A 228,106-nucleotide genomic window follows, 5' to 3' on the forward strand; every position below is an offset into this window, starting at 1 on the left:
GAAGCAAAGCGGGGCCTCGGGCTGGCGGGGGTCACGCGGGGCCATGGTTGACAGGCATCGGGGCCACTCTGGAGGCTGGTGGGGACAGCGTGGCCAGTCTGGAGGGCCACCTTCCCTCGGGTCCAGGGCCCTCCGGAGCCCTAGGATGGTCCTGAGCGACGCCGAGCCTTCTGCCTTGAAGGCTGCTTGCGGGACCTACGAGGGACACCCCACGGAAGCCCCCCTTCCTCCAGCTTGCCAAACCCCACAGCCACTTCACCCGGCCCTGGGTTTCCAACTAATAATAATACCCAAGCACAGAAAACCGTCAGCAAAGAAAAAGCGTTCATTTCTGCAGCCGATGAGCCACTTGGACGAGCCCCGGTGACAGCGTGGGAGGATGTGGGTCACCTTGCTCTGCTCCTTTATCCACGTGGTAGTATACTTATCCAAGGGGTGCTTCACGTCCAAACTGTCTCTCCAGCCCCGCTCCCGACATCAGGCCCACAGCTGTCCCGGAACAACGGGACTGTGGTTGCCTGCGCGATGCCCAGGAACCCCTGTGTCAGGCCTAGGACCTTCCCCCTGTGCCCCTTGGTGTGTAGAGACCCAGTCGCCCAGGGAGGCCTGAGCCTCGAGTGAGAGGGACGATGGGTCCCAGCTCTACCTCTGGGGAAGGGCCAGGCCGGGAGCGGGTGGGCGGGGGGCCAGGGTGACGGCGTCCTGATGCCGTGGACAGGACCTGGCCTCCTAACGGAGCGGCCCTTCTCTGCACTCAGGTCTCTCTTGCACTAAAAAAGGAAGAAGGGCCCTGGGCGAGGGGTCAGGAAGCTGGAGTTCTGGTTCTGGGCTGGGTCACCACGAAGGGGATCTTACTGTGCTAGGGGGTGGCCCTGAGCTGCTGGGGGCAGCGTCCCGCAAATAGGCGCTCGCTGAGCGTGAGCGAGCCCTCCTGCCAGGAGCCGGCGCTGTGCCCACCCGAAGGGGGCACGCCTGCTGTGGCTGCCCGCTCCCCCACCCCCCTGCATGCCTGGGCCCCAGCTCACCTTGCTCCCTGACTCACCCTGCCCCTCCTGTACCCCTTTCTCTCTGTCCCTCCCGGCCTTTCTGAACACGGGGCTGGAAAGACCCTGGAGAAACGGCAGGTCTGGCCAAGGACACTGGGCTTAGCTTGGGTCTGGTCCCTGGGCCTCCTCCCTGTCGGGAGCACAGACCCCAGGCTTCTCACCTGGGTCCCCAATCCCTCCGGTGTCCCCGTTTCCTGGCGTGGACACACTCCTCCAGCAATAAGGACCATCCGTGGTCATGGAGAGTACTGTGAAAACAAACCAATGCACTTACCAGGAGGCACAAGACTCTTGAAGAACATGTAACATTAACCTTTTTGAAAAACAACAAATATTCACAAAGAGAAATAAAATGTAATTTTAAAGTAGGCCTGGCTAGGGTCTGGATGTTTCTAAAGTGCTGGTTCATTTTGGGGTCCACGGGCCTGTATTGCGGCCACGGGAGTGAGCGTATTTGGAGGTGGGTCACCTTATTGACGCGTCCTCCGCTGTCTGCAGCCCTGGGGCCTCAGGCCCCCGCCCAAAGTGCCCCTGGCTGTGCCCCGTGGTGAGGAGGGACCGCAGGCTTGAGGTGGAGGCAGGACTTGAGGGCGGCTTGGCTTTCTGGAAAACAGAAGAAACCCGTGCGACAAGGGGAGTTAGTGCTCAGAGGGGGCCCTTACCCCCTGGACCTTGCAAACCTGTCTTCGCATGGAGAAGCAGGCATCAGGACAGTGTCAGTCTAGAACGTGGCCCTGTGCCCTGCCCCCAGCCGGCAGGTGACGGAAGGGGGTTGCGTGGGGCCCAAGCCTGCAGAGTAAAAACTTTCTTTTACTGAGAACTTTCTTATGAAAGGAGGGGAGGTGGGTGAGCCCAGAGGTCCTGGAGTGGGTGTGGGCTCTGAGGGCGGGCCATGGATTCCAGGCAATTTGCACCAGTTTGGGTCAGACACCAAGCCTCTCCGAGCCCCATTTACCTTGTATGGAAAGTGGCGATTCTTTGGGTAGCCGCCTCCCAGCTGACGTGGTGAAAACACGGGTCCTACTCAGTTCCCCAGGTGTTAACTTACTGAACCCTCACAAAACCAGGTGCTATCGGGATCCCCATTTTACAGATGAGGAAACTGAGGGACAGAGGAGTCGACAAGCTGCCCAAGGCCACGCCTCCGGGAAGAGGCAGAGGTGGAGTTTGAACCCCGGCCCTGGAGCCCAAACCCTTACCGCTGCACGCGCACGCTCAATCTTGGCTTGTTGCTGCGAAGCATACATTTGGTGCTCAATAAGTGTCAATGACTATTAAGAAAGCCCCGTGCCTTTGGCTCACTCCATCCTGGGCTTCCCCGGGCAGGAAATGCCTCTCCCCTCCCACAGGAAGGTTCTGTGCAGCCCTCAGTTCCCTGATGCCCACAGTGAGTCGGGCCCGGGGCTACCCGGTCAGCTGCAGACCGCAGGCTCACCCCTCAGGATTGGCGGCAGCCTTTCAGCACTGCCCCGGAGGGCAAGGGCCCCCCCCCCCCCATTCGCTCTGGGCATCGGGGACTCGGTTTCTTCTCTGGGTTTTCCACGCGGCATCCACCCAATAGCATTCTGCATCCTGTCTCCTGGGTCTGAGACACCAAAGCAGGAAATTGCATAACAGGCCCCTCTGGCCGCCCTCCACCCAGATGGCTTATGGGTGGTTCAGTTCACTGCCGAGGTTTGGCTTTCGGTTGTGGAGTCGGCTCCTGAGCTCTGCCGCTGGGAGTGCCTGGTGTGTGTGTGTGTGTGTGTGTGTGTGTGTGTACGTGTTCACGCGTGAACACAGAACAGGGGTGCAGGCCTAGCCAGCAGCGGGAGAAAAGCCGAGCTGGATCACATCAGGATAAAGCCAGAGTTGCTCAGGTTTGAACCTTCAGGCCGGCACACAGCTGAGGGTGCTCCGAGGGCACCCCCACACTGGGGGTAGCCTTCGGGGGCGGGGGGGGGAGTGTGTCCGGAGGCTGGCCATGAGTATAGCTGAGTCCAAGTGGCATTTAGTCACCCAGTGGAAGCCCTCCCGCCTCTCCAGCTGATAGCAGGTTAAATTTAGAAGTCCCAGACTGGGATGAGACGCAGACACCAGACTCGAGCCAGCTGTCGCAAGGTCCCCTCCAGGAGCGGGGCCTGGGCGAGCCGGCTGTCTGGGCTGGGCCGGGCCCACCTGCCCCGGGATGCCTGGGGGAAGCAGGCACACCAGGACCCCACGCGCAGCCTGCCTGTCACCTCTGGCCCCTTCTGGGGAGAGCCCAGGCTCTGGACTCTGGTTCACTGTCAGGGCTTCAGTCCATAGAGGAAACACCACCTGCTGTGGTCCAAGAGGAAGACAGCTTAATGGGAACTGCAAGGGCGAGGGCGGCCGGAGCCGTCAGGCCCCTGGACGTTTCGATCGGCTCACACGTGCCTTCTCACCTCTGGCTCGACTTGCCTCTCGGCCATCTTCTGTCCCGCCGGGCTGGCCCCACAGACATTGTTTCCCACCTGGCCGGGGCCCGGGGCCGGCCATTGCATTAGGGCAAATACCGAAGCACCGTGCACACACACTATCCAAAAGGGCCCGCGCAAGTCCTCAGCGTGCGGCTAAGTCCTGCAAAGACGCACATCCGGAGCGAGCGCTTCGGGGCTGGAGGGCCCTAGAGGTGCCTGTCACCGCGGAGCCCACGGAATACAGAAGGGAAACTTTGACAGAGGAGGAAACTGGCCCTCAGAAAGGGCTGCGGGACTTGCTGGAGGTCACTCAGCTGGGAAGCTGCAGAACGGGGCGGGTTTCAAGCAGCCGTGTTTCGCCCTCGCTCCGTCTCTTCTCTCCCGGCCACAGCACTCCAGTTCCACCAGACCGCCCATAGCCGTGTTTCTGCCAACCTCAGCGCCGGAGGCCCCCCTCGTGGTGCCAAACACCAGCCAGCAGCGGCCCCGCGGACACTGGAAGATGAAAATTAAGTGCAAGAGAACACATCTGAGCGAATGAGCTCCGTCTCCGCGCTTGTGTCCGGGGAGGCTAACCCGCACGAGCGACGTGGGGCCAGGCGGACTGGACGGCAGAGACGGGATCCGTTCCTCCGCCGGCCCGAGCCCAACTTAGGTCTGAGTGCCGCCGCCCCGCTTCATATTTTATGGTCCCTTTTTAATCAGACAGATGACGGGCGGCGGTATTTGCAGCGAGCGAGACGCAGTCAGAAGCCCCGCGCTATTCTTGGCCATAACTGGCTGCCACTTGTCTCGCTAAGTGAGGTCGGCCGGTTGCCTGACCTCGCGCGCCTGGGTTTCCTGATCGGCAGGCCGGGACACGCACACCTACTCGTCCTCCCCGCAAAGCACAGCAGCTGCGCCCAGTGTTAACCCTGCACGCGGGGCCGCCTCGGACATCAGGGACCAGAGACTTCCTTTCTTCAACATGGCTAACGTCACCGGCAACATCCAACATCCCAACGTTACTGGGTTTATTCGGGATTCTCAGCATCCTCAACAAACTCATACGGAGGGCCAGCCAGTCAGGCAAGTGGATTTCAGTGTTGCTTCCTCAGCTACATTGAGCTAGAGTTCACACACCACGTTGTTTGTTTTTTTTAATGTTTCTTTAGTTTTGAGAGAGAGAGAGAGAGAGCGTGAGTGGGGGAGGGACAGACAGAGGGGGAGACACAGGATCGGAAGCAGGCTCCAGGCCCCGAGCCGTCAGCACAGAGCCCGACGCGGGGCTCAAACCCGCGAACCACGAGATCGTGACCTGAGCCGAAGTCGGACGCTCGACCGACGGAGCCCCCCAGGCGCCCCAAGACCGAGTTCACGTATCAAACAGCTCGCCCATTTAGAGTGTATGGTTCATTGGCGTTTATTCACAGAGTTGTGCAGCCAGGACCCCAACGTTGGAATGTTTTCATCCCCTCAAAAGGAAACCCCATTCCTGTTAGGTAGAGCTGCCCCCACCCCCCAGCCCGAAGCGCTCGCCCATCTCTGTTCTGTCCCCGTGGATGTCCCTACTCTGGCCATTCCGGCGCGAATGGAAATAGACCCCGCGGGCTCGCCCGTGCCTGGCTCCCTTCCCTCGGCACGTTTTCGGGGTCCCCGTGTTGCAGCGTGCATCGGCGCCCCCTTTTTGCCAGACATGCTTGAGATCATCTCCTGCGTGTGAGGCCCTTTGCTAAGCGTTGGGGAAGCAGCAGCTTGGTGGCTGCTGTCCCAGGCAGCTCTGCCGCTGTCTGCAGGGGGCCCGACCTGCCGTGGAGGATGCGGGCTTCTCGGCCACATGAGAGAAGTGGGGGGGAAGGGCGTTGCAGCCACAGGAAGCAGAGCCACCAGGGAGGGGCCCATCGCTCTCTGCGGGCTCTTAGCGCCCCCGTGGGAGAGGGCGCCTACCGACACCCCTCCGCCCAGTTAACTGTGTGGCCGTAGCTCTTTAAAGGCACTGCCACTTGTGGACGAAGGAGAAGGTTCCGGGAGGGAGGGGAAGAGCCCACATCCCTGCAGGTCAGGAGGGAGTTCTCCGGGCTTCTGGGACCGCGTGGCCTCTCACTTCTGATATACACCTGCCAAAAGGGAGGTGGGAGGGGACGCAGTGAGCTCACCTGGGTTTGCAGGCCTGCGCCGCCCCTCCCTGGCTGTGTGACCTTGAGCAGGTAACCTTTGCTCTCAGGTCTCGGTTTCCTCAGTGGGCACAAGAGGGGTTCCTCTCCTCACAGACTGTGGTGGGCGTCCAAAGGTTAACGGACACGAAGGAAGCGGAACGATAGTATCGGGTACACATCAGGTGCTCTGGAAACTTGACCCACTGATACTGGTTGGCCCCTGGGCCTGTTTCCTCATCCGCAAGACGGAACTACAGTGCTTTCTTCCCAGGGAAGGACTCAGTGGGGTCAGCAAGCAAAGCCCTTAGCGCAGGGTCTCACACGTCAGTCAGGTGCCCCATGGGGGGTAGTTGTTGTTGACCTTGTGACCAGATGTTAAAATGGTGTTCTTTTCTGCCCCCGTCTCAGCCCACGTAGAAGGTAGGGAACAACGCAAGTGGAACGGCCCCACCCTCGCCCCCCCTCACAGGCCACCCACACTGGACGTGCCCAGGGACCGAGGAGCACCGTGGCCCGCCTGGGTCCGCTCCCTGCGCAGGGGTGTGAGCAAAGCGCAGTGGACGGGGCAGGACAAAGGAAGGCCGCCCTGCAGAGGGCTCTCCGTGCACCCTGTCTTCCTCGGGATGGCCGCTTCACTCCAGCCCCTCACCAAGATGGCTGTCCCTGCCAGCCCGTCTCTGCATGGGCTTGGCCTCTGCCTGCTGGGTGCTTAAGGCTCAGTTAACGTTCACCACCGACGCTCCTATTGGAAACCATCCCCAAGAGCTTAGTTGCATGGTCCTGCACCATGCAACTCAAGGCTGGTTCCACCGCCTGCCATCTTGGTTTCACTGGTTTCTTCTGAGCGTTGTCAGCGCCCTTGGCCGAAAATGTAGATGGGCTATTATTTATTATTGTGATAACATACTCCTAAAATTTCCCATTGTAACCACTTTTGAGTGGACGGTTCTGTGCCATTACGTACACGTTGTCATGTAAACATCACAACTGTCCGTCTCTGGAACTTTGTCACCTTGCACAGCGAAAACTCTCTACAACAGCTCCCCTCTCCCCAGCACCCCTGGCAAACAGCTCTCTACTTTCCGCCTCTGGATGGGACGTATCTAGGGACCTCATATCAGTGGGATCGTAATTTGTCTTGTGACTTACTTCGCTCAGCATCGTGTCCTCAAGGTTCATCCATAGTGTAGCGTGCGTCAGAATTTCCTTCCTTTTTAAGGCTGGTCCTTACTTTCCAGGCTTTTCGGTCTGAGCTGTGGGTCTCAACTACCCAGAGGCATCCTGGGATTACAGCCTAGTCCCCGCTGCTCGAAGTGAGTCATCAATACACCAGTAAATTACAGAGCTGTACAAGGAAGTCCATGTGTGGTTCATTTTTGGAAGATTTCCCTCCCCATCGGTTAAAATAATAAAATTCCAAGTGCTTCAAGAGATAAATTTTTCTCATCTGGAAAATTCCCTTAGCTGGAAAACGCTATTTTCCATGAAATGAGGTTGTTTCTAGGCACGAATAAGGAGGTAAGAGTAGGAGGAAGCATTTGGGACGTGCTTAGCCAAGGTGGACGCCAGGGTGAGCTTTGAGAAGGTCCTTTACCGTATCCTCAGGAGCAGGTGTTTATAGGTGTAAACTCGGGCTCCCCCAATCCTCTTAATCTGGGCATGGCTCATCCCAAGATGTGGTGGGGACAGGAGGGGGAGCCCCAGAGGCTGCGGCCAGGGTGCCCCACTTGACCACCGGCCGGTTTCCTCATCACAAATTACTGGCAGAGGAGGCATCTGCCCTGATGTTCAGTGATCATGCGGTTTGCCTGCAGACCTGTCAGCAACGGAAAACGAGCTCTCTTTGGGACTTCTGGAACCTCTCTGATCCGTGAGAAGTTCGGCACTGCGGGGCCTCAGAGAATAAGCCTCGCGGTTGGCAAGGCGTGAGCACCAGGCACCGGCCTTTCACTGCAGAGCCGTGGATTGGGTGGTTAATGTGGCACTTATCAGGATGTTACGTGGGAGGCAAAGGGACTTCCCTGCAAACGGCCGCTTCCTGTAAAGGTTACTGAGGGGAGGCTGGCACGAGCTCTGCAGCTGTCCCCTTGACAGGCAGCACCACACCACAGTGATGTGCCACACGGATATGCTCCGTCCTCCTTTGACGGATGAGACTCCAACTCCCTGCTCCCAACAGGAAGCTGATGATCTTATAGAAACCGTGGGTGTGAGCAACAGTGGTGGGGTTGGCCATAACTGGTCGTGTGATGGCCACGAAACCCAGAAAGGTCCGAATCCTGCCCACGATCTGTCTTCCTCTCCTGGGAGGTCTGAGGGAGGCGGATGCCCTAGGAAGAAGCCCCACTTCCTTTTTAGCTAGACAGGGGTTTTGAAATCCAGCCTGAGAATCCAGAAAGCTAGGTCCTGCAGAGCAGCTCTTCCTTCCCATGGCCAAGCCCCTGCTACGTGGCACATCATTCTGGCTGCTTGGAGGGCAGGTAGGAGGAACCAGACAGGGCTATCTGTTCTACCACTCGTATTCAGCCTTGGGCACAGAGCAACGAAGCAAGAAGAAAAAAGCAAATGCATAAAGAGTGGCGCCTGAGTCGCTCCGTTGGTTGAGCTTCCGACCCTTGATGTTGGCTCAGGTCTTGATCTCAGGGTCATGAGTTCAAGCCCTGCATTGGGCTCCACGCTGGGCATGGAACCTACTTAAAAAAAGTGCCTTAAGGGGAGCCTGGGTGGCTCAGTCCATTAAGTGTCTGACTGTCGATCTCAGCTCAGGTCATGATCTCACGGTTTGTGAGATCGACCCCTGTAGTGGGCTCTGCGTTGACAGTGCAAAGCGTGCTTGGGATTCTCTCTCTCTCTCCCTCTCTCTGCCCCTCCTCTGCTCATGCTCTCTCTCAAAATAAATAAACGAACTAAAAAAAAAAATGTTAAGGAAAAAAAATTTGCAGTGAAATGATAAATTATGTGTGCAGAAAATCCAAAACAACAACAACAAAAACAACAACAACACACACACACATACACAGAGAATTAAGCAAATTTAGCATAGTAAGAGGGCATGTGGTCAACGAACCACCAATTGTTCCGGTATCATTTGTTGAAGACGACTCTTTCCCCACTGACCTGCCTCTTCACCTTTGTCAAAAAATCAATCGTATTATGTGTGGATCTATCTCTGGACTTTCTATTCTGCATAACTGACCTTGACACAGAATCTGAAGCAGGCTCCAGGCTCTGAGCCGTCAGCTCAAACTCACGACCCACGAGATCATGATCAGAACCGAAGGTGGACGCTTAACCGACCGAGCCACCCAAGCGCCCCCAACAGTAGGTTCTTCCCTACTTCCCAGATGCTCCTTACCAGGCCAAAGAAGTTCCCTTTCACTTCTATTTTGCTGAGAGTTTGTCGGGAACAAACACTGCATTTTATTGAATGCTTTTTCCGTATCTATTGAGATGATCACATGTGTTTTCTTTTTTACTCTGTTAATGTGGTAAATTGTACTGAGTGATTTTCAAATGTTAAACCAACCTTGAGTTGCCAGAAAAGTCCCACTTGGTCATTATGCATTTCCTTTTTATACATTGTTGGATTGGATGGCTAACCTTCTGTTAAGAATTCTTAGTATCTTGATGAGTGATTTGTTTGTAGTTTTATTATATATCTTTGTTGCGTTTTGGTATCAGAGGAATGCTAGTCTCCTAAGATGAACTGGGAAGTATTCCCTTCTCTTTAATTTTCTGGAAGAGTTGTATTTAATTGATATTGTTTCTTCCTTAAATACTTGGCAGAACTCACTGGGGAAGCCATTTGGATCTGGAATTTATTTTATGGGAAAAATTTGATGATAAATTCAATTTTTTTTATAGCTATTGGGCTATTTAAATTATCTATTTCTTCTTGAGTGAACTTCGATGATTGTGTTTTTCAAGAAATTAGTCTGCTTCATCTTAGGTGAGCTTATTGGTATAAAGATGTTCATAATATTCCTGATTATCCTTTTTAATATCTAAGAAGTTGTAGTGATGTTACCTTTCTTATTTCTGACACTGTATTTTTTGTCTTTTTTCCCTCATCAGTCTGGCTAGAGATTTATCAATTTAATTGATTTAAAGAACTAGTTTCATTGATTTTTCTTATTTTGTATCCTATTTTATTCATTTCAGCTCTGTTTATTATTTCCTTTCTTCTGCCTATCTTGGGTTTCATTTACTTTTCTTTATCTACTTTCTCATTAGATAGCTTTCTTCTTTTTAAAATATAGGCATTTAGTGCTATGAAGTTCCCTCTAAGTACTGCCTTAGCACCACAAATTGTGATTGGTTTTGTTTTAATAAATATACTTAAGTTAAAATTATTTTCTAATTTATTTTAAAATTTCTTCTTTGAGTCACGAGTAATTTAGAAATGTGTTATTTAGCTTCTAAATATTTGGGGATTTTCCAGATATCGTTCTCTTAATGTCTTCTAATTTAATTCCACTGAGGTCAGAGAATATATTTTATATGGCTTGATTCCTTTCAAATTTATTGAGACTTGTTTTATGATTCAGGATATGGTCTATCTTGGTATCTATGTACACTTGAAAAGAAAATATATTCTACTGGGGTGCCTGGGCAGCTTAGTCAGTTAAGTGTCTGACTCTTGATCTCAACTCAGGCCTTGATCTCAGTCAGGGTCATGGGTTCAAGCCCCACCCAGGGTAGAGCCTACAAGAAAGAAAGAAAGAAAGAAAGGAAGGAAGGAAGGAAAGAAAGAAAGAAAGAAAGAAAGAAAGAAAGAAAGAAAGAAAGAGAAAGAAAGGAAAAGAAAGACAGGAAGGAAGAAAATATATTCTGATTCTGATACTGGGTAGTGTTGTATAAATGTTGATTATGTTGAAGTTGGTTGGAAGTGTTGTTCATGTCTTCTATAGCCTTATTGATTTTCTGTTTACTTCTATCAGTTATTGACCAGGTTATTGAAACCTCTGACTGTAACTGTGGATTTATTGGTTTCTTCTTGCAGTTCTAATGGTTTCTCTTCATGTACTTTAAATCTCTGTTGTTAGGTGCAGAAACATTCAGGATGCATGATAGATTATGAAACGACTGTGTATTCCCTGATAATATTCTTTGCTCTGAAATCTACCTTATTTGATATAGAGCCACTCCAGCTTTTCAGAAAAATTTATGTTGGCATGTTATCTTCTTCCATTCTTTTTAACCTACTTGTGTCTTAAAGTTTCTTATAGACGGCATATAGTTGGGTCTTGTTTTTTAATCCAATTTGACAATCTTGGCATTTTGATTGAGAAATTAGACTATTTACGTTTGTTGTACTTACTGATATGGCCGGGTTTAAATCAACTGTCTGTTTATTTTCTATTTGTCTTATCTGTTCTTTGCTCCTCTTTTCCCCTTTTTCTGCCTTCTTCTGGATCAGGTTTTATGATTTCATTATATCCCCTTTGTTGGCTTATCAGCTCTACCTTTTTGTTGTACTATTGCGGTGGTTGGTTTGAGGTTCACCCACACACATTAACCTGTCATAGTCTGTCTTCAGTTGGTGTTCTACCATTTGGGGGTAGTAGATAAACCCTACAGCAGTATACTTTCATTTCTTCTCTCCCTACCTTTTTGTTATTGTTATCAGACATTTTTCTCTACATATGTCATAAAACCCATAATGCATGGTTTTTAATCTTTGCTTTAGTTATCTTCTAAAGAGACTTGAAAAATACCTTCCAAAATCTTTATACTTACTCATGCAGTTACCATTTCTGACGTCTTTCCTATTTCTTCTAACTCTCCTCTCTCTTTCAGGGACTCTCATTTCACATATTATTAAGCTGCTTAAAGTTGTCCCACTTTTAGTGATGTTCTATTCCAACTTTTTCAGTCTTCTCTCTTTGTGCGGTTCATTTTGGGTCATTACTATCGCTCAATCTTCGATTTCATCAAAACTTTCCTCTGCAATGCCTGACAGCCTCTTAGTGCCATCCAGGACATTCTCATCTCAGACATTACAGTTTTCATCTCTAGTTTGATTTGGGTCTTTTCCATGCCACTATGCAACACGTTCAGTCTTTCCTCTAGCCTCTTAGACACACAGAATACAGTTTTAATAATGGCTTCAAAGTTCTCGATGATGGACTTTATCATCTGTGTCACTTCTGGATCAATTTCAGTTATTTGATTTTTCTCATTGTTGGCCATATTTCTCTGCTTTTTGTGTACTCGGTACTTTTTTTAATGTTTATTTTTGAGAGAGAGAGAGAGAAACAGAGCATGAGTGGGGAAGGAGCAGAGAGAGAGAGAGAGAGAGAGGGAGACACAGAATCCAAAGCAGGCTCCAGGCTCTGAGATGTTGGCACAGACGCGGGACTTGAACCCACAAACCGCGAGATCATGACCTGAGCGGAAGTTGGATGCTTAACCGACTGAGCCACCCAGGTACCTTGCATACTTGGTAACTTTTGATTGGATGCTGGAAACGGGGAAACTTACCTTGTTGGGTACTGGGTAGTTTTGTATTGTTGTGAGTTTCTTGAGTTTAGTTCTGGGATCTTAGTTGGAAATAGTTTGATTCACTTGGGTCTTGCTTCTAAGCTTTGTTACATGAGGTCAGAGTGGCCATGTGTTTAGGACTACTATTTCCCTGCAACTGAGGCAAAACCCTTCTGAGTACTCTACCCAAAGCTAGGTGAGTTATGAGGATTTCCACTTTGGCTGGCAGGAGCCAGCACTATCTTCTGCCCTAAAGTTCTGAGGATTCTGCCTCTAGACCCTTCATGTTGCTTTCTCTCCATAGAATTCCCTCAAATGTGCACACCGATCGCTACTTAGCCAATACTTCAGAGTCCCTCTGCAGAGCCAGAGTCCTCTCTGTGGAGCCCTCTCCTCTCCTCTCTGATACCTTGTGAACTCACAGAGATCACTGGGCTCCACTCGGACTCTCTTCCCCTATGCTGCTCTGGAAATGTGCTCGAGGCGGGCAACTGGGGCAACTGGAGGGCTTACCTCTTTATGTCTTGAATCTCAGGGGTCAGCATCCCTTGCTGTTTGACGTCAACCATCTGGAAAACCATTTGACCGAATTTTCCTTCGGATCAGAGTGAATCCAGTACCTACTCATTCATCTTGCTGGAAACGGGAAAGCTCATCTCAGCTTACTTGGGAATAAAACAATCTGTGGGCCAGTGTCCCCCATTTCCACATCTTCTAGAGGAAAAGAGCTCAGAAACAACCTAGAATTGGAGGAATCAACAGGTTTCTTAAAAAGGTATTACTGTAGCCATTTCATAAGAACCTCATGATTACTAGAGAGGAAAGCAATAATAATTCTACGGTTCGTTAATTCATCCACAGGCAGTGACCGAAAACCATGAGCAACTCAAGACAACGGCGGCGCCTGCAGAAACAACGCAGTCCTCGCCCAAACCGCAGGATTTCCAGGCTCTCCGGCCAGGCACTCTTGCAGAAGCACATGTTGCCCAAAGTCACACAATGGCCACACGCCTCCACCGGGACTCAGAGTCCCCCACAGACTTTCTCCAAACTTCTAACTTGTGAGGAGCTACAATGGGTAGCCCTTTCTAACTCAGTAGGTCGTTTTCCTTGCACATGAAAGAAATCTAATTCTATGTGGAAGAACAGACGTTCATTTTTAGGTCCACGGAGAATGCTGCCCAGAGGCTTGGGTGGGCACTGGGCCGATGAGAAGTGGCTCTGACACCAGGGGCTGAGGTGGAGACGGAGAATTCTGCTTTAAGGATGGGCAGTGGAGGTTCCATTGTCTTCTCTCGTCCTTTGCCCTGTCCTACTTCTCAAATCTTATGTTAGCACCGGGAAAAACAAAACAAAACAAGACAGGAGTATTTGATGGTATTCATAAACCTACACAGGGTAATGAATCTCCCTAACACAGGTCCCCAAGGCCCTGTTTCCTGTTACTGGCAGGCAGCTAAGTCAAGTGTACTTACAATATTCTATTTGTTCTAGACAGAAGTTTAGCTGTAAGACAAAATGAACATCTTTGATTAAGAATCTAATTGGAGGGGCGCCTGGGTGGCTCAGTAGGTTAAGTGTCTGACTCTTGACTTTGGCTTGGGTTATGATCCCAGGGTTCGAGCCCCAATCCTCTGCTTGGGATTCTCTCTCTGTCCCTCGCTGGCTCGCTCACTCCTTTCAAAATAAATAAACTTAAAAAAGACTTACGAAAAAGAATCCGATTGGAAAGTAAATTGGCTTTTAGATTAGAATAGCTCTGCCTACTCAGACAAGTTGCGCTCATGCCCTGATCAACGTTACCTGACCAACTGAGTTGAGACAAGCCCTTTTCTGCTCCAGATCATCCAATCTAATCCCTTCAGTACAAAATAATCTTTATAGGCAGGATAGGCCGTTGGAAAGAAGAGAGTTGCAGAGAAACTCAAGGTGCACTCTGATGTTCTATCTAAGAGGCAAGTGGATGGACACCATCATGAAAAATGCTCATCTCTACAATAAAAATCAGACTAGAAGCTTCCGGAGGGAGAGTGTTAATTTCTGTGTATTATTAGCAGCTTCCAATTTCAGGCCCAGTGCATTTTGAGGCCTCACTTCAACACGGATTGCTGAGAAGTGAAATCTTGCCTTCATAGGTGCCATTCTATTGGGGGAAATTATGCAGTGAGGGCATTATAATGGGACCCCCAAAGGCAAATAGGTACAAATCTTGGTAAACAGGCAGAAGCGAGAGGAGGCGGGACCGGCCTGGTTTGCACCTTTGAGCTCTGGGCACCGTTTTCTAAGGCCAAGCAAAAGCTTCTAAAGGACCATGCGTTCCTGCCATTCGAGACTATAAGGACCCATGGGATAGCAGATCCCCATGATGTGACTTCCAATAACTGATCTTTAAAAATTTTTTAAGTTAATTCATTTTTGAGAGAGAGACAGAACACAAGCAGAGGAGGGGCAGAGAGAGAGAGAGAGAGAGAATCTGGAGCTGTCAGCACAGAGCCCGAACCCGACGTGGGGCTCGAACTGGTGAGCCGGGAGCTCGTGACGTGAGCCCAAGTTGGCCGCTTAACCGCCTGAGCCACCCAGGCGCCCCTCCAACAGTTGATTTCTGTGGCCGAATAGGTGAAGATAAAATGTGTACCACAACAGATCTGACTGGATCTTTTTCTTATCCGGTGAACATTTATTGCACAAGCTGACCCATCAGGCGTATCTTTTTAACTTGTGAGACTCTGAGAAAGTTTCCACCTCTGGCCAGCCGTCGCATTTGCTATCAGAGCAAGCGACTCAGATCTTGCAGCAGACTCAATTTTTAGCTCTTTGGTTATAGCCGTATACTAATGAGCACGAGAATCATTACGTGCAAAGACAAATGGGTCAGAAATGGGAACTTTGCATTCTGCTCATTCCAACAGATGATGACGAAAGTCCTACCGGCTTTCTATACAACGTCTCGTTTAATCCCCAACAAATCTAGAGGAATGTGTTATCATTCACCCTTTTGAGAGGCGACGAATCTAGGGCTCAGGGAGGTTAAGTGACTTGTCTGAGGTCACACAGGTAGGACGGGATCTCGGTGCAGACAATAGCCACGATCTTAACCAAGAAACTCTACTTGCCAGGCTGAGTCACTTTCTTCCCCTCTTTGGGTCTCGATTCCCTTCTGTGTTCAAGGGGGGGAAGCAAACCGGATGATTTTCAGCCCTAAACTGCTAGGCTTCTTTGGTTCCCACCTGGGCCAGCTCTGCTGTGTGACGGGGCCACAGACAGGACCGCCTCCTCCCTTGAGCACCCATCTTTCAGCCAGCCAGCACGCCCGGTGAGAACAGGGCCCGGGTGAGAAGCGTGTGGCTGGGAACGGCCAGACCCAGCGTGCCACAGGAGGGAGCACGGCGTGCGTGCCGTGCGGATGGCGAACCGGCAGGGGAGCCACACGCGGGAAGGACGACACGTCAGTAAGTGCTTCTGGATGATGACCGCTGGTCCCCACCATCTGCGATGCTCACGACCACAGCGTGGCCCGAGCCCCACTTGGCTTGCGTGTCTCAGACGTGGCGTTTACTCCTGTTGCCGGGATGGCGCCCAATGAGAAAAGACAACCCTACGGAGGGGAGTCGGGCCAGGCCAGGCGTCTGAAGCCCTCGCCAGGGGAAGTGGACCCGGGGCTCGATTCAGCTCCGGGCCAACTGCTGCTACGGGATAAAGAGAGGAGCTCGGCCCCCTCGGGCCCCGGGCGGGAGGGGTTCGGGCCACGCTGTCAAGCCACCCGCATTACGGCATTTCCATTTCCCTACGCTGGGGCACGCGCTGTTCCCTAAAACCCAGAAAACGAAAGTGACTTAGAAGCAGACATCTCGAGACTTGAGAATTCTAAACGCTTCTGAGAATGTTGGCTGGTGACAGTCCCGCTGTACCCTCAGTTCCCACAGCTCCTCTGTCAGCTGCAGCCAGTGACTCCACGCCGGCCCTTCCTGCTCCCCCTGCACCCCCCTGGCCCGCCGGAGGGCTCTGGGGCCATGAGATTGGCAAGGGGCGGGGCCAGAAACCTAGAGACTGAAAGATGGGGGTGGGGGGGGGTGACCCTTCCCTGGGGCCGGCCCTGCACCCTCCTTCCTGGGCCAGGATGAGGCTGAAGGGGAGACGAGGCCAAGGCCAAGGGGTCTTTCGGCCCGAGGCCCTGCCCCTCCTCTGGGGAGCCTGGTCCGGAAGTGAGCGCTGCTGGTCAGCTCTGGGGGCGGCGCGTGCCCAGGGCAGGGGGCACCGGGGCTCCTCTGTGAGACGGCCAGGGGCTCTGCCAGGCACTGCCCTCCGCCCTGTGCACACCTGCCCTGTGAGGTAGGCGGTACCCGCCCCATTTCAGTTTGGGCCAGATGACGCAACCGGCTTCAGCTGACAGGTGTCAGAGAGCCTCACGGCCAGGCATCCCCGTGTCCGGTCTGTGCTCGCTGTCACCAGAGTGCCACAGACAGCTGCTGTAGTGCGAAGCCAGTGCCTTCCTGGGGCCAGCGCAGTGGGGACAGGCGGGGGCTCTGGTCGGCCCGGGCAGAGAGCACTGGAGCCGGCCCCCGGGCCCCGCTCGAACACGGCCCTTGCTGTGTGGCCCCGGTGTGCGGGGCTCCTGACCTGCCCCCAAGCCTTGTCATCTCCTGCCGGGGTCTGGCTGTTGAGCACGTCCTAGCTTCCGCCTGGGAAGTTGCTCCGGGTGGCATTTATTCCACAGTTCCTGACTCATGCTGTCTTGGTGCGGTCGTGGGTGGACAGACAAGGCTGACATGGCCCCTGCCCTCTGGGAACTGACTTTTGGAGGTGGGGGGTGGGGGGGGGGAGACGAGACTAGATAAACAAATCAAGCGATCGATTACATGAATAACTGTAATTGCGACGCCTGCCTCAAACTAGTGCAGAGCGACAGGAGAGAACGAGAGGGGAGCTGCGGAGTCCGAGCCGGGCAGGCACTGGGGGCAAGTGTGCTTATTTAACCTGAGCCTGGCAGGCGAGTGGGAATGGCGTGAGGACACGCAGGGCTGCAGAAACTGAGTGGGGAAGCCCCAGAGTGGGGTGGGGGAAGGACAACGGGCCATCAAGAAGGGAGAAAGCGCAGAGGGGCCTGGAGAATCAGGACAGAGAGGCGAGAAGAGGGGGCGGCCGAGGTAGGAGAGACCAGATGTGGGACCCGCAGGCTATGGTCAGGACTCTAGGTGGAAGGCCAAGCCGAGGTGTGAACGTGGACAGCGAACGCGGGGAGGTCAGGAAGCAGCACCTCCTTGGTGTCCCCCTGGCCCAAGCCCAGCCGGGCCTGCGAGGGGAGGGTGGGCAGGGGCAGTGCTGGGGAGGGGGCGTGGGGGGACACACCGCGATGGGGGAGAGCCCGGCTCGCTGCAACATGCGGCAGCGGGCTCCTGCCTGCGTCCCCCCCCCTTCCCCGCACAGACCGCAGCCGGTGATCTCGGGCCGCAAACAATGTGGAGAATCTCCGGCCAGGGCTGTGGAATGGACAGGATTCTATTTATAAGCAGAGAGGGGCCGAACAACGGAGCAACTGCTGCCTCGGTGGGTCTGTGGCCTGACCTCCTGGGGGGACTCTGGAAAGCCTCAAAGCCGTCCCCGGAAGAGACGGCACAGGAAGGAGGGGATTAGACGGCTCAAGGGCATGAAGCCAGCTGCTTCCTCCAGGGTCCGATCGCCTTCATCAGAGAGCGGCCGGTCAGCCCCCATCTGTGTGTGGTGTGCACCAACACGGGCTGAACAGATTGAGCCTCTGCCCCGCCTCCCTCCCCGGGGCCGTGGTTTAGATGGATGATGACCACGTACCAGGCTGGAGCCAGCAGAATGGGGGCACGTAACCGCACGTTAGGCGGAACGTTTGCTGCGGTCCGTGTCCACGGTCAGCCCACGTGTGCGTGGTAAGGGCCGCAGCAGTGTCCCCGGCACAAGCAGGCAGGTATTTCTTCTGAAACGAAGGACTCTATTGGGGAAGAAACATTGTGAGCCGATGGCGGGCCTAAGAGGGCAGGGGTGTGTGGTGCCGGGCAGGGCAGGTGGCTCTGCCCGGCTTCCTCCTGGGTCTGGTCACCACCAGACTTAAGACTCGGCAAACGGCTTGCTCTCCGGGCTTCAGGTCCTCATCTGGAAGATGTGGGTTATAGTCCCCAGCCTGTAGGTTAGATGTGAAAATGCCCGTGAAGTGCTCAGGCTAGACAGTGCCTGGCACCACTGTAAGCGTCCGGGGAATTCTCACCGTTGTTCTAACGGAATACGAGAGAGGAATGTGTTAGAAACACCGCCCGCCAGGAAGTAATCTACGCTTCTGTTCGGTGACACCAGCGATGAGGCAGCTCCCAGCAGGAGTTCCAAGGAATCTGGCTCCAGCGGAAAGGTTCCCTGGTCACAAAGATTTCGGGAATGGCAGACCATGTCATCTTACTGGTCCACAAAGCAAATTTGCATATGAAAGGCTCAAAAGAGCCCTTCGATCGGAAAATTTTGTTCTGTCTGGTCTTCTCCCCAACTTACTTGACCACAGAGCCCTTTTTAGTTCGGGCTGTATGCGAACTTCCCAGAGGAAACGTATCCTTTTTCTAATTAAAAAACAATTTTTTTTAACGCATATTTATTTTTGAGAGAAAGGGACAGAGTGCGAGCAAGGGAGGGGCAGAGACAGAGGGAGACACAGACTCCGAAGCGGGCCCCAGGCTCTGAGCTGTCAGCACAGAGCCCGACGCGGGGCTTGAACTCACAGACCGCAGGATCATGACCTGAGCTGAAGTCAGACACTTAACCGACTGAGCAACCCAGGCTCACCTCCCACAGGACACCTTCCAGACACAAAAGTTGGGGGCTAAAACAGTCCTGGTCTAACTGCCTGTTTCCACATGCGAGCGAGCGAGGGAAGAGCAGACAAACCAGGGAGAACGAGGATGGGAGGAGGGAGAGACGGATCCCGACAGCCCAGCCCAGGGGTTTTCCACTGGGCAGGCAATACGTAGAAAGAACAGAACGTAAGGTTGGGCAAGCGCTCAGGGGCGCCAGCCAGGTGTTCTGTGGGACAGTGAATGGAGCCCACGGGATGATGGGACCGGAGGGAAGGGAGAGACTGAGACCCAAGCTGGGGAGGGTGTGTGGAGGGAGGTGGGAGGAGCCATGTCAGGAGGCAGGGTGAGGTCAAGGAAGGCACTCCCCAGTCCCATGCATCACGGGGGACGGGGGGCTTCACGGAGAAAGGTGTTCAGGAGCTGATGGCCCACTTGTGCTGCAGTATGTGTGTGTGTGAGCAGATGCCCCACGAGCAGCTGAAATTTGAACCCTGTGTCTCTCACTGACAATTTCAGAAAGATCCCTTACCTTGGATTAATGGCAAACCAAAAACCGAAAAACAACAAAACAAAACATGTCGACGGGAGTGAGTTCTCTCGCAGATGATCTCCTGGAGGGGAAAATATTTCGAATTACCGAAGTTAAAAGGTTTCTCAAAATGTGGCCCACGGACCACCCGTGAAGCTTGTCAGGAACAGGTTCAAGGGCCCCAGTGAACTCTCTGATCAGAATCTCAGAGTTGAGCTCTCCGTGTTGGAGCTCTGTTAGTGGGGGACGATCCCTCATGCAGTGGAGTCCTGTGTTTGACAAGGGGCTCGAAGACACCCCCCACTCTGAACTGGAAGAAGGTGACACAAGAATCCAGAACTCTCTACCCTGGTAGGGCAAGGCCCCGTGAGGGGAGAACCTGCTTGGTGCCAGGCAACCCTCACGACCCCCTAAAGGACCCCTTGCAAAACCTTCATTCCAATCTCCATCCACCTCTGGTGACAGAGCTCCTGAGAGTTAGGATCAGGTCAACCTACAGAGTCGACACCCCCTCTGCAGTGCAAAGACCTGACTGAGAAACTTCTCTGCGGTTAGCAGCAACGGAGAGCAAAACTGAGGGTAAGCACCAGGAGGCTCACGCCGAAAGCACCGAGGGCACCGCTGCCTCAGGTACCAGAAGGCTTCACGGCCACATCAACACACGAGGGAATTTGCACGCACGCCCCCCCCCCCCCCCCGCCCTTTTTGGGTTCCTCTGTCCCTGAGAAACCCAATTTGTGGCCTCTGTCACCACGTTGCCATGGGAAGCACCAATTGCGAATATATGGCGCTGGTGTCTGGAAAAGCCAAGCAAAACACAACCTCGCTGATTAAACCGTCTTCCCCTTTGCCTTCCTGCCTCTCCTGGGTCGCGCCGGCAGAAATACAAACGGATCCAGCGAGGCTGCCCATGTACCCGCTGCGGCTGGCTGCGGGACAAGAGCGGGGGACCTCCTCCTGGGCCCAAGCAGCCCTTGCGGTCCCTTCCCCTTGTGGGACCTGGTCCCCACACTCCTACTCCGGCTCCCTCTTCGGGAAAGGCTCACGCCCCTGGAAGCATGGGTTTCGGCGGATGCACGCGGGCGGTGCTGGGACGACCCCGACGAGGGAACGCAGAGGGGCCGGAGCACCGGCAGCGAGGGGCGGGGGCGTTATCGGGTCGGGCACAGCTGATATGGCCTTATGGAGAGATGTCACATGCCACCACCTCAATGGAGGATTAACGCAGAGAATTTGAGGTCAAGGGTTTAGGCCGAACCAGCTTCTATTTATAAAAAAGAGCCTCGGGGGCGGGGAACAAGAGGGCAGGAGGCTGGCTCGGTGTGGATGCCAGTCAGCAGGACGACCCGGCGAGGCAGAAGTCAGCTCTCGTCACCTTGCCCCCTTTAAAGTGAGGCCCTCTGCTGTGAGCTTCTCCCAGGAAATTTGAGTTCCTGTCGCCTCCGACTGCCCCTGTGTGCAAATTAGGGAGAGCACAGGTGGGGGGATCAAACCCCGGGGTCCGGCTGTGTGGAGGTCGTGGGGGCTGTCCCCTGCTCCACAGCTGAGGGCGCCTCACGGAAGAGCAGGGGGAGACCGGCTCTTCAGTTCCCCAAGGACCAAAAAGGGTACGTGTTAAACGACTCAAGTCCAAGCCCTTGGAGACAGACAGGTGCCCTGATTAATGGGAGGCCCAGACAGGCCCCTACTCTTTTCTCCCAGGCCGCGCAGGGAGCAAGGGAAAGTCACCGAGGGACACCGTGGATCCAGTTCCGGTTTGGGGTTCCGGAAACCTGGCAGTGCTGTTGCATGATGGGACTCCTCTTCTGAGGAGCCTGTGCTCATCGCCTCAGGGCCTCCAGGCCCAATTCCAGGCCTCCCGAGTCCAAGTCCCAGTCTGCAGGGCAGGGGCTCCAGAAGCTGTGCTTCACGCGGAACCCCCAGGCGGGCCGGCCGTGGCGCGGGGCACTGCACCGACGTCCACCCGCCCGTCAAGCCAACAGAACCGGCAAGACCACACTGGCTGTCACGTGACAGGTTAAATCACACGGAGACCTTTTATTAAAACATTTTAAAACAGAACTTTCCAAAATGTAAAACTCTAAACGACCCTTCCTGACCTTCGCCTGCCCTGAACCCGAGCCAACGCACGGTTGCATTCTGGCCTGAAAGAGGACAAATCCTCACGCCGGCTCCGGATGTGGGGCAGTCCTGGTCTGTCAGCAACTGCCTAGGACATCATGGGCCTGAGAAGTAAAACGTGCCCAGACCCGAAAGCGACAGCACCGCCCGCGCTCTGACAGGACCGGAGCCGGAGGCCCCGGACCATCGAGGCCAACTCTTGGCCGTGCCGCCAGGCAGCAGCGGTGTCTCTGCAAGCCCAGGCCTGCCCGACGGTTATCTGCGCTGCCGCTAACAGACGGCGGGCCGGGCGTGGTGCCCAATGTCACCGTCACCGGAGATAAAGGCTGTCTTCTCGATCAGTCCTCTGCAGAGCAGAAGAAATCGGCGGTGGGCCACACAGCACCCAGGGCCAAATCGCGAAGCTGCGCGGACGGGGCCGATCCAGGGGCGGCAGGCAGGCCCGTCGTCAGCACCCGCCGGCCTAGCTTCCGCGCGCGCCTCACGGCGACCTGTACTTTGACCGAAGGTGCTACCGTCTCTTCCCAAACTCAGCGGATGCCTGCGTGAGCGAGTTTCTTTCCCTCCACCCAATCACAAAGCCGGGCCTGGAGGGTCCTGATACCCAACAGCAGCGAGAGCACGAGAAGGAGACACCGAGTCACGGCCTCAAAAATGTGGCCGGCCGGCGCTCAACCTCTTCCCTACGCCAGGGCCCGGGCCCGAGGGGACCGGGGGCAGCTGGGGGAAGCTCCCGCCTACCCTCTTCCTGCATCGACCTCCTGCGCTGGCAACTTCGGCCGCCATCCTCGAAGACACACACACACTGCGGGCTGGCGGAAGGCCGCGAAGGTTTCTCAGAGCCACAGCAATGAGGACACCTCTCTCCAAGGCTGTGACCTGACAAAGCCCACATATATTCCGCACGGAAACAGTCCAAAGAGTTTAATAGAGGGGGGCCAGGAAGGGGGACGCGACAACCGACACGAAATCGACAGCAAAACAGACAAGCGGTCAAGCGTCTCTGGAGTTTTGGTTTCTGCTGTTTCTGGGCGTGCTGCAGGGAGAATGTCCACGTTAAAGGACTGCTCCAGTGTTGCTCGGTGACGAGGAGCCCAGGATGCAGTTGGTCCCAGGAAGGAACAAGGACACCCACTCAGCTTCTCCAGCCACCGAAGCCCTGGACAGACCTGCAAGGAAGCGCCGGGAGAGAGGCGTATAAGCTGCTGCTCTGAGAAGGGCTTCGGGCTCATGCAACCAACCACCTGTGGTCAGAGTCAGGGCTCTGAACTTCTAGTGGCAGCGATTCCACACGGAAGCACAGAGCGAGGATCAAAACATGAGACCTGGTGATGGGCCTGGAGGCCCGCGGGCAGCATGAGGCTTCTGAGACGCTAACGGGGAACTGAGGAACAGCATCTCCCGGGTCCCGCCACCCGGGCCTTGCTCCTCGGAAGGCACACTCTGCTCTTACGCGTGGCCCTCGGGGAGGCCAGGCCCGGCACCTTCTGCCACTTTCCTACCGCGATTAGCAGGTCCACGAAACCCAAAACCTGCCGCTGAACCCCCATGCCTCCAGGACAGGCTTATACAACAGGAAACAGGAAAAGCAGATAAACATGTACCAACAGAGCAAAGGTTAGGAGTCCCATACTCTCACATACCACACGCTCCCCTCTCCCTATCTAACGGCTGGGGATGAGATGGATACTCACGAGCTAGACGATCCAAAGCTGAATCCTGAAAAAGATGGAAGAAGGGTGGAGCAAAGTGAGCACACACATACCTGAGAGGTGGAGGTGGGCTCCTCCCTCCCGCAGGGAGCCCCGCCGACCCCCACCTGCAGGCCACGACCAAGGTGACGGGCGCTTCTGGGTTCTTCCCTCCCCCACGCCAACAGTGGGCAGCGGGTCCCTGGCACGGCGCCTCCCGCTCAGCTGCCCTGGGGCCACACGGACCCCTTTCATTAGGAAACTACGTTTTTCTTCTCCCATCACTTGCCGCTTCTCGGTGAGGCCAGAGCAGCAAAGACACTTAGGTCTAGGCCTGGCCCTGCGGCTCACTCTCTGGCCCTTTGGGTAAATAGGCCCCTTGGAGTTTTTGTCTTCGTTTATAAACGAGTGCCACTGCCTCTCCAAGGTGCGGGAGTGCAGGAGTGTGGCATGGGTAAAAGCATCACACACGTGGTCTGCTATCTGAAGAGGCAAGGGTTAACAAATCAGAGACGTTTCGCGAAGTCTCTACGCCTTATTTTTTGAGTTTGCCGGCTGGGATTTTTTAAACCAAGGTCTAGTAAGACGGTTATTATTTTGGGTTCTCAAATCTTGAGAGAAAATCAAGCCCACCCATCTTTTCTTTCTTTGGTAAGAAATGGCACAATGTTACAAATGTAATTATAGCCTTAAAAGACCATTTTGTCTTTGAAGTAATTTCGGCCCCGCAGAATACGAAACTGAACAGCCAGGTAAAAACCACTCGTGTTGTTAGGGGTGCGGGGCGAGGGGAGGGGCAGGGGGAGGGGCAGGGGGAGGCATTTCCTAAGGAAAGGACAGGGAAACGGCGAGGGAACGACGTCTGGCCGCCTACCTCCTCCACCTGATCCAAAGCTAGAGAATCCCCTGCTCTGGGTCCCAAATCCAGAAGTCTGTTGGGACAGCGATCCGAAAGTCGGAGCGTTTTGACTTGCCAGCGTGCCGAAAGACGTGGTGCTGCTGCTGCTCCCAAACCTGGGTTCCAGGGAGAGACCAGACTGTGGTTAGCGTGGCCACGCCGGCACCCGCCGCCCACAAGCCTCGGCCACCCCGGTAGGTCTCGGGCTGCACGGCACACACGAATCGAGGGGACGTGCTTGGTTTCGACCAGTGGCCTCTCAGAAAGAACAGGCCAGGGCCCAGGGCACACCTCCAGCTTCGGGAAGGAAGAGGCCGGGGGCACAATCCCAAGTGCAACCGGTCCAGTGTGTTAGCTTTTATTCACCGTCTGGAAGTTGTGGGTCATCTGGAAATTAACCAGCACTACAGTTTTTGCTCTCCTATCCCTGGTAATTCTTGGGCTTCACCCCATCACTTAGACATTTCTCATTCATCGGCAAGCCCCTTCACCCAGCTATTTGTCTTCAGCTCCTCTCTGGATCTTTCCATCACGGACTTTCCACGATGAGGTGAGGGTCTCCTGTGAGCGGACTCTTGCGGGGGTCCCGCCTGTTCCTGCTCTATTCCTACCCCAGCTCTAGGCCTCCCACGAACAGTGGAAGCTCCTCAGATGCCCACCAGGGGCAGACCAGGGACCTGGGACATCTCATGCCAGAGCTGGTACTTGTCAGCCCTCTTTGACAAAATGGAATCAACCAGCCAGTCAGGATTTATGTGGGTGAACCAACCGCCCCCCCCCCCCGCCCCCTGCAAGGCAGAATACGATACTTTTCTACTGGTAAAGAAAATAGCAGGTTTCAAATAAGTAAATAAAACCTCAAGATTCCCAGTCAACCCCAAACCCTCCAACTCCACAGCACTCTGTGCGGAGCGGTCACTGGAGACATCAGTGTCCATCGGAACCCACCAAGAATACTGGTTTAAGTTGGTCCCAATGCTCCTTTAAAAGCTTTTCTTAACTTTAATTCTTGGGGTTTCCTGGGGGAAACTTAAAAGAACTTGTACTCTCTACGTGAAATTTAGGAGGCAATACGTCAACTCGCTCATGTTCTTGAAAGTGGCCAGTGTTTCTGCACTAGGATCTTTCGTGGAGGGGGGGGGGAAAGGGTATGAATAAGAACATACTTCGCTTTACTTTCAAGATAAAGACGCTATCCCTTCACCAAGATTCATCCCAAGTACCCTGACAATTCCCCCAAACAAAGCCCCAAGCCCTCCCCAAGTCTATAGCCTTACGTATCCTGAGTTCCGCGGCCAGGGCCAGGGCCAGGTCTACCAGACGGTGATTTCAGACATAACACGTCTCCTGAACGAGTCACTTCGCCGTCATCGCTACATACATTTATTGGGACTTTGTGGTGCAGTGAAAGCTATTTATTTTCTTCTTGGGGTTTTGGCGACCAGGTTGAATTTCTAGGGCCCTTCAAAGCAAATCCCTAACATGGCGTTTTCAAGGGAGGATGTGCACAGGGCGTAAGAGCAGCTTTGAAAGCCGAGCAGTCACCGAGACACTGAAATGTGCAGTCAGTGCCCCGTATGGAAGCTGGCCCACGGGACTGTGAACCGAGTACCCACTCTGCGGGTCTGGAGAGGAGCCAGGGACACAGGAGTGGTTTGCCTAAGGACAACGGGTAGACGACAACAATCCCAAGAGGAAAGAACGTGGCAGAAACTATTCATTTTGGATTCCCTGACAGAAGTCGCCACACAGGGGCAATCCTGGCTAGAACGTGGCCAGGACGGGACCGTTTTCCTTTCTTTAATCATCCTTCGGTCCCACCAGGAGAACAGGGGTCTGCCGACCAGCACTCCACGTTTCCAGGGGACGGCGACACAGCTCCCGTCCACCCGCGTACTGGACAGACTGGCCGGGAAGAAATGGGCCTCCCCAGAAAGGAACAGGAGCTCTGGTCTGACTCATGTGCCGACTTCGAGGGAGGGGGCTTCAGCTCAGTCAGGAGAACGGACTTTCCCAAACAGGAGTCCCGGGGTCCCTCCCCGGGGGGCTTACCCGAATCCTCCTGCGCTGGCGGCCGCAGTACCCTCTCCGAACACTTTGCCTCCCGTCGAGCCCAGAGGGCTTGTAAAGGCTGGGGCTGAACCGAATGCTGGCACCCCTCCAAACCCAGGGGATCCCCCAAAAGTAGGAGGGCTGCCAAACACTGGAGCAGCACCGAAGCCACCTGAGCAAAACAGAGGCAAACAAACAGAAACGGGGAAAAAGAAAGGAGACAGAAGAGAAGACAATGAGCGGTGAGAAATCAAATCGAAGGAGGAAGGAAAAAGGGGGAAATGCGTTAGAAGTTCAAATACCAAAAACTGTAACTGGGGGCAACAGCCTTCCTAAATACCGAGCCACCCCCTCCATTGCTCGCAGAGGGGGCGGGTCGGCCAGGGGAGCTCCTGGAACTCTCAGAGCCCAGCAGACCTCATGTTCGCCTGGGAGACCCTCGGCCCTTCCCACGGGCAAGCCGGACCCGTCAGTGCCAAGTCTCGTGGAGTCAGATCGTCACCAGGAACCAACCTGGCGCGTTTCTGACCCCTTCCCAGCCTCACGGCGCTGTTCTGAGACTCCTCACTGAAGAGGCATTCTTGAAAACTCCAATCCCTGCCCGGCCGTCAAAGTTGACAGATGCGATTACTGTCACGACACAGGCTAGGCTGCCAGCATCATGAAAACCCATGTTATGAAGCCATAGGCTCAGTCTGCTCCCGGGAAGAATCTACAAACTGGGTTACAGGAGACATGGAGAGGCGCACGGCACTGGGGCTCGGCCAGGGGCTTTTTATTTATTTAAAGCCTTATGGCTCTCACGTCTCTCCCCACAGAAAAATTCCTTAAAAACCGCTTTCTCTCTGTAGTCGGGAGCTACCCCTCAATAAAAAAGCACACCGAACTTCCCCTGGTGGGGGGAGGGCCGCTGGATAAATGTGGCAAGACCATCAACGGGCCCCGAGAAGAGCCCCCAGGGCCTGGCTCCCCCTGCCACTCACGTGGACACGGTCCCGGGGGCGGCACGCACGCAGGCCGTCATCGCACAGAAATCAGGCTGCGAGGCGGCCTCCTCGGACTGGTGGGGACGCCCACCGGGCGGGAAGATGGTACACCCTTCCCCTGAGGGGGTTCCCCAACCCCAAGATACCGCTTACCTCATGTTAGGCTATGAGCAGAGACCCCCAGGGAGTGTCTGTTGAACAGAATGGAATAAACTGGTACAAGCAATGTGTTCTAGCGAGGAGTGTCTTAAAACGAGCACTGGCCTAAGGAGCGACACGCTAAGGGGAAGGAGAACAGCGTCGGCGCAGGTAAAGGGGCCCCGGGGACACTGCTGGCACGCATTTTGGGATGCGAGTCCTGCCGTCAGAGGGACGGCTCGGGCCTTCTTGTATAAGCATAACCACACCACAAGCTTCTGCTACCTGAATCGGGAAAGATCAAATTCTGGGCAGGAAGAGCTATTAGCAGAATTCTTTTGTTGTTTGTTATCTGGTGACGCAATCCTGCATTTATTTACCATTGGCAGTGAGGATACTTTTTGCTCAGGCTCCCGTTTGGGTTAACATTCTAGATTTTAAAACCTCGAGTGAAATTCCAAGCCACGATAATGGAGACTGTTGGGTTACAAACACGAGAGACTGGAAAAAAAAAAAAAAGTGCTAAAAAACCCCTGCCGTTGAATTATTTAAGACCGATCACAGATCTCGTTACACTTTCTTCCTAGACACACGGGGCTGTATCTAGTGCCCTGTACGCAGTATTATTCAGACTTCTGGGTGGAAGGCGAGTGAAAAATGAGAAGTCACAATGATACAGAAAGTAAACCGGATGGGGGTTGGGGGGGAAGGAGATTACACACACACACCCACACACACCCACACACACCACATCCACCCCCCCATCACATATACCACACACACACACACAGCCCTGAAACAACAAACCTGGGTCACAGTAAAGGAAACAAATTTGCTAATAATCAGTGATAATCCAATACCTGACTTACTGAGGGCCCTCCACGTGCCAGCTACGGTCCCAGGTGCTGCCCAATACTTTGCCTCAATCCTCTCAGTAAACCTGGGGTCCCTACCTCGCAGGCGAAGGAAACAGGCTCAGAGACTACTGAGGCACAAATGACAAACAGCTATTTGCCTATGTTCAGCCAGCCTGGCGGTGAGCAATGGTTGAGTGACTCAAGAGGGCGCCCGCCATCGAACCGCCTGTGTCCCTCCGCCTCCCTCCACGGCGACCGCGGCAACAGGGGGTGGGGGGAGCACGGTGGTCTGGGCACAGCATCCTGCCCACCTCGGTCCCCCCTGCAAATCCTCTCCAGCACTATTATTTCCTAAGGGAACCGTACTGAGGGAGGATGGACGCTTCTGGATCTTTCAAAGACCCGCTGAAACCGTCCATATCTAAAGTCTGTCTTAAAGCAAAACACCAATCATGACGTCGTAGGCATCTGCTTTTGCCTGGGCAGGAAGGCTGACTCCTTTACTTAAAGCAGCCTTCCTTGTGCTCGGGACCCCAGGGCACCCCCTTCTACAGCAGGAGCCCCCTGAAAACTGCCCTGAGTCCTGCAGTGACAGCCAAAGTGCGAGAGGCACAAGGGACACGGTCTTCCTCCACCCTCGCTGTCACCTCTGTGCCTACCAGTTCATTCACGCCCCCTGTACTTAAAAGGCAGCTTTCTCTGCCGGGAATCCTCAGTCGGAGGGTTTCATGGGGCAAACAATCAAACAGGAAAAATATTCCGAAAGGCAGGAGAATATACTTTCTCTACAACTTAAAAAAATAAAAGCCTGACATTCTCAAAGTCAATCCTGGCCCCAGGATAACGAACAACATAGAAGAAAAACATGTGACTTGAAGAAAACATTATCTGCTTCCTTAAAAAAAATAAATTAAGCGGGGCGCCTGGGTGGCTCAGTCGGTTGAGCGTCCGACTTCGGCTCAGGTCATGATCGCGGGTTGACGAGTTCAAGCCCCGCATTGGGCTCTGTGCTGATGGCTCAGAGCCTGGAGCCTGTGTCTCCCTCTCTCTGCCCCTCTCCCGCTCATGTTCTGTCTCTCTCTGTCTCAAAAATAAATAAACATTAAAAAAAAATAAATTAAGCATCACTGACTAATGAACTAAAATTTCTTTTTTCTTTTGTTTTTTAAGCAAGCTCCACACCCAGTGTGGAGCCCAGTGCGGGGCTTGAACTCACGATCCTGACATCAAGACCGGAGCTGAGATCGAGTCAGCTACTTCACCAACCAAGCCACCCAGGCGCGCTCCAGTGAACTATCGTTTCTTAGTCAAATGTTTACTTTGTTAACTAGGACCCAGAGCTTTGTAGCCGTCTCACTTTTATATCGTTCACTGTGAGGAAGGGTGGGGGCAAAACGGAGCTGCGATCATGTCCGGGGCATTTTAAATTCTAGGAAGAGTATCAAAAATCTGGCAACCGAAGACTAACCCATCCAAGTCACAGATCCGAGTAAAGGAGCACAGTGTATGAAAACCATAGCAATTTAGGTTCTAAAACGTGGGACTCCAGGCACTAACGTGGGACAGTCCTAAGTTAGAGCCACCCATGCATCCGGTCCTCGGCAGGGCCCTTCCTCAGAATGCACATGATTTCAAAGGCTCCCGTACACGAGGGAGAAGCATCCTGGCCGTTCACCCTTGGGGTCTGCTTTAAAGAGCTCCTTTCTCCACAAACATCTTCCCCCACTCTGCCTCTGATCTTTCGTGGGGGCGGGGGGGAGGGATCTTTTCACATGGTTTTCCATGTAATAGAGGCAGGAATGCAGACCCTCTGTAGATTTGAGATAGATAGAGGACAGAGAGGCGGCGGACGGAAATGAAGTATGTGTTTTCTTTTTTTATCTAAACATATGCTGCCCTTTAAAACTTTTAAATTATAAACGTAGTATATGATTACAGAAAGTCGCCCAGTCCCCCGTGGAGATTTTAGAAGCAATGCTGGGGTAAGTAGCAGTGCCGGTGATGCTCTTAATTCTTGATTCCACCGGGGTGTTTCACCTGTGAGGAGTAACTGCTCTGTACACTTGCAGTAAATGGGTATTGTACACGTCATGTAGATAGATTAATGTACGTCATGCTCAAAAGCAAAAAAACAAACAAACAGTGATTTGGGAAAGAGGACAAATGAAATAGACATAAAAAATAGCCAGATCGGGGTGTATGGGCGGCTCAGTCGGCTAAGCGTCTGCCTTCAGCTCAGGTCATGAGTTCGTGGGTTCGAGCTCTGCGGCAGGCTCTGTGCAGATAGCTCAGAGCCTGAATGCTTTGGATTCTGTGTCTCTCCCTCTCTCTCTGCCCCTCCCCAGCTCATGCTGTCTCTCTTGGTCTCTCAAAAATAAATAAATGTTAAAAAAAAAAAAATGTTTAAAAATCCCCCCAAACTAGGCCGATCATCTGTCTTGCCCAGGACTGCTAATGGGACACAAGCAGGTCTGTGACTCGGTGCTTTCTGGTTTATATTTTAGTTATCGCTCCCTTATATGTTCCCTCACTTTGGTTGTTCTGCGCTTGCTAGATATTTACAATGCTTTCTGCCCTAAGAATACATGGAGTCCTCTTAAGGGTTCCACTACATGCATTCTGTGCTTTCAACAGGTCTCGGGAGACCTAGAACAGTGTTAGGAGCACAGTAGATGGTCTGTAAATGTAAAGATGAATTGGGGAGAATCCACACTCCAGTCCTGCTCCCCTGAGAGCCACCCTAGAGAGATCTCCTTCCGGGTGTCTATGTGTATGTAAACATACATTTAAAAAGAACCACAGCTAACAACTATCAGAGTACCTGTTTTATTTGGAGTCGAGAACCCGAAGCCTTGGGATGCCACACTTCCTCCTCCAGAGCTGAAAGTGCCGGCAGGTTTCTGCTCTCCAAACGACGAGCTGGCAAATCCACCAAATGTCTTGGCCCCGCTGTTTCCGAATAGATTAGAGGTATCTGAAGAAAGGAAGAACATGTTGAGAGCGATCAGAGGGAGAGAAGGGTCCTTATCTACTTAGAGCAGAAAAGACACTGCAGCGAGGTGTTTGAGGGGAAGCGAGCGAGGAGTCTGGGATTCGAGGGAGCTGAGCCGTGGTAGACACCCTCTCTGATGTGCACGTGTCTCGATGACCAGCGGTTAGCCTCTGGGAGCCCAGGTTCCGGATTCCAAAGGCACACGGTACGGGGAGCTGCACGGGCCCCGGGGGACGAGGCTTCTGCGGAAGCGCACCTGTGCTCCCCCAGGTAATCAGGTCCACCCACCGGCTTCCTGCAAGACTGTCTTCTTCTGAAGGACAGGGCTCGCTTTCACTCCCCGCCTCACACGAAAACCTCGCATTTTGTCAAGCGAGAGAAAACAGAGTCGGGGCCGATCCAAACCAAGCGTAACGGCTTCCGGCTGTCTGCTTTTACAGTCGGGTTGGGCGTGTTTGCTGTTGCCGATCTGCTCAGGGAATGGCAGGTGAGACGAGACAAACCACGGTGTTCCCAGCTCCGACCTGACGGGAGCTGGGGATGTTCCGGGAGCTGGGGATGTTCCGAGGAACTGAAGACTTCCAGCCTGACTGCCTTTTCCTAAGCGGTTCAACGAAGCCCTTGACCTCTCAGATGCTTATCTAGTGGGTGACTCCCTCTACACACGCTGAATCCGTGCCAGGAATGAGAGGAATAGAGGAAACGAACTCCTAAAAACTAAGACAGGTGAGGGGTGTTTGTGTCTGTTACGAGAAACGTACATTTGACCATTAATAGGGACGGAGCCAAAATCCTGCATGCAGAAACACTTGGGTAACCCAAACAGCACGCTGTTTTCTATCAGGAATTTTTCCTTAACCTTTTTTTGGGAGAGGGGAGAGACAATTCGCACTTCCCCACTGTGTGTGGATGGGTGTTTTATTAAAAGAAGTCTGCACCCACAAGAAGGCAGGGAGAAGCTGTCCTGAAATCGGGTGGAGGCCCAAAGGCAGAGGAGTAGGCAGGGCGCTGCACCGGTGCCCCGGGTGGGGAACGGAGAGCTCACACCACATCACCAAGTGAGAAGTACAAACGTCTGCACGAGACTGGGCTTCCCCGGAGCCGTTCACGTGCTCACGGGGAAGGTGACGGCGAGAAGAGGGGAGTAACTCGTTCTCGAAGTCAACTTGTTCGAAGAGGTGACCCACCACTAACCTGTCAGTCTCAGGATCCCCCTGCGACCGCTAATATTTGCAGCTGCAATGCTCCTGATCGACAATCCGGGAAGTGGAGAGCCTTATCTCGGGGACACGACCACCTCAGATTTCTAGGCAGCAGTACACAGAGCCCCAGGCCACCACGTGGTCCCCGCTCTGGAAAACTCCTGCTGGCCGTTGGAGAGCTCGGCTAGGAGTGTGCCAGGCACGGACGGCGGGAGTGGTTAACAAACTCTTTCTCATCGCCCTTGCACGCGGTGCCACAAGACTATCTGTCCCCCTTTTCTAGAGGGGTTCACAGGGGGAGGCTACAAAATGCCCTCTTCAATGCTCCGAGTTAGCTTAGAGGCCACATTTTATTTTCAGTGGCAGTACACTCGACACTGGAGACGAACGACGGGCTTCTCGGCCACTCCTTTTACTTGGCATCTCACGAACAGAGAGGACTGCAACCTTCCGACTTTGGTAGTACTGACGAGGCAAAAATTCCAAACAGCAAATCAATTCAAGTGCAAGATCCGGGGCTGGCTCTCCTCTTGGAGAAATCGGCACTACGGAGCTGAAATGATTTTCCCGGGATGGTGCTGGGAGACTTAAATTCCTGAAGCCCGAGAACACCGAGAAGTTTCCGGGTGTCTGCATCCCGTCACCTCCCGGAGATTCCTCTGCCTGCAAGACGCTTTCGGGCGTCACGGCGGAATACACAGGAGTTCTGCAGCCAGCCCTGGCTCAGAATGCCTAGTAGCTGTGGGCAAGGACTTCAGCTTCCCGGGTCCCCGTTTCCTTGGAGATACAGTGGGGACAGTGAGGGGGTCCACACGGCTGCTGTGAAGACTGGAAGAGCTGATGGGCGGTCCTCAGAAAATAGAACTTCCCCTCCATTTAATTCTTCCTCCCGCTACAGCCCACTCATGTTCAATATAACATGTTCAATATACTAAGACGCAGAGCAGATCAGTGGCAGAAAATGGAATCCTTTCCATTTTGTCAAGGTCGTGAGAGTTAAAACACTCAAGTTGTAACAGTTTCCCTCGGCGGTCTCTAAGGGAGCTCCGCCCGGTGAAACATTCCAGGATCTAGGCTGCTTGAAGCCAGGTGGCGTCCAGTGAGGTCTGCTTCTCTCCTTCTATCTGTGCTCGACAGCTTCTCTCTCTGTCCTCTCCTAGTGCCTCCGAAATAACGCAGCCTCCGGCTCTTGACATGTGGTGAGTGAGAGGGGAGCTTGGTTGTTGGGACAGTATGTTGTCGTTTAAAGAGACGCCTCTTTAAACAGCAGCCCGTGGGGAAGCCTGTCTTCGCAGAGCTGTCTGGGGACTCTTGGGAGGTGGCAAGTACAGGGACAACTGGCATCTGCTCTGGGCTTCCTCCTGCTGGCATGACACGGATCCTCTTGGGTCTTTCATTTAGGGAAAACACTTGCATAATTCAACGTCAGGGTCCAACCGAAGTTATGCCTGATATAATTTATCAGAGAAGGAGGTTCTCAAGTAGCTCTTGTCCAGGATACTTTTCCAAGACAGTTTCTTCCTTCTTTTCTTCCTTCCTTCCTTCCTCCCTCTTTCCTTTCCTCTCCTCCTCCCCTCCCCTCTCCTTCCTTCCTTAATGTTCATTTTTAGAGAGAGAGATAGAGTACAAGCAGGGGAGAGGCAGAGAGAGGGAGACACAGAATCTGAAGCAGGCTCCAGGCTCTGGACTGTCAGTGCAAAGCCCGGTGTGGGGCTTGAACCCATGAACCACGAGATCACGACCTGAGCCGAAGCTGGATGCTTAGCTAAGCCACGCAGGCGCCCCACTTTCCAAGACATTTTCTTAAAGAACGTTTGTAAAGGGAGGCTTGTGGGCCCAAAAGATTCTCATCAAATGGCTTCTTTATCCTCACACAAATATGTCTTTCAGGCCTCCGAATAGAAAGAATGTGCTGAGAAAGGTTCTAACCAGTGTCCGTCGGACAAGACTCGAGGAGGCGGTAGGTCCTTATAGGTAACAATTCACAGTGGTGCTGAATTTTTAGCGACCCCGGGAGTAAACAGTGTATCTCTAGTAGAGTCTCCGGGGAAGACAGAGAGCAGAAACCCTTGCAAGGTGGGAGCTTCTGGATAAAGAGCAGGCCAACTCCGAGCAACAGTGTTCCCGGCTTGTCTTTCCCAGTCATGGCAGACGTCTGATTACTTCTCGGACGTAAAGAGGGCAGCTTCGGGAGCAGGCGGCCTGGGGCCTAAATGTCACAAGGGAAACTGCTAGTCGCTCGATCTGTGTTCAGATAACTGTCTGCAGGGGAGCAAGTTCGATGCTACAGGGAAGGAGCCCGAGGGCTGTCAGACAGGAGGCACCCAGGAGGACCCGTGTCCCGGCTGCAAGGCCAGGGAGATCCAGGAGGCAACATGGCGGATCAGGGCTCTGGAAACACAGTCGGACGAGAGCCCGGCCGCTCCACTTAACGGCTGCCACCTCTGTCAAGTCCACACCCCTTCTGGGAACCTATTTCTTGACTGGCGAAACGGGGGCAGGCACATCTGAAAGTACTGTTGTGAGAAGTGCCTGGTCCAACCACTCTGAGCAGCTGGCACACGGAACGCGGTCCCTAAAAGTCCGTTTCCTTCTGCTCGATGTCACGTGAAGGAAAGGAACACAGGGACGGTGGGATTCGAGAGAGAGATCACGGTGGACCCCTGTGGCCTCCAGGCCAGGCCGCACAGAGGCACAGGCTTACAGTCACCCCAAAAGGAAGGGCGGGCTCGGCGGGTGGAGAGGAGGGAGGTGAGCCCTGGTGTTGACGCGGGGAGAGCTGAGGGGGGGGGGTGTGTATGAATGACAGCCAGCAGGGCAACTGGCCGAGGCAGAGGGAACATGTTGGGGGGACAGAAGAGTGTCGAGGAGCTGGCAAGTCAGTGGGAAGCTGCCAGGGGTTCTGTGTAGGGTCAGTGGCAAAAGAAAAGCGGAGTTTAAAACACTCAGCTTGGTGTGGATGTCCAGATGCCAGGGGAGGAGGCTGGAAGCAGGGAGGGGAATCTGGACACTAGTGTGATAACCCAGATGACAACAGGGACACGGGTGCAAGGACAGAGAGAAGCAGCAGCAGAAGAGGGACTGTATGAGAGGCAGGAAGGGAACCCGGAGAGTCCGTCTATACAGCCCGGGAAAGACGTTGCACTCAGAAGCGCCAAATGGTGCACAGTCACCCGAGAGAAAGACGCTGTCCCCAGTGGTTTGCAGAAAGCATCCTTAGTTCTGTGGTGAGGGCAATGCCCGTCCCCAGATGACTTTTAGCTCCTCCCTCTCCACTGTTCTTCTCCTTCTGGGCTACAGAGGCTGCGGTCCCTTTCGCTATCGAATCATACATGCAGTCTTAAAAACAGAATCATGTTAAGCCTTTCCCGTCCCCTTTCAAGTTCACTGAAACCGCTCCGCCACACGAAAGTAAACTGCCGGTTTACAAAAACCAATGCTTGGGAACAGGAAGACGAGCGGGTGTGTCTGAGATCAAGAATCTGGTACCATCTTCTGAAGTTTCTGGTTTCATTTTAAACCCGAATCAGAGAATCGGGAACGACGGTGTGCCAGCGAACGACAGACTGGGGTAGAGGAGGCAGCACTGGCTTGCGGTGTGGTCCAGTTTCCATGATGTGAAAAACTCGCACGAAGGCTGTGTCTGGGCTACCCAGCACGAGGTCACTGCGTGCAGAACTGGGGAGCATGCAAGAAGCTGGCTCTCCCGAGCCGACTGCAGGACAGGTAAGAGCCACGGCATAAGAAATGCATCAGCCAGGAGGAAAGGGGTTTTTACAAGGATATGGCACACCTAAGTCTCAACAGAACGGGTTAGTAGCGCAGCATCGCAGACGGTAACCTACCTGTGGGCGAAACCCACATTTGTAAGTAGCACGTTAATCAAGTGCCTCTTCTGTGTCAGATGCTGTTTTGTATGCTCGGTGTGGTCTGGCAGAGTTCTAGACCTGCCGCTTTCTGGCTTTGTGACTTAAAAAAAAAAATCAAAAAAAAAAAATCACCTAACTATCTGGGGCTTGTTTCCTCATTGGAAAATGGAGACAGTGCTGTACAAGGATCCTGTTTTCAAAGTACATGCTATGGAGCCCTGCAGTTGAGGGCTGGGGAGAAGACGGGGAAACCACCCAGGCGTGTCTCTGGTTCTTGACCCCTGCTTCCAAGCAGACCTGTTTCCATCTGTTTCACGCATCGGGATTCTGCTTAGAAGTTCACCCGCAGACACAAACAGTTTTTGAAAACTGCTAGACTCGATTTTTAAAAATGCTTCATTCTAGGATTTGAAATTCGTCCTGGCAGACTGAAAGCTACAGAACAAAGATTTCTGATTATATAATTTCACAAGTTAAGAGGTCTGTGTCTCTTGACTGTAATCTTTCCTTATATATTACCAGATGGACAGTGACATCAAAACAGCTAATCAGAGAATCTGGAGACTCAGGATAGAGAATTTTACTTTTAACTGCATGAGCCTTAACGCGAAGGAAATATCTGTCCTGTGTGTGGAACATCAGCTTCCGATTCATGAAGATCTCGGACAGCACAGCGGTCGAGAGATGCTTCGTGTGTAGCGTGCTAAATGAGGGACGCAGGGATGAAGACGACAGGTCCTGAGTTCCCTTCTTAGCCTCCACTGGCGGTGGGATTTTTTTTTTTTAAAGATGAAAAAAACCCAAATTTCTTTCATTTCCACCCATGAATAGATGGCTCAACCAAGAATTTGAAAAATTAGCTGGAGAAAAAAGTGCCAGCAGGAAGATACAGCTTCAGTGGAAAATAAGACGAAAATGTAAGAGATGGGAAATAACGAAGGCTCCAAGTTCTGGATAACGTTTCTCTACGGCAGCTGAATTTTAAAGCAAACTCAAAGACGAGTACTACACAACGGAACTCCAGATGCTCCTTCTCTGAGCACACCCAGCTTGCTCGGCTGCATTTATGCCCGTCCGGCTGCATTCACTTCAAGTCATTTCAACCCTAAGAAACAGTGATTTGGGCCTTGGGAGAGAAGGCGTGAGGAGCTCAGGGCCCAGATCCTCACCCTGCAGCTCTGATGTCTTTTCACGGTTATGTAGGACATCTCATTAAAAGACCAAAAATAAAAAAACAAAATAAAGACAGATCACACTGCTTTGGTCCGTCTAGAGGCCTTCCAGACCCCCTCTTTCCTTTCTACGCTTGGCACCGAAGCTCTGATACCACCACGGGGGCGACGATGGCATTATGGGGCCAAGGGACCGGGAAAGCGGTCTCAACTTACTTGGAGTGGCTGCAGACCCAAAGCCCCCGCTGGCCGAGCTGAATGGGTTTTTGTTGGCCGCATCCAGGCTGGGTTTCCCTCCAAGGCCACTGAAGAAACCTCCCCCTCTTCCAGTGTTTCCAGACCCAAACACGCTCCCGCTGGAAGAGGGCTGCTGAAAAACAAAAGGGGCAGGAAGCGAGATAGGATGAGAGGTCATCATCCAACGGCAGGCCACATCCGCGGAAAGAAGGCGCTCACAGCTGGGACAAATGGAAAAATCAAGAGCAGTCTCATTAGTTCTGGGACGGATGCTCTAACAACCACAAAAGAAGCTGGACCCTGGACAGGGACTTCCTACGAGTCAGAAGTTCTCAAGCTATTCTGTGTCCACAGTTCTCTGAAAACGTGATTTATGGCAGGAGGGAACTTTGAATGTTTATCTGCCTTGCTGCCTGCATCTCTGCTTGACACGATGCCAGGGGCAGGAAAACCAGCCCCTCAAGAGTTCCCCTAAATGAGAAAGTTTAAAAACATTTCTAGAAAGTTTAAAAACCACTCATTTTGACTCCTCTAGTATTTGGCTGAACTCATCAGCAGCTGATGAGAAGTGATTTACAGTGTCTTTTCTCCCCATTTGGGCACTTTTATTTCATAATGACTTTCCCATCCTGCAGAAATAAGCTTAAATTAGCTCCATTGTTGAAATGATGACCATAGCTGAATTTTGTCCAAGTCTGCAAATCTTATGCTCAGAGGATGCTGCTAACTTAGGGCGCGTGCTGACTCAAAGCTGTCTCAGGAACCACACGCTTTATTTCTGTCTGGAAATTGGTGCTTTAGGGAAGACCAGTGCTAGATTTGAAGGACCATTAATATTAGTTAAGTGTGAAGTCTTCTTGGCTGTGACAGAGGCTTTTAGAAATGGGTCACTGCACAGGAGCCTTAGAGGAGTGTCCTTCAAAGGCAGGCAGAGCGGTGCTGAAGTCCGTCTTCTGTGAAATGGGAATAATGAACTACCCAACTCAAAAGAGTGAGTTGGGGCGCCTGGGTGGCTCGGTCGGTTGGGCGACCCACTCTTCATTTCAGCTCGGGTCATGATCTCATGATTCGTGAGTTTGAGCCCCGCGTCGGGCTCTGTGCTGACAGCACGGGGCCTGCTTGGGATTCTCTCCACCCCCGCCTCCCCGCGCCCGACGTCCTCTACTCTTGCACACCTCAAAATAAATAAACATTAAAAAAAAAACCCAACAAAAAACAACCCACAAAATGGCGAGTGAATTAAGTGTGCTAAGAAACGTGATGCACTTTAGAATCGTGCCTGGAATATCACTGTATGTTCAGAAAACGGCTGCTTTTTAATATTTTCACAATGATGACAACAGGCCAATGACTGAGGACGTTCTATATACTAGGTACTTTTCTAAATACCTCACACGTACTTACGTAATCCCTACAAAAGTCACACCTCCAGGGCACCCCCCCAGGTGCACAGCCACCACCCTGGTCTGAACCACCTCACCCTGACTCGTTCCCTGGACTACACAATTTAGCCGGGGTCCTGTTTCCGCTACAACCCATGTTCGCGCAGCATCTAGAGTAACACTTTCCGGAGGCAGGCAGATCATTAAACTCCTATTTAAAAATTCCACGAGACCCTACATGATCCGGCCCCTGTCCGCCTCTGACATCATCTTGTATCATATCCCCGCCCCGCCCCCCGCCTCCATGGTCTAGTTACAGTGGTCTCTTGTATTTGAACGTGAGAGGCTAATTTTTACTGGAGGGTGATGTACTCATTGTACCTGCTTGTCTCTCCTTCTCTCCCCCCTCCCCAAACCTCTTTGAAACAACAGTAAGAGTTTTACTACGACCATTTAATGATGAGTAATAGCTTTTGAAAACCTGGAATCCAATCCAATCACAAAAGCATAGGCTCTGATACCTAGTAGCCAGGCTTTGCGAGGAAGGAAGAACATGGCAGTGAACGCAGGCAGCGTGTAGAAAACACCAGACTTTTTAGCTGGCTTCCATGCATCAGGCTGAATGAACTGCCAATCTGTGGATATTTTTGCTGTACCCAAAGATGGCAATTTTGGATGCTTCAACCTACATTGTAAAACTATGACTTGAGAAATAATGACTATCTGTAGAAATGAATAGAAGGGGATCGCAGAAGTAGCTATGAATTGATAGTTACTGCATCCTTATAAATGGGTTATTAGAGAGAGTTCCATTCATTTTAATTGCAGTAAGTTACAATAGTTTTTAAAACTTTAAATTATGGAAAATCTCAAAAGTGTACAGGAAGTAGAAGGGGCCGCCTGGGTGGCTCAGTCAGTTAAGCGTCTGACTTTGGCTCAGGTCATGATCTCATGGTTCATGAGTTCGAGCCCTGCATTGGACTCTGCACTGACAGTGCGGAGACTGCTTAGGATTCTCCCTCTCTCTCTCTCTCTCTCTCTCTCAAAATAAGTAAACTTAAAAAAAAAAAGTAGAAGAGTACAATGCTCCTACCCTATACTTATCCAGTTTCAATGAACTCACAGCCAGCTGAGTCTTTTTTCTTAAGCTTATTTATTTTGAGAGAGAGAGAGAGAGAGAGTGCGCGCGCACAATGAGGGAAGGACAGAGAGAGAATCCCTAGCAGGCTCCACACTGCAAAGCCCCATTTGGGGCTTGAACTCATGAACCACGAGACCATGACCTGAGCCAAAGTCAGATGCTTAACCAACTGAACCACCCAGGTGCTCCATCTGAGTTTCATCTATACCTCATTTACTCCCCTCACCTTTTATTAGTATGAAGCAAATCCTAGACATCGTTTCAACCATTGATTCTTCTAGTATAAATCTCTATAAACATAAACTATAACTATTACCACTATCATGCCTAAAATATTAGCAATAGTTCCTTAGTATCATTAAATAGGGAGCTACCAGATCCAACCTTGCAATGTTACCAAAAAGAAAAAAAATCAAACCTCAATCTCCCGAAGCCTCCAGACCCAACCCCCACTTCACAGGAAGTAACAGAGGACAGGGGACCAAGTTCACTTGGGAGCTATAACATGGGAATGCAGTCAGCAACCAGACCACAGGAAATTCTACAGAACAATTGACCTGCTTCATTCAACAACCGAATGATGAGAAACAACGAAAGGAGGCAGGACATGGAGGGGTCACCACCTATAGATCGAGACACTCGGGGGACCTATCATGCAGTCCCAATGTGTGGACTGGATCCGATCCTAATTCGAAGAAACAAATGTAAAAAGGGACAAGACACATTGAAGAGACTCCTTCAGAAAGGCATCTCCTGACTATGCAACCTAAATCCTTTTCCCTGATTACTATCACGTCATCCTGCTTTACTCTCTTTGTAGTACTAAAACTATCTGAAATTAAACTATTTTAATAAACACCCATCAACTGTGATCTTCCAATCCATGAACATTGGATGTCCATTTATTTAGATTGTGCATTTCCTTAAACAATGTTTTACAGTGTTCAGAATGTTTTGCACTTGCTAAATTTATTCCTGAGTATTATATACTCTTTTTGATGTTACAGAAAATGGAATTTTCTTGCATCCATTTTCTGATGGTTCATCGCAAAGGTGTAGAAATAGGTTTTTGTTTTTGTATTGATCTTGTATCCTCCAACTGTGCACCCATTCGTTAGTTCTAATAGTGTTCTAGTGGATTCCTTAGGATTTTCTATATATACCTGACCATGTTATCTGCAGATACAGTTTTACTTCTCCCTTTCCAGTCTAGATACCTTTGATCTCATTGTCTTGCCTGACTGACCTGGCTAGAAACCACATATGCCTTTTGAGATTCATCCACATTGCTGCATGCGTTGGTATAAGCATTCTTAAGTCTTTTTTATGGACTGATATTTTCAGCTCTTTTGGGTAAATACCTAGGACCGGAATTGCTAAACCATAACATTAGTGTATATTTAACTTACTGACAAATTGCCGAACGGTTTTCCAAATTACCATTTTATACTCCCACCAGTGATACATTAAGAGATCTATTTGCTCTAGATCTTTTCCACGTTCTTTTTGTTAGCCCTTAAATTTTAGTAATTCTAGCAGCTACAGAGCAGCGTCATATTGTGATTCCAATTCGCATTTCTCTGATGACTAACAATGGTGGTCAAGTTTTCACATGCTTATTGGCCATCCGTGTACCCTCTTTTGTAAAGTATCTGTCCACGTGTTTTGCTTTCTTTACATATTCTGGACAGAAGCCCTTTGTTTGTTACGTGTATTGTAAATATTTCCCCCCAGTGTATGCCCTGTCCTTTAATTTTATCACAAACTCTTTTGATGGGCATCACTTTGTAATTCTGATGGCAGTCTAATTTTTACATTTCCTTCCTTTATGGCTAGTGCTTTTTTGTGTTCTATGAAATCTTTGTTTCTCTAATAATGGTTTCTTAGCAGTGGCATTATTGACATTTCGGGCTGGATAATTCTTTGTTTTAGAGGGTTACAGAATGCATCCCTGGATTCTAACCCCTAGATGCTGACAGCATCCCCGACTCGTGAGGACCAAACAGGTCTCCAGACATTGTAATTGTGACATTCCTCCAAAGGGGTGAGGGGCAGAAGTGATCCCATTTAAGAACCGCTGATCTATTCCAAGGTAGCAAAGATCTTTTTGCCTTTTTACTCTGGTTGTCATGTTTAACATCTCCTCATAACCATACATTATTTCTCTCTAGGTCCTGAGTCTTTTTAGCTGCTTTTGAATTTTTCGTTTTGTATTTGGTTCTCAGGAGCTGATCTATGATGTGTGTTGGTATGGCTTTCTCGCATTTATTCCGTGCAGGGTTCACAGTTTCTTTGATTTCTGGATCCCTGTTTTTCAATGCATTTGGAAAAGCTTGGCCATTTTTCTTCAAACATTTTTTTTCCCCTATTCCATTCGGTCTCCTCTCTTTCAAGGACTCTGATCACACATACAGTGGACTGCCTGATACTGTTGCACAGGTCATTAATGTTCTGTCAGGTTTTTGTTTTTTTTCCAGTCTCTCTGAGCTGCACTTAAAAAAAAAATAATTTGTTTATACACACACACACACACACACACACACACACACACACACACACACACATATATACTTATTATTTTAAGCAGGCTCCATGCCCACTATGGGGCTTGACCTTACCACCCTGAGATCAAGTGTTGCATGCTCTGCTAACTGAGCCAGCCAGGCGCCCCCACTCTGAGCTTCATTTTAACTAGTTTCTACCGATGTCTGTTCAAGTTCCCTGTTCTTCTGTAGTATTCCCTCTGCTGCTATGCCTGTCTAATCCTATTTTATTTCAGACGCTAGATTTAAACTTCAGATATCGATCAGGACTTTCTATTTATTTTCGTAATTGCCAATCCTCTGCTGAGATTCCTTATTCAACCGTTCTTTTCTCTTCCTGTAAATCCTTGAGCACAACAGTTACTTTAAAGTCTCTGCCTGCTAATTCTAGTATCTAGACCATCTACAAGGTTTTTCTGGTTGTTCTCTAAAATATGATTGTGGGCACCCTTTGTTTTTGCTGCTTCGCAGTTCTGGGCAACAAGAGATTACACAGCTGTGCGAGTGCTTTCTGCTTTTTGGTCCTGCCTTTACTTCCATTCCCTTAACAAAAGTGGGGGGTCAGTGGATAGGGATGCTTTTTATATTGAACAAGTTACTGTACTTGCAAGTCTTTTAGGCCCTGATTGTTGTTCTTTTTTTTTTTTTTTAACATCTTTATTGGGATATAATTCATATACCATACAACTCACTGATTTTAAAGTATAAAATCCAATGGTTTTGGTGTATTGCATTATTAAGTTTTTAAAATTGTGGCAAAATATCATCTTGTCATTTTAACCACTTAAGTATACCATTCGGGGGCACTAATTCTATTCACAATGTTGTGCAACCATCACCACGGTCTATTTCCAAGGCTTTTTCATCACCTCAACCCAAATTCTCAACCGTTAAGCATCACTCCCATTCCCGCTCCCTAACAGCCACTGGGGGTCTCTGGTCTACTTTCCTGCTCTATGAATTTACCTATTGTAAATACTTCATGCAAGTGGAATCATACACGATTGGTTCTTTTATGTCTGGCTTACTTTATTTAGCATAATGCATTCGGGGTCCATCCACATGTAGTATGACTTGGAACTTCTTCCTTTTGGAGGACTGAAGAATATTCTACTGTGTGTACAAACCGTATTTTGTTTATTCAGTCATCTGTTGATGGACACTTGGGTGCTTTCTTCCTTTCAGCTATTGTCAATAACACCGCTGTGAACATTGGTGAACAAGTGTCTTTGACTTCCTGCTTTCAATTCCTTTGGCTATCTACCCAGTAGCGGAATTGCCGGGACATCTGGTAGTTCTGTGCTCAGCTTTTTGAGGAGTCACCAAATCGTTTCCCACAGCAGATACACTATTTTATATTCCAACCAGCCTCGTGTGAGGATTCCAATTTCTCCACATCCTGGTCAACACCTGTTTTTCTCGGTTTTTGTTTTGTTCAATAACAGCCACTGGAGGGCTATGAAGTAGTGCTCTCATCGGTCATTTGTTTTGCTTGCCCCCCCCCCCCCCCCCGTTGCCAGTAATTTCTTCTGGCTTCTTCCCTTGCCAGTACATTTCCTCAATCTGCGGCATGGCCTCCCTTCCACCTTCCCAAACCCAGACCTGACACACGCCCCCAGAATCCGCCGCACCATCACGCTCACCTACATTGGGCTCCCGTCTCTGGAAGTCGACTCCACAAGGCGTCCTGCCACTCTGAGTCCCACTGGGACAGACCGTTTTCTCAAGATGGTCACAGCAGTATTTCTAGACCCATGAGCTCTTCTAGGGCAGGAGGTGAAGTCTATTCCCCTCCTTTTACAGCTGGGTGGGATTGTAGGACTGCTTTGAATAACAGGATGCCACACAAGTGATGCTTTGTGACGAGGTCATAAAAGGTTATGTAGCTTCTGCCTGCTCCCTTTCTTTCTTGAAATTTCTCCCAGGAATCCAGTCACCACGTTGTGAGGAAGCCCAGGCCACAAGAAGCCACATGCTGACGTTCTAGTCAAGAGCTCTAGTTAAGTTCTGAGCCAACAGCAAAATCAATCACTGGAGATATATAAATGCTGTTAGGTTTTGGGGTCATTTGTTACACAGCACAAGATAATTCGAATAACCACAGGGTAAGTGGGATTTCTCCACTATATGGATTTTGCTTGCTGTTACAACAGGAGTTAAGGTCTTCTGTATCCTAGCCACAATCTACCTTCTACCCTTAAGATTTTTCTGAGGATACTCCTATCATCTGAAAGTTCATACATTTTTACAGTGTGCATCATGCGCTAGCCACAGTCCTACAAAATGAGCACACAGCAATAAATGCAACACAGAGAGCCCCTTGTTATCAGCAAAAAAAAAAAATAAAAAAAAAAAACAACAAAAAACTGATTTGAACTTCTGGCCCCTCCAACTGCAAACGTAATTTCTGCGAAGGAAGAATATGGGTAGGGCGGCGGGGGGCTAGTGACCAATACGGAGTTTATCACAGTAAGTTTTAGATCTCTGGCTCCACATCATGCCTGTGAGTCCCCTGTGTGGCTCCAACTTATTCATTTCCCTAGCTGGATAAAATTCTATGCCAGGATAATACAAATTCATCTACCCACTGGAATACTGATAAACATTTGGGATGCTTCTAGTTTTTGGTTATTATAACAAAGTTGCTACAAACACTCCCATGACCTGGTGCCCATGCTCTTGAGTTTCTCTCAAAGCACACACATGGGAGTTGGAGCTGCCTGTCTTTGTCCAATCATGCCACCTTGGAAGGTGGTTGTACCAAATCACAACCTGACCAGGGGTGGAAGCAAATTTCCTTTGCTCTGCACATTCGCTGGCATTTGGTATCGTTGGGCTTTTAATTTTTGCTGTCGTATAGGTGTAGATCTCTTTGTTGTTTTGATTTGTATTGCTAATTAAGTTGAGTATGTTTCTTGGTCCTTTGGCTACCCTTTAGCTTTTATAGTCTCTTATTTTTTCTTCTTTACACAAACTAATAAAATATACGTAAAACTTACCGACTCCAGTGGTTTTAAGCGTACGATTCAGTGGCATCGAGTATACTCACGATGTCGTGCAACCAACAGTATCTTCTTTTTAGAAAACCTTTTGCCTATTTTCTATTGTGTTTAAGTTCACCAATTTTCTGTGTAGAGAGCTCAATGAGTTTTGACACGTAACTGATTATAACCGTTCAAGACAGCAAACATCGTTTTAGTGCTCTAAAAGGCTCCTCTGTATCCCGTGTTTAATGCCCTAAGACCAATCACTCTTCTGATTTCTATCATGCAAAGTTTCGCCTGTATTTGCCTCTTTAGGTACCTGTACTCTCGTGTCCGGCTTCTTTCACGTAACACTACGTCTGTGGGATTTACCCCTTTTGCCTCGTAGAGAAGCGGCACGTTTGATTTCGCTGCTTGATAGTATTCCGCTGAATACACATATCACGATTTATTTATCCGTTCTTCAGCTGGTATGCATTTCTTGTTTTTCGTTACTATGAATATACCGCTAGGGACACTCGTATCCATACCTTCCAGTGAACAAAGGCACTCGTTTCTGCTGGTTACATGTCTAGAAGCAGATACGCTGGGTCAACAGGGAATTTTGTGTATCTAGTTTTGACAGCAGCAGGTGCTTTTCCAAAGTGGTTACACGGATGTATGCGCCCCCCCCCCCCAACACGTGGAAGTTTCTAGTTGCTCTACCCCCTCACCAATATTGGGTATTGTCAGCCCTTTCAATTTTAGCCATTTCGGTGGGGGTGTAGTTGTCTTTTTTCTTTTCGATTTGTATTGTTTATATATCCTGAATGCAATCACTCCGTCAGTTTTATAGGCTGCAATTTTCCTATTTCATGGCTTGCTTTACCCCAAAATTAGCAGAGCCGTAATTTTAGTGGAGTCAGATTTTCCTTCTGCCTGAAGAGTATCTTTTAGAATTTTCTTCAGGTCTGCTAGGCATAAATTCTCTCAGTATCTGTCTGAAAAACGTCCTGATTTCCCTTCACTCTGTAAAGGTATTTTTCATGAGGTCTAGAAATTCCAGGTAGACCGACCATCTCTGGCTTTCACTGTCACCGCTGAGAAGTCAGCTGTGAATCCAACTCTTGCCCCTTTGAAGGTAACCCGTCTTTTCTCCTGAGCGCTTTTAATGTTATTTCTTTATAGTTCTGTATGATGGGGCTTGGAATCAGTTTCCTTTTATGCAGTGTTGGGCATTTGTTGGATTTTTGAATCTGTGGGTTAGTGTTTTCTACTGGTTTTGGAAATGTGTCTTTTTCTCGAATTCTGTCATACATTCTTTCTCTTTCTCTCTTCTCCTCTGATTAAATGTTAAATTTTCTAAGATTTTGCTTTTACGTTTTCCATCTGTTTTGCTCTCCATGATGCATGCCAGATAACTTCATCTGACCTACCTTTTATAGTTCAAGGGTCACCAAAGTATACAGTTCCGTGGGCTAAATCCAGACCACTGCCTGTTTTTGTAAATAAAACTTAATGGAAACATAATCATGCTCATTCATTTATTTATGGTCTACGGCTGCTTTTGCGTAGCATTAGGCAGCTGTGATGGAAACTACATGTGGCCCTCAAGGTCTAAAATATTTACTGTCTAGCCCTTTGCACAAAGTCTGCTGATCTTCGGCTAGGTCTAGAGATTTTAGATTTCCAGGATCTTAAATTTCAATTATATTTTCTATTAAGTTCCATGCGGTTCTTTTTCAATTCAGCTATGACACTTTATCTCCCATTCTTTACTAGTATGCTCAATTTTGCCTTTTATTCCCACTGGACTCGTAAAACGATGGCTGCTTTATAGTCTAGGAGTCTTCACAAATGTATGTCTGATGTGTATTCTGGCCCTTGCTCACAGTTCCTTGTTTCCTTTTGTGACTGACTCATTTAGGCGTGGGAATCAATGTCCTTACAAAGCGTCCAAGGCCCAGAGTTAAGTCGCTTTTCGTCAAACGGGGTCGGTGCTGCTTCTGCCGGACGTCTGCAGACATCACCATCCTACGATCCTGTCGGGCCACATTCGCAAGCCGAAACCGGTGAATCTGGAGTCCTGGCTTGCCTTGGGGGAGGGTCCCCTTTATACTCCCCACTTTGTGCACATCTCTGTGATCTCTGTCCCTTTGTCCTTTGCAACTATTAAAATAGGAAATGATAATTTTCTCAGATGAATAAATGCCCTCATGGCAAAACTGGCTCTTATGCTCCGATCACTTCCACAGGTACTCACTTTCCTTCGTGAAACACCTTGTCAGCTGCCCAGTGCTTTTCAAACTATGGTTTTTATGTTTTCTCGGCCACGTTTAGCCACATCCGGCGAGGAACCTGGTTTAAATGACTTAACCTGCTGTTACCGGCTCCGAAGTGCCAAAGATCACAGACTAGGGCAGAGCCTAGTCTTCAAAGGAAAAGGATGATGAAGAAAACCCCTTCTGGAAGATGTGGAAGAAACATCTAATATGCCTGCTGTTTCATTAATTAACGGACAAATACCAAACCACCTTTGGAAAGCCACCATCGCGTCTGATACATCAGAGTATCTTTCTTTATTCTGATCTGAAAGCAGCTGGCATGTGATGTAACAACGCATTTCCTCCGGGCCCTGCTGCTTTCATGTGTGGAACGGGAATAATAACGGCACCTCCCTTAGAGAGGCACTAACGATGACGTGAGTCAATCTGTGTAAAGCCCTCAAAACCGTGTGCACACACAGATAACAGCTAGACACATTGAAGCAACTCAGGTCACCGAAACGAGGACATACAGCTTAGTTGAGGGCCCATACGTGGTTTCTGTTCAAAATTATTCTTTTTGTCTAAACAACCATTTAAGAAGGTAAAAACTATTCTTAGCTCAAGGACCTTAAAAAAAAACCAGAACAACAAAGAACAAAAAACAAAACACCACAAGGCCGAGGAGCAGATTTCAGCCCACGAACTGTAGGTCAACCCCTGGCCTAGCAGAACAGGCAGAAGATTGACAGAACTCACGCACTGTGCTTTTAAAGTGCTCTCCTAGAGGACTGTCAAAAAAAAAGGGGGGGGGGCTCAAAATTGTAGCGATTCTCTCGAATCAGAGGCTGAGACTTCCGTGTCCCCAAGGGAGCTAAAGAAGGCAGAGCTTGAGAACCATGTGAGGCTGTTTGCTGGCGTTCGACACACAGTACGAACTGATTACACTGTGTGGGAACAACGTGGATGGGTCTGACACGTGTTGACACGAATGGAGGCAAACGTACATCATTTACCTGGCCGAAGACTGTCCCGCCCGTACTGGCTGCTTGACCAAACAAAGAACCAGTGTTGCTAGACCCAAAACCTGGAAAATAAGAAGAAAACAAGTTTAATTTGGACGAGTCTTTTACGACATCAAGTATTTTGTTTTCAGATGGCATTCTAAGATACCGGGTAACAAATGGACTCGGGAATAAAATCTGTTTTCCTATATAGGCAATGGAGAAAATTATTGAGTAATGAAGGCCTTTCTCGGGTCATCGTTAACGTTTTATTAGACTGTAAATTCCCAAATCCTGAACACTGAATCCTTGTCTCCTGCCAAAGCCCAGGCTGATACGGACTGCAGGGTGGGCCACACTCAGGATAGCTTTTCCTTACTTTGCGGTCAAGGAGTCTTTCCAGTGACTGACTTAACGTCACAAATGTTTTTACTCCTTGGTTTCCTCTGATCTCAAACACCAGGTTCTCCTGAGGTACTTCCTCTTTTTTCTAGGTGGCGTTAACAGGGCTGAGGTGCTGCTATTAACTGGGCCTGGGAAAACCAGGCGGGACTGCATGTTAGCAACCAAAGAGCCCGAGCCAAGGAGCTGGAAGACGGGAGTTCCATGGTCATCCCTGTCACTGATCTCTACGTAGTTGAGCTCTGGCAAGGCTCAATTCCTCCACCAGGGCTGGAACAGACTGCTCAGGTACCTTTCCACATTGTTACTAGATGAAAGAAGATTGCTTCAATGGTTCATACTTGCGTCTGAACAGTTTGATTATACTTGTGCCTGAGGGACTGTCAAGTTCAGACTGCAGAGAAAAGGATGCTCCCAAGAGCGCGCTGAACACCCTTCTCTTTAAGCCTCCCCAGGCCTTTCCCCCTTGCGACACCACATGAGCACATTCCCCAGAACTCAGGCTGGCCTCCTGACAGGGCAGCAGGTGGAGCTCAGAACTGTCTTTCGGCACTCTGTCCTTGGAGCTGAACCCGGCGGGAGCTTAACAAACATTTGCTGAAGGAAGGAAGGAAGGAAGGAAGGAAGGAAGGAAGGAAGGAAGGAAGGAAGGAAGGAAGGACGGACTAAATTTCCTTGCTAATAAATTATAAACCATCTGCAAATAAATCATCACCAAGTGAACGAATGGGCAGTCACTTATACTCTTGCCCACCAAGAAATCATTAATCCCTGTTTCCCCCCCTGCGGCCTAACTGCTGAAGAAATTGCCTTTCCTTAGATAATTACTAGAAATTGAAACTTAGAAAATATTCTCAAATTGTCCTGTTGATAACTTGTGGAAGTGAAAGCAGCTGAAATGGACACACAACAGTGGGTTATGTTTTACTTTAAAAAGTAGTAACATTTAGGGGTGCCCGGGTGGCTCAGTCGGTTAAGTGTTGTACTCTTGGTTTCGGCTCAGGTCACGATCTCGCGTTTCGTGAGCTTGAGCTCCGCGTCAAGGCTCTGCGCCGACGGTGCGGAGTCTGCTTGGGATTCTCTTTCTCTCTCTGCCCCTCCCTGCTTGCGCGCTCTCTCTCTCAAAATAAATAAATACACAAACTTAAAAAAAAAAAAAAGGAACATTTAAAGATTTGGGTTGTGGTTTTTTTTTAAAAGTACGCTGAAAATAGGCAAAAAACCCTTTTCAAATGTAAGTATCTGCCCTTCTAGCAAGCAAGAAGGTGTCAGAGGAGGCAGGATATGAAATGCTGGCAGGGCAGTGAACTAGGACGAGGCACCCCGGAGTCTGGTTCTGGCTCCACGATTAGCACCTCATGACATTAGATGGGTCTCCTCGAGCCTTGACGGTTTGGGACGGAATAGCCTCCAAAGCAACTTCCAGATTTAAAGGTTCAGATTTATGAGTCGTTCGTTATTTGCCAGGACCTTAAGCTAAAGACGCCTGTGTTCTTCCCCATGGAACTGGCTAACGGGAGAATCTGCCGAGCAGCCCAACTGCAGCCATGGTGACGAGGCCAAGGAAAGTCGCGAGGCCGCCGGCGCTCCAAGCGCCCTTTTTGCATTTCTCGTTTTCCCTTTTCTTTTAACTCAAAAGCAATACAGGTTTTTTTTGTTTTTTGTTTTCTTCCCCCGCAAATATTTCAAATGACAGAGAGGACAGAGTCTTCCGTAAATTCTTACCTGAAGCCTGACAAAAGCTAAACCCAGAAGATGACGTGGTCGTGGTGGCGGCTGAGGTGCCACCGAACACGGAGCCTCCCTGCCCGAAGCCGGGGCTCTGCCCGAACGCGGGAGGGTTGCTTTGGCCAAACAGCACCCCTCCTGTGTTGGCAGAGGACTGTCCGAACGAGAAGGAGCTGGAGCTGCTGGTGCTGGAGGAGGCACCGAAGACGTTCGCGCTGGTAGACGCGGAGGTGGAGGCCGCGGGCTGGCCGAACGCGGGCACCGAGCTGAACCCAGGCTGGCTGAAGGAAAAGACGCTGGCGGGGCTGCTCGTCGACTGCCCGAAGGCCGGGGCCTGCCCGAACGTCGTCTGTCCGAACACCCCGGTGGCCGACGCGCCAAAAGCGGGACCGCCGAAGCCGGAGCTGCTGGCGGGCGGCGTGGCGGCGGCGGTGGCGGCCGCGCCGCCCGCGCCTCCCGCCTGTGGCCCGAACAGGCCCGGCCCGGAGCCGGTGGCCGCCTGCCCGAACACGGGGGCGGCGGACGGGGTGGTGGCCGCGGGGCCGGCGAGCTGACTGAAAGCGGAGCTGGAGCTGGCGGCGGGCGGCTGAGCGAAGACAGAAGAGCCGCAGGTGGCGGTCCCAAACGCCGTGGTCTCCGCGGCCGGGCTCGGAGCAGCGCCAGAAACGGAGCTGGAGGTCGTGGGGGGACCTGGGGTTTCAACGGCCACGGGGACCGCGCCCGGGAGGGTGGCCACGGTGGCGGCAGGCGGCCCGGGAGCCGAGAGCGTGGAAGCGGGGGAGGCCAGTTCCGTCTTGACGTCAGGGCCCGAGGGGGCCGCTGGCGTGGCCTCCGCGGCAGGTGTCGCGAGACCGCCGCCGGACGCTGCGGGGCCCGGGCTGCTGACTGCGGGCTGTGCCAGAGCAGGTTCTTTTTTAACCGGGTCTGAAGTCTGCGGAGGAGCCTGGGGAAGCGGGGCTGACGGTGGCTGCCCCAGAAGCGAGGTCGCGGACGCCGAGGCGTCGCCGTTGTCCGGCTTCTCGGATGAGGCCGAGGATGCGGCCTCTTCCGCGCTCTTACCAGAGGACGCGGGCAGGGTGGGAGCAGACCCTGAACTCAGGAGGCTACCAAACGACATCATGGGGAACAACGTAGGCAGGGGAGCGGCAGTTGTGGCTGACGGTGGGGCAGGTGGGGGCGCTGTACTGCTCGTCTGTTGGCTTCCGAAGGAAAAACTAGTCTTGCTACCACTTAGGGACAGCCCACCGAAACCCAGAACTCCAGAGGATCCCGCACTGGCTACGGGCAGAGCGCCGAAAATGCCAGTCGAGGGACTGCTAGTGCCCGTGCTGGTGGCGGCTGCCGGAGGGGCCCCTGTGGCTGCGGTCACAGAGGAGGTCACGGGGGGTTCTGCGTGCTTCCCTAACACGGGAGGGCTGGTAAAACTAAACCCCGAGGGGACGGTTGAAGTCTTGGTTGGCTGTGCGCTAGTCGGGCCTGTGGATGGAGCCTTCATGGCTGGCTTTGTAGAATCATCTGCTTGGCCAACCCGCAGTCCTGAAAAACTGCCCAAAGTCTCTCCAGCCAAAGAACTCGGAAACAGAAGCTCTCCCAACTTGGATGGCGGGGGTTCTGGCTTGCTAGAGGTGGTGGAGAGAGCGATTCCAGAAGGGGCCACAGGCCTGCTGCTTGAAGGCGCAGACTCTGCCGGAGAGGCAGCGGTGGCTCCAGTGGTGGTTGACGCGGTCATCCCCGAGGGCGGCGAGCTTTCAGGAACCGTCTCATAGAAGGGTTTGCCTCCCCCACCAAACGGGAACGCGTCGAGCTGGTTTGGCTCTTTAGTGGGGGGTGCTGCCCCTAGCAAGAAATAGAAATGAGAAAATGGGTTGGATTTAGCGCAACACGACCCATCACATTCCAAGCCCGGTCTCCCCTCGATACAGTAGGGACAGATGTTCAACCACAGCGCTTTTCCTCGGGGACACAGAGTGAAGGCTTTTTCACAGGAGCGCTCACTCTGCGTTAGCTCACACGGGTGAGGAAGGCAAATGTCCTTTTCGTGACCGTTACGTCACAGCAAGTACACAGCACCGTCTGAATACAGGAAATTCACAGTATTCTCCCAAAAGAGAAAAAAAAGGTATCTTGTCTCATTTGCCCCAGGTGCGCTTTCCTCGAGAACATTTGTGACGCGGTGCTCGCCTATGGACCTCCCGGTAGGCCGGGAGTTGATCCAACATGGAAATTCCTGCTATGTTTTTTACGGACTAAGAAAATGTCAGTCCACAGACGACTATTTTTATGCACAACAAAGGGCTACTTCCTAGTGAGCACTTTTACAGAGGCAGTGTGGCCTCCTGGTCAAGGGCACGGGCTCTGGAACCGGGTGCTCTGCCGCTTGCTCGCTGCACCACTCTGGACAAGCTACTTTACCTCTCTGGGCCTCAGTTTCCCCAATTGGAAAATAAGTGTAGTAAGAGTAGCTACCTCAAAGAGCTGTTATAAACATAGAATGAAATACAGGTAAAGGTCTGGTCAAACAGTAAGTGGTCGATAAATAAAAGTAACCCAATTTTTTAGTTTACGAAGTAAAATTGGTCTATTACAGTGTTTACTGATATTTCTAACTCCATGTTGTTTTAAGAAGTCTGGCTGTCACAAATTCTTGGGAAGGCCGCAGGGCCCCAACTCCCCGGGGGCCATTTCCTGTTGTATCACTGCTGTTGTATCACTGCTGTTGTATCACTGCTGTTACGGAGCTGCCTATGGTTCTGGATCGTTGTCTAGTCTCGTAGTGATTCAAATGTTTACAGAATTACCACTGCATTTCCCTACTGTCTGACTTATGACCTCCGCCGGTTATTATTTTGTTCCTCTTAATCCTTTTAGATCACGGAGTTGTTTTTGCTCTGGAAAGTGGGACAGGGGAGAAGATGAGCCTCGGGGGTATTCTGCCACATCTAAGTGGGCAAAGGTTACAAAAACAGTTTAAACAATCACTATTCTAGAAAGAAAGGAAGGAAGAAGACCATCAACCCTTTAAGTGCCACAGACAAACCAGGTTTAGGGAGTCTGCTGTGCTTTCAGCCCCCAATCTGCCCCCAGATCTTAAGGGACCCCTTTTTTCCCAAAACCTCCTCCACTCGAGCTGGCACAGAGGACACGCTCAAAACACGCTTGTTGAGCGAACGGAGGAAAGACGGTCAGTGTGTTGTTCATTATAGGGAAAATCTGGAAATAACCTAAATATTCGGCAGGTAAATGGGTTCAATAAATCACAGAAACTATGTGGCCATTAACACGTGACATTCATATAAGATTTCCAGTAACACTGGAAAATTCGTAAGAGCCTGTGTTAAAGGAAATGAAGCAGAAGAGGAAACACAAAAGAAATACAGAACCTGAGGGGTACGACATGGGATTTTAGAATATATCACTTTCATAGGAAGAGCTTGCTTTTTCAAATAAAGGAAAAATAAACTTAGTTCTTTAAACGGAGAGCTAGAAGGCACTTAAAAAATACATTTGGTTTCTTTACAGGTCCTCAAATTCTCTTAACCATTAAAAAGATGTCGGTTGATGGCTACGTAACAACACACAGAAGGACGAGTGTGTTTGCCGACAGGTTATCCGGGAGAGAAGACGAATCCGGTCTTGTGAGGATGAGCAGATGGAGAAAGGAATTCTAATTCACATGTTAACATCCGCATTTAAAGCACAGCCTTGCTTTCCCAGAAGCAAATCCGTTCCTTGTTCTGAATTTAAAAAGTCAACAGGAGTCCTCCCCTTTAGTTTCTTAAATGCGGCTTATTTCGAAGGCACACTGTCAACACCAAACTTGCTGCAGATGCTTTAAGCAAGACTCAGCAGCAAGGAAAATGTCAACACATCTGTACAAAAACCCAGCACCTGTTTAGAGAAAACACAAAAGAAACGCTGCACCGTGCAGGGAGAGACTGTACCTTGTGCGGCAGTGACATTAGAAGACGGGGTTGGTGTGATTATCCCAAAATTAAAGCCAGTCCTAGGGAGCGCAAGGAGAGAGGTTAAAGAGGAACAAACACCGAAGGCACAATCCTGCCCTTCTTAATGTTATGTTTACAACTCATTTGTACGATCGATCTGCTCGTAGGCACTCACAACCGAGACGATAAACGACAGCAGAGTAAAAGTGTGGATCTCAGAGGCAGGAAGCCGCTCCAAGATCTCGAGGCGGGGAGCGGCAATCGGTGGGCGAGGCCAGGAGGCCCTGGCTGGGCTCTGCAGCCTGGGTGGGGACCCATGGTGCGGAAAGCTAAGCAGTGACGGAGATGCACCGGGCGTGGGGGCGTGGGCACGGTGGCTGGGGCAGACCGTCTGCCCCGGGACGGAGGCAAGGGAGCCGGGTCAGGGAGAACCCCTTAGAACCCACCCCGAGATCAAAGGGCTCATCGGGAGCACGCCATGCCGCTAGGGGACGTGGAGGAGAGCACGAACTCTGAGCCCTCGGCTGGGAAAATCCGGTCCGAAACCTTTGTGGACTCCCTCTATCAACCTCTCTCTCTCCTAACATCGATTTTCTTCAGATGTCTTGACCTAAGTCAAGACACCACGGTCAAAGAAGAAATTCGGCACAAGTGGGAACCAGAAGAGATGACCCACTGTGATAAAAGTTCAAATGGCAAATTTAAAACTACAGTTTTAAGGCATCAGGGGCCAAGCACAGCAAATACAGTAAGTACTGTAAGGACTTAGGTTTTGCTTACCCATCAGTGCCTTCCTCGAATGGACAAAAACCATCCAAGAAGATGTGTTAGAAGCATTTTATCACATTACAAAAAATAATCCTTTCTTTGTCTCAACCTTGGTGACGAAATTTTATCTAACAGAGGTGAGCCACTGACCCGGGGACCCAAACCTTTTCACCTTATTTTAAAAATGGGAAGAACAGTATCCGTTTGCAGCAGCGAAGACTGTTAAGTGTTTGTAAAACAAGCAATAACTCCCGGCGCCAACCTACTCTCTCAAAGTGGCTCCCAACGATCTTTGAGAGGATAAAACAACGATTTACATTAAAGAAAAAGTAATCTAATGATTTCCCCCTCAAATTCTATTCTAACCCCCTCTTGCCCTCGACGTGTTATGGCTGAAGGACACTCAGGAAACAATGACATCAGGGGAGAGACTGTGGGAAGCAGAATTCCAGTCCCAAGAGCACAAAGTGAAAGGGCTTCAGAGGCTTTTCTACTGGACCTGAGCACGCAGGCTTTCCACGGCCAAAAACCTTCGGACAGGTTTTTATCTCTGCTCCACAGAGCCCAGCTCCCCTCCGGGAGGAGGAGGACGCTCCGGCCCCCTTCACGGGGTTCAACAGAAGTGCCTCGGGCACAGAACAAAGGCATCCACCCTGTGAGGCGAATCAAGGCTCCCGTGGAATGATGGTCGGAAGACTTTTCCATTTTTCAAAATGACTCAACTTTACAGGTACAGTCATCATTATTCTTAAAGAAATGGGACAGGAACACTTCCCCTTATCTCCACAAGACCCAGATTTCCAAATGGCTGTGGTCCTTCACCACCTCCTCTCAGTGGAATGTAGCGCCCTCTCGAGCAGGAAAGCCAATCTCAATGTCACCCCCAGCCCCCAGATGGCGTCAGAACGCAAAGAGGTCAGTGTCATAAGCTAGAAGACCAACCACAGAACCTGACACAGACCCACTGCTCAAAGAAAAGGAGGCTAACCCTAGAAAACAAAACAAATACATCTATAGTAACACAGGTATACACTTGGGATGGAAAATGGGAAATACAGTTCGCCCTTGAACAAGGCAGGGGTCAGGGGCCCCCACCCCCATGCAGCTGGAAATCCACTTAAAACTTCTGACTCCCCAAAACTTAACCACTAATAGCCTCTTGCTGACCGGAAGCTTCACTGACATCATCAACAGTTGGTTGACCCATGTTATGTGTACCGGAAGCTTCACTGACATCATCAACAGTTGGTTGACCCATGTTATGTGTACGACACTCTGCCTTCTTACGATATGGTAAACTAAGAAAAATACTACGGAGAAAACCAAAGGAAAAACACATCCATGGTATTACCGGAAGTTACGGGAAAAAAATCCGCGTGGGAGCGGACCCATGCGGTTCAAAGCCCCGTTGTTCGAGGGTCAAGTGCAGACCTGCATGAAGATGATAAGCTAGTGTTGCTGACATCATACGTGTTACTGAAGGTGGTAAGAGCTCTGGGCTCATTCATATGCATTTAATAAGCAGATACATATACCTACTGACGGTAAAACTGGGGGAAGCTACCTATACGGTTGCTGGCGATCTGCCACAAAAATTAAGTTTGTTACTGACCCTGATGGAGAAAATGAGAAAGGCTTGCTGAACTGCCCAGCAGCAGATGGGGTAGAAGTCACAGCTGTTTCTATCTTGGATGCCCCTGGCCCTGAAATTATGGGAAGAAAAAAAAAAATGAGAACATGACAAGAAAGCTGTTAGAAACACTGTTCCAGTTTGTCATTCTCTGCAGGTCCAGCCTGTGGGCCTCACCGTGCTCTCCGACAGGTCAGGTCGACATCGAGGCCCATGAACTTACTTGCTCGCCGGCTCTGTCAGTGTTAATTCCAAACCAAAACAGGCCACGCTCTCCTCTCCGGAAAAGATACCAAAAGAATTCGAGGGTAGTTTAAATTGAAACCACTGAAAGTAGTTTTATAATTTTATGAGAATTTATAATAAAGTTTTAGAATTATGGAAATATACACTGAAGAAGAAAAAAAAAACCCAAAGAGAAATAGGTTAGTATGTGAAATATCTGAGTAGTGACTTCATGACCATTTGCTTTCTCCCTACCTTTCTGTATTTCTCAGAGTGGATGGTTTTATATTTAACAAATAACGGCTTTTTTAAAAAAATTACAAAGGTCATACGTGAGTATTGCCACACAGCAAAGCTAAAAGTGCAATCCATTCTCTTCCCTAGGTTCAATTTCACTGTAACTACTCATTAACAGTCTGGGGTATTATCTTCAGTTTTCCCCCTACTGCTCCACTTTAAGAGGGGGAGGAACAGGGAACGCTACATTTAAAAAGCCCAAACCAAATCACACGTTTAAAAAAAAAAAAAGGACATTCTCCCCAAATGAGTACAGGGTAGAGAATTTTTAAAGCTACTATAAAGCAATGCGGTGTGTATAAGGGTATTTGGTGCAACCTTGGTCATCATCTTGAAAAATCAGAAACGATCTCAACTATCAGCACAATACTGGTAAAACTTAACAGGGTGCAGGTCCTCGGCTGCGATTAAAACAAGTGACGTAGAGCGGTGTCAGATCTGGAAAGATGAACAGAGTTATGTATTGTAATGGGGGGAGGGCAGGTACCAGGTTACAAATCAACAGATACAGGATACACCTGTATTTTTGTTTGAAAAACAACAGTGAAGTAACCTTCCAGACACGCAGATTAAATTAAGGGTGGTTATTTCCGGAACTCGAATTTAAGAGACAGCGTTCATTTTCTACCTTATAGGTCTCTTCACCGCAGATGGTTTTGTGCATTTATGGTAGTTTTATAATCAGAAAGACAACAAAGGTACTTCCATTCTTAATTAATAAGAGAACTATTTTGCAAACTTGGAGACAGTATCTTCAGGGAGATTTTTCTACCCTCAGATGTCCTTTTCCTTTGGTTATCCAGCATGTGAAAACACAAGTAAACGTCTAGCAATGAAAGACAGGATTTCACAATCACCGCCGAATGATGCACGTCAGAAATATCTTTGCAAGTCCCGCTAACTGTTTAAGACGTAGGTGAAGCAAAATTTCTTAGGCTTCCTTGGTTCTTAAGTTCAGGAGGGACAAAAAGCTCTCTAAGGTGGGCCTTGAAGAGGCTGGGATGCATGGTCTTTCAAAACTTTCCAAAACATTAGCCAGAAATGGCAACCAGCTTCTTCATCTGAATCCTTAATAATCCTCACGGAATTTTCTTCTAACTGAAAACTTCAGATCCCAGTCAAGAAGGGAGACACGGCTCCCTCCCCTGGAAAGCCCGCCCGGTAACAGCCAGTCCTGCACTAATCCACATTCTGGACAACTGAGGGGTACGCACTAACGAGTGCAAGGCCTGTTTACTGAAGATGAACCCAATATCCAGCTTTCGATTCTAGAGAAAGGCAGAACGACTGTGCAGCTGAGGAGAAGACGATGTTCGGAAAGCGGGCGGCTCGGTCTCTAACGGAATTTGCCCGGACACCCCCCTGGGAGCATGAGCGAAAACAAAAGCCGGAGCCCAGGGAGTGCCATACACGCAGAACCGCGGGCGGCACAAGGCCCCAGAAGCCGAAAGGAACACAGGCCAAGTAAAGGGGCAGTAAAGAAGGGGCCAAGGGAAGGGGATGCTGCGAAGACCCCACATCATCAGCATCTACACAAGAGAGCTCTTCTGCTTCGAGTGGTTTGGGCAATGTGGACCCCTTGGTCAAAGCACTGACGGTGACTGTAAAAACTACTAATCTGAGCTAAGGATAACTCAGCTCGAATGGGTACTGGGAACTGTGTGAAGCCATAAAATCGGGACACTGACATCACTATCGTCTACTCTGAAATTTTTCTATTACCACAGATCTGTTTTCCTTTCTGCATTTTGCAAGCTTTGAATGACCACTGTGAACCAAGAGGACTCTTCAGTCCTTTTAGTAGAAGAATACAGCTCGAGTTCCACTCCCCTCCCGTAACTTTGATCTTCCGGCAAAAGGCCAGTGAAGACAACACAATTGCTCCTTTTCAGGAAAAGCGTTTTAGGGAAGATTTTTCTCCTACTGCGCTCAAATTTCAGAAGTCTGCAGGGCTGATGAAGGGCTCACGGATTTCCTGGACATTCTTCATTGACTGAAGCCTTCCAAATATCTCTTTACTTGATTTCCTACGTCAGCGGCCTCTGTGATCTAGAATACTAAACTCTCTTGTGGAGGGTTTCTTTCACCTTGATTTTCACTAAAATGAAAATGCAAACTGACCTGAGGCTTTATCACCAGATGACAACTGACCGGACACTGGCGTGGGCCCCGACGGCTTTAGGGAATTTATTAGAGATCCCTGTAACAGAACACAGGCAGAACATTCATGTGAAACCATTAACCATCCTTTAGAATAAAGAAACACGTAAAATGAGAACATAATTTAAAAGTAAGCAAGCATAAACACTTTCATTTAGTTTAATTTTTAAAAACCTTATAATCCAAAGTCAGTATGTTTAAATGCTTATCGTGTGTAAGAGTATATCAGAGCATGGAATATTCTGCAAGCTCCAAGAATACGGTCTTGCCTACCTAGCTTGTGGCTATTTTCCCAGCATCCAGCACAGTGCCTGGCACATAGGAGGCACCGGAACATCCGGTAATGAATAAGGAAATGAATGAAATGGGTTCTGGCTCTCAGTACACGTATAATAAAATTAAAAAGTGGAACTGTTCAACTTCTCCATCTTCAGCAAATGTTCCTTTACTCTTATTGGTTATGACTTCTGCTTACCCATGTGTTCTCCAAGGTCAACACAGAAACCTCCAGAAGAAGGACCAAATGCTAAACGCTTAAATGCCATTGTAACAAACAGAGAGCCATGCTGAGAACTCACAAGAGGCAAGTGGTGAGGTTCAATCTCAAACACAATGTGAAATTACTCCTCTCAGAGACAGGTGAGAGTGGCAGAGAAACCAGGTCTTCTCAGGGAAGGTTTCAGGGATAGCTTGATCTATCTGTCAGCTGTCTCCAATTGTCTTCTTCTGGATTAACTGTTTACTATATAACTATTTACAAGATTTTTGTAAGAGACGATGCTCATCAGGCAAAAGCCTAAGCGTAGACGTAAGGGATACCACTGCGTACGCAAGCTCCGAAAAACAGGGATTGCGGGAGAAAGCTGGAAAAGCCACCCCGCCAAAGCACTGATCCTGAAAGGTACGATGTAAAAGCCACAGAGGGAAGAAGGTACAAGAGCCGGCCTCCAGCTCTGGCTCCAGCATTTCCTAATCGTGTGAGCTTGCATCGGTCACTTGTGGCTCAGGTTCTCATTAGGGAAACACATATGAACACCTGCCCCGTTCTACTGCACACGGTTGTCGTGTGGGTTATTGAAGGTAACGTTCAATGAAAGGAAATCACATGCCCAAATCACCCAAACAATCATGAAGGTACTGGAATTGTGACCCCAGATTCCTAGAGGCAGAATGTCAAATGGCCTACAAAGACAACCTCAGGTCCTGACTGACCTACTGTGTCAAGACTGACATAAATTCTAGGGAAAGGATCACAGGTCTTTGTCGGACTTCTACTTTGTTAAAACAAAGCCGAGACTTGAAACACCACTGTCTTCAAAGACAGACGTCGAAAGGCCGTTCACGAGAGCAAAAACCAGGAAGTCACCTGTTTAGCCGGGTTGGCAGCTGCCGGAGTCACCGCTGGGTGGGGCGCTTTGGCTGCAGGGTATGGCACCGAAGAGCTGAGAAACACAAAAGCGTACACTCAAGAGAAAGGCACGGGGGTGAAAATGACCTTCATCTCTGTGCCTGCCTTCTAGCCAATAAATGATACCAATATCGGGCAGAATCTGTTTGGGACCCTATCCAAAGTCATGTGACACTTTTCTGAAGAATCGCTTCTTTAAATGAAATGTGCGTCTCCAGCATAAAAGTCAAAGCAGTGAGCTTAAAACTTTTTTCCTTCCTGCCATCCTGAGAATGAAAGTTAAAACTATTCAGAAGGAGAGCTTTTTTCTTACCTGGAGAGTAAGCCCCCTCCCGTCCCCATCCCCGGTTCTACACTCTGGGGAATTTAGAACTCGTACGCCTAATGCTCTTTTCCAAGCCTGAGTCTAGACACGAGTCTAGAATCGTGCCGGATTCTCTTTTCCAAGCCTGAGAAAATGTTCAACTGGACCCACGGGTTGTATATGATCTGCTGTGATAAATGGCTCCAAAGTGTTTCTCAAAGAGGAGACATTCAGCTTCTCACAGCAACCACCCCCGAGAGCCCAGTGCTCACCAGGTCAGTGTACAAGAGATTCAAATGTACCGCTGTTCTGTATAACCTGCACCTTTGCTGCAGTCTGAAAGGGTATCTGCTATTTGTAGAAAAGAGATCTTTACGTTAACTCTGAACGCGGTGTGCAGGGAACGGTTATTTCAGTAATTATTCAGTGGTCGTATGTGAAGGGAAAAACCGGCCTGCTTAATGCAATCAAGGATAAGAGTTCTATTCTCGGCTCCTGGGAGCAATTCATTTATCTGTCCTCAGTCCAAAGCTACCCTGACTGGTAAGTATAGCAATAGTAGCCGTAGGATCTGGTTTTCTTTTTCTCAATTCCCCCTAGGCTAGGGAGGATTGGTATTTTTCCATCAAAAAATTAATGTGGAAGAGGAAAGACAAAAATAAGCTCATGCCTCATGGAAGAAAATTATCAAACGATTTAGCAATCTTACAAGCACCTCACGATTCTCGGCTGGATTAATACAGAGACCTTCCCAAACTTTATTAGATTGAGAGACAAGAAAAAATGGAGTCATTTTCAGTGAAACAAATCCCCTTCGCTTTTCCCTGAAGACAAAAGAACCTATAAATGTGTTCTCCGAAGAAAACAAGTCTCTGTTCCCCTGAGATGTCCCACCACAGGAAGGAGGAGTGTGCGAGCAAGGCTTCTGGGGCTGAGAAAGCCCCAGGCAGACATGGCAGACTGGGGAAAATGTGGTCTGAGCTCATAAAAATCACAAGGGAAATAATCTTTTATGCTTTCCAAAGACAGACAAAAAAGAAACTACCAGTAAAAATGAAAGCAGCAACTTATCCAACTTTAGAACATGTTTTTATGCCCAAAACTTAGTTATGACGCAACGGTAAGTTAAACCACGCATGGAACAGGGTGAGTGTCATTACTGTTCCAGTTGCTTGTGATAACGCTATCGAATCCCTCGGGGGTTCTGAGTCCCCAGACACACACCAGGAACTCACACGCTGGGCCGTGTGACAGCCCTGCAGAGAAATGCCGTTCGGCGCAGTTGCTGACAAACCAAAGGACTACACTGGATCTGTCGTGATCCAAGAGAGCGACAGAACAGAGCGGTGACTTAATTCCACTTTCTAGCAGCGCAGGCCTGACAGGGACAGTCAGAACCTCATCTGATGGGCTCCGTTCCAGAAAACAGAAGTCAGAGGACCGCAAGCAGAAGCGGCAATGCACCGGCGCTCCAAGGAGACACCTGACAGCAGAGGTCTGCAGATGACGTCGCATTACCGGTGACACTTGAGTGCTTTTTTTTTTTTTTTTAAATGCTTTTTGTAAGTTTATTTTGAGAGAGGGAGAACATGCACAAGTGGGGTAGAGGCAGAGAGAGAGGGAGAGAGGATTCCAAGCAGGCTCCCTATTGTCTGCACAGAGCCCGATGGGGGGCTTGATCTCATGAACCGTGAGATCGCGATCTGAGTTTAGATGGAGCTTAACTGACTGAGCCACCCAGGTGCCCCTCGAGTGCCACTTTAAAACATGTGAATGAGGGGCGCCTGGGTGGCTCAGTCAGTTGAGCGTCCGACTTGGGCTCAGGTCATGACCTCACGGTTGGTGAGTTTGAGCCCCGCGTCGGGTTCTGTGCTGACGGCTTGGGGCCTGGAGCCTGCTAAAGATTCTGCGTTTCCTCCTCTCTCTGCTCCTCCCATGCTCATGCTCTGTCTTTCTCTGTCTCTCAATAATAAATAAACGTTAAAAAAAAAAATTTAGAACACGTGAATGAGTAATGGGGTCTCTCCGGTCTTGGATGGTGGTTCCTGGAGAAAAACCCTTCCAACAGAATCTAAGTTCTCTGGCTCCCCATGCCCCAGACCACTCTGATAAAGACTAACTGCAGGGGAAAATCCAAAATATCATAAACACGGGAAACTGTCTCAAAGACTGCCTGGAATGCAGAAAAGGCACTCTGCTCTCTGTCACCTGCCACACCCTATCAGAGCCACCCGCACAGGTGGGCTGATGTGCGTGTGTTGTAGGGGTGCGTGTTCCACACACAGATATAAGACTGAATTATTAAGTCTGTGAAGCATTAAAATGTCACCTAGGCCCTTTCTTAATGTTCTTTAAAGGTTAATGAACTTCACCAAGGTAAATATACTGTTGTGAAAGGGGCCAACTATTCATTCTTCTACCCTATTTTAACATTTTTCTTAAAGTAATCTCTAGACCCAACGTGGGGCTCAAACTCACGACCCTGAGATCAAGAGTTGTGTGCTCCACCAACTGAGCCAACCAGGCGCCCCTATTTCAACATTATAAAGGGCTTAAAAACCAAGGAAACTGGTTATGCCCTAGTTCGATACATCTTAATCCTGACCACGAGTATCTTGTTATGTACTCACATCCGACATAGCGGATCTAACCCACGAAAGCTACTCAAGTTAACCAATGAACTAGGAATTTTTGGTAATAGTTTAAAGACAGGTAAGGCAAGTAAGGAGACAGGACAACATCTCAAGAGCAAATGAAGAAACAGAGCAAACAGAAATCAGGAGAGAAAAAGAAAGATGATGATAGAAGATACGGAAAACAAAAGCCATCCGTCCATTTTCTCACCTGTCAGATGGGCAGTCACCCTGAAGTCTGGCCATAAATGTGACACCCCAGGCAGAGATACGGGCAGGCAGGCACCGTACAAGGCTTGTGGGAAGACAAATAAATGTGCCAACAACAGTCACAATTCCACACACGTAACTATCCAAGCACACAGATGCCTCCTTGGCCCCAGCAGTCCTGCACTGGAGAATTTATCCTACAGATACAGCTGCTCAAGTGTGCAAAATGATCAATGTGTCCAATAGGATTCCTGATAACAACAGAAGATGAGCATCCCCAATGTCAATCAGTGGAAGGGGGGAGAAAAGAGCTATCGGTTCATTTTTAGGAGTTTCTTATGTTTGGCAGTGAAGATTGTGACTGCCGACTGTTGTCCCCTATTGGCCAATTTTATGTCCCTGAAGACTCAGATATTATCCAAGATATCATTAAAGGTCTTCTAACTCAAACTGCGGTTCTTGAATGTCCAGATGTCAAATAACTTACATAATGTAAATTGGAGCTGCATTAGAGTTCTGAAAAAGATCTATGTTAAATGTAAACACAGGATTCTGTTACGAATTTATAAGGACGTGGAAAATGTCCACAACTAAGTTTCATGACGAAGCTGAAACAGGAAGTTACAAAGCAGCATGTATTCCAACTTTACTTTAAGAAACAAAATTTTCACACAATAAAGATGAATAAGTAAATAGAATAAAGATTTTAATTTTTCTATCTGGTTTTCATAATGTCTACAATGAGTATTTATAATGAGAAAAACCTTGAGGATCAGTTTTTTAAAGGTTATGGTCATTACTACAGTTATTTTTAAAGTGGGGCAACATCTTTAAGTCAGTGAAAGAAAAAACTGTCAACCCAGAATTCTTGGTGAAAAGATCTTTTAAAAACAAAGGTGAAATAAAGCCTTTGGCAGACACATAAGAGCTGAGAGAATTCAGATCTACGCCTGAAGAAATGTCAGAGGAAGCCCTTCAAGCAGAAGGAAACCCAAACAAAGAAATGAAGGACACCGGAAATGATAAAACCACCCATGTAAGCAAAAGAGGTTTTTTTTCTTCTTTGGATCTCTTTAGCGGTGTCTGGGTGGCTCAGTTCAACGGTTAAACGTCTGCCTCTTGATTTCTGCTCGGGTCATGATCTCACGCATCCTGAGTCTGAGCTCCGCCTTGAGCCGCACTGTCAGCCCAGAGTCTGCTTGGGATCTTGGGATTCCCTCTCTCCCCTTTTCTTTCTCCCCCTCCCCTGCTCACTCCCTCTCTCTCTCTCCCTCTCTCTGTCTCTCAAAAGTTAAGTAAATATTAAAAAAATCAATTTAAAACATAATCAACTATTTATAACAACATATCATGGAATTGATAACGCAGGTAGAAGGAAAATGTACAAACAATGACGATATTGCAAAGGTGGGCAGGGCAGAAATTGAAGAATACTGCTCTAAGATTCTTATGTGATACCTTAGTGGTACGGTGTCACTTGGAGACAGACTGGGGTAAGTTAAAGATGTGCACTGTAACCATAATGCAATCCCAAAGTTAACACACAGTGTTATAACTGATAAACCAACGAAAAAGATAAAAGAAATCATAAAAAATATTCAACCCAAAAGAAGCTGCAGAAAAAGAAGAATAATGGAACAAAGAAAAGATGAGACAAATAGAAACCAAACAGCATTATGTTGATTTAAACCCAACATGATATAGGGGGGCCTGGGTGGCTCAGTCAGTTGGGCGTCCGACTTTGGCTCAGGTCATGATCCTGAGGTTCGTGAGTTCGAGCCCTGCGTCGGGCTCTGTGTTGACACCTCGGAGCCCGGAGCCTGCTTCAGATTCTGTGTCTCCCTCTCTCTCTGCACCCCCCCCCCCCCACTCATGCTCTGTCTCTCTCTCTCTCTCTCTCTCTGAAAAAGAAACATTAAAAAAAAAAAAACCCAACATGATATAATCACATTGAATGTAAATGGTCTATGCACTCCAATTAGAACAGATTGGGTGCCTGGGTGGCTCAGTTGGTTAAACGTCCGACTCTTGGTTTCAGCTCAGGTCGTATCTCGTGGTTCGTAAGTTCAAGCCCTGTGTTGGGCTCTGCACTGACAGCATGGAGCCTTCATGGGATTCTCTCTCTCTCCCTCTATCTGTGCCCATCCGCCCCCCACTCTCTCTCTCTCTCAAAATAAGTAAACTTAAAAATAAAAAAAAGTAAAAGCTAAGTAAAATGAATCTTGACGCTTACTTAACACCAAGACAATTTAATCGGGGGGGGGGGGGGTGTCTTTCCAACAAATGGTACTGGGACAACTGGATATCCACTTGCCGAAGAATGCGGTTGGAACCCAATGTCACACTATTTACAAAAATTAGGTCACAAAGGATCAAAGACCTAAACGTAAGAGCTAAATCTAAAACATTTAGAAGAAAACATAGGTGTAAACCTTTGTGACCTTTGACTGGGCAAGGGTTTCTTAAATACGATTACAATACCCAAAGCAGAGGCAGAAAAAAATAAAAAAATAAACTGAACTTCACCAAAATTAAAACTTTTGTGTTCCAAAGGACACTATCAAGAAAGTGAAAGGTCACCTGAAGAATGGGAAACAAACAATCCATTTTAAAAATGGGCAAAGGATCGGGGCGCCTGGGTGGTTCAGTCGGTTAAGCATCCAACTTTGGCTCAGGTCATGATCTCGCAGTTCGTGGGTTTGGGCCCTGTGTCGGGCTCTGTGCTGACAGCCCTATGTCTCCCTCTCCCTTCCCTGCTTGTGTTCTGTCTCCCTCTCTCAAAACCAAATAAACATTAAAAATAAAAAAAGAACCAGAAGCTTCCTGCTGAAACCACGGGTCATCACAACTATTTATTAAAGCTCACAGACTTTTCTACTAAAAAAAGGTGAATTTTACTATATATAAATCGTGCCTCAATTTAACATATTTTGCTAAAGTTAAAAAACAAAACAAATCAGATCAGGTCACACACCTACCCCAAAGCATCCAACGGTCAGCAGCCAGGTCCTGACCGAGGTTCACTAGATATTACCGGATACGGGAATCCACACCCAACTCCCTGACCTCCTCTCCCCGGGCCCTCTCTCCCGCTCCGGCCACCGGCGGCCTCCTGGCTGTCCTCAACCGGTCAGACTCGCCCCTGCTACAGGCCCTGTGCTTGGAGCTTTCTTCCCTAAGATATTCACGAGGCCTGCTCTCTGACCTTTCGGACTTTACTCAAATGTCAAGTGTCAAAAGCCATGGGAAGGCCTAATTTTACGTACGACAGGAAGATGCAGCTTCACGGGGCAAGCAAACAGGGTCTGGTGTTTCTGAGATACTTTAGTCATGAGCCATGGAGGAGAGGCACCTTCTTTGGCCAGCCTCTTTGAAACGGTAGCCCGTACCCGGAGGACCTCCTTAAATCCCTTCCCTACTTTAGGGTCCTCTGTCACACCTGTCACCATCTTAAATACTTCCTGTCTTACTCATTTCCCTTATTGTTCGTCTCTCCGTGACCAGGGCAGAAGCGGTTGGTTGTCTTTTGCCTGCTTTGTTTAAACGCTTTATCCCCAGCACCTAGAACGGAGTATTAAGCATTTAACGAAGCATTCGTTGAAAGACATAAACAAACGCCAAAATTCCTGAAAGAAATGACGTGTCAGGGGTGTTTTGGTAAAAACAAACCAACAAACCAGCAATCCCACCATGTTAGGCCCCCCCGCCCCCACCCTGTCTTGGTACTCTGCCTCCTGCCAGGCCTCTAGCCATCCCAGCCTTCTTCTAACTCTTTCAACTTTACTGGGAGAGGCGGTTTTGCGTATCAATTATGCTTAGAGTTAACCTAGTACTCAACAAATGGTCACCAAAAGGAACTAGTGCCAGGCGGGGCCTGCAAGCTAAACAACTGTACTGGAGCCCAGTCCTGTAGGGAAGGAAGAGAAAATTTCTTCAAGATTCCTTCTGAGTTTTTTTGGTCTATTTTTCTCAAGTCAGAGAAGAGGGCACACTGAGAACTGCTCCTCCGACCCAGCCCTTATCAAAGATCTGCTCAGACGAACCATTCGAGGGAAACAAAGGTTAAGAAGGTTAAGTGAAATCACGAAGAGGTGCTTCTCCGTGGTTAACGGCTGAAGTATCTCAGAAACACCAGACCATACTGCTTTCACCGTTAAGCTGGATTTTCCTGCCTTATGCAATATTCTGCCTTTTGGTGGCTTTTCTCCGCCTTCCCTACACGAGGAATCTGGCTATAATTCCCAAACTCGAATGCACAGTTCTTTCCCTTGGGAAGTTCACAACAACCACAAATGCCATCTGGGTATAAACAGCATACCAAAGCGTCAAGGTCACTACAAGATAGGAGAGTGGGTAGGCTTGTTTTTGGCTGTCAGTACAGCCCTGAGATAACTAAGAAATCCCTGGAACGGGCGGGGTTGATACATGGACCAACGTGGAATCAAGGGAAGGCCAGCGGACCAGCAAAACAGGGCCACTCGATAAGGCCAAAACAGAGCAGTGAGCAGACCTGCTCCGCGGGGGTGGCAGAGAGCGGGCCCCATGTGGAAAAAACACGGGGCCCGCGGCTGTTCATCCTGCTGCTGGACGAATCACCGGATACCAACTCCCTGAACGATGCTGGTCTTCACCATCCCTACGTTCAGACTGAAGACATGCCCCTCAATTCTTCCCTATGCCCGGGAGAGGGTGCGGTGGACTAGAGATCTAACCTAAGAGAACCTAAGGCTCTGCCGGCCGAGTCTGCGTGCCAGCAGCACTGCTGCCCCCTGCAGGCAGTTCCTCGCTATTATGGAAGAGCTCAGTGGGCTGCGACATACTGGAGAGCAGTCACCTACCCCATCGCCGCAGAGGGGGCTCCAGGATTGTTCTTCAGTTCCTGCACGTTTACCACTTGAGGGACATTCTTCAGAGTTGATTCAGTCAAAGTACTTACAGCTATTTAAAGAGAGAGGAGAGGGGCATGTTAATTGCCGTACAGGATCAAAAATTCCAGCCATATATAAACGCACAACCAGGACATGAATTCAAGCAGTAATCTTATTACGTAAAGGAAATCTACTCTGGGTAGTTCTGCAGCTCTGTGATCAATGGGACGGCCGGCCTACTCCATTCACAAAGATTATGGGATGAGGCTCTGCGCAATTTAATCAGACGTACTATTTTAGGGAAAAAGAACCCTGGCCAGCTTTTAAAGGGTGGAGCTGTGGCACCTGCCACATTGTTGGCTCGTCCTGAAAAGGGGCAGAGAGAGTAGGAGCGTAAGAGAGTAAGAGCGGTGTTCAGGTTGAGGATTTCTGCCACCCACCCGCCCACCCACCCATTCTTTCGCATGGGCGTCACCAGATTCTTTTAGGTGCTGGGAATACAAAAAATGTCCAAAACCTAGTTTCTTCTCTAAAGGATCTCACGGCTTAGTGAGGCAGACGCATGAGTAAGACGGAGCTCGGGCAAGAATGGTTGGGGGAAAGGCCAAGAGCCTGAACTAACCGAATGGCAACAGGAGGGACACCTTCTTATACCTACGAGGCAGGTCAGCTTTCACATCTTTTTTTGCCTTAGGGTTTAAAACTGCATTCACATCTTTTTTTGCCTTAGGGTTTAAAACTGCATTCCGAAACACTAACGTTTTCTAAGTAACTACCAAGACGGCCCGAGCAAAGCTCCCGGGTCTCCTCTATGGACATTTCTGGCACAGTGGAAGGCTGTGGCCGAGGTAGGACGGCGGGCCTGTGATGGCCTGCTGTCATTCCCTCCTGCAGGGAAGCGACCAGGCTCGTCCTGCCTGAGCCCACACACATGTCACCTTTCACATCCAAACGTGCCTACACCTCAGAAATGTTTGCTTCCAAAATGTTTGTTCCACTCTCCCGCTGAGTGGAACAACCCTACATTCTGGCCGATTTTAAGTTTATAAATCATCAACTCAGTCGGCTTGATCTGGGGCCTACTCAGCGCAATGCCGACCAAGATTCTGCACGTTCCGAGTAACATTTAAAGAAAACATCAGAGGATTCTATTTGTTCTGAAGGCCCAAAGGTACCTTAGAAAGCTACCTTGTTTGTGTGCTTTCATACCTGCTTTAGGAGCTTTAATAAGGGTTTTAATATTGGAACTTTTCTTAGAACGCTTTCATCACTGTACAATGGTAATCCTTTTTTGTCATAATCAGACCACTATGTCCTTTTAGTCTTCTAAAAAGAACTGTCCAAAGGGATACGTGTTCCAAGCAGTGCTAAAATCCACAACCAATTTCCTTCAACTAACACAAAAACACTTGCTTTATGGCGGAGTTTCTCGACTTCAGCAGTATTGACATTTCGGGCCTGGGTAATCCTCTGTTGTGGGGGTGTCCTGTGCACTGTAAGGTCTTTTGTGGCATTCCTGACCTCCACCCGCTAGAGGCCAGCAGCACCGCCAACTGCTGGTGAGGAATGCGGGGTGAGAAGAGCCTCCACTTGAGAACCAGTGGCTTGTACAAACTGATTAGTGGTAACTGACGCGCTCAAGGCCAACTACTTAGAAACCCTAACACAGAAGATTCTGGGTAGCCGCAAAGCATTGACAAAGTGCAAGCGCTGATTATGATTAGTTCGCTAGACTTTCCGTCTGTAAAGGCTAACCCAGCCGTCTTTAAGAAAACGCCGTACCGCAACAGAAAGAGCACAGGGGTGGAGTCTGGGTCCTGGAACTTACTGGCTGGGTAACCGTCACCTCTCTCACCTGACATCACTCAGAAGCAAAACGGGCGCACGAAGACTCACCTCCCAGGGGGGGCTGGGATCCTTATGACACTATCAGGCAATTTTTTTTTTTTAATTTTTTTTTTCAACGTTTATTTATTTTTGGGACAGAGAGAGACAGAGCATGAACGGGGGAGGGGCAGAGAGAGAGGGAGACACAGAATCGGAAACAGGCTCCAGGCTCTGAGCCATCAGCCCAGAGCCCGACGCGGGGCTCGAACCCACAGACCGCGAGATCGTGACCTGGCTGAAGTCGGATGCTTAACCGACTGCGCCACCCAGGCGCCCCGACACTATCAGGCAATTTTTAATGGCTTAAAGCAGACACTGTTCAAAAGCAGGGATCAACAACTTCATCAGAAAACCACTCGACTGAATGCGGCGGGTCTAATACCTCCCCCCAAAATGAAAAAAGCGTCGGATCTAGTCTCTGCCTTCTTGGAACCCTCTCCCCAGAAAGGGGCGGGGGTGAGGAGGCTGTCCCAACGGGCCTGTCTTCTCAAGGGCAGCAGAGAGAGCCGGCTGTTGCCCGGGACCCGCCGTGCCTGCCGGTGACTGCCGAGGCTCCCGGTCAGTCTCCGCAAAGTGCAGGGCAGCCGTGTTACCTGGGGCCTGACTGGCCATCTGCCGTCTCAGCGCTGCAGCGGCGGCCGCCTGGGGAGCCGAGATGGGGTGGGAAGGACCAGGTGCGCCGTGTTTCACGGTTTTTGTTGCAAGCATCGTGCTATCGGCCCCTTGAGGAGTAAGTTTGCTGGTAGACGTAGACACTGAAGGAAAAAGAAACCCAAGCGAGAGAGTGGGTCAGGGAGGAGTGCACAGAAGTGGAGACGGCAAATCCCCCAGTGTGAGGTCGCAGGGAAAACGCGAAGGTTAAAGATGCTTCGGCATAAACACACGAAAGTACCGATAAACTCCCAGGCTGGCGCCTCGAAGCTCCAAACGTGCCGCGTGCTGTGTGCCTGCTTGACTCTGCCAGCTACAGCACTTGACACAAGCATCTCCTCTGATACAGACCGAGACAGAACTTACCGGCCAACAGAGGTCAAGGCCTCGCTCTCCTCTCATAAAAATCTCTCCATTCCAGCACCTCCCGATCGGTAAGTGCTTGTTCCCTGTTAGAAGTCACTTCAGTGTGGGGTGCTCGGCCGCTCAGTCGGTTGAGTGGCTGCCTCTTGATTTTGGCTCAGGTCGTGATCTCATGGTTGTGAGATCGAGCCCTGTGCCGGGCTTCGTACTGAACATGCAGCCTGCTTAAGCTCGCTCGCTCTCTCCCTCCCTCTGCCCTGCTCACGAGTGTTCCCTCTCAATTTCACTTCAGTGTGAAATCCTGACACTCTGGAACGGAAGGTGTGACAGTCCAATAGTGGTCACCTCTGTGAGCCAATGCTGGGGCAAGCATGGCAGCTGGCAAGGTCCAGGGCAGAATATGGCTAAAATAATGAGCTGAAACGAGCCAGGATTTGAAAGGCATGAGTTACGGAGATGTGGCTTTAGAGTGAGGCAGACAGCCTCCTCCTCTTACACCTGAAACGACCGTTTTTGCTGTTGTTGTTTTTATGCATGTTTATACATAATCTCTACACCCAACATGGGCTTGAACCCCCGACCCCGAGATCAAGAGTTGCTCATTCCACCAACTGAGCCAGCCGGCCGCTCCAACACCTATTTTAGAAACACAAGCTAGACTCAACAGGGAAGCTGTGTCAGTGTGAGCCCGGTGGGGTCCCTCCTTCCTACCTCTTTCAAGGGGACCCACCTCCTTTGAATTTGTCTTCTCATTTCTGAAACACTAGCGGAGATGGGCCGGACTGGACTTACAGGGGTGACAGTGGCACGGTTCCTCCACCGGACACAAACCTGACAGGGATCTCACCGCTTACTTACCTGAAGTTCCCATCACGCCGGGCGAACCATGAATCAGGTGAGATTTGGCAAAAGGCGCTGCCTGCGGCAAGACGCCGGGCTGGATGGAAGGGGTGCGAACCACAGGCGCGTGCCGAGGGGCCTGCACCGCCGCGTCTTCGTCCTTACAGGACGCCCGCGTGTCTTCGCTCTCCAAAGACTGGGACACGGACGACGTGGAGCTGGCTTCGTCCAAGTCTTCATAGTATCTCTGCGACAGGAAGGCTGACCGAGACAGGCTGGCTACGAAGCCCGAAACAAACACAAGAGAGACGGTTCAAGCGAGTCTGAGAGCTATGTTACTTTCACTGTCGACGGAGAACTATCCAATTTAAAAACACTTTAGCGATGACTTATTTTAAGTGGAAGAAGCCGTGGTGGAAGGTGAACACATATGATTTTGGGTCTTTGCTCAAATGAAGCTTTGAAAACCCGAGCTGCGTAGGACGGGAACACTTTGAGTGTCGAACAAACAACAACAAAAAATGTGAAGTAAGAGACGAAATAAATGCAAATGCAGGAGACCTCGAGTCCCCACCAGAAGCTCTCACAGGCAGAATGACAACAAACCAAGGAAATTACCAGACAAGCGTCCACCAAAGAGTCACTTTGCAACAACAAACTTAAGAACAGGCGTCGCACGAACTGGGAAGACTGAATGTCCTCAGTCCCGGTGCCTCCAACATGCCCAACCATCAACTGCTTCTTTTGAATCAATTAGGTTTACAAAAAAAAAAAAAAAAAAAAAAAAAAGTCACTGAAATTAATCCTGACTTTTCCCGCTCTTTCTTTTTTTCCTTCTGTTAAGCGATGAAGGAAGGCTTCCTGCCGTTTTGGAATACATTATTACTTCCTGTATACTAGAAAAACCATACACCAAACAAAAGACCCAGCCCTTTCGCAAGTTGTTTAAGACCGTTGCTAACATCTACTGACTTCCTGCCTTACAGGCCCATCACTCCGCAAGATTTTGTCGCAATAAGCAAAAACAACCGAAAACCATCGCTACCTGCTGGGACTGCTGCACTCGTCGATTTGGTGGCCGTGAGCCAAATGGGACTAGGTGAGACAAAAATAATTGAAAGTAATTTAATGAAAATTTCGAGTTGTCAGCTTCACCAGCCACGCAACAACTACGTGTGGCTACCATACTGGAGTGCACAAATATAGAATATTTCTCTGTTCGATGAAAGTTCTACCGGACAGCACTTTGCCAGAGTATTCTCGTGCACGTACTTCTGCAACAGGGTCACTCAGAAATACCATCCCAAACCACCAGCACTGCTAGTAAAACTGCAGTGCGTATTTCCCCGAGACCGTACTTGGTGCAGGTGCCGTGAAAGGGATCTATATAAATTATCCCCTTTAATCCTAATAACTACCCTAGAAAGTAAAAATTGCTATGATTGGACTTTATAACTAATGCTTAGAAAGGCTGGGGTGCCTGGGCGGCTCAGTCAGTTAAGGACCCGAATCTTGGTTTCAGATCAGGTCATGACCTCACGGCTTCTTCGTGGGTTCAGGCCCGGCATCGGGCTCTGTGGTGGCAGCGTGGAGCCCGCCTGGGATTCTCTCTCTCCCTCTCTCCCCCACTGTGCCGTCTCTGTCTCTCTCAAAATAAATAAAAAACTTGACCACATTCTAAACAATATCACATAAGACTGAACCCTGTGTGAGGGAGAACTGTGACCCCATGACCTTTGCCCCTGGTTCCACACCCATAAGGTTATGCTGCATCAGACGGCAAAGGGATGCTGCAGACATAATTAAGGTTACTTATCAGTGGGTCTTAAAATAGGAAGGCTAGCCTGGATCATCCAGGTGAGTCCAATGTAAAATCTCACAAGCATTTAAAGGCAGAGGAAGTCAGAGAGCTGAGGCATAAGAAGACCGTGCTCTCGCTGGCTTGCAGATGAAGGGGCTGGGAGCACATGGCAAAGAAACACGGACCTCAGTCCTACAGCTGCAAGGAACTGAATTCTGCCAGCAAGTGGAATGAGCTTAAAAGCGGACTCTTCCCCAGAACCTCCAGGCAAGAGCCCAGCCCAGCCACCATCTTGACTTCCGCCCGGGAGCCCCGAGCAGAGGACACAGTTGAGCCCCTCTGTGCCTGGACTTCTGCCCCACACATCTGTGATGCTTTCAGCCGCTAAAGGTGGTGCTTTCAGCCACCAAATCCGTGGTAATTTGTAACAGTGTGTGCAGAAAAAAAATACAACCTCACATTTTCTCAGGGCCACCGTGCTCTAAAAGAGTTCTCTAAAATCTTGGTTCCCGAGAGGTAATAGCAACAAAAGACGATTCACATCCACTGCCTTCAAGAACTGGATAGAGAGAGAGACTGACATTACTACGTAACTCCCAAGGTCTGATATAACCCGGGAGACCTCGCAGTTTCCTCCTTCATCATCGGGAGGCCATTCGCTGACCTTGGATGGAGAGAGAGCCACTGGATGAGACATACAAGGGCTATGCTCACTCGCAGAGGCCAGGAGGCTGGAAGGCCCAGTCTCCCAGCGGTGCTGTCCTCATAGCTGATGTGAGCCGCTCCCTGCCTGGGCTCAAGGATGCAGCTACCTCCTGGCATGAGAAAAGGGGCCCATTGAAACCTAAAGAATCTTTTTCTGCTTAAACTCCAACTCAGATTAGAAAAGGCAGAATGCCATATCAAGAGAAAAAAAGAAAGACTAAAATCATTATCGGTAGATGCAAACGTCCCATCTCATGGGGAACATGCAGAAAGTGTCCCCTTTGAGCTCAAGACAAGGATGCCCACTCACCACTTTAATGGACTCTGCACTGACCATCCTAGCCAATGAAATAAGGAAAGAAAAAATAAAGGAACAAGAAAGTAGAAACAAAAGTGTATCTATGGAGACTATAACTATTCCCATAGAAAGTCCAAGTAATAGCCACAGACATTATTTGAATAAATGAGTTTAGCTAGGCTGCTGGATACAAAATCAAACATAAAAAAATCCAATATATTTCTATTATCACATCTAACATAAAACATAAAATGAAATTTAATGAAAAAAACCCATAAGAACATCAAAAATATGAAACTCTATGAATAAATCCAATAAAAGATGTGTATGTCTGTCATGAAGAAAACACTGAGAAATTAAAGACCCCACTAAACACACACCATGTTTAGGAACTGAAAGATCAACACTGTACAAACATCAATTCTCTCAAGTCAGTCTAGAGATTTTATGCAATCCCAATCAAAATCTCAACTTTTCTTCTAGAGTTGAGGGATACAGAATTTAGCAAGACAATTCCAATATTAATATGGAAATGGAAAGCAAGAGCCAAAGCATTCTAGATCACAGGTCAGCAAACTAAGACCATGAGGCAGCTACCTGTTTTTATAAATAAAGTTTTATCGAAACACAGACAAGCCCATTCGTTTGTATACTGCGTATAGCTGCTTTCTCATCACAAGGGCAGAGTTGAATCAGGTACAACAGAAATCATGGGGCCAGCAAGCCTACTATACACATATATATACATATGTGTATATACATATATTTTTTACATTTGTTTATTTTTGAGAGAGAGAGAGAGACAGAGACAGAGAGAGACACCCAGCGTGAGCAGGGGAGGGGCAGAGAGAGAGGGAGACACAGAATCTGAAGCAGGCTCCAGGCTCCAAGCTGTCAGCACAGAGCCCGACGCGGGGCTCGAACTCACAGACCGTGAGATCCGGACCTCAGCCGAAGTCGGATGCTTCACTGACTGAGCCACCCAGGCGCCCCTTTACTACCTAGACCTTTAAGAAAAAAAGTTTGCCAACCCCTGTCCTAGACTGTAGAGCTTTCTGTGATGATGGCATTACTCCATCTATGTTTCCCATCACAATAAACACTAGTCACAGGTGCCTACTGAGCACTTGAAATGTGGCTACTGGGTTTGCGTAACTGAATTTTTACCTTTAGTTTTTATTAATTTAATTTAAACAGCCTACTGTATTAGACAGCACAGCTTCAGAACTTAGAAAAAGAACAGTACTGAGGCTTTATTTTAGTAGGAGTTAATTAAGGCAACGTAGTAGCAGTGGTTTCTAACCAGTGTATGAGACCAACAGACCTGCACACAAGGATAACTGATTTATAACAAAGGTGGCCACAAAGCAGTGAGGAAAAGCAGTCCTTTCAATAAATATTATTGGGATGATCAGCTAGCTAAATACAAGACACGTATGTCTCGGGCACAAATCAATTCCAGATAGTATAAACAAACATGGTACCTCCACACAATGGACAACTATTCCGCGACGAAAAGGAATGAGCTACTTATGTATGTGTGCATCACGGGGGAACCTCAAAAACACACTAAGTGAAAGAAACCAAACCGAAAAATTAGATGTGATCCCATTTATATGCAATTTCCAAAAAAGGAAGATCCACACAGAAGGAAAAGACATCAGTGGCTGCCGGGGCCAGAGGAGGAACGACCACAAAGAAGCATGAGAAAACTTCCCGAGGGGTGCAGGTGTTCCCAAACTGGAATGTGGTGACAGCGATACGATTCCGTAAGTTTAATAAAAATTCTCAAACTCTGTGTTTATAGAAGATGAATCTTATGTAAACCATACCTCAATACCATCGCTCAGAAGAAAACCAATTCCAGGTAGGTGGTAAATCTAAATCTGCAACGCAAAACGTTAACATTTCCAAACAATGAGAAAAGCGCGTGCATACTCTTGTTACCCCGTCCTACAGAAGGATTTCTCAAACCGAACACGGAAAGCACCAACTGCCCAAGAAAAGGCTGGTAAGTCTATTTTAAAACTAAGCTCTTCTGTTTTTGCCAAAAGACATCACCGAGAGGGAAACAAGTAACAGAGGGAGTCCCTACAACCCATATAACCACAAAGGGCTGGTATCCAGAATGAATAAAAAGTTTTACAAATCAGTAAGACAGATCACCCAATAGGTAAATGAGCAAAGATGGCGTCACACACTTCACGAAAGTCAACTATTAACTAAATATTTAGTAACACGTAAAAGGGTTACACCAGAGTTTCAAAGGAAAAAAAACTGACAATACTAAGCTTGGCAAAGATGCAGAAAACTGAAATAGTTTTACCTTGATGGTAAGAGTAAAATAAGCTGGTACAACCACTTTGGAGAACTGCACAGAAGAATCTACCAAAGCCGAGCGTGCGGACAGAGTACAAACCACTTCCATTCCTAGCCACGTGGCCAAGTAAGAGGAGGACGTATGTGCCCCAAGGACATGCACAAAGATGTTCAGAACAACATTCTATTCCATCAGCTAAAAACCGCAAACACTAAATGCCCACTAAGAGGAGAATGGATGAACAGATGCGGCACATTTATACAGCCAAATACCACATAAACAGCCACAAAACCAATCACAGCCTCCCGTGACGACAGAGGACTCTTACAAACCTGCTGTGCAACAAGAGAAATCCATCCAGAGAATAAATGAATGGACGGAGACAGCAGGCAAAACCCTCAAAAACCAGGCAAAACCAAATGACAGTGTCTGGGGAGACAGGCTCCGGGCAGTAAAGCTCACAACAAAAGCCAAGTTAAGGAGATTAAAGAGAATGACAACTTCATGCAATGTCCAGCCCTAAACCGGATCCTTGATTTAAAAAAACAAACAAACAAAAAAAAAGAGTTGCCATGAAGGCCCAAAGAGGGACAGCTGGCAAACCGTGAGTAGGGACTGCACATTGGTAACAGTGTTCTGTGAATGTTAAATTTCCTACCCCTGGCCACTGTATTATTGTGTAAGAGAATATCTTGCTTTTAAAGGACACATGCTGGTTAATTTAGGAGTAACGAGTCCTGTCTGCAACTTATTTTCAAATAGTTCATTAAAAACAACAGAAAGACCTGTACTCTAAAAATTACAAAACACTGACGAAAGAAATTGGAAAGAACACAAAGAAACAGAAAGACGTTCCATGCTCCTGGACTGGAGGAACAAATAACATCAAAATGGCGATACTACCCAAAACAATCTATACATTTAACGCACTCCCTATCAAAACACCAACAGCATTTTTCACAGAACTAGAACAAACAATCCTAAACTTTGTATGGATCCACGAAAGACCCCAAATAGCCCAAGCAATCTTGGAAAAGAAGAACAAAACTGGAGGCATCACAATTCCAGACTTCAAGTTATATTACAAAGCTAAAGTAATCAAAGCAGTATGGTACAAAAACAAAACAAACAAAAACAAAAAAACAAAAAAAAAAACAGAACAAAACAAAAATCCAAAAAACAGTATGGTACTAGCACATTAAAAAAGATCACATAGACCAATGGAACAGAATAGAAAACCCAGAAGTAACCCCACAATTATATGCTTAACCTTTGACAAAGGAGGAAAGAATATACAATGGTAAAAGGACAGTCTCTTCAACAAATGGTGGTGGGAAAACTGAACTGCTACACGCAGCAGAATGAAGCTAAACTATTTTATTATACTACACACAAAAATAAACTCAAAAAAAGGGAGCCCAGGTGGCTCAGTTGGTTGAGCGTGTGACTCTTGATTTCGGCTCAGGTCATGATCTCAGGTCACGCTCTGTGGACTTGAACCCCATGTTGGGCACTGCGCTGACGGCGTGGAGCCTGCGTGGGAATCTCTCTCCCTCTCTCTCTGCCCCTCCCCTGCTCATGTGTGCACACACACGTGCTCTCTCTCACAAATAAACAAAATTAAAAACAATAATAAACTCAAAATAGATCAAGGACCTAAATGTGAGACCCGAAGCCATTAACAATCCTAGAAGAGAGCACAGAAAGCAATTTCTTTGACATCGGCCATAGCAACATCTTTCTACACAGGTTTCCTGAGGGAAGGGAAACAAAAGCAAAAATAAACTACTGGGACTACATCAAAACTAAAAGTTTCGCCAACAAAACTAAAAGACGACCTATGGGACGGAAGAAGATATTTGCGAATGTATCTGGTAAAGGATTAGTATCCAAAATCCAAGAACTTCCACAAGTTGACACCAAAAAACCCCAAATAATCCAATTAAAAAATGGGCAGAAGACACGAACATTTTTCCGAAGAAGTCACACGGATGGCCCACAGACACATGAACAGATGCTCAACATCACTCATCATAAGGAAAACACAAATCAACACTACAATGGGGTATCACCTCACACCTGTCAGAATGGCTAAAAATCAAAAACACAAGAAACGAGGGTTGCTAAGGATGTGGAGAAAAAGGAACCCTTGTGCACTGTCGGTGGGAATGCAAACTGGTGCAGCCACTGGGGAAAACGGTATGGAGGTTCCTCAAAAAATTACAAATAGAACTACCCTACAATCCAGGAATTGCACTACCGAATATTTACCCAAAGAAAAACAGTAATTCAGAGGCATGTGCTCTTACGTTTACTGCAGCGTTATTTATAATAGCCAAATTCCAGAAAAAGTCCAAGTGTCCATTGACAGGTGAATGGACTAAGACGACGTGAGGTGCATGCGTGCTGCGTGTGTGTGTGTGTGTGTGTGTGTGTGTGTGTAGAAACATAAAAAAGAATGAAATCCTCTAAGGACCTCGTATAAGCAGAATTATACGGTATTTGTCTTTTCGTGACTGGCTTCTCTCTCTTAGCACAGTCCTCAAGGTATTCTTTAGATTAAAAAAAAAAAAGCTATTAAGAATTCTCTGGTCTCTTTTTACCTAATTCAACATTATATGATTAGCGAAAAATTAATAAATCATGGTACAGTAAAGATTAAATTTCCTTTTTTTAAAAAAAAAATTATTTTTGAGAGAGTGTGTGCAAGAGGGGGAGGGGCAGATGGAGGGTGGGGTAGACAGAGGATCGAGAACGGGCTCTGGGCCGAGAGCCCGATCCAGGGCTCAAAGTCACAAATCGTGAGATGATGACCTGAGCCAAGGTCGGACGTTTAACCAACTGAGCCACCCAGGAGCCCCTAAATTTCTTTCTTCTATTTTAATTACCAAAGAGCATCTGTTGGTGTAAAAATTTTCAACTCAAAACAGAATTTCAAAGAAAAAAGCAGATATGGGCACTAAAGCAAAGCAAAATTATGTATGAAATTACACATGACAAGTATTTTTGAAAGAAGAAAATGGAGACAATAAATCTAGATAAGTTAAGGGAAAAAAATAGCGTTTCGTAAGTCACAAAGCTTCTTTCCAGGCAAGTGTGATTTCACTGTCATTCCCTCACCAGTAGTTTCTTTATTTAAGTGATTTTCTCTCCCCCAAATGCAATTCTACTAAAACCCCACACAAAACAGAAAAGTAAAACATCTCCATACAAAGCGGAGACTTGGATCCCTAGGGCCAGCTCAGTCTCCTCCGAACCCTTGGGAATGACCGCCACATAACCTAAGGACTGCAGAATACGGCGTCAAAGCCAAAACGACGACCTCCAACTGCCGTGTCCTGTATGGATAAGCTGCTCCCTACTCCGATATTCAGATGGACAACAGATTCTGGGGACATGTTCTCTATTTCCTATGAAGAACTAAAGGAAAACACAGACACACAGACCCCCATCCTACTTCCATACCAGGTACTGCGTGTTTTAGGCTAAAAAATTCAGGACCTTTACCTGGAGCAGTGGATCTCACTGGGGGCGTCTTCCTCTTGGCCAAGAAGTTTCTCAGTTGTGCTTGTTTCACGGGGGACAGTTTGGCTGCAAGAAATTCAAGAACCGTTAAGTACTTAAGACTTGGTTTTTTAAGGTGTCAACAGAAGAGAACAGACAGGTGAAGACGGAGAAGGTGTTTACCCGGCACTCTGGGCAAGGGCTTGGTGTGGGATTCTATGCTGGTTTTCAACAAGGCATTGCGGAGACTTTCGAGGTCACTGTCAAAACTGAAAAGAGGACAGGGTTACCTACAAACCGACTACGACCTGAGAAATCTCCCCGAATATAAATGCCAGAGATGAGAGCAACCCTAATGTAGAAACAGGAGATCTGAGCCATCAGTGTAGTCAATCCAAAAGGAGACAGATTCCAACCTTCCCCCAACCAGCAAACACAGCACCAACAATGCTTCAGCACAATGCGCATTTGGCCTAAAGGCACAACCACAAAATCCCCCTAGGAACTTCAGGGGAAAACTGTCTAACTGTCGGATCTGAAAGTTTCTGCTCAAAGTGACAAGTCTTGAGTTTCTAGAAAAGTTTGTCAACCTAATTCTGCCAGTTAATTTTCTTTTTTAAAAAATGTTTATTTTTGACAGAGAGAGAGAGAGACAGAGAGAGAGAGAGAGTGTGTGTGTGTGTGTGTGTGTGTGTGTGTGTGTGTGTGCAAGCAGGTGAGGGGCAGACGGGGGGCGGCGGGGGCGGACAGAGGATCCAAAGCAGACTCTGCACAGACAGCAGAGAGTCCGATGCGGGACTCAAACCCACGAAACGTGAGATGATGACCCGAGCTGAAGTCAGACACTTAATGGACTGAGCCACCCAGGTGCCCCTCTACCAGCTGATTTTCAAAAGAACAACACTATTTCTGTAGAATCTGCCGTCATCTATTGGCACCTGTTTCATCAGGCACACTTAATTTCACTCTGATGATCCTCTGACGGAGGTACTGTTACCTCCATTTTTTTAGGATCAGAGAGGGTGAGGAACCTGACCAGGATCCCACAGGTGACAGCAGAGTCACCTTCAAACCCACATCCGAACTACAACTTTTGCACCTGACTCCCGAGCAGTTGCCCGTTCCTTCACCCACATCCATCGAGTGCCAGTGGCATTGCCGGGCCTGTTTTCCTGCACACCTGTGAGGGCTGCTCTGGGAGCTAACATCCGAGGGGAGGCTCCACTGGGAGGTCTGGTTATAGAGACGGAGCTGCTGGAGACTGTCCACCAGTTGGTTCAACCTCTTCCTCTGCTGGTTGATGATTTCCCGGTTGTTGGCGAGGGTGTTGAACAGCGTCTCTCGCTCCGGGACCAGCAAGCGCCTGGTGACGGCAAAGAGGAAGGAATTCAGCGTGAATGGTCCAAGTACCACGACTGTAACAGTGAAAGTATAAAACGGAGAACATCCAGGAGACAAGCAGCGTCGGGGAATTACCAGAACACAAAAAGAGGACGAAAGCCGTACAAAGATGATACAGAAAGAGGAACAAGCGGCTGAGGGTAAGCAGGCCAGGCCTGCAGCAGAGGACAGCATAACCAGACAAAACCTCACGGAGGTTCTCGACGAGGGTGGGAGGCAGAGTCAAAAGTGAGGGCAAGGAGGAGCAGGTTCAGCTACACACTCAGGGTTTGTGTGGTTTTTTGTGTGTAAATTATACTAACAAACAAAGCCTGGGGTCCACTGGAGGTCTATGGGGAGGTCATGTCTCCAGCGTGCTATCAAGAAACACTGGGATTAAGTAGCAGCAAGGGGATAGCCCACCTGAAAGAGCTCAAAGCAGAAAGGAACAACAGTCCCTTTCTTTCTGGTGACAAGGCAGTTCAACATAAATTTCTAAAAAGGCATTTCAGTAGGGTACAAGGTAATATTTAGAAGGGTTTAAAAACAGAGATGCACCGAAAAACTATACAGATTTAAGAACTTAAACTCCGCAGGAAGGGAAGTTTAAAAAAAAAAAAAAAAGGCACGTGAAGGAGAAAATCCATAGGGTTGTCATAAAGGAGAAGAGAGTCTGGTTTCTCCGTTACCATCATGCACTTTTACAAAAGCCGACTTCTTAATTAGCAAAGAGAAATCCAACAAGATTCAGAACAGAATGTTCCTGCTGTCGGGTCAAGCCATTCTCTCCCATGCGCTTGAACGTGAATTCAGAACCAGGGCAGGGAGTGTGAAACCTCGAATGGGGCCCCACTGCCCAGGGGACAAGTGCTCCAGGCCAGAGGCCACGGAACCCTCCCCCTGACCGGCATCTGCAGCATCACCGCTCACCTCTACCTTCCCTGATCTGTGCTCCAAACGGAGGCACGCAGGTCAGGTACAAAACCTTCCTCCACACTGTACGATGCAATGTATTAAATTCTGTTTACTGAATTTTAAGCACATTCGAGCCCTGCCCCTGACATCACACCCAGGTTGCCCCACTTACAAGTTCTGTGATCCCACAGCTTCATAAACAAGTAAACAGATCATTTCCCGGTTTGTTTCCTTACAGGGCTAATCACACTAATCAAGTGTAGGTGTTTCAAAACGCGAGCATTTTGAGGGCCGATCTGTTTCTCGGCTTTCCTGTGGGCACTTCACTGTTCTCACAATGTACTGCCTTCTGTTCCTTAGGGAACACGGAGGGCATACAGCCAAACATCCGGGGACAGAAGGCCAGGGTAGGACAAAGTTCTCCTGTGCCTTTCTTCCCTTCCTTCCTTGTAAGTCGTCCACACTAATTAGGAATGCTTCCTCAACAAGATTTGGAATATACAGAAAAGCAGAAAAGTTCCCCTTAACCCCATTCGCAGCTGTAAACGAATATGGTGACAGATTTCTAGCCTTTTTTCTACACTGAGGCCTCCAAACTGAGATCATCCAGTATGGTTTTTGTCTTCTCCTTCTCCAGGTTTTATATATCGGATCTAACAATTATCATTATGTGATTGTTTCATATATTTCATGTCACACACAACGCGTATTTAATGATTTTCTGACAACATGCTACGCAGCGGTCACGCAGAATTCTGTGACCGGACTCACGGGGTGGCTCCTCTAACTTCTAGATACTAGGTCATGTCCAATTTCTCGCTATCATAACTCGTGCCGCGACACCAACTCCTCTATGTTGATGGTTGTGAGAGCTGCTATTATTTCTGTAGAACAAGTTTCTAGAAATACGGTGACTGGGTCGCAAAAAATAAACACCTGTAGGGTTTTGGATCCATGTTCCTAAACCATCTCTTAAAAAGCCTACAGCAGGGGCGCCTGGGTGGCGCAGTCGGTTAAGCGTCCGACTTCAGCCAGGTCATGATCTCACGGTCCGTGGGTTCGAGCCCCGCATCGGGCTCTGGGCTGATGGCTCGGAGCCTGGAGCCTGTTTCCGATTCTGTGTCTCCCTCTCTCTCTCTGCCCCTCCCCCGTTCATGCTCTGTCTCTCTCTGTCCCAAAAATAAATAAACGTTGAAAAAAAAAAAAAAAATCTTTAAAAAGCCTACAGCAGTATCTCCTGCCACCCAGGGTGGATGAGGGACCTTGCTCACTTTTGTTTTCTCTTTTGTTCCAGATGCCGATCCCATTCCAAGTCCAGCACGTCATTCACATCTTGGACGGCAAATTTCACATACTGATGGAGGCGCCGGATTTCCTACAAGGAAAAAAAAAAAAAATGAGAAAGCAAATGACTGTTTTCCAGGAGCCTGGAGGGAGGTGCACCAAAACAATCAAAATAATTTTGCAAGGTTTTTCCACTAAGAACCAGAAGGAACAAAGAAAATACAACAGGCTTTAATCGAATCATTCGAATGGCGTGATTAAAATGAACAACGGAACTCAACCTTTTTAACCGTGACAGAGAGGCGGCACAAAGCAACGGGAAAGAGATCGGGCGTGCCGGTCTAGGGCTCCAGGGAAAACGCTGTGGCTCATTCTCTCATTTGTCAGCTCCTACAGAGTAACTCAACGTGCTCCGGGTATTTTCCACTGCACGCTGCTGCTCAGACAGCGCACCCGTGTAGGTTTTGCTCTCCCGCCCGTGAAATTAACTGTAACACAGACAAAACTATCCTACAAGAGCGCCGCAGGTAATTCTGAACCTGTCTGTTCACAGCACAGGACCCGTAAGTCTTCCTACCGGTGGAGAAAAACTCCCCTCTTCTCAAAGGGGAGTATCAGCAATAGAAACGGAATTGACCATCACTAGACTTCACATCTATTCATCTTAGGCCTGCAGTAGTTTTCTTTAAGTTTCAATGCAGAGTTAACCTTCATGGCTATACAACCACTTTCTCGAAAATAAAAAGTAAAATGAAGATAAAGCATTCCATTAAGCACATACACAAAGGCAGGCAACGTGCGATACACCGGGAGTCATCTTTACATCTGTACAAAGTTCGTACCGTGTTTCATTTTAAAAATTACTCTGGGGTAAGGGTATATGCCCCAACTGAAAGAGAGCAAATGTCATTTAAAAAGAGCCAGGCTGGGGCGCCTGGGTGGCTCAGTCGGTTAAGCGGCCGACTTCGGCTCAGGTCATGATCTCGCGGTGTGTGGGTTCGAGCCCCGCGTCGGGCTCTGTGCTGACAGCTCAGAGGCCTGCTTTGGATTCTGTGTCTCCCTCTCTCTGACCCTCCCCCGTTCATGCTCTGTCTCTCTCTGTCTCAAAAAAATAAACGTTAAAAAAAAAAAAAATTAAAAAAAAATAAAAAGAGCCAGGCTGATCCCAGGGAGAAGTAGCAGTGACCCGAGCAACAAATATAAGTTGCAACGCCCTGCTCGATGGCGGCAGGGAGGCCTTCTTCTCTGAGCACAAGGGTGACTGTGCCTCTGTGAGCTCACTAGCATTGTTGCTTCCAAGCGCCCTCCCACTCTGCCTACCAGAAAAGCGAGCTTCTCTTTCAAGGCCTGTCATAGATACTTCGTTTCTGTGGCTTAGCGGCTCCCTCGTCTGCAATGCCATAGCAACACGTCCCACGTCATATTTATACGTTCCCTTTTCCACTGCCACGCACCCAGCCACCGGGATGGCACGGCACAGCACAGCGGTTAAGAGCGCAGGCTCTGAGCCACACTCAGGGTCCAGCATTTATTTGTGGGGACACTCGGGCAGTTCCAGTATCTGTTTCCTTCTCCCCTTCCGTACACGGCATATACTGGATAAGTGCTATTATTATCTGCTTAGTACTGTGAAAAGAGAAAAGCATCTCCTTTTGAATGTCCCCCCAGAGCTGCATGCTTTTCTTCCAGTTTGGACACAGGGCAAGAGGTGAAAACGCACGTGACAAGCAAGCGTATCTGGATGCAACACGGAGGGGGTAATCTGAGGAGGGGCAGGCAGGGAGTCTGCTTTCTCTGAGACGGTAAACATCCACGGTCCTCCAGTGATACCACAAGGACTGAGTGACACAGCAGGGGTCCTTCGGCCTCTCCAGGACAGGACCATTTCGCTCATTTCCTACTATAGTCAGTTTACCAGGCGTGGGACAGAAATGGCAGACAGAGTAGAGTCCACAGCCTCCAACCCTCTGAGGCAGGAGGGGATTCAGCCCAGTCACAGACCTCACATCCTAGGTGAGGAAGACCGGAGCGGCCACCCGTGCACCCTTCCCTACCGGGACCCTGGGCAAATGCGAGGAGGCAGGAGGTGACCCCGCTAAGGCTGGAGACACAACAATTTTCAGTAAATTGGAAGATGAAAACAAAAACCAGATTTCGCTGCAACAGAGAGTAAGAATAATTATGAACGGATAAGAGAAGTAACCTTGCTGAAGTCCGGTGTACGGGAAAGGGCCCCAGCAAGTGGAGCTTTCCATCAGGTTCCACTCGAACTAACAACATCACCATGGGCAAACTCAGCCCAGGGGACCCAACTTCCTTATCTGCATACTGGGATCAACAACGCTCACCTTGCAGAGCAGCGGGTTTTGAAGTCCAGAAATAATGTGCAAAAAACACCCAGCAGAGTATTAGCACTCAATGAGGAGTTGCTACATGAACGCTTATTCGTTATCTGATCTATAAATACATTGTTCCCAACGGTATGCTTTCCCCCAAGCATAAAGTTTAATAAAGAATTCTGTTTGTGGGGCATCTGGGTGGCTCGGTTTGTTTGGGCGTCCGACTTTGGCTCAGGTCACAATCTCGCGGTCCGTGGGTTTGAGCCCCGCATCGGTCTCTGTGCTGACAGCTCAGAGCCTGGAGCCTGCTTTGGATTCTGTGTCTCCCTCTCTCTCTGTTCTTCCCCTACCTACACTCTCTCTCTCAAAGGTAAATAAAGATTAAAAAAAAAAAAAAAGAATTGTTTGTTTTCATCCTAAAAAAATTAAATGGAAAAGTGCGGTTTTCTTTGTCACAGCTAAGGAAATCTATGCAAAGTAGGTAAATGATTCGCAGGAAGTTAACAACTTCATGGGGGCAGCCTTCCAAATCAGGACATCATAAAGGAGACGGACTGGCAGAGTTGGTTTTACGAAGCTCACCACGGCCGGATCCTCTTACCTGGAGCTTTGCTTCGCTCTTGGGATCCAGGGGTCTCTTATAGAGCAAGTGCACATATCCAGAGTCACAATTTCTCTCATTTTGCTCTCTGGCTTCTTCAACGCCAGCAAAGCCCTCAAGTAAGGTTGTTTTCAGGGTACTTATATCTCCATGAAGAGACTAGAAAAGGTACAAGGATGTTTTAATACAAAAAAAATTGTGCCATTTCTAAGAAACAGACCTTTCTGCCTGGATCACGGAAGGTGGTGGCTCTCAGTTACCATGACACCCAGGTGTGAACAGTTAACAGTCACGCAAAGAAGAAATTCACTGCACGGAAAGAAAAATACCGATGCTCGCTTTTTAAAAATTAATCTTTTTCCTCATTAAAAACCCCACACAGTCTATTGGCCAGAAACTCAGAGAAGGAGAAAAACTACTGACAGCACCTACAGTCCTACTCCCTGAAGATAATCACTGCTGACTCCCTGCAGAGCTCTCCTCTTTCGAAACACGTCAAGGGCAGGGCCCTGGAGGCAGACGCTCCGGGACTGGCTTGTGGAAACTGGGTGGCTTTGGGCAAGTTATTTCACCTCACTACCCGTCAGCCTCTTGACTTGCAAGAGAGACAGAGCAAGTGGCACCTACCGAACAGGGCAGTTTGAGGATTCAGCAAGGTAACACACTGCAGGCACACGGTAACCAGGAATAGTAACAGGGGAAATACTAGTAACAGCCAACACTTGAGGTCTTTATACCGGACATGCCCCTCAACCTAACTCTTTGTTATAGCCCAACAATTTACTACAAAATATGGGAAATTTTCAAATATACCTGAACTAGCAACCATAACGGATCTTTCTGGAATGCCCTGTAGGTGTCAACAGGGCAGAAACTACTACTATTATTCCATTTTCTCAGTCTAAAACCTGGCATAGCTACGTTAACTTGCCCAAAGTCACATAATGAAGTGCTGAAGGTAGGATCTGAACTTTGGCACTCCTAGGCAAACTACTCGTCCTTCTAAAAGCCACCACCAGTGGTCCTCGCAGAATGAAGGACATACACCCACGGAGTGCTAGGAGAGCAACTTTTACAAGTGCATCAGCAGGCACAGACCTCTGTGGTCTCTTTAATCTCCAAAAGGAAAGTGTGCAGGTCGTCGGATTCCGTTCGCAGAATCTTCATCTCCTCCGAAGTGCCCACTTGGAAACAAGCTTTGGAAGTGCGGGCTTTCAGCTCTCCCAACTCCTTCTGAAAGTGTGCGATCTGCAGAAGCCACGGAAGAGGAAGCACCCCCTCAGTCCGAACGGCACGGCAGCACCGTCACTGCCCCTGCGCCCTGGCAAGCACGACCCCCTGGGAGCACCACGGCCAGACGCCGGAACAAAAGGCTCGTGCGGGGTCTGCGCTCAGAGCCGCTCCCGTCTCACTGCCAGAGCTACGTCTGGGAAAAATCTCCAGGATCGACTTTACCTCCTCCCCGATTCCAGCCATCACAGGATCTGACTCTTTCCACGGATGGCCCTGCTTTTCCGTAACAGGAGGCTGAAGTGATTTGGCCTGAAACGGAAGGCGAGAGGTTGACAGGTGCACCCCCACCACACGTACTGATTCTTGAAGCCGGTGCTGCTTCGGCACCTGCGCCCTCGTGATACAGTCACCGCTCCCTCACTTGTTCTTTCGAACCCATGCCGACCGGGTACCTACTTGGTGTAAGGCACGTTCTAGACAGTGGAGAGAGGGGTGAACAAGACGGAGGAGGGCCCTACTCTCGTGGAACTTAACGTCTCCTGGGCCAAGACAGGTAAGAAGTAAACACTTCAGCCAGGGACAGTGACATGGCAAAAGAGAAAGGGGGTGCTTCTGGAGGTGAGATGGCCCAGAACGCCCTCACCGAGCACAGTCTCTGAACTGAACCCTGAGGTAGAGCAGACAGCTACGGGAAGTTCTGGGGGAAGCACCTGCCAGGCAGCGAGAAGAGCAAGCACAAAGAATGCGAGGCACGAAACATGTGTGGCATGCTGGGGGCAGAGAGTAAATGTGGACACAGTGATGTCAGGGAGGAAGGTGGAGAGGGCAGGGGTGGGTCGTGTACAACTAAAACAAGGAGTTTGGATGTTTTTCTAAGTGCGCTGGGAAGCTTCTTAGAGTCCCAGGAGAGTTTATTCTTTGCTTTACGATTTTAAAAGATCCCTCCTGCTGTTAAATCGAGCACAGATATCAGTGAGAGGGAGAAGAAGTAGGGAGAGCAGTCAGGAGGGTAACGACGCAAGAGAGGACAATGGCCTGAACGATGACATTAGCAGGAGCGACAGAGATGTGGATTTACGTCACACACACACCCCACCAGAGCACAGATGACAAGTCCTTCCACTAGTAAGGACTAGGGAGAGGTTCTGTTCAATAGAGAAATCTAGAATGACTTCTCGGTTTGGAGCTTGAGCAAACGACCTGGAATGGTTGTGGGGGAGGCAGAAATCAAGGATTCTGCTGTATGGACGTTAGAAGACATTATAGAGATGGCTTCTAGATTATTTGATATCTGCAACAATTAACAGAGAATTTTTAGACTGCGTGAGCAACCATTAAAACAGCAAACATTTATCTAATAAATACCATGTGCCATGCACTATGCCTAACACTAGACCCGTCACCTGGGCGTTTACTGTATACCTGTATGGGTGCGTGCCGTGGGCAGGATTGGGGCTGGTTGGGAAAAAGAAGCAAAAACCATGACTCCGGTCCTGAGGGCATGCAAATAATCAAGTGGGGAAAGTGACCTAAAATTCTCTTTAAGTCAAACCATAGAAATAAACTGAGGTGACAAATTATAAATCTAAATATGAAAAGTAAAATAATAAAGCTTTTAGAAAAACATAGGAAAGCATGGGGCGCCTGGGTGGCTCAGTCGGTTGAGCGTCCAACTTCAGCTTAGGTCATGATCTCACCGCTCGTGACTCTGAGCCCCGCGTCGGGCTCTGTGCCGACAGACTGGAGCCCGGAGCCTGCTTCCGATTCTGTGTCTCCCTCTCTCTGCCCCTCCCCTGCTTACAGTCTGTCTCTTTCTCTCAAAAATAAACGTTAAAGGGGCGCCTGGGTGGCGCAGTCGGTTAAGCGTCCGACTTCAGCCAGGTCACGATCTCACGGTCCGTGAGTTCGAGCCCCGCGTCAGGCTCTGGGCTGATGGCTCGGAGCCTGGAGCCTGTTTCCGATTCTGTGTCTCCCTCTCTCTCTGCCCCTCCCCCGTTCAGGCTCTGTCTCTCTCTGTCCCAAAAATAAATAAACGTTGAAAAAAAAAAAAATTTTTAAAAAAATAAACGTTAAAAAAAATTTTTTTAAAAAGCAACAACAACACAGGAAAGAAGCTTTTGGACCTTGGAACCAGAAATGATTTCTAAAATAGAACACAAAGAGCACTCATCATAAAACAAAAGTTGATATACTGAACTGTACCAAGAACTATATTAAGTCATCAAAAGAAACCACAAATAGAATGAAGACAATTCAGAGTGAGAAAGTATCTGCATTATGTGTGCGTGTATGTGCGTGTGTACCTGACAAGGAACTCTTACGAATCACTAAGACATACACCCCATAAAAGAAGATATTCAACTGGCCAAAACCATATGGAAAAAAGGCTCAATTTTAGCGGTCATCAGGAAAATATTAATTAAAATCATAAAGTACAACAATAAAAAAATGAAAAATACAAAGACTAGTGAGGATATGGACCAGCTGAACCGCTATATACTCACGGTGGGAATTTACTAAAGAGAAATCTATGTATATTCTATGGCCCAGCAATTCCATTCCTAGGTGTATGCCCAACAGAAATGCATACGTATGTTCACCCAAAGACATCAACTACCATGGTCACAGCAACGCTATTCACAATGATTTAAACCCAGAAGCTCTTCAGATGTGTCAAGGGTAGAATAAAGACTTGTAGCATAGCCACCCGATGAATTCCATATAGTCACAACAATATGGATCGATTTCACAAACATTGTTTGTAAAACCAACTCAACATTATGTTGAGCCAAACACAAGAATACACACTGTGTAGAAAAAAAGAAAGAAAGAAAGAAAGAAAGAAAGAAAGAAAGAAAGAAAGAAAAGAAAAGAAAAGAAAGAATACCGTGTGAACCCATTTCAGAGAAGGTATGAACAGGCCAAACTAAGCTATGCTGTTAGAAGTCATAGCAGGGAGCTCCCTTGGGCCAGGAGAATGAGTAGAAGGGCATACATGAGGGAGAATTCTGGCATTCTGGTAATGTTCCATCTCTTCATCTGGGGGTTGGCTGCCAAGGTGAATTCAGCTAGTGTACGGGTGTATTTTTTTTCCCCCTATGTGTATTATGTGTTAATAAAAAAGTAAAATAAACCAAAATCTTATGGAAAGGCACAGAAACAGAGGACCCCAGATAGATTAGTCGGTTACTTTGGAAATGAGAAAAAAAAAAAAAAAAAAAAATCAGGTGCTACAGTCTTTTCAGACATAAGGAGAATACAACAAGTGACCAGCACAGCAGGGACAAGCTCAGGAACCAGAAGAGCAGACAATGCTAAGGCTCTGGGGCTGAGATAAATGGCTTTTATGCGCACACATTACAAATGTTCAAGGCTCATGTTCTAGTATTTCCCGTCACGTAGTCCCGAGTACTATTTCAAAGATATGGATTCTAAAACACGAACACCCATTTTATAATAAACACATACGACTGTTCGCATGAACAAACACAGCATTGTAAGTTGAGTTTCAACATACCTGGGGAGAGCCTGACTTTGCCACTGGAGGGGTTATCCTGGGTGACTTCTGTACCATTGAGGATGCTGGGCCCGGGCTGCCCTGAGCAGACCGCCCTGCTGGAATAAGAAGGCCGTGAAAACAGCATTTCTTCCCATTCTTTCTCTCAGCGTTATGTGTCCTTCACTCAAATCAAAAAAAAAAAAAAAAAAAAAAAAAAGCTTCCCAGTGCCCCTGGCCCTCCTATGATTTCTGTTACTAAGAATGATGTCCACAGTTTTTATTAGCCTGTTCCAAGATAACTAAAAAACACGTATTACATTTTCAGACACGAAACTGTTTTATAAAGCAGATAAAACTGGAATGTCTCTGAAAGTAGGCATGTGCATTTTTGTGCAGGCCCAGGAGGCTGGCCATTTGGCCCATCCTTACTCCCCAGAGGCACCTGCTGCACCTCTGAGAATGAGGAACAAAGTTTAAATAATCCCATCACCTTGTAAGAACTCATAGGGTCTTCAGGACCCTCGAGGAAGCTCCTGGAAGCTTCTCGAACAAGCCTTGCTCTGCTTCACTTTAGACTCCCCTAGGGAGCATTTAAAAAATAAACACACCAAAAACTCACACCTAAACCTCACCTCCAGAGAGCCTGATTGAACTGTCAGGGAAGAGATCCCCCAGTGAGTCTAACATGCTACTGAGGTTGCGATCCAATAACCTAGGACCCTCCAAACCTTAAGAATTAAATAATGGCAGGGGGCACCTGGCTGCCTCCATCGGGTGGAGCATGTGACTCTCGATCTTGGGGTGGTGAGTTCAAACCCCACATTGGGTGTGGAGCCTACTTAAAAATAAATAATGTAAAATTAAAATTAAAGTTAATTTAATTTAAAAATAAATAAAATTTAAAAAATAAATAAAATATAAAATAAAATAAAATAAAATAAAATAAAATAAAATAAAATAAAATAAAATAACGGCAATGGAAGGGCAGCGAGATGTGGGTGGTGAGCAGTGCAAAAGGAGACTGTGGACGCTCATCATGGTTCAAATCTTCTCTCCTACACTGAAAACAGATGTGAAAAGACGAAGGCAAGTCTCCTGAACTTTCTAGGTCTGTCTTTCAGAACTTGAGGGAAAGTCCTGGAATGAGGGGATTCTGGTAAACTCCATAAAGCAGCCTTCTCTCCTGAGCAATAGGTAAGGGAGAGGATTTCACGAATTCACGGCTCAATGCCTGCTCAGGATGTTACCAAGATAACATTATTCCTAACACTCAAACACCAAATGGCTACCCAAACACGTCTGGCTAGGTATTATCTCTGGCATTGGTGAAAATAACTCACACCTGGCAAACACCATCCTAACCACATAAGCAAGGAAACATTACTCATGTCAGGACAAAATGAGATCGTGCAATGCAATACACATCACCTATGTGGTATTACCACTCCAAATGTTGAAATGGAATCTCGTCCTATAGAAACAATCAGGTCCAAATTGAGGGCCAGCTCCCTAACTATTGGCCTGACCTCTTCACGAACATCAATGCTAAGAAAGAGGAACAGGACAAAGAAACGTGTGACACTAACACTAAAGAGAAAAAACTAAAACAGAATACAGAAAAAACTAAAACAGAAAATCTCCTTGAATGGAGAGAAAAAAGCCCTAAAGAACACTATTGGGACAACCACGGAAAGGTCAATGTGGGCTACCGATCAGATTATTGTTCAATTTCCTGAGTGTGCTAACGTACCAGGTACGCTTGTATTTGAGAGATACACGCTTAACGTGTTTAGGGGTGAAGGGCCTGCGAAGAACTCTCCAACGTCTTAGGAAAAAAATACATGTTAAAAAATAAAGACACAAAGCAAACGGTGCAAAATGTTACCAAGCGTTGCCTTGGTGAAGGGCCCAGTTTTCATTACACAATTTATGCAACCTTTCTGCAGGATGAAAGAAAAAAAGGCCAGGCACGTCTGTTCACAGAGTTTTACCATGCACTTGGATTCAACTTGGTTATGGTAACTATCACCACTTACAACCTGCGCTCAGTAAACGTGCTTACAGTAGGGCTGGGTATGAAAACCCAAAGACAGTCATCAGGGGCGATAAGCTTCACAGTCACCACAGGCTTTTCCTCTTTCACGCCAACTCCACGAATTGTTCCGTAACTGCCCTTTGCGTCGGGCAGGCTGCACGGGAGGGCAGATGCCACGCAACGAGACCCCGCCTGTGAATCGCCAAGTACACTTGGCTCCATGAGAAATGTCAGAGGGCCGAGGGTGGCAGCGTCGAGGCCACTGCAATCCTCCCCAGAGTACAGGCGTCACAGCACATTAGCGTGAGATACAGGAAGCAAGAAAAAATAATCCGGTCTGACTACGTGAGCTAGGATTCCTAACAAGTGAAACAGGCAAATGTAAGAATTCAGGGCTGATTTCCTTAAAATCATACCTGATGCCGAGGGAGAGACCGAGGACTTTGACGACACGGAGCTGGATGCCGAGAGGGGCGTGGGGTGGCTGAGAGGTCCGGAAGCAGCCGGCTTGGAGGCAGAGGGGAACGACAGCGTCGCAGGTGCAGCCTGGGAGCTGATGGCAGGGCTGGAGGGAGCCACGGCAGTGAACCTGAAACGGCGGTCCGACTGCATGAGGAGGGCCCCCACTGAGGCTCCTTCACACTGGTCCTGAGCAATGCTACCGAGGGACAACTTACCATCCCTATGCTTTTGCCTCTGTGAAACAGAAGTGTTCGGCTTTTTTTTTTTTTTTTTTAATGTTTATTTATGTTTGAGAGACAGAGTGTGAGCAGGGGAGGGGCAGAGAGAGAGGGAGACACAGACTCTGAAGCAGGCTCCAGGCTCTGAGCTGTCAGCACAGAGCCCGACGCGGGGCTCGAACTCACAAACTGTGAGATCATGACGTGAGCGAAGTCGGACGCTTAACCAGCTGAGCCACCCAGGCGCCCCAATGTTTGGCTATTTCTTATAAAAGGGGATCGCTCCAAGGAACCAATGATCTTCTGTGTATTCAGGAGCAAACTACTCAATGAAAATAAGTAGTAGTTAACATGAAGGAGAAATGAAGTTTATCAGGACATGAAATACCGATCTTCTATTCCATCAAGCTAAGTAAAAAAAGAGAGGCTGGGACTCCACTATTAGGAGAGGCTGGTATTCTCCTTCTCCCAAGGAAATCACTGAGAACTTGCTTTGGGCGATCACCTCCTCTGGGGAGTGAAAAAGACGAAAGGAGATCACTGTCTTTCGGATGCTTACGGGAATGGAAAATTAAGCTTTACCCACAGGGCAAAGTCTGTCAACAATCTAAATGTCCAGCATCAGATGACCGGCCATATAATTCACGGTACAGCGACAAAATGGAATACCAGGCAACTGTTAGGGTGAGGTGGCTGTGTGGTGACTTGATATCAACAGTGACAATGGCAGCAGTGGTGGTCACAGCCAGCACCGCGTCCATGGCGACAAGAGGTAGCAGAGATGAGTGGGGGAGGGCTGGGAGCGTTACGAGGAACAAGGGATCACTTTCATCAAGGGGCTTTGCGTTCCAGTGGGGAGAACGCAGCCAGAGACAAAGTTAAATAACAGGATAGGAGTGAGCTGGGTGGGGGGGACGTACATGGAGAGGAAAGTGAAGGATCACGCTAAGGAGTTTGGACAGTCCTCGAAGAACAATGAGAAGCCCCCAGGGACTGTCACGCAGGAGAGTCACCTGATGTGTGTACAACTTCACAGCTTACTGTGGTGGCTGTCAGAAAGCCGTTCAGAGAGTGAAGGGCAGACACGGGGCAAAGGGCTATAAGAGATTCATTCCCCGCACAGGGTGTATGTTCCTTATTGCCTCATTTTGTAAAATAAGGACTATCTCCTCCATTTTAAATCTGAAAAAAGCAAAAACAATCACTTAAATATAAACCTCTAATAACTTAAAAACAAGAAATTCTAAGAGACTCTTCTGGACTCCGTCCCCTGATTAAATGCAAACCTTTTACGTTGTTTGAATTTTTACCATTTGCAAGTATTACTTTGGAAGACAGGAAAAAAGAGGAAATCTATTCATTACTCCACTCACAGTGACTATTTCCAGTGACTAACACGTGATATTTCCACGCACGCTCCAGCAGAACCACTCTTTCTTCAAGCGCTACTTACTTCTCACTAAGGTTGACCTTGACTGCAGAGGACGAGGGTGGGAAGGAGGGCTTCATTCCTATGTTTGGAGCAGATGCACTTGGCATCGGTGTGCTTTCCAGGGTGGGCTTAAAACCCGATGATCCAAAGGAGAACGTGCTGGCGGATGGCACCATGGGAGAGGCCATAGGGGTGGACGCTACGGAGGCTTGAGAAGGAGGAGCAAAAGAGAAGGTAGATGTGCCAGAACCACTGGAATACGGAGGGGGCTCCCCTGTGGCAGAACCAGATGGCTTCAGGGACGAAGAACCAAAGGAGAACACAGTGGGGACTCCAACAGAAGGCAAAGAGAAGGTGGAAGGGGGAGTGGCCAGCGACGGAGGTGGACCAGAGACTGGGGCCGCAGGGGCTGGAGCGTCGAGCTTCTGCGGGGCTTGAGAGGAGGTTGGAGTAGTGGGGGTACTCCCTGCAGTGAACAAAATGGAGAAAAAGGAAGAGAGAAATTAGCACCAAAATAATGGAAGTCTACATGACAGGGCTCGTGGCAGAATGAAGTCGGAGACGACTGTCCTAGTTCAAGAGGAAAAAAAAAGAGAGAGAGAAAAGTGGGGTTGACAGACTTTCCGTAACAAATTTTCCACATGGGCAGATGAACAAAACTTTGAAGGGGGGGTGTCTGGGGGGCTCAGTCAGTTAAGAGTTAGACTCTTCAACGTTTTTTTTTATTTATTTTTGGGACAGAGAGAGACAGAGCATGAACGGGGGAGGGCCAGAGAGAGAGGGAGACACAGAATCGGAAACAGGCTCCAGGCTCTGAGCCATCAGCCCAGAGCCTGACGCGGGGCTCGAACTCACAGACCGCGAGATCGTGACCTGGCTGAAGTCGGACGCTTAACCGACTGCGCCACCCAGGCGCCCCTGTTAAGAGTTAGACTCTTGATTTCAGCTCAGGTCATGATCTCAGTCATGAGACTGAGCCCCATGTTGGGCCCCGCCCTGGGGGTGGAGCCTGCTTGGAATTCTTTCTCCCCCTCTTTCTAACCCCCCCAAATAAACTTTATTTATTTTTTTTTTTTAATTTTTTTTTTAACGTTTATTTATTTTTGAGACAGAGAGAGACAAAGCATGAACGGGGGAGGGTCAGAGAGAGGGAGACACAGAATCCGAAACAGGCTCCAGGCTCCGAGCTGTCAGCACAGAGCCCGACGCGGGGCTCGAACTCACGGACCGCGAGATCATGACCCGAGCCGAAGTCGGCCGCTCAACCGACTGAGCCACCCAGGTGCCCCCCAAATAAACTTTAAAAAACCAGTAAATTAAAAAAAAAACAAACAAAACAAAAACCCAACTTTGAAAGAAAAAGGAAACAAGGAAAGGCATTAGATTAACAGGACTTCATGGACACCCAGCTGAATCCCAGAGCGAGGGAAATGCATCTCTTAATGTTACAGTGAAAAACAAACTATTCTGCAGCATTTCATCAACAATTAGGAGAAAACTTTAAGTCAGACTTCCACTCCCACTTCATAATAGTCCCTAAAAGCAAGTCCAGATAAATTAAAGATATCTACATATGTAAACACACGCATATGTACATTTCAAAACCAAGGAGGCAAAAAGTCAGAAAAATTACTGAGAGCCTAACAACTTATAATTTAGAAATGACCAAACAAAAACAAAAACAACAACAAACAAAAAAAACCCACAAAGGAAAAGATTAGGATTTGACTGCCTAGGGGCACCTAAGTGTCTCAGTCGGTTAAGCATCCAACTCTTGATCTAGGCTCAACTCAGGTCATGATATCGTGGTCTATGGGTTCAAGCCCAGCACAGAGCCTGCCTGGGATTCTGTCTCTCTCTCTGCCCCACCCCTGCTTGCTCACTCTCTCTCCCTCTCTCTCACAAAATAAATGAGTAAACTTAAAAAAATATATATATTTGACTGTCTAAAGACAGTTACATAACTAAAAGGTAACTAAACAAAAAATCTGTAGCAAACGACAATGTTTTATATTTTTTAAAAAGCTCATACAAATTGTGATAAAGAAATTTCAAGACTCTGATATAATCCAGGAACCTAATTCGCAAAATAGCACATGATTGATCAATCTGCCTAATCAAAGAAATGCAAATGTAAATGAGGCCTATTTTTGATTGTTCTCTAAATGATCAAAATTTAAATATGTACAATCCCCTATGTTTGGAAGGGTAAAATAAACCTGAAAGCTTTATCTCTAGGTACCTAACTGAGCACAATCTTTTAGAAAACACTTTAGCATTATGTCTCAAAAATCATAAAAAATGGACTCAGTCATCCCACTTCTAAGAATAAAGCCTACAAAAATAACCTAAAATAGGAAAAAGACATTTAATGTCTTTTTACACAAATGGTAAAAGATGTCCAATGGAAGAGTAAGCAGTCACTCTTTTCAAAGAATCACAAAGATTAAGAATGTAGGAAGCACAATTTAAATTAAAAATCTACACACTAACGATGTATATGATATTTTACAACTACAAAGAAAGATGTTTATGAAAAAACACTAGAAGAGAAGACAGGTTTAAATCTTTTTCTGTTTTCCAAACTTTCTATAAAGTAACACACTAAACTGCCAAATTAAACAACTCGGTAAGTAAGAAAGCAATATTTACTGCCCACACGTTTATATTAATGGGTCTTGATTCTTCCAAACTGAGATGGCAATTAATTTATCTTCACTACGTCAAAACGAAGACCCCAGGAAATTGTCACTTTAGCGGAAGCATAATGCAAACAAATTTATTCTGTTACTACTTCACACAACAAAGACGGAATTGGCAACTGCAAGCTTCTTTGAAGACACAAACGTATACGTTGTTCATCGCTTCCGTGCACGTTCAGTAGACCTACGTGAAAAGTACGTGCCAGACCCGAAAGACACCAGAGGCACTGTTCTCCCTGAAAACAGAACCGAGCACATGAAAACCCTCGTGCATTTCTGATCATTCAACCCAGCATCCGCGGAGCGGCAGAGTGGAAATGGATGGAACCGTTAATGCCTTCTGCACCCGCCACCTAGGCTTCAGCGACAGCTGCAGGCCACTCTCTCCCCCTTCGATGGCCCTCTTCCACTCATCTGGCTGTCCCCTCTGGACCAAGCGGGATGGAAGAGGGGGCTTTCTCTAGGAAAGGTGAACAGTAAAACTGGCCTCTGCTTGTGCTCGGGGGTTTAATGGGCTAGTAGCGAAGCCCTTCACAACTGAACTGTGCTCAGAAACAGACGTCACCCTGCAGGCTCCCAACTTCCCAGGGTGCACTGCCTGTCAACAGCCCGCACAGTAACTAAGTGTAGGTAGCCTGTGGTACTCATGAGCACTTCAGGCAAAACCCACTCAAGGGTGCCTGGGTACCTCAGTCTGTTAAGTGTCCGACTCTTGATTTTGACTCGGGTCATGACCCCCCACAGTTCATGAGTTCGAGCCCTGCATGGGGCTCTGTGCTGACAGTGCGGAGCCTGCTTGGGATTCTCTCTTTCTCTCTCGCTGCCCCTCCCTTGCTGGTACGTGCATGGGCGTTCTCTCTCTCTCAAGATAAATAGATAAGCTTAAAAAAAAACCAAAAAACACTCAAAGAGCACACACACTATAAACAATGAGGTCCCCTGCTATCATAGTCTATGTGTGGTGACCTGGTTTACTACTTGGGGACTCACTGTCAAGTGACAGGAGTCCAAGTGTCTTGAGTGGTTCTGTTTATGAACAACTCATTCTGCATCGGGAAGCAGCAAGAAAATACACTGTCCACCTTATCCACCCCGACTGGTCAACACGCTTTTTCTTAGATAGAGAATTGATCACACTATGCACTTCTTTAGCCAGAGAAGTCTTGAAAGTTATATATTCACGGAATTCAAAGAGAAGAGTGGTGAAATTCGACAATATGAAACACTCCCCCTTTAAAAAGTTTTACACTTCGTTCTCACAAGTGATACACTGTCGCTGTGAAAAAGCTGAAAATACATATTAGTGTTTATATACGTGCATTTACATACATGAAGAATATGCACCAAAATGCAGACTACGGCTATTGTTTGATGTCTGAGGGACTCTGTTCTTTTTTTTTTAATGTTTGTTTTTGAAAGACAGAGTGTGAGCGAGGAAGGGGCAGAGAGAGGAAGACACGGAATCCAAAGCAGACCCCAGGCTCTGAGCTATCAACACAGAGCCCGATGTGGGGCTGGAACTGGATGCTTAACCAACTGGGCCACCCAGGCACCCCCATGTCTGAGGAACTCTTTTTCTTTCTTCCTTTTTTTTTTTAATGTTTATTATTTTTGAGAGAGACAGAGAGAGAGCAAGCAAGGAAGGGGCAGAGAGAGAGGGAGACACAGAATCAGAAGCAGGCTCCAGGCTCTGAACTGTCAGCGCAGAGCCCCATGCGGGGCTCGAACTCACAGACTGCGAGATCATGACCTGAGCTGTAGTTGGCCGCCCGACTGAGCCACCCAGGAGCCCGTCTGAGGAACTCTTAAGTGATTTTGTATTTTCAAATTTTTTGCCAATAAACGTATACTACGTAAGTAATATTTTCAAAGGGGGGGGGAACCTAAAGAAAATTAAATATGAACAAAAAGAAAACAAAATCCCATGTTCCCACCACCCAGATAAAAACCATTATTTAGATTTTAACATACACTTTTCTAGTATTTTCCCTAAATACGTACGTATATATGTTTTTTTCTCATAAGAAAGGAATCATAAAGCATATAGCACTTTTTCACAATATATTCCACTAGCTGTCAACAAATGCAACACCAGTAACAGTTACGTGACAGCCACTGCATGCACAATCACATATTTAATCCCTCGGACGAACGTCTTTAGGGTTGAGACCTATAACACAGGGCGCTATAACAGGATATTGTTGCTAAATGACCTGATGGGATCCATTGGGCCGAGCTTCCCTTTCACCAAAGTCAACGTCAGAGACTAAAGCTTGTGGGCAAGGGGAAGCAAGAATGCGCATGTGTTCAAGGAAAAGTCAGTCCCTGCCTCATGAAGACAGGACGAGCGGATGAACAGGACCACTACACATCCCCACACAGTTTTTAGCCTTGGGAATAGTCCAGAACAAGCCCACGGTACTCCCCAACTTCCAGCGCAGGAAGAGGCACGCACCTGACGACTTAGGCTGTCGCTCTCCCTCTAATGAGAGCCGCTCTGGCGTCTTGATGAGGGACCTAACCCCAGGATTTTGATTGATCATATAAAATGGACAAAGCACACCATCTGTTGAAAGCAACATAAGAACCGGAGCAGGAGGGAGAGTCTTCTCGTCATCTGTTAAGAAAGAAAACAGAAGTGAAAAAAGAGCCAAGTCATGAAGGGCCTGGGCGGGAAGGGAAAGACCGCCCCAAGCAAGAAGGGGTGAGCAGACTCATCCCAACAGTAAAGCTCAAGCCCCCGTGTTCCGCTTCATATCTGAACAGTCTCTCGGGCACCAACTCATTAAAGAGAGCTACTGCCATTATTGACCGCCCCTACCCTGCTGGACCCTGCAGGGCAGCCGCGACTGTCCCTAGGCTCCCGCGAGCTTTACAAGCGTGTCTCCGTGTTCACGATATTCCCCTGCCCGAGACCGGCATCTCTAGGAAGGGGCTGATCTGGCAGAGAAGTGACAGACCACAGACGTTGGAAAACACACAGAAGGACGCAGAAAGGGGAGTCAAACTACTGTATGTTCATTCACAGTTGAGTCATAAGCATACGGTTTGTCAGTGAAGACTGGAAAAGAATCAAAGTAAATGAGCTAGTAAGACCAAGTAACCCGACTAGGGAAAGGAGAGGAACTCAGGTCTTCCACTGCCCTCGCACATTTCGCAGCACAGGAGCTCTGCCACGCTTCAGCCGGGGAGAAGACATACTCAGAGCACATACTCAGGCCCGATTTGGAAGCCAAGTGCTTGAGGTGTCCATTCTAATCTGTGTCTTCAAACCAAGCGCTGCTATGGTTTGAAGCGCGCGCATGCGCACACACACACACACACACACACACACACACAGTCTGACTCGTCAAAGAGTGTCCGTCAAGTTAGGCTAATGTCATCACCAAACACTCTGTATCATTCAAGCGGAAATGGGCTACCAGAAGTTAAAAGTGCCCTGCAGCGTAGATTCTGTCACGAACCCATAGAATGGGATTTAAATATCAACCGTGATCAGAAACTAAACTACATCAGACCACACTTACTGATGGTGATTTCCACTTGGTTAGTATAGTCTATGGCAACTCCCATGGGTAGTGAGTCATCACTCTTGTCTGTTACAGGCAGTTCAGCTCGACTAGAATCCTCCAGGAGCCAAGATTCCCAATTAACCTGGAAGAAAGAAACAGAAGGTGAAAATGCTGTGTTGGTAAGAGCTCTGCGTTGGTTCTCCTACCATTGTTCAAATAGAAGAGAAGGAAAAAAAAAACTCTCGGTTTCAATTTCTTTGTTGACTAGAGTTGGAAATCTGGGAAGATGGTCTAAAAGCCATGAACGTCCTAGCAAGTGAGGGGTTAATATTCCAAATCAACCTATCTGCCCCCGGTATACCAAGTCTCTGCCTCGGGAATAAATAACCGCTATCATGAACACTTTCCGAGGTACCGTCCAACCCAACTAGGTAGATTCCTAAATATGGTGGGTGAATCTCATACCTGCACCAACCGGTCAGCAGCTGCCCCTGGAAATGTGGGACCAGGACCAGGACCTCCAGTTGATGGCTACCGCGGTCTTCCGCAAGGCGGCTAATAAAGCTGGCCACATGCTCTATGCTTGCTCATCCACGGAGACAGAAGCACCCTTAGTTCCCGTCTTCCCAGATCGCGGCATCACTTCCTCACACTGGTCCCCCTTCCTGCCTTTGGGGTCCTTGAGAAACCACTACATCTTTCCCATAAACTGCCCTGTTGCTCCTGTCCGCCTGAGTGGGCTGTATTCCTGCCAACAAATGACTTCTGATTTTTAAAAATCACATTTGTCTAACTTTCAGTGTTGACCCAAACTGGGCAGCATGAATCAAAGGGGAATAATAATGCTCCATGAATAACAGAAAAGCAAAAAGCTGTTGAGGAAAGGGAACACAGTCGTACTCCATGACTTTGCAATGGTGAGAGGAACAGTCACATTCATAATAATGAAAACAAAATTGATGTCAACTTTGAAAAACAATCTACACACAAAAATAAAGAAGACTTGGGGCGGCTGCGTGGCTCAGTCGGTCAAGCGTCCGACTCTTGGTTTTGGCTCGGGTCGTGACCTCACAGTTTGCGAGTTTGAGCCTGGCATCAGGTTCTGCACTGACCGTGTGGAGCCTGCTTGGGATTCTCTCTCTTCCTCTTTCTGCCTCTCCCCCGCTCATGCTCTCCCTCTCTCTCTCAAGATAAACTTAAAAAATTTCAAAATAAAGAAGACTTGATAATCACTACGGAACAGAATGCAAACAATACCAATTTTGATTTTACAAAAGACGAGCCACAGAATGCCAAGAGCTGGAAGGCAGGAGTGGGGGAAGGTGTGCTGAACGCAAGGGTTGGGGAGAAGGTATTCCTCCCACAAAGCGGAAGGTCAGAGAACTTCACCGTGTATGGTGATGTCATGAGAAATGAAGGTAAAAAATGTTACTTATAGTTGCAGAGCCAGCCAACAGAAGAAACTACAACAGGACTGTAACCCTAGTAAGGGAAGGACAAAGATTTCAGGGCCTCAAGTGAGCTATATCCTCACCTGCCACAACAGCCAAGAAGGTCTAAAATTAATAATCACTATCTAGTGATAAGGCAGGGTATTACTTAGGGATAAGGAGGTTAGCTTTTAAAAGAAAAACATGCTACAAGTTCGAAAAAAAAAAAAAGTCCTCTAAACAGGACTGGATAAGGACAGGGTAGGGCAGGGGTGACTTTTTTCATTTATAAACCCTTTTCTAGAATTTGATTTTTTAACCACGTACATAAACGGTCTTGATAAGAAACAAAAATATAAGTATATTTAAAGGGTGTTGGGACATAAAATCGTGATATTAAGAAACTGTCACTGAAATCGATCAAAGACTTCAGAGGAGGCTGCTGCATTCAGCCTGTGACCCCCAAGTGGCCCACCCTAGACGCCACGAGAGCCACGCACTGGACCACCTGGCCATGTGGACAATGATGGGTAAATACTGACCGGTTGGCGAGAAATATGTATCTGTGTGTGGGGTGCACGAGACATTTTTCAACTCAAGGTTCAGGATGCCTGGGTGGCTCAGTTGGTTAAGCGTCCACCTCTTGATTTCGGCTCAGGTCATGATCTCGCAGTTCATGGGTTCAAGCCCTGTGCTGGGCTCTGCACTGACCGTGCAGAGCTTGCTTGGGATTCTCTCTCCCTCTCTCTGCCCCTCCCCTGCTCATGCGCTCTCTCTCTCTCAAAATAAATGAATCAAACTTAAAAAAGTTTTTCTTTAAAATTCCAGGCACCAGTTTCAAGAAAACTTTTCTGTTTCAGCACATCTCCTCTGTGGTGACTCCGCGTAACCCACCACAGTTTCGGATGGCGTCACAACCACCTCAGCCTACCTCGTTCGTCTGCAAGGAGGACAAAGTGCAAGAAAGGAGGTGGGCACTTACTTGCACGGGCGCTTTTAGCTTTCTGGTGGTTTTTCAAAGTGAAACAACATATTTCTTTTTTTTTAATTTAATTTTTTAATGTTTATTAATTTTTGAGAGAGAAAGAGAAAGAAAAAGAGAGAAAGCGTGAGTGGGGGAGGGGCAGAGAGAGAGGGAGACACAGATTCCGAAGCAGGCTCCCGGCTCTGAGCCTTCTTCTGCCCAGAGCCCGACACGGGGCTCGAACTCCTGAATGGTGAGACCAGGACCTGAGCCGAAGTTGGACGTTCAAACGATTGAGCCTCCCAGGTGCCTCCCTTTTTAAAAACTTTTAAAAATGTATTTTTTTGAGAGACAGAACACAGCAAGGGAGGGGCAGAAAGAGAGGGAAACACGGACACACAGAATCTGAAGCAGGCTCCAGCCTCTAAGCTGTCAGCACAGAGCCCCACGCAGGGCTCGATGCGGGGCTCGAACCCATGCCCCCCCCCACGCCACAAGATTGTAAGCTGAGCCGAAATTGGTAGAAATCGGAAGCTTACCGACTGAGCCACCTAGGCGGCCCCAAAGTGAAACAAAATATTCCTGATGAGTCACAATTTGGTATGATTTGCATGTTTCTCTCCATTAATCAAGGATGGGTTATAGCTGATGGAATGAAGGGGCAGGTTCAAGCAAGAGCAAAAAAATAAAGGTGATAAAACAAAACAAGGCAGAAAAACCTCCTACATCCAGGCGTGCTCCCGTTGACAGCAGACCTCATCGTATGTTTCCACAGATCAAGAGTGGACCCAGAAAGGACAGAAGGGCTTTGGCTGACAGTGGAGTCTGAAACCCACATGTGTCCATTGTGACATCTCAGCCACCTGGCCCGAGGCGCTCAGTCACATCAGCGAAGCGTCAGCTTTGCTGTCACCCAGGAACTCATTCAAAGGGACGTGGCTTCATCTAAACCTTCACCATAGTTTTAACTCCCTCCAGAGTCTTTCTCAGGAAAGTATCACGGAGAAGCGACAAGAGAGTGAAATTTACCTGATCTGTTTGTCGAGCAAGGATACTGACTTCTGTTGAAGCTGCGGATGCTGCCAGCACTAAATCCCTTGGAAGAATAAAAGCGGAAGGCCATTAAACTAAAACACAGCAACAGTTCTAACCCGACTTGAGCCTGAGGTAGCGTCCATAAGGACTTCCTCAAGACGTCAAGGAGGAAGGTGAGGTTTCCTACGTGGCTGAAGAGAGGGGAGAAGATTTTAGATACAAAGCTTAACTTCTTAGTTCACCGGATAAAGCCCTGGAGAGCCGGCCAACTGCCTGACCATTTCCGAGAGACATGACAAAATCACGTCGGAATTTCCAATAAATCTATCGCCCTGTGAACAGAATAATCTGGTGAAATTCCGGACAGGAGCTTTGCTTCAAGCTGTCTACCTTTCAAGAGGAAGCCCTTTGCTCTGAGGGAAATTTTTAATATGTTCCTTACATATCAGTATCATTGTCAAGTCATCACCGGGGTTATTGAGAAAACGGGATTTTTAGGATCAGTGAGTATTCGATGGAGATAATTCAAGATTGGGGAAACAGGAGTCAGAGAGACATTATCCAGCATCAGAGGAAAATATGTGTGGGGCACCTCGACTCTCCATTCTCCTTTCCTACAGAAAAGCGTTTCAACGTTGGAACCAAGTGGTTCAGGTGGGACCCGACAGAGAGAGGAGGAACCCTTCTCGGGCTCTCGGCTCACCATTCTTCAATGTAACTGAGGTAGTAATGGTGTTTCCTCTCCGTGCAGCTACCATAGCAGGGCTCCATAAAGTTCACAAATATCTCTGGGTGCTTTTCTTCTTTTTTCTACCAGAAACAAAAGGAGAAAAAAAAAATCCCATGTGCACTTTTTCTTTCATTCTACACAGTTAAGGATCGCAAAAAACAAAACCATTTAAGTTTTATGAAAAAATTCACCCAAAAATCTATGTCCAAGTCCACAAGCACGATATAAAGGCAGAGTGGAGTAGTTCAAGGCACGGGAATGGTGGCCACTGAACAGAACTGTATATACGCTGTTCTGTCACTTTCTGGTTGTGGGCCAGGCACGGACAGATCCCACAGCCTCTCTGATACCGTTTTCTTATGCACGTAGTGGGCCTGTGGAACTCACTTCACTGCCATCAAAGGCGGTTTTAAGTGTGAAACAAAACGACACATATAAAGCTTCTAGCCCAGGACATGGAACCCAAGAATCAATAAATGCCAAAGCTGATATTCTCCCTGGGAATAGAACATCTTAACGGGCTCTTCAAATAAGGACTTCATCTGGGGCAACTGGGAGTCACGCTGGTGGCAGGAATGGAAACTGCTGTAGCTTTTCTAGAAGATCCTTTGGCAATGTTTTCAAAACCTTAGCAACAAGAGCATACATCACTGAACCAAATTCACTCCCAGGTATTTATCCTACAAGATAAACACAATCACATAAAATGTACACCAAAGGACGTATCATGGTATTCCTTAAAACAGGAAAACTGAAAACCACCTGAGGATCCAGGAGTGGAAGAAGAGCTAAATAAATCATCTGTCCAAAAAGCCAAATATAGATGGTATTCAAGGACCTCAAAAGATGCTTACGATTTACCACTAAAACAAGGCTGCGAAACAGAACTAATGCGACTCCCACTTCTGTTATATTTAGACATTTATTTATGTAGTTTTAAATGTTTTTATGGACTTTGAAAACCAGTACTGATTGGGAAGTATATGCGCTGCCTCATTTGTCTTTTTTTAAATGTCCCCGCAACGTAGTCACATTTTGTAGATCTTGTTATTAATGTTCTTCCCGGTTTTCAAAATGACTCACTCCCTGAGGTCATTCCATTCTCGCTCAAAGGGCTCCTCCTCAGAGGCCTTCCTCGCGCACCCAGTCTGAACTGCAGCCCTGTCCTTATCCGCCCGAACCCTTCGCTGTTCCCTCCTTCACCCTTATCATTCCCTGACCTGCACTTCTTTACTGACTATGACTAGCACACTCGTTAGAAATAGAAGACACTTGGGGCGCCTGGGCGGCTCAGTCGGTTGGGCGTCCGACTTCAGCTCAGGTCACGATCTCGCGGTCCGTGAGTTCGAGCCCCGCGTCGGGCTCTGGGCTGATGGCTCGGAGCCTGGAGCCTGCTTCCGATTCTGTGTCTCCCTCTCTCTCTGCCCCTCCCCCATTCATGCTCTGTCTCTCTCTGTCTCAAAAATAAACAAACATTAAAAAAAAAAAATTAAAAAAAAAAAGAAATATAAGACCCACAAAAGAAAGGACTCTGCCTCAGTCACCACGGTATTCTCAGCTTTAAAGCAGTGCCTAGCACCCTGCAGGCATCTGATAAACATCTGGTTAAGTATAAACAAGTGGAAGAATTTTAAAAATCACGGTATTTTCTTGCTTTTCTAAAATATCTTTATCGGCTGCTCCTGAAGCCAAGACCACACTTATGTTAGCTAACTTGACAATCAATCAATCAATCAAATACCTTTATCAGGTTAACATCTACCAGGACTCATAGTTTACAATGTAAGCAAAAGCAAGCTTTATGATTTTCTTCACTTTAGGACTAAACGGTAGATTATGCTGTAAGAAGACACCATCATGGGGCGCCTGGGTGGCGCAGTCGGTTAAGCGTCCGACTTCAGCCAGGTCACGATCTCGCGGTCCGTGAGTTCGAGCCCCGCGTCAGGCTCTGGGCTGATGGCTCAGAGCCTGGAGCCTGTTTCCGATTCTGTGTCTCCCTCTCTCTCTGCCCCTCCCCCGTTCATGCTCTGTCTCTCTCTGTCCCAAAAATAAATAAACGTTGAAAAAAAAAATTAAAAAAAAAAAAAAAAAAAAGACACCATCATTTTGGCCCCCACGGCCCATGGTGCCAAGTTTTATGCCTGAAGTCGTACCACCGTTGCCAGCAAAAGGAAGCTGGAGCCCAAGCCTTAACCTTTACTAGAAGACCTCTGTGGCTCTCAAAGAACAAAGATGTCCCTTTCACAAACGTACCGGGAGGAGAGCCATCACCACATCTGGAGAAGTTTCCAGGGTCCCATCTGCAGCAGCATAGACGATTGTGAAGACGTAAGTACCGATCCACAGCACATCCAGAACTGAAATACACACACTCTGATAAAGCATCTCACTTTGGGAATAGCTCCTGCGTGTTAAAAAATTAACAGCCCATGGATAAAAAAGTCAGAGTACTATAGTTTTGACAAAGGTCCGGATTTTACTGGCTAAATATAATTCACAGATACAAAGATTCAGGAAGCCCAAATCCATCCCAAAGTGGGATTTTTTTTTTCCTGGTGGATTATAATCAGGGCAAATTTTGAAAGAATCCTAGTAACAAGTCAGGATCCATTTACTATCATGTACCATGAGACACGGGTGTCTACCAGAGGACTGCTGTTGTGCTGACTTAACTGGCCAACGGTGATAATGAGAGTATTCATGCAGGAGGCACTAACACCTCCCTGGGCGGGTGTGTAGATACATCACATGATCTGACATTTCTGTAACAGTGTCACCTCGTGACAGGCTGGCCCCGTAAGAAAAGCAGATGGGTTACCTCTGACAGGATGATCTGACTCATAAAACGGAGGACAAGGAATGACTTTTTTCTCCTGCAAAGTCTGAAAGAGATTTTGGCGGGGGGGGGGGGGGGAAGAGTGTCAAATGAAACACACATGAGCCGCTGAAACTCCGTCAAATCCAGCATGTTCCCCAGAAACCACTATGTTTCATGTTCCCAGCCAGGAGACGGCACAGGGAAGAGCGAATGCCTACATCCAGCACCCCAACCTACAGAAATCTCTCAAGAATGCGTGCAGGCGCAGGGGGAGGATGCGCAAGGCAACACCATTTATGGCAGCAAAGCCACCCACGCTGACAGACAGCCAGCAATAGCGGGACAGGGGAGTAAATTACGGCGCGTCCACAGAGCGGACGACTATCCAGCCGTTCCGAAGAACGAAGTGGCTCCACGGATCATGAGTTAGAAAAAGGATTCTGAAAATGATCACATTGAAAACAAAAAAGGCAAAGAGCAAGCCCATAAAATTAAGCCAATCCTATTATCCTTTTACAAGCTAACGCCCTGAAAGGATATATACCAAATTTCAGATAACAACTTTCTGCAATGACCTAAGAAGTAAACCCTCAACCTCAAACTCAGACATCCACTGCTATCACACCCCATAGAGAAGGGATCTCAAGGAGGAATTCACAGCAACACAGGTCTCAGCACTGCCTACGAACGCCTCCTTGCCATCCACGCTCGACCCAAAATATATGGATTCTTTGCCAATTATACTGCAGAGTATCTGTGAATATTGTCCCAGGAAGACCACAGGGAGGGGGTGACAGAGTGACAGGAGCATCCATTCTCTAGTTTCTATAATTAGAGAAACTGAACCTTTAAGAGGGACTCAGCTAGCTGACAAATAATGCTTCCACTGTTTTGATGGAACATACTTATAGAATGTACTGGGAATGTAAAGCCGGGGAACACTGTGTAGCGTTATCATCAGTGTGTACAACAGATGGATAATGCATCTACACGCAGACTATTTGTAAAAGCATCCAGAAAAGTCTGGAGGCTACCGCTAAAGAAAACAGAGTATGCCTCTGGAAAGACTATGGGACAGACAGGAAGAGTTCCCCTCTTTCCTGCCTGCTTGTGTACTGATGAATTTGTCGTAACGAGCATGAATGCCATTTTGACAAAGAAACGCCAACGAGACCCCAAACTACCCACCAAAGGTGGGTAACTTACGAACAGTTCTGAAGTACAACTTACGGGAAGATACTGGACCACGGTTCCATCTTGTTTTCCCACAGCCAGCTGCTTCCCTTTGGGGCTCCAGCACACTGAGCAAAGAAGAAAATGCGGTCAGTTAAGAACTGAAGAAAATGGAGCAAACCAATGAGATCTGTCCTGAAACAGCCATTTAATCACCACTTTCCATTCCCTGGTCAGCCCCCGGAAGACTCTAGGATCATCTTTATTCAACAAAGTTAAAAAAAAAAAAAAAAAAAAAAAAAAAAACTGGGACCCTTGGGTGGCTCAGTTGGTTAAGGGTCCGACTTCAGCTCAGGTCATGATCTCACGGTTCATTGGTTTGAACCCCGAGTCGGGCTCTGTGCTGACAGCTTAGAGCTGGGAGCCTGGAGCCTGCTTCAGATTCTATGTCTCTCTCTGCCCTTCCCCTGCTCGTCTTCTCTGTCTCTCAAAAATAAACATTAAAAACATTTTTTTAAAGATCATTCTGATGATACAAGGCAATTATGATTTACCACTGGGCCATTAAGTCGACTGTTCCAAATGTTTTGCCAATGGAGTATTGTCCAGAAAGCTGGAAGGTACAGAAAACTCTGTAGTCTTTAGATAAGGAGAATAGAAAAAGTTTTCAAGTATCGAGAAATCATTCTCTTACTCCTGTTTGACACTGGTAATACTCTGCCCCTGAAGGTACAAAATGGCTTTCAGTGTACCATCCACTACCCTTTAGGATCCAGAAACAATCATTCTCAAAAACAGTTCGAGGGCACCTGAGTGGCTCAGTTTGTTGTGCATCCGACCTCCACTCAGGTCATGATCTCGCGGTTCATGCGCTCGAGCCCCACGTTGGGCTCTGGGCGGACAGGTCATGATCTTGAGGTTCGTGAATTCGAGCCCCACGTTGGGCTCTGTGCGGACAGTTCAGTGCCTGGAGCCTGCTTCAGATTCTGTGTCTCCCTCTCTCTGCCCCTCCCCCGCTTGCGCGTGTGCACGCACACGTGCTCTCTCACTCTCTCTCAAAAATAAACATTAAACAAAAAATTAAAAACACAGTTCTAAACTAGCCGTACCAAAATATTTCTTTCTCCAGAACGCCTACACACATCCAAGTTAAATCCTGTCTGCTGTTTGGCTTTAAGAACGTGAACTATGGAAATAAAGAATACTCTCCAGTTCCACCAAATAACAACAGACACAACAAAAAACCCCATTTGCTTTTATTTCCAGAAATTAATTTTTAAATAGATTACCATTATTGTATGTTACGGAGTGAAAGCCTTTATTACCCACCAGATGTTACTGCCACCGTGGAAGGGAGAGTCGCACACACTTTCACTGTTTCTGTGATTTGTAGGACAGCAATGCTGCCATCGGCCAGACAAACTGCCATCATGGAGGCAACAGTGGGGTTCCACTTCATATCGATCACCATGCCTCCTGCGTCTTTCAAAAGCTTATGATAGGCAAATGGGCGTTTTTGCTGTTTAGCCTTTTAAAACAGATGCCCAGGAGCAAAAATAAATTGATAAATTAATAAACACATAGACATTTAATAGTCGAAGAAACTTACTGAATATGCAAGTTTTTTCCCAAATTACAGTTTATTTTCCCCCACGACTGTGACAAAAACAAATTAGCTCTACGCAACAATCTATTTGTTACAGACGATTTCAACACAACTTTGAAAATGGCAGTCACTTATCCTAGCACACCGGAAGAACTTCCAGCAGGGGAATACACAAATGCAAAATAATCAGTAAAGGGAAAACACTAGATTAAAATCTTGGCTCTGCTTCTTAATGGTGTTGGACCCTTGCACGTTTAAATTCTTTGGGACTATTTCTCCATCTATAAAATGAAGACAACAGCATCTACTTTGTGAGGCCACGGTACTTAGGAACGAGGACAAGGCCTATAAAGCACCAGCACAGGGCCTGGCACATAGTCAGTGTCAATACTCAAATTATTGACAATATTATTCCCAAACTGCTAGAAATGGAAGAACACTGCCAGAGGAGGCCGGAGACCGGGATATGGGAACTTCTGACATTACTATGAACTCTACAGCCTTGGGGCAGGTCACCTAAAGCTCCCTGGGCGTGGGCTCTCTCATTTGTAAGTGAGAAAAAAAACACCTTGGGGCGGGTATTAGGGAAGAATTTCTTGAAGTCCTTTCTATCTCAAAGGTCTAAGATCCCACAGTTAATGCCTTTTTTTAAACCCCTACTTTAACCTAGAAAAAAAGACTCCCGGAGTCAACCAAGAATTTCCAGGTTATGACTCAATACCACACAAATTTTTTAGGTCCCACGCCGATGCTACACTTTGCCAGGAGCTTACCTCATTTGAAAATGTGCGAACATCAAAGAAAGCGATAATGGAACCATATTCACTGGACATCATGCACACGGAGAGTGTCAGGTTATCACAGCTCAGGGCCAAGTGATGTATCGGGAACTTCATAGGAACCAGTAAGCTTTGAACTTTATCAACTAAGAAGAGATTAAAAAAAAAAAAAAAAGACAAAGCAGAAGCAGAAGCTGTAACCCCTTTACCAGGTCTACGGTCTATGTGAAACCATTTTTACACCTACATAAACATACAAGCACACTTTGAAGCCTAGCCATGCGGAACGAGCAGAAAGGCTTCCTGCCTAGAACTTCTCCTTGGGGGGTCAGCCTGAAGATTCACAGCCACTTTCATTTTAATACTAGAATGATTTCTTGGGCAAGAGACTCCTTCACCGCACCCCTCTCTCTCCTAGGCAACAAACAATAAGTAACTTACCTATCTTGTTGGGGTCATCACCAGGTTTATTTTGAATAAGAAGACTTCTGGTAGGAAAAATCTGCAACCCACTGGCTCCGCCAGCAAAGACCAGGCCATACTTGTTGGACGCGGCTAGCAGACTCGCGCGTTCCTTGGGCAACTCCTCAGGGGAGTCAAAGATTCTCACCTTCTTCAGGGCTCTAAACTGAAAATCCTGTTGTCAAGGATGAGACCGAGATCAATTCAGGGAAAAGATATTCCATGATATTCCAACAGCCCTAATCCTAGCACAACCCAGAGGTTTGTGGTGCCCGGCAGAGGACCTAGTAACGTTTATTGAATTAAACATAATTTTAAAAATTCTTTCACGAAGCCTTCCTTAACTAATCCAATTCACACTGGTATTTTCCTTTTCTGAACTCCTAGTTTACTGTCCTAACCACAGGTGCCGTACTTGATCATTCATAACCTTGTCCTACTTGATGGTAAGTATTGCCTCATGACCCAGAGGAGTCCTCAGTAACTGCTGTGAAATAGCGAAGGCATCACCCAACTACGCCGTTAGCCTGGACTGCCAGTGCGGTGCTTGACAAACATGTACGTGGACATGATGACCACAGAATGACGACCAGATCCCAGGAGCCGTCTCACCTGCATCAGATACTAAACAAAACACCACGGAAAAGGATGGGTATGGTCAATCTCTTAATAGTCAAGACCTATAAACCTACCTAGGTGTTATGAGGACATCCAAACACAAGTCCAAAGCCCTTAAGGCAGGCTGTAAGGCCAGGCATGGCTTGACCCGTCTGCCTCTACAGCCTCACCTCACAACGCTCTGCTTTACTCCCACAAGTGCCCCATTGATTGTGCAACATCCTGGGCCACCTCCATCCACCACCGATTCCGTTTCCATTTCCGTCCATTTGCACGCTCCTTAGCACTCCAGGGCCTGGGAGCCTGCCCCAACCTCCTGACTGCCTGTCTCACCCAGCCTTCCGCGAACTGATCTACATGCCTTCGAAGACGATTTTCAGTGGGTATCACCTCTCGGTGAGAATTGCATAGGTTTACCGACCACTATGTTCAGTTGTACCAGATGTGTTGATTTTTTTTCTTGAATTCCAGATTGATCTTTACGTCAAGGTTTTGGTAAAAAGGAGGCGAACCCCCTTTTGCTTATGTTCCGAAAGGGCAAAAGCCAAGGACAGCCTTTCTCAGCTTAACATGTTTGTATGCGTATGGTGTTTTGTATGGGAACCCGAACACACTCCACTTACCGATTTCCTTAGCTTTGCTATTTATACATAGCTGCTCAAAGAGTAACTGAAATGCTTTTAATGCCAAATGAGTATGCGACCAGAAAAAAAACAGCTTTCCAGATGAGACCACGCTGGCGCAGAATGAAATTTTCAGTATTTTTCTAATTCTCATCCTGATAATCCTAAATATCCTAGTTGAGTCACGGTCACGTGTGTGTGGAGAGCCAGTGGGACAAAGAGTCACAGGGAAGTTTTCCTTTCTGGTATAATCAGTAACTCAAAGGGAGACTATCATCTTCTAAGCCTGTAGTTCCGGAACCTTTTTTTCCCTTCTGCCCCAGCCTATCTGAGAAATCCGCACACTCTCATCGGGTGGTCCCCGCGCCCTCCGGCCCCCCGTGACATTCTCAAGGGGGAATCACTACTCGACATACGGGATGGACTACTACGCCCTAAACACATTTCAGTGACCTCTTCAATCGCCTAGACGCTTCCTGCACCTTCCTTACAACCGTCATTTGGATCACCTGCCCCTCTCTTTCGTTTCCTGACCTCACGCTTATTTCCAATATCAAAATAGTCCTTCTATTCCATGTCGCTACAGGTTTCGTAGAACAACAGGTGGTGAACCCCGGCTCCGCGTTAAGCAAGCCTGGACCACTTCACAAAAGGAGACCAGGGAAAGTGAAGACGAGAGGGTCTTAGAAAATAAAAACAGAAACCACCACCTAAATTTCAGCCCCTCTGTCAAATGTGACTCTGGGTTAAGTTACTTCCCCCGTCTCCACGTGCTCCTCGTTATGAACAGCTACGCGCGGGGTTGCTGCGCTGATTATTACCACAGTGTCGGGCACACGGAGAACGCTCTTAAGCAGCAATCACTACCACTACTCTGACCGACCACCACGTGAAAGTAACTAGGGTAACTCAAGTGGCGCGCACAAGACCAACCAGGGACGGGAAAACGGATTCGGTGCGGCTAATCACGGCAGCCCGCTCCAGGACGCGGGTGAGAGCTCTGAACGCGGTAAAATGTTCAAGCAGGAGGCGGGAAGCGGGACAGCCGGCCCCCGCGCTCCGGCGTTCGGCGGGGCTCCAGGGCGACGCCGGGAATAAGGAAGGGAGGGAGGCCCCGGCCAGTCTCTGACCTTCATCTCCCGCTCGGGGATCATGGCATCCATCTCGTCTCCCATCGCGCCACCCTCTGTTGGCCGAAGCAGCCGCTGCTGCCGCCCGCGGCCTTGCCCACACGGCCCAGGCCGCTCCGGGGCCAACTTCCTTCCTTCACAGCAGGCTGCGCTCCGCAGACGCCGCACTTCCGGCGCGCTTCGGTGACGTCATACGTCCCAGTCGGCGGTGTGGTCGGCGGAGACTGAGGGACCTCCTGAAGTCGCGCGCTCTCCTGGCCACCGCCTCCTATTGGCCGACGAGGGGGCGTGGCCCCAGGGCGGACGCGCCTGCGCCCTGAAGCGCCCAGGTCCCTCCCCCGGCGTCGAGGCTGGAGCGGGCTGGCTCCCTGTTGGTTTCTGTGGTTGCGAGGCGCCTGCTCGCGTTCCCCCTGCTCCTTGGGTCGCTGAGACCTCACATTAACACTGGGGTGTAGGTGGTTACTAACAGTCCCCGAGTGAGAGGAGTTAGGAAACCTGACAGACGTTTCCAGGGGGCAGCTCTTGAGAGAGGCTTTGCAGGGGGGTGTGGAGGAACAGGTTCGAAAAGTGGGTGGGTGGGGCCACGGAGGACTCTTCCGTGTCTGAGCAGGAAGGCTGAAATGAGAGGGTAAAGGGCACCAAAGATCAGCTTGGCTCCTTCCAGGGTAACCATTTCCCGAGCAAGAGCGTGGAAACTGCGCAAAAACACTTTACGTGTGTTATTTAACGTCCAAGACATCCTAGTCACCGAGGGGTTTATTGTTGCCATTTAATTGATGAGAAGTTTAGAAAATTCCCCAGTGCCCCTCAGAAAGTGGCGAAGGCAGGATTAGAATTCAGCTTGTCCGGATGTGTGGATTGGTGACTACTACAGTCCTACGTAGAGGTGTTTGTTTTGGAATTATAAATGCTCTGGGACAGAAATTCTTAAATCTGGAGCCTAGGGGTTAACGCCGCGGATGGGGATCATTTTCTTCTACTTTACTGTTTGGTTTCAGCAAAATTGCTTATCTGCTTCAAGGCTGCTTTTTTAAAGCAAGGATAACATAACAGAACCTGTCTCGTGGAGCTGTTGTGAGGAGTAAATGAAGTTCAGCATTTAACAGAGCCCCGCACACAGGACACATTCTTTCAAACTGTTACTATATTCACTGTCTGCTGAATTCGCTGAGCCCAGGAACTGTCCCCAAAACACACAAATCAAGACACTGATAAGTTTGTCTGTTTTATTTCTAGTCCGTGGAGATGATAGCCAGTACCACACACACTTATATGCGTACACACACACACACACACACACACACACACTTCATCCACCTGAACTTGCCTAGCAAACTCCTTCCTTTTGAGTCACAGGGACAAAGCCATACTTGGCAGTCCCCAAGTTGCTGGTTGCATTAGTTAGATTTGGTCTTTCAGAAAAAAGACAGCTGAAGTTCTCAGAAGCTGAGCCCTTAGCCAGAAAAGTAAGTCCTAGAGCCAATAGCCACGATCTGAAATACATGCACACCCCCCTCTTTTCCGGGACCACTTTTGAGCCCCTCTCCCTCTAGGAAATGGTGGAGGAACTGGTGGCGTTTCCCAGGATGCTCCCCATCCAACGAGAGAACTTTCTTTCCTGCCCTTTCCAGAAGCTGGGGACACGCCTCCTTGCTCCCCTCCCTTAAAGGAGGCTTTCTACAGTCTTATAAACTGTGGGACCTACTCAAGTAAGCCTGATTGCTTCTGCTCTCCTCTCTTTAGTTAGGAACAGTTACACTGACTATAATGGGTAGTTAAGGAAGGTATTACCTTGCTCAAAGGTCTCAGCCTGTCCCAAAGAGAGGACAGTGGGAAGGGGTGGGGACAGGCAGCTGTTCATCTAATGATCTCCAGAGTGGGGGGTGGGGGGTGGGAAAGGCAGAGGAGGTGAGGGAGTAAGATTTTACATTTGCAGGGAGAACTGTTTTGCTGGGGTTTAAACTTCAACTAGGCTTGTGCATTTGAAGCAGCTCCTTAGGCTGAGGATCAGCCAGTCATGGCCAAATAATCTTGCTCCTGAACTGGTTGAGACTAGTAGATTAACCCAACCGGGCATTTCCCCATCCTCCACCTGCTCCACTCCCCCAAGCTGCTCTAAGGGCAGCTCCCTGGGCCCTTGATTATGGGTCACTAAGGAGCTGCAGGGAGCCCACACTGGCTCCCCCCTCCAACAGCACCCAGACGTTTCCACTTAACGATTGGTGAAGACTTCTCCAAGACTCTTGGCTCAGTCTCGGGCCCAGGATTGCAGTGCAATCACCCCATAGTCCCCTCTTTCTTAACATTCACCTCACTCGTCGTTGCCTGGGTCTGACTTCCCCACAGGACTCTAAATTCTATGAGTCTGTCCAGTTCACTTCTGGGTCCTTGGCTCTTGGCCCATAGCAGGTGTTTAATAAATATGTTCAATGGATGAGTGCATCTAAGTCCTGAGTGGGCGGTATAAGGGACTCCGGAACAGATGGGGTCAGGGCTGGGGTCCCTGCTCAGCCAAGATGGGGCTGAGTGTTGACACCTTCCTGTAGGAGTTCTGAGAAATGGCTTGGCAGAGAAGCTCTAGGGAAGGCAGAATTGGAGAGCACCCTGGCCCTTACCCAAACCCTGTTGCTGACCTGGAGGCACTGGGAAAGGTGAGTCTTGGCCCAGGGCCTTCCTCAATCGTTGACCTAGGAGATTTCCCCTCCCTGCACCTTCTCTTGTTGGCATCACTGACTGAGACAGCCCAGGGCAGAGACGAGGCATGGGCATGGCATCTGAACACCTGGGTTCCAGTCCAAACTTCCATCTCCTGATTAACCCCTTGGCAAGGCACTTAATCCCTGTGAACACCACAGTTTTCTCGCCTGTGAAACGAGAGGTCCGGTCCAGCTAACCTACAGAGCAGATCAGGGTCCTAAAACACTGGGAGTCCATCACAAGGGACCCCAATCCAATCCCCAAGCTCAAAGTTTTGGGATGGAGAAAGGGGTGAGAGGACAGGCACATGTCGGGACAAAGTGGGGAGGCTTAAAGCTTATAATACGTGGTCAATAAATATCTGTTGAATGACTACATGGGGGAATGAATGAATGAATGAATGATGTAAGGTGGTAAGGCAAATAGGGGGGGCACAGTCAGGTTTCAAGCAGATTGGGATCAGAAAGGCAACCTTCTGTTTCTCAGCTCTTGGCTAATTTAGTGGGGCTGACTTTTTGCCGTAAGTACTCTATTCCTCCTTTTCCTATCCTGCTGCCCTCAGCATCCTCCCCGAAAGGTGCCACCAGACTGAACTGACACGCCTCCCAAGGCCCCTCGCCTCCCTTCTACCCCCTTTGCTGCCCCAGCAAAGGGCAAGGGGGCTGCACTTTCCCTCTGAGCTGCCCATAAAGGTGTGGCTGCAGGCAAGGCCTGAGGATTCCTTCTGGAACCTTCTGGAAGGGCTCAGATTGCCAAGCCGCTCTCTCCCTCTCTCCTTCTGTCACCTCCCTGAGGATGAGAAGTGTGGACTGAGGCGGAATCAGCTGGGGAAATGGGACACTGAGTGGCCACGCCCTAGACAACCTAAGAGCACGGAAGCACAGAGCTGTCCGAGGAAACCTACTCCAGGGCCTTCCGAGAGTGGGCTGCGGTCCTCACCAGGGCCAGGTCAGCAAGCCTGGACTTAGCTCCAAGACCCTGGAAAGATGGACTGTGCCAGCTCCAAACATGAGGACCACAGCGTTCCAGGCTCCCCGTCCTGGCCCTGCCCCCTCCAGTTTTTGGTTTGATGTCAGCCCTTCTGCACAGGGAAGGGGGGAGGAGGGAAGAACAGAGGGAGGGTACCAAGGCTCAGAACTCCCCGACCCAGAGCCCCTCGAAGGCAGATAATTTGTGCTTTACAAAGTGATCACCGGTTCTGCTGATTAAAAAAAATAAACAAACGCACAAAGACCAAACAAAACAAAGAAGACAAATCACAATGAGTCAAGAAGGGCAGCAAGATTAGGGGGGAGGAATGGGGGCAGGTCCAGACGGGGGTCCTCAGGGCAGGCTGGCAATGTCTCTCTCTGGAGGGGGACCAACTGGCTTGGGGCTGCTCTCGTTGGCTTTTCCTTCAAACATCATGACTCTGGTTTGGAAGATGGAGAAAAAAAAACCAAACAGGATTAGGATTCCTTCCCTCATCAGGGGAAAGATCATCCCCGCCCTCGGGTCTGTAGGGTCCCCAACAGAATGCCCTTGCGCCCATTCTCCATGGGATCTTCTCTGTGTGGAAGGGGTGGCTAGCCCCTTTTTCGCAGAAGAGAAAACCAACGTGCAGAGAACTCTGTATTCTAAGCCATGCGTCTTCCCCTAAACACGCTCCCGGGAGGAGGCAGAGCTAGGCTGGGCCATGGCTCTGCTCAAAGCCCCTTCAGGTGTTCAAGAACCTCCCAAGCCTTCGGGGGTAACATCTAGGAGGGGCACCTGAGTGGCTCAGTCGGTTAAGCGGCCGACTTTGGCTCGGGTCATGACCTCGCGGTTCGACGCTGAGCTCGAACTCACAAAGCACGAGATCGTGACCTGAGCCAAAGTCGGCCGCTCAGCCGACTGAGCCACCCAGGCGCCCCTAAAAACTCAACCCTCGATCCCTGCCTTCCCCACCTGCGCTGCCCCTAAAGCAAACAGCAACGTCACTCGGTGACTCAGACCCCAGACAGATCAGAATCATCTGACTCCTGGTTAGCCTATACACATCCCATATCTGGGCATGGAAGCAAATCTTCCAGTTCTGTCTCCCAAATCATTCCCGATTCCAACGGTTTCTGCCTACCTCCTCTGTACCCTCTCCAGGCTGAGTGGCCTCATCTCGTGCCTGCACAGTCTCCCTGCGGCCACTCTCACCCCTACCGCAGACAGAGGCTTTTAAAAGTCAGCCCCAAGGTGCCCGGGTGGCTCAGTCAGTTAAGCGTCTGACTCTTGACATTAGCTCCGGTCGTGATCTTGAGGTCGCAGGATCGAAACCTGCATCCGGCTGGGTGCTGAGTGTGGGGCCTGCTTGGGATTCTCTCTCTCCCTCTCTCTCTGCCCCTCCCCCACTCATGCTCTTTCTCTCTAAATAAACAAATAAATATTTTTTAAAAAAAGTCAGCCCCTAGCTTAAAGTCATCCAATGGCATCCCTCCACATTAGTGCCAAGGGCTGAGTGGGACCGTGACCTACAAGGTCCCGTGTCACCTGGCCCTGCCCGTCTCTGCAAACTCATCTTCACTCACTGTGCTCACTGATGGCCAGACACACTAGCCTCCATGCTTTTCCTTTAAGCCCACAAGCACAGTTCTGCCTCAGGACCCTTGCACTTGCTGTTTCCTCTGCCAGGAATGCTTTTCCTCAGATCTTCACATGGCTCATCTCTTCACATCTCCCTCCTTCGGGGCTCTGGTCAAAAGCTGTCTTCTCAATGATATCTTCCCTGTCCACCATCCCATCCATCTCTGTTCCTCTCGTCCACTTTATTTTTCTTTGTACTGCGCCATTGCAATCTGGCGTTTCAGCTTTCTCGGGGTTTTGATTTTGTGTTTGTCTGTCTCTTGTCATTAGAATGAAGCTCCACGAGCCCGGCAATTCATGTGTCCCCAGCGCCTAGAATAATCCTTAGTACATAGCTGGTGCTCAGCAAATATTTGCTAAATTAATACATGATAAATCTACGGAGTCAGTGGGTAGACCAGTACCCGACACGCGGTAAATGCACTAAATCTTAGGTGTTTTCCAAAAACATCAGGCCTCCTGCTGGCTGCCATCTGGCCTCGCAGGTGCACCGCCGTCTAACCTTGATGGTTGTCCCGCCATACCTCTTGCCCCACCCCACCCCACACTTAAAGCTCTGCGGCCTGACCCGTGGGCTCATGAGCAGTCCTTCAGCCTCCCTGGGCCTCAACCTCCCCCTTCATGACAAAAGAGCTTGGTATATTTTCATTTGTACGTTCAATGCAACAGACTCCCCAGGGAATCTGTCTGTAGTGCTTCTGTGCACTGGGCAGAACCTATGAAGTGTGATTTGGGCCACCACATGCTAGGTGGTTGCCATCAGCCAGTACCGGGCTGGAGGCTTCGTATGTGTTATCTCATCAGCCCTCGGGACGACTTATTATCCTCTCTCTCTTACAAAGGAAGAAACCGAGACTTGGGGATCTAAGGGGATTTGCCCAGGGGCAGTTCGGGAGCAAGTAACACCATCGACATTTGAACCCCGCCTCCCTTGGGAGCCGGTTGTTAACTCTATGATGCTCTCAACAACCCCGTAGGGTAGTAGAACCACTTGACAAATGAGGAAACTGAGGCTCAGAAGGTTTCCCAGTAGATTTATCACTGCCGTCACCACCACGGTTGCGGCTTACTGCGTGCTGACTCTACAGGAAGTTCTGCTACAGGCGAACTCTGCCTGCAAGGTACACGTTAATGTGACCGTTTGACACATAAGGAAATCGGGTTCAGACAAATTAAGAACCTGGTCCAGTACACCACCCAAGGAATTCTCTCCGCGCGAAAGTGACTTTGACTTCAGGGGCCCCAGGAGAGGCGGGCGGTACTCACAGTTTGAGCACAGCCGACCGCTTCCCCAACATCATGTTCACGAAGTCACGGTAGGAGATGGTGTCGCTGACCCCACCTGTCACCTCTGAGATCATCTTTTTCATCTCCAGGTGGGTCTTGGGGACCCCGAGCTTCTCCATCATCCTCTTTAAAGACATCAGGTCTGCCGGAGGAGAAAGCAGATCCGTTAAGTGGAGACAGGCTGTGGACCAAGCGAGGAAGCTGGCAAAGCTCCCCCCACCCCCCTGCCGGCCCCACCCCGCACCCACTCGAAGGAGCCCAGCAGGACAGCCCCTCCCTGGGGACATGCCTTTCTCTTCCGGGGTGAACGAGCCCATCATGCCCTCCCTGCTCTCTTTGGAAACAGTATAGACTAGCGGTTAGGGACATGGGCATCTAGAATCCAACAGACTTGGGTTGGAATCCACCTCTGCTCTTCCGGCTGTGGGACCTGGGGCAAACTACTCAACCTCTCTGAAACTCTGCTCCCGTAAGTGGCGAAATGGGTTGATGGGATCATTTGGAAGGACGACGTGCGAGAAGTATCCGGCACAAAGCAGGTGTTTGGTAACAGATTCTTTATTCTGTCACGTCCGCGGACCCCCCGAGGTGAGGGTGAGCTGTCGCCCGCCGCTCCCGCTACCCAGGAAGTCACTGCCCCGCAAGGTGGGGTCAGGGAGTTGACTTGACCCCAGGCATGGAAAGTCACTCTGCCAGGGGCCCGGTGGCAGCTTCTCTCTACCTGCCACTCCCAGCCAGAGGTCCTAGGGTTCCGCCTCGCTGGCAGGGAGAGGATGCCAAAAATATCCTGCAGAGCAGGAAAACCAACAAAAGAATAAAATTCAAGAAAAACAAGGGAGGCACCAAAAAGTCACTACTCTCTGCAGAATTGCTGCCCCTGACCTTCCGGCTCCCAAGGTCTTAGGCAATTTCCTTCATATTGTTTTGTGAACAATGGGTTGGCAAAGGCTGGTGGCACAGAAGTGGGGCAGGGGGCCCCACTTGAGGGCCAGGGGAGTGGTTCGCCAGCTCACCCGAGAGCAGGGTGGGCAGGACAGATGCCAGACCCCTAGGTGCCAGGATGTCCAGGGCATTTCAAAGAAAACCGGGCAGCGCTCTGCGGGGAAAAGTGAAAGGTCTCCCCCATGCTGCTGGCCAGACTCTGAATTGGCAAGATCTTTCTGGAAGGCGGTTTGGCAAGAGGCTTCAAAAGCCTTTGACCCAGAATGTCTAATTCCTGAGATTTACTCTAAAGAAATAATCGGCGATGTGGACAAAGATTCATGCACAAAGATGCTCTTCACAGGATGATTAAAAGTAGTCAAAATTGGGGCGCCTGGGTGGCGCAGTCGGTTAAGCGTCCGACTTCAGCCAGGTCACGATCTCGCGGTCCGGGAGTTCGAGCCCCGCGTCAGGCTCTGGGCTGACGGCTCAGAGCCTGGAGCCTGTTTCCGATTCTGTGTCTCCCTCTCTCTGCCCCTCCCCCGTTCATGCTCTGTCTCTCTCTGTCTTAAAAATAAATAAACGTTGGAAAAAAAATTAAAAAAAAAAAAAAGTAGTCAAAATTGGGGGCGCCTGGGTAGCTCAGTCAGTGAAGTGTCCCACTTTGGCTCAGGTCATGATCTCACGGTTCGTAGGTTCAAGTCCCACATCGGGCTCTGTGCTGACAGCTTGGAGCCTGGAGCCTGCTTCGGATTCTGTGTCTACCTCTCTCTCTGCCCCTCCCCTGCTCACACGCTGTCTCTCTCAAAAATAAATAAGACATTAAAGAAAAAAAAAAAGCATCTTATTTCAGCCCAGGTCACGATCCCCTGGTTCATGGGTTTGACCCCTGGGTCGGGCTCTGTGCTGACAGCTTGGAGCCTGGACCCTGTTTCGGACTCTCTGTCTCCCTCCCTCTCTCTCTGCCCCTCCCTCACTTGGGCTTTATGTCTCTCTCTCTCAAAAGTAAATAAACATTTTTTTTAAAAAGTGCTTAAAATTAGAAATTGTCTACATGGGCAATACTAAGGCATTGGCTGAATAAATTATAGGCCTTCCCTGCAACAAAATATTATGCACCCATTAATTATAATTTCAAAAGAAAAGTTAATCATATGTCAAAATACCCACATTATATTATTCTTTGAAAAAAATCAGACTCTAAAATGGTATAAAAGAGCATTTGTGATTAGAACTGAGGATGGAAGGATGTAAACCAAAAAGTTTATATTCTGGGAGGTAGGACTGTAGGTGACATTTTTGTCTTTGTGCGTTACTATGTTTTCTAAATTTTCTTTATCATGAAAATGCATTAATTTGATAACCCTAACTTTTTTAAGTTTATTTTGAGAGAGAGCGTGAGCGGGGGAGGGACAGAGAGAGAGAGTAGGAGAGAGAGAGTCTCAAGCGGGCTTTGCACTGTCAGCCGCAGAGCCTGATGTGGGACTCAGTCTCACAAACGGTGAGATCATGACCTGAGCCAAAACCAAGAGTCAGACACTTAACCGACTGAGCCACCCAGGCAACCCTCCCCCCGCCACCAATTTCTTTTTTCTAAGGAAAAATAAAAGATAAAAATATTTAAAAAGGAGGGGCGCCTGCTGAGCGTCCGACTTCGGCTCAGGTCGTGATCTCACAGCTCGTGGGTTTGAGCCCCGGGTCGGGCTCTGTGCTGACAGCTCGGAGCCTGGAGCGTGCTTCGGATTCTGGGTCTCCCTCTCTCTCTCTGCCCCTCCCCCGCTCACGCTCTGTCTCTCTGCCCTTCCAAAATTAATAAGCGTTAAAAAAAATTTGTTTTTAGTATTTTAAAAGGAGAAGGAGACAAGACAGAGGAGGGGTAGAAACACTGGCAACAGCAGCAGCACTGAGCTCAGGGCAAAACAGAGGCGGGAAGCCAGTTTGAGAAACAAAGGCTGGGATCTGGACCCTGGGCCTGCCACTTAACCATCCCGTGCCCCAAGCAAGTCAGTTACCCTGCTGGGCCTCAGTTTCCTCATCTGTAAAATGGGGATAATTCAGCCGGCCTTGACCAGGTCATAGCATTCCTAGCGATGGTCAAGATACGGTCTTGAACCTGAGTGCCACGGGACAGGCGTTTGTCACCCCCCACACCTGGACCACACGATACAGTAAGGGTCTGCCGGAAGACAGGAAGCAAGGCACACAGAAGCACGATGTCAAAGGCAGGACAGTATACAAAGGCAAGGACGAAGGAACTGCCAGCCCCCTGGACCAGGGCGTCAACAGCCTAAGCATCTCCAGCCCCGGGCAGGCGTGATACCCTCTACCCTGGGTCCCCCCAGCACCTGGCATGGGAGCCTAAGGTGTGAGCAGGGATGTGGGCGGGAGGGAAGCAGAGAGGAGAGGAGTCTGGGGGCAGTGGGTCCAGGGTAGAAGTAAGACCAGCTTGTTGGCCCGGCCCACAGGGAAGTTTCCGTGTGTGCCCCTCACGCACACAAGTGGGTCAGTGGGGCTCTCTGGACCCCACACCCGCCACCCACCGAACACCCCCCCCCCCAGCACACCCGAGGCCTCACTTACCAATCTCGCCCTCATTGTTCAGGTCAAACTCCATGTACTTCTCTGGAAACCACAGAGCAAAACCCGGCATTAGCTCAGAATCAGGGTCACCCCCCTGGAGGGTCCCAGGGGCTCCCCTGAGGGAGCCCACACCATCCTCCTCGGGGGACTTGACGTGAGTCCCGTCATCTTAGCCATTGTTTCTGGAGAGAGAGCTTGCCCTGCCCACACCCCTCTCCCACAGGCGCCATGGAGAAAGGTGCTGGGGGCCACTCTGACCCTCTGCTGAGGGGGCAGCTGCTTCCTCCCCGGTCCCCCCCTCCCCAGCCTGCGCTGACTGCATCTGAATCACACTGGCAACAGTGACTAGAATAGAATAGGTTCCCAGGCCCTGAGATACAGACTCAGTGGGTTTGGAAAAGGGTGGGGAGGGGGCAGGAATTAGTATGGTTTCAGAGTGTCTCAGGTGATTCTGATGGGCAGTCAGATTTAAGGAGTCCCTGTGGTTCTGAACCTTCTGGGGGGCTGTAGGCACCACTGAGAATCTGATGCTCTCCCAAGAGAAACGCCATAGATCTGCCCTTGACCCAAAGTGGCACACACAGGGTCCCGGGGTACACAGACCCTCCCCTAAACCCCCCCTATAGACCTTGAGTGACGCCTCCCTGATCAAGAGGTCCCGGGAACCCCCAACAGTAAGGGAGAATATGCAGGGCAATGAGCCTGGTGTCTTCTAACGAGGGCAGCGTGTGGCCCTGGGCAGGTCACCCCCGCCACAAAACTGCAGGGCCCTCAAGGTCTATTTTGCACTGAACAGCCAGCATGGGAAGCCCAAGGTCTTCCTGGAAGGTCCCTGTGACCTTCATGAGCGCCTGCCCTCCAGCCTCTTGGGCGGCCTCTTCCTCCCTCACCTCTGCTCCACTCCCACTGGCCCTGCTGCCTCTGGCCCATCCACTCCCCCGCCCCCCCCCCACACCCCGCTCCTGCTGGGACATGCTGGCCTGAATGTTCCTCCCAGCTATTCTCAGGGCTCCCCAGCCTTTCGGGCTGGTCCCTGCCACCCCCACAAAGCACCTACCCCATCTGCACGCCCTGCATTGCCTTTCTCTTTGCCATACCCTCCCCCGCTAGCCTCTCCCTTGGGCAGGGCTCTCTGTGTATTCCCCATTGTAGCCCCAGGCCTGCAGGGGCCCTGGCACATAGTAGGTGCTCATTTGGAGGTCAAATGAGTGAATGATTTGAAAACCTTCACAGCCCCTTTGCTTCCAAGGTAAGTTCCTGTGGTCCCACTCTGCCCTGATGGACCCAACCCTCCATCCCAAGGAAGACAAGGAGGGGAGACTTCTGTCCCTCCTCCCAGAGCCACCTCCCTGGTACCCAGACAGAAGGGAATGGACTGCTCCTCCTTTGCGTGGCTCTCTTTCGGGCGGCGGGACAGGGCGTGTCTTTGTTCTAGCTTTTCTTTTTGTTAATGTTAGGAGCCGCGTTGCATAACGGTTCAGAGCAGGGGCTCTGGAAGGAGACAAACCGTCGGCGGGCCGTGTGACCCCACGCAAGCAAGCCCACCTCTCTGAGCCCGAGTTTCTTCATCTGTAAGTTCGAGCTCACCCCCGTCTCCCTCCTGGCCGAATTGGGATGAGTTGGGGGGAGCTCCCAACACAGCATTCCAAGTGCTTCCCCCAAGGTCAACGTTCAACGAATGCTTCGCCATCAGTGTCCTGCCTCAGGACAACTAAGCTGTTGGCAGCCTGAGGAGCACTTGGCAGGCCCTTGGCCTCGGAGCAGGGAGGATGCCCACACTGCCAAGGCTTCGGGGGTTGGGGGGGGGTGTAGGGGGAAGGCGGCCTCGAGGATATCCGCCGAGGTCCTCCAGCGGCCAGGGCTCCCTGCACACCCGGTGCATCTCCCAGGCAGGAAAGGTGGGACTGTCCCGCTCCTTATGTGCACGGCTCCTCTCCTTTCGAGCCGCTGGCCGGGAACCAAGCGCCAGGGCCCGGAACAGAGGGACCTTTATGCCGCCCCCTCCCCGCGCGGGCTCCCAGGCCCTGTTTTCTTTTCATCCCGTGCTGCTGGGATTCAATGGGCAGAAACTCTGCCCCCTGCCCCACTGTGGCGACACAAACGTCCATTCTGCGCAGGGGCTCCCGAGCCGCTCCCCCGCGGAGGGGAAAGGCAAGGGCTGCTACAAAGAGCTGATTGTGTGCTGGGGCCCCGGGAGCAAGCAGGGCCTGGACAGCAGCGGACGGGAGCCAGCCTGAGCCCTGCCTGCCGGGCAGCTGCGGGGAGAGGGGCCAGGCTGGGCCCGCGGCCGAGGGTGAGGGGCCTGGGGTGGCGTGGAGACAGGTGGAGGGGCCCGTGCCCGCGCCCACGCCCCCCACCTCACGGCCCTCTGGGAAGGGGCGTCCTGGAAGAAACGGGGGCTCAGCCTGGCTCTGCGGGGTAAGGAATCCTACGTGCCAGGGGCCAGCCCAGCTCTGTCAGGGAGGGTGGGGCAGACAGCCCCAGCTTACCTTTGAAGGCCGCGAGCTTTTCCACCAGGTTCTCTTCATCACTGTACTTCTGGTCACACAGAAACTCCTTGAAAGGCAAAAGAAGAGTGCTGAGCGCGGGGTCAATGGGCAGAGCTCACTGACACGTAGGCCCATCGCCCTGGTGCCTGCTCCCATGCCAGGTGGCCGGGCTTGGCCAGGCAGGGCAGGAGGCCCCAGTGTTTGCCCTGGCCTCCTGTCAACCCCTCAGAGGCAGATCTGCAGTCCATGCCGTGGGCAGGAAGTATGCTCAGCAGCCCGGGGTGCCGCCCGGAGGGCCTGCCCTAAATACCTTCAGTCGGCCTCCGAATTACCAGTGTGGGGAACTGGGCCTGCCCCAGCAGGGCACCCCAGCTCCAAGGTCCACGGGGCCACGAGCCCCAAAGGCAAGCTGCCTGGTTCTAGCATTAACTCCTTAGGGATGTGACCCCAGCATACGAATTCCTGTCTGCCTCTCGATTGCTTTATCTGACAAATGGGTAGAATTATCATAGCTACTCCTCCAGTTTGTTAAGAGCCGCCAAGGAGCGTGTATGTATGACTCTGGGAAGACAGCAAGTGCTCAATAAACAGCAACTCTTGTATGATTAGCCTCTGCTCTAGCCTTGGGAGGTCACTTACCCTCTCACCTGTAAAACAGGGCTACCGTCCCCTCAAATGATGCCTTTCAGAACCAGGTGGGGGGAGGGGCCTGTGGGGGGGGGGGTGGGGGACACTAACATCAGCCTCCGGAAGGAAACACCAACCTGCACGATCTCTTGGGATCTCCCAGTGGGTCCAAAAGTTAGTTACTATTATCGCTCCCATTTTACAGATGAGGAAACTGAGGCGCACACAGCCAGAGCTTCAAGTTAATTTCATCTCATGAACAGCCTGCATCCTTCATCCCAACACCCAAAGATGGGCGGATGGCAGGCATTCATCTGGCTTTAAAACAAAACACTGCAGGGGCGCCTGGGTGGCTCAGTCGGTTGAGCGTCCGACTTCGGCTCAGGTCACGATCTCACGGTCCGTGAGTTCGAGCCCTGCATCGGGCTCTGGGCTGATGACGGCCCGGAGCCTGGAGCCTGCTTCCGATTCTGTGTCTCCCTCTCTCTGACCCTCCCCTGTTCATGCTCTGCCTCTCTCTGTCTCAAAAATAAATAAACGTTAAAAAAAACAAAAAAACACTACAAATTAGTAAGTACCTGTTTGGCCAGGTAGCTTACTTGCCTTGTTGATCTTCAGGCAGCCCTGGAGCCTGCATTCAGGGAAATACTCCTGTCCTCTGGGAAAGCGGAGGCCACGTTCCCATCCTAGCACCAGATTCTGCAAATCCCCTCTCCTCTCTGGCCACTGCTTTCCTCATTACGGAGCAGACCGAACACGGGCATGGGACCTCCACTCATTTAAGGGGCCACAGGGTATACAGCTCTGTTCGAGGCACCAAGGGAGCAGGTGAGACCAAGGAAGTAAGGTCCTTATCGTTAAATTACAGGAAGCTCATGCTTAAAATGATGTTAAATGGGACGCCGGGGTGGCTCAGGGGGCTAAGCATCCAACTTCGTTCGGCTCAGGTCATGATCTCGCGGTTTATGAGTTCAAGCCCCGCATCAGGCTCCCTGCTGTCAGCAGAGAGCCGGCTTTGGATCCTCTGTCCCTCTCTGTCTCTGTCCCTCCCCCACTCGGTCCCTCCCTCCCTCTCTCTCTTTCTCAGAATAAATAAATAAACTTAATAAATAAAATCACATTAAATATTATCTAGATCAATCACTCAATCTGTTTCTAAATTCCCGCTGTCATGCCCCACTAACTGATGACAAAGTCTGTACTTGCACGTCAGGGCTCAGGCAACAAGTATATCTAAGCACGAGGCAGAATATGATCCCTTCCAGGGTTCAAGTTCCTCCAAATTAACTCAGCCCCCTTTGACAGGGAAGGAGACACCCACCTGCCAGTGCGGCTCCCCTTGTTGGTTCTGGGGGCTGTCCCACCCCTTGCGCTCAATTTGCTTGGACCCATATCCCTGAACGGGCTCTGGCTGGTGCAGGATTTCTGCATTGGGCAGGCACTGTGCTATCTCACTGAGGTGGGAACAGCAGGGCCAGAGAGGTTAAATCACATGTCTGAAGTCCCTGCAGGTTTGGTTTGGAACCTGAGTCTGTTGGACCCCAGGGTCTGTCTCTGCCTCCAGCAGCCTCACAGAGGGCAACCCCAGGGCCCCTGGTATGGCTCGGCCACAGCTTCACATCGGACCTCGGTACCATGTGCCACGCACGGTCTTGCCCCCACTTAGCTGGAGCTATGACTGTCTCTTGCAGCCCGGGAGGCTCCCGCCCCCCCCCCCACCCCCGGCTGGCTCGGTCCAGGACTTCTCTTCCTCTTGGCTCCCTCTCCTAGCTCTTTTCCACTGCTCTTTTCCCCAGTCCCATTCTCTGCCCAAAAGTAGGACAATTACCTCTTGTCTGTGACCCTGAACACACCAGGCACCTCCCAGGGTCACAGGTCCTATTATCTGCACAGCAGAGGGACAAACAGGTCCGTGGTTCCCAGACTTGGGGATAACGCAGAAGAAAACATTTCCCAAAAAAAAGTTAAAAATAAGGGGAGGTGCTAATATAGACCTGCCAAGGTTTTATTTTGCCAAGTAGAGACTTTAAACAATCACCACTGACTGTTGCCGTGACTTCAGCAAAGGACATTTCGTAAAAGTAGGAAGTTCATAATCTCAGAATTTTTAAATGGAACCCATTTAGCTGACGTTCGGTTCACTGCCTGGCCCCTGTGTTCCCTCCGCTTTGCCATTTCAGGAACTGGAAAACCCTCGTGGGGAGGCAGAAGGGCACGGGCAACGCCCAACATCCGGGAGCCCCTGGCGAGAGACCTGGGGGCCCTCCCCGCTCCCACATTCTGGTTGACCAGAAATCCTGCGCCAGCCAGAGCCTGTCCGTATCATGTACCAACCCCCTCTAGAGATCCAGGCAAACTGGGCTCAAGGCTCGGACATGGTCCCTGGTCTTGGAGACAAATCGCACACAGACGAACCCAGGACCAGCAGGGAGCGATTCTCGTTCACGGGGCCTGACCCGGAGCCGGCAGGTGCAGCAGCTCTGGGCGTCCAGATTATTGTCTCGATGATAGAGTCAGTTTTCTCCTTAGTGCTTATGACCACGTGACAGGCTGTCCAACTGGTTCTCCCCCTCTCTCCCCCCCCCCCCCAGAGTGAGTGCCTCCCCCATGCCAGGCTCGCTCCCACCTTGGGAACCGTAGCTCCAGCTGCGCCCCCTGTCTGCAGCGCTCGTCCGCCCCCATCTGCATGGCTCTCTCCCTCAACATCTTCACCCATTTGCCCAGCTTTCACCTTCTCCAGGAGGCAAATCCCATCCATCCTGTCCACCGCGGTCCTCAGCCTCCACTCTCAACCCGCTTTCTTCCCGCACATCCCTCCTATCCCACGGGAGGAACCGCCTCCTAACACAACTTACAACGTAGCGCTTATTAAGGGTGCTGTCCGTTGTCCGTCTCCCCCTGCCACAGAACAGGTGCCCAGGAAATTTTTGCGGGCTGAGAGAACGGAGACCCAGCGAGGACAAATAACTTGCGCAAAGCAGCACGGCTGGCAAGTGCCCGAGCTGGGATTCAAGTCCACAGTGGGGGCTGTCTGGGCTCTTTCCCTGCTGAGCTGAGGAATCAAAGTGACCCGAGAAAGCGGGTGTTGGAAAGACGCCGGGAGGAGGCAAGCCTTTGGCCAGAGGTTCCAGGAGGACGTCTTTACTGTCTCATGCCCCACAGAAGCCTCACACACGGCAGTGCCCAGCATATAGTAGGTGCTTAGGAAACATCTGTTGACTGAATGGAGAGGCCTGGCATTTAGCCCAGAATCACTTTCTCCACTTGGCAGAGCAGCTTTGCAAAGGCGTATGCGTGTGATACAAGACTGGAGGGGCTCAGGGATTGGAATTACACGTTTCCTTAGAGCCAAAAATGACAAGTGCCCTGAGCCACAGGGTGGCCAGGGCTGGGACAGGCAGCTGACCCGCTCACGCGTGGGCGGGCAGCCTCTGCTGAACCCGGGCTTGGGGCAGCTGGGAGGACCATGCCTTCGGCAGGGCGCCAGGGAGGAGGCAGGTGGGCAGCAGAAGCGGGAGTCCCAGGGGCGGGCCTGCCGGCTCCCACCCCAGCTCCAAGCTTTGGATTCTTGGTTCCTGTTCAGGCGCAGCCCACAACTTCCCCACCTCCAGGCGTCCTCCCTCTGTATCCTTGTCCAGCCTCGGGGCACAGCCATGTCCGGTGGGCAGGCACCCTACATGTGTCCACACTCCAGGACCACCCCCCGCCACCCCCCCACCCCCCCGCTGCCCTGACTCTGGACCCCCAGACAGAGGAGAAAGAGACAGAAGCCACCGCAGATGTTTAGAACACAAGCAAAAGGAGAAACAGACGGCAAGCTGGAGCCAGAATGCCTGGGATCGACATCACTTAGTAGCTGTGTGAAAATTACTTCATTCGTCTGTGCTGTGGTTTCTTCATCTGGAGGAAGGAGAGAAAGATCTCGCAGGCTTGTCCCGAGGGGTTGCAGTAAGAAAGCATAAATACATGTAAAGTGCTCATACAGTGCCTGGCACCTAGTAATTACTAAATAAACGTTAGCTGTTTATTCTTGCGGTCTTCTGATATTTATATCCGTACGATCTACTTCTAACCCCCACAGCTCATCGTCCAGACCATCATCGGCTATTAAATAGATTAGGAGGCACACCCCCTTCCCACCGACTTAGGCTGGCTGTGGTTGGCTTCCCTTTCCCTTTTCCGGGTATTCCCATTGGACAGACCGGATAACTGAGGCCCGGGGAGGTTGCTCGAGGTTATGAGGTTTTAACAATTCGAGCAAAGTCTGTCTGCCTCCCTTCACCAGCCCAGCTCCCTCCTTGCCCCAAACAAGAAGAGGGTGTCCTGGCCACAGGCTTCTGGGCAAAGAAAGTCAATACTGAGCGTTACCTTTCCTCCTGGGCGGCTGCAGGAGGTGATTCTGGAGGCCAGGGAACGATCCTATAGCCCTCGAGGGGGACGAGGAGGGTGGGTGGATGCATTACTCCACCCCCGGCACCCTCTCCCACTCCGACCCACTGTCCCAAACGACCAGTTTACCCAGCTGCACGAAGTGCTGTCAGGACCTCCAGGCATAAGGGGTGCAGGGGGCTTGGAACGAAATGGTGGCCCGGTCAATCCCCGGCAAAGAGTCAGAAACCACAAGTAGGCAGGAGCGTGGGGTCAAAACTAGGAAGCTGCCAGCCAGACGGTCACGCCTCAAACCAGAGTGTCCACGGGCAAGGCCCAGGAAGGCGGCAGGATTGTTAAAACAACCACAGAGGCAGAGAACCTGTAAGGGACTCCTCAGAGCATCCTGCCAGTTCTCTTTGTTCAACGGCTGGGGAAACTGAGGCCCCAGAACGGAAAGGGTCTTGCCTCAAGCCACAATGGCCGGGGGACCCACATAAACGCTCCTAGGTGCAGGGTGTGCAGGGCAGAAGTCACAGGAAGGGAGGTGGGATCAGGTTGACTGGGCTCAAATCCCAGCTGCAGCACTTCTTAGCTCTGTGGCCCTGGGCAACTTGCTTTACTACTCTGGGCCTCAGTTTCCTCATCTGTAAAATGTAATCCTAATGATAGAACCCCGCCCCCCCCACCCCCAGTGGGGCGGCATGAGGATTAAAAGAGCTGACTGCAGGGGCGCCTGGGTGGTTCAGTCGGTGAAGCGTCCGACTTCAGCTCAGGTCATGATCTCACACTCCGTGAGTTCGAGCCCCGCGTCGGGCTCTGGGCTGACAGCTTGGAGCCTGGGGCCTGCTTCGGATGCTGTGTCTCCCCCTCTCTCTGCCCCTCCCCTGCTCATGCTCTCTCTCTCTCTGTCTCAAAAATAAAATAAAAATCATGCTCTCTCTCTATCTCAAAAATAAAATAAAAATTAAAAAAAAAAACATTAAAACAAAAATAAAAGAGCTGAGTGCATAGGAAGAGCCCGGACTCCTACATGTAAGTGTTAACAGTTATGTGTTTGGGTCGCCCAAACTGAAGCCACACCAAGAGATTAGGTGTGAAAAGGGGAAAAGCAGAGACCTACCCACAGCTCTCTGTCCCACATTGTGCCACGGAGTCCTCCTGGTAAGCCTTGACCCTCTGGCCATCCCTATTTGTCCCTGGACACCCGGCTGACCCGGCAGGGATGGGCCATCCACACGGGACAGAGTGCTCCCATCTCGGCCCCAGGGGACGGCGCCCACGGCCACACCTGCTCACTGCTGCCTCGCGGTCGTCTACAACCTCTGATGCCCATCAGAACCTACCACCCATCCCTGGGATTCCCATCTGCATACTCATGCCCGGAAGGGAGAATATCCAAAACCAGCAGAGGTTGGCAGCCCCCGCCGCGTCCGGGCTTCCAGATCCCTGCCACCTGTCTGCCCCGCCCCCACCCCCTACTTAACTCTCTTTCTGGGCTGGTACCTCTAGCACCTGCTCCCGGATACTTGCTCCTGGCCCTCCAGGCTTGTCTTTATGTATCAGCCGCAGCAGAATTTTGGGGCGGGCAGATATCACCATCTGGGAGGCCATCCAAGGAGCTGGTGGTTGAAACCCTGGGCGAAACCCCCAAGGACAGGCAGCACCATACTGGGCCGGGCCGAGATGCTTCTGACGCAACCCACGGGCCCTTAAAGGGCCAGGCCGGCCCGGTGCGTGGCAGGAGGCTGTAACGTGCACCCGCGAGGACAGCAGGCTCGCGTTCCCCTCAGCAGCTTTGGGGCCTCACCCGGATGCTGCATCCTGGCCAGCAGCAGACGGGGCAGCTGAAGAAAAACACCCCACCGACTTCACAAATGAAGCAGACCCCACCGAAATTCTATCCCCGGCTTCCTGTGACACGGCCACACCAAGGTCGAGACCGGCTGTACCCGTGGGGACACTGAATCCTCAGCGGCTCACGTGGCCGCTTATCACCATCTCCCTTATAATATATTAAGGAGGAGCAAGAGAGACCGGTGCCCAGCGATGCCAGCTGGGCACATTCGCCTGGGCAGGGACAGGGTGGCACTGGTCAGGTCTCAGAGGTCCCCTGTCGCTGGGGATACAAAACCCCTGGGCGCAGACGCCCAGCCTGCTGTGTCCAGTTCTTCCCAGTACAGATGGTACCCGGGTTTGGAAATAACCATCAGGCCCCTAAATGCTATAGGGAATGCCAAGTGCCCTTCACTCGACCCAGGAGGGCTGGGGAAGGCGGGACAGTAGCCAGAGATCCCTATCGCTTAAGCAGGAGCGGCCTGTGTCACAGCTAGGCCACGGCCACCTGGTGGACAGCGTCCCGGGCTGGCCACGGGTGCCGTCTGGAGTCAGAGTCCCGGCTCTGCCACTTGCTGGCCGGGTGACCTCGGGCCGGTGACTTCACCTGGCTGAGCCTCCGTGTCCTCATCTCTAAAACCTGAGTAATCCCTGTCCCCCGGGGATGTTTACAGATCCTTGCTGCGCATCTGGGTAAACAAACGCTCTGCCCGGAGGAGTCACTGAGACGATGTATGTGCAGCACTGTGCACGGAGCGAAGGCACAACCCAAGTCATTAGCTAAAGATCCTGGCCTCTGGCCAGTTCGCGATGCAGCCCTCGCTGCCCTCTGCACTCCTCCTAATCGGTCGGAAGGATAAGGGCACTCTGAGGGGCACCCATCCAGCCCCATCGCTTCTCTCTGTCCCTGTGGGGAAACTGGAGAGACCCTGTCCCGTTGCCAGATAAGGCCAGGCCTGGCTGGCCCGGGGTCACCTGCCATGCCTCCAAGGCACAGGGAATGTCAGCTATGTGTGGGGGTGGGGGGTGGGGGAGTGGGAGGTGCTGGCAGGTCCCGCCCGCCTCAGTAGTGCAGAGAATGCGCCCACAAGCACGCGCACTCACGCACACGCGTGGCAGAGACGCAGGGGCTATCTTCAGTCTATGCTGTTTAAACCCAGGCGGTTGACTCATCCCACCCTCTCCCCCGGCCCCCCAGTCTTGTTTTCTGTAAAATGGGAATAGACGCTCATGGCATCAGAGTGAGCGTGCAGCGAGATGTTGCCTGAAGTGCTCCTGGAACGCTGCCTGGCACATGCCAAGTGCTCAGAAAATGATCAAGAAAACTAAAGCAGAACCAGGAAAAAAAAAAACATGCACTTCTATGCAGCCCCGCAGGACCTCCAGGTACCCCCGAGTCTCCTTCAGTTTTTTACTTCTGACCCTTATAACAGCAATCGCTAAGACTGAGCTGCCCTGGTACCCCTTGGAAGCTGGCCCAGCCCGGGGTGGGGGGAAGGCCCCAGAGGGAACTGGGATGTTGGCCCAGAGAAGCCCCCAGAACTTGCCAGCCAGGCTGGGCTCTGCCCCAGGCAGCGGCCCCAGGGGTACTTAAGCACATGCAGCAAGGGAGTCACGAAGCCCCATCCTCCATGCGTCCCTGCTTCCGCAGGGCCACTGGGAAACTGCTCGGGCCAGCCCCCCAGAAGCTCTGCTCCAATGGGGCATTGAAGCTATACCCCCAAGCAAAGCAATCCGAACTGCCAAGGTTCCCTCTAGAATCCGCCCACCCCAGGGAACTTCTGCTGCGGTCATGGTCGTGGGTGGAGCGGACTCAGACCCTCAAACAGAGCGACTCCCTCAGAGTCTGCAAAGAGCTTCTGTCTGTCTGCTTATCTCCACGGACTGTCCTAGGGACTCGGAACAGAGCAGGGATCACTGCTCCCTGAGTTGCAGGCAGGGAAGACTAAGGTTCCACCAGACGAAAGGGTCTGTCCCAAGCTGCGCAGCCAGCAGGGGCTGCGACATGTCACAGACCCTGCCCCTGGGTTTCCCCTCCCCGCGTCTTAACGCGCCAAACAAACCGATGATAACAATCATGACAGCAGCCGGCTCTCCCGTGTGCTTTCCATAGATTTTCTCCCTGAAAAAATCACGACAATGAACTACCACTACCTCACGCGGATGGCCCAAGGTCAGAGAGCCAGCGAGCACTCTGCCCACCCCTTCACCCCCACTCATGACTCCATACTGTGGGGTCATGCCGCCTTGACCTCCTGGGGTGGGAAGCAGCTCAAACTTCTGGTTTGATCCTGGAGTCCCCTTCCTATGGTTTGATCCAGCGGCCCAACAGCACCCTGGGTTCACATGACGTGGCTCAGGATAGCACGTGGGCAGGTAAAGGAAGCTAGTTCTGCTTCTGTGTGACCTGAGCCAGCTGCCTGCCCTCTCTGGGCGTTGGGGTCCCAAGGTGGTTACGTGGACCCTCCTTGCTCACCTTCCCCGGTCCCAGCACTCTCCAGATCAGCCCCTGGGAGCCACAGCCCCACTCCCTTCTGAGCCAAGCCAGTCTACCTCCCCAAACAACCCGGTAGCTTACCCCACCCCCCCACCCTGGGGACTGGCATGGAAAGTCCCCCACATTCTCAGCTCCTCTGGTTTGTCTGACTGTAATCGCTTCTCCCCCCATCTCCAGTTGTCTCTGGCTCAGGGTTCTGCCGGCTGTGGGTGGATTCAGCCAGCCTGGAACCCGCCCGGCCGAGTGGCCCAGGGGGCTGTATGAGGTCAGGGTTCCAGGCTCCTGTCCAGAGGGCAAGAGCAGCCAAGACCAAGGGCGGGCTGGCTGTGGAGGTGGCCCAGCAGCTTGGACCCCTGAGAGCCCCAGCCAGATGTCCAGTCTCCCTTTTAGCTGTGCTCAAGATGGCACCCGGGGGCAGGGCAATGATGGCAAAGAGGAGCCCAGAGTTTACTTGGAGGGACCCTGGGTCCCCAGAGCCCCGCATGGGATTCCTACAGCCAGTGGAATGAAATCAGACAGGCTGCCTAGTTCCAGGCCCTCCAAAAAGAATCAAGGAGGGAATCAAGCCCCAGCGAGAGGAAATACTACCCCCAAGAGGCAGCCCCTAGACCCACCTCCACACAGCCTGGACCCCGATGACACTCACCCGCTTCCCATGCCGGGACTCTGAGCTGGGCTTGGACCTTGGGTGCCCAGCCGCTGAGGGAGCCGGCGGGGGGAATAGCTAGTCTTGTTTCGGTGAGCCCGTTAGGAGTGAATCTGGGAGACCGCCTCGGGGAAACAACTCTGGCACCGTCCACGTCTTCCCTCCTGGCAGGTGCGGGACCACGCACACTCCGCGCCTTGCCTCAGCCAGTCCTCATCGTGACCCCCACTCCGCCCTGAGAGCCTTTGCTGATCGCCACGGAGCTGGTCCGCGATGGAGGCCAGGCCTGAGCCCAGGTCTCACAGAACCCCAGAGCTAGGACTGTGCTGCCCTTGAGTTTTGGCCAATCCAGGCAGGCCCTGACACTTTTCCTTATCTTCTACGATTTACATGCTCGTTCCGCAAACGTTTACGGAGCGCCCATTGGGCGCCCAGCCATAGTAGGAAGGATTTCTTTATAGAAATCCACCAGGGCCAATGAGAAAAGCATCAAGCCTCTCGGAGAAGCTTCCCTAAAAAGTTGGAGTGAGAAAGAGGTGTGGGGTGGGGGCGGGGGGTGGAGCACTGGCCTGCAGCCTGGACCCCGGGTTCTAACGGCGGTCCCATGTGGACTCTGGACTTGCTGTGCCACCTCGCCTCTCTGAGCTGGGACACATGGGGGGGAGGGGGGGGGTCCCTCCTGCGCCACATCCTTGCAGCTGGTCCCAGGCGGGCTTCCGGGGAGCCCCGGCCCCCGGGGGCACCGGAGCTCCTGGGCGGGCCCTACCTCCCCAGTCTAAGAGTAACGACTTGCAACCCGAGCCGCGGGAGGAGGAGGGGGAGGGAGGAGGGGGGGACCTACCTGGAGGCGGGAGGCACAGGGGCAGGGGCCGAGGGAAGGAATCGGGGGAAGCCCAGAGGAAGGAGAGAGGGGGTTGAGGCGGCTCCAGGCACAGCCTCGCAGACGGGGGCGGGCCCCGGGGGGCTCTGGGATACTCGGGGGAAACTCGCCGTCCGCCCTGGCGGCGCGCGCTTACCCGGTTGATCTCGGCCAGCCTCCTCTCCTGCCGGGCTTTGAGCAAGCCGAACGCCTTCCCTCCTGCCGGAGACAAAGAAGCGGCCCGGGAAGCGTGGGTCTCCCCGGGCCCCGCGCGGCGGACGACGCCGCGCGCTCCGCGCGCGCAGGTGGCGGGCGGGGGACTCCGCGCCGGGGGGGGGGGGGGGGGGGGGGCGGGGCAGGGGCGCGGGGACCGCGGCGCCTACCTTGGAACCTGTTGCCGAGCGCGACCGACATGGCGAGCGCGGGGCTCCTCCCGCCGGCTCCGGGCTGGGCGGCCGCGGCGAGGCACGACGACGAGGGAACTGGCGCCGGGTCCGAGCTCCGGCGGCGTGTGGCGGCCGCACCGAGGGGCGGAGGGATGGCGCGGGAGGCCGGACACACCCCTCCCGCCCTCCACCCGCCTCACCCCCGCCCCCCCCCCCGGGTCCTCCCGCCCCGCCGCCCGGCCGCCGGCATCAAAGCGGCTATTATACGGGGCGCCGCGCCCGCCGCCCGCCCCTCTGCTGGAGGACGCGGAAAATGCACAGCGCGGGGCCGCCCGTGAGCGCCTCCCTCCCTGCTCCTCCCGGGACCTCGACCAGTCCCTTCCCAGCGCCGGGCCGCGGTTTCCCCTTAAAGAAACTTGGGGACCATCTCAGTACGCACTTGCTGTTGGGGTGGCCTCAAGGATCCGATACCGTCCCGGCGGGCGGAGAGCCGGCGTCCACCCGCCCAAGCTGTTAAGTCGCCGCGGCCCTTTGCGCAGCACGCGCTCGTGGAAGGCAGGCCAGATCTTTACTTTTAACCCTCGGAAGAAAACTATGAAAGCTTTCAGGCCGTTCTGTGCGTTTGCTTTTCTGTTTGTAATGACACAGTGTCACTAGGACATCAGTGACACCTGAAGTCAAATCGGGATGCTTTCCTGTTTTGTTACTAAAATCTATGTTTTCGCTTGAGAGAGAGTGTGTAAGTGGGCCAAAGGGGCAGAGGGAGGGGGAGAGGAGAGAGAGAGGGAGAATCCTAAGCAGGCTCCTCACTCAGTGCAGAGCCCCATGCTGGGCTGGATTCCCAGACCCCGGGATCATGACCTGAGCCAAAATCAAGACTCCGTGGCTCAACCTACTGAGCCACCCAGGTGCCCCCGAAATCTATTTCCTGGGCACTCACTGTGGCACACAGCCAGATCAGTACAGGATATATTTATGTTATTTAATTCTCAAAGTTCTATGAAATCGCACTGGCTCTTCCCATTTTACGGAAAAGTCAGGAAGCCAAGGCCTGGCAAGCCCACTGCGATGATAAATCAAACCGCTGCCTCCTGGAAGAGTGGGGCTCAGGGTGCAGGAACCGGGGACTAGTTAACAGGGAGGTAATGAAGTCTCGCGTCCAAATCAGGACATTTCTGAGAGTGAAGGGTGGCAGCCACAGGCACAAACAGGGACTGTCCTGGGCAAGACGGCACACTTGGTCACCAGTGATGCCCCCCCCCCCCCACACACACACATCCAAACACACACAAAACAAGCATGTCCCTGGGGATTGGATCTGGGAAACCTCCTTCCTCACAGACTTGCCTTGTACGTCTTGACCCCTAGGGTTGGGATCCTGGGACCAGCTGGCCATCTTTTCTTCTGTGTTTGTCCCTAGGGGAGGAAGTGGCCAGGCTGTCCCAAGGAAGGGGGCAGGACAGAAGGGAATGTCCCAAGGTGGGCTAATGCCAAGGACAGCAGCAGTTCAGGACCCCACTTCCCCAGCTCAGTGAGCACCTGCTGAGTGAGCATCACCGATGCCCATTTGCCCCTAGGGTTTGGATCTAGCCAAGCCGTGTGACCTTGGGCAAGGTCCTCAAGGTACTTGCTTGAGCCTCAGTGTCCTGATCTGCAGAATGGAGGAGACAAGCGCCTCTCACCAAGCAGGGGCTGTTATAACTTTTATGACTTTTTGGGGTGTCGTAAGCAGACAGTAGAAACTTGCAGGGGAGAAGGGCTTAGGAGCTACGACCCGTGGTCGATGGGAAATATTCCACCTGGAGGCCAGACGAGGGAGCTGACCTGGAATGTGGCCCTCGTAACACACTTCCCAGTCCAGGCTCGGATGGCCCGTTGCCCTGGCCAGTTGCGGTGGTTGGCCCCATTAGCCTCTCTGCAGGGCTGAGGCCACCCCACCTTCCAGTGCTCAGCCGCTGGGCTGCATTGCTAGCCCGATGTGCAACAGCTGTTGCCACATTCCACCCAGCACAGCCCCACCTCTGGGCTAGAGAGTGGCTCTGTATACACCAGGCATGACCGGACCGCCTGAGTCATGAGACGTCAAGCCTGAAGTACGTCACCATGGAATGGAGAGGAGGCCTGTTCTCCCACCCCCCACCCCCCCGCTCCCATTGGGATTCTGGGACTGGGCTTTGCTGAGTCCCACAGCTTGAGTGGCTAGGGGCTTAATGCCAAGAGCAGGCATCAGAACGGCTGTGTGATCTGTCAGCAGAGAAGGCGGGTGTTGGGGGCGAGGGGCCCGAGGGCATCAGACCCTATCCCAGAGATCTTCAAAGAACCTTCCTCTCCTTTCCCCACTGGTACCAGACACCAATCATCAAACTCACTGTAGAGCAATGGCCTTCTGTTTCAGCCCCCTTGCCCCTGTCCTCCCTCTCAAATCAATCAAATCACTCCCCAGGTCACTGGTGTCCGCCCCCCCCCCCACCCCTCACCCTCCGTGGCCTTGGCTCTCAGGTTCTCTGTGGAGGAGCGAGCGTCTTCTCTGAATGCCCTCCCCCAACAGGATCAGGAGAGGGTACAGACAAGCTCTCGCTATATAGCCTTGCACCCAGAGACCCCTGTTATTCTGAATAGGAGTGGGGGGCCCTGGCCTAAGCTGGGCCCGTCTGTCAAGAGAAGGTGGGATCAGGGCAGTTTCAAGCTCGTCTCTGTTTGACCTGACGACATGTAAACCCGGGAACTATGGTCGGAGGGGAGGGGGCAGGCGATGGAGTGGGCTTGTCTTCCATCAAGCTCGGGAAAAGCAGAGAAAACTTCTCTGTGGGGAGAAAAGACAGAGGCAACACGGAAGGAGAAGCAGAGGCAGAGGCCAGGGAAGAGGCGGGAGGGAGAGGACAGGAGAGTCCCCGCCCTGGGCTATTCCGAACCGGATTCTAGAAGGTCCTCCATATCCTCCCAGCAAACTCCCCTTTTTCATTTAAACCGACCCAAAAGGGGTTCAGGCTACATGGCCAAACCGTATATGCTCCATAGTCCGTCCTACCCACACAACCTGGCTTCCTGGAGTGATCCGTGCTGGCCAGGCCTCCACCCTGCAAACCCTGAGCTATGGAATGTTCCCGCTGTCTCCCCACCCTTTGAGGCCTGGCCCAAAGCCCTCCTTCTCCTCCTCATTGGGGTCGCTCCCTGGGCCTTCTTGTGCCGGGGGACACGTGATTTTGAGTTCACTGTTTCCTGCCCCAGAGGTCAGCAGAGGGCCCCTCATGCTCCCCTAGACGTTTCCCGATAACCCCCTGCAGCAGAGAGGAGAGAGTAGGTGACTATGGTCACAGGACCCCAGCAAAGCCCTCGCCATGGGGAGACCCCGGCAAAGCCAGTGAGCTCAGCTCTTGCCGCCTTCCTTGTACTGCACGGGCGCAAGACGGATCACGGAACATTCTCGTACCCACCCATTGGGTGCTGGGTGTGTGCACCCACAGCCAGGGCCCCTGCTGCGAACCAGCAGGAGAAGACCAGAGGCATGCCACCCAGCGGGTAAAGGGGTCCTTTATTTTCACATTACACAGAACTGGTTCGTGCTGCTGCCAGTGCCCCCTGCCTGGGGCCAAAAGAGCCATGGGAGGGGTGGTGGGTCCCCTGAAGCACCTGTCCCAGGGCAGACGGTCTGCTGTCTACCAGGAAGAGGGCCCCGGGAAAGGGGCGGGGCTCCGGGTGAAAGTACCAGGAATTCTGGACAGAGGCTGCCAGGGGGGGCCTGGCCACAGGGGGACTCCCCAGCAGGACGGACCAGAGTGGCAGCCAGGCCTCCACACCCTGCAGGGGTCTCCCTGGTGGCAGGTGGGGCCACAGGGCCTTAGGGTCAGTGTCAGTCAGTCAAAGGCCAACTGGGGTCGTGGGGTTACAAAGAGGAGCTCCCACATGACCCCAGTCTCCCCGACCCACGCCCCTTCAGGCCCTTGAGGTGCAGCTTTTTTGGACCGGCCACAGGCCGAAAGGTGCACCGGGGCCCAGGGCATGTGATTCCCAGGATCTTTAGAACAAAGTATTCTACAAAGTCAGTGGTAGCCGTGCAGGGGTGGGCCATCCTCCCAGCCGGCCGCACAGGCTGCGCCACGGCCCCAGGAGTCCCCGGGCCTCAGGCTCCACTGCTGAGACCCCCCCCCTCCTAGGATCTGGTCCCTCGGCTGCGCTGAGCTGCTCCGTGTGTGTGTGTGTGTGTGTGTGTGTGTGTGTGTGGCGGGTGGTGGGTGGGAAGCTGCGGGACAGGGGGTAGCTCTGGGGCTGGGGGCTCTGGCTCTTGCGGAACCCCACCCCGATCTCTGCAGATGGCCCCCCTCAGCCTGTCAAGCACCGACTCGGCCTGGGTCCTTGCCTTCAGGAGCCAAGAGTGGGTATGTTAGTGCCAGAGGGTAGCTAACATAACTCCTCCAGCATCCAGAGCTCAGTACTTGACTGTGGACCGACTGTAACGTGGGCACGGAGAGAGGGACTTGCATGCGTGTGCGCATTGTGTCCACAGGTATTGTGGATGTGCTATTGACACCGCGGTGTGCGTGTTTGTGCGTCACGGCACGGGAGCGTGCGCCGGTGGTGGTGGGCACGGCCGCCTGGGTGAACCGTGTATGTACCTCCACGCTGGCGGGAACGGAGGGGATGCAGGCATGGACTTGGAAGGCGACGTGAGGGTCCCCTTGGGGTGGGCACACCGAGCAGCGGGCTGTGGCGGGTGCGCCTGTGGGGTGCGTGCGCGTGCCCGGGCTAGGGCCGCAGCGGGGGGTCTGGGCGGCCCTCACCGCCAGCTGGCACAGCTCTTGGGCAGGCTCTGCAGAATGGCCTCCAGGTTCCGCTTGTCGGCACGGATCTCCGCGAGGTCGTTCTCGAAGCTCTGGATCTGCAGCTCCTGCTGCTTGGACTCCTGCTCCAACAGCCTCAGTTTCCCCTGCAGGGCCCCCGGCGGGCTCAGCCGCAGCCTCAGGCGCCCCAGGGCCCACTGGGTCTCGTTCAGGGCCTGGGCTGGGGCTTGGTGGGTGTCCAGTGACCCTGCAGAGGGGCACAGACGGCCTCAGCACAGGCCAGCTCCCCTGCAGGCCCCAGAGGCCTGTTCAGCCCCCATCCCGGAGACCCTTGCCAGCCCAGAGTTTCCAGGATCCTGACTGCCCACAATCTACCAGGAAAGCAAGGGACCCAGAGAGGGCGGTGTGCCTGGCCGGGGCACCCCACTGGGTTCACGTGAAGGCTCTGCAACTTTCGCCCTGGGCAGCCCTGGGCAACTGTTCATCTTTGTTGCTGACGAAAAGAAGGCTCTGTGTGCATCCTGAGTCCACTTCCCAATGCCAGTGTGTGCGCACAAGGTCCCCGTGATTCCTGCTGGCTCCCCCCACATACCATTGTTGATTTGCCAAGAGCACACATTTACGGGTACACCTATGCTGGGATGTGGACGGCCACTGGGGTGAAAAGCAGCATCTCTGGCATTAGATGGAGGGCTGGGAAGCAGGCAGTGGGGTTTCGTCCTGGCCCAGCACGGATTAACTCTGTTTCTTGGAGGTAAGGACTTCCCAGAGCCTCTCCAGGGGTACAACAAGGAGGTGGGGGCCTGGCGCTCAGATTTGAACTTGCTGGTGGTGGCGGAGTGCAATCTGCAGTCTGTGTGTCCCACCTGGCCCCTGTCACCTTGTCATTTAAGGGTGACATTCAACAGGAAGGCAAGGCTCAGGCAGGCGGGAGAGTAGTGGGGAGGGGGAAGGAGGTTCTAAATGGCTTCGAATCCCACGGCATCCCTATGGGCCTAGGGCTCTCGCTAGCCCTGAATTTCCCGGGCAATGAGGGTGGCGGTTGGAGGGGAGGCAGTGGCAGGAGCTGAAACAGGGGCAGGAAGAGGCAGAGGAGAGCCGAGCCCTGCCAGCCTGGGCACGTCCTGCTCCCCGCAAAGACCTCGAGAGGCCCCACCGTCCACAGGGAAGTCCAAACTGCCCGGCCTTCTAGCAAATTCAGGTTCAGGCTGCCGGCACACTCCACGTGCCCCTCTGGGGCTCCCAGGCACCGGGGTGGGGTCCAGCTGCGGGCTGTCCACTCCTGCAGCCCCAACTCAAGCACGGCACCGGCACGAGCAAATAAATGATCGCAATCGCCAAAGCAGCTTTACCCTCACAGTGCGCTTGCTCTGTGCTGGGCACTGTGTCCTGTACTCCGGATCCTTGGCGCTGGGTATGGACCGGTGGCTACAAGGGGGCACTCTGAATTGGTTAGACCCGCGTGTGAGCCTCAGCTTCCCCACCGCCTGGCTGTGGGGCCCTGGGCACACCGTTTAAACTCTCCGAGCCTCAGACTGCCCGTCTGCAAAATGGCGAGCGAATCTGTATCTTTGCCTCGAAAGCGGAGAATGAGGATTCTAGGAGATCACGTGTGCAAATAGCTTAGCGTGGGCCTGGCATGCAGGCAAAATGCAGAATGTGGTGATTCTTCCCCTTATTAATAACGATAAATGAAATGCCGTACGCGGGTGAGCCTGAGGACGTGACACTAAGGGACAGAAGCCAGCCACAGAAGGACAAATGCTGTGTGAGTCCACTGATAGGAGGTCCTTAAGAGTGTTAAGTTCATACAGACCGAAAGAGAACGGGGAGGGCCAGGGGCTGGGGGCACAGGGAATTCACATCCAATGGGTGCAGAGTGGTTGGGTTGGAAGACGGGAAAGTTCTGGGGACAGATGGTGGTGATGGCTGCAAAACACTGTGAATGTGCTTAAGGCCACTGAAGTTGTGTGCTTAAAGATGGTCACAACGGCAGATTTTATGTTATGTGTATCTTACCACAATTTTTAACACTGCACACCTGCTGTCCCCCCACCCCTTCCCCTGCTCCGAGGCCTCCATGCTTTGGTGGGGGCTGCTCCCCTCACCCTGAAATGTCTCCTTACTGAGGCTCTTCTCGATTCTTCCTCCTCCCCGAGAGCTGCTGTTGACGGACTCGCACCCCACAGCGTGGCAACCGCCTCTAAGTGACCCGAGCGTTACTCCCATTTTACAGATGGGGGAACTGAGGTACAGAGAGGCAGAGTGGTTTTCCCAAGGTCTCACGGCCAAGCCCCAGCACATGATCTCGATGCCAGATGGCTTCTGTGACATCCTCTCTCCTCCTCTGAAACCCTCAACACTCAGGGCCGATCTGCCCCTGTGGTACCCACACACGTTCTGTGTGTGATGAGTTTTCCGTGTCTCCCTCCCCACGCCCCAGACTAGTGGCCCCTGGGGGGCACACAGTGAATGGACACCAGCCCCACCTCGCATGGGGGCCTGGGGCTGTTACAAATGCTTGTGGCTGCGGAGGAGGGGGAACCCTGTGTAGACGAGGGCAAGGAGGAAACCTCTAGGACTGAGCCTCACAGAAGGTCCCCGAGGTGCTCCAGGGACCCAGGGGATCCGGGCCCAGCCTTGGGTCTCCTTACCCAGCCTGGCAAGTAGCTCCAACAAGGCCTGGACGTCCTCTTCCAGGGACGTGCGCGATTCCCAGATCTGCCGCTCCACGGCACGCAGCCCGGCACCCACCTTGGGAGGGAGGGAAAGCTTGAGCGGCGCCCTGCTGGCTCCGGGGCCAGAAGGAAATGGGGGGGTGTGTGTGTAGGGGGGGGGGTCTGGGTCCGCGTACCTGCTCAGCTTCCTCCAGCTCCTGTCGGCGGGTTCGTGAGGCTAGCACCTGCCGCGAGGCCTGTCGGAGCGTCGCCTGCGCCTGGCTGGACAGCCGGCCTGCCCGGCGATGCTCCTGCTTCCCGTCCCTCAGCAAGGCCCTGGCGAGCTGGGGGGTGGGCAGCAGAGGCAGGGAGAAGAGGGGGAGTGGAGTAAGTCCTTTCAGAGGTAAGGAGCACGTCCAACAGTAACGCCAAGCAGTCATCGAATCGCGCACCAGATCATTCATTCATTCCACAAGCGTGTCCCGGGTGCCGGCTACACGCACAAAGTCAGTGGGGGCTGGGGGAGGCACCTGGGCTAGACTTCGGCCCCGGTTCAAAAGCAAGAGCCTAGAAGTTTGGGGAGCAAAGCCCAGCAGATCTAGGTGAGGTTCCTGGTCGCGTGATTTAAGTTCCTACACCAGGCGGGTACTCAGGGTCCCCACCTGTCCGACAGGGACAACAGTGACACCTGTTTGTCGAGGACTCAACAGCTTGAATGACGCTCCAGGGCTCAGAGCCTGGGAACCACTGAGCCCTCAGGAAGTGTGGAGCATTCAGCACTGTGTCCACGGAAGGGGGCAGATCTGTAGGGACTATGTTTAACCTACACAAGGGCAGCCCTTGTATGATAGCCCGCCCACAGGCCCAGGAGGCAGGGACGTCACCGCTGTCACATCGGTGGCCCTGACCTTAGCACTGTCCTCAGCCAACGTCTTGGCTTCACGGCCCTTCTTCTTGGCACTGGAGGAGACAGACGCCGCATTTCCCAGCATCCTCTCCGCCTGCTTGGTCTTCTTTTTCAAATCTGGAAGGAGCCTGCCCCTGACCACGCCTGCCTTCCTCCCCAGCGTGGCCCGGTCCTTGGGCGAAGGAAACTGCTGCTTCATTCCTGCAAACCCGGGACAGGCTGGGTCAGCGGGGCGGGCTCTTGGCTCATGACCCTCGAGGGCCAGTCACCACCAGATGCCCGACCCTCAGACGACGTGAGCGGAGGTTCGAGACGCAGGAGACACACGTGTAACCTTCTCAGGCTCGTCTGGGGAACAAACGAATCAGCAGCGACGCATACTGCTCGGTGAATGTAAAGATTCGCATTATATCATGAAATTTATTATAATCACAAAAGTACACGGGGCACCTGCGTGGCTCAGTGGGTTGAGCGTCCGACTTTGGCTCACGGGTCGTGAGTTCGAGCCCCACATCGGGCTCGCTGCTGTCAGCACAGAGCCGGCTTCGGATCCTCTGTCTTCCTCTCTCTCGCCCCTCCCCCACGCACACGCTCTCAAAAATAAAGAAACGTTAACAAGTAGATAAAAATGAATATAAAAAATAAAATCACAAAACCACACGGTGTTCAGTGCCTGGGCCAAGGCTGGGAAGTCACCCTTGGCCGATGGGGAGTCACAGCACAGGACCCAGCAAATCCACTCAGCTCTTTGTTTTTGTGTCTCATCGGTTTCTAAAAGGGCTTTAGGCAACTTACAGTGATAGGTAAGTCAACGACTGGACCGCTAAAATGAAAAACCAAGGGCCATATGTAATTGGGGGGATGAGGAAGGGAAAAAGAGGGGTGAGAAGTGCCAGAAAATTAGGATAACGACGTGGCAGGCAGTGAATGCTCTATTTACCTCTGAGCTTCCTAGCAGCCAAGATAAAAAGAGAGGTATTACAATGTGCATAGGTTTGATTATCTAATCGGAAGTAGTTTCCCTCTGTAAAGAAGAGAGACTTTCTCCCTTCCTTTCAGATAAAATTCTAAGGGAAATCAGGAATACTGATTATAGTCAAATTTTTGAAAGAATCAAGCCTTCTAAGGCAGAATAGCACATCCTTTTTCTGAAGATAATCCAGAAATAGGATCGACTTTGCTTCTTGTACACAAAATTGGGTGTTTCTTAAAACACACTCTGTGGGGGTGCCTGGGTGGCGCAGTCGGTTAAGCGTCCGACTTCAGCCAGGTCATGATCTCGCGGTCCGTGAGTTCGAGCCCCGTGTCAGGCTCTGGGCTGATGGCTCGGAGCCTGGAGCCTGTTTCTGATTCTGTGTCTCCCTCTCTCTCTGCCCCTCCCCCGTTCATGCTCTGTCTCTCTCTGTCCCAAAAATGAATAAAAAAACGTTGAAAAAAAAAAACACACTCTGCGGAGAACTAATTCTATGGGGGTATTAACAAATGTCAGGAGGAAACATCAGTTAAGCTTACATATAAAAAGAACCAGTTTTCTTTAATGCAGGACTTCTCAGAGCCTTTAATAGGGGCACACTGTATGGCCTCAAGAAGGCGCCATAGTAGTGACATTTCCTAAACTTATTTGAACACAAACCCACTCTTGGTAGATCATGTCTTGGGCTAATTCACTCCGTGAACCTTCCTTTCATCCTGAATGCCCCCTGGGCACAGGCCAACGGGTAGTGACAGAGGGTGTCTCGGAAAAGGGGCAGGAAGGGGGGAAAGAACCTGGGGTTAGAGGTTTGCGATGAGTCCTTGTGTGGATCACAGGACTGTACCAGGGAGGCAAATTTCCATGCGGTATATCCAACAGTGAGAAGGTGATGCCTCGTGAGGTAGTGAGCACACAATCACTGGAGGTAGGCAAGCAGAGGGTGCGTGAGTCCCCTGCCCCCTGAGGGGGTTGCTTTAGCAACCCTGATCATTTTAACGTCCCCAAATCCGAATATTCCACCACCACGTATCATTGGATTTACATTTTCCTAAACACAACTCAGAGCCAAGTGCACAGGGCCACGCCTTCCCCATCGGAAGCCCCCGACCGGTGAGTGAGCAAGACTTCAGACCACAGAGGAGCCACAGAGGAGCCTAGAGAATAGGAGGCACTGACCAGCTCACCCTCTGTCCCAGAGGCTAGGGGCCCCTGGCTGGAGCCACATCTCTCAGAGGCAGTGGGGAGGGTCGGGAAGGAAGTCTGTAGAACCGGGATCAAGCAGGGCCTGGCTTCCGGTCTCAGACCCCAAGGGGCCTCTGGCGCTGAGCGTGTTCCTGTTTTATCCAGCTCGTTGGTGCAGAGCCACGGATAAAGGGCAAAGAGGACATCAGAGAAGCCTATGCCACAGGGGGACACGGAGCTGGGGAATCCTAACACTGGACGGTTTCCATTCAGCACCTCTCTGACCCAGGGACAGTTACCACCAATCCCTTCCTTCCCTCGGTCTACACATCTATGAAATGCGACCACTTAAGCCTCATTTTCCTAAAGCGCAAAGGAAACCTGGACTGGCATCGATCCACACCCCCTTCCTAAAGAGAACTCTGCCTCCCTCCCTGCTGAAACCTGGACGGTGGCAGCCGTTTGTACCAGGTGGCAGGACCCCCGGCCAGGGCAGACGAGACCAGGAACGGATAGTCGATGACATCGGATTCGGCCCCGACGGGCTCCGTGTGTGGTCTGATGGCTGACAGCCGTGTGGGTGAGTACCCGGTGAGAGGTGTGTGAGGCCACGTCAAGCAGCCCCGGGAGGGGTCCCGGCGGGGGGTGGGGGGAAGTGCCGCTTGGCTTACGCCCACACAACTGGACTTCTGTCTCCCGTGGCCCGGCTGCCCCGGCTGAGGCAAGAGTCCAGCTGGCTGTCACGGGCAAACATGCATCAAGAAGCCCAGGGCTCGGCAAGGCACGCATACCCTCCAGGTCGGCCAGCAGGGTCCTGGCTCCCGTGACAGTCACCGTGGCAGCCTGGACGGATGAGGAAGCCCGGGTCAGGGCGGCTCTGGCCTGCTGGCGTAGCTGGAGAGAGAAGAAGAGAGGCTCGGCAGGTGGGAGACACCGGAGGGACGGGAGGAACTATTTCGGGTCTTTGCCTTTCCCTCTCCTGGACCGCCCACCCCAGGACACCCGCGGGGCAGCCCGGCCAGGTGCCTGCCTCAAAGGACATGAGCCCACCTGTGTGAGGGGCTCGGTCTTCCGCAGCACGGCCTGGGCGGTGGCCTGGAGGACCCGGGCAGCCTCGGTGACCACACGCTCTCTAGATGCAACTGTCTTCTCCAGGGCCTGTGCCTTCAGACCCAGGGTCCCGGCCTCGGACTTCTGCAGGGAGATGATGGGCTCAGGCAGGGCCTGGCAGAAAGGTCTGTGGGGCAGATCCTCTACCGGGTGGGAGGTGCCCAGGGACAGGAATGGCGGGGATAGGGCTGCCTGTGGACCCCAGGAAGAAGGGGAGCCAGGGCGGGAGACACCAGGCTGGAGAACCTGTCTCAGACTCCAGCCCTACCCACTACTAGGAGCCAGGCCTCCCTGACCTGCATTTCCTTCCCCAGGTCCACAACCTCCGCTGAAACTTTGGGGCCGGACGTATTTCCAAATTCGGAATTTTCCCGACTTGAGAGAAACAGAGCCGTGGAGGTGCTGAATATCATCTAACACCTTTGGTGGCATCCAGGGCCACGTTCAGGGCCAAACCCCTTAAAACGTGCATGTTACTCTTCACGTTTGGGGTGAGGGAAGCGAGGACCCCAAATATGCAGCTTCGGGCCAGTCAGGTTTGGCCCCCAGGGCATTTGTATAAGCTTAGTCTCTTTCTTAAAGCGCAGTTTCTGAGTTTTGGGGTTTCAGGATCACTGGGGAGATACGACGGAGCTGATTTGTCCGGAGGTGCTGAGGGCCACTTTGCATACTGTGCGTGAATCCGCTCCCGGCCCCCACGGACGCAGCCCTAAAACTACCTGAGGGGTGAGCTCTATCTCGCAGAGGAATGAACTGAGGGTGCCGGGAGGGAAAGTGACCTTGGCCAAGGGCACAGATCTGGAGCAGTGGCGCTGGGGATTTGATCCCATGTCCGTCTGGTGCCTTTGCTAATGCCACCATGGAGAAGACACCTGCCCTTGCTATTATTACCACAATCAACAACAAAGACTGGCCGAGCTCTAACTGTGCCAGGCAGGCGCTCTGCCAAGCCAGGGAGGTGGATTATCTCGTGTTCATCGACTGCCATATAGTTAAAAATAAGCCACATCGTCTGCCTCTGCCTGGGCCACACTGGTTTCCCGGCTGCCACATTCTCCGCCCCCTGCCCCATGCAGAGCTCCAAGGACGGCGGGGCTGACCAGTGCTGCAGGGGCGGCCAGCGAGGCCGGGCGCAGGGCTGCATCCGCATCAGCTTGCTGCGCGGCGGCCAGCGCCCTCCCAGCTTCGGGCAGCACCTCTGCCGCAGCCGTGCCCAGTGCCTTCTGGGCGGCCTGGACCTCCTGGTACCTGAGAGGAGACAGCAAAGGTGGCTCACAGGGCAGGGCACGGGGCTCTCCTTCCCCGTGGATGTCCCCCCCCCCCCACCGGAGCCCTCTGGCAACCTCCCAGGCAGACCTGCCCTCTGCAGGGTTGGCACCCAGCAGCTGGCCCCGAGACTGGCCGCTAACTCGGCCGCTAACTCCGCAGCTTTCGAATGAATGGAAAAGGCAGCAGAGGCACCACATTGTTTCTTCACTCATTCAATTCAAACGCTCTCTTCTGAAGGGGCTTGGGCTTGGTTTCCACTCGAGAATCATATGTTTTGCAAATATTTGGAGCCTCTGGCTGCATCACGAAGAGGAAAATGCCTAGTGTTGGAGAAGGGACAGCAGCCCAGGCCTCCGCCTTGGCTCGGCTGTGCCCTGGGGTGACCTTGGGCGTGTGGCTCTCCAGATAAATGGATAGCCCTGGGCTCTGAAGACCCTTAGCTTCAAGGTGCTGTAGTTAACCACCTAGAACAGGTTTCCTGTCCCCTCCAGCTACCCACACCCTCCCCTCTCCGCCCAGCTCCACAGTGAGCACAGCTGGGACACAGACCCCCCCTGCTATCTCTCATCCCTTCCCCACTTCTCAGAGAGCCTGTGCTCCCACCCCTGCCCTGGGAGTGGGTCATGTGACCTCACCCACCCCACCCCCTGCCAGTGGGCTCAGGGCTGGCCACCTGATCTGAGCTGGGCCAATCACATTCTCTCATCTAGGAAGTCAACTCGGGACTTAGTGAGGCCTTGCTGGGTCTCTCTTAACCCTCTGACTGAGGAGGATATAAGAGGGTCACCCAGAGGAGAGAAGCAGAGGCCAAGAAGGAAGCTGGTGCCTGAAAGGAGCTGCCTGGGGGGTCTGGGGTGGGGCTGGGGGACGCTGCAGGGGCAAGAAAGAGAGAGGTGCTGTTCTGGACCCTCCTGGTTCAAGTTCTCGCCCCTTCTCTCCAGAGGCTGAGCTTAACCCCCAGGCATAAATGTGTTCTTGTAAGGTACCACCCAGTGGGCCCAAGACCTCAGACATCCCCACCCATCCACCCAGAGGGCGTCAGGACTCGGGGGAAGGAAGCCAATTCTGGAACCAGCAGCCTCCAGCCAGGCCCCGTCAGCTGCGGGAGGCCAACTCAAGCTTCCACCCACACCCGGGAGGCCTCACCTGTCCTCCAGTTCCTGCTGGGCCTCCAGGGCCACTCTGCCCTCCACCAGACTCCAGAGAAGTGCATAACTGGTGTTGGAGGCGACCAGGGCCCTCCGTGCAGTGGCCTCAATCTTGGCAGTGGTGTCCCTGTGGCTGTATGGAAATGCCCATTTGACTGTCACCAGGAGCCCATGCAGAAGGGGGCCTGCACCCAAATCCACACCTCCCAGCATGTGGGACTCCCACCATCCCAAAGTCCAGCCCCAAAGGCCAAGTTCTTCTTCTCCCTCTGCTGGACGCACAACAAAGGCTGATGGGAAGGGACCCACCCATGCCCCCGTGCCCGTTACATTGAGTTTATGCCTGTTGTCCTGGCATAATGATCATTATGGCCTCTTATCACACAAAAAATCTCAGTTTGGACAATAATGATATGGTCACCCTCATAAAGACATCACAGAAGAGAGTGGTCAGGACGGCCTGGGTTCGAATCCAGGCAGAGGGGCAGCTGTGCAGCTGATCCTGATCTGGGAACCCACCCCTCCACCCCCGAGAAGGACTGGGCCCCCTTCCAGACTGTGTGGGCAAGACCTCACCAGGCTCCCGGGGCCTGGGGCCTCACCTCCTGGCAAGGGCACGGGCCTCGGTGGCCAGGTGGCTCCAGGTGGTGGGCTGGCTGGACCCTTCCTGAGGAATCACCTTTAGAGAAGAAATGGAGAGGGGAGGAAGCTGATGGCCATCCTTGAAGAGCAAGGGCCCCATTTGGCGAAATTCCTGGGCAGAACTAAATTGTGCCAGTCATTTTATATACGCTCAAAGGTAGTCTCAAAGTCAGCACCCGGTGAGCAGATCCCAGAACATAGAAACAGCAGTAATGACACCCACCATTCATTCGATGGACATTCACTCTCCCCCTGGAACATGCCTTGTTCTATGCAGACATTATCCCACTAATCGGCAGAAGGGGCGCTGTGTGACCGCCCCCCCCCCCCCCATTCCGCAGATGAAACGGAGCCTCTCCAAAGAGGCACAGCCCAGCCACTAGGTCACCAGGTGGGCCCAGGACGTGGTACCAGAGATCTGAGGACGAGGGCCGCCTGCAGAATCTCCTCCTCCGAGGACTCCAGCGCTGCATCTAGGTCCGCCAGCTGGATGCAGGTCTTCTCTGTTCCGGCCTGGGCACAGTGGACACTCCTGCTCAGCGCGCGCAGCTGCTCCCGGGCAGCCTTCACGGCACCTTCGAGGCCTGTCACCTGCTCCAGGAAGGCTTCCCGGGCTCCTGCATGAAGCCCGGGTAGAGTCCAGGGTCACAGAGCAGTTGATGCTTTACAACAAAGCACCCACCTTCGGGGGCCCCCATCTGTGCCTGGACTCTGCCTGGGCACAGCTTAGCTCGGTCACCAGACTTGAGCACCAACCACTACCAGTCAGCTCCAAGGGAAGAGCCTTCTCATTTTACAAATGCCAAGACTGAGGCCCCGAGAAGGCAAATCACGACCCAAGGCTTCCCACGTAGGAAGTCCGCCACAGATGAGGGACTGGAAGACACTCAGGTCTGCTAGAGCCACAACAAGCAATTCCTGAATCTGAGACAGCAGAAATGCCCCCACCTTGAGTCAGCTCTGTGATCAGCAGTGTGGGTCGGTATGGTCGTTTTAACACACAGCATCTGGAAGCTGTCTGTTCTGATCATTAGTCTTGCTAACAAGTGCTCAGCTTACCTATGCCTGACCGCTAAAGGAGCATAAATGCTTATGAACATGAAATTATACAGAAGAGTCAATTCATTTTCAATACTTCCTAAATTGCGGTGTCCCAAGGCCAAATTCCACCTGGCTCTAATAACAGGTTTTTTTGTTTTTGTTTTTTTCTCACGTACTTGTTTATTTCTATTCTATGCTGGGGAATGAGCAAAATGGCCAACAGTCAAGACAGCAGAAATGTTACCTGTTCAGCACCCGGGACAGCACCTCAATGATTATTTGTTGCTTGACTGAACTAATGAGCTAACCCAACTCCTGTCCTCACCCAGCTTACAGTCCGGTGGGACACAGGGGATAGATGTTATAGTCAGAGACTAATAGAGTTACAAAGTACAACTGAGTTGGGGACATTGAAGGAAAGGCCTGGGGTGGGGACAAGGCTGTGTCATGGGAGGAGCCCACTTAGTTGGGGAGGAGGACAGGCTCTCCCAGGAAGTGAATTCTTCTAGGACCGAGCTCAGAGCCTTCAAAGTATCCTGAGACCAGAATGAAGGTCTCCAAAGGGGGTGTCTGACCAGCCAGCCATCCCGTGGCCTGCTCACCTTGCAGCAGACGTCCCTGGTAGACGTCTCCCCGTGGGGCCTCTCCCTGCAGAATGTGCAGTGGTCCCCAGGGCTCACTACAGTCGGACCCCTGCAGCCACCCCTCCATCAGGGTCAGCCTGGCCTTCAGCTTGGAAGCCTGGAGTTAGGAAAAGAAGGGCATGTGAGGCTGGTGGCCTGGAAGTCCTGTCTGCACACCTCTCCCCTGGCTTCTGTCCCGCCTTCCCTCCCTGATGGTCCCCTTCTCCCATCTTATCCTGGGCATCAAAGTTGAGGACACACCAGACCAGCTTTTGCCCACCCTTCCTCACGGCGGTCCCTTCCCTTCTCACACCCATGGCACCTGTTAGCTGAGAGAGGGATGGAAAGGGAATCCCCAGGAGAATCTGTCTGTCCTGCTATATTGCCACAGAGCAGGTGTAGGTGGATACTGCTGAATGAGCATGCCATGCAATGCCTCCTAGCGCTGTTCTTTTATTTATTTTTATTTGCATTTATTTATTTATTCTTTTTAAGTAGGCTCCATGCCCAACACGGGATCTGAACTCCCAACCCTGAGATCAAGAGTTGCATGCTCTACTGACTGAGCCAGCCAGGCGTCCCCCAAATCACATACAATGACTGCATTTATAGAGCACTTGCTAGCAGCCAGCCGCTAGCGGCTGCTGGCCACGCACCAGCTCTCGTTCAACTTGTAAGCACCCTAAGGGCCAGAAGATGCAGATCCTGAGCTCTCTCTTCGAGTCCAAAGTCCAGAATGTTCTGAGAAACCACAGGGCTTTCCATTCCTTATTTGGTGGCAAAATGAGGTTAAAAATATTCTAAACTCATTTAGAAGCGAAACCGTTCTGACCTAGGCTGTTGGTGGTCCTTATCTTTTATTGGGTGGGACCGTTTGTCTGTTTTCCTGCAGATACATCAATGGGTTTGACTGCAGGGACTGACTCAGGCACTGCTGGGGGGGAGGGGGGTGGCTAATATTCAGCACCCATCATTGTGTCTTTCGACAGTATCACCATCCCGAAGGCTGGTCTCACCAGTTTCAGGTAAGGGGTCACAGGCCTGTGTCCATTTTGGAGCAGGAGAGAGAGACGAAATTTACCCAAGCTGTTACCTGCTGCTGGGGACAACTAACGGGTTTGGAGAGGGGAACCCCAGAGGTCATGCTCCTCACCCCTGCATCACACCAGCTCCCTGCTCAAAATTCTACTCGCGCCCCGGAACTGGCCTGGCCCTCCTCCCGACCCTCCCCGCCGAGGGCCATCTATGGTCTCGTCCCCACTGAACTTGAGGAAGCGTGAGACCTGGGTCTGGGTGGTTGGGAAGGACACCCGGTGACAGGTGCTGTTCTCCTGTCCACTCAGGAGATAGGGACGAGCAGAGGTGAGGGTTGAGCAGGGCTGGCGTCAGCCAGATGGCTGGGTGAGCACAGGGAGAAGGTGGCCAGTGGTTCCAGAAGGCCAGAGGGCCATGGGGAAGCAGTCATTTCCCGGTGCCCAGCACAGAGCTGGTGCTCACGGTGGTGGTGGGTGGGGGGGGGTGTGAAGTGACGGGAGGTAGGTCGAGACGTCTTGGATGGGGCCTGGATGGGTGGGCTCACCTCCTCCTTCACCAGGGCGTAGCAGGACGGGCACTCCTGACAGTGTGTGCCACCGGCCGTGACGAAGAAGTTTTCCTGACAGTGATCACACTTGTACCCCACGAAGCCGGGCCTGCACAAGCACGTGCCGTTCTCGTGGCATTGTGCCGAGGCGGCCCCCACCGGGGAGCACCTGCAGGCTGGGGGGACCGGGGCAGGTGGCGCTGAGGGCCCTGATGCTCCCCCCACCCCACATCAGAACTCCCAGGTCCCCTGCATCCTCACAGGTGGCTACTCCACACCCCCCCCCCGCCCCCCCACCAGAAGTTCAACCACATTCCTGAGTCCTTCCTGGGAGACTGAGTCAGAAGGTCGGAGGTGACAGCTGACTTATTTCAGCGTCCCTGGGTCTGAGAACCCGCCATGTTTAGGAACTGCCATGCCATCCGGCCATACGAATATGGAAACCAAGGCCCAGAGAGGTGACCCGATGGCCTCAGCACAGAGGAATTTAGCAGTGGAGCCTGGGACTCGATTTTTGGTCCCCTACACTCCCTCCCCCCATATTTCTATGGCTGCTCTTAGAAGACAGGCCTCCACCCGATCCTTTACTCTCTTGCCACGCGGCTGGCGGCCCCTCGGTGCCCAGAGACCTCAGGCCCCACCTTCTGGGCGGCCGGGAAGCACCCAGCTTCCTCACCTCGGCATCCCTTGATGGAGAAGCCGAAGAAACCCAGCTGGCATCTGTCGCAGGCCTGGCCCTCAACGCCTGGACGACAGGGGCACTGCCCGGTCTTGGGGTGACACCGGTCCTCCTGGGAGCCCAGCGGGTGACACTTGCAGCTATGACAGGGGGAGGGACCGGGTCGGAGACAAGCGGCCGGGACTGCAGATCACATCCTCTGCACACGAGGCCCCATCTCGAAGTCCGTACGTGTCAAACAGCTTTCCCCAAGCTGTGCCCCCGGGGGAAGCCCAGGCTCACAAAATGCCACTCCGTCCCCTCCCCACAGAGGCTATGGGGACATATAAATCTTGGAGACTATACCCCTCTGTTGGGAAGTCACAACGCAACTAGCATATTAAAGGCTCTGAGGAGTCTTGCAAGGAAGAAACCTGTTTGTTTCACCGGGCATTTCCCTGGAGCCCTCCACTGTTCCCCAGAGGCACGAAGGGGCTGTTGTGGCCAAAAAGGTCACCAAGCAACAGCGTCACTGAGAAGGGAGACAGAGAGCAAACCGGCCCCCCCGGCCACCTGGACATCCCTTAGGGCTGTTCTTGGCCCACATCCTGGGTTGGCAGGGCCACGAGTCTGACCCCCAAGGGACCATCCCTTTGTCCCCCTTTGGTACAGGGCACGGTGTACCTGGTGGGGAGCCTGGGATGGCACATTCCAAGCCAGGTCCCTCTCTGGAGGCTGCCCGGGACGCCCTCCATCCTGGAGACACACGCAGGGAGAAGGGCACCCACAGCCTCACCCCACTCACCTCCGGCAGCCCCTCCCGGGCCGGAGGCCATAGAAACCGGGGCTGCAGTGGCTACAGTCCCGTCCCGTCACATGAGGCAGGCAGGTGCACTGGCCGCTCGCCGGGTCGCAGGGTCTCTGCTCACTGACTGAGCCCCCCGGGTTGCAGCTGCAGGCTGGGGGTGGAAGCAGAAAACGGTGTTGGGGAACCATGCAGATCGCCATCCAACCTTTGGGGGTCCAGGAGAAGACGGGGCGCACACAGAGATGACTCACATTCGGCCCAGACGCCTAAGCTGTTTCTGGAAAAAGGCTCTAGGGCCGGGCTCAAATCGCAACCCATCTCCTACGTCCTCGGAGAGACAGCCTAGAACCATCATGGAGGCAGAGGGCTCTTCTGAGCCTGCCCTGAACCCCCGCTGGCTGGAGAGAAAGCCAGAGACTTGGCCAGGGAGTCGTGGGTGGACCTCTGCACCCACTGTCTCGGGTCACTTGACCCTGCCCTCCTGGGCTCCATAAAACAAGAGGCCGGCAGGGTGCCGACAGGTGGCACGTGGAGAAAGGGCTCTGGAGCAAGTAAGTTTGGGGGAAATGCTGAACTTCTCCCTGAGCATTTCTGGAAGCCCTCCACGGGCCGAGGTATGGCCCTCTGACTGGGGACAGAGGGCTGAGGGTGAACCCAGGCGGCGGAGAGGAACACCCTGATGGGAGCCCGGCGGGGGGAGGGCAGCACAAATGTGCTGAGTGCCGTGGCCATGGAGGTCCGTCATGGGCGCTAACTGCGGAGCTGGAGGTAAGTGCTAAATCATCAAGGCAAAAAATAAATAAATGAAGCACAGGCTCAGTTGATTAGATCAAGGCTGAGAGAGCCCTTGGAGGAGAGCAAACCCTTACCACACCTTTCAGACAAAGAAACAGAGCAGGTGAGTAATCTGCCTAAGGTTGCACAGCCCCGTGGAGTTGATGGCTAGAGCTGGCGGACAGGGGTCCCACCACGCGCCCCTCACCGTGGGTCGGGAGGTGGGTACTCACGCGTGCATTTGTCTGCGGGCCGAGGGGCCAGGGCGCTCCCGTAGAAGCCTTCCTCGCAGCGCTCACAGTGGGCACCTGTCGTGTTGTGCAGGCAACGCAGGCAGCGGCCAGACTGGGGGTCACAGTTGCCCACGGCGTTGGGGTCTACGTTCCCACTGCACTGGCACCGCCGGCAGGGCTGGGGGGCCCCAGAGAGCCCCAGAGGGTCCCCAAAATAGCCGTCATCACAGATCTCACAGCGCCGCCCTGGGGAAGGGAGGGGGCTGCACGTGGAGGCGCAGGCCTGAGGGAGGGGGCTGCTGGGTCTCCACAGGGGTGGGGGGGGAGGGCGGGCGTGAACCAAAGCGAGCGGCCCTCGCGTCTCCTTGTGGATCAGAGCGAGGGCCCCAGGGCCAGGGCCCAGCTCAGCCATCAGCTGGCTGTGCGGTCTAGGGCAAGCCCCTGGGCCTCTCTGAACTCGGGCTCCTCATCTACAAGGCGGGGACAGTAATGCAGCCGCCGCAGAGGACCGGGGAGAGGGCTTGGTGAGACAATTTGTGCAAAGCTCTTAGCACAGCTCCTGGCGCGACAACAGTAGTGGCCGTCACTGCCTGCTCATTGTCATCACCCTCCTTGTCACCCCGCCAGCCATCCTCTTCGCCAGTGAGGCCCTCGGGGTGCTGGTGGGATGAGGGGGGCAGGGCTGGCGCCCACCCAGGCGACCTTCCCAGGGGTTGTTTCCTCTACACACAGCAGTGCCCTGCTCCCCCCACCCCCAAATCCCCCTCAAGCACCTCTCCGCCTGGGCCAGACTGAACTTCTCTAACTTTCCACATCCACCTCGAGTCTGCAGACCAGGGGAGCCAGAAAATGTGGGGAAGGTTATGGAACAGAGGCGCAGCGTGACGGCAGGGTGGGGTGCAGGGTCCTCCCGTCTTGGGCCTCCTGCCCCCTCCCTGCTGCTGGCCCTAGGGGGAGCTGCTTTCAGAGCGGTGCCCTAGCAAAGCAGGCACGTGATAGGACCAAATGGACCTCAGGGCCACCGGACACAAAATCAGATGTCTGAGGACCTTGGAAACATTTATGTCAAGTGAAATAAGCCAGTCGCAGAAGGACAAACATTGGATGGAAGTCACTTGTATGGGGTCCCCGGAAGAGTCAGATACAGAGAGACAGGAAGTAGGACGGTGCTTATTAGAGGCTGCGGAAGGGGGGTGGGGGTTGTTTAATGGGGACAGCGTTTCCGTTTGGGAAGATGAATACATTCTGGAGACAGATCTTGGAGATGGTTGCACAACCCTGTGAATGTACTTAAAAGCCACGGAACCGTGCACTTAAAAATGGTTCCGATGACAAATTTTATGTTACATATTTTTTGCCATAACTTAAGAAATTAATCATGGAGTATGCCCCCCCAAAACACGTGGAGTTGTAGAAGCGGGTGGATTGTAGGGTATGCGAATCCTATCTGAAAAGAGCTGTAAGAGATGTCGAGGGTGGCCCTGGGTCCTGGAGTGGGGGGTGGGACAGTTTCTGCCTTATACAACATCTGGCAACGTGTTTGAAAAGCTCAGAGTGTAACCAGAGATTTTCCTCCTTCACCGCGTATCAGAATTAGCCAGAGCACTTGTTATGAATACAGATTCTCAGGTTCTGTGTCAAGCTAGTAAGCCGGGCTCCATGGGGCCAGGGCCCAGATGGGGATTTTCAAAAACTCTCCTCGGGGCGCCTGGGTGGCTCAGCTGGTTAAGCGTCCGACTTGGGCTCAGGTCATGAGCTCGCGGTTCGTGGGTTCGAGCCCCGCGTCGGGCTCCGTGCTGACAGCTCGGAGCCCGGAGCCTGCTTCGGAGTCTGTGTCCCCCTCTCTCTCTGCCCCTCCCCCACTCGCGCTCTGTCTCTGTCTTTCTCAGAAATAAACATTAAAAAAAAATTTTTTTTAAAAACAACTCTCCTGGAAATGCTCAGTGGCTCAAGTTCTGCCAGGGACCTATGGCAGCCGGGAGCCCTGGCCATGTTCTGAGAGGTCAGGCTAAGCTGGGCCTTCCCCAATCTGTCACACTCCAAACCCAGGACCCCGCTCCTGGAGCCCAGGACAGAAGCAGAGCCCCTGAGCATGAGCCACTCACCTCGCTGGCCCGGGGGGCAGTGGGTGCACACTACCTCCCTGCTCTCTGGGATGGCTGTGCAGGTCGACTGTCCGGGGCACGGACAAGGCTGACAGTCATCGGCTCGGCCTCCGAAGGGGCTGCCATAGAAACCTGGCAAACAGCGCTCACAGGACGGGCCCTCGGTGTGGTGGCCACACAGGCAGATCCCTGTGGGGCAAGAGAAGCACCTGGTTATGACTGCCCGGGCCCAGAATGCTCCAGAGACGGGGAGCATCTTGGTGGTCGGGCTCACAAGGCACATCCCCATGCAGAACTGAGGTGGAAACCTTCCAAGGTGGAGGCAGTTTGGCCTGGGGGTAAGAAAGTCCACCCTGGGTTCACGCCCACCACGTACTGACCCTGTGAAGCTGGGAAAACCATCTAACGCCCCGTGCCTCAGTGACCTCACCTGCAAGATGGCCACGACAATGGCCCTGACCGCAAGGGTCTTTCTTTGTCAGGATTCAGCAGGATCACGCAGCCAGAGTACCTTGCATAGTCCCCGGGCACCCAGCACGATCATTACTGTTACCGTTAGCGTTTTGTTCTTTGAAACCTATAGCTGAACCAACAGATGACCTATCTGTGTTCCCACTCATGGTTTTCCTGCCCTTTCCTCTGTGGCCTCTTAACCTCAGGGGCCAAAAGACACAGACCCCTGGGGACGCGTGGGTGGCTCAGTCGGTTAGGCGTCCGACGCCGGCTCGGGTCATGATCTCACCGTCTGTGAGTTCGAGCCCTGCGTCGGGCTCTGTGCTGATGGCTCGGAACCTGGAGCCTGCTTCGGATTCTCCGTCTCCTCTCTCTGCCCCTCCCCCCGCTTGCACTCTGTCTCTCAAAAATAAACAAACATTAAAAAAAAAAAAAAGAGAGCCACAGAGGCCCGGGAGTCTGTTCCCAACATGATTTTGCAAAGAACAGGTTCACAGAAGCTGGCTGGTCTCATGGAACAGGCCCCGCCCTCCACTGGTTTCTCATGCTGGGGGATCTGCAAACCCCCTTCTCCAGCACCTGCACAGAGCCTGTGCCCTGGGGAAGGGAGGCCCTACTGCCAGGGCCTGAGTGAGGAGCCTGGCTGAGAAGGGCCCAGGGAAGCAAGATGCCCACCCCACCCCCCGCCTTCTGGGAGGCCCCGCAGCACTCAGCTGGGGCTGAGGTGAACAGGGAAAAGAGAATTCAGGGCAGACAAGTGAAACAGGGGGACCATCATGCCTGTGTTGCCTTCTACTGGTCCCTGACTCAGCCCAGATCCACACGCTCACCCCTTCTTCTCTCTAGCACGAGCAGCAGTGGCCACTCGGCCCATTTGACAGATGAGGACTTGCCCAAACTGAGCAGGAAGTCATGGGACGGCCGAGGGTTCTGAGGGATGACAGACTGGCCCCACGTCAGGCCTCCTTGGTGTTAGGATTACGAGGCCTCATCTGGGTTCGATTTGTGATGCCTGCCATGGCCAAGGAGGGGAGGAAGCCCCTCGTGGACCGTGTGCCTGTCCCGACTGGCCAGGCCGCCGATTCCCAGGCTGGTGTCCTTCGTCTGCTCCAGTGTGGAGCCTGACGGAAGCTGAGCTTGCATCACCCTCCTCAGGGACCCCACCTGCTCCAGGAGGGCAGCGGGGCACTGACCCTCTCACTTCCGGTGTGAGAGGCCCACGGTGTGGAGAGAGGCCAGGGTCCGGCCCCCGTCCAGCACCTCCCACCTAGTGACCTGGGTCGAAGGCTCTCTCTGCGTTTCCTCTGCTGCTAGCGGGGTAAACAGCTGGCCGTGACCTTGCGGCAGGAGCAGCTCTGCCACCTGCTGGCCGTGCCGGCTCCCTGCGCCTTGGGTCCCTAAACTGTAAGACGGGTAATTGCGGGAATCAATGACTCGGCGTGTAGAAAGGTGCCCGGCAGGGCACGCGGAGGAACTCGGGGACACCATTTTAGTAGTATCGCCCTCGGTGATCACTCACACATGCACACGGCGGACCCCGTTCGGGTCAGCCCTCACCTGTCGCGCTGGGTGTTTAGCCTTAGGTGGCTTTGGGGTGGGGTGCCAGGACTCACCTGTGTGGGGGTCACAGGTGCCATGCTGGTTGCAGGTGCAGGGGACACAGCTGGTATAGGGACCCCCCAGTGGTGTCTCCCTCTTGTATCCTGGAGCGCAGGATTCACAGAACTGGCCTGTGTACCCTTTGGGACATGAGCAAGTCTCTACCCAGGAGGCTGGTGGGGAGAGCCCCCGCTGGGCTGATGTGAGCCGGACCTCAGTCAGGAATACCTGGCCTGCAGAACGAGGACAGAGAGGAAGAGAGTTACAGGCACACATTTCCCCCCCAAGACCTTCCTGTTCATATATGTAACAAGCAAAGGGTTATTGGCTCACAGATAAAAGGCAGCCTATGGGTGGATTATGATTTTTAAAAAGCAGACAAAAGACAAAGGAAAAATAGGCAGTGTTTTAAATTTATTTTTATTTTTTTATTAAAAAATTTTTAAAAATGTTTATTCATTTTTGGAGAGACAGAGAGAGACAGAGCATGAGCAGGGGAGGGGCAGAGAGAGAGAGAGAGAGAGGGAGACACAGAATCGGAAGCAGGTTCCGGGCTCTGAGCTGTCAGCACAGAGCCCGACGCGGGGCTCGAACCCACGAACTGCAAGATCATGACCCGAGCCGAAGTCCAACGCCTAACCGACCGAGCCACCCAGGCGCCCCCAAATAGGTAGTTTTTAATTTAGTTTTGTTTGTTTGATTGTTTTTTGAGAGAGAGTGAACAGGGGAAGGGGCAGAGAGAGAGGGAGAGAGAGAATTCCAAGCAGGTTCTGTGCTAACGGCACGGAGGCTGACGCGGGGCTTGAACCCATGAGCCATGAGGTCACGACCTGAGCCGAAATCAAGTTGGACGCTTAACCAACTGAGCCACCCAGGCGTCTCTTAAAGAGGGATTTTTTGAGAACAAAAAATGGATATGGCTGGGAATTTTCTGGAAAGCCATTCATTCTCACAGCTTATCAGATATGTACATTTAAACAACCGTACCATTCATAACCCTCCGATTGGTAAGCATTTAAAGATCACAGACAGGGAAACACAGTGTGGGGGACCCATGCCCAGGGATATAGGACTATAAATTAGGGGGCTCTGCTTTTAGTGAAGAGCGGTAGCTCCTATCAGGCCAACCCTCGCGCCAGAAAACAACTAGAAATTCAGGGCGAAATGTAACAACTATCCATTAACAACCAGAGCAGGTGGGCAGTGGAGAAGGGCGGACGCGTGTCCTGAGAACATAGATCGGTGCAGCCAAAACCTGGCAGCATGTATCAAACGTGCACCCTTTGACCCAACACCTCACATTCCCACGTTGAGGGATCTGTGCTAAAGACAGACGCGCCCAAGGAGACAAAGACCCTTCCGTATTCCCTGTTCTCGGCAGCACCGTATGCATAGTGGAAACGTGGAAACCGTTTCAACATCTACAAACAGAGGGACGGCTGAAACTCTCGGGAGCATCTATATTGCGGAACGATACGCGGTGGACGGACAGCCAGCCTTTTTCTACGTGTAGGACAGGTGACAGCCCCCAGGACACACGTTAGCTGAAAAAAGCAAGCGGCACCACATCAGACTGTGTGAGGCGTTAAAAAGCACAGATGTAAACACACACACACACACACACACACACACACACACGTAAGACCGTGCATGCAGAAAGATGTGGATGGATACAGCCCAGAGCGTCACCCAGCCTGCGGCTGGGCAGGCGGGGAGAGGGAGGGTCAGTACGTCCACCTGCCGCTCCAATTCACCCCAGCACCCAGTGCGGGCCTGGCCTAAGCAGGTGCTTCGTAAACATCTGTTAACGAAGGCTGAGTGACAGAAGGACGCGGTAGAAGCTGCTGGAAAGAGTGGAAATGAAACGCCTCCGAGGAGCCTCAGCAGGGCGACCTGGGGAGCAGGGAGGCTTTGGGGAGTGTGGGCAAGGCTGATGGGGATAAAGCTCCAAAGAGAGAGAGGGGGCTGAGGCAGGAAGGGCCGGCTTATAACCCCCGAGTCTGATTTGAAGGGGCTCGGGGAAAGCTGGCCATTTAAGCGAAGCGTTCTCTAAAGGAGCCAGTCACTTCCCCGCCCTAGAAGGAAATCTGTGGCTGTTCTGGTCATCACGATGATGGGGAGACAAGGGTCAGGGGTATTAGACATCCTGACATGAGCAGAAGCCCCCCGTGACTTTCAGAGGTCTTGCTGGATGCTGAAAAGGCAGGGAAACACCTCCGCAAACATCTGAACCCCAACTCCCACTCCATTTTACACACGAGCACAGGGCATTTTTGAATGGTGTAGGTGCATATCGGATTGTCTAGCCATGCGGGTACCCTGAACGTGGGGGGAACCCCGAGCTTTGTCGTGCTCAGAGTTTTTCACTGCTTTGAAAAATCGTGCCCCCTAGTGGCCCCCCCAGCTCTTGAAGTCTGTCGCCAGTGTGCACCCCGTCCGTGCTCTGGTCCCCCTCTGTGACTGCCCTGCTCACAGTGATCTGACAAATAGTCCCATTTAGTGATGACTTCAAAATGACACACACAAAGGGTTTTAAGGAACAAAGGTCAGTCCTATTCAGATGGATGTTTGAAACTTGGTTTCACAGCTTCACCCACAAATGGACGGTTACTCTGCCAACGTGTTTTTCCCGTAACGCAGCAATGAAAGCGCCAAGGCTAAGTCAACCTTCTAGAAGAACCGCATCGACCAAGCCAGCACTAGTCACAATTTCCCTGCTCGCTGCCTCTGCAAATGCCTTCTGAGCTTCAGTTGCTCCGAAACCCACAGTTATTCACCACAGTGGGGGCAACTCTGATTACCTCATTATGTCCTCCAGTATGGTCACGGCTGAGCACCGACACTCTGGAATTCAATGATTGTTTTTGTACGTCGTTTACTTTCTTTTTATTTACTCTGTCTGTTACAACTAGGATACTACACTGGTTTGAAAACATTGTGTCTGTGTAAGTTATGATATCTATAAAAATTTCATCTCTAGGGGCGCCTGGGTGGCTCAGTCGGTTATGCGTCCAACTTCGGCTCGGGTCACGATCTCGCGGTCCGTGAGTTCGAGCCCCGCGTCGGGCTCTGGGCTGATGGCTCGGAGCCTGGAGCCTGCTTCCGAATCTGTGTCTCCCTTTCTCTCTGCCCCTCCCCCATTCATGCTCTGTCTCTCTGTCTCAAAAATAAACATTAAAAAAAAATTTTTTTAAATAAAAATTAAAAAAATAAAAAAATTAAAAAAAATTAAATTTTATCTCTAAATGGTAAAGGGGTGTTGTATGTGAAGCACCTGTTTTGATTTTCTTTTTAAAGTTTATTTATTTATTTTGAGAGAGAGAGAGCGAGAGAGTGAGCAGGGTAGGGGCAGAGAGAGAGGGAGAATCCCAAGCAGGCTCCACACTGTCAGCATGTAGCCCAACACAGGGCTTGAACCCATGAGCCTTGAGATCACGACCTGAACCGAAATAAAGAGTTGGACGCTCGGGGCGCCTGGGAGGCTCAGTCGGTGAAGCATCCGACTTCAGCTCAGGTCATGGTCTCACAGTTCGTGAGTTCGAGCCCCATGTCGGGCTCTGTGCTGACAGCTCAGAGCCTGGAGCCTGCTTCGGATTCCATCGCTCTCTCTCTCTCTCTCTGCCCCTCCCCTGCTCACGCTCTCTCTCTCAAAAAATGAATAAACTTAAAAAAAATTAAAAGAAAGTACCTTAAGAAGAGTGGGGGGAACCAGGAACAGTCCGCAAGGATGATCACCATGTGGCCCGGGTGAGAGGTGGTGAGAAATCTCTCTGGAAGCAGCGTCCTGACCCAGCTCCCCCCGAGAAGGTTTAGAAACCCGATCCGCTCTCAGGGTGACTTAGGTGCGATACCACCAATGACCAGCAGGAGGAGCCAACTCTGGGATCCGCGCCTGTCCCTGAGACCAGCGCCCACAGAGGACCCTCAAAGGTCCCTCCTCCTGGCAATAATGGCAGACTCTGCCCTGGAGTGACTACGCCCCACAGCTCTTGGCTGCTTCGTGGCCACACACCTGTCTCTTAGAACTGGTCATCCTCAGCGCCCCCCCCAACTCGTTCAGCCCCTGCCTCTGTCCTCAGCACCCACCCTCCCAGTCCTTACCAGTTCCACGACCTTCAGCCAGTGTCCTACTTCTCTGACCTTCAGACGTCTCTGTGGCAAAATGGGGATGCTAAGTGTCTGCTAGGCATGAGGGTGCCCCGGGGCCCGGCGGGTGAGGAGGGCCGTCCCCATCATTACTGACCGGAAGGGCTTGTGCTCTGGCCGCCGGCCCGGATGCGCAGAGCCGTCAGATTGGCGAGCAGCTGCTGGAAGTGGAAGGGGGGCAGCGGAGGGGCCGCGTCCTCAGAGGTCTCCTGCAACCTGGCAGGGGTGGGGGACAAACGGGAACCTGAGGCCGGGGGCAGGTGGTACCAAGGAGCCCCCAGCTTGGGGTGGAGAGCGGGGAAGGCCCCAGACCGCAGGAGGATCCGAGTGTGCCCAGACCTCAGGGACCACCCCGAATGCCCGACCCCACCTCCCAGGACTCCGCAAGGCACTTACTGGAACGTGAGCTGGGCCTCCCCCGGCTGCCCAGCATCCCGGGGGCCCGACAGGCTGGAGGGTCGTAGAGTCAGGGCCAGGCCCGCCCCTTCCAGCCTCAGCCGCACGGGGAGTGGGGAGGCCCCGGGGGGGACCCAGAAGGTCAGTGTGATGGGCTGTCCGTAGCTGAACCGCTGGTCTCCCAGGAATTGCTCTGACGACAAGAGAAGAAGGCTTTGACGTCTGTACTTAATTACCTTGGTTTCAAATGTCTACGGTATATTGACTTTATTGACAATTAAACATTCAAACAAGATAAAAACGACAGAAGGAGAAAATCGAAGGCCTCCCGGCATATCGGATGCCGAGGGTGGCCTCCCACACCTTCCCTGCAGGCCGGCTTCACGCGCCTGTGACCTTGCAGTAACACAGGGCCCCACGGCCGGCATAGTGCTCTGCCGTCATTGCCTTGAGCTCTGGCTTTATAAGTAAAGTCCGAGGGGACGGCCGAGTCGATCTGGGAGCAGGGCGGATACCGAACACACACACACACACACACACACACACACACACACACACACACGACACGCACAGTGGGGGGACACCCGGCCGCCCGTTGACAAGCCATGCTCGCGACGACACCCCACGAGCAGACTCTGGCGGCCCCGCGCCCGTGGGAGCTGAGCGTGAGGCTCAGAGCAAGTTACAAGGCCAGCATGCTGCACGTGGCCCCGAGGCCACGCTTTCCACCGGAGTCACAACATGCTCGGAGCAGAAAGAAGGCGGCGGCAGTCTAAGAGATAACGGAGGGCCCAGCTTTCGAACTTGTGCCGTTTTTCTGGGTCCTCTGACTGCTTAGGCTGGGAAACGGCCACGCGGCAGGAGAGGGCGCATCGGGACGTGCCCGGCTCTGTCTCCCTTCGGTCCTTCTGCACTTGGGAGTCGGCCGGAGGTACAGCATGTTGGTAGACCGTGTGCGTATCAAGAAGTGAAATAAAAATGGTTGACTCCATCCACCTGCACTGTGCCCGGCACTCGGCACAGAACCCAGCAAGTGCTTCCTGAGTGAATAACTTTTTCTTCAATGTGTCAACAAAGCAGCCGCGGAATAGCGGGTGTTTTGTGTTCTTGGGGCTCTGAGCTTGGGGCACCTGCCCCAGGACGGGGCCTCAGGCCCCCTGTGACTTCTGCTTCCTGGCTGGGCACCGTGTCCACAGAGCGGCTCAGACATCTGGGCACCATCTCTCCGGCCCTTCTTGGAGAGGGAGGTCAAGGGCACGACGGGGTTGGGAGAGCCAGTGGGACCCGGAATCTGGCCACAAGACAACTAAGAATGGACACCCGGATCCCGGTTCTAGGTCTGGTACAGTTTCCAGGAAACCAAAATTGCCCTGTGTGGTGAGGGGCGGTTCAGAATAATCGAGAAGGATTCTGCAGGAATAATTACATTCTGCAGGAATCCTGTGACCTCGGGAAGAGCGTTCAGTGGCCCGGCAGGGTGAGAGACGGATGGGAAGGGTACAGGCATTTCTGGGAAGGAGGCTGGTGGCAAGGCCTTGATGAGAAAGCCAGGGTGGGGGGGGGGGGGATATGCTCCGGCAGACCCCGCAGGGCACGTGGTTGGCGCAAAATGGCCCCCAAAGGTACTCATGCCCCGAGCCAAGAAATCTGTGAATATGTCACATGTCATGGCACTTAAGGGGCAATGAAGACCGCAGATGGAATTAAGGCTGTTGGTCAGCCGGCCTTCGAGGGGAGAGATTATCTTGGATCAGGCGCCCGAGCCCAGTGTAATCCCCAAGTCCCTAACACATGGAAGAGGGGGGCAGAAAAGCTGCAACAGGGAGACCGGATGCTTCTGGAGATGGAGGGGGGGTGGGCCACAAGCCGAAGGATGTGAACGGCCTCCAGAAGCTGCAGAAGGCAAGGGACCAGACTCTCCCCTGGGGTCCCGGGAGCGCAGCCCCGTGGATGCCGTGATTTTAGCTCCCTGAGACCCATTTCAGACTTCTGACCCCCAGAACACTGGAGAGTAAGTTTGCGCTGTTTTTAGCCACCGGGCCGGTGGTGATTTGTCACAGTAGGAAATGAACACGGGGCAGCCGTGCCCCTGCCTGTGGCTGCAGGTACCTGGTAGCGTGAGCTCCTCCTCGCCTTCTGGATTCAGGAGCAGCCCCCTTGGGCTCCACTGCGCGAGATGCTCTGGGCCCCCCACACTTCCGGCCCGCCAGCCCTCGGCTCCTGGGTAGCAGACACACGCGCCCGCGTGAGGCTCTGGAGGGTGGCCTCCACACTTTCCCGCCTCACACCCTTCCTGGGGTCCCACGGGTGGCCCCTAGAGGCCTGAGCACAGCCTGAGTCAACTGGCCCGGGGGGACGAGAGACTGTTGTAGAGACAGGCCGGCAGGGGGTGGGGGTGGCGAGAGCCAGCTGCTGCTGGCAAATGCCGCCCACAGCCGGCCGCTCAGGCCCCCATCCCAGAGTCCGGATGGGGGTCTCGGGGTGGGAGGTAGCCCCAGGAGAAGGGAGAAAGCTCAGGGTGCCGAGCCTGTTTAGGGCAAAGGCAGACCTCCGGGCCTGCCTTGCCCCTTCAGTGGGTTCTGGACACAGCATGAAGACGGTCCGGAGACCCCAGCACGGGGCACTGGGACACTGGAGCCATCTCTAACGGTACTGAACTTGACCTCAACTTCAGGTCTTCGGAGAACTCCCTCACCCACGACCTCACCGCCCTTGTCCTTCGAGGTGCGTGTGTCATCAGCCCCACTGCACCAAGGGGCGCCACCCGGTCAGGAAGTGGTTGAGCCAGGATGAGAGCCCAGACCTTCCGGTCCCCAGTCCCGTCCACCCTCCCTCTGGTGGCGGCAGTACACCAAGCCTAGTGTGGCACGACGTAGCAAATGACCTCAAGGGGGCAGCTGGGGAATGGGGTGGAGGCCCACCCAACCCCTGGGGCACCGAAGGGGTGAGTGAGGAGGGAGGGATGAAGAGAAAGAGGTCAGAAAGAGGAGGTCCGGGGCTCCTCGGTGCTAGGCTAGGTTCACCGGCTGTGTGACCCTGGGCAAGTCACTTAACCTCTCTGAAGTTGGTTCCTCCTCTGCAAAACGAGGGCGATGAAGTATTCATGGCCCAGCAACAATTCTCAAAGTTGGTCTGAACACCCCGGGAGACCCTGAGACTCTTTCAGGGGGCCCATGAGGTCGAACTATCTTCTTAGGAACACTAAGATGCTATTTGCACCTTTCATGTCTTAGCAGCAAATGGAGGAATTTTCCAGAAGCTGCAAGTCATGTGGTGTCACAACAGACCTCTATTAATCCAGCCATAAAGAGATGTGCAGAACCATACGGCAAATATACTCCCCTCTTTTTGTTTTTTTAAAAAAGAGTTATTTTTCACAGGCTGATATTACTTTATGTTATACGTTTACCCTGCTCAGTTTCTAAATTTTTTTTTATATAATTTATTGTCAAGTTAGCCAACATACTTAAAAATTTCTTTTAATTAAAAAAATTTTTTAATATTTATTTTTGAGAGAGAGAGAGAGAGCGCAAGTAGAGGAAGGGCAGAGAGAGAGGGAGACGTAGAATCCGAAGCAGGCTCCAGGCTCTGAGCTGTCAGCACAGAGCCTGACCTGGGGCTCGAACTCAGACTGCGAGATCATGACCTGAGCTGAAGTCGGATGCTCACCCGACTGAGCCACCCAGGTGCCCCTACTGTGGTCATTTCTAAGTGAATTAATATATAGTTACTTAAAAATTGCTGTCTCCATTTCTAAGACAGAAGTTAGCCATACAAACGACCCACGTAGAGAAAAGCACTTTGAGGGCCTCAGTCGTTTTTCCAGAGCCTGAAGGGATGCAGAGACCAAAAAAGCCTGAGAACTGCTGGCCTGAGGGTCATGTGAGGGCTCCGAGACACCTGTGCGGAGCCCAGGGCCTGGCTCAAGGTGAGAACACAAAATGGTGGTGTTCGTAGGATCTGTAGACTGAGCCCCGCCTGATGCTAACCTTCTAGACTGGCGACAAGCTACCTCAAGGCCAGCCCCACGCTGAGCCCGGCTCCGTCCTGCTTTCTGCGCGAGCCTCCAGCAGAGGGCGCACCGCCCCCGCGTCTGGGGCGCCCCAGAGCCAGCGCTTGAGGTTCTAGCCCAGCTGGGGGAGCTGCAGGGGTTGGGGGGGGGCTCTGTGGGGTGCAGCAAGGGTCCCCGTAGGCCGTGATTGAATGCCGAGCCCCACTGCTCTCCTGCTCCGAACACGCACATGCACCACCTGGAGTTGGGGACCCAGGGCACCACGGCACCTCTGGACTCTGCACCCGGACACAAGGCCTGCCCCAAACTCAGGAGCTGACAAACCCGGGTGCCAACAATTAAATTCTGTGACATACTTTTTCCGGGCCTCGGCTGCCCCATCTGTAAAATGGGAATGAGAGTACCGACCTACCTTCCAGGGAATCCACAGGTTCCATGCATGCAAAGAGCCCAGCACAGTGCCTGGCATGCGTCAAGTGCTCATAAATAGAGTCCAGGGGACCGAGTGTGAATCCCCAGCAAACTGATTGGAAATCCCCGCCCGGGATCTAAAGGCTGCCGCCTACCCAGCTCCCAGCCCTGCTCGAGGCTGGGTAAAAGGCAGGGGCGAGGGAGGGAGCCAAGGGGTACGGGAGGTACTGGGGAGCGCTGAGGGGCACAGAGGGGCCTCGGGGAGGCCGCCCCCTCCTTCCCATGCACCACAGCAGGATCTCCCCAGAGCAGGACCGCCTGCCCCCCGCCCTTGGTGCAGAGCCGACCTCTTGGAGGTTGCTGTGGACCATGGGGAGCACTTCTTACCCTGGCGGAGGTCGGAGAGGATGTGGTGCTCCCGAAACTGGGCAGCGGCCGAGCACACCTTGGAGTGGCCAAAGCAGAAACAGCTGCTGCAGCCGGCTGGGTTATGGGGCTGCAGGTTGAACGTCCCTGGACGGCATCTGGAAGGAGGCAGGACGTGCCGAGGCGGGGGGGGGGGGGGGGGGGGGCGGGAGGGGAGGGGAGCAAATGAGTCAGGGAGGTCTGGGGGATCCCAGCTAGACTGACCTGAGTCGGAGTCACTGGGGAAACTTAAGAAACACATTTTTTTTTTCAGATTTCCAAGAGTTGCAAAGATCACGCAGAGAGCATTCCTGTGGCCTTGTCACCGGCTTTCCCCAATGTCAACCTCTGACATGGCCGATGTACATGTGACCAGGCCACGAAATTCACACGAGGGAATGCTGTTTACTGAACTCCAGGCTTTATTAGGATTTCTGCCCCCTTTTCCATTCCTGTCGGTTTTCTGCCCCGGACCCGATCCAGGACATGGCGTCTCCTCTGGTCTATGCCAGCTTCTCGGGATTTCTCGTCTTTTAGCACCTTGCCACTTTTGAAGAGCAGTGGACAGATGCTTGGTAGAACGCCCCTCAGTTCAGGTTTCTCTGATTAGAAACCCGATTAGACTGGGGGCCATGGGTTTGGGGAAGAAACAGAGAGGAAGTGTCCTTCCCATCACATCGCACTGGGGTAAGTGATGCCCACGTGACATCACCGGTAACGTTACCCTTCACCACCCGGTCAAGGTGCTGCCTGCCCCGCTCCCGCGCCCCAAAACTGCCACACGCTCGCCGTTAGAAGGAAGTCACTAAATCCAGCCCGCGGTGCAGAGCAGAGGAATTAAGCTCCATCCCCTGGAGGGCGGAGTATTAAAGAATTGTGCACACAGACTGAAACCACCACAGTAATTCACAAATATTTTGAGAGGGAGGTATTTGGGGTTATGCAAACGTCCCGTTTCTCCTTAAAATCCTGCCCACTGAATTAGGTGGCTCTCGTCTACAGCGACCGTTACTGTGAAATCTGAACTGATTTTGTATTTCCGTCATTCTTTCCACATCTATTATTTGGAATTCTTTTGCAAGGAAGGTTTGTCCCTTCGTCCCGGGGTGTTTATTTTTTCCCTCATCTGTGGGTATATCGGTGTGGATTCGTGGATATTTATTTTATTCTTGGGGTTATAATCCAATACTGTCGTTATTTATTTAGTTCAGATCTTTCCAGCTTTGGCATGGATCTTTCAGGTTGGTACTCGTGATCTTTTTTTAACGTTTTTACTTCTTTTTGAGAGAGAGACAGAGCATTGGGGGGGGGCGGTGCAGAGAGAGAAGGAGACACAGAATCGAAGGCAGGCTCCAGGCTCTGAGCTGTCAGCACAGAGCCCGACTCGGGGCTCGAACTCAAGAACCACAAGATCACGAGCTGAGCCAAAGTCGGACGCTCAACCGACTGAGCCACGCAGGTGCCCCAGTGCTCGTGTCCTTTTGACACAGGCTCCCATCTGGTTTAGAGAGTTTTTTTTTTTTTTTTGAGAGACAGAAAATGAGAGCAGGGGAAGGGCAGAGAGAGAGAGGGGTGGGGTGGGGAGAGAGAATCCCAAGCAGGCTCTGTGCTCTCAGGGCAGAGTCTGGCACAGGGCTTGATCCCATGAACCATCAGACCATGTCCTGAGCTGAAATCAAGAATTGGATGCTTAACCCACTGAGCTACCCAGGCGTCCCCTGGTTTAGTTTTGTTTTCATTTTTTTTTTTTTCTTAATTAAGCACTTTCGTGCTTTCTGTTACAAGACACAAGCTTTCTGGGCTCATCTTGCATTTTCCCTACCCCAGCTCTAGATCAGCCGCTTCTCCAAGGAGCCCTGGAGAAATATTTCAGATTCCCAGTTGGCACCCTGGGGGCTCTGTTTGAGCTGGCCAGGGCAGAGGTATCAGATTCATAAGAAGCAGCCGATGGCCCCGGATGTCTAGCCAGCTCCGAGGAACACATCTCATCAAGCTGCCCCATTTGACAAACAGGCAAAGTGAGGCTCAGAGGCACCTCATCCGCAAGGTGCAAGGCAGTGGGGCAGAGAACCCCTGTGGGGTCTGGTTCCCCGACTCCACTCTGCCTCCCTGCGTGAGGGATCTCAGAGAAGGAAGTCCCAGCAGATAGCCCAGCTTCCACCCCAGGGCCCACAGGCCACGTGTGGGCAAGGTGAGGGGGGCGGCTTGGGGCTGACCAAGGCAAGTCAAGGCCAGGGCCAGCCACAGCGTTGGCACCAGCTTCTTCCTGAGCCAGCAGGGGCCCAGCACAGACTAACGGGACTCGAATCCACAATATAATGCCGTCAGGTGCTTTACACACAGGGCCTGCGGCCAGAGAATCAGAGCCCCAGACAGACCCTGCGCTGGCTGCGAAGGGCTTCAGAGGTCAGGGCCGAAGCCAGGAAGGGGACATTCATCTGCCATTGCTTAGGGCTTGAAGACCCCCAGAACACACTAGAGAGGAAGTTTAAGAACTGTGTGGCTCTGAAGAAGCAATTTCGGCTCACTGAGCTTTAGACACTCCATTTGTACCATGACGGGATGATGAAAATGGCAACCAAGCTTGAATCTCAGCTCAATTGGTAGGAGCCTCTTGGAGCAGGGCGGAGAGGATTCTGAGGTTACGGTAGGGCTCACGGTAAAGACTGCTGTGCCCCACTCGTGATGCCTGCCCTGGGTGTGAGACGGGAAGGCTATGGTACGAGTCCAAGGTATTTGCTATCCTCGGATTAGTTCATCTCTCCTATGCTTTCCAGCTCTTTCATTTGAAGATGTAAAAAAAAAAAAAAAAAAAAAAAAAATGGCTATCACAGCCTTTAGTCATCAGCAGTAGCAGGCCAAAGTATAAACAGCGTCAGAAGCTTTAGAGAACTTCCAGGGTGGCAGACCCGTGGCGCTCCAGGAAGGCTGCTGGGCGATGAGGATGCCCGGGTCCGTATGGACCACGCCCCCCGCTCCTCCACCACGAGCCCAGCAGGCTTATGACCGAATCGGCTCGCCCACCTGTCACACTGCTTGCCTTCCACGTTCTCCTTGCAGGGGCAGCGTCCACTGTGCGGGTCACAGGTGCCCAGGCTGCCAGCAGGATTGCAGGTGCAGGGTCTGCCAAAGAGACAGGACGGTGGGAGCGAGTCCGGAGTGAGAGTAGCCCATCCTCCTTGGAATTTCCCCATCCCTCCCCATCCCCTAGCTACCCGTCCTCTCATCCATCCTCTCGTCTACCTTCTGCCTACCCGTCCTCTCATCCATCCGTGCATTCTTCCACCCACCTAGCTGTTTATTCATCTTTCCAGCCTTCTATCCGTTGGCCTAGCCCCCTACTCATGCAACCTTCCTTCTTCCCTCCCTTCCATCCTTTGATCTATCCTTCTATCCATCCTTCCTTCCTTCCTTCCATCCATCCACTATCTGACAAGACATGGCTCCTGCGCTCATAGAGCCTACAGCCCAGTGAGGATGAACAAGCCAACAGATAGGTGCTGTGCTCTGACACACTCTATGGAGAAGATGTACAAGAGGCTGCAGGTGCACCAAGGAGGTGCTTGGGGTGGGGACAGGAGGACAGGTAGAGGAAAGCCTTCCAGGGGGAGGGGCACCTCAGCTGGGGACTGAAGAAAGTGTAGGGGTCTGCTAGACACAGGCCAGTGAGAGGCAGGGGTTGTGGAGAGAAGAATGCTCTGGGCTAGGAGCATATGCAAAGGTCCAGAGGCCAGAGAAACACGGGGGAAGCACGCAACTCCCACCTAAGGGCCAGATTTGTGCCTAGGACAGCTGAGTATTTTGTGAGGCATCCGAGACTCCCCATATGACTCCCAATGTATTTCCACCGCTTTTCAAATATATAAGGAGACTGTTTCAACCAAAGCCAAGTTCATTTTGAAGTGCTTCTGAATTTGTAAGAGCTTTATTTTTCCGGTCGTGGGTGCTTGGGTGCTTCTCAGTCAAGTGGTGGTCAGTGTGTTAGACCCCTCTTCCAAGGTCCAGACCCCAGGGGTCCCCTGCCTGTCTCTCTCTTGGACACCCCACCAGCAGTGTGGACTCAGCCTCTTCCCACCGTGTCGTGCTCCCCGTGTCGTGAACGGCCTCCCTCCACCTAGGTGCCTGGGGACCCAGCCTTCATCCCGCCTTCCTCTCCTGCTCCCCGGTGACCACCTCCTGCCACGTCTGCCTTCCGAGGGGCTCTGGGATCTGTCCGGGTCTCTGCCGCTCCCTCTCCGTGGCCAAGCCTTCGTGCACGCTGCCTCGCTTCCCAGCTGTTCCCGCTGCAGCCTCTGCCCCGGCCCCCAACCTCGTCCCACTCCTGCTTCACGTCCGTCCACACTCCTCCTGAGGTCCCCCCGGAACCGTCCTCCCGCCCTGTACCACGCACTCAGAGGCTTTGCACATGCTTTTCTTCGGCCTGGCACACCCGCCCCCGCCTCTCAGGTCTCACACTGGAACTCAGTGCCTCGCACGGGAAGCCTGCCCTCGACCCCCAAGACCGGCGGGGCTTCCCTGGGACCCACACCCTGTCTCCCGTTCTCCCGGGACTGGGTGCCTGTAGTCCTCGCCTGGGACTGGACTGGCTGCAGAGTCAAGAAGGTGAAGGAGTGAAGGACAGAGGCGTGGAAGGGAGCAGGGAAGGACAGCTCATATCCCCTTCCCCCTGCTTCCTGGCACTCGGTCCCAATCCGCCCACCGCCCCGCGCCCTGCTGGGCCGTGCACGCCCGCTCCCCCGGCCCCCTCACCGGCAGCCTCCCTCACTGAGTGAGTGGAACCCGGGCAGGCAGCGGTCACACTTCCAGCCTGTGACGGTGGCCTTGCAGGCACAGGTGCCTGAGTCATCGCACTGGAGACGTAGCGAACCTGGGGGAGCAAGGGCTCGGGGCAGTGGGGGCTCGAACCGGGCGGCGGGGGGAGGAGTGGGGGGCTGGGCGGCGGGGCCCGCTCACCTGCCGGGTGGCAGTCACAGGGCTGGCACGGCGTCCGGGGGCTCCAGCGATAGAAGTCCTCCTGGCAGCGCTCGCAGTGTGGCCCGGCCGTGTGGTCCCGGCAGCGCAGGCAGCGGCCGCCGTGGCCCGTACCGCGGAAGAGGTCCGGGTCGAACACACACTCCTCAGAGTGGCCGCTGCAATTGCAAGCTGTGGGCAGGGGGCGGGGGGCAGGGGGCTGTGCGTGAGTGGGCGGGGCCCCGGGGGGCGGGGTGGGGCGGGGTCTGTGGCAGTCAGCCGCCTTGCGATGAAAGAGCCAGCAGCTCGACGCAGGTCAAGCTTGATCAAGGGTATGGAGACCACTCGACTGATCTTCCCAAACCGGACCCTCAAGAACAAAGGGGGCACCAAGACGGAGGACCCTGCCGGGAAGGCCAGGATGTACAGTCCCCAGCCGCTCTTCACGGCCGGCCCCCTTCTGGAGTGGCAGCGTGGCTCCCTCCAGGATGTCTTGCGGATCGTCCCAGCCCTAGTGATCGCGCGGACGTGGTTCCCAGTGGCCACGAGGTCGCGCAGATGCACGGAAAAGACAGGCCACCCCTCCTTCGCTCACTGATTCAGTTTTCTAAAGGAGAGCGTACGAAGGACCGCTCCGTCTCGACTCCCGTGGTGAGCCCAGCGCGGGGGGTGGGGGGGCAGCTCCCTCATCGTCCTCACCGCTGTTCGACGGGGACCAGATGCCTCGAGCAAGTGAAAATCTTACAGGTGCAGGGAGGCTCCGGGAGCTGAAAGGAGGGACCCCACGGGCTGTCCTGGGGGGTGGGACGAGACTTCCTGGAAGAGGTCACGGCCGAGCTGAATCTGAGGGCTGGCAGGAAGGGGCTGGCCGGGTGAGGGAGGGGAGAGTCCCAGGCGGTAGGTGAGGCCGGAGGATAAACTGAGGATGGCCAGAAATCTGCCCGGTGCAGGGGTGCTGGCATGTCACGCGACGGGCAGCACAAGGGGACAGGGAGTGGTGCAGGGGCAGCTGTGAGGTCAAGAGGTCAGCAGAGCATGATCCGGGGAGGCCAGGCGGCCACCGTCAGGGGACTTCACTTGCAGCAAGGCAGGCTTTGGGAGGGTTACACAGGAGCTGGGGAGCAGAGAAGCTGGAGCTTCGGGCCCAGAGTTGGGGTGGGAGGGGTGACGGGGCGTGGACCAGGCTTCGTAGAAAGACACAATCAGGTGGGCTAGAGGGTCAGGGATGAGGCCGGGCTCAGGGCGGCCTGCACTGGGCGGCGGGGAGTCAGGTCCGAAGTCCCCGGCTTCCAGGCTGCTGGCAGAGAGGACGAGGACACGGCAGGAGAAGTGGTCTGGCTTTTTGTGTCCCCACCATGGAGACAGACTCGGGCTCAGAACGGGGGAGCCGGCCGGCACAGCTTCCTTTGGCCCCAGGGAGGACTCCTTGGTGGAGTGAGGGCGGGTGACCCCAGGCCAGTGAGGGCAGCAGAAACCTAGCAGGGCCAGTGGCCCCTGGGACCAGGCCGTCCCCTCCCCGCCCCAGCTCCGGCAGCCCCAGGATGGCCAGCTCCGCACAGAGGGCCTGAAGCAACTCAGATGACTCTCTGGGAGGCAGGGCAGGGCTTGGGGACAGTGGGAAGCTGGGATGGGCCAGCCTGCCGGGCGGGGACGGACCCAAGCAGGCCGTGGGCAGCCTCGCGTCCCTGGAGAAGGTAGGACGGCCCCACGGTCTCCAGCCTGTCCCTGAGGTTAGGCGGTCAGAGCCACATCACACGGGGACTGAGACATCAAAGGCTGCCTGGGGGGCCGTGGGAGAGGCTGGGGGGGCAGGCCGGCGCCCCCCTCTTCCCCCCCCAGGACCCGGGGCCTTCTGGCTTTGATTAGCAGCTGCGGCTAGAGCAGCTGAAACAAAGGCACAGTCGGGGGGCCTCCCAGCCCTCTGACCGCAGCCTCTACTGGGGGATTTGGTCTGGGGGAGGGCCGAGGAACAAACGTCCCCTCCAGCTCTCCCCCAGCCTCCCCTGGTCCCCGCAGGGACGTGGGGGCTGGTGTCCGGAGCAGCCCCCGCTGCGGGGTCTCGGGGAGTCTGTGCCGCGGCCCAAAGCCCCAGGACACTCACGCACACACTCGTTGGCGGCCTCAGCGGTGCCCCGGGCCCACGGGCGGTCCTGGAAGAAGGGCAGACAGCGCTCGCAGTCGACGCCCGTGGTGTTGTGCTGGCACCTGCAGGCCAGCCGGCCCGCCTCCTCGGGCCCGCACTCGCTGGCATGTCCGTGGCACTGGCACCTGGGGACACACGGGGCAGGGGGTCCAGAAACGGCGGAAGGCAAGGGGCTCACCGCCAGGCATTCAGACGGGCCCCCGGTCCTGTGCTCAGTGACGGAGCTTGAAGGAACCTCGGCCGCGTGCCCGGGGTCGACGGTAACGGAGGGCTGACGGCACGCGGACGAACCCCTTCCATCCGCTTTTATTACCCCCACTTAACAGATGGGGGAACTGAGGCACAGGCCACGAAGTCACGGACGCTAAGCAGCAGAGGCGGAATGGGAGCCCTGTCCTACGGTGTGCAGACTCCGGGCTCCTGGACGCCACACCATGGCCACTTGGTGGCTCCCATAAGCTGTGTTCCACGCTCTGCCCTCAGTGGGTATGAAGAAATCGCCGACCATTGCTTGCACCCCCAGTGTTTTGTTTTTTTTTTTTTACTTTGGGGACACAGGGCGTGGGACGGGCACAGGGCATTGTTTCCTCCATGGGAGCCCAGGGGAGGCAGGTAACGGCCCAGCATTTCTGGCGGGGGTGACGTGGATACGAGTCTCGAGAGACAAGGATCCTCAGTCTTGGGACAAGGGACCCCCCCCGTCCCCACGGGGGTCTGCAGACACCGCCCTCCCCCATGAAGCTCTCGGACTCCAAGGGAAGGAGTGAAATTCCTGTAGGCCGTTGTGGGTGGGATGCCGCTGGCCCACCTGCCCCCCGGCCAGCTGCAGGCCCGAGGGTGGTCCGGCTCTGGCAGCTGGGACCCAGATGTTCTCTGGCCTGAAGCCCCCCGACAGCAGGCGCTGGAGCTCGCCACCGCCCGCCATCCTTGGAGAGCCCCTCCCCCGGGGTGGTTTGACCCGAATCAAGTGCAGGGGTGACGGGGGAGGAGGAACAGAGGGGCCCTCCCGGACACCCCCACTGCCCCTTTGCTCCCAGCCCAGCCCTGCACAGGCCGGGGCCCGTGTCCCCTTCCTGGACTTCTCCACCTCTCTCAACGCCCCCAAGCATCCCTGAACTACAGAAGCCCCTTGTTTCCCCCCCACATGGGCCATCCCCCCCCCCCCCCAGAGCACGCGGACTTCCTATCCTAAATACCTCGTGGACCCACATGCTACTTCTCCCTGCCTTACTCGGCCTCCCTCCCACGGCCACTTTCTAACATCGCGTGTCTTCTCTCTCTCCTCTTCTCCGTCCCCACGCAATGTCGGGGGTGGGGCTGGGGGGGGGGCCGGGGCCTTTTAAAGCCCCGTGACCACCCTGGCCAAATCCTTCGAGAGCACCCCGCGGCCTGCGGCACGTGAATGAACTCGGCCCACGGTCCCGACCATCTTCCAGCCTCGCCTCCCGGGCTGGCACACGCCGGGCCCTTCTGCCCAGGATGCCGGCCTCCCCCAACCTTGGCCGGGCCCCCGTCTACGCAGCAGTCTCCCTGACCGCCAGCATGCCCTGCCCGGGCCCCCGTTCCCGTTATTCTGGAGCGTGCTGTGTGTCGGAGAGAGTAACCTGATTGCTGTCCGCCGCCCCCTTGACGTTGGGGCAGGGACACCTCTGTCTCTCTCGTCCCTTTCCAGGAAGGAAGCCCCTGAGCTTTCATGCCAAAGACACCCTTTGCGTCTCCCCCGGATCCGTACCCACGGCCGCATGGGCGACAGGCCGAGAATGCTGACAGAGACGAGGCCTCTGCCCTGCTTCTCAGAGAGGGGAGATGCTTAGACAAACCAGAGCAGGTACCGAGGGCCCAGACAGCAGAGCCCGGCAGTTCCCACAGCAGAGAGGGGGCGCACATAAGGCAAGCATCTGCTCGTAGAGGGAACAGCAGGTGCAAAGGTCTGGAAGGTCCTGCGCATGGTGGTGGAAACATAGCTGATGGGAGAAAAGCAGGAATTGGGATGTAGCTGGGCCACCAAGGCCTTGAATGCCGGGTCCAGAGGACCAGGCTCCTGCTTCCTCTGTCTCCCCAGATGCCCAGAGGCATCTCAAGGGGTTTCTCTACCCCGCACAGCAGCCCCCGGGTGACTCCCTCATGGTCGTTACCTTGTGCCCCATGGCCAGGGTCCTGGGGCCCCGCCAAGCTGCCTTCCACCTACCTGCCGCCCACGGAGAAGTCAGACACGGCATAGTAGTAGGACTGCAACACCTTGGGGTCCTTGAAGATGTCATCCCCGAACGTGTTGAGCCGGTCCAGGGAGATGAGTAGCTCGGTGCTGGTGACCCACTCCTGGGGGGGGCGGGGGTGGGGAACAAGGTTGGGGAGGAGGGAAGGCATCAGCGGGCCCCTGGGTATTTACTTTCACCCTGTTCTGCCTGAGGGTCCAGCCGGCTGCCCGGGGGGGGGGGGGTCTCCTGGGACCGAGGGACGAGCCAAGCTTAGACAAACTCCAAGAACAGTGCGCAAGTAAGGAGCGTGGGCTTTGGGGTCCTGCCAGTCTGGGCGCCGGGCCACTCACTGGCTGTGCAATTTTGGGAGGTTGCTCAACATCTCGGAGGCTCCGTGTTCCCATCTGTAAAATGGGGACAGGGAATTGGGCGGACCTCACGAGGGTGTCTGGAGGAGGAGGCCGGCCAGCGTCAGCAGCAGGGCACAGAGTCTGGCACATGCTCAGAGGTGCTGGGGGTGGGGGTGGGGGGCCGGGCAGGGGCGAAGCAGCCCATCCTATAACTTGTCGCGCAGCTCACTTAACGCCGTCCAGCGGCTTCTGCACCCCCATCCTAGAGGTTGGCGGAGGGAGGACGTGTCCCAGGGCCCTTCTTGTCCACGCAGCTGGGCCGGATGTGGGGCAGGTCCTAGCTTCTAGGGTTCTCCTACGCTCAGGCTCCCCCAGGCAAGACACCTGCCCCAGGTGACATCTGTCCCACCAGAATGTGAGCGCTGCGAGAGCAGGGACTTGGGGCCCCTTGTGCTCCCGGCACCCCCAGCCCCCAGGCTCTGCCTGGCACGTAGCCGTACTCAGTAAATACTAGCTGATCGCTGAATGACACCGTCTCCCTAGAAGAGCACGGCAGGGAGGTGGGGGAGAGCCCACGTGAAGGCTGACATTTTCATCCGCCTGCTGTTATAATCAGAGGTACACAGAGGCAGCTCCGGCTGAATTTTAATCAACATTTTAATTCAGCCCAGGAGCTCCTGGTTTAGCAATCAGGCCCATCAGGGCAGAAACGAACTCCTGGCAAAGTCTGTCTTCGGGCCCCAGCGTGACGTGGCCCCGCAGGTCTCTGCCGCCCCCCGCCCCCCTGAGCTCAGCCGTTTGCCAGCCCGCTGCCTGGGACCCAGGGCCTCTGCCCAAGGATGTTTCTGCTGGGGAGAGAGGGTCTCTCACTGGAAGACTTCAGTGGGAGCCTCAGCACTGAGCGGAGTCTGTAAGTGCCCATCACTCCACGAACCACTTTGCCAATGTCAGCGTGCATTCAGGGATCTGGCCCAAATGTGCCACGTCAGCCTTCTCTCCGAGGTCCTTGGTCCCTTATGGGGAACAGAGGGACCCAAGACCCAGCAGCCATGCGGACACATTCTTCCTTACTTCCCGCCCCCAAATGCTCCAATCCTCAGAGGAAGCACCATCTCAGATGTGCCCAGAGGGGAGGACGGGCCAGAAGGGCAACGTGGGCTTGCCTTTCGTTGTCCTTCTCCGACCCTGGTGTCCACCTGGGAGCAGCGGGGGGGAGGGGGGGGTGGGGAGGGGGGGGGGTGACGGCTTTCCGAAGAGGTTGCTTCTCCGTCGGGGACAACGTCCAGCCCACACAAGACAACATGTCAGGGAAGGGAGTCAGCCTGAGCCTCTGCTCCGGCGTGATGGCTGGGACACAGGAACAGGGGCCCAGCCCCCTGCTTGTCTTCAGATGACCTTGGCTAATAATTTGTAATCTACAGAACGTGGAGCCTCGGGCAGAAGAGAGTCATTTTACACAGAATCACGATGATGACATGAGAACGTTTTTCACGAGGTAAGCAGAGCTTGGGCATCTGGGCATGCGATTCAGTCCCGTTATGATTAGCCTTGCCCAAACAGAGGTCTGGCCTTTGCCCCGGCTCCTGGGAGATCATCTCTAAGCCCCCAGAATGCCCTGCTTGATAAGAATGTCTCTGTTCGCCTGGGGTCTTGGGCCACTCCAGAGAGTCTCTGCTAACAACTGGTTTATGGGGGTGCCTCGGGCCACACAAGCTCAGCCTGACCTCTGGGCGAGCGGGAGGCGGTTGGCCGCGTCTATGCGACCGACCCCCAGAAAAAACCCTGGAGTCCCGGGTAACCCAAGTCTCCCTGGGTGGCAGTACTCTGTGCAGTCGCATCGCTGCTGGGGGAAGTAAGTGCCGTCCCCACGACTGTACGGGAGAGGTCCCTCCCGGACCCTGCCCCGGGCGCCTCTCGTCACTGGGTGCTTAGCGGCTGTCCCGCATTCTGGGAGCCCTTCAAGCGAACCACTGAACCTGAGGGTGGTCTTAGGGACTTGAGCCAGCCGATTCCATGTCCTCTTGGGCTGGGCAGCCAGGGCAGGGACACGGCTCCTTTCTGGGCCTACGTGTTCCCTCTAGAAAGAAACAGGATGCTAACCCTGGCCCCCTTGTTATCTCTGACCGGCAAAAGGAATGTTCTGGATCTGTCGGGGGTGGGGGGAAGGGCCAGCAGTGTTTCCTCAGCACAGAAAACTCAGGGAAGGGACTGGAGGGCTGTCCAACGCCCACAAACATCGAGCAGGCCACCGCGTCTGTAGGTGAAAGGTCAGGGACACACAGGAACATGGACATGCGTGGGTGCCAATACTGGGACAGCCACCAACCTGAGGGGGGGTGTGGACGTCCAGGAGGGCTGGGCGGTTGGGGGTGGGGGGGTCCTGGGTGAACGGACACAGCTACGGGCCTGCTATCCCTCGCCATGAGGACGAGAATTACCTTCAGAGCGAGACTGAGCACCTCTTACGTGCCAAGCACTGTGCTGACCACGGTATAGTTGACCGTCTACACGAGGCTCTTTCAATTAAATTCATTAACATGAAATAAGACTTAAAATTCAGTTCCTCGGCCAGGCTAGTCTCATTTCAAGTGCTCTATAGACATGTGGCTAGCGGCTGCCATTGGATGGTACAGTTGGAGACCACTTCTGTCACTGCAGAATCTTCTGGAGAGCACAGAACCGGGACTCTATGGTTCCCAAATTCGTGTTCTTTCCACGTTTTTGTTTTTCTTTCTTTTTTGTTTTTAATTCAAAAATATTTTTACTGTTTATTTATTTTTGAGAGAGAGAGAGAGAGACAGAGAGACAGAGTGAGCAGGGGAGGGGCAGAGAGAGAGGGAGACAGGGAATCCCAAGCAGGCTCTACACTGTCAGCACGGAGCCCGGTGCGGGGCTCGAACTCACGATCCGCGGGATCACGACCTGAGCCGAAACCGAGAGTCGGATGCTTCACCGACTGAGCCACCCAGGTGCCCCTGTGTCCTTTTATTTCCCACTTTCCCTTGTGCAACCCCCCCCCCCAGGCCTGGGCATCCCCCTGGCAGCCCGAGCCCTGCTCCTCTCTGACCTGCAACACGGGGCTCTCCTCGAAGTTGTAAGCGCTGGGCCGGCCCTCCAGGGTGGAGAAGGCCACGTTGCCCCCGCTCAGCGGGGAGATGTCGCTGAACTCGGAGGTGCAGAAGGCCACGCGCTCGTCCTCACCGGGGCGCAGGTGGTGGCCCTCGGGCCTGCCGTAGGTTCTCTGGCAGGAGGCACTGTAGTACTGGTAGGGTTCCCACGGGCTGCCCGCGTGGGTGCGCTTGTAGATGGCAAAGCTCTCGGGGCGACTGGTGTGGAACTTGAGCCTCACGTAGGTGATCTCGTAGGCTTTCCCTGCGGTAGGGAGACACGGGCCCATTTTACGGAAGGGAAGGGAGGGTCGCGGTCCCGGTCCAGGGAGAGCAGCAGCGCAAGGCTGTGTAAACGATCTCGGGTGGGTTGGGCCACGACGGAGACGCGACGTCTGTCAGGGGCACTGAGCAGAGAGCACAATTCTGGCGTACTTCCTAGGCATCTGCTGTCCCTTACTTAGGCCAACTTGCCTCCCTGCGCGAGAAGCTGCATTATAACACCCCCGAGAAGCAGCCAACCCTTTTTGTCCAAATAGCTCCAGCAATGGGACGCTGCCACATTCTGCAGAAGCCTACTTGACCATCAGAAAGTTGTTTCTTTTGCTACACCCCAGGAGAACCAACCCTTCCGCCTGTGCCTTTGGGCTCATTCCTCCCCAGACCGTGTCCCGACTCCCGCGAACCCTAATGCCACCCTCCAGGTCCCTCTCTTCTTCCAGTGTCCATCGAACTTCTCTTCTGGCCCAAATTTCTCTAGAGAAGTCTACATCTGCTTGGCCCCATGGCCTCAACTCCCAACTCAGGCCCCAGTCCGCTGCAATTCAACTTCTGTGGGCCTCTCCATAGAAACTGCTCCTGCAAAGCTACCTCACCGACAGCCCTCCGTGGCCACAGCCAGGGGACCCGGCCTTGCCTTACTTCCTGGGGGGCGGGGGGGAGTCCCCAGGCCTCCACGCAGCCCACCCTCCTAGGTCACGCTCCTGGGCTGCTCCTTGGCCCCCCCGCTCATCCCCTCCCCCACCAGCTTTAGCCCTGCTCCCCTCTCCCACGCTGCCAACACCAAGATGGGGGGCTTCAAGCTTCGCGCTTCGGCCCCCGCCCTGCCCAGTTCCCACCATCGTGCCCCAGGAGTACCCACAACGATGAATCCAGACCTCCCACAATGACTCCGCGCTGTACTGGAGGCCGGGATGGGCAGGAGGGCTGTGAGTGGGGTGCCGAGGGGGCAGGGAGGGAAGGGTCCCTACGTGTTCATCTGTCCTCGGCGCGGGGGGCGGGGGGGACGGTCAGCGAGCAGTGCTAAGCACAGAAGAACCAAGTACTGCTGGGGGATAGGAAGGAAGGGACAGAACTCACTTCCGGGGCAGGGGGCCGGGCTGGGTGAGTTGGGGGAGGGGGCGGCGGCCTCCACAGTTCACTGAGCATTGGCCCCTCTAAACCAAGTGCGTGTGTAAGTGCAAAACAGGCGGGAAATCAAGGGCTGATTTCGAAGGTGATTTCCCTGCTGCCCAGATGTCGCCACGTGCTCACCACTCCCCTCCTACAGGCCTCCACACGGGTGCCCCTCCTGACAGAGCCTTCCTACATTTAGCCACCCACCCGCCCCCCCGCTAGGGACGGGGTCACCACACAATACCTGGGTATCACATTGACTACGACGTGCTCTGTCTCTCCCTGCTCATCTCACCAACCTGCATCCCTCACTGGATAGAGCTCAAGACTAGCACATGCCCTGTCTTCTTTACACTTGGCCACCCCAGTGCCTCGCAAAGCGCCAACACCCGGCAGGCACCCAGGAGGGTCTACGCACGTATAAACAGATGGACCAATGGCCACAGGTCCTACCATCGCTGGTGGCCACCCACCCCCGGGAGCAGCACGAGTGTGTCCTCTCTTCCTTCCCAAATCTGCTTTCTTCCCTCTGCCCGGGGTCCCAGATGCTCCGAGAGGCCCGCCTGGCTGCCTGCAGTCTTCCCCACCGAGGAGACATCACTACAGTCCTCTGCTTAAATACGTTGGTCCTATGGGGGCGCCCGGGTGGCTCAGTCGGTTGAGCGTCTGACTCTTCGGTTTAGGCTAAGGTCATGATCTCATGCTCCGTGAGTTCAAGCCCTGCATCAGGGTCTGCACTGCTTGAGATTCTCTCTCTGCCCCTCCCCTGCTCATGCGCACTCTCTCTCTCTCTCTCTCTCTCTCAAAATAAAAAAAATAAACATAAAAAAAAGATACACGTTGGTCCCACGTAAGTGCTAAAACTATAAAACTCTTAGAAGAAAACACAGCGGCACATCTTTGTGACTTGGGCTGGGCAAAGGCTTCTTAGATGTGACACCACAAGCACAAGTGACAGAAGCAAAAATGGACACAGTGGACTTGAACAAAGTCAAAAGCGTCTGTGTTTCTGAAGACACTTGAGAAAACGGAAACCCACAGGATGGGAGAAGGTATTTGCCAGTTTTATATCTGATAAGGGATTTACCTAGAATACGTAAGCGATCCTTACAACTCAACCATAAAAAAATCAAATAGCCCAATTTAAAAAAAAGGGGGCAAAGGATGTAAATACATTTCTCCAAAGATATGCAAATGGCCAATAAGCACATGAGCAGAGGCTCACCGTCACCAGCCGTCAGGGCACGCAAATCAAAACCATAACGAGTGACCACACGCAGTGGGAAGGCGATAATCAACACCGATAGTAACAAGTGGTGACAAAGGGCTGGAGACACTGGGACCCTCGCACACGGCTGGTGGCAATGCAAGATGGCGGCTGCCGCGGAAGGACAGCCTGATGGGTCCTCAGAAGGGTAACACGGAAATACCGTATGACGCAGCCGTCCCACCCCTGGGCGTGCACCCCAGCAAAATGAAAACACATGTCTACACAAATGCGCACGATGTTCACCGCAGCATTACTCATAACAGCCAAAGAGTGGAAACGACTCAAATGTTTGTCAGCTGATAAATGAATCAATAAAATGTGCCGTGTCACACAATGGAACATGACTTGGTAACAAAAGGGAAATGACGTTCTGATAATACGCCGTGACGTGGAGAAGCCTCGGAAACAGTATGGTAAACGAAAGAGGCTAATCACAAAAGACAACACGCTGTAAGATTCCCCTTCTACTGAATGTCCTGAATAGGCAAAGGCAGAGGTAGATTTATGGTTGTCAGGGTGGAGGGGGAGAAGTGGAGACTGGGGGACACTGCGAATGGGTACAGCGTTTTCTTTTAGGGGTGATGAAATGCTCCCAGAGTGACGGTGGGGATGGGTTCGCCTCTCTATGAACAGACTAAAAGCCACTGAACTGCACACTTTATGTTATTTACGTATATTTTAAGGAGGCTTCATACCCGGCACGGAGCCCAGTATGGGGCTTGAACTCACGACCCTGAGGTCAAGACCTGAGCTGAGATCAAGAGTTGGACGCTGAACCAACTGAGTCACCCAGGCGCCCCTGAATTGTACAGTTCAAATGGGTGGGTTGAGGGGCGCCTGGGTGGCTCAGTCGGCGGAGTCGGTTCCGCTCGGGTCACGATCTCATGGTTCAGGGGTTTGAGCCCCGCATCGGGCTCTGCGGTGACAGCTCGGAGCCTGGAGCCTGCTTCCGATTCTGGGTCTCCTTCTCTCTCTGCCCCTCCCCTGCTCACACTCCGTCTCTCTCTCTCTCTCTCAAAAATAAATAACCATTAAAAAAAAATTTAACAAATGGGTGAATTATATGATGAATTATATCTCCCTAAAGCTGTTACGTCTATTTTTAAGAATGGGACCTCACATCCATTAGGATGGCCACAATTAGAGGGCAAAAAAACCACACATTAACAGGTGTCGGCGAGGACGTGGAGAAACTGAAACCTCGTGCGTGGCTTATGGGAACGTACAATGGGGTACTCGCTACGAAAAAGTACTCACGACGGGATATTTCCGTACGATCCAGCGATGTGGGTATATATCCCAAAGAACGGAAAGCATGGATTCAAACAGATATCTGCACACCGAACTCACAGTGGCACGATTCACAATAGCCAGAAGGTAAAAAGAAAACCCGCGTGTCCACCGGTGGGTGACGGATAAACAAAGCGTGGTCTATCCACACCAACATTATGCCGCCTTGAAAAGGAAGGAAATCCTCACACATGTTAATTACAACTTGGACGGACCCTGAGGACATCATGCTGAGTGAAATACGCCAGTCACCCAAAGACACATACTATGATTCCACCAGATATGAGCCGTCAAGTTCATAGACACGGGAAGGAGGGCGGTGGGGGCCAGAAGCCGGGGTCGGGGGAGACGTGGCGAGGGGTCAGCGTACGACGGGGACAGACTTTCAGTTTAGCAGAAACTGACGCACGGCAGTGACGGTCGCACAACAACACAGATGTGCTTGTCGTGTGTATTCAGCACAATAAAAGAAAGGGTGGGGAACGTATCTACATACACTGCTCTTTGAAAAGGCAGTTTGGTGGGACGGATGGGATGCGGCGCCATGAAAATATCCCTTGCCTCTGGGAAAACCATCCGCTTTGGGGAATTCAAACAAGAAAAGGAGCCTCGACGCATGAAAACGTTCATCCCGGCGTTTCTTAGAACGGGAGACAAACGGGAACCGTCAGGGCCCAATAAACGACGCGATGTCATTTCGCAGGGTGACCGAAGCCATAGAAACAGCTGACAGCGAGCTTGTAATACACGGGGAAAAGTTTAAGCCAAAATGTTGACTAGTAAGACACGGAATCATATGCCCGGAATCCTCAGATTGCATTTTAAAATCCCCCAAAGAACAGGCAGGAGAGAGAGACGTCAGACGAGTAAGTGTGGCCGTCCTCAGGCCAGAGGGCTGTGAGTGACTGTTCTCCTTTTTAACTCTTCTACGTTTTCCTGATTTTCTCTCGCAAAGCTTGCTCTAGGGGCGCCTGGGTGGCTCCTTCTGTTAAACGTCCGACTTCGGCTCAGGTCGCGATCTCACGGTGCGTGAGTTCGAGCCCCGCGTCGGGCTCCGTGCTGACAGCTCGGAGCCCGGAGCCTGCTTCGGAATCCGTGTCTCCCTCTCTCTCTGCCCTTCCCCAGCTCACGTTCTGTCTCTCTCTCTCAACAATAAATAAACATTAAAAAACATTTTTTAACAATAAAATTTTTTTTTTTAAAAAGCTTGGTCTAATTTAAAAACTGGAGAAAACACATAATTTTTTTTTTTTTTTTGCAAAGCAACCACCTTGCCGTGTTCTGCTTCAAAACGTTTTTCAAAGTTCTGCTACAGCACAGCTGGGCATCCTAACTCCAAGTGCCTGAGAAGAAAGCATGTGTCGCAAACCGAGTGAGCGTCTGGTGGCCGCTTCTGTGCCGGGTAGGCTTCAGGCTCCGGGACCAGGCAGGGACTTAGCCCAGATGTGGCTTTCACGAAAGCACGCTGGGTGGAGGCTGACGGCCCAGACTCCTCCGTAAACATCTAGCAGCCAGACACCTCGCGGGAGGGGAGCCTGGAGCCACTTAAAAGGTAGCTGGCAGCTAGACGCGTGATTGGAAAAAGGCAGTCACTGGGATCTCATGCGAGGGGGAAACATCACGCACTAGGAAACATCACGGCTTTTCCTCTTCCTTGCCAGGCCGGGAGGTGAGAGGAGACACGGGAACATCACAGAGACTCGGCAGGGACTTTCTGTTACAAGAGTTAATTAGAAGGGCCAAGAAAAACAACTTAATCCCAGCTTTGTGATGAAAAGGTTTCTGCCAAAGGCAACCCGAAGGCTGGGGAAGGAAGCGGCCCCGAGATCTTCTAAACAGCGACAAGAATTAAACGTGCAGCTTTAGCCCGCACCCTTGCGAGCTCCAGGGGATGACGAGGCTTCAGGGTGGTTAGGAGAGGTGTGTCCCCTTCAGGAAAACTGGGCCAGAATGTCATCCGCAACCCTTCACTGGGGACAACACTGCTTGGGAGCACACAGATCTCACCTCCTAGCAGCCCAATAGGCTGTTCCCTCTGCCTGCATGCTGTTCTCTCGGCTCCTTACCTGGCTGGCTCCCCTGCACCCCTCTGCTCCCTCTGCTCATCCCTCTGGCTCAGCCGACTGACCACATGCCCCAACCGCAGCCTGAGGTGGAATGCCCTTCTTCCCACCATCCCCGGCCGATGGCTACTCACCCCTAGAGCTGCGGGTTTGGATGGCTCATCAGTGCTCCCCCAGCCTCCCTGGGCTTCTTTATCCTGTTCTGGAAAGACCTGCCCGTCTCTCCCACTAGTCTGTGACCCTCTCGGGGCAGGGGATGGGAATCCTTAGAGCTGTGCACAGTGCCCGGTGCACAGTAGGTGCTCAATAAATGCGTGCCATATGAGCAGGTAAAGACAAAGCATCATTTATACCTTCAAGGAGTTTATGATCCAGTGAGTGAGTTGAGACAGGCAGGCCTGACAAGGCCACTGATATCGCAAGCTGCGACCCCTGGACGTGTCTGTTTAACAACAGCCAGCGTTTAGTGAGCACCTCCTGTATGCCGGGCACCATGCTCCATGCTTTACTCATACCGTACGGCTGAGATCCCCGGTTTCATCACTGCACGTGTTTTGCTAACAAGGAGCCTGAGGCTTGGGCAGGAGAAAGGGACTCGCCCCACCTCATGCAGAAAATAGCTGAGTCTCTCTCTACTCGACTGCGGGTTCGTCTGTCCCCAGAGTCACTGCCCCGAACGAGGCCACCACCTGTTCAGTAATCTGTGGGTGCTCGGACAGAAGGGGCTGTCCGGGAAAGGGGCGCGGGTACCCACGACGACCGCGGAGGCTGCCCAGACCGGCACCACGAGCACCAAGCCATGTCCCCTCCAGCCAGCTGGGACATGAAGCCCATCAGGACTGACACCAGGGCAGTCCCCAAACCAACCGGCCCACATCCGGCACTGACCAAGCAGAATGAGCTCGGAACAGAGAGGCTTATTTTGGGAAAGTGGAAACAAAACAAAGCCTTTTAATTGGAGCCATCTGGGAAGCAGTGGCCCGGGGGGTGGGACCGGAGAGGGCAGGGTGGGGAGCGGAGCCGGGAATGTGTGGGCGAAGCTGCCCAGCCCACTGTGGGCATGAGAACCAGGTGGGGAGAGCTGCTCCCAGCCTCGGGGGTGGGGACGGGGTAGGGGGGATTCGCTTGGCCCCATTTCATGGTCATCCACCGTTCCCGGCTTCCTCTCCCACCCGGGCTCTTGGCAATTTGGGGCTCCGTGGGTCCTGTGAGGAGCTGGGGAATCCCCACGACCACAATGCCAGGCACCATGAGGGCCTGGCTGACTGAGGGCTGGGCCTGTCACAGTTTTCTCCTCTTTGGACCAAGGGTCTAAACCCTAACTATGGATCGAGACCATCAAGCATGTTGTCTAACCCTGGGAAGAGCAAAAGCTTTACGTCTGATGGATCATTGCTTAGGGCTGTGTGTTAAGAAGGATCCCGAGGTCCAGTCTGATCTGAGATGCGGCTGAAATGAACAAACCACACGTTTGCAGGGCGTTCAAGACCACTGCCAGAAAGTGATGGCGGGGGTGATGGCGGGGGTGGGGGCTGAGTGAAAATGACGGAGAGGAGAGCAAACACGAAGGATATCCCAGAGAACGCTCTAGAATTCTGGCCGATGCTTGAAGTCCAGGGAGGGAGGGAAGAATTACAGCGGACACCCAAGTTTCTTGCTCTGGTGCCTGGAGAGCTGGGAGGAGAATGCCTTGACTTTGTGCTTGGAAATGCACATAAAAGTTGGCGTCTTAACCATCTTTAAGCACACGGTTCACCAGGGGTAAGTATATTCACACTGTTGTGCAGCCATCCCCCCGCCCCCCCCCCATCTAGAATTCTTTTCATCTTCCTGAACTGAGAGTCCTCACCCCGTAGACTGCTCTCCACTCCCTCCCCCTCCCAGCCCCTGGTGCCCACACTTCTACCTTCTGTCTTTATGAATTAGGCTATTCTAGGGGCCTCAGACAAGCGAACTCATACAGCCTTTGTCCTTCTGTGTCTGGCTTATGTCACTCAGCGTCGTCCCCCAGGTTCACCCCTGTTGTGGCAGGTGTCAGAATCTCCTTCCTTGTCAAGGCTGAGTAACAGTCCACTGCGCGTCTATACCACGCTTCACGTATTCATTCCACTGTCCACGGACACCTGGGTGGCTTCCAGTCTGGCTGTTGTGACGCATGCTGCCGTGAACGCGACTGCCTTTACTTTGGGACCCGAGGCTTGAGGCCGGCGTGACACCCGGGGGCCGACATTCAGGACGATGTTCAAATTGCCCAGTCAAGGGCGCCCAGGTGGGAGACCACGAGACAGGTGCAGGGGGAGGCCCGAATGTCCACTGCGATTCCGGTAGGCGCGGCCAGAACATTCCTGGTGGCAGGGCTGGCGTGGAGACGCGGGAGGGCGGGGGACGGGAGGGTGAGGTGGCCGGAGTAAGGCCACGAGGAGGGCTGGGGCCCTTGTGAATGCCACAAGCTTAGGCGTTCGGGATGGGTCTACACTGCCGGGAAGTCAGGCACTCACGCATTCAAGCGCTCGCCTTCCCTGTTCCCAGCGAGGAAACGTGGCATGGCCGTGATGTGCCGGGGTTCACATTGGCCTCCACCACTTACTTGCCTGCCCTGCGGCCTTGGGCAAAATACCTAACCTCTAACCTCCCTCGGGTGAACCGGGCAAGTGACTCGAACGCACTGCCTCGCCTTCCTTTCCTATTTTTTTTGGGGGGGGGGGTGGGCAGAATGGGCATCATAATAACAGGGCTTAGGAGCAAAGGCCTGCAAAGCGCCTGGAACAGTTCCACGCAGGCAGCACGTACATGACCGAATGTTAGCTGCTGTTCCATTCATTCACCCGACCGATAGTTACCGAGCCCCCCCTGCACGGGAGGTCTGTGCCAAGGGTCGTGGTGCAGCTGTGACAACAGGCATTCCCTCTGCATCTCAGAGCGAGTGATCGACACAAGCCCACACCTCAGAGCAGCGCGGTCTCCTGCGAAGGGGGCAAGGGCGGGGGGCGGCCTGGAGGAGGGCACCTCTAAGCTGAGCGGGGCAGACAATGGCTCGTCCGCTGCCGCGTCCCAAGGGCCCGGCACGGGGCCCGGCACACAGGAGGAGCTCCGTTGAGCCCACTCCTGCAAACCCTGGGTCGGCCGTGGGCCCAGGGGCTGGTGCTTCCGCGGGTGGAGGCAAACCAAGGCTGCTGCCTTGACCCCTGACCTGCACAGAGCCCAGCGTTTCAGCCAGAACCTCCAGGGAGACGGAAGGAGGGCTTGCCCCCACCCCCCACCCGGAACTGGCCCCAGCCAACGCAAACACGGCCTCCCCCTCGACAGGAAGACGCGAGGCGGCCAAAACTCAGGAGACACAGCTGGCTTCAGGGCTCCGCAGGGGCCGGCAGGGTCCTCCTGACATCCAGCCCCCACCCAGGCCCGGCCCCCCTGTCTCCTTGTCCCCTCCACCCCGGCCAGCCAGGACACTGGGTCCAAGAACACACGGGGCGGTCTCCTGGCTCCCCTGTGCTGTCCCCTTGACCTGAAATGTCCTTTGCTCTTTTGTCAGCTCCTGTCACCCTTTAGGTCTCGGCGAGGCCGGCTAACTCCACGTGGATTCCCAGAGCATAAATCCTCACCAGCGTCATCCTCCGGCAGACAGGACCCCAAGGCCAGGACAGCCCAGGCTCGGTAAACGGCCAGCCAACTGACCGAATGCGTGGAGAAAGCCTGTCCACCGGCAGTCGGACCTGAGGCTGGAGAGGGACCAGGCGAAGCCCACCCGCCTTATTCCTGCAACCGCCCCCTCTTGAGGGCTCAGAGCTCGTCTGCTTGGGGACTCGAGGGTGTCCAAGCTAGGAGGGAGACTCCCCCTCCCCCCCCCCCAAAAGCCAAGGCTCACACCTGCCTGACTCGGCCGCTTATCGTTCCCGAGGGCAGCACAGCCTGGCCGGGACCCCAGGGTCTGCCGTTTACTGGCTCCATGACCCTAGACAACTGACTTGACATTCAGGGCCTCAGTTTCCCTGCCTGCAAAGGAGTTCAGGCCGGGCTGGGGCTCTCAGCACTAGGTGGGAGCCTCCCGAATAGTGTCTCTTATCCCCGGGGGACCATGCACCTCCCCCCAACACCCTCCCCCCACCCCCCGCCCCAGCCTGCCTGCTTCCCTGGGCCTGGGTGGAGGGCTAGGAGCCGCCAGACCCTGCCTTTCATCCCAGACAGGAAGGCTCGGCTTAGCGACTCTGGGATTTGGAACAGATGTCTGCAAGCTCACAGGGGGCTGGGAAAGCAGCGACCTCCATCCCGGGGCTGACCGGCCCTCCCCTCCCTCCCCTGCCCCTCACCCCACTCCCTCTGGGGGCCCCAGGCCAGAGCCATCCACCCATTCTCCCCTCCCAGGAGCCCCAAGCGGGTGGGGGGGGGGGATAGAGCCCCCAGAGGCGGCCTGGGCGCCGGGAGGAGAGGTTGGAGGCCTCCACTGGGGACACCCTGAAAACCCCGATATTATGCAATCTGCAGCTTAGCATGGCGCAAACCAAACTTGAACGGAACCCAAAACGGGCTCAGTCTGGGGCCGCGGCGGGGGCCCTGGCGCCCCCGGCGCGTCAACAGGGCCCGGGGTCAGGACATCTTTCGGGAGCCAGCCTGGCAAGCATTTCTCAGTCCCTTGGGCAGAGGTCACCCCCGGGGGGGGGGGGGAACCTCAGCCCTGAGCTGTTCTCAGCAGAGTGACACCGGCCACACACAAGGACTGTCACGGCTCCTGCAAGTACGTGGCCGACCAGAGCTCACAGAACGCGCCCAGGCGGCTGGGAGGCAGCCCGGCTTAGCCCCGTCGTGCAGGGGACGGCGTGAACTCAAAGATGTGGCCGCGTTTGCCCGGTGAGCGGCTGGGCTGTGCCCGAGTCCAAAGCTCGTTCTGTGACTTCTCTGTTCTGTCTCTGACAGCGGACAAATGAGAGCCCAGAGCGGCTGGGCCCAGGGGCACAGGACCCAGGAGGCCAAGGCGCCATTCATTCAGGCTTCCTTCTTTATTCTTTTTTTTTTTTTTTAACGTTTATTTATTTTTGAGACAGAGAGAGACAGAGCATGAACGGGGGAGGGTCAGAGAGAGAGAGACACAGAATCTGAAACAGGCTCCAGGCTCTGAGCTGTCAGCACAGAGCCCGACGCAGGGCTCGAACTCACGGACCGCGAGATCATGACCTGAGCCGAAGTCGGACGCTCCACCGACTGAGCCACCCAGGCGCCCCTCCTTCTTTATTCTTTTTTTTTTTAATTTTTTTTTTTCAACATTTACTTATTTTTGGGACAGAGAGAGACAGAGCATGAACGGGGGAGGGGCAGAGAGAGAGGGAGACACAGAATCGGAAACAGGCTCCAGGCTCTGAGCCATCAGCCCAGAGCCCGACGCGGGGCTCGAACTCACGGACCGCGAGATCGTGACCTGGCTGAAGTCGGACGCTTAACCGACTGCGCCACCCAGGCGCCCCACTTTATTCTTTAAGCACCTCCGCAGCACCCCCCCCCCATATGCCTGGTGCTGTACCAAGTGACACGACACCGGCTCAGGGGAAGGGGTGTGTGTGTGTGTGTGTGTGTGTGTGTGTGTGTGTGTGTGAACGTGCGGGCGAGTAGATGTGTGGGGGCGAGCGTGTGGGCACGAGTGGGTGAGAGTGAGCGGGTGAGAGCGTGTATGGGTGCATGAGTGTCCGCGTGTGCGTGTGTGGACAGGTATCTGAGTGTGAGCACACGTGTGTGGACGTGAGTGTGAAGTTCCCTGCTGCTAAGGGTTCCCCACACAGCTCAGCAAGGTCACACGGCCAAGCACAGGGCCTCGCACACAAGCGCTCGGCCAATGGGAACTGCCCCCAAATCCAAACCCGGGACGCTTCCCGCCCTCCCACTTTGTTCCAGCCCGGGCTGAGCCCCTTGCTCTCCCCCCCCCCCCGTTCCAATGACACATGTAACACATCAGCCAACCCCCCACCCTCGGTGACGGAACAGCGTGTCTCCCCCACGGCCCCCACCCTGTTCCAGATTCCTTCCCCTGTGGCCTTGGGGTTCTGCCAGCTCCAGCCAGCCAGCTCCCCCAGACTCCCTCCCCACGCTGGTTTCCTGTCACCCGCCTGGGGAGAGACCCCGCCGCCGTCCCATCGACAAGCCCCATCTAGCAGTCCTGACGGGGCCGGTGCAAGGTGACGAGGCCCCAGATAATGAACTCCGTGGGGTGGCAAGCAACAACTGGCCCGCTCTGCTGAGGGGCTCACGGTCGTCCCCATCCCCCACGTCACTCCCAGATCATTTCCCAGCCCTCCCCAAGATGCTGTCACCCAGGGCTAGGCGGAGCCAATTCTGTTTCAGGGTGGAGCTCGTACAAAGGAATTTACGCTCAGACCTTGGATATACATGGACGCTCCTTTTCAGACATTTCATAGCTGTGTGTCTTTGGGCAAAACGCTTAACCTCTCTGAGCCTCCGTCTTCTCATCTGAAAACTGGGGATACTCTCCCATAACCGCTTATCCACACCGCTTGGCTGGGGATGTGTTTTGGAATTCAGAATTTTTTAAGGGTTTAGGGAGATAATGCAGTCCTTACACCGCGATTGTGTGAACACCCCCCGCTGGGTTTACCCCCACAGGCTGTACTTGAATGAGATTTCACAAAACGTATGAATATTCACTCCAGGATAAATAATGTCTATAAATAGCCTCAGGTCAGGTTTAGCAGCCAAAAAGAGTCCTAAAAATACTTGAATTTTCAAAGCTTGGGGAGATTTCAAACCCATAGACAAGGGAGTATGAACCAGTGCTCTCCCCTCCTCCCCGCACCCCCCCCCCAACAGTTGAGGTGCCTAGCTCAGTACCTGGGCCCAAGGCGGATCTGGATTAGGCTAGACTTGAAGGGGGAGGGGATATTCCCATTCCTGAACGAGGTAGGAGTGGGAAGCGAAGGACTGGGTCCAGACGGGGGCAGCTGAGCCCAAGGATCTGAGGGCTCTTGTGCTCTGGCTCTGGGAGGGGGGGGAGGGGGAGGGGGGCGTTGAACTGCGGGAGGCATGGGTGGGGCAGGCAGCCTTGCGATCAAGTCCAGCCACCCAACAGCAAGGTGAAGCTTGGCTCCCGTTCAGAGGCTAAACCTTCCTGGAGGTGAATGCCTTGGCCCCTCCCATCCCCCAAAATACATCCAGGACCACACACAGCCTCAGGGCTTCATGATTCCCCCCCCCCCAAATCCACCAGATGACCGACCTCCTGCCCTAGAGAGCAGCCTAGCCCACCCCCCTGGGTGGGTCCCCCCTCTACCCACAAAGCTCTGGGTCTGGGAGCGACAACCATTACTGGGCACCTTCCTTGCATCCAGGTCCGCCCCTCTGTAAAAAAGGGCTCCGGGGTGGCTTCCCGCCCCTGCCAGCCCCAAGGGGCACCCATCAGTCCACCCTTCCAGCTACCGGGAGGCTGGGGTGGGGACACGGGCCCCGGTCCTGAGGCCCCCGTAGCTGGCTTCTACAGCCAGCCCGGGGCGCGGAGCACCCCGACGGACGGACGGACGGACGGACGCACGGACGGCAGCCCCGGGGGCGAGCCGGCGCTTACCCAGACGGAGGGTGATGTTGACCGAGGTGGGGTACTGTACGCCGAAGGCCATGGACGGGCTCTGCCACCAGGTGCTGTCGTCCTGGCTGTGGAAGTCGGTGAGGTAGGAGACGTCGTGGTGAAGCTGGGGGTCGTCGGCGTCGCAGCGCTGGCACTGCGCCCCCGCGCCCGGCGCGCCCACGTGGGGGCAGAAGTCCTCGGGCGGGCGGCCGCACGTGTGCGAGGCCTCGGCGCGCCGGCCGAACGCCGCGTTCTCGAACACCGGCAGGCAGCGCTGCGGGCGCCCCGCGCCGTCGTAACACGCGCCCATGCCCGCGCCGGCCGCCCGCGGCGCCAGGAGCGCCAGGCCCAGCAGGACCGCCGCAGCCGCCATGGCCAAGGGCACCGACGCCCCGCGCTCGCCGCCGTGCGCGCCCGGTTCTGCCCGCCCGGCCGGCCGGGCTGCGGTGGGCGCGGACCCGCCTCCCGCGGCGGGCGGGACCCACGGCAGGGTGGGGAGGGGTGGAGAGGCGTGGGGTGGGGAGGGGAGGGGTGGAGACGGGTGGAGAGGGGTGGGGAGGGGTGGGGGTGGGGGTGGAGAGGGCGGCACCCCCACCTCCCCGGCCGCTCCGTCCCTGGGCGCTCACCCCCACCTGGTGGACGTGCCCGGGAGTGCCCGAGCTGCTTTCTGACCCTGCGGCGGGATCCCGGCCTCTTGGAGCCTCACCGTCCTGGTCTGTAAAATGGGATTGGTAAAGACGCGGGATCTTTTCGGCTCCTTGTGAGATTTCAGTGGGTGCTCATAACATGGGAACCGCCCCCCAGTGTCTTTTGAGGCCTGGGGTGGGAGGCGGGACATGAGGGTCTTGTTGCCCCGGTTTTTCCCATGAAAAACAAAGTCACCCAAGGCGGAGGATTCGTGGGATGGTTCCTCAAGGTTCCGCCTCCCCATTAACTCGGCAAAGGGCTTCAGCTGCTGACTTCTGTTTGCTCTCAAAGCAGAGATTCTAACCTGATGTTTGTGACCAAGGGTACTTGGTGTCATCACAAGTATCACCTCCGAGGGACCTTCCCTGTGCCCCTCCCCCCACTCTCCCCATTTGCTCTGCGTTCATTAAAATTAGTAAATCACGAGGGGCGCCTGGGTGGCTCAGCTGGTTGGGCCACTGACTTCCGCTCGGGTCATGATCCCGCAGTTTGTGAGTTCCAGCCCTGCCTTGGGCTGTGTGCTGACAGCTCAGAGCCTGGAGCCTGCTTCAGACTCTGTGTCTCCCCCTCTCTCTACCCCTCCCCTGCTCACGCTCTGTGTCTCTCTGTCTCTTAATAATAAATAAACGTTAAAATTTTTTTTAAAAATTAGCAACTCACAGAAGAAAAGCCACATATTTATATCAATGGATCCATAAAATTGAGCAGCCCTTCCCCTGCCCCCCCCCAATAAACCTCTAAGGAAAATAGAAATAAACGCCCTAACATGCTAAGGACTGTTTTTCAGCTGCAGCCTCTGCAGCTAGGGTTCCTGATGCAAACTAGGTCCTGCCAGCCAGTGGTCCTTGCTTGCGATTTGGAAGGTAGAAGTGGGCAGAGGTGGATTTCTCTGGTGGCAAGAGGGGTCACAGAAGAGGAGGTTTCCTGCAGCAGCATGCTTCCTGTATCTAGCTCCCTGGGGTGGCAGCAGTAGGGGTGTCTTGGCTCCTGTTTTCTGGCCCCTAGACTGCACTTGAAGGGTGAGCTCCCAGAGCCTCGGGCGGTGGCAGCTTCCCAGGTGGGTCAGTTCTGCAGTGTCCCGGCTGTCCGCCCTTCCAGGCCTTCCAGCCATCCCCTGAGCACTTCATTCCCTGCATTCAATCCTTCCTGTTGGAAATACCTAAGCACCTGCCAAGTGCTTGGCCCAGAGCCCAGCCAGCCTGGAGTAAGGGGCGGGGATGGTAAACTGCCATCACTATAAAGAAGACAAGGTCGTGCAGGCACTGAGAAACAGCCTGATGATGGTCTTCAAAGACGTGTCCTTGCTGTTTTCTAAGACAGGTGGTGGCCGTGTGTTTACAGTCCTTTGTTCCTCAGCAAACATGTGTCGTTGCCCACGGTGTACCCTGCACTGTGCTGGGGCAAGGGCACGGGGGAGAGTTAGACACCTCTCTCACAGCATCTCTATGGATAGATGGCCATGAACATCTTGGGGCTTGGGGTGTGGGTGTGGGTAGGGGCGGCTACTTCTGCCCGGAGTTGGAGCGTGCTTTCCAGAAGAGGTGATAAGTAAACTGAGTCATAAAGGAGGAGTAGGGGAGAGGGTAGGAGGCACAGCATGTGCAAGGTCTCAGAGGTGACTGCGTGGGGCCAGTCTGTTGTGTACTTGCAGCTCTGGGTTGGGGCATTGGTCCTGGGGGCTGAGGCCAGGTGATGTGGAGTGGGGCTCCGGGATGATGAGCTGGGGCTTCGTCTTGCAGAGGGTCTGCGGGAGCTGAGGGTTCATGGGGGCAGGGACTTCGTGTGCCTCCCCCTGGTGTCCCCAGGGTCTGCACCGAGTGTAGTGCAGGGACTGTTTGGGGACGAGCGGGAGCCACACAGCTGGCAAAGGCTGAACCTACGGGGACTGGGCAGGAGATGATGGTTCCTTCAGGTGGTGCCAGCTGGGTGTTCACCGACCTTGCCCAGTTCCTGGCAGCAGGACCATCCTGCCTCTGCTGGCGGCCTCAGTCGGACTCAGCTCCCCGGAGGTCCCAGGCTCCCACTTGCCTCCTGCTTTTCCAGTGTCTCGTGCCTGAGCGTCACACGCAGCTGCTCACGTTCTCCCAGGAACCACCACCAGGTGGCGACATTGGCCACACTACGGGACTGGCCCCTCTCGCCCCCTGGCGGCCAAGAACAGGTCGGGCGTAGGTCCCTGTGTGGTGGAGGAGGGGTTGGGGGGTTGGGGTGCGGGAGGATAAAGTCACTGGGTCCAGGGCGCTGGCTGTGCCAATGGGGAAACTGAGGCCCAGAGAGGGGAAGTGGTTTGCATGCATGAGCCCCATGCACAGAAGGACATAACCAGGTCTCTCCCATCCCAGGATGGGAGTCAGGGAGGGGCTCAGAGCCACAGATGCCTGGAAGCAAAGTGTGGTCCCCGAAGCGTGGGGGTGTCTGTGCACCCACAAAGTCTCAGGATAACTCCCCAAATCTGCATGGCAAAGGGACAGTGAACACCTCTGTGACATCAGGAAAGGGACCTTGAATGAGCAGAACTGTGGACATCACCATTTCGGACACTGGACAACACGAGGCGCACTGCCAACTGTCCATCAAGAGAAGGCTCGGGGTGTCACCTCCCAGCAGACTCACTCATCATGGCCCGGTAAAGGCCCTGCCACCAGGGGCCCCTCTGCACACTTGTGACTGGCTGGAAACCTGGTCTTTGCAGGCCATGGAACCTAGGGGCCACGTGGCCTCAGTTTCCCCACCGCTAGAGCTTTCAGGCCCAACCCCATAACCTGCCCATGGTCCTAACCCATTTCCGAGTGGTGGCAGCGAGCCCAGGAAGGCTCTTCAGAAGTGGAACCAGAGAGCATTTCCCTTAGGAAGATGGATAGGGTGGAATCCCGGGGGCCAGCATGGAGGTGGGAGGAGGGGCCGGAACCTGTGTGTGGCTGACGGGGGCTGGGCCTATGCGGGGGACCTAGGGGATCTCTGCAGAGGCCCGGCCTCCCGCTTGGGGCAGTGAGGAACCGTGGCAGACTTCCCTCCCTGCAGCCCACCTACCAAGGGTTAACACCTTCCAGGCAAAGAGCGGAAGGAGAAAACCGCTGTCCTGATTTGCTTAATGAACGTTAATTAAAAGGACAGAAGATACCAGACTCCTTCAGGACAGAGATGAAAGGCCTGTTAATTAAATCTGGGGAGATGGGGCCAGGACCCCGCTGATCCCACCTGACAGCTCCTCCTTGGAGCCCGGGATTGGGGTGCTAGCACAAAGGGAATAGTAGCCCCCTTCCCCGGCCTCGAGGCCCTGCCCTGATGGTCACTCGGGTGGGTCCTGCCCCTCTGGGGTGCCTCGTTTTCCCTATCTGGACAGCAAGAGCATTGGCCGAGGTGGTTTCCCATGACACCCCTTCTGGCTCCAAGGCTCTGTAAGTCTGTGCTCTTTGTCTGCGTGTCTGGGCCTCAGTCTTCCCTTCTGTTAAGTAGGGAGACTCTACCTGCTCAGCGGATAGGCAGACAAGGCGTGACATCAGGCTTGGGGATCTGCCCCGGGGAATTTAGTGACTGGCTACAGCTGGCCCCCGGGCCCGTGCTGCCAGGCCCAAGCCCGTCTGTCTGCACCGCGACCACCCTCCTGGGGCACCATCCCGTATCTCTCAGCAAGGACAAGGTGGCCACCACAGAGGCTTCCTGGGGGTTGGGCCTGGGCTGAGTGCATCACATGCCCAGGTAAGCGTAAACAGGGAAACTGAGGCTCAGCCAGAGGCAGTCCCTTGCCCAAGTCAGTGACGGAGCCTGGATTCGAACCCCGATGTCCCTGGCTCCAGAACCTATGCTCTTTTCTCCTTGACTCTTGTTTCATTCATTAATTCATTCCTTCAGGGAGCAGCTGTGCTGGGCGCTGGGGTTGCCACGGTGCAGGCAGTGGGTGGTCCATGAACTCAGGGGGCTTCCTGCGCGATTAGGGAGGGAGACGGTGACCCAGGAAACAAACTGATGAATCAGGTGGTGACAGGTCACGGTAAGAGCCACAGAGGAAATAGATGAGGGGATGGGATGGACTCCAAAAGGGGGTGAGTTTTAGTTTGGGCAATCAGGGGAGGCTTCTCGAAGGAGGCGACAGATCGGCAGAGACCTGCGAGATGGGATGGGGGCAGGGTGGCAAGGGAGGGCTCCCACTGGTGGGAGCTGACAGGGGGCCCCTCAGCTGTCAACCTCATGGAGCAAGTTAACAAGTTCCGACAGGCCGAGGGACATGGCTGGCCTCGGGTATGACACCACTGAGTCCCCCCACTCACGCTGTGCCCAGCCGGAGCAGGCCTGAACCCAGAATGAGTCAGCCCTGGGAAGCCCTTCAAAGGGAGGGGGCCCAGAAGGACAAAGAATGCCCCTCTTCTGGGTGGTTTGGGGACCAGAGTCTGGGCTACAGAGGAGGCTCCCTGGACAGACATTTACTGTGTCCATGTGCCAAGCCCTGGGGACGGAATGATGGCAGAACCGTCCTTGCGCTTGGGGGACCCAGATGATAAACCGGCGATTATAACCCAGAGCAGTCAGGTAAGCCCTGGGGCGGTGAGCACCCAGTCTAGAAAGGCCAGGGAAGTCTTTCTGGAGGAGGTGGGGTCAGCGGAGAGCTGGAGAGGAGATGGTCAGGAAAAAGGGACGGGGATGGGCATTCCGGGAGAGGGAACAGAAGGTGAAAGGCTCAGAGGCAGAACTGTGCAGGACTTAAGGAAGCTGGGTGGCCGGAGGTGTGAGTTCGAGAAGAGGCAAGGTGGCGTGACAGAGGTGGGAGCCGGGGGGCGGGGGTGGGGGGCGCAGCACGACATGTCGTGCTGAAGAGCCCACACTTCACCTGGGGGCAGCCGGCGACTGTGGGAAGGTTTCAACAGAGATGAGACGGAGCAGGTTTTGTCCTGGAAAGCCCTCCCTGGCGGCTGCAGGTAGAAGAGAGTGGGCTGCAAGGGTGGGCGCCAGCTGTCTGGAAGCTTCTGTAGGAGCCAGGGAGAGAGGGTGGTGGCCCGGATAGGAGCAGGGGCTGGGCAAGCTCTGGAGGTCCCGGAGAGGAAAACCACCAGTTGGACCGGAAGGAGGTCTCTGTCTGGGCCACCCGGGGAGGGGTGCTGTCCTGAACTGGGGCACAGGCTGAGAAGCAGGTCCGGGGAGATGGGGAGGTCACTTTTAAGTACTGACAGCATCTGTCCTGGAGATCATCCAAGAGAGGTGTCCAAGAGGCCAGACTCTTCTCCCTGCTTGGCCCCTCCCTTGCTGTGTGTCCTTGGGCAAGTCCCTTCCCCTCTCTGGGCCTCAGAATTCCCACCTGTACGCCAGAAGGTGGCACAGAATGGCCACTGAGGCCTGTCTGGAGTGGCTTCCCCTCCCTAAACCTCTCCCGGGGGTCCAGGCTGCCCCCTCGCCGGCGAGAGCCTCCCCCGCTAGACCCAGCCTCTGGCCCCTGCTTACTTCCTCTGGGCACACAGGGTCTAGGACAGCAACCCGTGGCCCTGGGACTCCTTGAGGAAATGCCCGTGGCCAGGTCCACGCAGGCTGGCCCTGCCACGCCCAGACCTTGCCCACACACAGCTGAAGTGTGTGAGTTGCTGTTCATGGATGGGCCCAGCCAGGGCCCCCGGGGCCGTGGAACCCACCCCGTGGGTAAACATCCAAGCTGCCCCCAGTGTCTAATCCCACCCCGGACTAGGGATCCCTTGAGGGTATCCCTGACTCACCCCCTGGGCAGGTGGCAGACTGGGTGCTCACGCGGTGTGAATGAACGGATGATGAATGAACACATAAATAGTACGTGAAGAAAGGGCCCACACGCCCGCCGTCCTCTCCCGCTGGCCACGCTTCCCGGCCACGCCGGCCTCCTCCCCCAAACAGAGCGCATTCCTACCACGGGGCTTTTGCACATGCTGTGCTTACGCCTGGAGCCCTGTTCCCGGAGATCTCGGCAGCCCTCCCTGCCCCAAGGTCCCTCATGAAGAGGCCGTCGTCCCAGAGCTCCTGACCGTCCCCTGTGCGTCCTACCGAGGCACGCTGCGTTGTTTTGCTCCCTAACCTTCGCCACGCGGGGGGCGCCATATCTGCACTGGCTAGTTTTCCTCTGGTCTGTCTCCTCCATCAGACTGTGAGCTCCCTGAGGGGGTGGGCTGTGCTGCCCTCCCCACCCCTGCTCAGGGCCCAGCAGGTGCCCGTGTGGGATGAATCAATGGAGGCGTAGTATCCATCGGGCGCAAAGCAGCAGGAGCAGGGGCGCAGAGTGACCGGCTCCTTGCAGACGCTGGTCCTCACCAGGGGTTCCCCCTGCAGGGAAAACCAGGCCATCAGACATAATTTCATTTCAGAGCTTTTTGTGCTGAGGACAAGGAAACAGCAATTAAAAGTCAGCAGCAGAACCCAGCAAGGAAGGGGAGGGCACGGGAAAGCAATACTGCCCTCCAGCTGCCCTCGGGATTCTGAATCGGTGCTGTGAACACCTCTGGGACCATGTTGGGACCCCCAGGCCTGAGTTGGACCCCGTCTGTCCCTAGAGCCTGGCACCACCCTGCAGGGGCTCCCACGGCCTTTGGGTAAAGGCAGCCCCTCAGACTTTACCTCCTCAAATCCCAGAACTCCTGCCTCATGGGCCATGCTTTTCCAGACACTCAGACGTAGTAGGTCCCCTCCTACCCCAGGACCCTTGCACCTACCAGTCTCTCCATCTGAAATGCTCTCTCCCTGATTCTTGTTCCTCCTCTTGGCCTCAGGCTCGGGATAATGTCGCTTCCTGAGGAAGCCCTCCCCGGTAACCCGCTCCTGATTTCACGTCGCCTCTAATGGTCATTATCAGTCCCATGTTCTTTGTTCCCACTAGACTGCCACGCCCGGAGGGCAAGAATCGTGCAGTCTCCTGCTCTGTTCCTGACACACACCCCAGGCAGGATTCACACGAGGTGGTCAAACGCAGGTGAGCGAGCGAGCGAGGGAAGGAAATCGGGTGCAAGGAAGGAGGGAGGATGGACAGAAAGCGGGCAGGAAGTAAGGAGAAAGCCCTCTGGCTGTGAGGCCCAGGCCGCGGTTGGGCTCCTCTCCCAGCGTGCGGGCCCTTTAAGGGGGTGAAGGCCAAGGGCAGGGAAGAAACTGGCAGGCCCAGGACGGGGAAGTGATCTACTCCTGCGCCTCTGCCTTCACGTGGCTTTATTTTGAAAACGTGAACTTTACAAATGTCAGGGAAAGGTGGGATTCTCAGCCGGGGACCGGGAGAAGCCGATTAGCATTCCCCGTGCCAGCGCTAATGGGGCCGTGCATAGGCTGCGGGAAATTTATGCCGCCTGCTGGGGCCGATGCTGAGGCCAAGGCAGGAGAGTCTAACACATAAAACGGCAAGGCTGTCAAATCTATGCGTCCCCCAGGAGGACACGGGGCCACCGTGGGGACGCCCGGAGGACGGGAGGCGGGCGGAGTAACCCCCGCAGGTGGTGGAGGCCACGGGGGGGCCGGGCGGGGTGAGGGGACCCCCCTGTTTGCTGCACCCCGGGAGGGGTGACCCCTCATCCTCCCTCCCTCCATCAGGCCGGGCCCTATCCCTGCCCACCGGGCGACCAAATCGTGCTGATTCCTCCTCATGGGGCCCTGCTGGGGAGGGGCGTGCTTCCGATGAAGAGACAGACGGTCAGGGAAGCAAAGTCACTCAGCTGGGCGGGTCAGGCCGGCGGCCCCCTTGCCCTGCCCTCCCCCACCTTCCCCAGTTTCCAAGACAAACCTCGTTTAGGACGGTCCCCACCATCAGCGCCCAATTAGAGTCCCCTCCGAGCCTGTGTAGGGAGTTCTGCATGGGCCTCGGAGCACTAAACACACCCTTCCCTCTGCTGGAACACCCTTCCCCACCACACCTGCTCCACGGTTTACTGCTGTCTGTGCCCACCCCGCGGCAGGGGAATTTGGGTCTTCAGCGAAGAGAAGTCTTTGCAAATCACCTTTCGGGCACTGTGGGGTCTTGGGGATGTGTTGGGAGCTGTCAGGCTTCCATCTGGATCTGTGTGTGTGTGTGTGTGTGTGTGTGTGTGTGTGTAGGAGGAGGAGGGACAGTGCCCGGATCTGACAGGGGAGGGAGGCCCCGGGAGCCCCGGGCCACGGCAGGGCTGTCACAGGCCCCACAGCCTGGCTGGGCTGGGGCCAAGCAGGCCTCAGAGCCCACTCTGGGACCGGGAGACACAGAAGGTGAGGGCAATTGAGGGGTTGGCAGGTTCGGGGCCTCTGGCCCCTCGGGGACAGTCCCTGAGGGGCTCAGGAAGATGCTTTACGGATCACTCCAATCATGGGTGCAGGAGTCCGTATGAGACGAAGGCCCCAGAGCAGCCAGGGAGGGGAGACTTGAGGCTGGTCCCCAAGGCTGTCCAGCTGTGTCCTCCCGCGGGCCGCGTCCTGTCCCTCAGAAGAGGCGGGGGCCTGGGACAGTGCCGGGGACCAGTGATGACCCCGGGCCCCAGCCACTGAGCCCTTCTGTCACCCCCAGAACGGGGCCTTGCTGAGGGCAGGGACGCGGTCTGCCAGTTCGCGAGACTCGTCACACCCTAAGTGCCGGGTCAGTGCTGCGTGTGGAGTGCATGCCCAGCCCTGTGCCCTGAGCCGTGCACAGGGTCTCCTCCATGTTCGAAGCCACCCCTGCTCTCAGATGAGGCGGCCAGGCTCGGGGACGGGGGACCTTCCCCGGGCTCCCAGGGCTCAGAGGTGTGAGCGCTTCGTTCTGAAGACGTGGTTGGACTCCAGAGCGGAAGCACGGCTCGGCCGCTGGCTTGGGGTTCCCGTGGGAGGGCCAGGCAGGGGGCACATGTCACGAGTCGGCCGTGTTCTCCACACTCAGAAGAGCTAGCGGGGACCGGGCCTCTGGAGTCCCTGCAAGCCAGAGGCCAGAGGCTCGGGCTTGGGTCCTGAGTGGGGACTCCGTGGCCTGGTGACAGACAGAGGCCAGGCGGGGAAGCCTGCCAGCGGAGGCCCCTAAATAACGGGGAGTGACCAGCATGTCTGCTCCCTGTCCCAGTCGGGGGACAGGCTCTGCCTTCATAACGCGTGATCGATGGGCCTAATATGGGACTGGAGACGGCGGGCTGGCAGCCCCGGCCCGGCCCGCCGGCTGCCATTTGCCCATATATTTATTTATTTATGCATTCTCCTCCGTGGCAAAAGCCCAAAGACAATAAAAGAAATTGAATTGCATATCAGATGGGACATCAGAGGGAGATACGGCCATAAATCGCGTCGTATTTATTCCATAAATATCAGCGCCTCCCGAATAGCCAGTGCCCGTTATGAAGTTATAATCAGGAATCTGGTCCCACGACGCTCACCACGGGCTCCTCCCCCACTAGACAAACAGGCCGGGTCCCCAAAATAAATAACGGCTTCCTCCGGCCACCTGCCCCCCACCGAGGCAGGCATCTGCGTGCCCGGACGCTGCCTCCGCCCCAAGCAAGGAGCGGAGTCTACTGGAAAGGGCAGGAGGAGGCTGGCTCTGCAGTGTGCCCGGGCCCCGGGGGGTGGGAGGGGGAGAGTTAGCTTCTCCAGGCCCTCTCCCCCCGCTCCCCCTGCCCACCTGCCCCGCTAACCCCTGGTCGGAGCCATCACTCCCTCCTCTCTCTCTATGCCGGTTTTCTGCCAAGGTATCCTTTCCATTCAGTAAAATGCACACGGTAAGCGTGCGGCTTGATGAATCCACGCACGTCTTCCTCCGTGCTACGTCCCCGTCGCGGGCACCCCTGCAACGGAAGCTGCACTTCTGTCCCCTCGGGTCATCTCGCAGGTTCTAGAATTCCGGCAACCTGCAGTCGCGTCGCTTGTGTTCTCCCGTGTCTGTTTTCTCGTGGGTCCTGTGTCAACTCCGCCTCCATCCTGGGACCTAGATCGGTGCCTGGCATAGGACAGAGGCTCAGCCAGCGTGGGTGGGACAACTGAAAGGAGTCAGCGGCGGGTAACGTGGCATTTTGACCTGACTCTTTTTAAAGGTGGAGGTGAAATTGACACAGCACAAAATGAGCCATTTTGAAAGTGCGCAACCTGGCGGCGTGTGGAGCACCCACGCTGCTGAGCTCCCCCGGCTTGTTCCAAACGACAGCCTTTCGGACGTGGCCTCATCAGCCTGTGACGTGGCCTCACTTTCTCTCTTGAGCAACCGATGTGTCTCTGAGGTCCTTTCCGGCTCCCTCCCAGCCCCGGGTCTTCGTGTGCCCTTGAACTTCTCTTCTCCGGTGTTTACGGATGGTCCAAATATCCCACCTTGAAGGTTGGCTGATGTGCCCAGCACCCTTCCCGGGGAGGGAAGCGTCTGGTGGGGCTCCCCCTCCCCGCCCCCTGCTGGCCGCTCTGCCTGGGTCCTCAGGTCCCCTGGGCAAACCTCCACTCCGCCCGTCTCCCCCGTGCCCCTGGCCTCCCTCATCAGCCTGCAAGAATCTTTCCTTTCCTTCCCTTTGGCTAATAACTGGGGCAGGGGAGGAGGACCCAATTTATTCGGCAGCAAATAAAGAACTGCTATGATAAAGTTGGGGGGAGAAAGTTTAAAGGAGGAAAAATACCTTGGGTAATGCCATCTCCTGCGTCTTTATATTCGGAAACGGATCGTTCTGGACGCGGGCAGAAGGCCTGATTTAATATCCTCATGGAAAATACTGCACCTGATCCAATTACCACGGGAATTTTGATACAGTCAGCAGTCAAGATGAAACGTTCAGAGGCGCTCGCGGCGGGAGTAAACACAGAGACCGAATTACCCCGACTCCTCTGGGGGCATATAAGCGGTTCGGGTCACGGTAAGGGCACCTCGGGCCAGGCTGGGGGGCTCGACTGAGGCCAGCGTGCTGCCGTCGGCCCCCGTGGCCACGCTGGTCAGTCCCCTGGCAATCCGTCACGTTGCCTTCTAGCCAGTGGGAGCCCTCGGGTTGGAATCCCGGCGTGGCAGGCGAGGGTCCACGCGGAGAGGTGTCCCCACGCACCCTTGCCAAACCCTGACACCAAGTGTTTCCCACCAGAGTCAGACATCAGCCCATTCACCACTAACCCGTGATTACAGCCGGGTCTGTTACCTCTGGAACCCACCTCTTAGGAAGGGACACGGCAGACCAGGTACACAGGAGGACGTGCTTGTTTGTTTATTTATTTAAAGCTTGGTTATCTTGAGAGAGAGAAAGAGAGAGCACGCACAAGCCGGGGAGGGGCAGAGAAGAGAGAGAATCCCAAGCAGGCTCCACACCGTCAGTGCAGAGCCCGATGTGGGGCTCGAACCCACAAACTGTGAGATGATGACCTGAGCCGAGATCAAGAGTCGGACGCCTAAGTGACTGTGCCACCCAGGCGCCCCTATTTTTTTTTTAATGTTTATTTATTTGGGGGGGGGGCTGTGGAGGAACAGAGAGAGACAGTTTACGTCCTGAACTGTGAGACGCTGACCTGAATCTACGTAGGATGCTTAACCGACTGAGCCACCCAGGCGCCCGAGGAGGAACGTAACCTCCTGAGTGAATCAACAACCTGGGTGGGCTTTTGTGCACCGAAAAGATTACCCTGACAATGACTTTGATTTTAAACGTTAACATGTGGTTCATGAACGTTACACATTCAAAAATGCACCTCTTTCTTGAGCTTTTAAGCTCACTTTACATCCTTACTATTCTATTTCTATTTACATATTTATAAACTTAGCACATTTGAACAATCCTTTGTAAGGGCCCTTTGATTACTGTTTGGTCCCATTTATAAAACTAGTTAATCAAGCGCCTTTAAACATTTTAAGCTGCATGAAGAAATTGAACGTGTTCCATTTCTTTTTTGGTATATTCAGTGGTCTGAGAACCCAGCCTCTCTGCAGACGGAAGCATATGGTTCATACACTGCATTTATAAACGCTGTTAACATCGAGCACTGTTTCTGAACTTCCCCAGAGCGCAACGTAAAACCCCAATTCGATTTATCTTTTATCTTTTTTAATGTTTGTTTGTTTTTGAAGGAGAGAGAGAGAGAGAGAGAGAGAGACAGAGTGTGAGCGGGGGAGGGGCAGAAAAGAGAGGGAGACACAGAATCCGAAGCAGGCTCCAGGCTCTGACCGGTCAGCACAGAGCCCAACGTGGGGCTCAAACTCACGAGCCGCGAGATCACGACCTGAGCCGAAGTCAGACGCTTAACTGAGCCACCCAGGTGCCCCTAAGACCCCACTTCTAAATCAAGCGCTCACTTCCATATTTTAAATTTAAATCACAAGGCTGGGCTGGTATCTTAATCAGCAAGATAGTCTTGAACCTTAGAAACGCTCACACCTGTGCACCCTCAAGATGAAGATATTATCGTTATCGTTTTGATTCTCTTAAATGTGTCTATTCTTTTTTTTTTTTAACCTTATTGACTTATTTTGAGAGAGAGAGAGCGAGCACGAGCAGGGGAGGGGCAGAGACAGGGAGAGAGAGAATCCCAAGCAGGCTTCATGCTTTCAGCCCGGAGCCCAACGCGGGGCTTGAACCCACGAACCGCAAGATCACGACCCAAGCCGAAATCAAGAGTCGGACGCCTAACCGGCTGAGCCACCCAGGCGCCCCTTAAATATGTCTATTCTTGATTCTAAGCCTTCTTGAGGTTGAGCGATGCTAGCCCGGCACGGGCACGATTTTGCTGCACCTAGAGATTTGAGGATTGCGTTCTCAGCTGGCTGAGTGTTTTACGGACCCGCCGGCCTGGCCTCCACCTCCCGGGGCCTGGGCCCAGTGCTGGCCTCCCGGGGGCCCCTGGCTGGCCAGGATGAGCCCCTCAGCCCTCATTCTTCTCTCTGCTCACGCCCCCCACGCCCCAGTTGATTGGATTCCGCTAATCGGTTTACTGATTCATTCTCCCCTGAACACTTCATATTCCTCCTCTCAGTTAGGACCTCCGCCATGGAGGACACTTAATGACAGATGATTGGATTCTGTGTGCCTCCCAGGGCTTTTGGCACACTTCTGAGGTCACCGCAAGGACGGGGGTGGGGGGTGGGGGTGGAGGCTTGGCCGCTCCCCAGGAGGAAGTGGCCGTGAGGAGCTTGGCTGCAGGACCACGCGGCCACCCCAGTCTCTCCACCTTTCCCAGTCGATGCCCGCGTGTCCTGGGCCACCAGAAGCCACGGGACACTGGGACAGCTGGAAGGAGGGTGGGGAAGGCCTGGGGCAGTTGGCTGCTGGCTCTCTGCACCTCACCTGTGAAGCAAACCGCAGACAAGGGGGTCTTCGAGCTTCCTCCTGGGCAGGGTGTCTGTGCGCACTGAGAAGGGCCTGGTAGCCAGTGAGCCCCAACTAAATGTCAGTCCCTTCCGGGCGGGCGGGCGGCAGCTGTATCCGGAGCTCCACCCAGGAGAGGCTGGGACGAGGCAGGAAACACCTGCTGGTGGGAGGGGCTGCCCGCAAGAGTGCGCTCTCCTCCTTCTCAACAACCTGGTCAGCACTGGGGCTCAGAGAGGTTGAGTAACTTGCCCACAGTCACACAGCTTAGAAAAGGTGGAGCTGGGGGTTGCCCTCAGGCCAGTCTGAACCCTCCGTCCCTTCGTCTTGGCCCCAGTGCTGTCCCCCTCCCTGTGGCTGTGGGCCCCCAAATCCCGGCTTGGGCCGGACGAGACGGAAGCAGCAGGAGGAGGCAGCCGCGACTGAGCTGTTTACACAGCGGAGAGGATTCCCTTCCATCTCCCATCACTCCCCCTTCGATGATCTCACCACCAGGAACCCGAGAGAATCGGAGCCACTGTGAAGGCGGCATCTCTCAGATGAAAGCTGCAGCCGGCATCCCCGCGATGGGGGCACCTGCTGGCCCCTCGGCCCCTCTCGGCGCGGCTCCCTGGGGAGGCTGGGGGCTGCGGGAAGGGCAAGGTGGATAGGGGTCTCCTTCTAGCCTCCCCTCCCTCCCCGCCAGCGCCAGCCATGGCCTGGGAAGGTTGTCTTGGTAACTCGGGCTGAATTGCTGCTTACCATCTTGCCGGGATTTCTCTCCCTGTGATGACAGGCTCGTGGAGGGGAGGAGAGGCAGAGCCAGCCCAACACCCTCCTTCCGGGGCGCTGCTGACTTCATAAGAGATGCCGCTTTTCTACAGGAAGCCTCAACCGCAGGTTCATGATGTGCGGGGCGGGGTGCGGGGCAGCGGCGAGGGTCTTCCTGAAGCCCGGACCCCCACGGGGAAAGTCCTCAGGTCCCAAACACCCTCCCGGGCTGGAAAGCCCCAGGGCGAGCCTGTGGCTCTGGGGACAGTGGAGGCGGGAGGCTCTTAAGAGGGGGCACAGCAGCCCAGTGGTTTGCGCAGCGCTGGATGGCCTGGGGCCCCTGTGCTCACGGGCTGGATGGCCTTTCCTGCCGGGTGCCAGGGACGTGATGGCTCCCTGGGGCAGCCCCATCCACATGGGCCGGTGACACCATTGCCAGGATGCTATGGGATGACCGTAAGGCAGCCTGACTGAGATGTCCACCCCAAGAACCATGGGAGGCAGGAAGCTGACCAGCTTCCTTCGTCTCTCTCTCTCTCTGTCTCTCTGTCTCTCTTTTTAACCAGCTTGCAGCACTGCAAAATCATCCCCCTTGGACTCAGAAGGGGCTCCAGACAGGGGGCGCCTGGGTGGCTCCGTTGGTCGAGCGTCCGACTTCGGCTCAGGTCACGATCTCGCGGTCCGTGAGTTCGAGCCCCGCGTCGGGCTCTGCGCTGACAGCTCGGAGCCTGGAGCCTGCTTCGGACTGACGTGCCCTGCTATCAAGGAAGAGCATGCCCCACCCCCACCCCCACCCCCGCCCCGATCTTTACATAGGTGGCCATGCGAGCCCAGGGAGGTGACACGACTTGTCCTGGGCTGCCCAGCCACTTGGGTCTTCTCTAGCAGAGGTGGCGGCTCAGCACGGGGGTGAGAGTCTAGGTTGTCCCCACCCGTGGCTCTTTCCTCTGCCAACTCATCAGCTCCGGCCTCTGTTCGAAGAGACCCTCGCATCCCCCCATAGTGAAGACAGGCAAACATCCACACTCTAACCAGAGCCCACGTGGCCTGAGCTGCGCCTCCGGGAAGTGACCGTGTCAGAGGCCAAACCCCGTCTTGTAACTGACCATCCCCTGAGACACGAACCCATGACCCGAGTGTCAAGGCGGCTGTGTTATAAGCACAGAGCTGAGGATGAGAATTTCTCTGATGGGAAGGGGATGGGGGGATGGGGTCGGGGAGGGGTGGGCACTGTAGACATTTTCTAGAGCTGCTTCCTCCTTACCGCGGTGCAGGAGACCGGGGATGTCCCCCAGGGCCGGGGGGAAGGGGGCGCGGGGAATGCTTCATTCCTCAGTAACGTTGCTGACCACATTGCTATGTGTTCCCCGCTAATCAGAAGAGACTTTATTTAATGAGCGCTTGCTGTGTACCAGGCCGTCCCTAGGCTAGCTGCACGTTGTGGGGAAAGTTAGGTCCATTTTACAGATGAGGTAAGCGAGGCTCAGACAGGCAGAGTCACTTGCTATCTTCGGTGGTTCTTCCGAGGGCGGGCCCGTGTCGAGGATGTCGGGGCAAGTGATTTTATGAAGGAAGTGCTCCCAGGAGAAGCCAGTCAGGGATGGAGAAAGAGGACAGAGGAAGGATTAGAAGGCCAACCAGAGCTCAGCTGATCCCGTGAAGCATAGATGATACCCTGGTGCTGGTCCCATCCCAAGACCGGGAGAGGAGCTTTCATACCTGCCCGCCGACCAATGGCTGTAGATGGACAAAGGGGTCCAGGAAAGGGGACTCAGGGACACCGAAGTCTCTACCCTATTTGCTCTAAGTCATGTATCTGGCAGGTGACAGAGCTAGGATTCAAACCAAGCCCTGTCCCCACCTGGGGTTCTTTTTTTTTCCCCCCCTTAAGTTTATTTATTTTGAGGAGGGGCGGGGCAGAGAGAGAGAGCAAGACAGAATCCCAAGCAGGCTCCGTGCTGTCCGTGGGGCCGGAGGCACGGCTCAATCACGCGAACCATGAGATCATGACCCGAGCTGAAATCAAGAGCCGGATGCTTAACCAACGGGGCCATCCAGGCGCCCCCAGGTCCTGGGTTCTTAACTACCGCCCCACAGGCCTCACCTCTCCCTAAGCTGATGCTTTGGCTTCACTGGGAGGCCGGCTTTCCCTCTGCTTCCTGCTGTCTCCAGGAAGCCAAGAGGCCATGGTGCGGAAGTGACACGAGCATATAATCGCACGCTTTTATTACACCGCGTATCTACCGTGCTCTATCACATGGCCTCACCACAGAAAATACGGCACGGGGTCTCGTGTATTATTTATACAAGGAGACTCTTGGTGGGAGTGCAGGGGGGCGGGCAGCCTTGGATAATACGCAGATGGCTGGGCGCACTCGGAAAATCCCCCGTGCGCAGAGGAACAATTAGAAACTCCTGACTTAGGGCCCCCTCTCCTCGCCTGGCAAAGCAAACAAGCAGACAAATGAGTTGATTTAAAGAAAATGACCCTGTAAATGAGGTTACGGTTGGTGCAGGGATATGGCAGGAGGAGGGAGGTGTGGGGTAAGGTGTGTGAGCCGGGAGCACAGGGGGCGGAGCTGGGCACCGGCTCCACCCATCAGCCTCGCCATCCCCTCCCCACCCCCAACCCCTCCCCCCGCCCCGGCAACCCCCACAGTGCTGTAGGGAGTGAGATCCCCGCCCCCTCCAGTTAGACGTGGGCACGTGACCCTTTCTGGCCAATGAAATCCAGAGGGGCCGAATGTGGGCCCCTCCCAGGCCAGGACATTTAAGTGCAGGTGTGGGACCCTCCAGGCGGTCCCTCGAGCAGACGTCTGTCGGAAGCCTGAGGGGTGTGAGTGAGGAACAAAGCTTGGCACTGGGGACCCACTGAGAGTCTGGGCTTGTCGCCGGCCTGTTGTGCTCAGAGAGCAATTTTACAGCTAAGCAAACAGCTCAAGGGCATGAGGGAACTTGCCCAAGGTCACACTGCCTGGGAGTGGGACAGCTAGGGCTGAGATCCAGTCTGCCTCCACCGGCCCTCAGTGGCTCCCTTCTGTCTCCAGGGACAACTGATTTTTTTCAAAAGACCGTTCTGTCAGTAGGTCCCGTCCAGCCACATTCCAAGCGTTTCTCAAGCCTCCATCCACTCTGCCTAGACCTCTGGGCTTTGGGGTGGCCGCCCTGGTCTTTCCCTGGGCTCCTCCTCCCCCTCCCGCCCCTTGCAAATCCACTCTCCACTCAGGAACCAGGTCACCTCTCCAGACACGCGTCTCCTTGCGCCACGCACCGTTCAAAGCCCATCGCAGGCTCCCCGGTGCCCCAAAGACAAGGCCTGCGTGCCACAGGCCTCTGGTGACTTCCGTACCTCACTACACCACTCTCCATTTGGGCTATGCCCCAGCCACACCTGCTTCCTTCAGTCTCTCTGAACACCACACTCCTACTGCACGGGCTTCACACAGGCTGTTCCCACCACTTAGAATGCTTGTCCCTGCAATCTTAGCCTGGCTCACTCCCACGAGGGAGACTCTGGAGCCCAGGGGTGGAACCCAGAAACAGTGTGTGCACGCGTGTGCATGCCTGTGTGTGTGTGTGTGTGCGTGCACGCGTGCCTGTGTAAGCTCCACCTTCCCTCACACCTCTGCCCAGATGCCCTCCCGCATCAGCCACGCTGTATTTGCTTGTCCACTGTCCTCCCCTACGGGGACATAGGCTCCCTACAGCTGGAGGTTTTGCCTTGTTACCGTGTACTTTGAGTCTAGCCCAGTGCCCGGCACAAAGAAGGCATTTAGTAAATAGTCACTGGTTGGATGAAGGCCTTGCATTGGTGGACAGCATGAGCGGCCACAAGTCTGTGAAGATATATTTGATTTCTCTACCCGCCCCGGTTGGGACACAGACCCAGCCGCCCCCTGTCCTGGGGTCCGCACCCACACCCAGGCCAAGACCCACCCTCTGTGGACAAGCCACCGCCCTTGAGAGTCTAACACCGTTGTGAACCCCTCCTTCTCACCTCCAGGCCTGGCTGCACCTGTTGTCTTGTGCTCCGGGTCTGCGCTCTTTGAGGGTCGTGTGCAGAATCCCTTGCCCCCTTCCGGGAGTCAGGCCTAGAGCCCGTGAGCCCGTGCCCCACGCTGGTTGTGGGTGGTAAAGACCTTGGGCTTCGGGGCCAGAGAGACCTCCCTGCCAGTTACTTTCTCCGGCTGTGGACCTTGGACAAGTCCCTGGACGGCTTGCTGGAGGCCTCAGCCATCCGCCCTGTAAATGGGTGTAAAACAGCACCTTCTTCCAAGGCCCGTCATGGCGGTTTGGGGAGCTGACGTCCAGTTATGACCTCAGCCACCCAGGCCTGCCCTTTGGACCTGCAACCCCCCGGCAGGGGGGCTGCCGACAACAAGAGATTCACAGGGCGTGAGAGACGGGTTAGCCCTCCACAGACACTTTCTCTCCCACAGAATCAGCCAGAACCGGAGGAGCCTTGCTAATGGAGAGTTTCCTGTCTGGAAGAGACGACTCACCTGTCAGCATTCTGGAGGAGGATGTACCTGTCAAAGGTGTGTCACCAGCATCACTTGAGAATGCTGTCACCCGAGGTGGCCCCACCTCGGGAGAAGTGGCTGACGTCTCACCGGGCCAGCAGCTGTCTGGAGCAGAGCTGTGGGGTATGAACGATGGCATTTGGGGTGATTACCTGAGGGGACACGGGACGAGCCTTCTCCCCGAGCCCAGGGAGCGTTTCTAGACCCTCACCGCCACTTTTTTTTTTTTTAATGTTTATTCATTCTTGAGAGACAGAGAGAGACAGCATGAACGCGGGAGGGTCAGAGAGAGGGAGGCACAGAATCTGAAACAGGCTCCAGGCTCCGAGCTGTCAGCACCGAGCCCGACGCGGGGCTCGAACCCACGGACCGTGAGATCATGACCTGCGCTGAAGTCGGACGCTCCACCGACTGAGCCCCCCAGGCGCCCCTCACCGCCACTTTTTATATTAAAGTCCTTGCCACACTTCCGAACCTCTGGTTCTCTTGCCATCATCAGCTGTGGATGAGCAGAAGTGCCTGGAGGTGGGACAGGAGTGAACGTGGCCGTGTTTAAATGGCGCCTGGGGGGCTCAGCCGGTTGAGCGTCTGACTCTTGGTTTCGGCTCAGGTCACGATCCCAGGTGTGTGAGTTCAAGCCCCGCGTCGGGCTCTGCGCTGACATCATGGAGCCTGCTTGGGATTCTCTCTCCCTCTCTCTCTGCCCCTCCCACTCGCTCTCTCTCTCAAAATAAATAAATGTAAAAAAAAGAAAATAGGCTACTTGGGAAATGGAGGCTGGTGGGGACAGGGAGCTTGCCTGGGGGTGGGTAACTATGCTTTTGCCCACTGCCCCCATCCTGCCTTGGACCTGATGCTCTGATGCCTCAGTTTACCCCTGGGTGCCCACACGACTAGATTAGTCTTCTTCCCAGGCATGCCGTGAGGGGGTTCGGACCTGGGCGAACGGCACAGGCCCCTGGCCGTGGTTGGTGGGACCGTCCAGTCGCCCTGCACACCACTTCCTCCATCAGTGACACTTCCCAGCTGGAGGGTTGGAATCGCTTTGCCCGATGCTGGCTGTCGCCGGCACAGGCGATGGCCGCCCGCAGCCTGGGAGCGGCCGGGGCTGACAGAGACCTCGGGGAGGCAGGTCTGGCATCTGCACAAATGGGGAGGGGGGGGGCAGTGGACCCGGCTGCCCCTCTGGTTGGGCCCCCAGCGGGCTGTGTGGCCTGGGCAGCCCGAGGCGCTGGCTGCCACCCCGGTCCATCTGCCGAAATTTCAAAGGCAAATGTTCTGAGAAATAATGGGGCTTAATAAGCCAGGCTGATCGATATTCCACTGAAGGGAAAGGAGAAGGAGAGGGAGAGAGGGGGAGGGGGAGGGGGAATGACCCAGAGAGACCTAGAGAGACCTAGAGAAACACAGAGTGTAACAGAGAGAGAGAGAGAGGGAGGGAGGGAGACTCATGCACAGAGAGACACAGGCAGAAATACACAGAGAAAGAAGGAGGGAGAGAGGCAGGTACAGATAGTAACTATACACACTGAACAACGCAGGGGTACAACAGAGAGAGAGATGTGGGGCCCCCCGCACCCCCACGACGTGCACAGAAACAGAGTCACAGAGGGACCCCCGGAGGACGGCGGAGGGATGCAAGGGGTCAGGAGGAGGGCTGTGGGGGTCTGAGCTGCCTCAGGACCTCGGAGGAAGCCGGGCCCAAGGTCAGCCTGGCCGCAGGGGTCTTGTCCTTGGTCCTCAGGCCCTCGCGCAGCAAAGTGTGTGGCCACCCCCTGTCCCAGTGCTCAGGACACAGAATGACGGGCCCGGCCGACAGCAGTGCCTGAGGTCATGGTGACAGGGAGGGGTCCCGAGTGACAGGGCTTCCATCGGCAGCTGTACGACCTCCCGCCCTGGGCAAGACCCCGCGTCTGGAGTTTCCTCCCCTACATCTGCAAAATGGCAGGGGTGGGCACCAGAGTGGCTGTGAGGGTTTCAATGAGCAGCCTCTGGTCCAGCAGCAGCTACCCTTTCTGGAAACTTCCGATGTGGCAGGCCCATCGGAGGACCCAACAAGCATCCGTGAGTTAGGCACAGCAATGCCCGGTTGCAAGGGAGAGAGTGAGTTACCCGAGGTCCTGCACGGGCAGGAGATGTGAACACAACCTCTGAACGTGTTTCTACGCGGGGTCGGTGCCCCGGCAGAGGTGGGAGTAAGGCAGACCCAGCAGCCTTGTCCTTCGTTAAGGTTGGGCTAAGGGCTGGGGACGGGCAGACGTCCACCTCTGGGGGCAGAGAGCCACTCACTCACCCACCCGCTCCCTCCCTCCTCCATTCACTTCCGGCCTTACTAGATTATTGATAAATAAAAATTTTAAAACGAGCTGACTCTTGTCCTTCCCCGTGTTCTTCAGAGGCCTGTACTGAGCGTTCTCGGCCGCCTATAGAATGCGCCTTCTCCAAGCCCAGAGACCGTTTGGCAACCTGTCTGTCCCACGCACACGCTCCCCGCGCCGAGGTGCCCACGAGAAGTGCCCGAGGTGGGTCCGATCTGAGGTCACACAGCTTGTTCTGGGATCCCAACCTGTGCTCTCGGCTACCTTCCCATCAGTCCGGGACACCTCACCGAGGTCCACCCCGCACCCCTCGGTCCTCGCTCATGGCCCTGCAGGTGCGTCTCTGGAGTTCCGTCCCGGGACCCTTCCTCTGCGTGGGGCCAAAGATCTCTACCCCTTGCGTCTATGAATCGTCCCCATACTTCAGTCGAAGCCGGGGCTCCACTCACCTGCCCTTTCTCTGCAGAGCCCTGGACTCTTAACAGCACCACCCTCCTGTCCCAGGGGACGGAATTCATACCGCCAGGGGCCACTCGGCCGACTTTTAAGCTGCCCATAGTGTCCAGGCTTTTCCTGCATGGCCCTGGGGCTCAAGAGAACAGAGGGTTTGAGAGCAACCGTCCCCCGTTCGACCTGCCTCTTCAAATGTATGCTCCCCGAAGTCCCCTTCCTTAAGTAGACTGTCACCTGCCCCTGGGTGTATGTCAGGGGAGTTTTCAAAAGCTGGATTCCGGGGTCTCACACAGCAGATTCCATTCCTTCCAGCCTGGACCTATGATATATATCTATTTTTTTTTTACAGTGGTAAAATGCATATTACATAAAAGTTACCATTTTAACCATTTTAAATATCAGCGGAAACAAATACAACCACGATGTTGCACAACTGTTCCTACTGCCTTGGTTCCAGAACTTTTCAGCACCCCAAATGGAAACCCCATACCAGTTAAGCAGTCAGCCCCCGTTCCCTCCTCGCCTCCCCCCTCCTCGTCAGCCCCTGGAAACCACTAATCTGCTTTCTGCCTCCCTGGATTGGCCTACTCCGAATATCTCGCAGATGAGGAATCATACAATACGTGGGCTGCTGGGACTGGCTTCTTCAAGGTTCATCCTTGTGGCAGCAGGTGTCAGAACCTCATTCCTTTTTGTGGCTCACTGTTTCTCCGTCACGTGGATCTACCAAATTTTGTTTATCCATTCATCCTTTGATGGACACTTGAGTCGCTTCCGCCTTTGGCTGTCGTGAATAACACTGCTACAGACCCGGGTGTACAAGTGTCTCTTTGAGACCCTGCTCGCAATCCTTCTGGGTGTATCTCAGAAGTGGACTTGCCGGCCAGGCGATAATTCCACTTTTGATTTTTTGAGCCCCCACGCCGTTCCCCACAGGGGCCGCACCATTTTGCATTCCCACCAGCAGGGCACAAGGGCTGTAATCTCTCCACATCCTCTTCAACACTTGTTGTTTCTGTTCTGTCTTGGTTTTCACGACGCAAGAGCCGTCCTAATGGTATGAGGCACCATCTGGTGGTTTCGATTTTCTTTTCCCTAATGGGTGCCTCTTGTTTCCTTTTCTTGCCTAACTGCTCCGGGGCAGAATTGCGGTTTTGCCGGTAGTGTTTTCTCATTCTCGGGAGCCGTGGGGCGATTCTGCTGAGCAGCCTATGGCGTGAGCCCCTGGCTCCCTCAGGTCTGTGTTTCCCCATCTCACGTCAGAATTCTCAAAACGGAGGCCTCAGGCCCTGTTTACATGTCACACACAGAGAAGACAGATGCCCAGAGAGGGGAGGTTCTCCAAGGCACAGGGAGGTGGGCAGCAGAGCCAGAAGGGCCCAGGCAGGGTAACGGGACCTCAGGCACTGCTTACAGCGGCACCTGTCCTGACCGGAACGGACGCCCGCAGGTTGGTGAGTGTTTTCAAGGTCTCCTGGCCCGGGTCTACCTGACTCCAAAGCCCTTCACCCCCGCCTTCCAGGCACAACCTTGTAGCCAGGGGTTGGCCAACTATGGCCCACAGGCCAAATCCGAAGTTAAGAACGGTGTTCACATTTTTAAGGGATTGGAAAAAGACATCAAAGTTGAATAGGCAAACCCTAAAATATTCACTGTCCGGCCCTTTGCAGGAAGAGATCGCTGACCCCAGCTTTGCTCGGACTTTAACGCTGGATCCCTCTGGCCAGGGGATGCCAGAGGCTTGGGGAAGATCCTTACAAGGGCAGTGCCTTCCGGCTGTGCCTTGTCAAAACCCAAGTGCTAGCCGAGGAATGAGGGACGGCCAGGCTCCCCTCCGCTGCTGCCGCAGCCCCTGTCTGGGTCCCTGGCACCAGACTTCAGCTCTGGGCAGGCCAACCCTCCCCCATCCCAGGAGGAGGTAAAAAAATGTGACACCTCAAAGTGGGACATTAAAATTTAACGGGGGCGATGCATATTTAATGGGGCTTAACAAAGCATCCTTAAAGACATCCCAGACAGCCCCCCCGGGGGCGGGCGGGGGTAGGCTGCTGAGAGCGGTCCTGCCCAGGCAGGCTTGCTCCCTCATCTGTCTGTGGTGGCATCGTTGGGACAACTTGGCATTCTACGCTCCTGCCAGAGCCAAGTGCGGGCCTGCGGGCTCCCAGGGAGCTGCCCTTTCATTATTCACACTATGAGGGTGTCTGAGGAACAGCGTGAGCAGGGACACAACTCAGGCTGCCTGGCCCCATTCCAGGAAGCACCCCTACCTGCCCCCACGGGCAGGGTGACCCCTTCTCCCTCCGCCCTCTGATCCCTCACTCGTGGCGGGGGTCACTGCTGCGGCTGGAAGGTCAGCTGGAGACATCCCTAGGAAGGGGCGCTGGGATGGCCCCCCCAGGGGCTTTGGCATAAGATGGACCCCAGTCACGGACTCCGAGGCCACTGTCTGAGGATCAGAGGTCACCGAGTCTTAGAATCATGGCATCTTGGAAGCCTGCTACAGGCTCTCCTGAATCTGAACGGCTCTAGCAGCCCTGACCTCGGACCAAATCCCACGCGCACTGGGCTCACTTGGTTCCACCTCACTCCCCCGCCATCCGCACCATTTGGGGGCCGCAGTCTCCTCTCAGAGCCACCTGGACATCCCCGGGGGTCCCCGGGGGCTTCTCACAAGGAGCCCGCCGGCCCTCGCCGATGTCTCGCGCGGGAAGCTCCTGTCGGCCACTCTGCAGGCTCCCAGCCCAGGATGGTGGCCCGGAATTCTCAGGCTGTCGCCGAAACTCACCCCTGCGTCCAGCCTCGACTCATCCTGGGAACTCTCACCCTGGGGACCGGCCACCCAGGGCCGCCGCAGCCCACACCTGGACCTCCAATGCCGCCTTGATTTCCCCCATGGCGTGTTTCAAGGGCCGCCCCCAGCCCAATATGTTCGGTACAGAGTTTCCGACCTTGCCCCCCAAGACTGGTCCTTGCCCGAGGTTCCTGTTGATGTGATGGGACCCCCGTCATGGAAGGGCCTGGACCGGATACCAGCATGGGGCGGGGGTGGGGGTCACTCTCGACACCCCCGTCACCGGCACCGTCTCTCCTAAGCCCCTGCTGACTGTCCTCACTCTCTCTCCTCCTCCCCAGCCTGGTTGTAGTGTCACCTCTCTTGGCCTCTGTGCATCCCCTGGTCGCCCCCTCCATCCGTCTCCTGTCACCATCACAGTCAACTTCTCTCTGATCACGTGGAGCCCCTGTTTAAAACTATGAGAGTCCCTGGTTCTCTCCACCAGGGCGTGCAGGGGACACATAGTCTTGTCTCCAGCACCTCCCACCCCCCCCCCACATCCCTTCCGTCCCCTTCCCGCCCCGCCCCTCCCTCACAGCTGCCTGTCCTCTGGTGCCCCTTGTCCCTGCTCCCCCATCTCGGGGCCCCAGCTCCCTGCCTCCTCACCTGTGACACCTGTTAGCCTTCCCACCTCAACTGCTCCTGGTCACCTCCTCGGGGGGGACCCTTCCTGACCAAGTCAGACCCCTGAGGGGGTTCCTGCCCAGCCTGAGGTTTCTGTCCCTTAGGACACACATCACAGAGGCCACTTGACAGCTTTCGGGTGACCCCTCCCCAGACAGAAGCCCGGCTGACCCACCGGGCGCCCAAGGGTGCTGGCTCTGCTGTCAGTCTCCCCACACGGCTCCCTGACCCTGGGTTCAGGTGGAGGCGCCCCACTCTGCCATTTAGTCAACTTTATTGAGCACCTGCTTTGGGACAGGCGCGGTCCCCGGGCCCTAAAGCGGCACTCTGGAGGTGGTAGCCCCAAGTGTCCCAAGGGGCCCACCCTCAGAGCAGACACGCCAGCCCTCACCTCCTCTGGTCGCCTCTGCCGGCTGGCATCGGGGTCCCGCTCACAGACATGAGCAGGCCGGCGGCGGGGCGGGGGGAGGGGGGCCCAGCCTCACCGGGAATCCGAGGAGCTCAGCTCATGGCCTCAGAATCCGTGACTCTCCACGTGCTGGAGTTTGGGTGTTGTGTCTACAGAGTCCCCACCCGGGCCAGGGTTAAAGACGTGCTCCCAGTCTCAGGGTCTGCAGGGCGACTTTGTGGGGGACCAAAGGCTGGAGGGGCCACGGGAGGCCGCCGGGGGCGCCGGGAGGGAGCCAGGGGCCCTTAAGCGCCCCATCCCCCCCCCCCCCAGAACGGCTCTGATGTGACACCCGGGGGCTTCCGTAAAAGATCTCGTTTAAGCAGAGCGTCGCAGCTGAAACCGAAGGCACCGGTCGCAGCTGAGGGCAAGGCCAGCGAGGCCCAGCTGCAGGGACGGGAGTTCGCAGGAGAAGGCGGAGGGGGGCCTTGGCGACATCTGGAGTGTGGCCTGTCACGTCTCTGCGTTCTCGCTCGAGAGGAAGCAGGTGTCCTGGCAGCCTCTCCGTGTCTCTCCAGCCCCCTCAGTGTTCCAGCCCCTACCAGACGCCCCACACCCACCCTCCAAGATGGCACAGAGGCATCAGCCGTCCTCGCATTTGGGAAGTATTCTCAAATTCCTTTGCCGTTACTTATCTCTCTTTTTTAGAAAAAAAAGAAAAAAAATTCTCCCCAACATCCCGGGATGTTTCACGATTCTTAGACTCCCTGGTCTTGAGACGCCGGTCGGAAAAGTCTAGGAGTCGGAGGTTCGGCATCTGGGGGACAGGCCGCTGACCGGTCCGGGGCTCCCCGGCCACGTGGGCAGCACAGCCCGCACGCAGGCCACTCGCCCTCCTCACTCCGGCCGCAGCCCTTCCAGCCAGTCACGTGAGCCGAGGGCGGATATTCCACGGCAAGTTCCCAGCTGTTGGCTTCCGGGAGAGGTGCTCCCTCCCCATCGACGGCACGGGGGAAGCCTGTCCACACGGGCCACCCTGCTGAGGGCAGGGTCACTCTGAGCAGAGCACAAGGCCACAGCTCCCTCCTCTCTTTTTTCTGGGGGTCTGAGGGCCCGCTATTCCCCTGAAGGCCCGGGGGGACGGCCCGTGTGCTGGCTGCAGGAGGGGACCCCAGGTCCCCACCCCGCCCAGTTGAACCCTCCGTGGGCCACCTCACCACCTCCACCTGTCCTCTAGCGTCCGGCCCTGCGACCCCTTTGCAAAGCGACCCCATCACCCTTGTCGTCTTTGATCCGCACAATGCCCCGAGAGGCAGACTTGAGTAGCAGACGGGGAAACTGAGGCCAGAGAAGGGGTGTGACCTAACAAAGTTCATGGAGCCCGATTGAGGAGGTGACTGGCTAAGAAGACGGGGCGCCCGGGTACCTCACCCAGCCCAGGTTCCCCCCACTTCTCTCTCTGGGTCCA

General features: G+C 53.1%; 3 protein-coding genes and 1 long non-coding RNA gene across 11 annotated transcripts; 1 reads left to right on the forward strand and 3 right to left on the reverse strand.

Moving 5' to 3' along the window:
- Positions 1-22,587: 22,587 nt before the first annotated feature.
- NUP214 (nucleoporin 214) lies at positions 22,588-116,996 on the reverse strand. Of its 8 annotated transcripts, none has more exons than XM_047098203.1 (36): positions 116,858-116,996; positions 114,466-114,661; positions 114,019-114,170; positions 112,969-113,167; positions 111,697-111,767; positions 110,467-110,530; positions 109,902-110,005; positions 107,622-107,728; positions 106,913-106,979; positions 103,505-103,631; positions 102,433-102,594; positions 97,297-97,741; positions 95,580-95,752; positions 93,147-93,241; positions 89,852-89,938; positions 89,495-89,644; positions 88,397-88,555; positions 85,444-85,547; positions 83,058-83,240; positions 82,061-82,146; positions 81,881-81,964; positions 73,268-73,528; positions 71,989-72,150; positions 69,479-69,578; positions 61,452-61,527; positions 60,047-60,125; positions 57,386-57,476; positions 55,003-55,064; positions 51,059-52,897; positions 48,944-49,014; positions 37,614-37,767; positions 30,984-31,136; positions 26,182-26,353; positions 24,106-24,245; positions 23,235-23,259; positions 22,588-22,709 (listed from the first exon to the last, which is right to left on the reverse strand). In XM_047098203.1, the coding sequence occupies exons 1-36, from the start codon at positions 116,900-116,902 to the stop codon at positions 22,676-22,678; spliced, it is 6,279 nt and encodes a 2,092-aa protein (XP_046954159.1). In that variant the 5' UTR covers positions 116,903-116,996; the 3' UTR covers positions 22,588-22,675. The 8 variants fall into 8 exon arrangements, with proteins under 8 accessions (XP_046954159.1, XP_046954153.1, XP_046954156.1 ...); XM_047098197.1 differs by having other exon boundaries at positions 48,935-49,014; XM_047098200.1 differs by having other exon boundaries at positions 37,614-37,764; positions 93,147-93,244.
- On the forward strand, positions 34,221-37,616 carry LOC124525659 (uncharacterized). Its single transcript, XR_006965542.1, has 3 exons — positions 34,221-34,316; positions 35,887-36,082; positions 36,748-37,616. It is a non-coding gene; the product is annotated as an uncharacterized LOC124525659 (long non-coding RNA).
- A 3,378-nt stretch (positions 116,997-120,374) lies between the features above and the next one.
- Positions 120,375-140,670, reverse strand: AIF1L (allograft inflammatory factor 1 like). Its single transcript, XM_047098195.1, has 6 exons — positions 140,640-140,670; positions 140,414-140,475; positions 129,424-129,490; positions 126,935-126,976; positions 123,413-123,575; positions 120,375-120,965 (listed from the first exon to the last, which is right to left on the reverse strand). The coding sequence occupies exons 1-6, from the start codon at positions 140,668-140,670 to the stop codon at positions 120,878-120,880; spliced, it is 453 nt and encodes a 150-aa protein (XP_046954151.1). The 3' UTR covers positions 120,375-120,877.
- A 4,746-nt stretch (positions 140,671-145,416) lies between these two features.
- Positions 145,417-201,254, reverse strand: LAMC3 (laminin subunit gamma 3). Its single transcript, XM_047098168.1, has 28 exons — positions 200,882-201,254; positions 187,263-187,567; positions 183,836-183,966; positions 181,606-181,772; positions 179,508-179,696; positions 179,304-179,421; positions 177,579-177,677; positions 174,537-174,673; positions 171,836-171,946; positions 169,727-169,919; positions 169,428-169,546; positions 165,199-165,417; positions 163,133-163,321; positions 161,028-161,273; positions 160,018-160,171; positions 159,231-159,373; positions 158,552-158,730; positions 156,952-157,090; positions 155,720-155,925; positions 155,269-155,345; positions 154,665-154,799; positions 153,350-153,497; positions 152,190-152,351; positions 151,931-152,033; positions 148,986-149,185; positions 148,275-148,421; positions 148,075-148,174; positions 145,417-145,667 (listed from the first exon to the last, which is right to left on the reverse strand). Exons 1-28 carry the CDS (start codon positions 201,252-201,254, stop codon positions 145,417-145,419), a joined length of 4,740 nt encoding a protein of 1,579 aa, XP_046954124.1.
- Positions 201,255-228,106: the final 26,852 nt, after the last annotated feature.

This window comes from Lynx rufus, unplaced genomic scaffold (genome assembly GCF_022079265.1).
Source record: "Lynx rufus isolate CCGP_SWC_20201006 ecotype Redwood Valley unplaced genomic scaffold, mLynRuf1.p SCAF_44, whole genome shotgun sequence".
Taxonomy (NCBI): Eukaryota; Metazoa; Chordata; class Mammalia; order Carnivora; family Felidae; genus Lynx; species Lynx rufus.

What these genes read in the sequence shown, in the direction of transcription:
- AIF1L (XM_047098195.1), bottom strand. Translation starts at nt 140,670, where the DNA reads ATGTCGGTCGCGCTCGGCAACAGGTTCCAAG. An exon ending in GGCTGGCCGAGATCAACCGG is followed by an intron (nt 129,491 to 140,413) that starts GTAAGCGCGCGC and finishes TTGCCTTTCAAG; the next exon opens with GAGTTTCTGTGTGACCAGAA. An exon ending in GAACAATGAGGGCGAGATTG is followed by an intron (nt 123,576 to 126,934) that starts GTAAGTGAGGCC and finishes CTCCTCCGGCAG; the next exon opens with ACCTGATGTCTTTAAAGAGG.
- LAMC3 (XM_047098168.1), bottom strand. Translation starts at nt 201,254, where the DNA reads ATGGCGGCTGCGGCGGTCCTGCTGGGCCTGGCGCTCCTGGCGCCGCGG. An exon ending in GGAGGAGCTCACGCTACCAG is followed by an intron (nt 169,920 to 171,835) that starts GTACCTGCAGCC and finishes TCTTGTCGTCAG; the next exon opens with AGCAATTCCTGGGAGACCAG. An exon ending in GGAGCTACTTGCCAGGCTGG is followed by an intron (nt 145,668 to 148,074) that starts GTAAGGAGACCC and finishes GCCCCTCTGCAG; the next exon opens with GGTCACTGGACACCCACCAA.
- NUP214 (XM_047098196.1), bottom strand. Translation starts at nt 116,902, where the DNA reads ATGGGAGACGAGATGGATGCCATGATCCCCGAGCGGGAGATGAAG. An exon ending in TTGCTCGACAAACAGATCAG is followed by an intron (nt 103,632 to 106,912) that starts GTAAATTTCACT and finishes TCTTTCTTCCAG; the next exon opens with GTTAATTGGGAATCTTGGCT. An exon ending in ATCTGGTGATAAAGCCTCAG is followed by an intron (nt 57,477 to 60,046) that starts GTCAGTTTGCAT and finishes CCATAATTTCAG; the next exon opens with GGCCAGGGGCATCCAAGATA.